Raw genomic sequence first — 257,034 nt, forward strand, 5'->3', positions numbered from 1 at the left:
ACATTTTCTCCACAAAGGCCAAGTGCGTTTTTGTTAGTGTAATTTCTGGACACTTCGTATTTTCGTTGATATTATAAATATCTTATTTTCCTATTTTACTTTCTCCGTATTTTCTAAATGGTTATTGTGGTTATAAAGAAAAGTTACTCATTTTTATATTTTATTTTTAATATGGTCACCTGGCTGAACTCTCACAAGTTTGTTGATTCTCTTGGGTTTTCTATGGAAATGGTCATATCCTTCTGCTCTTGACAGTAAACACGCAGCGACTTAAAAGAGCTGAAACCTGGGCCGGGACAACCTCGGACACACCTGTTTCCTGCGGGCGGGTCAGCGCCTCGCGCTCCGCCTAGTTCTTGGAGGAGCGCTCGGCCCCGCGGGTGGACCCCCTTCACCGCAGACGCTCCCCGGGAGGAGGGTCGCGCCCTGCCCCGCCCCCGCCCCGGCCAATCGCGGCGAGGAGTCGGGCCGGAGGGACCAATCCGCGCCTCCCTCCCCCGGGCCGCTGCCCTCGGGAAAGTTTGTGGATCCGCAGGAAACTTCTCCCGCAGGACGGCCCAGCGCTGCTGACGCGGCGCCCCGCACGGCCACCTCCCGGGGCCTCAGAGCCGCTGGCCCAGCCCCGCGCGTCGCCCGTCGCAGCCTCGAGCTGCCCAGGCTCCTTCGCTCATGGCGGTGGCCGCGCTGTACACGCAGGTAGGCAGGGGCGGAGGGCCGGGAAGGAAGCGGCGGCGCTAGTGCTGACTGCACCTGTGCCCCGGCCACTCCTGTGCACCTGGCGCGCCGGTTGCCCGGAGCGGCCGCGGAGAGCCCGGGAATGAGGGCGCGGGGAACCTCGCCCCCACGGGGACCCGGGTCCCTGTCCGTGGGAAAGGCGCCCCTGAAGCCTGGGTCCCTCGGGACGGGAAGACCGAGTGTCACGGGGGCCTGAGCTTCCAGGGGTCGCGCGTCAGGCCCGTCTCCGCGTCGCTCTTCCCGAGCCACAGGTGGCATCTGTTGCCCGCGAGCACGCAGAAATCTCAGACGTGGGAGAATAATCGCATCCATCATCTTCCCGGCCCTCGTGGGAGCCTCTTGAACCACTGGGCTCAGAAGTTTAGGAGCGCGGCTTTGGGGCTGCTTTCTAGAATTACTGGGTCTTCCAAAGGCCTGCGCGTGTGTTTAAGTTCATCTGAGGCCAGAGCTGCAGCTGCCTAGACGGGTGGCCCAGGCCTCACCCTACAAGTTGGGGGCTTCCAGGAGGAACCCAGGGCTCCCGACGACGTGCAGTCACAGGCTCCTCACCTAACTGATGTGGTGCTTGCAGTTTGTAAACCACCTTCCATATACACCCCTGACTGCAGGAATCACTAGAGCATTCCTCGGAAACCTCATCTTCATGGGGGCCGAGGGCTCCACACTTTAGGTGGGAAGGATGGCATTCCCACGCGGTGTCCAGAACTTTCTGAGATGACCTTGGTTAATAATTGGGATAAAAAGTGTGAAAGTGCTGGTCCTTTTGAAAAAAATCCACTTCAATCGCCATAAAGCCAGGTCCTCCTATACCCTCATCCCCAGGATTCAAATTGATGAGCCCATTCATTTCTCCTGACACATGCCCCATCTTTATATTTAAAGACACTTTTGCTATAGATGGAAACAATAGTTGTAAGTAAATATTTCAATAGCCTAAGCAATCTTTTTCTTCTACCTTGTTTAATTAGTAACTGACCTTTTCCCCTCTAATGCATGTGTTTCCATTAACTAGTGTTCTAAATGGACAGTGTTTGAATTGCCTCTGTTCTAGGTTAGTTTTACCAATGAGAATATGAGCCATCAGATATCCAACAGTGCTTCTTTGGTCTTCAATTTACTGGAGGTAAAAAAAAAAAAAAAGTTCTTAAACAAAACCATTCTTGGAAGATACTTTGGAGGACAGAGAAAACTGTTAACCCATTTTAAGTAACAATCCTTCACTCCCTATCATCAAGTGCCTCATAAATATATGTAGGTTTACAGTTGTGAGTACACGAAACACCGAGTTTATTCTTAGACTAGAGGCCCGGTGCATGAAATTGTGCACAGGTGGGGTCCGGCTGGCCCACCCCGATGGGGGCCCATCAGGCTGGGCTTGTGGGGAGGAGGGTCTGCGGGCAGTTGGCGGGCCAGCCTCGCCCCCGATCGGGGTGTTGGGGGCTGATTGGGGGCCGGGCCGGCCTGGGGGAGGGAGGGTGCCTGATCAGGGCCCGGATCAGGCTTGTTGGCTGCCGCAGTGTGCGTCATAGCCACTAGTCATTCCAGTCATTCTGGTCGTTCCACTGTCTGGTTGCTGGGCTTTTATATAGATAGATTATTTATTAATTATTGTATTATTTATATGTATTACAACTGTAAACCTACATTTGTCCACCCATATATGAAATGCTAACTCGGACCAGGCACAGTGTAGGAAAACGGATATTGGAAGAGTTTTCTAGAGATGAGCTTGAATGGATAGAGAATCTGAGAATCCCAGAGCCAGAGGAACCTTGATGGCTGCCCCTCCCCACTTTGTGTCCAAGTAGGCACACGTGTCCCTAGGCTGCCACCTTCCTTCCAGGTGGGCAGTCAGCCCCCATGGTGTCAGTTTCAGAGATGGATGCTCCCCGTTTGTGTAGCTGCCTGTTTAGGCTTTAGAGAGCTTACTTCGTTAAATATTTCTTTTTTTAAAAATATACTCAATTTTTCTTTTCCCATATTCCTCTCACTACCCTATTCCTCTCACAAGGAAAAAAACCTACAAAGTAGCCCTAGCTGGTTTGGCTCAGTGGATAGAACGTTGGCCTGAGAACTGAAGGGTCCTGGGTTCGATTCAGGTCAAGGGCATATGCAACTGTTGCGGGCTCGATCCCCAGTGGGGGGCATGCAGGAGGCAGCCAGTCAATGATTCTCATCGTTGATGTTTCCATCTCTCTCTCCCTCTCCCTTCCTCTCTGAAATTAATAAAAATATATTTTAAAAAAACCTACAAAGTATATTGTGTACATTTTCAGAGAAGGAAAATGGTAATATATATTCTTTACTATTCTTTTCCATATCAGCACACACTTCATTTTTAAAATTTATTTACTGATTTTAGAGAGAGAGACAGGGAGGAAAGGAGGTAGAGAAGGAGGGAGGGGTTATTTATGCATTCAGTGGTTGATTCTTATATGTGCCCTGACCAGGGATCGAACCCACAACCTTGGCATATTGGGATGACACTCTAACCAACTGAGCTACCCAGCTAGGGCAGCATACACTTCATTATAGTTTACATTCAATAATATTTTGTATTACTTTCAGGTGTATAGCATAGTGGTTAGACATTCATATACTTTACAAAGGGTTTCCCCCAGTATTTCCAGTACCCGCCTGGCACCATACATAGTTATTACAATATTATTGACTACATTCCCTATGCTGTACTTTACATCCCCACGACTATTCTCTAACTACCGATCTGTACTTCTCAATCTCTTCACCTTTTCACCCAGTCGCCCAACCACCCTCCCCTCTAGCAACCATCAGTCTGTTGTCTGTATCCATGAGTCTGTTTCTGTTTTGTTTGTTCATTTACATTGTTCTTTAGATTCCACATATAAGTAAAATCAAAGATTTCTTTCTTAGATGAAATCTAAACCCTCTCCCTTGCTTCCCTACTACTCCCCCCGTACCCCCCACCCCACCCCTGATCCACCTTCCTGAGTCTAAAGATCTAGCCAATTGTCCTAGAATGTCAGCCCACAGGATTGGCCTAAATCAAATGTTTGTGGCTGGAGTCCCTTAGCCACATTTAACCCACACACCATCTTAGCCACACAATGTTTTAAAACAACCTGAAACTCATTTCTGCACCCCGGCAAATAGTGACCCTGCAGTAGGGTGGCGGGTGGGCTGTCCATTCAGGGCTCCCTGTGTGGCAGCCACATCGACCCCATGATCGCTTGGCTGCCCCAGTCACCCCCTTTACACAGTTACCTGCCTGGCCTCTGTCTAATCTCTTCCTGCATAGGTCTTGAAGACAGGCATACTCTCTCCCATAAAATATTTATTGGGCACTTTCTGTATATAAAACTTTATGCTTGGGGAAGGTTAGAAAGTGTTGTGTGTGTTTTTAAGTGATAGTCCTACCTCTCAAGGAGTTTTCTGATGAGTGAGAAATGAGAAATGACAAGTAACCCAGCCTGCTAAGGCATAGAAGGCAGGGAGGAGCATGCTGGGCAACAGAGCCGAGAAGGGGAGGGTCATGGCAGCCAGAGGTAGGCCAGGGCCTTACACTCTGGTGAAGGTTTTAAGAGGGGAGAGGGAACAGGATCAAGGGCAGTGTTTTAGGAGGTTGAGTGTGCCAGCAGGGCCTGTGGGACTCTGTGCCCATGGGAGAGAGGCCAGAGTCACATTGCTGATTTGTCAGGTCATCTTGACTGCCCGGGAAAGACTTAGGGCTGCAGTATTGGAAATGGAGGATGAGGCAGAGTCTGGAGAGCATGTGGAGATAGGTGAGAGGAGAGACTGGACTGGGGTGTGTGCGGGAGAGGGACAAGCAAGGATGACATGGAGGTTAGCGTCTGGATGATTGAGAGTGGGGGCACACCATTGACACAACTAGGGACAGCAGGAGGTGGGGATGTTTCTTAGGAAAGTCGTGAGGTGGTGAGGGCTCCCAGGTAGTTGCAGGTTTGTGTAGAATCCAGAGGATGGGCCAGGAGTCTTGTGCCCAGAGGTGGAGCTGAGGCCCAGGCAGTGAGGGCCTCGCCAAGGGAGAGAAGAGGGCCAAGACAGGGCCCTGGGAAATGCATCTGATCAGGCAGGGAGGGGAAGCGGAGGGGCCTGGGCTAGAGCCAGGGCAGGGAGGAGGAGACAGGAGAGCGGGCATCCGGAACCAAGGAAGAGAGGTTCCGAGAAACAGGGACTCCTGGGAGGAAGTGGTGAGAGCAGCAGTTGCTTCGGGAAAAGTATACAACGGCCCATCTCTTTTCCAGTGCAGTTTGGCGACATGCCTTAGAAATATCCAGAGCATTTACCCAACAGTTCCACGCTGGGCAAAACCAGTCTGGTTATTCTCTTCTTGAGGCCCTCTAGGGGCTCTGTCACTTTCAGACTCGCTAACTGGCCATGAGGTCCCGCCGCTCCGCCTCACCTCCCAGCCCCCTGCCCACCAGCTCCTGCCTTGGCACATGCTGCACTGACTTCTTTTTTAATTTTTTTATTGATTAAGGCAGCAGTCGGCAAACTGCAGCCCGCGATTTGCCGCTCTGTTGATTAATGAGTTTGCCAACCACTGGATTAAGTTATTACATGTGTCCATATCCCTCCTTTGCCCCCCCGCCACCCCACTCCCATACATGCCCTCACCCCCCAGTGTCTTGCATCCATTGGTTATGCTTATATGCATGCATACAAGTCCTTCTGTTGATCTCTTATCTCCCTCCCCACTCCCCAGCCTTCCCGCTGTAATTTGACAGTCTGTTTGATGCTTCTCTGCCTCTGTATCAATATTTTTGTTTACCAGGTTATAATGTTCTTTACTATCCATAAATGGGTGAAATCATGTGGTATTTCTCTTTCACTGACTGGCTTATTTCGCTTAGCATAATGCTTTCCAGTTCCATCCATGCTGCTGCAAATGGTAAGAACTCCTTGTTTTTTAAAGCAGCATAGTATTCCATTGTGTAGATGTACCATAGTTTTCTAATCCACTCATCTGCTGATGGGCACTTAGGCTGTTTCCAAATCTTAGCTATTGTAAATTTTGCTGCTATGAACATAGGGGTGCATATATCCTTTCTGATTGGTGTTTCTAGTTTCTTGGGATATATTCCTAGAAGTGGAATCACTGAATCAAATGGGAGTTCCATTTTTAGTTTTTTGAGGAAACTCCATACTGTTTTCCACAGTGGCTGCACCAGTCTGCATTCCCACCAGCAGTGCACGAGGGTTCCTTTTTCTCCGCATCCTCGCCAGCACTTGTCATTTGTTGATTTGTTGATGATAGCTATTTTGACAGGTGTTGAGATGGTACCTCATTGTCGTTTTGATTTGCATCTCTCCGATGATTAGTGACTTTGAGCATGTTTTCATATATCTCTTGGCCTTCCTATGTCTTCTTTCGAAAAGTATCTATTTAGGTCCGTTGCCCATTTTTTTGATTGGGTTTTTTATCTTCATTTTGTTAAGTTGTATGAGTTCCCTGTAAATGTTGGAGATTAAACCCTTAGCAGAGATAATATTGGCAAATATGTTCTCCCATGCAGTGGTCTTTCTTGTTGTTTTGTTGATGATTTCTTTTGCTGGCTGCACCGACTTCTTGCTGCCTCTCAGTGCATTCCTCTGCCTGGGCAACTGGGCTCCCCCTGCTTGAAATGTTTATCTGTCTCTCCTTTGCTCACCCCTGCCTGCACCTTCCAGATTCCATTTGAGCAGGGCCTCTTCTGAGAAATCTTTGCCCTCCAACGGGCACCTTTAATGTGACTGTTAACAGCTCATTAGCTCTCTGTCTCCCCTGTTGACCAAGAGTTTCTAGAGAACATGGAACACTGGGCACTCGATATGTGTTTGATATGTGCATGCATGAGTGAATGAATTTTTCTGCTCTCAGAAAAAGCTACGGGCATGAAAATGATGATGTTGATGATGGTTACTTTTATCTCAGTCACTGAGTACTTTTTATGTGGCAGATACCATCCTCAGAACTTTATGTGCCTTCTTTCACTTAATCTGAATAACCAATACCCAGTCTTACAAATGACCCAGGATGGAGCCAGGATTAAAAGCCTAAATTCTTAACACCTCCCACTACCATCCCCTTGGTTTTACAGCCTTATCATCTTCCTCCTCTTTAAGAGATCTAACCTTCCTCCCACACAGAGGACTGGTGGGAAGTCCATCCACTTCATAGCTGCCTCCCTTTACACCGGGTTGTTTATCACATTATTTATTCTAATAACAAATGGAAACAAACCCAATGTCCAGCAAAAGGGGTAGAATTTGGTGGGTCATAGAAGACCCACAGGATAGAGTAGTGTGAAACCATTTAAAGTGCTACCTAAAGAAGAATTCTTAGCAAAATGGGGGAAAATGCTTGTGTTACATAAAAAACGAGGGCACAGAAATTATATATGCTGTGTGATCATAAACATGTAATATATATGTTTGTATATGGCCTTCTTCCTTTCAAACCAAGGAGGAAGTCCGAGTGTCAGTAACTGAAGACTGGGCAGTCAGTTTTATAGCTGCCAAAAAGTCAGGGAGAATGAAGGCCGAGGAAGCGTCATTAGGTTTAGCCACTAGGAGGTCCTTGGCATTGCTTCTCTTTCAGTAGAACTGTGAGGGCGAAAGGGGACGCCTGAGCATGGTCACACAGGCTGAAGAGAGGGAAGTGGAGGACTGGGGTCTGAAGCTAAAAGACAGGCACCAGGCATGGGATAGCCTCAAAAGGAGGCGGGGACCTGAGGCTGTGGCCGCAGGAGTTGAAGACATGGAGATATTTAGAAGGAAGGAAGCCCAGAGGCTTGACAGCTGCTGCGAATGCGACGTGGACGGGGCTGAGAGGTTGGGGAGGGTGACTGTATCACCAGCCTTTTCTCTTACAGCATCATTCCAGACCCTCAGCATCAAGGCCACCTCCCTCTGGGTGAGTTTCAATACCTGATATCTATCTTATCTTAGTGGGCTATTTTCTAGAGCTGGTCTGCTGAGCCATGAGTGCCATGGGACTGTGGGGTGCAACCTCCTGTGACTGCCCTCAGTGCAGGCCAGCATTAGGTCCCCATTCCGTTTGTTTCAAGGAGAGCTGCTCCTGTAGGTGGTGGCTGAGGTTGAGTCTGGTTCTGCCCCTTGCTAACTGGGTGACACCATACAAGTTACTTAACCTCCTGGATTTCCACATTCATAAAATGGACTTAGGTTTTACCAGTCATTGTAAGGATTAAATCATCTGTGTAAAATCCTTAGCAAAATACCTGACACACAATGCTTAATAAAAGTTTTTTAATATTGGTGTTATTATAATACTGTTGATTTGGGGTACCTGTATACTGGATTTTACATGTATCCCTATTAAATTTTCCAACTTGTTGTTTAATGTTCCGTAGATTGTCAAAACCTTTAGCAGTCCTGACCATCCTTGGCTAATAACATTTCATCTGGTATTTGATGCACACGTGTTGTGTTTTTCATCTGAGATGTTGGTGAAAGTGATGAGTGGAGATGAGGCACCAGAACTCTCTGGCACCTCTAAAGACCTTCCTTAAAGTATTCTCACTCATTCCTCAGAACTCAGGTTATGACTGGTTTTAGTCACAGATTCACAAATTCTATTATCCTTCAGCTGTTTGTTTCTTTCACTTGTGCATGAGGAACTCACAGACATCTTCATTGAAGTGTTGCTTAAATTCAGATGTGAAGTGTCTTTTTTTATTTTTCCTGCAGCACTTTTATTTTGAAGTGTCTTGACTAGCAGTCTGGGGTCCGTGGCTAAACTAAGGTCAAAATTCAGTTTAATGACTTTCCTTTTGGCTCTTCTAAGCAGCTTTTAGATTTCTATATATCATCAACAACTCTGGAAAACTAGATTTAGCTGTTGTATTGTATATGGGTGGTTCAAAGGAGTAAAAAAAAGGGGGGACATAAAGACTAAACTACCACCTAGTCTTTCATGGATGCAACTGAACTTCTGCAAATTCAAATTTTTGTTCAAAGATGTTCATTGAACATCTAGTGCTAGCTAGGGGCAAATCATTGTAGTGGGTTCCAGGGCAAAAAGACAAGGCTCTTTAAGTTCAAATGTCAGTGGGGGAGATGGAAGTGAGCCGGAAACCTGGCAAGGGTAGAGGAAGCATTCAACTCTGCCTGGGGTGAGGGTGCCAGGGAAAGTGCCACAGAGAAGGGGATTTTGAGCTGATTTGACTGCTCAAAGCAGTTGCTCAGTGATGGGGAGAGGAGGGTGGCCCGGGGGTGGAAGGACTCAAAGTGTTCAGGGTGCTCTATGAACTGCTGGTGGTTTAGATGGGAAGCGGACAGAGGGCGGATTCGCAAGAGGGTGACCCAAGGAGGAAAGTTGGTTAAGATAGGCATAATGATCACTTTAGCTTGGGATTTGTGTTTGAGGACATTTGGGGGTTGATGTCTAGAAGGCAATTGGAATTGTGGTCTAGACCCATGGGGAGAGCTGGGCTGGAGGACTCAGTGGTACACAATCTTGGAAACCGTGTTGTGAGAAGAGACCAGGAAGGACTTGGGAGACATGAGAGGAGGCCTAAGAAGGGCCCTGGGGAACAAGGGAAGAGGAGGAGGGAGAGAGGGAGCACTGTGTTACCACTCTGGCCTGGCTGACCCAGAATGTGTAGAGTCCCTTCCAGGCTAGAAGGCGGCTAGGGAGGAAACCGGTGACATTCCGTGATCCCTGTGAGGTCTGCAGATGCCAGCAGACCCCCTCAAATGGCCGGGGAGAGGGGCGCGGGGCGGTGGGGGGGGGGGGTGCAACCAGAGAAGATGCTGCTCTCTCTCACGTGAGCATGTGGGGTATGCGGATTGGACACGTTCCTGGGAACATATCACTTCCTAAGGGTCAATGCCTTTGCCTCATTCCCGCACCTCCCATGGCTTATGGACACCACGATCTCCCGGCCTGGGGGAGGATTCCCAGGAAAGGTGTGGGAGATGGGCCTGCCCCAGAGGGTGGCCTGAGTTGGGTGGCTCCTGCTCCAGGAAAAGGAACCACACTGGGGAGATCACATGAGAGCTAGTCACATTGTTTGCAGGAGCTGCGTTTGTTTGTCTAAATGCTGTAAAGTTAGCTCTTCCTCGGGTTTGAAGTGTTGCCTTGTGGGTAAAGGAATGAGAGGAAGAAGGGAGGGACCGAATGGGTGTAACTTATGTGGAACTAGGTAAACTTTGGTGTGTTTACTTACCAGGCTGGGTTTCAGCCTAAATGACTAGCAGCGTTGTCAGTAGAGGCACCGGGCCCAGTAGGGGGTGGGGGGTCCGGGAACTCAGGGGGCCAAGGAGGCCACTGTGTTCACACCAGAAGAGAAGCAGACACGTCCTAATAGTGACTACCATGTAACACTACTTTGAGCTGAAATAAACCAATGAAACAAATGTAAGGCAAGTGCTGGGAGAATCTGTGCGCCCTCAGCAGGTGGTTGCACCTGGTCCCAGGAATGTGTCCGCACCGCAGACCCCCACATGCTCAGGAGAGATCAGAATTATTTTCAGGGCCAGAGTCGTGTAGTTAACAAGTAGTTCAAGTAGGAGTCCTGGCCCTGGCTCCCCTGGAGTCCGCACCTTTGAGACTCTCTGTGTGGTATCTGGTGGGTTACTGACCTCTCTGGGCTCCAGTTTAGGGATCAGGAAAACAAAAAGCTTAGATTGGCTGAGGGATTTGAACATTACTTCTCAGACCCCAGGCTTCAGTGGAGGACTTGACAGACCTTAGCCGCAGCCCCCTCTGGGCTCCCACCTGGACACCTCCATTTTCACCTCTTTCCCCATTTCACTGAAGTCAGCTTTCTGCGGCTGTGTGAAGAACACGTGGAGTAGACAACCTTCATGAGCCCTTTCAGCTCTAAAATCCTACCGTGGCCAATTCGTGATAAATTGGGATATTCTGTTAATGATTTCAACTTTATGAGTTAGTAAGAAATACTTTCAGTAGCAGACCTGAGGTAGAAAATGGTAGCCCCTGGCAACAAGGATGCATAGAGTGTGGGCGTCTGTGTCTGAGAGGTGTGTGTCTGTGTGTGTTTATTAGGCTTCTGTCCACCTATTTGCAGGGGGGGTGGGTATATCTGAGTATGTGTCATTGCCTGCCAAGTCATGCTTCCTCTCTCTCTTTCTCCCTCTCTCAGGTCTTACCCTCCCATGCTACATTTCAGCAAGCTTCTGCTCTTAACTAGCTGTCAATAATTAAAGCAACCCAAATAACTTAAGGAGTCATGATTGATGTCCAACCAATTTTAAATATATATATTTTTATTAAGTGAAGCAATTTATGTTAACTAGTAGATTAATAGCTATGCTCCTCAGCCAACTTTGCCCAAGTCTAGTACTGAAACCCTGAACTGTGTTTTATACTTATTTTTTATTTCCTCCAACATCTTGTTATGAAAAATTTAAGCGTAAAGTTGAAAGAACTCTACAGTGAGAATCTGTCCCACCACCTAGATTTGAGCATGAACATTTCACCATATTTGTTGTATCACATATCTATCCATCTTTCTATCCTTCTGTACAGCCCTCAACCCATCTTATATTTGGAAGCATTTTAGAGTAAATTGTATATGTCAATACCCGTCCTCCTAAATACTTTAGTATGCATATTGTTAAGAGTTCCTATTTGTTATGTGTGTAAAATTTCCAGACAACGAAATGCACAAATCTTAAATCTATGTTCTCTAAAGTTTGAAAAGTGCTTTGCGCCTGTGTAACCCAAACCCCATCAAGACATAGAATGTAGCCATCACCCCAGAACATTCCTTCAGGCACCTTCCCAGTCACTCCTAGGCTCTATCTACCCGGCCTAGAGGCAATACTGCTTGGATTTTACCCACTGTATGTTAGTTTTACCTGTTCTAGCACTTCATGTAAAGGGACCTTTACAGAATGTATTCGCTTGTGTAAAGCTAGTGCTTCAAAGATTCATTCAAGTTCTTGCTTGTGTCAGTAGTTGACTTTTTATTGGTTAGTAGGATTCCATTGTGTGAGTATGCCACAGTTGTATGTCTTTCTCTTTTTAAAATGTATTCTCACATTAATGGACATTTAGCCTGTTTCCAGTTTGGAGCTATTATGAAAACTGTGGAGCTCATCTTCGCTCTGCTCCTGGGAAACTTGGAGGCCAGTGTTCTGTGGGCAGTGAGGGTCAGACACTGCCGGCCTCTCGGGCTTCATCCAGATCTGGGATCCTGGGCTACTGCGCCTTTAGAGTCAACAGCTTTCTTTCCTAGGTGCTGCTTAATGTCTTCACGGGGGTGCTTTCCAGTTCTTGTCCCTGTTGGCCTGCTTATGTCCCAAGACAATAGGGTATCCTGGAGGGGTGCCCTACTGATAGAAACTGCTGGTACTTGATCTGAGAGATGAAAGTATGCACATATGCACAGGCCAGTGATTGGCTGGTTAGTAGGAAGACCATGGTGACTATGAGAAGATGCCTTTCCTTTTTGGTAACCCAGCACTGTGCCAGACATAGGCATCATAGATGTTTAGCAAGTGTTTATTGAATTGGTGAATGGATGAATGGATGGGCAGAGGAATGAATTTACAGACTGCTACAGGAGACTTAGATGTGGGGTCTGGGGGAAGGGCATGATGTAGACAGCATGCCTGGAGGAGAGAGAGGAGCGAATCATGGACCCTAGGATGGCAGCTGCAGTGTAAGCACTTGGCAGTCATCTTACGTTTATTTTTCTAAAAAAATATATATTGTTATTAGAAGGATTTCTTGCCTTTTGAGACAGCATAGAGGGACCTAGAGAGTATTATGCTAAGCGAAATAAGCCAGTCAGAGGAAGACAAGTATCACATGATCTCACTCATATGTGGAATCTAATGAACAAAATAGATCCAGAAACATAGAAGCAAAGAACAGAATGCGTAAGGAAGGAGGGGAGGGTGGGTAGGTGAGAAGTGATAAACCAAAGAACTTATATGCATGCATATATTCATGACACATGGACACAGACAATAGGGTGGTGAAGGCCTGGGGAGAGGGGCAGAGGCAGGCTAAAAGTGGTCAATGTGGGAACAAGGGGGACATATGTAATACTTTCAACATTAAAGATTTTTGAAAAAAATATATGTTGTTATTGATTTCAGAGACAGGAAGAAAGAGGGAGAGGGAGAGGGAGTGGGAGAGGGAAAGGGAGAAAGGGAAACATCAATGATGAGAATCATTGATCGGCTGCCCCTGCATGCCCCCTACTGGGGATTGAGCTTGCAACCCGGGCACATGACCTGACCCGGAATCGAACCATGACCTGCTGGTTCTTGGGTCGATACTCATCCACTCAACTACACAGACTGGGCACCTCGTCTTTATCTCGAACAACATTCAGGTATGACTGGTAAATTTTGGAGTGTAAGACCACCCTCTTCCTAATATGTGAATTATTAGGCGTGTGTATTCATCGGCTTGGGTTGACGTAAGACTATACCACAGCCTGGGTGCTAAACAACAGACACTTATTTCTCACAGTTCTGGAAGCTGGGAAGTTCTATAGCAGGGTTTGGCAGGATTGGTGTCTGGCGAGGACTTCTCCCCCTGGGTGGAGACAGCTGCCTTCTCACTGTTTCCTCACATGGCCTATCGGCAGCGCATCAGGTGAAGAGAGATTGTATGTGTGCGAGCTCTCTGGGGCCTCTTCTTATAAGGACACTAATCCTAAAGATCAGGGCCTTATGACTTCATTTAACCTTAATTACCTCCGAACGACCCTGTCTCCAGTCACGTTGGAAATTAGGCCTTTAACATGAATTTTGGAGGGGACACAGTTCAGTACACAGCAGTGTGGTTCTGCCTGAAGCCTTGCACATCAGCACTGGGTGTACCGATGGCTGGTTGGGAACTGAGCTCGGCAGCTCCATCTGGACTTGCATTTCCCACAGTGGGAGCCCTGGGCTACTGGCCTGGGTGGTAAGATGGGGATCATGCTGCTGTGACATTACCTCTACAGCACTTTGCAAAGTGCTTTCCAGTACAGTGTCTAATTTAACCTCCCAGCAAATCTGTGAGGTGGGCCTGGTTGTACCCATTTATGGATGCGAAAAATGAGCCACGAGAAGTTAAGCGTCTGGCCCAGATCCCCATGGTCCATCAGTAGTGAACCCAATCTCTGCTCCAACACTTGCAGGCAGCGCTCAGGTCTTCCCTTTAGGGGCATTTAGGGACTTCTTGTCACTCCCAGGGGTTCAGCTTTCCAGGTGGATGTAGGAGGCTTTGGGAATCCCGTTGTCTAGAAAATGAAGCAGCCAGGCCTGATGCATGGCAGATACACTAAAGCTTACCTCCTAAGCAAAAATTAGGTGCAAGTGTTCCTAATGAAGGAACAGAAACAAACCTTCTGAGTCTAATCACCAGGGGATCTGTGTCTTATTGTCAAAGTGCTGGAATTAAGCCTGTCTCATTGTGCTGGTCAGTACAACAGGGTTTGGATTCCAGATCCTGAAGACGTTTGGAAATCTGCAGAAATAGCAAAGGACTACAGAGTTGGTGACAAAGTCCTGCGACTCCTGCTGGAGGATGGAACGGTAGGTCCTCGCTGGCTGTGGCTGCCGTGACATATGAAGGGGTAACCGGGGTATGTGTGTGTCGGTGGTGGCGGTGGGGGGGGGTTGGGGGGGGCAGATGGTCCCTGTGGGAGCAGCCAGGGGAGGGCCCATAAGGGGGCACCCAAAATGGCCAGGTGGTGCTGTGGATGCACTTGTGTGTGTACCACTCTCCCTTCTCTCCCCACCCCCCTACCCCCACCCCAGGCTGCCCAACTGAAGGCCAAAAGTGCCCTGCCTCAGCTGGGCCTCTCTTGCACCGAGGTGGGGCAGGCAGGGCACCAAGGCAGGGCACCGAGGTGGGGCAGGCAGGGCACCAAGGTGGGGCAGGCAGGGCATCGAGGTGGGGCAGGCAGGGCACCGAGGTGGGGCAGGCAGGGCACCGAGGTGGGGCAGGCAGGCCTGTGCCCTCTGCTGCATTTCCAGGGAGTCCGCACTGTTCAGAAAAGGCTGAAGGGCGATTAGCCATTTTGTTTTCCTAGGTCTTAGCTCAGAGACTGGGCAAAGACAAGAAACTTGGAGGGAATCGTTTGAGCCCGAAGCATAAACTGGCAAAAAACAACATCAAGATGGGAAGAGAGCCCTAGCTGGTTTGGCTTAGTGGATAGAGCATCGGCCCATGGCCTGAAGGGTCCCAGGTTCAATTTCTGTCAAGGGCATGTACCTCGGTTGCAGACTTGATCCCTGGCCCTGGGCAAGGCAAGTGCAGGAGGCAACTAATCCATGGGTCTCTCTTACTTCAATTTCTCTCTCCCCTCTCATCTCCCCACTCTCTAAAAATTAATGGAAAAATATCCTCGGGTGATGGGAAGAGGAAGAGAAACAGAGCGGGGAGATAGAAAATAAGACGGGAGTGGGAGGTGTGAGAGGAGAGCAGAGGGAGAGCGAGTCCGACCACAGGTGGATAAAAACATGAAGAATTGGGACCTCCACAGGGAGCATGATGGGGCGATTAGGAAAGTGACAGGAGGTGGGACAGGTGGACAGGAATGTCCAGCTTTGTGTGACATCGGGGCCTCCGTCCGTGTTGGTGTGGCGAGGGAGAGACGGGGCTGAGCAGTGCCTGTGGTGGAGCATGTTGGCGAGGACTTCCTCCCGAGGCTGGGTATGACCAGCTTCCGCACGTTTGCCTTTGCTTTAGTTATCCATCGTGCGTCGTCCTATTCCTCCCCAGTGCTGATGACATCCCACTGGGTCCATAGCTAAGGTGATTTCTTCACCTTTTTAGAATCAAGTATGAGGATACAGAGCCGGACAGAGGATTCCTGACCCATCTGGATGCCAGAGTTGGTCTGGGGAAGATCATCTGAATATTACCATAAAACGCTGGCATTTTCGAAGCATGCAAATGGCCTCTGTAGAGACAGGACACACTATTTCCAATCAGAGTATCCTGGATTTGGGAGTCACTTCCTGAGATACTGAAGGAAGATGAACATAGATGTGAAGGGCACATCCTCTAGAATCAATATCTGGATTTAAATCCTGCCACAGCTACTCGCTAGTCTGTGACCGTGAGCCCCGTGATTGCTTCATATGTGAAATGGGTTAACGGCACCACAGCACAGGGAGGGTTGCTGCAGATCAAAGGAGATGATCTAGGTGTGCGTGTGCAGATGCAAGAGACGTAGTGAGAGGATGCTGTGCCTCCATTAGCCGCTCCCTTCCCATCCAAAACTGCTCGCAGCATTTGTGGAAAACCTCCTGTGCACAGCCAAGCTTCTAATTAGGGATCAGATGGCTCTGGGAGAAAAATCTCAGACAGCAGATGCAGTGGCGGCTGGCTGCCTTAGTAATATCAGCAGGGCCTCAGGTGGCGACATTCCTGGCTCTGAGCCAGCTGCCGGGAGGAGGAGGGAGAGGCAGGTGAGATGGAGGCTGCCAGGCTGCTCTGTAACTTGACTCTTTGTCTGTACCATGAAGGACAGAGCCTACTTTGTGTAGGAGAATGGCAATTCTTCCCCAACTGCCAAGCTGATGTCCTTCACATTTTCTCCCCCTCCTCCCCCGAGGCTGTCCCTTCTGTTTGTCTTTCCCTCTATCCCTCTGTTTCTTACACACACACACACACACACACACACACACACACACACACTGGCTGAACTGGAAAAGGAGGCTGTTAATTTAAAACAGAAAACTCAGGGAATGTAAAAATTATGTATGAGCAGCATTTTTCTTTTATTCTCAAAAGTGTGTAGATGAAGAATGTTCTGCAAACATAATGACACTGACCATAGAACAGGCCGCTGCTCTGAGGACTCACATCCAGTTGTCCTGGATTGTCCGGAGCTGCTCTCCTTTCGCAGAACAGAGCAAGCAACCAACAAACCACACCCCTGTTGGGTGGATAGGGGCCGTCCTGATGCAGGCTTCAGGGTCAGCCAGACCCGTATCATGTGTGACCTTGGACAAGGGCTGAGCCTCTCTGAACCTGTCTCCTTCACCGTTGCTCAGGATAGTCATGCCCTCCTTGGAAGGCAGCTTTGAGGATTAAATTAAACAACCAGTGCTGAGTGCTGACACAGTGGGCACTTGCTAAGGGGCAGCTGGCTCACCTTGAGCTGGTCCAGGACCAGGTATCGAAAGGAAGGCAGCCTGGGAAGGGGGAAGGGAAGCAAGCTTGCTGGGTGCCTTGTTCAGTCACTTCCCCAAGCTGTGAACGGCAATTGAAGGCAGTTAGCGCAGGTAGCCATAGGCCCCTTGGTGCTTTGACATCTGGAAGGCGCAGTTGTCTGAGGTGTGGACACCACCAGGCAGGCTAACCTGGCCTTCACTCTGCTCAGGCAGCTGCCTCCGGAACACAAGGTGCAATCGGCAGAGGCCAGCCTGGGGTTCCTCAGCCCAGGGCTGAGGTGGGTAAGCACAGGCAGCCCTGCAGGGGTAGCCTCACTCAGAGAGACCACTATCTGCATGGGCCCCTTCGGACACTTCTCATCACGAAGCGTGTCAACTTCCAACAGAGATTCGGCAGCCTGAGAGCTGCAAGGGACCTTAGGTGACCATGTCATCTTTAGCAGCAGGATTCTGTTTTCAGATAAAAACTTCCATGGCACCCAATACCTAAACCACATTTGAGTAGGGCCCCTGTGGTAGGACTGGGGGTGAGGCACCTGATCTGGTCCAGCCAGTCTTTTCACAGATGAGAGAAGAGAGGCCCAGAGAATGACCTGTCCTAGGTGAATGACTTGTCCTAGGACACAGCCAGTACCCCAGCCCCTGGCTCCCACGCTTTAAAAGCCAACCATGAAGATAAGTTTCTCATGGCTCTACATAAGTTTGGTTTTAGAGTGTCGGGGGTCACTCTGAGGGGAGGGAGGTAGAACAGAGATGGTGGTCCAGCAGAAACACCCAAAATCTTTCACTTCCAGAGCTTGACGTTTATCTTTGTGCACAGGAGCTGGATTATTCCGTTGATCCGGGATCTCTGCCTCCGCTCCGGAACCCTGACATCCTCGTGGGTGAGAATGACCTCACGGCCCTCAGCTACCTCCATGAGCCCGCGGTGCTCCACAACCTCAGGATCCGCTTCGCAGAATCCAAACTCATTTACACCTACAGCGGTAAGGAGCGGGTTCCCAGGAGCAGGGCTGCGCAGACACAGTGTGTGCTGCCCAGAGCACCCTGAGGATACATTTCATATACGTTTATATTAGAATTGCTGACTCTGTCAAAATGTGTAGCCACACCTAAACATGTGCCTGCATTTCCACCTAAACGGTACAGGCATTTGATCTTAGAGAGTCTGTTATAAAAAGAAGTGTCTGAGTGGAGATAATTTTCAACAAGAGCTAAGGTTGGACTACCAAGAAAAATATATGTGGATGAAGCTGGTGTTTGAGTTTGATAAATTTATTACTTATTTGGGGCAATGACGTAATCATCATATTTCCATTGAGAATTGCCAAAGCCTCTCAGTGTTAGGGCAGTCTCATCTGTCACCTCATCGGTCCCTCTTAGAGTAGTCCAGACATGGGGGTGGCATCGGCAGGGAACTGATTCAGAGCGCTGAGTGACCTGCCCAGAGTCACACAGAAGGTTTTGTAAGTGGCAGAGCTGGGGTGACGGTAAGAACCCCATCACTGAGTCTAACGTCTTTTCTCAGGAATCATTTTGGTGGCCATGAATCCTTACAAGCAGTTGCCCATCTATGGAGATGCCATCATCCATGCCTACAGCGGGCAGAACATGGGCGACATGGACCCACACATATTTGCAGTGGCAGAAGAGGCGTACAAGCAGATGGCCAGGTAGCCTCCTGCGGGGCGGGCTTGCTCTTGCTCTCCTAATGCTCCTGCATTTGCTGGGTCCTCGCCGGGGAGGGGAGACATCCGACTTGGTCTCATTAGATGTGCCCATCAGACCGGAGGGGCACTGGTAGAGCAGACTACCTGTACCAAGTAGCAAATGACTCTCAGCGCGTACCTGACCTGTTTAAACCGAGTTTCTTGGGTTTGTTTCCTTCTGGGTGATCAAAAGTTGTTCCTACAGATCCGGGACTAGCAGGTGCCTCTCTTGCAGTGTGTTGGATTGGAGGAATACTGACGTATTCTTCACTGTGAGATGTTGAAGCTTTCTGACCCACCCAGGGCAGCAGAGCCCAATGGTAGATGAACACAGGTTTCAGTGTAGATTTGTGTTTTATCCTCATTTTGCCACTTGTTTTTTGTGTGGCCTTGTGGAGTTCTTGCTTTGCTGGCAAACATTTATTAAAAGCCTCCTGTGGACCCATGACCACACACACATTCCTGTACATCATCCTTGTGCCCTCAGGATGGCCATGATGGAGATGCCTGGGCAGTAAACAGAATCCAGAGCCCCACTGCATGTACGATTGGCACTCAGATGTTTTTACTCCATATGTAATTTCTTTTTCCCATAACCAGGCTCTTTTGGCTTCAATGTCCTCATCTGTAATGTATGAAGAATAAAACACCACCTTATCTTTGTAGATCCTTTCATAGTTTGCAAAACAACTTTCATAGTAATCTTTGAGTTTTCCAACACTCCAGTGAAGTCAGCTGAGCTACCATCATTGCCCTCATTTCACAGATGAAAACCTGAAGTGAGGGACCTAGACCTTCTCATTATTTACCATGTAACCTTGGGCCCAGTGCCTGGTCCCCTTCAGCGCCAGGGTCCTCATCTGTGAGCTGGATGCATCCATTCCAAGCTCCACTGCTTGTCATCAGGAAAAGATAATGGCAGCTTAAACAAGGTAGACGTGTGTGGTTCTCTCCTGCAGAGGAGTCTGCTGGGCAGTCGGCTAACACAGGACCTCTGTCAATCACCAGGGACCTGGTGCCTTGCAGCTCCCCACCCCTGCGGTGGCACTCGTCATCGGGGCCAAGTTGACACTTTTATTTTTTAAAATATATCTTTATTGATTTCAGAGAGGAAGGGAGAGGGAGAGAGAAATAGAAACATCAATGATTAGAGAGAATCATTGATTGGCTGCCCCCTGCACGCCCCCTACTGCGGATTGAGCCTGCAACCCAGGCATATGCCCTTGACGAATCAAATCCGCGATCCTTCAGTCCTCAGGCTGATGCTCTATCCACTGAGCCAAGCCAGCTAGGGCCTAGCTGATACTTTCAAAATTAAAAAAAAAAGTTTTTATTGATTTTAGAGAGAGAGAGAGAGAGTAAGGGAGAGGGATAGAGAGGTAGAAACATTAATGAGAAACATTGATCAGCTGCCTCTGGGGGTCGAGCCTGCAACCCGGGCATGTACCCTGACCAGGAATCAAATCAGTGACCTCTTGGTTCATGGGTTGATGCTCAACCACTGAGCCACACCGGCTGGATCCGAGCTGATACTTAGCCATTTCCTGCACATGCTAGGTGACAGAGTCCCAGGGAAGGTTGTGCCCCTCCAGGTGAAGGAGACTTTCCAGAAACCCCGCAGAGCACTTCTGATCACAGCTCATTGACCAGGCCCCACCCTCATGGCCATGCCTAGCCACAAGGGAGCCTGGGATATGCAGTATTTCATATGGGCAGCACTGTGCCCACTAAAAATTGGGGCATAGTCCCTAGGAAGAAAGAAGAGAATGAATGTTGGGTAGAGAATTGCCAGTTAATAACCAAATACCTTGGTTTCTGCCACAGCAAGTTTTCTCCCAACCCTAACACACCCGTGTTGTCACAGTGCATTCTGGGATTTTCCCTGGCTCCCTGCAGGTCCAGGACATCCGCTTGATTACCATCCCTGGCTCAGGGCCCAAGGGGCCAGGGCTGCTTCTGGGTGCCAGCAGTATGTGCTACTTGGAACTGCAGGGCTGAGCCAGCTTCAACCTTGAAAAGCCAGGTTTCTACAGGTCTGTCTGTCTAACTGTAGTAGCAGAACAAACATAAGACAGGCTCCTGTGGGACTTGCTGAGGCTAGACTGGGATCGGGAGAGCCCGCCATTAATAACCCTAGCCCCATCGTACCCTGCCAGCCAAGAGACCCTGGGGGTGTCACCCACCTCGGAGTCTTAGCTTCCTCCTTTGGACCAGGAGTTCGCTCGCTCTCGCGCGCGCGCGCTCTCTCTCTCTCTCTCTCTCTCTCTCTCTCTCTCTCTCTCTCTCTCTCTCTTTCTCTCTCTTTCTCTCTGGTCCTCTCAAGCATTCACAAGGGAAGCTGTGGGCTCTATGCCCTGGGTCAAGTCTCTTACTCTCTCTGAGTCACTGTTTTACTTATCTGTAAAATGGATATAAGCGGCATAGGATTTTTGTGAGGCTTGAATGAGAATCCCTGTAAAGTATTCACAGAGCCCCTGACACATAAGCCGTGACGGATACATAAGATGGCATTATAACAAAGTTCTACCACCATAATCTTGTGACATGAACAGTTCAAGCATTTTTTAAGCTCTCTGAGTTATGCAGCAGAACATTCTGGCTTGCAGAGCACCTAAATATGTCCCCAAGTATATTTGAATAACTGCTCTCCAAATAATGTCTTTAAAATGTTTCATATTTAAGTGGGGATATGCAGAAAGGAGTTGACATAGGCTTGAGACTGCTCTCATTAGAGGCCTGTTTGCAAACATGGCCCATGGCTGGCCTCTGGGGACCTGGCTTTCAGGAAGGTTCTCTCCATTTCCTAGCTGATAAGAGTGGCTTGCTGTACTAACACTTACTTCCGTGGTTCAGGCTGAACATCTGCTTTTCTCTGGGCACCTGGAATGTTGGTATCCGTTAGGGGATGGATGCCTGTGTGACCAGCCCCAGTGGGAACTCTGGGCACTGGGTCTGAAGCGCTTCCCGGGTAGACAGCATTTGCGCATGTTGTCACAGTGCACTGCTGGAAGAATTAAGTGTGTCCTGTGGGACTCCACTGGGAGAGGACTCCTGAAAGTTGGCGCCTGGCTTCCTCTGGAGGTGGCCCCATGGGTCTCTTCCCTTCACTGAGTTACTTTGTATCCTTTTGGTGTAATAAATCTTAGCCGTGCCTGCGTGCCTACGACTACATGCTGAGTCCTGAGGGTCCTCCTAGTGGACCACTGAACCTGGGATTGGTCTTGGGGACCCTCAACACAGGAGACATAGGACACAAAATTGTGTCTTCAGCATGGTCACGTAGGAAAAAAGACTGGGAGGAAATTCTCCGGAATGCTGGAAACAGGTACGTGAGAGCAGCGATTTTCAACCTGTTTGATCTCACAGCCATAAACTAATTACCAAAATTCTGAGGCACACCAAAAAAATATTAATTTTGCTGATCTGACAAGAAAGTAGGTAGAATTTTGATTCATTCACACTGGACAGCATTGTTGTATTGGCTGTTGTCATTTTCTTATTTGACAACCCAAGGGAGAAGAGGTCAGTGCCCCTGACTAATAGGTAGTGCATGTTTTACAAATTCTGTGGGAAAACCGTTGTGCCTGCCGCCAGCACCCGGGCTGAAAAGCACTGCTTTGGCATGATGAAAGTTTCCCTTCCAGCTTGTCTGCATTTTGCTTCGTGACTAGATACTGCTTTTTTAATAAGAAGTAATGTACATGTTAAAATCTTTTCATTTGTTTGCTTTAGAAACAATAAAAATCAGTCAATAATTGTGAGCGGGGAGTCGGGTGCTGGGAAGACGGTGTCAGCTCGCTATGCCATGAGGTACTTTGCCACCGTCAGCAAGTCAAACAGTAATGCCCACGTGGAGGACAAGGTGCTGGCGTCTAACCCCATAACCGAGGTGTGTGCCCCGGGTGGGTGGGGGCAGGCTGGGAGGCACTGGCATGTCGTGATGAAGAGGTGGGCTGGTCTGTGTTGTCCTGACTAACCATAGTTCCCTCCCTTGAAAGACCTGACTAACCAAAGTTCCATGCTTCTTTGTCTCTGTCATCCTCAGAGGGAAGGTGAGGGTGGGTTGGTGGGTGGGAAGAGATTAACCAAAGAATTTATATGCATAAATGCATAACCCATGGACGCAGGCAGTAATGTGGTAAAGGCCTGGGGGTGGGGTGGGGTTGGGGGGCCAGGTGCAGTCTAGCAGGGGTCAATGGGGGGGAAAAGGGGACACCTATAATACTTTCAACAAATAAAGATAAATTATAATAATCCTAATATATAAAAAGCCAAGGGCCGTCACCACCTAAACAACTGGATGGACGAACGAACAGCAGGCTGTGTGGGGCGACCAGGCCAGCAGGGGGGTTAGTGAGGGACGACCAAACAACTGCACAGCAGGCTGCATGGGGCGACCAGGCTGGCAGGGGGGCAGTTGGGGGTGACCAAGGGGGTAGTTGGGGGGCAGCCAGGCTGGTGGGGGCAGTTGGGGGCAACCAGGCTGGCAGGGGGGCAGTGAGGGGCAATCAAGCCGGTGGGAGGGGGAGTTAGGGGTGACCAGGCCAGCAGAGGGGGACAGTTGGCAACCAGGCTGGCAGGAGGGGCAGACCAGGCCAGTGGGGGGGGGGGTCAGTTAGAGGTGACCAGGCTAGCAGGGTGGCAGTTAGAGGTGATCAGGCCAGCAGGCAGAGGCGGTTAGGGGTGATTAGGCTGGCAGGGGGGCAATTAGGGTGATCAGGCAGGCAGGCAGGTGAGCAGTTAGGAGCCAGTGGTCTTGGATTCTGAGAGGGATGTCCGACTGCCGGTTTAGGCCCGATCCCCGGGGATCGGGCCTAAACCGGCAGTCGGACATCCCCTGAGGGGTCCCGGATTAGAGAGGGTGCAGGCTAGGCTGAGGAGTTCCCCCACACACACCCACCGTGCATGAATTTCGTGCACCAGGCCTCTAGTAATAATAATAAAGATCAAAGAAGTGACGGTGAGAAACAGCCTGGAACTCTGTTCTCAGTGGGATCTGAAGGAGATGGGTCAGAGATTGCTGCCTCTGAGGCTCCCCCGTCTGTCTGCTGGGCTAGAAATTCTACCAGTGGATTTCAGGAGCCCCCTGTTTACATTTACATCCCGGGGAAATGTCCTCAACCACAGACATCAGTGCACAGAGACCAGCAGTTCTGCAGCCAGCGGGCACCAACTGTCCTGAACTGAGTGTTAAATATGCAGGCATTGTATTGTGAGCTATTGTTGAACCCATGGGAGTTTGAAATCAATCATGGTGGGAATATCCACACCTTAAAAATCAGCAAATGCCACATAGCAAGGTTCTTCCTCTTCCCTGCAGCGGATTCATCAGCATAATATCGATGGTCACGTGTGGGCAAGGTCAGTGGTGATAGCAGCTAGGGGTGAGGACACTACCCTCTCAGAAGAAGGGGCATCTGAAAGGCTCAGGGTAGGGCCCAAAGGCTGGCTCGAGCTGCCTCACAAAATGGGAAGAGGATTGATTTGCGTTTATTTGCAAGTGGAGCAAGTAATTAAGAACATTAGATTTCTAGACCTCTCCTCTCTACTTTCTCCTCAATGAACATTTATGTATCAGACCACCTATTTTGTTTAAGCCACTGTGCCAGATAATATCAGATGTAATGGAAAGGAATAAGACCTAGTCCCCAAGTTTTAAGGCTCCTCTAATATAAGCATATTTTCAAGTTAAATAGAAACATAAGTCACAGTCCAAGGTAGCAATAGAAGAGTCCAGAAGCCCTGCCCAGTTAAGTGCCCAGTGGGTGATTTTATGGTTATTTGTTCAGAGTTGGCCTTGCCCACCAGCCTATAAGCTCCATGAAGGCAGGACCAGGTCTGTTGGGTTCAACTTTGCCTCCCGAGCACGTGGCCCATAGCAGGGAATCGGTAAATACACGTCGTAATGGAGTGTGATGACTGGGCAGGAAGCACAGTATATGTGCATAAGAAGGGCACTTCTAGGCAAAGGTGCTCAGGAAGGGAGACAGAAGAGACGGAATTCAAGGATGGAAGTAAAAGTTGAAATCGTGCTCAGAGTGTGGCAGGGGGGCAGATGGGAGAAGGCAGTTTTTTTCAGTTAAGGGAAGTGGTAAGGGCTAAAGATAGAAATAAAGGTTGAATGAAGGATGTGGACTTTTAATTGAGCATTTATACTATGTGGGGCATGGATGAGGTGAGGCACTTTATATTATCTCATTTTCCTCCCAATTCTGTAGGGTGCTTATTTCCCCCATATTACAGAGAGAGATGAAATAACATTTCTAGCATCACACAGATAGTAAAAAGGAACCTAGGGACCTGAAACATCAGAGCCTGCGCTCTTTCTGTTCTGCTCAGCGTCTCCCAGAGATTGAGGAGAGCTGCTTTCCCACTCCCCAACCTCCCTCTGCTGATACCCGCCCTGCCCCCCCCCCCCCAATACAGGATTGGATTTTACTAACACTGCTCCAATAATGTGAATGCAAAGATCTTTTTAATGTGGTTATTTCAAGAGAGTTCTATGCTTTGCAGGCTGTTGGAAATGCCAAGACCACCCGCAATGACAACAGCAGTCGGTTTGGGAAATACACAGAAATCAGTTTTGATGAGAGAAATCAAATTATAGGGGCCAACATGAGAACTTATCTGCTGGAGAAATCCAGAGTTGTCTTTCAAGTAAGGATAAAAATATTCGTTAAATTTTCCTTTTCCCAACTTTTTAAGTATTGTTTCCATTCATATACTCATTAGACAGCCTACATTGTTCTGTGACTTGAATAGTCACTTCATTTACTGTTTGTTTGGTTTCTTCTGTTCTTAAAAAAATGTTTTTAAAATTTTCATTGAATTTATTTGGGTAACATTGGTTAATAACATCATATAAATTTCAAGTGTACAACATTATAATATGACATCTTTATACTATATTATGTGCTTATTACCTGAAGTCTAGTCTCTTCTGTCACCATACATTTGACCCGTTTTATCCTCTTCATCCTTCCCCCACCCTCCTTTCTCTCTGGTAAGTATCGAGCCAAACTGGCCAGGGCCATTTGTTGCTTTTTGTTTTATATCCCACATAGGATTGAAATCATATTGTTCTTATCTTCTTTTTCATCAGACTTACTAGTATTTCAGTTATAATACCCTCAAGATCCATCCATATTGTCACAAATGGCAATATTTCATCCTTTTTTATGAGTAGTATTACATTGTGTATATGTCCTACATCTTTATAGTCTTCCATTGAAGGACACTTAGGTTGTTTCCGTATCTTGACTATTGTGAATAATGCTGCAATGCACTTAGGGGTATATATATCTTTTTTTTATTTTTTAAGAGTAGTTTATTGATTTTTAGAGAGAGAGGAAGGGAGAAAAGAGAAACAGTGTGAGATCATAGCATCGATCAGCAGCCTCCTGCGTGGCCCTCTACTGGGGCAACCCCCAGAGACTAGACTTTAGGTAACGAGTGTTGGCCTGTGCACCAAAGGGTCTTGGGTTTGATTCCCATTCAAGGGCATGTATCTGGGTTGCAGGTTCCATCCTCCGCTTCAGTCAGGGCGCATGCGGGAGGCAATCAATGTCTCTCTCTCTCCCCACTCCTTACCCTCTTACTCTCTCTAAAAATCAGTGGAAAATATATCCTTGGGTAGAATTAACCAAAATAGTTTTTTAAAATAAAAAATAACATTTTCTCTGGGGTCATTATTTGGAGGGCCATCAGAGCCACCAGTTCTCTGTCTGTAAGAGGCAGGGCCGGCCTGTGGGCCAGCAGAGGGAGCAGGGTGGGTCCCAGCATTGCTGATGCAGCAGAAACCAAGGTAGGTGCCTGGGTCCCCAGAACAGAACTGTCAATCCAGATCAGCCATCTAAGACCCTCTGGTAGAAACCTCACAGTTTCATTTATAAAGGATTGGTGTAATTTGGGGACTTTTCTTTCTTTTACAGTCAGAAAATGAACGAAATTACCACATTTTCTATCAGCTCTGTGCATCTGCACAGCAGTCGGAATTTAAACATCTTAAATTGGGTACGTGATGGTATGTGGAAGAGTCTCTCTTTTACGTAGGGCTTTAAATTCTAGGTTAACTTCTTCTTACAGTAACATCACTTCAAAAATATATTCTGTCCAAAGATACAAGATCCTTGGGTTTTGGTGTGGAATGGATGCCTCTAAGGAGATAGGTAAGGGCTGGAGGGTAGGGTGGGCCCATGGAGAGGGGAGCCCTTCAACCCCAGGCTTCTTTTCAAGGTCATGGTGATTGTGTCATCCAGCTAGAGCCACGTGGATAAGGCCTCCTGACAACTAGAACTTACTCTAAGTCTCCAAACTTTTCTTTTTATCTGACTCCTTGGTCATTTTTCTAATGTGTATGACATATTTGTTTCTTCTAAGATAGAGTACTTTTATCATAATTTGAACTTCCTTGATGACTCAAGGTCACCATTTAGGAAGTCGTAATGAAGTCACACAAAGATAATATCCAGGCTTTGTGCGCTAAACAGATTGTGAATAGTGAATGTGAAAGAAGGGTTACCTACTCTCCAAATATCACTTGCACAGGAGGTCATGATCTTGTTTGTGGTGATGTTTATCAGGGTACACATATATCAAAACTCATCAAAGTGTACATCTAAAATGTGTTTCATTGTACATTTAATAAACCTCACTAAAAAATGTCTGTGACACAGACATTTGTACAGAAGTTTGACACAGAAAGCTGCATAATAAAATTGTTAGATGTGGGATCAAAAACCATGAGCTTTTGGAGGCAGCCTGTGTTTAAATTCTTGCCCCGCCATCAGTGTGGGACCCTGAGGAAGTCACTTCTCTCTTCGGAGACTCAGCTTCTGAGTCTATAGGTAGAATTCTAGGGAATAAATGGAATAATGTGTGTAGAATGCTTACTATAGCTTACTAAGAACTTCCCTTTTTTATAAACTTGCATGTCCAAGTTTTTATGCTACAGATGTAACAATCTTGTGATTTCAGGGAGTGCAGAAGAATTCAATTACACGAGGATGGGCGGCAGCACCGTTATTGAGGGGGTGAGTGACAGTGCTGGCATGGAGGAGACGCGGAAGACCTTCACACTGCTGGGTAAGGGAGACATCCTGTCCACGGTGTGGCCATTTCCTCTTTTAAACAAATTTAAAAAGTTTAAAAGCAGGGGTGCCCAGCATGCTTGTGTTCAGAATATTCCTAATAAATCCTAATTTTAGAATGAGCCAATCAGAACGTAGAGGCCAAATGATCAAGACTGTGTCTTTCCCAGAAAAGATGGAGCCCCCAGCTTCTTTGTCCTCTGCCTCACTGTTGCTGGGAGATGCCTGGGCTGTAGCCCTGTGGGTGCTCGGAAGTGCTTCTGGGCTGACCAGGGAGTAGCTGACTCAGCCCAGAAGTGCAATGTTGACCCCAACTAGCCTTCATGGACCTCCTGATGATGATAAAATAGTGGGCACTTATATGGAGCTTAGGTGTCACCCTGAGCACTTTACCACGCTTATCAACGCATCTAAACCTTACTGTCACCCTGGGAGGTAGGTGCTAGTTCTTCCTGCATTTTACAACAGGTAAGCTGAGGCACCGAGATGGTAAATGATTTACCCAAGGCCACATGCCAAGTACGGAGGGAAGTGGAATTGAACTCAGGGTCTTAAAACATCTCATTTTAAATTTTTTATTTGTTTTCAGTTACAGTTTACATTCAATATTATTTTGTACTAGAGGCCCAGTGCACGACATTTGTGCACTGGGGCAGGGGGGTCCCTCAGCCCCGCCTGCGCCCTCTCACAGTCCGGGACCCCTTGGGGGATGTCTGCCTGCCGCAGAAGCAGGAGAGGCTCCCGCCACCGCCGCTGCACTTGCCAGCCATGAGCCTGGCTTCTGGCTGAGCGGTGCTCCCTCTGTGGGAACGCACTGACCACCAGGGGGCTGCTCCTGCATTGAGCATCTGCCCTCTGGTGGTCAGTGCATGTGAAAGCAACCGGTCATTCCACCGTTTGGTCAATTTGCATATTAGGGTTTTATTATATAGGATTAGTTGCAGAGTATGGCATAGTTATTTGATAATCACATACTTTATAAAGTGCGTCCTCCTGATATTTCCAGTACCCACCTGGCACCATACATAGTTATTACAATATTATTAACTATATTCCCTATGCTGTACTTTACATCCGTGTGACTACTCTGTAACTTCCAATCTGTACTTCTCAATCCCTTCACCTTTTTCAGCCAGTCCCCCAACCCCTCTCCCCTCTGGCAACCATCAGTTCAGTCTGTTCTCTGTATCTGTGAGTGTTTAAACATCTCATTTTTATATGGAAACCAAATATTGAATTGCTAGGAGGTTGGCACAGGTGAAGCAGGTACTCTTCCCAGTCTTTCTCCAACTGCTTTCCCTAGATGGAGCTCATGTTTGGAAAGACTGTCTACCAAATGGCACTTATAACAATAGTCATTCTCTTTCCCTTTTTGTATTAGTCTAGGCATCCACACATAACTGCCAACCAGAGCTTCTGATCAGTGTGAGACCAGAGCCAGCTCAGCAGGTGACAGGGCGTGGCTGGCAGAATGCCAGGACTACAAAGGAATCTGCATGCTTTCCTTTCCATATGCCTGTCGTTCAAAGATGCTAGCCCAAGACGGTGTTCTCTTCTGACTGCCTGTGCATTGGCCGTTAGACCTCATAGTTTAGTACTAAATTATCTGTTGTCATGTATTTTCTTTTTAAAAATATTCTTACCCAATGAGATGCTTATTGATTTTAGACAAAGGGGAAAGGAGGAGGGGGGGCAGAGAGGGAGGGAAGGAGAGAGTGGGGGAGAGAGAGGCATCCATGTGAGAGAAGCATCCATGTGAGAAGCATCCACACCAATTGTTTGCCTTCTGTATGTGCCCCAACCAGAAACTGAACCCAAAACCTAGGTATGTGCCCTGACCAGAACTTGCAACCTTTAGGTGTGTGGGACGATGCTCCAACCAACTGAGCCACACTGGCCAGGGCGTGCTCCAGTTTTTCATGTGTCATAACATAGGTCCTTGATCTCATGCAGGTCCATTATTATCTCTGGGCATCAGTTTTCCATCTGTAACCTGGAAGAATAATGACAATATTTAGTTGTTCCAATTATCTATTGCTGTTCCCCAACTATTCGTGGCTTACAATGACAGTTTATTATCTCTTGTGATTCTGGGTGGACTGGACTCAACTGGGCACGTCTCACGTGGGACTGTTGTGTGATGGTGGCAGGGGATGGATCCTCTGGGAGCCGCGGCAGCTGCAGCCACAGGGGCTGGGCGGTGTCCGTCTCTCTACATGGACTTCTCACAGCTGCTGGTCTCACAGTGAAGGACTGCACGTGTGTGGCTACCTTCTCCCAGAGCCGGTTCCAACAGGCTCAGGTGGACTCTGCAGGGCTTTTTATGAACCATCCTCAGAAGTAATGTGTTCTCACGACTGCCACATGCTAACACTCACAGCAAGCCATAGGCCAGCTCAGACCAGGACTCCTGGAGGGAGCCATGCAGGCACGGACGCTAGGAGGGGGCCCTGGGGCCATGGGAGTAGCCACCACAGTAACTGTGAGTGATGTTGTGAGATGAAGAGATAATGTCTAAAATGGTTTATGAACGGTGCCATGCTGTATAAGAGGTCAGTACACATTTAATGAAAGCATGACCTCACTGCATGAATCACTAAAAAATATCCTAGACCAAAGGTTGGCAGATGGCATCCCGTTTTTATAAATACAGTTTTTATTGGGACCCAGACACACTCATTTGTGTAAGTATGGTCTATGGCTGTTTTCACGCTATGGTGGCTAAGGTGAGTAATGGTGACATCAGCAGCACTACCTGCAAAGCCTAACAAGAAAACAGTGGCTGACCCTTGTCCTAGAGGAGAGTTTTCTTGCGATATGGGAAAGACCCAGGGAGTTCATGAAGTCACCTAGCTTCACCCAGTACGTCCAAACATGGAAGTTCCCTGATCACCCAGGGCCAGGCAGAGGGGAATATGACTGACTATAGAGGTCCAGTCACTGGATTCATGCATGGGACCAGATGACCCTGTAACTTCAAGATGGCCATCATCCTGGGGCCCTGCAGCCAGGGAAATCATGCTGTGAGCTGGCTTCATGATCTCTAAGCTGATGTCGTCCAACACAGTAGCCACCAGCCACAATTACTTAATTAAAGTGAATGAAATTGGGTTCCTCAGTTTTACTAGGTGTGTTTCAGCTGCTCCTAACACAGGTGGCCCGTCGCTCCTGAGCCGCACAGCAGAGACATCATGTTGGAGATGTCTGTCTCCTAGCAAGGTGAACACTGCACCTTCTTTATACTGCCTGTCCCATTGGCTCTGCTCTCCGATTTGTGCCGCAGTGTTATCTGTCTCAGGCGGAGCCCTCCTCCGGGGCAGGTTGCCTAACTTGACTCTTATGCAGGCTCCTCACACACTCGGCACGTCACCTCCTTTAAGTGTGATTGCTAGTTGTGGTTGATTTGTCCGTGCCTGTGTTCTGTGATGGAAACAGTAGAGAGAGACGGGCACGGTTAGCAGTGAGGTCATCTCGTTCAGTTCACACGCTGCTTCACACCAGGCCCAGGAAGCGGGCCTCTGGAGCCCGCACATCCTCTTTGCCTGGCCTGGTCGCCAGGGCACCTCCACGTTACTCACACCAGGTAAAGCTAAGACGGCTTCACAAACTCCACAGTCTTTTCACACACCGCAGTGGTCTGTTTAGATAGGACATACCCAGGCTGACTGTGGGCAAGTGTCCTAGCCCTCCTGTGCCTTAGTTTCCCTTCTATACAATGGGAATAATCCGAGTGCAGCTTCATAGAGTTGTTGTAAGCATTAGAGAGGTGACCATGCCCGAGGGACATAGGGTCCCACCACATCCCCTTCCCACCCGGCTCCTGAGGCACCTCCGCCAGCCGGCCAGCTGCAAAGTTGCCCCCTGAGGAAGCAGAGGTGGTGCATGTTGATCATAAGCTCCTTCCTTTGTTCGCCCCTGACTCATTGAACCCGTCCTTTGATCCTCGCCTGGCCGGCTAGAGCTCCCACAGAGAACACCCTGGACACAGTCAGACCCAGCCAGGACTCGGGCCCAGGGGACCGGACCATTGTGCTTCTCACTGAAATCTAACTCAGGCCGGCGGAGCTTTTGTGTGACATTGTCTCCCTCGAGGAAAGTACTGGACTGAGAGCTTACGTTCTTTCCCATCGTGGCTTTGGACTTACTTCCCTTTCGTCGAGTCTGGAGGGCATGGAGTGGTGAAGAGGCTTAGTTATGGACCATGCAGAGAGGAGTGGCCAAACGTCGCACTTTTGGTTGCTGTTCCTCATCCCTTGCCTGGTGGCGACCTGGGAGGTTGTTTCTGCCAGAGCTTTCACCTCCTTCAATGGAGCTTTCACCTCCATGTGGCGAGGTGGCGAATGCCTGGACGCAGTTTGAGCTAGAGTCATCGTGCATTTTTGGTTTGAAGTCTTTTGCGACTTTGATTTTGTTTAATCTTTGAAGTAGAGAAGACGCCTAGGTTTTGAAATATTGAAGAACAGGACCTCGCTGCTATTGAAATATTCCAGGAGTCCTCAGGCAGCAGAGGGCCTGGGGCAGGTGGGGTCTCCGCGCTTACCCTTCCACCCACCCGGCACCAGGCTCCTGACCTGGCCGAGCCCCCCTCACCACTGGCAGGTTCTCCACTGTGATTTGTGGGAGTCAGACACAAAGTCCTTCCCAGTAGCCTGTTTGGTTTATTTTCAGCTCTGGGAAATGCACGAATCCCTTCCTGATGACCAAATATGCCATGCATTCATAATCTACATTCCGCCCAGAGCAGGCAGGGTGCCAGTGGGAAACATGGGGCACACTCCAAGTAGGAGAAAAGGAGGAGGGCTTGTTCATGAAGGGAGCCGCTGTAATGATGTGGGTGGGGCTTTGGGGGCAAGAGGGGCAGTGGGGATCCAGTGCAGCAGCAGAGCTGTTCACTGCACCTTCCTGCTCAGGCCCAGGGGTGTTACTGGAGCCAGAAAGAAGGATTGGGAAAGTCAATGCTGGACCAGGAGCAGTGACCTTACATCAGTCAGCAACATAGTCAGCTTGGGGCGATGTTACCAGAAAAGAGACAAGCGAGCAGATCAACCCCTCTCTCCTCCTCCTCTCTGACCTCCTCCCCTCAGCTCCCACTGGTCAAACCCAACCAGAGGGCAAGTGAGATACATCCAGCACCCCACCATAAAAATAATTCAGGCGGCTTGTGAACGAAAAAGAAAAATGCACGTTAAAGATAAAGAAGTACATCATAGGATAAACGAGAGCCGATGCTCCCAGGCACCGGACACGAAATGGTTACCTGGGTATTAATTTGTGGGGAACTCCCAGCAGCCTCGGCTGAGGGGGACCTAGCGGGTTGCAGAGTTCACACTGTGCGTTTGCACAAGCCCACCTGGGGAGAAGAGTGAGCCAAGTTCACCTGGGTCCACTTCATGCTCCCTGTCCCAGCTCTTGGCACCGTGGTCCTAGAGTATCTTAAAGGAATCCAGGTGTTCGCTTACTAGTGGCTAAGTAAGAGAAGAAATGCAATATTCCTAATTTGGGAACATTTTTGTCTTCAGGTTTCAAGGAGGATTTTCAGATGGATGTGTTCAAGATCCTGGCAGCCATCCTACACCTGGGCAACGTGCAGATCACAGCAGTGGGCAACGAGAGATCCGCTGTCAGTGTAAGAGGCTTGCTTGTTCCACCCTGCCTGTGTTTGGAGGGTCACCAGTAGAATGTCTCAGGGTTCCCCTGCTTTTGCTTTTTAGCACCAGGCACGTTGGACCAGCTGGGGAGGCCAGCTTAATAGGAAGAGGAAAGCAAGGGTTTGTCTTCAAAGAGTAAAGCTTCTTTCTCTTACAACAGAAGAGGAGGGGGAAGTGCATTTTCTATGTATTTTTCTTTTATTCAACAAATTTTACTAGCACTGCTATGTGCCAGGCACTATTGTAGGCTCTGGAGAAATAGCCGTGAACAACACAAAGCAAGGTGCCCCTCGAGGAGCTTGTAATCAGAGGAAAGGAGACACTATAAACAATGACAGGCTCTGGCAGCGGCTGATGCTGTTCAAAAGGAAATAAGGCGGAGGAGGGGTAGAGAGGAGCAGGGCCTTCGGAGAAGTTTTCTGAAGGCCCTATGTGAAAGGCCACCTCACACCTGAATCCTCCTTCCTTCTTCCCGATACGGCAGCAGTGGGCAGAGGCCTGCACACAAGGACGTGAACTATGCCTGTGTCTGGGGCAAGGGGGTATAATTTCAGAAATAGCAAAAAAGCCAGTATATCCCAAGAGGAGTGAGTGAAAGGAGGGGTGGAAGGTGAGGCTGGGAAATGGGGGGCTGAGGGGTGCAGGTTATGTAGGGCCTGAAGGGCACCGAACAGTTGTAAGCAGAAAGGACACCTCTTGCCTCCTACCGTGTAAGTTCCGTGGCAGATTGCTTTATGAACGGACACTAGGTAAGTTTATGTGTGCGTCTTCTGTGACACATGGGAGTGATGCTTGGTCGGGGGCACGTGTTTAGTTATGCTCATTAATGTCTGCACGAGGAAGAAAGGAGCACTAGTAAAAAACACGTCTATGAATGCAGATGGCAGCGGTGTCCTGCCAGGGGCAAGGTGCAGCTCCTGCCGTTGGGCCCTCCTGCTTCATGCCCAGGCCTGGCTGTGTCTCCTCAGTCCTGGCCACTCTCACGCCAGCTTGTCCTCCTCTCATGCAGGCTAAGTGGGGGCCCTGGGGCCCTGGCGGGGGCGCCGTGCTGGCTTTGTTGGCTGACGGCCCTGATGGGGCCCGTGTTTGTTTTCAAAGGCAGATGACAGTCACCTGCAGGTGTTCTGTGAGCTCCTGGGCCTGGAGCGTGGCAGCGTCGCTCAGTGGCTGTGCAATCGCAAAATCATCACGGCCTCGGAGACGGTGGTGAAGCCCATGACCAGGCCCCAGGCCGCCAACGCCAGGGACGCCCTGGCCAAGAAGGTCTATGCTCACCTGTTTGACTACATTGTGGAGAGAATTAACCAAGCGTTGCAGTTTTCAGGCAAGCAGCACACTTTTATTGGTGTTTTGGACATTTATGGGTAAGAGCCTGTCTTTCCCCGTTTGAATGTTGAATGCCCGTTACCCTTAGATCATTTGGTTCTGGTTTCTCCTCTGTGTTTCACGTGATCAGAGAGATGGCGTCCTCGGTTTTTGCATGTACGGATGTTAAGTTCCGTCTCCTGGGCGACAGTGTTTTATTTAGTGAGTTAGTAAATGCTAACTTAACAACAGCCACTAGAGAGCTCACCGTGGCCAGCGACCATGTCCGGTGGTTTCCATGTGCCGCTCACCTACCCCTCCCTCAGCCCTGAGATGATCCCTGTTAGGGTGGAGCAGTGAGGCTGAGAGGCTGGTGGGAGGACCCAGCACCGAGGGAGGCCCTGGCCCACTTCTGTCTCCTGATAGAGACCCCGTGAGGTGTGGACCCCATGTCCCTTTCCCGCTTCACAGGGAGTGACATCCCAGAGGTCCTGCCCTCGCCCAGGCCCACAGGCCGGAGGAGGACTCACACCAAGGCCTCTGACCAACCTGCCTCCCACGCCTACGTCCTCATCCTTTCCCGTATAATGCGGGTCTTGCATTTGCCCCAGCCCTTCCCCAGGAGTCCCCACGTTGGAGTTCTGTTCTTCTTTCTTCCCTTTGCCCCATCATGCTTTCCTAAATCCCAGGTCAGACTCACACAAACGATGCTCACAGACAGCCAGAGGGCGTGTGCGGCTAGGTCCATGTGGAGGTGGGCTCTAGGGGCCATCACATTCCGGCTTTATATGTTGGCACCAGGCCTTCCATGCCCAAGCCCTCCCCTCCCTGACCAACCCTGGTTTCTCTCTGGGACAAGGGGCAGCTTGTCCCACGAAAGGCACCGCAGTGTTCCGCCCAGACTGGGAGCAGTCAGTCCCCCAGGTCTGCGAAAAGCAGCCCAGCCCCCTCCCCATGCTGAGGGGAGAGCCGGGTGTGGGCCTCCCCACCTGGGGAAGGGCGGGCAGGGGGGCACACTGACCCCAGGTAAAGAGGGTGCCTCAAGGGAGTTACTTTGTTTAACTTAGACTCAATTAATACAATGACTACCAATTAATAGTACATGTCAACAGTTATAAAATACTGAGACATTGCGGGATCTCTAGTAAATCATTTACCTTTCTTATTCTAAAAAAGGTATGTGAGCAGCCGGTAAGGGTGTAAGTAGACTTGTAAAAGGGAACAGTCCTGCCAAACAGTAGTCTCTTTGTGGTGGAAATAGGTGATGGTTGTATTATTCTCTGTTGTTTTCTGTGTTTTAAAAATGCCTTAAAAATAAATAGGCCTTTATTATAAGAATGTATTATTTCATTCATCCAACAAATAGCTATACAAATATCTAATTGCCAGGCCCGGTGTTGGGTGTGATCGGTGAACAGCATAGACACATGGCCTCTGCCCTTTGGGGATGTAAATTTTAGTGGAGTGGGCAGGTAGGTAATTAGGTGGGGATGGTTTGTTTGAAAGGAATATGTGGGCGGTTAGCTGGGGATGGGGAGAGAGGAGGCAGCTGAGTTCGAGGAATAGTAAGTGAGGAGAATGGCATGTAGGCCAGAGTCAGATCCAGGAATCTGAATGTTTTGGCTAAGTGTGCAAACCTGAGACAGGAATAATTATAAATTCACAAGAACTTCTTAGAGTATGTGTTAAATTTTAACTTTAAAATTAAATTCCTCTTCAAAAAGTATAAAAGTAACATGCTTGCCGCCACCCCTCCAAATAAATGGTACCCCTCCAAATAAATGGTACCCCTTTTTAAGTAACGATGCTATTGCCTAGGGTGAATCCTTTCATGCCTTTCTCCAGTATGCGCATGTCTATGTGAGCCCTGTTCTGTGTGCACCCTGAAACTTTGGAGAGAACTGAGCTCAGTTTGGCCTAGAAATGAGGCAGCCTCAAAGGCAGTGCTCCCTCACTCAGAGCATTTAAAGATGAAGCTGTGAGCTCTGAGGTGCAGCTGGGAACGACATGAGCTTGGGGTCCCCCAGCCAGTGGTGTTTGTGTTCTCCGGCCCCAGAGCTGTGAAGGCCTGGTCTGGGAGGTCGGACCCCTGGGAGTGCACACTGCAGCGTACCGGACGTGTGGCCCCGAGAAAGCCACAGAACCTCTCCGAACCTCAGCTTCTGCATCTGTAAAATGGGGCCTCTGTTGCAGGGTATGATGAAGATCAAATAGAAGAATTGGTAGAGATATCTTCAGAACCATAAGCATCGTTCAAATGTGAAGTGTTGCCATCGCCAATGAGCTTCTGGCATTTTAAGTCATAGATTTAGTTCTTTCCATTGGGTTGTGAACTTTAGCTCTGGAGAAGGTGGGCAAAAGGGCAGGAAAATAGTCACTGATGAGTGACATTCCGTTCCTGCTCTAGAAAGCCCTGCCTCTGGCCTTGGCTGTGCGTGTGGAGCACAGTGAGGCCCTTTTGACCCTCCCCCAACCAGCCCCGGCCTGTCCGCAGTGTCCAGACTCAGGACCCCTCACCCCCACCCTCGAGTGATGTGGAATGGGGCTGTGTGGGTTCAGTTCCTGCTCTGAGTCAGCCTGGAGCTGTTTAGAGAAAGTCGAGGCCCTTCAACTGCCCAGGAAGTCTAAACTGAGCCAAGTTGGCTGTCGAGTGACACTCCCAAGGGATCCATGTTGGCGATGGCAGGAACCCCAAGGGGTTAGAGAAGTGAAGAACCATAGCTTTGGAGGCACCAAGAGCAGGGGTCAAATTGCATGTCTGGCACCATTTGCTAGCTGCCTTCTCCGCGATGGTCACCGTCTCCTCGGACCCTCACGTGTGACAGTGGGGTTGCTGCAGCCTCCACCTAGGGTGGTGTCGGGGCTGGAAGTGATGTGTATCTATGCTGATGCAGAAGCATTCACCTGGCCGGGTGGGGAATTTCATGCATGAGTTTTGTTCAGCCAATAACATGAGATAATTCACATAAACGTCCAGATTTCTGGCTTTTCTGGATAATCAAGTGATCTAGCATCCTGACCTGCATTCATCCATGGCCACAGCTGGCGGGCGCTGAGTAGCAGCTGCCCCGTTGGATAATCCTGTTTGCCACGGCCCCGCATAGCTTACTGGCCGCTCTCCAGCCTGCTCCCCCTCTCTGTCACCTGCCCACCTCCTGCCAGCCCACGAGTGGGCAACTTCAGGGCAGTGCCAGAGACAGCACTGAAAGTCTGAGGATGGAGGCAGGGCATGTCTGCCGCAGACCTGATGGGGTCTGCTGGGCTATAGTATTAAATGACCTTGCCCTTTTCTTCCAAGAACTGGGAAAGCACCCTGGCAGGGGCAATACTGTGCTGCCTCTCCCTCCAACAGGCAGCGAGTGGGGAGTAGGAAAGAGCATTGCTTTTTTACCGAGGCGTCAGTGTTCTAGCCCGAGGCTCACAGCAGTCTGACATCGCTGTGTGGCCTTAGGCAAGTTTCCTAACCTCTCGGAGGCTTATTTCCTCATCTACAAAGTGATGATAATAGTACGTCTGTGCATGAAATGACAGGTGATATTGTGAGGGGCCTGATTCAGTGCCTGCCTCAGGGTGGGTGTTTTGTACATACCATTCCTTCTGAGGCAACCTGGGAAAAGCCGATTTATAGAATGACTGTCAAGCGTTCAGGTGTACTTAAATCTTTTAGAAAGCACAGCAAACTTTTAAGCTATGAACTTTGTCCAAAAAATACTGACCAATAAATGATGTATATGTCCTCCAAGTTACATTTTAACTTGTTTAATTGCATTTCAGCTTTGAAACCTTTGATGTGAACAGCTTCGAACAGTTTTGCATCAATTACGCTAATGAAAAACTGCAACAGCAGTTTAACCTGGTAGGTGACTTTTCTCCCTTCTTGAAACTCATTCTTAGCGCTGAGTGCAGGGAATCTGGAAAGAGGCAAACCAGACTTCTTCCCTCTCCAAGTTGTGATTAGTTAAAGGAGCCGCATGCTGGGTCACTGCACCACCTTGTGGCCATGTCTGAAATCACACCTTCCCACCTTCCTATTTTATCTTTTTGGAGCCACCTGCCTACTCTTCAGTTCCAGTTCCTCATCTGTCATTCTTGGGTACAGACCCCGATATGCAGCCAGACCAAGTGGTTTTGTTAGCTTCCTGAAGCCCCCACGTCCTTGCAAAACTCTGTATCTTTGCACCTGCTGCTCTGTCCGCTGTCACCCACCTGCTGTTCTCATCCTTTCCCCACCCCTTCATCTTCACCTGGTGAACTCTCCTGCTTGTCATTTGAGAGTCATCTTCTCCCACACAACCCCGAAGAAAAGATAGAATGACATCCTGGAGAGCATGGACTTTTGCCCAAAGTGAACTGGTTTGAGTGTCAGCTCTCCCACCAGCTCCCTCTGGGACCTCAGGCTCTCTGAGACTCAGTTTCCTCACTTTAAAAATGGTTCAGTAGCACCTGCCTAATATTGTTGAAAAGACCTCATGTTGAATCATATTCAGTGTTTCTTTTCTTTCCTTTTCCTCACCCCAGAATTAATCCATGTGTAAGCATTAAATGTTATCCTATTGCAAATTTCTATTTTATTAGCATTCTCAAGGAGTCCTGTGTTTCACATTTAATGATCACAGCAAAGCTTATTCCAAGTAGATTTGCAGTATAACTAAAGTATAAATCTGCAGATCCTGCCCTCTCCCCAACACAGCTTAAAATAATGCACAGGCAAGACACCTCCTGGAAATAGCATAGCAGAGGCTGCAACTCTGTTTTCCTCCTGTTCTTCTCCACCTCCTTTTTTCAAGTCATCTGTCAATGTGCAGAGCCTCCTGGGAGGGGTAATGCCTTAAAATGTCAGCACTAAAGCCCTAGTGAGGACTGTCTCCTAGCTCCTGTCCCATGAATCTGGCTGCTGCTGGGCCCCCGCACCTGGTGGCCTCAGGGAGCTCAGCAGTGACAGAGGGAACCCACCGCCTACCCCTCTTGGCCTCCGTACCCTCCCTGCTTATTTCTGTGGTTAAACCACTATCATTGACACAGTGTCCTGGCCTAACGTTTGTCCTAACTATGGCTCTTGGTCATCTTCCTCACCCAGACTCCCCCGGGTCACCTCCTGAGTGTCCGGCCACAGCAGAGCTGAGTCCTGATGGGCTTCTCTGCCTCCAGTCCTGCCCCCACCCCAAGCTGAACTACCAGGCCTCATCCTGACCCTCCCTCACTCATCCCCTCCCCTTCCCGGGTCCTCACTGCCCCTAGGAAAAGGCCACCGGGCCAGATTCTCTAGGGCACATGGGGGCTTGCACCGCTCCCCCCCCCCTCCATCTTTCTGTGCTTTCCCATCGCCCCCCTTCGCTGCTGTGCTCTCTGGCTCGTTCTCAACCACCTACTGTGCTTCGGAGCTGCTCCCACTGGATGCTTCTGTGGGAGGCTCTCTCCTCACAGCCCCTACCCCTGCCACCTGCAGCCAGGAAAAGCCTGAGCCAGGCTCTGGGAAGCCCCCTGATACCCTCACAAGTAGTGAGCGAAGCTCTCCTAGTGGCTGGCTCCTCACACTGGCCCACAGCCAGCACTCTCAGCAGGCTGGCTCCATCCTGGAGAGCAGCAGCGGCGTGAGCAGGGAGGCCCCGGGACCACCCTGAGTGCCATCGGCGCTGGAGGTGATGGGATGTGGGCACCCACCCAGACCGGGTCGGGGAGTGAAGTCTAAACCCGCAATAGGAATTCAGTGGCATTGGTCATGGATAAGGGGCGTAGCCTGCACCTCTAGGTCCTCGACAAACATTGCAAATCTGTCCCGTATCTACATCTTCCAAATGCTTACACCCTACTCTTCAGAAGCACACCTCAATATTCTGTTTTACTCTGCATTAACTTCTGGATTCTTCCCAGCATGTCTTCAAACTGGAACAAGAAGAATATATGAAGGAAGATATCCCTTGGACTCTGATCGATTTTTATGACAATCAACCAGTTATTGACCTGATTGAAGCAAAAATGGGCATTTTGGAGTTGCTGGATGAAGAATGCTTGGTAACTTAAAAAAATTTTCTCCCAACTTGTGAGTAGTAACAGATGAGCATATTGTAAAGTGGATTTTTAAAAAATGTACATGTAAATTCTTGATGTGCTACCCAGTTGGTTGTATATTAATGCTGGGAGCGTTCACAGCAGGAACCCATGAGGGCCAGGTGAGCCTCCCACCTCAGCGTGTGGGGCCCACCCTTGGGTCACATGCACGACCTCTTAGGTCACGTCCAGCAAGGAGCCGCCCTTTGAGGCGGTCCCTAGGAGTGTATAGAGTGCACATGGAAGTAGCAAGTGACCCCGTGCCCATTGTTAATGACTAACAAGAAGTGAGTTCCTGATTCTATGACTCACCCATCGGGGGGTGTGGCTGAAAAGTCAGTGCAGTGCACTTGGGGAGAAGAGGTCCCTAGCAGTTCTCGGTTCCCCCTGGGAGGAGCAACCTTGTGGTGAGTCAGCCTCGCAGTGCCCTTCACGGGGCCGCAGGAACAAATAATTCCCAGGATACTAGTCATTTTTTGGTTTAAAGGTGGTGGTCAAACATAGGTTCTGTTTCTTTTTCGGATATTTATTTGTACCCAAAAAGATTATAACATTGAGGACTTATTGGTGTTTTCTCCCTAGAATTCTCAGTCCCATGGTTCTTCTCACAGATCATCTGTTCTGGTGCCCCGAGCTTTAGTACCTGTAGCGATATAAGATTAAAGGGCCACCATCAATGCCACGCACTCTGGAGTGATCTACTTGGGGCAGGGGACAGAGGACAAGGTGGTCTCTAGAAAATCACAGATCCCTAGGTGACCAGTGTCACACAGCAGTATGCAGGAGTCATCCTATGTAATAAAAGGGTAAAATGCAAATTGTCCCCTCGACTGGGAGTTTGACTGGAGTTCAACCAGGGGGAGAGGCCCGCCAACCACCCGGGGCCTCTCCCCGCTCCCCCTGCGCCCCCCCCAGCTGTCCCTATCCCTGATTGGCTCCTCCAATCAGGGGCGGGGCCGGCTGGCCAACCTCCTGCGTCCCCTCCCCCCCCAGCTGGCTCGGCCGATCAGGGCAGGCAAGCTAGACCCCACCTGTGCACAAATTTGTGCACTGGGCCTCTAGTTTGAACATAATAAGGTATTAGATTCATAGCATTCAGGCTGAATATACTTGATAGCTTTAAAATCACCAGTATCAAGAACAAGTTTTGCAGCTAGCTTAGTTTGAGGAGGTAAGATCTTAGTGCAAGGAGGTAGTTATTCATTAGGCAGTGAACCAAAAGAAAAACTTCTCCAGAGGGGAGAGGAACTACATTTAGGTGCCAGTCTTTCCCCATAAAACTGAGAATAAAGTCTTGTGCACATAATGGAATCAGTGCTACTTTTCCCTGAACCTTTGGACTTCTTTGGAGAAAAATATAAAAATACTGCCCATTTTACAGAAGTAAAATTCTTCATTCTTAAGTTATTATATGACCATTTCCTTGTAGTTTATAACATTTTGTTCTAAAAGGGCATTGATATAGCCATTTAAATATCACTCTGAAGATTGTTGAGATCAAAGACACATTTATGCATAGAGTTGCTTTTTTATAAAAGCATTTATTCATTTATTTATTTTATCCTCACTTGAGGTTATGGGTTTGTTTTTTATTGATTTGAAAGAGAGAGAGAGAGAGAAACATCTATCAGTTGCCTCCTGTCGTGTTCCAACCAAGGATTAAACTGGAAACCTATGTATATAACCTGACTGGATATTGAACCCACCACCTTTTGGTGTACCAGACAACACTCCCACCCACTGAGCCACCCGGCCAGGGCTAGAGTTGCTTTTTAAAAAGGATCTGTGGATCTAGAGCCCTTCACTCCTAAGGCCCCACATGTCCTGGTTTCTTAGACTAAGTGCTTTTCTATAGAAAGAAATGAAATCTTAATTATTTGTGACAGCATGGATTGACCTAGCAGGTATTATGCTCAGTGTAAGTCAGTCAGAGAAAGACAAATATATGATTTTGCTGATATATGGAATCTAAAGAAAAACAAACAAACAAACAAAATAGAAATAGACCCATAGACACAAAGAGAGAACTAGTGGTTGCCAGAGGGGAGGAGGGTTGGGGGACAGAGTGAAAGGGATAAAGGTCTCATTTGATTGGAATGTCGTCCCATACACCAAAAGGTTGCAGGTTCCATTACTAGTCAGGGTATACACCTAGGTTGTGGGTTCAATCCTGGTTGGGGCACGTTCAGGAGCCAACTGATGTTTCTCTCTTATATTGATGTTTCTCTCTCTCTCTCTCCCTCCCTCCCTTTCTTCCTCCCTCCCTCCCTCCATCCCTCCCTCCCTCTTCTCACCCCTTTCTCTCTGTGTCTTTAAAAATCAATAAAAACTTGTCCTCAGGGGAGGATTTAAAAAATACAAATTAGTACTTACAGAATAGTCACAGGGATGTAAAGTACAGCATAAGGAGTATAGACAGTAATCCTATCTAATAAAAGAGTAATATGCAAATTATCCATCACTCTGCTACACCCATAAGCCACGCCCACCAGCCAATCAGGAGACAGTATGCAAATTAACCCAACCAAGATTGCTGCGGCCACGGAGTGAGCAGGAAGCTTGGGTTTCCCTGGCAATGGAGGAAGCCAAGCTTTCTGCACACCCTGGCAGGCCCAGGCCTCCACTCAAGGCTACAAAGTTTCAATTATGGAAGATAAATAAATTCCAACAAAAATGGCTGCAGCCGCAGAGCAAGCAGGAGGCTTGGCTCCGCTCAAGACTACACAGTTTCAATTATAGAAGATAAATAAATCCCAGATACCAGGGCCTCCACTTGGGTCACCGGGGGGCGTGGCCAGCCTGCAAACCACCACAGGCCCCTCGCCCAGGCTGCCCCATGCCCCAAGGGAACCCCCACCCTGATCCAGGACACCTTTCAGGGCAAACCAGCTGGCCCTCACCCATGCACCAGGCCTCTATTCTATCTAATAAAAGAGTAATATGCAGATTGACCATCACTCCAACACACTAGATGGCTGCCCCCATGTGGACACAAGATGGCCACCACAAGATGGCCAGCAAGGGAGGGCAGTTGGGAGGGACCAGGCCTGCAAGGGAGGGCAGTTGTGGGCGATCAGGCCAGCAGGGGAGGGCAGTTGGGAGGGACCAGGCCTGCAAGGGAGGGCAGTTGGGTGTGATCAAGCCTGCAGGGGAGGACAGTTAGGGGTGACCAGGCCAGCAGAGGAGGGAAGTTGGGGGCGATCAAGCTTGCAGGGAGGGCAGTTAGGGGTGACCAGGCCAGCAGAGGAGGGAAGTTGGGAGCGACTGGGCCTGCAGGGAAGAGCAGTTAGGGGGTCCCAGGCCTGCAGGGGAGGGCAGTTAGGGATGACCAGGCCTGCAGGGGAGGGCAGCTAGGGGTGACCAGGCCTACAAGGGAGGGCAGTTAGGGGCAAACAGGCTGGCAGGGGAGCAGTTAGGCATCAAATCAGGCTGGCAGGGGAGTGGTTAGGGGGTGATCAGGCTGGCAGGCAGAAGTAGTTAGGGGCAATGAGGAAAGGCAGGCAGGCGAGCAGTTGGGAGCCAGCAGTCCTGGTTTGTGAGAGGGATGTCCGACTGCCCGTTTAGGCCCGATCCTACCGGGATCGGGTCTAAACGGGCAGTCGGACATCCCTTGAGGGGTCCCAGACTGGAGAGGGTGCAGGCTGGGCTGAGGGACACCCCCCCATGCACGAATTTCGTGCACCGAGCCTCTAGTATTGCAATAACTATGTATGATGTCAAATGGATACTAGATTCATCAGGGTGATCACTTAGGAAGTTATATAATGTCCAATCACTAGGTTATACTCCTGAAACTAATATGATATTGTATATCAACTGTAATTGAAAAATAAAAAAATTATTTTTAAAAAATGAGTACATTTCCTTGCCTCTACTCAACCTTCCTCTATATTTTCTTTACTTGTTATTTGGTTTGCTTCCTCTTCCAGTTGCCACATGGAACTGATGAAAACTGGCTTCAAAAGCTGTATAATAATTTCATCAACAAGAACTCTTTGTTTGAAAAGCCCAGAATGTCAAATGCATCATTTATCATCCAGCACTTTGCTGATAAGGTACAATGAGTCTGGGAGGGTGCTGTGTGGGGAGCCAGAGCTGCGTCTCATGGGAGAGGCTGGCCAGGGACTTCTCAGGTCAGATCCAACTCATGGGGACATGAGTATATGCAACAATTCTTCATTTGTCTTTATCACAAAACACATGCATTCCTGTTGTACTGCTTTAAAGATAAACATATTGCTAGTGGACCCCATTTCTGAGTTTGGATTTATTGTGAATTTTATCAACCTCTTGTCATTTTATTTTCTACATGAAATTGTTATAATTAAGACAGCATAATTGTTTCTTATAACAAAAGCTATGCCTTTTTTTTTTTTTTTGAGGTTTTCCTTTGTTACTAAGTTGTAATGTATTTATTATATTGGTGACATAGGTTGACTGAAGATGGTGGGTTTTCTAGGTGATCTTTATTTTCTTGATATACCTCCTATTTTTAATGAAACAAATGTTACTCTATTAAGAAAGAAAGTTAATTTTAAAAATCACATTGCAGAAAACTTAGAAAATACAGGGTGGGGTTAAGGTAGGTTTACAGTTGTGAGTACCCAAACAACTTATTCTTATATTATTATTTATTAACTAGAGGCCTGGTGCATGAAATTCGTGCATGGGAGGGGAGTGTCCCTCAGCCTGGCCTGTACCCTCTCCAATCTGGGACCCCTTGGGGGATGTCTGACTGCTGGTTTAGGCCCAATCCCACAGTCGGACATCACTCTTGCAATCCAGGACCACTGGCTCCTAACCACTCACCTGCCTGCCTGCCTGATGCCCCCAACTGCCCTCCCCTGCCAGCCTGGTCACCCCCAACTGCCTCCCCTGCTGGCCTGGTTGCCCCCATATGCCCTCCCCTGCAGGCCAGTTTACCCCCAGCTGCCCTCCCCTGCCAGCCTGATCACTCCTAACCCCCTGCCAGTCTGATCTCGCCCCTAACTGCTCTCCCCTGCCGGTCTGATCACCCCTAACTGCCTTTGCCACAGCCCCCACCACCATGGCTTTGTCCAGAAGGAAGTCGGATGTCCAGAAGATGGCCAGTCAACCCAGTCTAATTAGCATATTACCCTTTTATTAGTATAGATTATATAGGATAGGATTGCTTAAATGAGGAGGGAAAGCCTTTTTCAGCAAGAGGAGATGCTCTTGGCAGACACAAATACATAACCTCTGTATCTGTACTGATAGCCAGCCATATGCACTATACTGCCAAACTGGTTATTAAAAAATTGAACTGCTTTCTTACACCTTACACCAATCAGCTATTGCCCTTAAAACCCCTCCTCAGCTCCCACCTTAGGTTCTACCTTCACAGTTCACCCAGATTAGGTTCTGATTGGTCGGTTTCTAGGCCAGTCAGCGTCAAAAGCTCTGCCTCCTAGGCAGCCGTTGGCTCCTCACAGTACACCCAGATTTGGTTCTGATTCATCTGTTTCTATGCCAGTCAGCATCAAAAGCTCTGCCTCCTAGGCAGCCATTGGCTCCTCTGGGAAATCCAGAATGGCCCCGCCTTCATGTCGGCACCAGCCCTTCAGTCATGCCCCCAGTCTGCTACTGGGTGTATCTCTGGCTGCTCTGAGAAGCGGCACCTGAGGTCTGTGCTGGTGGCAATTTTGAATTCTCATCCCTGACCTAACCTTCTTACAGTGTGAGCTCCGTGAAGGCAAGCATTTGTCTTGTTCATTCTTAGTTCATTCATAGACTTTACCTGTGTCTATGCATCTATGCTAGCACCGCATGGTGACCGGTCGAACGGTCATTTCGGTCATCATGGTCACTGCCTATATATATATATATATATATATATATATATATATATATATATATATATATATATGTATGTATATATATATATATATATATATAGGTTATTGTATTATTTTCCCTACAAACAACTGCAAACCTACTTTTTCCCCTCCCTAAAGAAGGGGGGGGAGACAAATCACCATAACCACCTGCCATAAACATACTTTCTCATATTGTTTTCCTTTCCCAAGGAAGCTCACTCTCCTCAGTGGCTGTCACTCTCGTGGCCTGGCTAGCACTGGGGATGCTGGGAACAGGCTGTGCTTGCCTGCCCCAGCAGCCCGTGCTGTGAGTCAGCGCGTGCTGGCCGTGCGAGTGACTGAGGGCCTGGGAGAGACAGGAAGCTGGAAAGCAGTAGCAACTCTGTGGGCTAGAGGAGTGCTGTTAAATGTAATAGCCTTTTAGTGCTTAGGGTTTCTCAGATTTGGTTCCTGAAGAGAGGCATGTGAGATGGATGATGATATAACAAGTTATACTTACATTTTTGAGTTGTCCTTTACAATTTCCCATTTGGGGTTCTAAGGGGAAAAGAAAGGAAGGATCAGACTTCATGCCAAGCACCCATGGGATTTATTTCAGGAGGCCCTCTTTATACTAGTAACACACAGTTTCTATACATCTCATACTCTCACCTGGCACTTCCAAGAAATTCCTTGTAAAAGAATTGATGCAGTAACTTGAGTGGGCTGCGGATTGGTGGGGAAAAACACGTGCTGTAAGGTCAGCTTAGCTCGCAATTCAGTAAGCCGAGGACATAGTCATTTAGAAAGTGAGGCAGCTGTGCTTAGATGCAACAAGACGGCACATCTTCCCTCGGTCCCCTGGCCCCCAAACAGAGGCACGCAGCTCTCTGCACCTTCCCCACAGATGGTCTCCCGGATCGAAAAGGCTCTACATTTGTCACAGCTTTGCACATTTCAACAAGTGGCTCACACCACCAGCCTGGAAGAATTTATACAAGAATCCAAGTACGATACTTCATTCACAAGGGAGTGTTTATAGACAGTCAGAGATCCCAGTGAGGACCCTTCCTCACCCAGAGGAACTAGCAGAGTCCTTGCTCAGGGTTCGCTGAGTACCCTCCCTGCGCCAAAAGCCTGTATCCTCATAGTTAATACTTTATTCTCAAACATTTTTTTGATTTATGAAGGACATATGTTACATATTAAAGTATAACTCAGAGGCAGATTCCTGAAGCCTCGTGAATCTGGAAGGGTTGCGTGGAGAGCTTTTCTAAGCCCAATTCAAGCAGTGCAAACACTCACCCACTCTCACCCCGACTCTAAGAGCTTTGCTGGCTCTGGGAAGCTCTGTGGTCAGGTGGTCAGGGTCTTTCCTTTCTGCCCCATTAATGCTGACTTAAGGAAAACGTTTCTGTTTGAACCCAAAGGACACCACTGAAATATTTCCTCTCCCTGGTGGCTTATAAGGCCAAGTGAGCCCCAGTCCAGGTCTTGTTAGACCTTCGTGTACATTAACTACCCACACTGCATAGAATGGTCAGTGTGGCCAGAGGGAGCGGACAGCTGAGAGAACAGAGTGATCAGCGGCCAGTGGGGAATCCAGGCAGTGGGCAGCCAGCCTCTTCCATCCGTGACATGTTCCCAGCTTTCTAAGCTTTAGTATCTATTGGGGTGGCTGTGATCGACAGAAACCGAATCTCTTTGTTTGTTAGGAGATTGCCTTTAGAGTCCCTTTGTACTCTTCCTATAAAAAGAAAAGAAATCCTGGTACTTAGATGCTGTCTGCTCTTATCTTTTGGGAAATAATGAATTCCTTTCTCTGCATAGGTTGAGTATAAATGCGAAGGTTTCCTTGAAAAGAACAGAGACACCGTGTATGACATGCTGGTTGAAATCCTGAGAGCAAGCAAGGTTTGTCAAGCCCGAGGGGTAATTAATGTTCTGCATTATGCAGATGCGTGTCAGGAAAAGAGTACGAAGTGTGTGTGTGTGTGTGTGTGTGTGTGTGTGTGTGTGTATGTGTCGCAGTGGCAAATTGTAAGTCAGACATACAAAAAACTATTTTAGAATTGGGCCTAAAATATGTGTATAGCTTCTGAAAGTGTACAAATCTCCTCTGTATGCAAACTCAGAAATCAAATGTGCAAATAACAGAGAGGAAGGACAGCTGATCCAGCCATTTAAAGAACCACAGCTCACTTCTTATTCAGTCACAACTATTTATGCAGCTCTACCTTTTGCTAAGTACTTGCCTAGGTTCTGGGGATACAGCAGTGAGCAAGGCAGACAGGGTTCCTGCCCTGTGGAGCTCACATCCTGGAGGGAGCACCAGAGTTAAGCACATAATCAGCAATGGTAGGCAGGGCTGAGCATGTGAGGAAAACCCAAGCACGAGGGAGAGAGAACCACACAGGAGGGACAGCAGCTGTGGCTGGGGAAGCTCCTCAAACCCACAGTTCTGTGTGATCACTAGTGTCACCAAAAGAGTGACTTCTGGCTTTTTCTATTTCCTCTTTAAACATGTCTTTATTAAAATTTGAGAGAAAGGATATTTCATAAGCCTTCATTTTTGTGAATATTTGGTTATCATAATTATTTTCCTTCTTTTAAAAGATCCCAGTCCTTTGTTGATGTTCAAGTGTTTTGACCATTTCCCAGATGAGCACGGGCACTTCCACTAATGACAATAAATCAGTCACTGGCCGTGACACCTTCAGTTACTGAAACTGATTCATGATAGAGAATCCATTTCCATGTGCCCCATGGAAATGGCCTGCATCTTTTTTAAAAAAATACATTTTTATTGATTTCAGAGAGGAAGGGAGAGGGAGAGAGAGATAGAAACATCAATGATGACAGAGAATCATTGATCGGCTGCTGCCTGCACACCCCACACTGGGGATCGAGCCCACAACCCAGGCATGTGCCCTTGGCTGGAATCGAACCCGGGACTTTTCAGTCCGCAGGCCGATGCTCTATCCACTGAGCCAAACTAGCTAGGGCCTGGCCTGCATCTTGTGTACAAATTAGTTGACTTAATTCGCCAGTTGTTTACTCACCCCCAAGCTTAGCCTGACGTCCAGTCTGGAACACGGAGGCAGGTCCTGGGGAAGCACCTACGAGTCTCCCGTAAAGCACACAGGCTCTCGGAGACTCAGGTCTCAGACCCACTCCTCCATGGGCACACCAGGATGCATCAGGCAGGGATTCTGCCCTGAAGGAGATCAAGGTCCGATTTAAAATAAAAAATAGGAGGTTCACTCTAAGAGAGAAGATGGACATTTAAAGAAATAACTGATTAGGTAGAAAGTAATGAGTGTCTTAGAAGAGGTACAAATAAAAGATTAAGACATTTCAGAGAGATTTAGAATTCTTTCCTGCTGGGCACCAGGGAAGGTATTGTGAAGGGGTAGGTGAAAAATATGTTAACAAAACCTTGAATGATGGGTTGGGTTTGGGTCTGAGAGAGTGAGGATGTGGGGTGGGAGGTAGGCCTTGTAAGTGTTTCCACCTTCCCGACACTGAGTGATGCCCACATATGGATAACCTCTGCTCCCATTCCCGGTCATCCGGAGGGAGGAGATCGCTCAAGGAATTGAGACTTGATGTGTAAAGACTGTCTTTTGACCCTCCACTGGTTTGGATGGGCTTGTTGTGGTCATTTACGTGGCTTGTTCCAGCTGAGGGCTGCGGGTGAGCATTTTTGGACACTGAAATCCTCTCTGCTCCTTCCAGTTTCACCTCTGTGCCAAGTTTTTCCAAGAAAGTCCAGTTCCCCCTTCCCCGTTTGGTTCAGCGATCACAATGAAATCTGCAAAGCAAGTCATCAAGCCCAGCAACAGGCAGTTCCGGACCACTGTGGGGAGCAAGGTACCGGGAGGTGTGGAGGATGCGGGGCCACAGGCTCAGCCAGGCCCCGGGAGCAGGGCACTGGGCGGACCCACATTGCAGGCCTGGACATGGCACCATGCTCCATCCAATGTGGTGTAAACTCAAATGCAAAGAAAAGCAGTAGTTCCCCGTGGTTGCAGCTCAACCTCTGAGGCTGCACACACCTGGGCAAACCTCATATTTGCACAGTAGCGTGACTTACCGCACTTCCTGCTGTGTGGGAATGTGGGACAGAGCGGTGTTCCGTCCAGGACTGGGTTGAAAGCTTTCATAATAGGTGTTTATCATGAAGTTAACTTTTCCTCTTTACATACCAAGGTAGGGCCTTTTTTTGCCACAATGTAAGCATTCCCTTTCAGCACGTTTGTTGTCTGACTCTGTCTCCTAGTTCCGCAGCTCTCTGTCCTTGCTCATGGAGACCCTCAATGCGACCACGCCCCACTATGTTCGCTGCATCAAGCCAAATGATGAGAAATTGCCCTTTGAGTAAGTGCTCTCACGTGGCAGAGTGTTTCCGTCATAATATTGGAGAGTGTGCCTAAAATTGTCTTGAACTTTACTGTTTCTGATTTAAAATGATCCAGCCCTGTACACATAATGTTAGCACAACCCCTGTGGCCAAGCCCCCTTATCTCCAGCATGAAGCAAAGTGGCGAGAGCTGAAGGAACAGTCTGCACTTGAAGTTTATGCAACCAAGAAAGCCCGTGTGTTCCTTGGTTCTGAAAGACTTTGTGTGTGTTTAAAGGAGAAAGGCTAAAGGAGGGGGCCACAGTGTCACGCTCTGACATGGCAGGAGACATGAGACTTTCCTCTGGGGCCCCGGGAAAGGGCTCCAGACCTGTGAGTGGGAGGTCTTGAGTCCCTCTTAGCTGATGGAGCTGAGGGCTGGCTGAGGGTATGTGCTGTCCTGGAGGTGATGGATGTGGTCACCAGAGGGTCAGACCAAGGCAGAGGGCTGCCTGCTGGGTGTCTTGTAATGGGAACTTAGGCATCAAATGAGCACTTGGACAAGGTCAGCTTGAACATTTCTTCCACTCTTGTCATTTGAAGCTCAACCCAGTGGTGTTTCCCCATAAGGCCTTCTCCCTGTCCCCTACATCAGAACCAGCCGCTCCTTTCTCTGTGTTCTCAGCTTCCTGAACTGTGTCACAGAGGTGCCATTTTCATTTGACATCAACAAATCCTCATTAACTATCTGCTGTGTGTGGCATGTGGGTTACAGAGACGGCCCTGCTCCCCGGGAGCTCCCGGTCAGGGCAGCTCTGCTGCACTACTCATGGGCACGATTGTCCACGAGGATGGCTTAACGCCTTGTAAAATCCTCTTCTTTAAGGTTTGACTCCAAGAGAATTGTCCAGCAGCTGCGAGCCTGCGGCGTCCTGGAAACTATTCGCATCAGTGCGCAGAGCTACCCATCCCGGTATGCAGTCTGTCCGTGTTTCGGGGGAAGGTGCCCAACTTCAGGTCTGTGCTGAGAACCAAGGGAGTGTTGGTCACATACTTTCGTAAGATGCTCCCAAGTTTTGTCCCACTGTGCTAGGCCAGAACAGGGTAATAGGCAGGCCGTGTGAGGGGGTGGGGAGTGAGAGGGGGGCAGTTGCCATCACCGCCACCCCATCCCCCACCTCAGCTGCTGCCAAGGGTCACCCGTGGCCTCCCAGTGCCTGGGAAAGGGAGTGGGGATGGGGAGAGGACATTGTTGGAGCTGAGCATTAATAAAATCAGTCCAGGTGTAGACAGATGTGCTCCGCATGAGATTTGGGTGATGTCCCAGCAGGGAGGTGGGTCAGAGGTCAGGGCCATCACCCCAGAACAGACTGCACCCCACCAGCAGTGTCAGGTGACACGCTCCCTGTCTGGCACGCCTTCTTACATCCACTTTGACTTTCCAGGTGGACGTACATCGAGTTCTACAGTCGCTATGGTATCCTCATGACCAAGCAAGAGCTTTCGTTCGGTGATAAAAAGGAGGTCTGCAAGGTGGTTTTACACAGGCTCATCCAGGTCAGGTTCGCTCACCTCGAGTCGCGGGCTCAGACCAAGAAGTGTGTCTCCCAAATGCGTTTCCTCTTCTTTGCCTCAGTCTCTGGACTGTAATTGTCATGGGGGGCTAAGAGGAAAGAAGATGTGCCCTAAGCCTGTATGTGCTAAGGAGGTCAGAGCAGCAGGCTCATGGGCATCACCTCTGGCAGCAGGAGTCTCCTTTAGGGACCCGCATTCCAACCTTGGCTTCTCCCAGTGTCCTCCTGTCCGGCTTTGTTCTCCCACATCCTGGGGATCTTCCATGGGCCTGGTTTATGTTACACAGTCCACCAGATGGTCACCGAGCCAGCGTTCCAAACGGGGCCCTTGGTGTGGGTTTAGATTATTCCTGAAGCAGTGAGTTATGATGGAAAAGAGATAGGGAAGGAGTCATGATGGTCAGGAAGGGGGTCAAAGAGGAGCCAAAATGGAGACAGAAACCAAGCCTTTCCCGGTGCCTGTGCCTCTTTGTGGACAAACAAGTCAAAATATAAATTTCTAGATCATGATCAAAGTTTTTCTGCTTTATGTCAAAGAACAAAAATGTAAACATAGCAATGTTTTGGGCATCTTTGAATCTCTAAACATCTTTTCCAAATACTGTAGAAAATCTGAAAAGATTTTGTTTCTGATTATTTTTCTCTTCCAGGATTCCAATCAGTACCAGTTTGGTAAAACCAAAATTTTCTTCAGAGCAGGACAAGTGGCTTATTTAGAGAAACTCCGATTGGATAAACTGAGGCAGGGTTGTGTTGTGATACAAAAGCACATCCGTGGCTGGCTCCAGAGGAAAAAATTCCTCCGCGAGAGACAAGCCGCCTTGACCATCCAGCAGTACTTCCGGGGACAGCACACTGTCAGGTAGGTGGGAGCCAAGGAGACGTGTGCAGTTGTGCAGTTTTCTTTGCTGGTCACATCGGAAGAGGGGAGCGGCCTGTCAAGGACAAAGGACCTTTCTCGTGGGACTCAGGGTGCATGTCTCTGAGGTAGTCATAAGCCTCCAGATGAGAAGGGTGTGTCCCTCAGGGCAGGTAGTGCTGACTCAGCCCGCTGTCCCCATGTGGGACAGGTGACAACCAAGACCCAGAAGAGAGGAAGCCCCCGTCAGGGTGTCTCGGAAGAGGTCAGAATTCCCCATGAGACCAGGTGGAGGGACTGGGCCACTCGTCTGTGAGAAATGAAAATGCCTAGGAAGACTAGGGTCTTGGTGAAGCCCCTGAGTAAAGACGCCATAAATAGCCACTGACCAGCCTACCGGCAGAGGACAGGAGACAGAGCACACCTGAGGGGATTGACGGGGAGGCCCTGCCAGCAAACGCAGAGCCCTTGGGCAAAGCTACATGGTGGCCCAAGGGGATGGCTGTGTGCAGGGCAGTCCCACCAGCCATGCCCGTCCCACCCTCCTTGGGTGCTCCCAAGAGGCCACGTTGGGCTGGCCAGTGGGACAGGCCTTGTTCCCAAACTGCACCGTGTGCTTCCATGTGTGCAGCACGGCTCGCTCCCTGGCTCGCTCCCTGGCTCGCTCCCTGGCTCGTTCCCTGGCTCGCTCCCTGGCCTGCCCTAGGATAGTTGCGAAAGCAGGTGTGTCACTGAGCCTGACTTCTTCCTACGCTTCTCCATGTGGTTGGTGCCCCACCACCTTCATCTCAGCCCACCCCAAACTGGACTTGCCATCACAGCCCACGTGCCCCAGGCAACTGGCTGACACGCATGTGCAGCCAGGCTCGCCCTCCTGAGCTTCTTAGTTAACAACGACAGCCTCCAGGGCAGGAAACCCTACACTTATCTTCTTCCCCAAGAGTATGTTCCCTTTTCAGGTGGAAATCACAAAGCCTGACTATATTCCACGCACCCTTCACTTGTGTCTGTGTCGGTCCCGCTCGTCCCATTCCTGGGCACTTGACCTGGGTGAGACCTCCATCATCTCTTCCTTACACCCTTAGAGCATATTCCTTCACCTGCTGCCTTTGTCTCCATCTTCCTAAAGCAGGGCCTGATCCAGCCACTGCCCTGCTCCTGTTCTGGATGCCTCCTACCAAAGAGTATTCACTTTTTTTTTTTTTAATATGTTTTCATTGATTTCAGAGAGGAAGGGAGAGGGAGAGAGAGATAGATAGAAACATCAATGATGAGAGAGAATCATTGATTGGCTGCTTCCTGCATGCCCCACACTGGGGATCGAGCCCACAACCCGGGCATGTACACTAACTGAGAATCAAACTGTGACCTCCTGGTTCATAGGTTGATGCTCAACCACTGAGCCACACTGACTGGGCAGCACTCAATCTTTGCTATGGCCTGGATGCATTCATAAGAATGGAGCTCCGGGAGGACAAGGACCATACTTGTCTGGTTCCCATTACATCCATACTAGGACCTAGCATAGTGGCTGTCACATAGTAGATGTCCAATATATATATATTTCAACTAGAGGCCCAGTGCACGAATTCGGGTGGGGTCCCTTGGCCTGGCTGGCAATCAGGGCTGATCGGGGCCAATCGGGGCCAGTGTGGCTGGCCAGGACCGCAGGAGGTTGGCTGGCTGCAGGAGGTTGGCTGTGGGAGCGCACTGACCACCAGGGGGCAGATCCTGAGTTGAGCGTCTGCCCCCTGGTGGTCAGTGTGTCGTCAGAGTGACCAGTCAACGGGTCATAAAGGTTGCTTAGGCTTTTATAGATAGATAGATAGATAGATAGATAGATAGATAGATATAGATAGATATAGATAGATATTTTAATAACAAATGGTTTCCATCTGTTTTTCTAACCTCATTGACTACTAATTTTCTCAATGTATCTCATATTCTAGCAATTTTAGACAGAGTCTCTTTTTCTGAACCTTCCAGCACTGCTAGGCCTCCAGTATGAAGTGCTTTTCCAACCTTTGCTGTCTACAGCCTTTTCCATCAAGGGCTGGCTCACAGATCAGCCCGTCCCAAGCAGTTCAGTAAGATCTCACTTACAGATCTTTTAGCAGTCATTCTGTTTCTCTCATATCCCACTTGGCCACTTATAAGTCTGTCTGGTTCACAAGATGGTAAATCCTAAAGGTATTTAGGAGAAGGTGACCAGTCCTTTGGATAGAAGTCGACAAATGTGTCCTGTGAGAGCTGTTGGGGCCCTGCCATTTCTCTTAGTTATTCACCTCTGCCATGTAGCATGACATCAGGCACAGGGAATATTGTAAAGCATAGGTGTGGTGTGTTCCTGTAAAACCTGACCATCACAGGTGGACAGCTGCAGGCTTGGCCCTGAGGCCCTGGTTTGCCACCCACTCCCTGATCTAGAGCCTTCAGTCCAATGGCCCACAGAATGAATAAACAGGTGAAGGAGCGAGAGCAATGCCAACGTACAGGTTTGTTGCCACCGTCCCTGTGGGCGTGAGGGGGCGGATTATCAGCCTGGATGTGAGGAGTGTGAAGTTCCTCATGCCTGGAGCCAGCATATTCAGATCAGGTTGAAAGGGGAGACGGTAATGACTGATCTCAATCTGGCATTACAATAAACCACTCACAGAGCATAATGCGTAGATTTGCAAAACATGACTATTCCTTAGTAGGAAAGAGCACACGCTGTAGAAGCCAGTGCTCTGTGGGTAACAGGTTGACCCCCCATTCTTCTTAACCAAGGAAAGCTGTGACCGCGGCAGCCTTGAAAGAGGCCTGGGCAGCCATCATCATCCAGAAGCACTGCCGTGGGTACCTTGTCCGCAGTCTGTACCAGCTGATCCGTGTGGCCACCATCACCATCCAGGCCTACACCCGAGGATGCCTGGCCCGGAGGAGGTATCGCAAGGTGCGCCGGGACCACAGGCTTCCTCAGAGCTCGTGTTATTTTTCATCAGCAGTACTGGCATATCTTGCTCTTCACAGATACTGTGGGGGTATTTAATATATAAATTGAAGGTTTGTGGCAACTCTGTGTTGAGCAAGTCGATCAGCACCATTTTTCCAACAGGCTCAGGTGATGGGTAGCATTGTTTAGCAATAAAGTATTTTTTATTGTTAGGTGCTTTTTTAGACATACTACTACTACACACTATAGTGTACATATAACTTTTACATACCCTGGGAAACCCAACCATTCATGATACTCACTTCACTGCGATATTCACTTTATTTTGGTTTCTGGAACTGAGCCACAGTACCTCTGAGGTGTGCCTAGAGTGAGATAGTGTTTCTGCATGAAGACCTTCCTAGAGCAGGAAGTTCTGGTATGTGAATGTCCGGACATGGCTGCTACAGGTGGGATTTGGCTATTGTTTCAAAGTCTATTGTAGGTCCCTATGGGTGGATTACAAGAAATCTATGTTTTGCACTGTGGGAACATTGTGGTAGTTGCACCTCCCAACATTGGAGGCGTTGATGAGAGAAAGAATGACGAGCCAGTCTGCATTTCACAAAATCTTGTTTTAAAGATGCTGGAGGAACACAAGGCTGTGATCCTTCAGAAATATGCTAGGGCCTGGCTGGCCCGGCGCAGGTTCCAGAGCATCCGACGGTTCGTGCTCAACATTCAGCTCACATACAGGGTCCAGCGCCTGCAGAAAAAGCTAGAAGATCAGGTAGGTGTTCCTAATGAATCTTTCATACTTACTTTTCCCAATAGATATGTTTCGTCCTGGGCCAGTTCCTTAGCTTGCAGTCAAATTTATACTCATGCCAGGAGGTTCAATTCACATGGACCCTGAGCTGGGAAACAGAAGCACATTTTAAAGGGCTGCTACATATGGTCGTGCAGGTTGTACATTGCCCAGGGCAGCTGCCCAGGAGGGCTGGTGGGGCTGAAACCCAGCCTGGTTCTGCTTGCCAAACCATGTGTTCTGGCACAGAGATGGCTGCCTGGAGGCAGGGGTGCCTTTTTTAATTTTCACAGAGCTGCTGTCTGGGTGCCAAGCCAGGCTCCCTCAGGGAGGTCTTGGCTCAGAGGAGCTGCCATTTCCTAATCTGCCCGAAGGTCCATCTGGCCTAGCTGCAGCCCTGCCTAGTGTGAGAAGACTCCCCGTGCCATTCCCACTGCTCCCTGCCAGTGGGCGGGGGCTGTGCAATATGCCGCGTCTTGGCCTATGGAGCTCACACCTCGGCCTGCCTCCGTTTATACTGAGAGTCTCCTGAGGTGAACTTTAAATGTAGCCTTAACTATGCCATGAGGATCCTTAATGAATGGATCAGCATGAAAGCAAATACACTTGACATTTTGACGCAGTTTCCCTTATTGCACTGCTGTGTGACAGGCCTCTGTGATATGTGGCTTGTGCAGAACATCGCACCACGTTCAAGGTGTTGGCCGAGCTGGTTTCCACTGAGTTGTCTCCCTGGGCTTGCAGATGGCGATCTCCTCACCATGTCCAGATAGATAGATAGATAGATGATAGATAGATTAGATAGATAGATAGATAGATAGATAGATAGATAGATAGATAGATAGATAGATTTTAGAGAGGACGGGAGAGGGAGAGAGATAGAAACATCAACAATGACAGAGATTCACTGACCACCTCCTGCATGCCCCATACTAGGGATCGAGCTGGCAACCCGGCATGTGCCCTGACCGGGAATCGAACCGAGACCTCCTCCCTGTGTCTTCACATCACCTTCCTTCTGTGTGTGCCTGTGTCCCGATCTCCTCTTCTTATGAAAACACCAGTCATACTGAATTGGGTCCACCACATGGCCTCATTTTACCTTAATTGTGTTTAAAGTCAGTCACATTCTGAAGTGCTGGGTGTTAGGACTTCACCATGTGATTTGGGGGCCCTGGGGAACCCGATTCAGCCCACACCACGAGAGTTGCCTGGTGCTCTGGATTAGACCGGCCCCACAGTAAAAGAGCCCCACCAGCTCAGGAACATGAACCGACCAGCTCTGCCTCACTGTTTTCACTGGGACGTGGATGCTCATCCATGCCCTCACAATGATAAACGTGGCCAACGTAACTGAACCTCTGAGAGACTTAGATGCCGTGTTAAAGGCTATGAGGAGCCAAGGGAATGGCTTCTTTATTTGGGATAAACCCTGAGCCCCTGCTGTTCTTCTCTAGAACAGAGAGAACCACGGACTCGTGGAGAAGGTGACCAGCCTGGCTGCCGCTCGGGCCGATGATGTGGAGAAGATTCAGAAACTGGAATCGGAACTGGACAGGGCAGCTGCCCACAGGCGCAATTATGAGGAGAAGGGGCAGAGATACAAGGCTGCCGTGGAAGAGGTCGGTGCTGGTTGTGATTGGCGATAGCTGTGAGTCTTCCCATGGGAGGGACCTCAGCGTGTGTCCCCACGGAGCTCCCGCTGTCAGAGGGGCCTCCCTCTCAGAGGACAGAGGGCAGAGCCGAGTCTAGGGAAAAAGCACAATATGACGTTGCCTCTTCCTTTCGACTTTTGTCAAGAGATGAAGGCCAAGAAGGAGCCCTGTGGCTGCTTCCCCCTCTGCCAGGACCATCTTGGTCCCCTGTTGCTGGCCCATCTGGTGTGAACCCTGGACACCTCACCCAGAACAGCAGCGCAGAGCTCAGGCAGGTCTTCATCTCGGGGAGGGGGGGTGTCAGAAGAGCAGCAGATATAAAAATCCAGTGTCCCTGCTCTAAAGCTTGTCTCTGCTGCTGTCTGGCTGGGTGGCCTTAGGCAAGTTGCCCTCACCCTCCCTGAACTTCAGTTCCTCGTATGTAAAACAGAAATGACAAAAAGTGACTGGGCAGCATTGTTGTGAGGATGAAATTTTCAGGTGAAATCATTTAGCTAAATGCCTATCACAGAGCCCTGCACAAGCGTGAGCTGGTATTTTCTAACGAGGTGTCTTTATTCCCATCCATCCTCCTGCACTTTTCAAAGTCCTCAGCACCCAAGGTTGTGGCAGCCTGGAGTCCTGGGCATCTCTGCCTCCCCAAGGCCTGGTGCCTGGCTGCTGGCACTGCTCACACTGCCGGTCACCAACCATCCATCAGCGCCTTCAGCTGCCAGCCCGGCAGACACTTGACCAAGAAGAGCTAATCAGGGGTCCTCAAACTACGGCCCGCGGGCCACATGCGGCCCGCCAACCCGCCAGGTGCCGCTGCATGTCCTGCTTAGCAGCCGACTTGTCCCGGGCCCACAGTGCGCATAGGAATTTGTTCATAGTTTTTTTTTAAACTATAGTCCGGCCCACCAACAGTCTGAGGGACAGTGAACTGGCCCCCTGTTTAAAAAGTTTGAGGACCCCTGGAATAGTAGAACTTAACATCAGGATCACACAGCCTGTCTTCCTGAGTCATAAAACTCTCAAAATGTGAATCCACAGTATATCACAAATAATTTACATCACATTAAATAGATAAATACCCTGTGTGTTGAGAAGCTCAAGAAAAGGATAGAGAAGACTCCTTGACATGTGAGGTGACCTTGGTTTTGTCTGGCACCTTGATCTCAGCCCTTGCAGGCTAGGAGCTGGTGTCTGCTTGCAGTCACCTGGAGCCCTTGCATGCAAAAGTAAATGCAGTATAATGCCGTGTGCTGGTGCTGGCTACTATCCACGGATAGAATGTGTGTGTGTGTGTGTGTGTGTGTGTGTGTGTGTGTGTGTGTACACATGCATACATACATACATACACACACATACACGTGCACACATACTATTTTAAAAAGACACAGCTTTTCACCAAGTAGGACAGTGGTGACAAAACTTAAAATAAGGTTTTCCAAAAAGTTTTTGCTTCCCTTTGCTAGAAATTGGCAAAGCTTCAGAAGCATAATTCGGAGCTGGAAGTACAAAAAGAGCAGATACAGCGGAAGCTTCAGGAGCAGACTGAAGAGCTGAAAGGTAAAGCCCACAGCGGCCTGATTCATCCACCCATGCGTTCGCTTGTCCAGTCATTCTGGAATAACTATTGGCAGTGAACCGAGTTCTAGGCAGTATCAGGAATCTCTGGTGTATACTTAGTATAACAAGAACGTTGTTGCTCCACATAAAATAACTATATTTAAATTGTGGTAACGTTACCCTATAGATTCATCTGTTTATTTCCATCTTTGTCAGACAGCACAGCAATCCCTGACCCTCCCTGGGCCACTTGCAAGGTACAGATGTTTGGCCATAAGCCTGGAGCCTTTTCATCACAGGCGGAAAAGGATGTGTGTCTGTGTGTGTGTGCATGGGTGTGCTGTGGGGGGTTAGGATAATGTTGGAGTCATGTTTGTTGTTTGCCAAGGATTTGCAGTCAGATTGCATAACTGTCCACCTTACTTGATCTAAGGGGTACCCTGGCCCTGAACTAAGGGTATGCTTACCTCATGAGCCACAGCACCCCCAGGCTATCAGGCACAGATGCTTGGAACCAGTGGTGGTACCACTTTTATTTAGGGGTGTGAAGCAGCCACTCTTAGCCTAGCTCTGTCCATTTGTAGCTTTCCAACTTGAATTCTAATCGTAAGCACTTGCTAAACCACAACAGGCTCATGAACCTGGTGGTTCCTGACCAGGTGGTTTAAATCACCACACTCAGTTGCCTGTCTTTTCCAGGGACCTTTTTCCTTAAGCTCTGAGCTGGGGCACGTGAGGCCCGAGGGTTCAGGCCTGGGCATCTAGCATACCCCTGGCCCCCGCCGGGTGGAATCCGGAGCACAAGAGCCCTGGGGGTGCAGGTGAGAGTGTGAGAGGAGCCATGTCAGGAGGAGGGAGTGAACATCCGAGTCCTGTCCAGGAGAGCAGGGAAGGCTGCCCAGATGAAGCCGTGCCTCCTGCTCCAGATTCTGTGTGCCCTGCGCCCCATCTCTAAGGACTGATGGTGAACAGGGCAAGGTCAGAGGTCAGGTCTAAGAGTAAACCTTGAACCTAAATGAGGGAAGGCCTTACCCATCGTTACCTTTCTTATTACAATACACTCCTCTTGGGCGCTTGTTCTTTTTTCTAACTTTAAGTGGCATTTCCCACAAGAATATTTAAATTCCCACAAGTGTGCCTTGAAAATTACATATTTGGTAGCATTAACATGTTTGGGTGGATAATTTTATACCTTCTTCTAAAATGTGTTTGAAAACTGTCAAACCCAGTGTTCATAAACTGCTTGTCCCGAGGGTCTCCCTACACATGGCAAACAGTGCTCTGTGAAAGGCACCAGCCTTCACTCATCCTGGGACCTAGATGGAGGGATATTATCAAAGTCTTTTCCCCTTTTTGATATTTTGACTTGGACAGAAAGTCACATGTGAGCAGCCTCTTTAGCCTTTTTTGCAAATGGCCCAAGATGGTATGCACCAGAACAGCCAATTCTGGAGTGAAGTGAAAACTGAAATTATATCAAACTAGAAGCCCAGTGCATGAAATCGCGTGGCCCTGCCCACCCACACGCGCCTCGCCATGCCCACCCACCTGCTGCCCCGCCCGTCCACCAGCCACCAGCCTTGTTGCCATCAGAGCAGCTCGCGGGCCGGAGGGGAGGGACCAAGAGGTACTCTATGCACCTCCTGGTGACCCAGGCTGCTTCGCTCTGGCCACTGCCGTCACCCACCCGGTTCCCCGTCCTGTCTTTGGTCATTATGGCGTTACGGCATTACGGCCATGGGCTTTTTATATATACTAGTGGCCCAGTGCATGAAATTCGTGCATGGGGGGGTGTCCCTCAACCCGTCCTGCACCCTCTCCAATCTGGGACCCCTCGGGGGATGTCCAGCTGCCGGTTTAGGCCCAATCCCTCTCGCAATCTGGGACCGCTGGCTCCTAACGGCTCACCTGCCTGCCTGCCTAATCAACCCTAACCACTCTGCCTGCCGGCCTACTTGCCCTCAACTGCTCCCCCGCCAGCCTTCTCACCCCCAACTGCCCCCCCACCAGCCTGCTTGCCCCCAACTGGTCCCCCCTGCCAGCCTGCTCACCCCCAACTGCCCCCCACCGGCCTGATCACCCCCAGTTGCCCTCCCCTCCTGGCCTGATCATACCCAACTGCCCCCCCACCAGCCTGCTCGCCCCCAACTGGTCCCCCCTGCCAGCCTGCTCACCCCCAACTGCCCCCCACCGGCCTGATCACCCCCAACTGCCCTCCCCTCCTGGCCTGATTGCCCCCAACAGCCCCCCCATTAGCCTGCTTGCCCCCAACTGGCCCCCCTGCTGGCCTGCTTGCCCCTAACTGCCCCCCCCCTGCTGCCTGCTCACCCCTAACTGCTCCCCTCCCCTCCTAGCCTGATTGCCCCCAACTTCCCTTCCCCCTGCCGGCCTGCTCGCCCTCAACTGCCCCCCCCCACCAGCCTGATTGCCCCCAACTGCCCCCCACTGCCAGCCTGCTCACCCCCAACTGCCCCCCCACCAGCCTGCTCGCCTCCAACTGGCCCCCCTTGCCAGCCTGCTCACCACCAACTGCCCTCCCCTCTTGGCCTGATCGCCCCTAACTGCCTCTGCCTTGGCCCTGCCACCATGGCTTTGTCCGGAAGGACATTCGGAAGGTCTCCCAGTCTAATTAGCATATTACCCTTTTATTAGTTTAGATAGACATGCTGGCTTCTAAATTTAACCTTAGGCGTCTTCCCTCGTGTTTTCTGGCTGACTCATGACGTTCTAAAGCAGCCGTGGGCAAACTACGGCCCACAGGCCGGATGCGGCCCATTCGGCTGTTCTGTCTGGCCCACGGAGCCGAAAGAGCGGAGGGTTCTCTTGCTCTCCCCTCCGCTCCTTTACTTTGAATTTATATTAGTTCACACAAACACTCCATCCATGCTTTTGTTCCGGCCCTCCGGTCCAGTTTAAGAACCCATTGTGGCCCTCGAGTCAAAAAGTTTGCCCACCCCTGTTATAAAGCAATCATTTGATTCAGGGACATTTGACACTGCACTGGACAAACTATTAAACTGTTGGCTTTTTTTTAAACCAAATAATTTGGAGGATTGCTATTGTCACTTCATCCCTGGGCTCCCCTCTGGGGCAGGACTCAGAAACGAGGCAAAACTCAAGAATGAGGTGTCAGCTAAGTACAAATAGGGACACCAGGCTCTGATGGGCTGCATCTGTCATCCTGCTCCTATTTTGAAAGGCACCTGTTGTTTGTGGACGTGCTGGGGACGTGGGATTGTCATGGCCAGAGGCTGTCCAGACCCCATGCTACCTTAACCTGCACTCTGTGTTAGAGACCCCGTATTTAAATGAAGACATTTTGTTCTTTTCTTGGTTATCATGAATGACTGGTTTCAGTCAAGGTGCCCCCCAGGACACTTGGCAATGTCTGGACACATTTTTAATTGTCACAGTGGGGAAGGAGCCGCTGGATTCTAGTGAGTAGAGGCCAGGGATGCTGCTCAATATCCTACAGTGCACAGGGAGCCCCCCCGCCCCATGATAAAGAATTACCTCCCTTAAAGTATCATAATGCTAAGATTGAGAAACCCTATCATAAATTCATCATTTTCTCCCCAAAGGGTTTCTGTTTACTTTTCATAAAAATATTTATTATCTCAAAGCCAATATGCCTAATTTTAATCAAACAAATGATATTCAGACCAATAAAAGTAATATAAATGAAACTATAGATTTCAATATGACAAATTTGTGAGGATTATTATTTTGAACCCCCGGACCTGTATTTCTAGTTTATAAAAGTGACAGTTACACTCGTTGTCCTGTTAGGAATAAATACCCCATGACTGTTCTTTCATTCACACTTTCTTAAATAAGACGTGAAGCAATCCAGGCATTGGTGTGCATTATGTCAAAAAGCGTTGTCTTTTCACAGGGAAAATGGATGACCTCACCAAGCAGCTCTTCGAGGACGTGCAAAAAGAAGAACGACAAAGAATGTATGAAAGATGGGTTGCCTTACAACTGCCGCTGTCTCTCTCTGCTGTTTTCTACTTTGCTTCTTGGCTTGCAGATAGCAGGTCACAGGCACAGGAGGGCGGGGTGTGCATATTCGTAGGCAGTGAAGACTTGGAGGTTTGCGAGAGCGAATGCCCATCCTGTGCACCTTGCAGACACTGCCCGGGTTCTGCAGTGTGGGCAGGGGACCCTGGGAATTTCTTGCTTTCCCTTTTTTGCCAAGACAGGAGTTCAGACACTGCCACCCTTTCAACTTCCACAAAGCCTAAGAAGTAAGATTTTTGCCTAGGAAATACACCTCCCTCTCTCCCCGCTCCTGTTACACCTGTTCACATGGCTCTTGTCCCCCACAGTAAGGGATATGAAACCCTCAGAGAAACTAAGGCAGCTCCCTATGACCTTGTCAATATCAAACCCTTTACTAATCTCCAATCTGGGCTCCCTTCTCTTAAGCAGTCAACTGAAAGGTTTTAGACCTCAAAGTAGGGATGCGGGGCAAGGTGTTGGGAAGAAATGGAACATTCTTGGCATCCAGGGTGTAGGGGGCTAGGAGGCTCAGGGCTGCCTGGGGTGGTAGGATATGCAACCTCCTCATGCAGTTAGTCAGTAGCCTGGGTCTGGGTGAGGAGGAAGATGCCAAAAATTTAGGGGAGGGAGTGTCACTGAAGAGTCCAAAGAGCTAACAAGTGTCTCATGATCCTGCATCGGTTTTAAAATAGGGATATTTAACTCTACCTTGAAAAATCTATTTTTCAATGAACTTTCAACTCTAGGAGAGGAGTTCTGTTTTTGGACCCTCACTCTGTGCTGGGGCCACTTGGGAGTGACCATTGCAAGCAGGGGACTAGGAGAGCCAGGCTGAGGCCAGGTCACCTTGAGCTCTTTGCAAACCTCATCAGCACTCACCTGTAGCTTTGTCTGGTCCCTGGTCAGCTGACGGGGGACATCTTGGCCACTGTCACAACCCTACAGAGGCACAAAGAAGCCCACAGTGTGTGGGAACACACCGCCTCATTTAGGCTACAAATTTAAGATTGTTTTTACATGTGACTGCCGGCTGCAGTCAGCTTCTTCAAAGGTATTTTGCTGGCCTCTTAGGAGCACTGTGGGGTTTTTTTGGTTTTGTTTTTTTAATATATTTTTACTGACTTCAGAGAAAGGAAGGGAGAGGGAGAGAGAGATAGAAACATCAATGATGACAGAGAATCATTGATTAGCTGCCTCCTGCATGCCCCCTCCTGGGGATCGAGCCCACAACCCAGGCATGCGCTCTGACCGGGAATCGAACTGTGACCTCCTGGTTCATAAGTCTACGTTTAACCCCTGAGCCACGCCGGGAATGTGACTTTTCCTCAGGGATTTTCCTTTTGTGCTATAAAAGCAAGTCATAAAATAAACCCGTCGACAGTTTAGCAAGTAGAATGATAACTCATAAACTCATAGAGCCCCTAGGTCTGCTTCAGTTCTGACTGGGCTGCTGTGGACTGTGTTGGCTGGTCTAGGTCATGGATCTCTCTTCAGTTATTTTCTTGGTCATTCATCCCATATTTAATTGAGCAACCATCTCACGAGGAATTGGGTTTTCACAGAACTTGGGGCATCTGAATTTGCTGAAACTTATTCTAGAATCTTTGAAGGGCTGGATGCTTTGACATATTAAATGACTGCACTAACTTGGATAGGACCAGGCCAAAGCCCTCCAGGATCCTTGGGACTTGGCAGGGGCCAGGACTTGGCCAAATGTGCCAAGGTCTTTGCCGAGGGAAGTGGCCCCTCCGAGGGGGCCACATGGAACTGGGATGGCTTTGGGAATACAGTGCCCCAAACACCACTGAGACTTTAAGTTCAATCTCCTGTGCTGTGTTTCCTCTGTGCGGGACATGTTAGTGCCACACTTCTCAGATCAGAAAGTGTAAGAAGCTTCCTTACCCTAAGGGGACAGGAAACAGTCAGCTAAAAATAAGGCCATTATTATGGGAACTGTCACAATAGATCCTAATTAACTTGTCTCCTCCTTTCTGGAGTCTCCTCTTATTTTCAAAATGATATATCGTTCTAACTCAGGGTAAAGACTTTAGAGACAATTCTGAATTATTTTTCCTTTTGCTGCCTAGTCTTCTTGAAAAAAGCTTTGAACTGAAAACACAAGACTATGAGAAGCAGATGTGCTCTTTGAAAGAAGAAATCAAAGCTCTCAAGGATGAGAAAGTGCAACTGCAGCGCCAGCTGGAGGAGGAGCGGGCCACCTCGGGTGGCCTGCAGGGGGAGGTGGCCCGGCTGAGCCAGCAGGCCAAGGTAGAGGCTTCCACTTCCCCAGCTCTCTCTGAGTCAGGTCACTGCACAGGGTGTGTGTGTGGGCGGGGTGGTGGTGGTGAAGGGGGAGCAGCTTTACTTTCCCAGAGGATCAGACAGCTAAATGCAAATGCATGTGTGAAACCAGAAGCAAAAGGACCCTGATTGCTTCAGTTCCTCCCAGTATAAACCCCCAGCCACCTTTGACTTAGCAATAATGGCTTTTCCTGTTTTAAAGGTCAGCTCTCTTTTTTAAAATTACATTTACATAAAGTTACTCAAATATCTTGACCTAGAGAATACATCCAAATTAAATTATAAATGGACATGAGCTCTTACACAGTCCATATGGTGTTATCCTATATAATAAAAGGCTAATATGCAAATTGTCCCCTCAACCGGGAATTCGTGCACCGGACCTCTAGTGTAACTATAAATGCCTGTATTAAAATTACATTGCTGTACTGTCAGAATCTTACATTTTAAACTGTTACCAGCAACTCTCACAAAAGCAATGATGCATGCTTGGACAGTCAGGCTTAACTAGATTTCCTTCCCCACCAGAATGTTCCTGTGTTCTTAAGTGCAAAACATGTCTCTGCAAGGTTGGAAAGTTTTTAAGCTTCCACTGAATATGTGAAACACATGTTAGTAGATGTTTGTGAAGATTTTGCAAATATTCTCTGATTGTCACGGAAGAGCCATGCGTGGTTTAGGAGAGCTCTAGGAATCACCCTGGAGTTGCCTGTGAACTCCACAGTGGAGCTGTCCGTACTCTCTGTGCTCTGGGCCCCTGATGCTTAAAGTGGGGGTGGGACCACCCAGCCCTGTGACTGCCTCACTCTCAGCAGTCACATGAGACTGCTGTCCCTCTGGGAGTCAGGCCGTCTGGCTACAGACGGTCTGCATCTTGGGAAATCGTGTGGCTACACTTGGAGTAAGGCACCGATATTTGTCACTTCCTCTTTGGTAACGAAAACTATGGTCCAGACTCTCCAGTGTGGCGATTAGTCTCATTTGCAAAGAAAGTAAACGTTATCATCATCAAGTTATCTGTGTTATAATCCATCTATATAAATACACTTATAACTTACAACAATGACTGAAACATTACAAAGAGCGGGGCTTTCAGATTGGATAGTCCTGGGGCCCCATCAATTTGCCGTGTGATCCTGAACATGCCATTTACTCTATGCAGCTTCAGTTTTCTAACCTACAAAAGGTCACCCTACTCACCCTATGGGCCTGTTTTAAGGAAGAGGTTGTGTATGTAAAATGACCAGCAAATGTCAATGTGATCTCCTTTCCCATGCCCTGTAGAAACAGAAGTTGTATGTAGGCCTTAAACACTTGGACTAACTGAGAAAATGTCAGCGAGGGCTTAGTCACCTCTGTATAGCCCCCATAGCTGCAAGCACAAACCTGACATCCTTGCTCAAGCTGAGCCAATCGGTGAAATAGGCAGGATACAGCCTGCCCCCCACAACCAGGGCTGCCCCTCAGGGGATCCCGGCACGCCTCATGGCCACCCCCCAAATCCTGGGTGTGCCTGGCTCTGCCACTGCACCACTCCTAAACCCAGCTGGAGCCCAGACCCACACTTCCAAACATGGCAGCCTTGCCCACATCCAAGATTTCAAACTGCCGTGAAAGAGAATCAGCCCCTTTGAATATCCTTCTCTGGGCTCTCCTTTCTCCCCACCCCACCAAAGCTTGTAGTAATAGTTATTGTTTCCCTTTAAGTAGGGAAACCAATTCTGTTGATGCAACCGAGTAGATCTGGAGCTATGGGGGCTATACAGAGGTGACTAAGCCCTCGCTGACATTTTCTCAGTTAGTCCAAGTGTTTAAGGCCTACATAATTAACAGTATTTTGGGGCAGTTAAACATGTATCAAGGGCATGCTGTATGTATGGGCAGGGATAGTTTAACAAGAGTTTAGCTAAGAAGCAACAGTGAGGACACCCTGCATGGGTAGATGGTGCTGTAAGAGTGTTCCCTCTGTCTGATAAAAATTACAATAGCTCTTTTTTCTTCACCTGGTCATTGCTGTGATTCAGACAATCTCTGAGTTTGAAAAGGAGATAGAGCTACTTCAGACACAGAAGATAGACGTGGAAAAACATGTGCAGTCACAAAAGCGGGAAATGAGAGGTAAGAAAACCATGAGGCTCCGATCCCGTGGGTGCAGACTGAATGTATCATAAGTGTCACTGGTAAGGAAATGCTCCTTTGACTGGCATGAGGCTGGTTGGTTAGCTGGTTGGTTGGATATATGGCAAGCTGAATAGCTGGTTGGCTCTGTAGCTAGTTGGTTGGTTGGTTGGATAGCTGGTGGGTTAAATAGCTGGTTAGTTTCTTAGCTGATGGGATGGTTAGCTGGAGACTCTGTGAAGGTAACTGGGCCCTAGAAAGAGAACGGGAGAAATCAGGCAAGAATGTAATTTATACCAGCTCTGTCTTTTCCTCTCAGAAAAGATGTCGGAGATCACCAAGCAACTTCTCGAAAGCTATGACATTGCAGATGTGAGAAGCAGGTAATCATTTTTGCATTATCAAACATTGAGAAACGTGTAACACATGAAAGAGACAATAGACTTTCTTACCCTCCTTATTTTCCAGGCTGTCTGTGGAAGATTTGGAGCATTTAAATGAGGATGGAGAACTTTGGTTTGCTTATGAAGGACTAAAGAAAGCAACCCGGTGAGGAATTCCCCCATGGTTTCTTTTTCCCCCAGAGATAATAGATGATTGGAAAGTGAAAAGTTTATCTTACATAGATTTGATACATAAAATAAATTTCTTAGAGTAGAATGATCTAATAATCACTGGAAATACTTCTTTGAGAATTAAGTAATTGGTAAAAAAGTACACTCTTTATGGGATAAAATGCTGAGTGATGAAACTCATAACCTATACAGTAAAACTGATTATATCAAACTAGAGGCCCAGTGCACAAAAATTCACGCACTCAGGGAGGGGGGTCCCTCAGCCGGGCCTGTGCCCTCTGGCAGTCCGGGACCCCTCAGGGATGTCCACCTGCCAGCTTAGGCCCACTCCCTGGGGGATTGGGCCTAAGCTGGCAGTCAGACATCCTCTGGCAGCCCAGGAGCCCTCGGGGGATGTCCGACTGCAGCTTGCAGAGAGCGGGCCTAAGCCGCAGTCGGACATCCTTAGCGCTGCCGAGGAGGCGGGAGAGTTTCCTGCCACTGCCACTGTGCTTGCAGCCACCAGCCCAGCTTGTGGCTGAGCAGAGCTCCCCCTATGGGAGCGCACTGACCACCAGGGGGCAGCTCCTGCATTGAGCATCTGGCCCCTGGTGGCCAGTGCAGGCCATAGCAGCTGGTCGTTCTCAGTTGTTCCGCTGTTAGGGTCAATTTGCATATTACCCTTTTATTATATAGGATTGGTTTTGACAAATGTATAATGAAATGTATCTTTACCATTATTGCATCATACAGACATTTTTAAAACTATTAGAGTAAAAATGTAACTTTAATAATGTCTAAAATAGTATTTGTTATTAACTGCATGTTAATGCCACATATGCTTTTTAAATTTTATAATTCTGTGTTCCTAGTTCCATACGCTGTAGCGATGTGCACATAAGTATGCTTTCTGTACTTAGCGCTTGGCTCTAGTGGTGGGTTTTCATAACTGCTGCATGTGCACACACTCAGAGTGAAGACCAAGAGGCTAATTTCTCGGTCCCTCCTCTAACAGCGTCTTGGAGAGCCATTTCCAGTCCCAGAAGGATTGCTATGAAAAGGAGATAGAAGCTTTGAACTTCAAAGTGGTGCATCTAAGTCAAGAAATAAACCACCTGCAGAAATTGTTTAGAGAAGAGAATGACATCAATGAAAGTATTCGTCATGAAGTTACCAGGCTGACGTCAGAAAACATGGTATGGTCTCAGCATGGGCTCCGGTTGTGAGCACTATTCTAGAGATGTTATTCATTAGCCAAGTCATGTGCAGTTTCTTGGCAATAAAACAATGGATCAGTCTCATGTTTTCTAGGAGTGAAATACTTGGGTCAGACAGAAACTTATATTACTCCAGGCTGGAGAGCACTCTGATTTGAAAGTATGTGTTTTTTTCTATAGGATGAGTCCACATTCTGTGTGTGTGTGTGTGTGTGTTCTAAATCTAGCCAATACCCCTTGGAAATTGACAAAAGCAACATTAAAGTAAAAGGATAATTCGCGAGAGGCATGCATTCAGGTCAGTCTCTCTATTCCTGCTCCTCATCTCACCTTTTCAGAGGCCTCCCCTCCTGTGATGCCCATTCTTTCCTCCTGCACATGTCTCATCCTTTCTTCTAACTCACGCCTACTGGCATGGAGAAAGCCTTTAGAAATCTCCCCACTCAAAACTATCCCTTTCTTGGCCCCACATCCCCTGTAGCTACCACTCCATTCCTTTCTTTTTTCCTTTTTCTTTTTTGGTAATCCTCATCCAAGGATATTTTTTCTATTTATTTTTTTAGAGAAAATGGAAGGTAGGTAGAAGGGAGGAGAGAGAGAGAGAGAGAGAGAGAGAGAGAGAGAGAGAGAGGGAGAGAGAGAGAGAAACATTGATTTGAGAGACACATCGATTGATTGCTTCCCACATGCTCTCCAACCAGAGCCAGGGAATCAACCTGCAACCCAGGTACATGCCCTTGACTGGTGGAGCCTGTGACCCTTCAGTGCTCAGGCCAACAGCCTAACCACTGGGCTATGCCGGCCAGGGCACCACCCCATTTTTTGGGGGGTGTTGTCAGACTTCTCAGCAGCCATCCAACTGCGATCTCTCCATTCACCTCCCATTTTGTCATGTGCCCCTACCACTAACTGGTCTGTCTGCATCCAGCTGAGCACAGAGGGTTCATTTCCATCCTCCGCGTTGTCTCTCAGCAGTATTTGATGACTTACTCGCTTCCTTTCCTTCCTTCTTGTTCTGATGGCTTCCAGGGCACCACCCTCTCCTAGGTTTCTCATCCCCTTCACGGTTCACAGGCTGCCCCTTCTCAGCTTCTTTGCTGTCTCCTCCTCCTCTGCCTAACCTGGAACTACTAGGACCTCTCAGGTGTGTGTCAGCAGGTGAGGAGCTGTGGCCCCGGCATAGCCAACATGTGGAGCAGGATTAAGGACCTTCACATCTTTGTTTGGTCCTTGGGTGAAACTTTCACAAGGAATCTGTGTTGAAATCCAATTGCACAATCAAACAAGTATTCTTCATTTGAGCCTTAGCGGTGTGGGTGTTTTTATAAACTTGGACAACAGAAAAACTGTTTTTACCTGCTTGAGGGTAGAGGTGACAGACATTTAAAAAACTATACAGGTGGGCAAGGACAAAGGATTGGGCCCCGCCTAGAATGCAGAGGGCACAGCGCGACCCCCTCGAGGTGGTGTGGTCCGTCCTAGGTGAGGAGGTGAGGTCTCTGGGTCTGGACCAGAGAGGCTGGCTGCCAGCTCCTCACATCACCCTCCCTCAGCTCAGCATAGAATTCCCATCCGCCCCTGCCCCACACTACACACCCTTCTCTCCGGGAGACGTCCTGATGGGGACCGTGGCTGTGCGGAACTGCTTCCTCTGAGCGTGCTGGTATTTCTTGTGACTATATAGGTCCCGAGGTAAAAAATCATGATACCAATCCAGTATAATGTCTTAGCTGGCCTCTTATACAATTTACTAGAGGCCCGATGCACGAAATTCATGCAAGAGTAGGCCTTCCTTCCCCCAGCTGTCGGCACTGGCTTCCCTCTGGCACCTGGGACCCGGGCTTCCCTCGCAGCCCGGCTTCGTCTGGAAGGTCGTCCTGAAGGATGTCCGGAAGGATGTCCAGTCTAATTAGCATATTACACTTTTATTATTATAGATTAGATGTATGTTCCATGGGGTTAAACTCCTCAGCAGTTGGGTTTGCTTCTGATGAGCTCTGAGATTTTAAAGTTCATATATAAAAGTATTTCATAGTCTAATATTTCTAATTCTTCTCTAAAGATGATCCCAGACTTTAAACAGCAAATCTCAGAACTGGAGAAACAGAAGCAAGACCTTGAAATCCGTCTGAACGAACAGACTGAAAACATGAGAGGTAACTGGACCCCTCAGGACCTGTTTTTAGAAAAAGGTTTTCTCCACCCAGGACATGACAGAAGTCACTGCACTCAGGGTCTCACACTCTGACCTCCCGTGGGCCAGGCAGTGGCATGAATGTGAGGAGTGGGCTGGGTGGAGGGTGCAATAAGGTGCATGGGCATCAAAGGGGGGAAGCTGCCTCAAGCTCTGGGGATTGTTGCCACAGAGGAATGCAGGCCCAGTGTTGCTTGATAGTCCTGGTTTTTTGTGGTGTGTTTTTTTTTTTTTAAGAGAAGCCATTTTTATGTGAAGTAAAAATTTTATGAGAAATATCACAAGTTTTAAATAATGACTTAAAAATATTTTGAACATTGTTTACGCCAAACAAAACCTAATCTCTAGCTGGATACAGCTTAGGACCCCTGACAACTATACATAGGACCAAGCCCAAATCGGAATTCAGTGATACGGCCCCAAGTACTGACAGTTCTTCTCATGGTAGGAAAATTAGGAGAATTATCTAATCAGCTGAATCACACTCGAGAAGAAGAGGGAATGCACACCAAAGAGAAGGAGAAGCTGATGGATGACATTCGTGCAATGCCAGAGGTCAGCGAGGGCTTGAAGAAACAGGTTGAAACTGAACACAGAGTGGAGAGTAGCCTCCGGCAGGAAGCGTCTCGTCTCACTATGGAAAACAGGGTGAGGAGTTGACTAAGTTGTTGATAAATGACTGCCTGCCTGTGTGCAGATGTCACAGAAGCGGGGACAGGCCACCTGGAGCACATGCTGAGCAGCTGTGGACCAAAGCCACAGTCAGAGCACTCTGTTTCCTTTTGCAAAAGACAGGTGGTCTCGGAGGTTGAGCCCACTCAGGGGAGGCTCAGGGCTCACAGGGACATGCCTGATAAAGCGAAGGGAGATGGGGTGCAGGGGTCCTGCACATTGTCCCATGGTGGCACCCATCTGGGAAGACGATGTCCAAGTGTTCTCCTGGGGGTATGTCCTTCCTACAAATTTCATAGACAAAATGTTCTTCCATGAAATGATCATGGTTGTAGGCAACAGACTTTAAATCATGAAAGTCTTCATCGAATTGAAGAGGACCTTGTCAAAATGAAATTTGGCAACTCTATGTCTGTCCCCAGCAATTCTTTTGTTATTAATTGGTGTGTGAAGCCTGCAAGACTGAGACACACTAAGTAGCAGTTGGGGTGCTTTCCTGGGGGCTGGAAACTGAGGCCCTTCCTGGCTGGGCAGCCTCTACGACGTGCCCAGGGGCGGGCTCACCAGGGCAGTGGGCACCTGGACATGCCCACAGGCCCTGCTCCCCATGGTCAGGGTGCCCCATTTTCTATCTCACAGGAAAACCATGATAGGGTGAAATTATATTTTACAGTGTCAGGATTTGACTTTGAAGAATGATTATATCTAAAAAGAGGAACTCAAGGACTTTGATATCTAACAGGAAATAACACATTCCAGTCAGGGGCACCCAGATGATGTCCATCTTTTCTCAGGGGACACAACTTCCTCAGAGAATAGACTCATCAACTCACACCAGGTAAACAGCTGTCCATGGAGCCTGTGTGAGGATGTCCTGCCTGCCTGCATGTCCCTGGGTCTCAGTTGGGGCCAGGGTAATGGGGATGGGTCACCTGAATGTTGCACGTCTTGTCCCATGTAAACTGTCATCCCTTAGCTGTGAGTGTGTGCCTCTGGGTAGGTATAAGGCCCTAATTGTGTGGGATTTGTGTGAGTTTGTTCCCGATGCTCCTGGACCAGTGAGGTCCCACATAGTGCCCCTCTCAGGAGCCCCGGGTGTGTGGCTCGTTCCCAGGAGGGGATGGGCCAACCTGCTGCCACCACACTGAGCTGGGGAACAGTCATAGCTTCCTGTTTTATATCTACACTAGAGGCCCAGTGCACGGGGGGGTGTGTCCCTCAGCCCAGCCTGCACCCTCTCCAATCTGGGACCCATCGAGGGATGTCCGACTGCCCATTTAGGCCTGATCCTACCGGGATCAGGCCTAAACGGGCAGTCGGACATCCCTCTCACAATCCAGAACTGCTGGATCCCAACTGCTCTCCTGCCTGCCTTCCTGATTGCCCCTAACTGCTTCTGCCTGCCAGCCTGATTACCCCCTAACCACTCCCCTGACAGCCTGATTGATACCTCACTGCTCCCGCCAGCCTGTTTGCCCCTAACTGCCCTCCCCTGCAGGCCTGGTCACCCCTAACTGCCCTCCCCTGCAGGCCCGGTCGCCCCCAACTTCCCTCCTCTGCCAGCCTGGTCACCCCTAACTGCCCTCCCCTGCTGGCCTGATCGCCCACAACTGCCCTCCCTTGCAGGCCTGGTCCCTCCCAACTGCCCTCCCCTGCAGGCTTGATCATCCCCAACTACCCTCCCTTGTAGGCCTGGTCCCTCCCAACTGCCCTCCCCTGCTGGCCATCTTGTGCCCACATAAAGGCAGCCATCTTTGACCACATGGGGGCAGTCATCTTATGTGTTGGAGTGATGGTCAATTTGCATATTACTCTTTTATTAGATAGGATGGTCCTTCCAACAAACTCCCCCTAAACCAGGGGTGGGCAAACTTTTTGACTCGAGGGCCACAATGGGTTTTTAAACTGGACTGGAGGGCTGGAACAAAAGCATGGATGGAGTGTTTGTGTGAACTAATATAAATTCAAAGTAAAGGAGCGGAGGGGAGAGCAAGAGAACCCTCCACTCTTTCGGCTCCGCGGGCCAGATAGAACAGCCGAACGGGCCGGATCTGGCCCGCGGGCCGTAGTTTGCCCACGGCTGCCCTAAACCAATGGGGAGCTTGGTGCTACCAATGAGCTGATGAATATGCCACAAAGGAATATAATTCCTATTGATTAGGTGCTGGTTTTACCCACAAGTGAGGCTTAACTGCATTAGTTTCCTAGAGCTCCTATAACAAAGTACAACAAACTGGGTGGCTTAGAACAATAGAAATGTGTCTCTCATACTTGTAAGGGCCAGAAGTCTAAGTTCAAGGTGTTGGCCCAGCCACACTCCTCCAGAGTCTCTAGGGGAGAGGACTTCCTTGCCTCTCCCAGCTCCTGGCGATGCCTGACATCCTTGGTTTGTGACAGTGCACCCCAATCTCTGCTGTTCCTTCACATGGCCTCCCCTCTGTATCTCTGTGTGCCCTTTATCTCTGTTATAAGGATAGTCTCATTGGATTCAGGACCCATCCCAATCCAGCGTGATATCATATTGATCTGTGGTTTAATTACAATGGCAAAGACCCTATTTCCAAATGAGGTCACATTCAGGGGTTCTTAGTGGACATGAATTTTGATGTTACACTATTTAATCCCATATCTGATCCTTTAAGTCAAAGAAAATCCTTATTAAAAAATAGATCATAAAAACTTTTAGTGATCATCTCACTATCAAAGAAATTCAAAATTAAAACTAGGTAATATTTTTGCCCCTGAAATAATCGAGATTTATGGTGCTGGTGAGGCTGTCATCATATATGGTGTCTGGGAACATAAACTGGTATAAGCTCTCTAAGGAGGTGCATTCCCTTTGACTCAGTGATGAACCGCTAAGATTCTATTCCTAGTAAGCAATCAGATATGTGGACAAATAATAGTGTTAATAATCATAACCAAAAAGGGGGAATAAAGTGGATATCCAATAAAAGTGGGTAGGTTAATTACTGTATATTACTGTATCCATTAAAATGATGATTTGGGTATGTTATCAGACATGGGAAATATCTGCAATATAATTCGAGAAAAATATAGAATATAAAACTTCACATACAGTATGATCCCAATTTTATAAAACATGTATGTGCAATATTAGAAAAAAGAAAGGAATGAAATAAAATGTGAGCAGTGGTTTCTTCCAGATTATGGATTGATGGGTGCCTTTTTTGGCTTTTAGACGTATAATAGGATGGGCTCAAGTTAGAAGACAGTATACCCACACCCCCACTTCCAAGGTCAAATAAAGTTCCAAAGGTGGTAGCAGGGGGAGAAGTGGCCACAGGGGAGAAACAGCATGATTTCTCTCTGCCCAGGAGTCCCTGAAGGCACAGGGCCACAGTGAGCATGGTGGGCATTGCTGAGCTGGAGGGGCCTAATTCCTTCCTGTGCCAAAGCCCCTGGGATTCAGGAAGAACCTGAAGACCCTGTGCCCATTAGAGGAAATATTTATAGGAATTCCAGTCTCTTCCTGTTTTTGAGCCAAAATCAGCCTAGGCAAGGCCACCCCTTTTCAGGAAGGAAAGTCAAAGCCAAGACTCCAACCTCTGAGGAGTTTCTCTGCCTCCAGCTTCTGACATTCAGAAAGCTTACTTTCCCACATTCATGTTTTTTAATTCTCTACAATGGACATTATTTTACTAAGGGGAAAATAGATCAAGGTAAGTGTGGTGTATGCACACAATAGGATATTATTCAGCCACAAAAAGGAACGAGGTACTGATAAAGGCTACAGCATGGAGAAACCTTAAAAACATTAATGAGAGAAGCCAGACACAAAGGTAGATAGAGACAAAAGTAGGTTAATGGTTGCCAGGAGCTGGGAGGGAATGGGAGACCAGGGGGTGACAGCTAAAAGTCACAGGCTCTTTTTGGTATGATGAAATGTTCTGAAATTAGATGATGGTGATGATTACACACAGACTATATACAAACCATTGGGTAGTATAGTGAACTATGAACTATATGTGAATTGGGTAAGTTATCTACACTAATAAAATAGAATTATGCAAATTGACCATCACTTCACGACACCCACCAACCAATCAGGAGTGAGTATGCAAATTAACCCAACAAATATGGAGGCAGCCCTGCCCCCCAGCCACTCCGGGCCTCTGGGCAGCATGCATGCAGGCTTGGAGCGGCTGGGCAGTGCGGGTCGCCTGCTATGAGGGGGAGGGCAGGGGGCAGAGGGAGCTATAGGAGCGGGCGCTCAGCTGGAGCAAAGACGAAAGGCGGCGGCCAGAGTGAAGGCCTGGGTCCTGGGTGCCGGAAGAAAACCGGTGCCGGCAGCCAGGGGAAGGAAGGCCTATTGCACGAATCTTCATGCAAGGGGCCTCTAGTAGCTCAATAAAGCTATTACCAAAAAATAAATTTAGATGCTTCTAAGCCAATGATCTTGTTTGTTTTAATCTCTGCAGGATCTCGAAGAAGAGTTAGACATGAAGGACAGAGTGATTAAAAAGTTACAAGATCAAGTCAAGAGTCTAACTAAGACAATTGGAAAAGGTGGGAGAAATAACATTTTCTTATTTCTTGAACTTTCAGCTAAGGTCAACATGTGTTGATGAAATGTTTAGTTTTTGATATGGCCCAAAGTCTTTGAAACCCAAAGGAATGATTCTCAACTGGCGGAGTTTGGGGCTCAGTGATGGGGAATGGAAGGAAAGATCCTTTGAGGCAGGCAGATTGCTCACCACTCCTTAGATAATACCACGTCTGTCCTTCCCAACCCTCATTGTGTCCTCACTGTTGGAATGGATGAATGAACTGCCATCTCTGCATAAGGACTTCCACAGCCTACCTCCCACTCCTCACCTCTTTGCCAGAGTCTCAGTCCCTTTTACCTCTAAGATTACTTCCTTTGCCTTTCTCTTATCACCTAAAGCAGAATGCTTCAGCTTCCCTTCCTGTATTAGTTTTCTATTGTCATAATCAATTACCCCAAACTTAGCAACTTAAAACAACTAACACTGTGTTGCTACACACAGTTTCTGAGGGTCAAGAATCTAGAAGCAGCTTAGCTCAGTGCTTCTGGCTCTGAGTTGCAGTAGACAACAGGGACACAGTCATCTGAGGGCTTAACTGGGGCTAAAGGCCCTGCTTCATGTTCATTCACATGACTGTAGGTGGGAAGCCAATGTCTCCTAAACACTGCATATGTGGCAATAGCTTCCAGGGTTCCTGCAAGGAACAAGCCCACATATAAGTCTTCACACTCAAGAATACCCAAAGTTATGGGGGAAAAGGAGGACCTATGTAATACTTTCAACAATAAAGTTAAAAAAAAAAAAAGAATACCCAAAGTATGATGTCTTTATCAGATACATCTGCTTCACTTATTGTTCTTCCTCGTCCAGATGCAATTTGCCAATCAGAGGTTATTCTTTTTTTATTCTTATTAAATGCTTTTTTAAAATCCTCACCTAAGGATATGTTTTTATTGATTTTAGAGAGAGAGGAAGGGAGGGAGGGAGAGAGAGAGACATCAATATAAGAGAGAAACAGGATGAGCCACCCAGCTGGGGCCAGAGGTCATGCTTACCATAAACAGTGTTGCTTAGTAAAGCAGTTGACACTCTACCTTTATCAGTCTCCAAGGGAACAGAGCTAGTAAGTCAAAAGAGAAATTCTCATGCAGTAGAAAGAGAGTTCTGTAACTCTTTATCTACACCACCTTCTTTCTCATCCACCAAAGGCTACTCACTTTTCTTGGCCCAACTGGAGTGCTGCCTCCTTCAAGAAGCATTTTCAACAGCTTCAGTTCACCTCTGTGTGAATCCTTATGGCCCTTGTATTAATTTCCTGTGGCTGCTATAACATCACCACAAAATTAGTGACTTAAGAGAGTGCAGATTTATTCTCTTAGAGTCCTGGAAGTCAGAAGTCCAGAATGGCGTTCACTATGCTAAAATCACATGTCAGCTAGGCAGCATTTCTTCTGGAGCCTTCAGGGAGAAACCATTCCCTGGCCTCTGCCAGCTTTTAGAGGCCACCGCATTTCTTGGCTTGTGTGCCCCTTTCCCCATCTTCAAATTCAGAAGCATGGCATTTTTTTAAATCTTTCTGCCTCTCTAACCTCTGCTTCTGTCATCAGACCTCATTCTCTCAGAAGTACATGAGTCTTTGAGGATCAGAAGGCAGACTGTGGCCCACCCAAAATGTCCCTCTCCCAATCCTGGGAACCTGTAAATATGTTACCTTACATGGCAGAAAAGATTAGCAGGTGTGATTAAGTTAAGGGTCTTGAGATGGGGAGATTATCCTGGATTATCCACATGGACCCAATATAATAAGAGGCAGGAGTGTCAGAGCGAGTGAAGGTGATGTGAAAACAGAAGTAGATGGAGAGGAGATATGATGATGGAAGCAGAGATCAGAGTGATGTGGCCATAAGCCAAGGAATTCACATAGCTTCTGAAAGCTAGAAAAGGCAAGTAATGGATTCTCCCTTACAGCTTCTAGAAGGAGCACAGCTCTGCTGACTGATTGATTTTAGCCCTATGAGATCCATTTTAATCTTCTGATCTCCAGAACTATAAGTTTAAAATTTTATGTTGTTTTAAGTCACTGTTATATTAATTTCTTACAGCACATGGGACACTAATACAGTCCCCTCAGGGCCATGCACTTTGGTACTTTGCACACAAAATGTTTCATGAATCTTGCTTCCTTAACTGTAGCATCAGATCTTAAAGACAGGGGCTACCTCTTGAATCGCTTTTGTATCCCAGCGTGCCAGCCACTCATAAGGATAACGCAACCTTTTCAGCAGAAGCTATACTCACTGATACACTCCCATATAAGAATCACTATCAGAAGAAATTCTTAAGCATTCAAGAAAGTTTTCATTGATCTGAAATCACCAGAAGTTCAGATGCCAACCAATCAGAATAGGGTAGGAGATGTAGAGTCCTATTATAAAGCCTGTGGAAGTTGTTTTTGAGTGTTTAACTAATTGTTTACCTCTGTCTGCAGCCAATGACGTGCACTTGTCCTTGGGACCCAAGGAGTACCTGGGAATGCTGGAGTACAAGAGGGAAGATGAAGCCAAACTCATTCAAAACCTCATTCTCGGTAGTGAAACCTGGAACTCTGAATTTTTGCTTTGTTTTGCGAACTTGAACATCAGCCATTGCCACAGTCCTGCGTGCTGGCAGTCCCTTCTCTTCTTTCACTGCTTCCTGCCCTAGCCCAGAGTTTCTCAGCGTCAGCCATGTTGAGCAAATACTAGTAATTCTTTGTTAGGGGTGCTGTGCATTGTAGGATATTGAGAGGCATCCTTGGCTTCCACCTGTAGAAGCCAGTAGCAACTTTTAGTCATGACAATAAAAAGATATCTCCAAACATTGCCAAATACCCGTGGGGATGCATTGTCCTCGGCTGAGAAGCACTGCCCTAACCTCCTCTCAACCCTAATCACAGGGCCCGGATAGAAGACCCACTTCCACAGCTCTGGGTCTCAGAACAGGGTCCCTGGTGGGAGTGAGCGTAGCTCCTGTGCCCTATTTGACTTCTGCTGAGAAGTGTATTTGCAGGCAATGTGACTGGGGCTTCCCAGCAACACCCAGGTAGCAGGAATGTCCATGTGCATCATGCTTAAGGGTTGGTGGTTGGAGAACTAATGGGACTAGGCTGTCTTCACCATGACAACCACATGCCTCTTTATCAACTGGTCCCAGGATCTCAGAGCAGAAAGCCACTGTGCAGCCTTTCTTCCTCCTCATCTAAGGGAGGAAGGAGCACCCCTACCCTTCCTTTCCACCCTCACTGGACACAGCTTCGGAGCCTCCTCTTTGTCCCCCAGTTTGTATGCAGCCATGGGGAGGTCTTTGTTTGCTTCTCTTAACTTGTTCTATAAAGCTTCTCTCTCCCCTTCATCCCATCTGTCTCCCCACCATTCTCTCCTCTCCAAGCCAGCAAGGCCTCCTCTACGGGACTGTTGTGCTCCTATTTTCCAGATTCAAGGCAGGTGCATGTGAGCGCTGAGATCGTATTGCATCCTCATCATAGAGGCTGGGGCGGGGGTGCTTGGAACTGCGGTTCCTCTCTTTCACTAGAGATCTGAAATCCAGGGTCTCCACACCAGGGAGAAGGTACTTTGCAAATGAGCAGTGAGAGGAGCAGGTAGCATCTGAACATTTTTGCCAAAAGGAGAGCCAAACTAAATTCCTCAAACAGAAAAGACATCCCTGTGCATTCAGGCGTTGCATCGAGTGCATCGAGCACAGAAAAACAAACAACCCCTGCCCCATAATCAGAGGTTCCTTAGGGGGAGAGCTAACCACCCGCGGTCATCCTCACTGACTCTTTCTGTTCCAGACCTGAAGCCCCGCGGTGTGGTGGTGAACATGATCCCTGGGCTGCCGGCTCACATCCTGTTCATGTGTGTACGCTACGCAGACTCTCTCAATGATGCTGGCATGCTCAAGTCCCTCATGAACAGCACCATTAATGGCATCAAGCAAGTAGTTAAGGTAGGAACTACCTTTGACATTGGCCCTTGGAATTATAGGTCCTTTAGCAACATCTGTGGGGATGACCAGATGCCCATCCTTCACCTCCTGGCTTTGGTGAACCACATGATTCCTCGAACCAGTCTGAGGCCCAATCGGTGAAAGAAGCCAAGTTGTTAGGAAAAGACAAGTTAGGTCAGGGATCCCCAAGGGTAGGGATCTGCCAATTGACCTCGAAGCCTTACCTGTGAGAGTACAGCCTCATAGCCACCACCCCACTATTTCTATCCCCTCAGGGTGTCAGAGTCCCGGCTGTAATGTAAGAAGTGTGAAAGGTGAGGAATGGGAAGGCCTGAAAAATTACTCATCTATAACTGTCCTTTCTAAAACTACATTGTGCATCCTTAGTCCCAACTCAGAAACAAAGACGAGCGGCCTGCTAGTAGGAAACAGTAAAATATAGATCCAATATTTTCATTCCCCTTCCACATGGGGAGCAATGTTTGATGTTGGGATATATTTGAATTTTTAGTTGCAAAAGGTCCTGTCTCACTTTTAGTAAAATATATGTTCCTGTAAAATCATGAGTAATTAAATCCTATTTTAAATATCCTAGGAAAAGAGAAGAATAAAAGCAGTGGATGCATGAGAGGTTAGAGTAATTCTTCCCTCCCCTCCCAAATATTTTGCACCAAGAATTCATCAGGAATTAAGAGGAGAAAATTAGCATTTGTTTGGTCCTGGGTCCTTTATTGTCTTTGTCTTCACAGCAGCCACCAGAGTGTCCTAGGAAGGGCCTCCCATATGTGGATATTTTCCCTGTCCATATTTTCATAGATGGGGTTTCCTTAGGACACACTTGTGTATCCCAGGATGCAGGCACACAGTATTTGCCCCATCTTGCTGCTCTGGAATGTTTAAATATTTAGAAAGTGAAAGATGCATGACATGAGGGGTATAAATACTTTCCCACCAGCATCTTCTGTCTCAGCTTCCCCAGCGCTCCCTGTCCTCTGCTTTTGTTGTTGCCAGTGCCCGCCCCTTCCACTCCGGTGCATGGCACATTGAAGCAACCCTCACTTGGCCCCACACTCTTAGCCACGGTGCCTTGCCTCTATCCCCACCCCACCCCCCATCCCCCCCGACTGCTAAGAGCGTTTAAACTAGTGCTCTCCGCCAATTCTCTTTTTAATCCCTTGCCATCTGGCTTCTACCCCTATCATTCCACAAAAAGACCACCGGTAATTCCTCTTGCTGAATCCAGTGGTATTGCTGTAATTCCTATTCTCCTTAAATGGAAGAAGCAGTAGCAACATCTCTTTGCACACCTTTTACCTTGTCTTTCAAATCCCAGGACTTCCCCAGTGTTCCTTTCACCTCTCTGGTCACCATACCTCTGCCTCCTCCATTGTTCCTCTTCATCCTGTCCCATAAATGGGAGTGTTCTCCCCAACAGTCCTGGATCCTGAGCTCTTGTCTGTCCCCCGCTTTCAAGGAGAACCATCCTCCCGCTTCTCTCAGGAGGTATTTTCAGCTGCCCTAGTTTCCCATGGTCCCTCCATCCTCTAAGCACAGCCTACATCCACTACATGGGCAATCGGCCACCTAATTACTGTGTCCCATATGTTATGTCTGTCCTCCCAGCGGAGTGTGAACTTTGGAAGGCAAGGCCCGAGATTGACATTTCTGCAGCATTCCTGCAGGGTCCGATTTAAGCTTCAAACAAGTAACCTGCTAAATAACATAAGGGCCTATCATTATAGCACAAATTTAATAAAGGCTTTAGTGAATAGAAGAGGACTCCATTTTGAGCAAAGACACTAACTAACCAATAGGTAAGGTAAGTCTGATCTTGTTCAGAGGCACCAGTAATCACCAACTCCACCTTTGACTTTTCTTGTTTTGTTTTGTTTGTTTGTTTTTTTAAGGAGCATTTAGAAGACTTTGAGATGCTGTCCTTTTGGCTTTCCAATACTTGTCATTTCCTCAATTGCCTGAAGCAGTACAGTGGAGAAGAGGTAGGGATGCTTGCCTGCTCTGTGTTCTGTGCCTTGACTGCCGGTCTATAACCTCCTCATGAGCCAGAGCTCATTATGGGGGTAGGAACTGGAGCACCCAGCTCCAGGGACAGCCTCTGTCCTCACTGGCTTTTTGGCCTCCTCCTCACCCAGGAGGTCAACCTCCTATCACCAGGTAGACAGAAGTGACAAGCAGAAGACTTCTAAAAAGAGGCTTAGACTTTGGGTATGGTACTGAGCTTCAGTGTCCTTGAGTTTTAAATCAATGAGGTAGACTAGATGATTTTTATGTTTCTTTCTGATTGTGAAATTCTGAAGTTTTTAGCCTTTAGTTCAACATGCCTGTTTGTTCAGAGCTGTTCTCTATAAAATTCTGGTTGTTCCTTCATAGTCTGTAAATCCTTGGCCATTTTGAAGGGACTGACATCATAAAGGAGTTTTCCACCTTCAAGTATTCACAGAGCAGAATTTCATTTATGAAATAATAACAAAATGGCTTTAGGGTTTTTACTGCTCTCCAAAATAGTTGCACCATTTTATAAAGTGTCTCATTCAGTAGTGTATGAAGTTTCCAGTGTCTCAGACCTTCACCAACACTTGGTATTAACAGACATTATTTACCAAGATCATGGGCATAAAACAATACCTTGTTAACTTAAATTGAAATTACTTGATGCCAGTGATATCAAGCATCATTTCATATGCTTATTGGTCATTTGGGTTTCTGTTTAAACTACCTATTTACATCTATTCTTTATATTTTTAGGGGCGATTTTTTTCTTATTTACTTATAGAAAACCTTACATATTATGGATAGATTGTGGTATATCTTCTAATTTTATTTATGGAGTTCTTTTTCATACACAGTTTTTGAATTTTTATGTACTTAAATCTATCCTTACGTTATATGTTTCAAGAAACTCTTCCCTACCCTGAGATCATGAAGATATTCTCTTACTTTCTTCTAAACTCTTACAATTCAAATTTAGAATTTATGATTATGCTTTTACCTATCCCAAATTGGTGTGTTAGCTATTCTACATTAATTTGTGAGGTCGTGATCTCATGTCTTCTTCCACATGAATAGCCAATTATCCCAATGAAGAGAAAGTAAAACAAAATATAAAAGTATTCCTACTGGAACTATAGAACAGAAGGAGAAATAAGTAAAGAAGATCCAAGCTCTGACTAAAAGGAATGCCAAAGTGTGTGGGGCAGGGAGGTAGAAAGGAGAGGGGAGACACAGATCATCCATTAAGAAAAACTTGCATCTACGAGGCATTAATGGAAAAGGATATTATATTATACAACAGCATTTACTTTTTTATCCTATTTTTGCCCCCTTCAGCCATGTACACAATGTTCTTTCCCCTGTCTGTTTTTCAATTACTGTATTTTTATTTCTAAAACTTTAATGGTTCTTTTTCACCTCTGCCTTTTATCATAGTGTCCTATTCTTGTCTTAATGTTTTCCTTTTATCTCTTGGGGTATGTTAAACATATTGTATTCATCTGCTTGGGATGCTATATACAAAATACCATAGACCAAATGACTTAAACAACAGAAAGTCATTTTCTCACAGTTCAGGAGACTTAAGTCCAGACCAAGATGCCAGCAGGGTTGATATCTGGTGAGACCTCTCTCTCTCTGGCTTGCACACAGCCACCTTCTTGCTGTGTCCTCACATGGCCTTTCCTCTGCATGGGGGCGGAAAGAGATTGAGCTCTTTAGTGTCTCTTATTATAACACTAATCCTAACAGATGAGGGCCCTACCCTTATGACCTCATTTGACCTTAATTACTTTCTTAGAGGCCCCATCTCTAAATATAACCACATAGGAGGTACAGGCTTCAACATATGAATTGGGGACCAGGGAGCGGCATGAACAGTCAGTCCATAACACACATTTTATAATATTTCAGAGTAGTCTGAATTATATAAAGTTATGTAGTCTGTAATTATAAAGTTATGAATCTCATTTATCTACTGTCCTCTTATAGCAGTTTGTATCCTTGGGTGCTTTGCAGTTTTTTTCTGTGAGCTTCCATGGGAGTGGTTTTCCACTGTGGTTTACAGGCCTGGGGGCACGTATTTGTAGGAGTGAGGTTTAGTTAATTATAGAATGTAAGTGCTACTCCAAACATCAAGAACCTTTTTGGTAGAAATCAGACATTAAATTGTAAAGTGTGGGAGTATAGTAGAAGCAGATTATAACATCATTAGTAGAGATAGTATTTTCACTTCCTATGTGTCTATTTTATTTTAATATTTATATGCCCCAAATTACTTTCAGGAATTCATGAAGCATAACAGTCCACATCAGAACAAGAACTGCCTGAACAATTTTGACCTGTCAGAATACAGACAGATTCTTAGTGATGTGGCTATACGAATATATCATCAGTTCATTATCGTAATGGAAAATAACATTCAACCAATAATAGGTAAGAAAAGACTTGATAACCAAAAATATTTATAGTAACATTGAGGCCTTAAAAAATAAATCAGGTGTGTGGTTACAATGTGTGGTTATAAAGAATATAATTTCTAAAACCAAGAAAACTTAGTTGTGTATATGTGTACCTTTTAATTCTTTGTTTGCTTGAAGCAATTCCATATATAAAAGTACATGGTTCATAGTTTTTTCCTGTAAGAGCGATTCATCCTGAGGGGAAAACCTTGGAAGAACTGCAGCTACTTACATGGCTAATCCTGGGTCTTAGACAGGTGTTTCTGAAATCCTCAAGTCGTCTCAAATTCCTAAATACTTTCTTCAGTTTTCTGAAATGTAAATACTTTAAATGGTCCCAGACCATGAGCTATCATGCTAACCTGCTCCCATTCCTGCGATTTTGAAAGAACGGGTCTCCAAGCCTAGCCAGGGGCTGCTGCCCTGTTGTCAACAGCATCTGTCCCATCCACCCTGCAGCCTGTGCTCCCCAGGCCTTGAATCTATTGCTTTGTCACAACTACATCCACTACTAAGTCTTGTAGAAAATGTCGCACCTCCTGAAACAGACACATAGAGCGTGAGAAAGTCCTCTGGGTGTCCCCCTGCAGTGCCGGGCATGCTGGAGTACGAGAGTCTGCAGGGCATTTCCGGCCTGAAGCCCACGGGCTTCCGCAAGCGGTCATCCAGCATCGACGACACGGACGCCTACACGATGACCTCCGTCCTGCAGCAGCTGAGCTACTTCTACAGCACCATGTGCCAGAACGGCCTGGACCCCGAGCTCGTGAGGCAGGCAGTGAAGCAGCTCTTCTTCCTCGTCGGGGCCGTCACACTCAACAGCCTCTTCCTGCGCAAGGACATGTGCTCCTGCCGGAAAGGGATGCAGATCAGGTAAAACCCAGACACCACCACTTCCTCCAGGGAGGCTGGCGGGGAGTAGTGCTCATCAAGTCTGACACACACTCCGTTCCTCCTTCCCCAAGAGCTGCAATGCCAGGGGTAAGGGGTGCGGGGCAAGATGACTCTAAGAAGCTTAGAGTGTCTGCCATCCACTGCCCAGACCGCCTCCCATCACTCCACACTGTGCTAATTTGAGCTGTGGCAGAGTGGCTTTAACTGGGAACTAGTAACCCTATATTTTAAAAGCCTGCCTTCTGTAGTTATCATACACTCTCCCAGGGTTTACTGACCATCACCTCTGTGAGCAGCACTGCCTGGTGCAGACAGAGAAAAGCAAGGACAGGGCTCTGTGCCAGACATAGGCATCATAGATGTTTAGCAAGTGTTTATTGAATGGATGAATGGATGAATGAATGGGCAGAGGAACGAATTTACAGACTGCTACAGGAAACTTAGATGTGGGGTCTCGGGGGAAGGGCATGATGCAGACAGCATGCCTGGAGGAGAGAGAAGAGCAAGTTATGGACCCTAGGATAGCAGCTGCAGTGTAAGCACTTGGCAGTCATCTTGTCTTTATCTTAAAAAAAAGAAAAATATATATATACATATACATATCCTATCTAATAAAAGAGTAATATGCAAATTGATCGTACCTCTGCTACACCCACAAGCCACGCCCACCATCCAATCGAGCTAGTGTGCAAATTAACCCAACCAAGACGGCTACGGCCATGGAGTGAGCAGGAGGCTTGGGTTTCCCTGGTGATGGAGGAAGCCATACTTCCTGGCCAGCCCTGGCCTCCACTCAAGGCTAAAAGTTTCAATTGTAGAAGATAAATAAATCCCAGATCCCAGGGCCTCCGCTTGGGTCGCCAGGGGACATGGCCGGCCTGCAAACCACCACAGGCCCCTCGCCAAGGCTGCCCCATGCCCCAAGGGAACCCCCACCCTGATCCAGGACACCCTTCAGGGCAAACCAGTTGGCCCCCACCTGTGCACCAGGCCTCTATCCTATCTCATAAAAGAGTAATATGCAAAATGACCATCACTCCAACACACAAGATGGCTGCCCCCATGTGGACACAAGATGGCTGCCACAAGATGGCCAGCAGGGGAGGGCAGTTGGGAGGGATCAGGCCTGCAGGGGAGGGCAGTTGTGGGCAATCAGGCCAGCAGGGGAGGGCTGTTGGGAGGGAGCAGGCCTGCAAGAGAGGGCAGTTGGGTGTGATCAAGCCTGCAGGGGAGGGCAGTAGGGGTGACCAGGCTGGCAGAGGACGGAAGTTAGGGGCGACCAGGCCTGCAGGGAAGGGCAGTTGGGGGGGACCCAGGCCTGCAGGGGAGAGCAGGTGTGGGGGGACCAGGCCTGCAGGGGAGGGCAGTTAGGGGTGATCAGGCCTGCAGGGGAGGACAGTTAGGGGCAATCACGCTGGCAAGGGAGCAGTTAGGCATCAATCAGGCTGGCAGGGGAGTGGTTAGGGGGTGATCATGCTGGCAGGCAGAAGCAGTTAGGGGCAATCAGGAAGGCAAGCAGGCGAGCAGTTGGGAGCCAACAGTCCTGGATTGTGAGAGGGATGTCCAACTGCCTGTTTAGGCCCAATCCCAGTAGGATCGGGTCTAAACCGGCAGCCGGACATCCCTTGAGGGGTCCCAGATTGGAGAGGGTGCAGGCTGGGCTGAGGGACACACACCCCCATGCACAAATTTCATGCACCAGGCCTCTAGTGTGTGTGTGTGTGTGTGTGTGTGTGTATATGTATATATATATATATATATATATATATATATATATATATATATATATATATACATATATATATATATATACATTTTTTTTTTTCAGAGACAGGGAGGGAAAAAGAGAAACATCAATGATGCATGCCCCCTACTGGGGATTGAGCCTGCAACCCGGGTATGCCCTGACTGGGAATCAAACCATGACCTGGTTCATAAGTCGGTCGACGCTCAACCACTGAGCCACACAAGCCAGGCTGTGGTTTGTTTTTGTGAACAGTCCATGTGCAGTTGAAAAGAATATATATTCTGTGGTGGTTGAGTGGAATCCTATCTAATAAAAAGGGAATATGCTAATTGACCCTCACACCCTCGCAAAGATGGCAGCGCCCACAGCCAATAAGGAGGGATATGCTAATTGACTGCCCTGCCCTCAAAGATCACTGTGCCCACAGCCAATAAGGAGGGAATATGCTAATTGACTGCCCCACCCTCAAATATGGTGGCGCCCACAGCCACAGGATGGTGGTACCCAGTCCCCTCAGCCCCAGCCGCTCCACACACCTGCCTCCGGAGTCCCCCAGTCCCCTCAGCCCCCCAGCCGCCCAGGGCCGGCCCGAGGCGCAGGCAAGCCTCAGATGTCAGCTGCCCATCCTCCCAGGGCCGGCCTGAGGCACAGGCAAGCCTCAGATGTTGGCTGCCTGCCTGCCCAGCTGCCCAGGGCCACCCGAGGCTCAGGTAACCAGGGCCGGCCAAGGCTTGCGCTGCCAGCAGTGGCAGCAGCAGAGGTGTGATGGGGGCGTTGCCTTCCCCTGATCACTGGGTTGCCTCCCACCCCTGAGGGCTCCCGGACTGTGAGAGGGGGCAGGCCTGGCTGAGGGACCCCCGTCCAGTGCATGCATTTTCATGCACCGGGCCTCTAGTGTTCTATAAATGGCAATTGCTGATGGTGTTTTTCACTTCTATTGCAGGGCGGGGAAAAGTAGGTTTATAGTTGTGAGTACGTAAAACACAAAACAGTTTATTCCCCCTACATCTCATTTGGATATCATTTCCCTTTTGCCTGAGGAAATTCTTTTAGTAGGCCTTTTAGAGCAAGCTCACTGGCAATTATTTCTCTTAGTTTTCTTTTACCTGAAAATGTCTTCATTTCACCTTCATTCCTGAAATATATTTTTGCAGGCTTTAGCATTCTGGGTTGACAGTACTTTTTTCCCATCACTTTAAAAATGTTTTATTTATTCTGGCTTTCATGATTTCTGATTAGAAATGCACAATCATTTGAATTATTGTTTCCATACAAGTAATGCATAGAATTTCTCTGATTGCATTCAGTTTTTTTCTTTGTCTTCAGTTTTCCACAGTTTGATTATGATGTGTCTAGGTGTGATTTTCTTTGGGTTTACCCTCTTTGGGGGTTCCCTGAGCTTCTTGAATCTGTAGGTTTGTACATTTCACCAAATTTGTGACATTTCCAGCCAGTATTTCTTCAGATACTGTGCACCATAATTTCTTCTTTCCTTCTGAAACTTTGATGATAGAAATGTTAGATCTTTCATTATTGTCCTCTGAGTCCCTAAAGTTTGGTTCATTTCTTTCAGGTGTTTTTCCTTCTCCGTGCTCTTCAGATTGGATAATCTCTATTGATGCCTTGAAGTTCACTGGCTGTACCCTCTGCCATCTCTATTCTGCTATTGATCCTATTCACTGAGTTCTTTTATTTGTTATTGTATTTTTTATGTCTAAAATTTTCATTTTTTAAATATCTTCTATTTCTTTTCTGACATTTTCTATCTTTTCATTTATTTCAGGATAGTTTGTCTTTACTTTTTGGAGCATTTTTATTATAGCTTCTTTATAGTCTTTGTCAGGTAATTCCAACATCTGTGTCATCTCAGAGTTGACATCTGTTGATTATCTTGTTTAAATGTGAGTTGAGATTTTCTGGCTCTTTATATGCCAAGAACAGATAATTCTCAACTTATGAGGGGTTACATCCTGATAAACCCATTACAAGTTGAAAATATTGTAAGCTGGAAATGCATTTAATACACTTAGTAACCTACAGAATATCATAGCTTACCCTAGACTACCTTAAACGTGCTCAGAACACTTACATGAGCCTAAAGTTGGGCAAAATCATCTAACACAGAGCCTATTTTATATTACTTTGACTATCTCATATAATTTATTATAAATATCACTTCACATCATCGTAAAATTGAAAAATTGTAAGTCACACCATCATAAGTCAGGGACCATCTGGTAATTCTGAATTGTTTCCTGGACACTTCTAATATTATACTCTGAGACTCTGGGTCTTTAAGTCCTATGGATAATGTGGATATTTTTATCAGATAGTCAACCCATTTGGGTTCAAGCTGCAAGTTCTGAGTATCCCCTGGGGGCTGTGGTTCCCATGTCAGCTCATTTTTCAAAGTCTTTGTAATGCTATTTAGTTCTGTCTCGTGTATAACACACAGTGGCCAGACTGAAACTTGGCTCTTGCTCTATCCCATAGTTTAGTCCTCAAATCTGTATGTGCTATTGAGGGTCAGATCCATGCGTGGGCTCAGGGGTGCTCCCAGGAGTTCATAAACAACTTTAAGGGGTCACTTTCCCAAGCTCCTTCCTCTCCATAACCCCCCTGGTACTTTCCAGCTCCTGCAGATCCCCTGTTTGCCGCCCCTCCTCCAACTGAAAATGGGGCTTTACTTTATTATATTGATTTGTTTGTTTGTTTATTTATTTTTTAATCCTCACTGAGGATATTTTTCCATTGATTTTTAGAGGCAGTGGAAGGGAAAGGGAGAGACACAGAGAGAAACATGGATGTGAGAGAGACACATCAATTGGTTGCCTCCGCATGCACCCCGACCAGGGCCAGGGATCGAACCTGCAACCAAGGCATGTACCCTTGACTGGAATCAAACCTGGGACCCTTCAGTCTGCAGGCCAACGCTCTATCCACCAAGCTAAACCAGCTAGGGCTGGAGGCTTTACTTAACTTGCTGTGTGGCACAATTCCTAGAAATGTCCCCATCTGGGGGCCAGGTGGTGGGAGGATAGAGCAGCAAGAGTTCTTGGACTATAGCTCCTCCAGTTGCAGTAACTTCCCTCTTCTCAGAGTTTTAGGTTTCTATTGGACCCTTTGCCACCACTGCCATCACCTTCTGATTGTTTGGGGCTTGAATATGAGAGAATGAAGAAAATGAAAGAAATGGAGAAGAAAGAAAAACAGGAGATTTCCACCCTCTCTCTGAGCATTAGGACACCCCTCATCAGCTCCTTGAGCCGAACTAGATTCCTCCCCCTGAAGCTTGTTGTTGGCCTCAATGCTCACTGCTAAGTTTCAGGCTGCTTTGAGTTCAGGCCAACGAATAGCAGGAGGGAAAAACTGGCAAACTCACTATCAAGTGGAGATACTTCAAAGTATGGTTTTCTTCCCCGATCCACCTGCTGCTGTTCACTTTTCAGAGTCCCCAGACAGCTGCTTCAGGAACATGCAGGCTTTACAGCTACATTTGGTGGGAGAGGCATAGTGGGGGGTGCTTTCTCCATTGTACCAGGAGCCAGGACTCCACCGCAGACTTTTGAGCAGGAGGATTAACATGTTCAAAATTCAGATTTAGAAAGTGCTGTGGCAGGATTACGATGGATAAGAAGGGGTGAAATGGGAGGCTCATTAGGTATCTATTGTAATAAGAACTCAAGCTAGCAGGACAAAATAGACAATGAAAAAAAATGGGGGGATGAAACTGTGCAAGAAATGTCATTTCACTCATTGCATTCCTGCGGAATACACTAGTTCAGCATTAGCGTCTCAGTGTTATAACCAAAGAGAGGAATCCCCATCCCCTGATCACCTAGTTCACTTCCTTTCTTGAAACATTGATATGTAATTTATCTGCCCTGAAGTTCACCCATTAAAAGTGTATAATTCAATAGTTTTTGGTATATTTACAGAGTTGCACAACTGTCTCCACAATGTAATTTTAGAACATTTTCATCACTCCAGAAAGAAACCTTATACTCATTAGCAGCCACTCTTATCACTACCCACATCCCAGCTCTCCAGTCCCCTCACCCTCAGCGTACACAACCATGAATATATTTTCTTTCTCTATAGATTTGCCTATTTTGGACATTTTTATAAATGGAATCATAAAATATATTGTCTTTTGTGACTGGCTTTTTTCACTTAGCATAATGTTTTCACAGTTCATCCATATGATAGCATGTGCTAGTTCCTCATTCCTCTTCATTGCTGAATAACATCCCATTTATGGATATAGCACAGTTTGTTTATTCATTAGTTGGTAGGCATTTGTGTTGTTTTCATTTTTTGGCTAAATTAAAAGCTATGGCCTGGCCTGTGTGGCTCAGTGGTTGAGCATTGACCTATGAACCAGGAGGTCATGGTTCCTTTCTAGGTCAAGGCACATGCCTGGGTTGCAGGCTCAATCCCCAGTAGGGGGCATGCAGGAGATAGCCAATCAATGATTCTCTGTCATCATTGATGTTTCTATCTCTCCCTCTCCCTTCCTCTCTTAAATCAATAAAAATATATTTTTTTAAATTAAATACTATGAACACTTGTGGACAGTTTTTTTGTGTGGACATGTTTTCCATCTTCTTGAGTGCATATCTAGAAGTTGAATTGCTGGGTCATATGGTTCTTTTATGTTAAACATTTTGAGGAACTGCCACACTATTTTCCTTAGCAGCTATACCATTTTACATTCCCACTAGCAACGTATGAGTGTTCTCAACATTCATTTACCCAGAGAGTTGAGTAACTTCCCAAGCTCACACAGTGGACTGGTAAGACGAAAACCCATGCTTCTTAACTCGTAAACCTATGATAATTAGTGACAGAAAGGAGAATTAAAAACTCAGTGGACTGAAAGAAAGCCTTCTGCCAATTGACAATGTTCTGCCAATTTAGGAAAACAGTTTTCATACCAATGTAAGTCTTCTCTTCAGATACCACTATTTTTCCCTTTAATGATTTGCAAGTCTATTAGTGACTATTTTAATAGATTACTTTATAAATTATTGCAGTCACTATACTTGGCTCAGATTTTCCCCCAAAGTTTATAGCTGTTATAGTCCCTCACCCCTAGACTATCATAATCCTTATAACCAGGAATCATGGTCCTACACCCTCATATTATAAATGAAGAAACTGCTGGACTGTGGTCCTGGTCTCCACAGTGCACTCTCAGGACACACTAGGGGATTCGGCACCCTCCCCTAACATGTCCTATATGGATTGCCCACCGTTCTCTGCTCCTTTGACTTTTACTCCAGGTGCAACATCAGCTACTTAGAAGAATGGCTTAAAGATAAGAATTTGCAGAACAGCTTGGCCAAGGAAACTTTAGAACCTCTCTCTCAGGCAGCCTGGTTGCTTCAGGTCAAGAAGATCACAGATAGCGATGCCAAGGAGATCTTTGAACGCTGTACCTCACTGTCTGCTGTGCAGGTAACCAGGCTTGCTGAGTGTCTCCCTGATCTTCACTGACAGACCCTATCATTGGTGTCAGCGTTCCTGGCCTAGCCAACCATGGAGTGCACCTGAGTCTCTGTGTGCTTTTTGGTAGCATAGTATCTCCCATAGCCCACCCTCTTATCTCATAAACATTTATTAAATACTAAGTCCAGGCCTTAACACAAAAGTGCATATGACATATTGCCTATGCACTAAACTTACAGATGTGGATGGGGGCAGGAGGCTGGAAGAGGAGAGTTGTCTGTCATCTAATTGTGTGATTTGTCTTTTCTCCCTTCCATGCACTTCTCACCGTGTTTCCTCTCCTTGGAAAGAAATAACGCATGGTTCCTAGAGCCAAATCCTATATAATAAAAGGGTAATATGCAAATTGACCCTAATGGTGGAACTACCAGGAACAACCGGGTGCTATGACTGCACTGACCACCAGGGGGCAGATGCTCAATGCAGGAGCTGCCCCTTGGTGGTCAGTGCGCTCCCACAGGGGAAGCTCCACTCAGACACAAGCTGGGCTGACGGTTGTGGGTGCAGCGATGGTGGCAGGAGCCTCTCCTGCCTCCACATCAGTGCTAAGGATGTCCAACTGCAGCTTAGGCCCACTCCCCCAGGGGGAAAAGGCCTAAGCCATCAGTTGGACATCCCCTGAGGGCTCCCAGGCTTCCAGAGGGATGTCTGACTGCTAGCTTAGGCCTGATCCCCCGGGGAGCAGGCCTAACCCAGCAGGTGGACATCCGCCGAGGGGCCCCAGACTGAGAGAGGGCACAGGCCAGGCTGAGGGACTTCCCCCCCCCCCCGAGTGCATGAATTTTTGTGCACTGGGCCTCTAGTTATAGTATAGAAGAGCTACCTGTGGTTCCTAGCTGTCCCAGAACCACCAGAAGCATTATATCACAGGCAGAACTGTCTTTTTTCATGGTCTAACGTGTCTTCTATATGGTTTGCAGATCATAAAGATCCTTAATTCATACACACCTATAGATGACTTTGAGAAAAGAGTGACTCCATCCTTCGTTCGCAAAGTACAGGTGAGATCCTTAAGAATGTGCCTTTTAATTTTTAATAGAAGACAGTTGGAGAGGCCTGGTGCACAAATTCGTGCACCAGTGGGGTCCAGTGGGGTCCCTTGGCCTGGCCTGTGGGATCAGACCAAAACCAGCGCTCCAACATCCCCTGAGGGGTCCCGGATTGTGAGAGGGTGCAGGCCAGGTCAAGGGACCCCACCGGTGGACAATCGGGGGCAGGGAGGGATGCGGGAGGTTGGCTAGCTGGGGAGGGCCCGCAGGAGGGCTCCAGGGCATGTCCGGCCCGTCTTGCTCAGTCCTGATCAGCCAGACCCCAGCAGCAAGCTAACCTACCAGTCGGAGCATCTGCCCCTTGGTGGTCAGTGCACGTCATAGCAACTGGTCGACTGCCCCCTGGTGGTCAGTGCATGTCATAGCAACTGGTCGACTATCTGTCCCCTGGTGGTCAGTGCACATCATAGTGAGCAGTTGAGCAACCTTAGCATATCATTAGCATATTACGCTTTGATTGGTTGAACAGATGACCAGGCAACCAGACACTTAGCATATTAGGCTTTTATTATATAGGATTAACATTACAGAAATTCAGGATTAAAGCACATTCACCAAATAGGCAGACAAAGCAGCAGGAATTTTCCCTGTCAGGTTCCCAGTTTTCAGAACCCATGTTACCTGGGGGAAGGGAACGAAAACACCACAGGTGACGGACGTTCTTAGTTCCTTCAGCAGGTCCTGTTTCTTATCAGCCTTTGAGTGCCACGCAGGTGAGCAGAGGCTGAATGGAAGCAGAGACCTATGTACCCGTCTTCCTGTTTTAATCCCAAAAGTTTCTTCCCCAATGAACTAGGGCAGCAGTTTGGTTCAAGGATCTCTGGGGATCCTCAAGACCTTTCTGGGAGGTCTGCAAAGTCTCCCTTTTTCCAATTCCCTATCTGTACGAGGCCAACTTTTTTCCTTATACTTCAGCCAAAAAAAATGAATCACCATAGGTTGAATGCAGAAGCAGATCTGAGATTCATTCCATCTATCATATTAAGTCAGACATTTAAAAGATTTACAAAAACCTAAGATAATACCACTTCTCGCTAATCTTTTTTGTTTCAAAAATATAGTTCTTTTTCAATAAAAATATATGAACATGTGTTGGGTTTGCTCTTGTCATTTTATTTATTTTTTTAATTAATTAATTTATTTATTTTGCTCTTGTTATTTTAGTGAATGAACACATTTTAAGTTATTGCTTTAATTACTAATATGGTAAATATCAGTAGTTAGACCCATATACACAAAGGCTCTTGGAATCCTCAATAATTTTTAAGAGTATAAAAGAGGTCCTGAGACCAAAAATGTTTGCAAACCCTTGAATAAAAAGAAACCACTGAGTGCAATAAAAACGTAATACTTGAGATCTATTCATGTCTGGGCTTAGGATTCTGCCATGAGAATAGTGGAGAAGAGAGAACAGATCGATTTAGTTGGAAGTTATCTTCTGGGGTGAAACAGACAAGGAAGCATTCATGAGAGCTGATCTGAAAGTCCCGCCAGACCTTCTCACCTGGGGACCGTGCTGTTAAAGGCTCTTTGTGTGCCCTCTCAGGGCCTTTTGAAAGGAGTGTCTCCCTAGAGAGGGAGTTGTTGTGTTTTCCTTACTCCTGGCTTTCAGATAGCAATGAAGCAGAATGCACACGTTTCCTTACTCACTTCCCTCCGGTTCTCATTTCAGGCTCTCCTCAACAGCCGAGAGGACTCCTCGCAGCTGATGTTGGATGCCAGCTATCTCTTCCAAGTCGTCTTTCCTTTTACGCCCTCTCCCCATGCTCTGGAAATGATCGAGATCCCCAGCAGTTTCAAGCTAGGCTTTCTCAATAGATTGTAGCAGGGGAAGAGAATAAATGCACTTTTCCCTCAAAAGTTAAACGAAGGTCAAACATGAGGGATGTGGCATATTAATTGGAACTGGAAATGCTCTAGAATGTGATTTAAGGAAGAAAATGAGAACTCTCCCAAATGGGCCACATCTTCTCTCGCTCACAGTGGTGATGTTGCCACTGTCATTTTACAAAAATTAACACACACCAGCTGTGGCCTTGTCTAGCTCTGGAATCCCAGCTGGCTTTTACTAGAATTCCTGGAAGCTCCCATTTTCTTCAGGTGTCTCTTGGTCTCGATCTATCTTGTGACAGGGTTCCACCCACAGGGGCATAAGATCCGGGGACACAGTGTCTCCCAGATTTTCTAAGGTTCATGTGAAGCCTGGGTACATTTATGAAGCCACAGTTGGGTCCAGGGCTGAGTCTTCCAAAAGTCCCCTCACCATGCCTGTTTTGGGGAGAGGTGAGGAGTGTGTGTGTGTGGGGGGGGGGGGGGGCGGTTCCCACTGACTCTTTACTAAAAATGCTCCTGCATAAAAAAATATTTATTATTTCAGACCCTTCTAATTTTTAAGAGAATATTCAATCTGAATGAATTATATGAAGTATTTTATGTATTTATCTAATTAAAACCAACATATTATTAAAGCTTAATTGCCACACCATTTTTCATCTCCTCCTCCAAAAGAACATTTCTTAAATTTTGTCTGCCAACACATTTGCCATCATTTTTTATTGTTTAGTATCTTTCACACAGTAACATTTTTTAAAATATATTTTTATTGATTTCAGAGAGGAAGAGAGAGGGAGAGAGAAATAAAAACATAAATGATGACAGAGAATGATTGATCAGCTGCCTCCTGCACACCCCACACTGGGAATCGAGCCTGCAAACTGGGCATGTGCCCTGAATGGGAATCAAATTGTGACCTCCTGTTTCATAGGTTGATGCTTAACCACTGAGCCATGCCAGGCAGGCTCATACAATAACTTTTAAAAACTAAGTTTAAAAAGACAACCTAGCCCTGGCAGGCTTAGCTCAGTGCATAGAGCGTCAGCCTTCGGACTGAAGGATCCTAGGTTCCATTCCAGTCAGGGGCACATGCCTGGGTTGAGGGCTTGATCCCCAGTAGGGGCCGTGCAGGAGGCAGCCGATCAATGATTCTCTCTCATCATTGATGTTTCTATCTCTCTCTCCTTCTCTCTTCCTCTCTGAAATCAAAAACAACCTAAATTATTTTCTCTAATCAGCATTGAAATACATTTTAAATTATTTCATAAAAATAACTGAAGAATTATGTTAGGTCCCTCCTTTTGAGAAGTCTGTGTTTCCCAAGTTTTATGACTATTCCTTGTCCCCCGAGATATCTTCATTCCTTCCTTTCAGATCATAAAATGTCACTTGGTAAGCCCTCCTAGCCTGTGGCCTGTGGACCCAGTGCCCTTTGCAACACCCCAAGAATCCCAACCGGCCCTTCTGTTTCTGACAGTCACAGGCAAGAGGAGTGATTCTGTAACACAGACATGTGTCTTAGAAGTGTCATACATGATTATGAAGCAACATCACCCTACTAACATGGAATAATGCCTTTTCTTATGATAATTAATTTAATTTAGTTCATTTAGATACATGTATATGAAGAAATGAAAAGTAGAACTTTGTAATATTTTAATCAATGAAATAAATTCCCATATGAATTGGGTCAGGTTCTTTTAATTGCTAAGAGATTATATTTTTCTTAAGTACACAAGTTTTAGTGCCTTTCTTTAAGGGTCATATCTTGCCGGGGCTGACCAGCAGCCCCTGAACGATGGATGAACAGATTACTCCGGCACAGTTTCACTGTGGGGAGAGGGCTAAGGGACAGCCCGCTGAAGGAGCCAGGCTGCCTCGATTGCCTGCCTCTTAGGCTTTTATTGGAATTTTTATCTTTAGATACAATCAGTAGGTTGAGTAATCTTGGGAGGACACGTGTTTACATTGTCCTCTAGGCAAGGGCGTCCAGGGGTTAACACCCAGTAAACACCCGGGGGTCTGCACATGCACAGACTTGTTTGGAAAAGTCAAGGAGTAATGAGGGGTGCCGCCTTCCACACCCCCCTAAGTCTCCCCTACTTCGGAATTCCGATAAACAGGGCAGGCAGCCTTCCACACACTTCCCTTTTATCAGAATGTCGTCCTTAACAAACTTTCCAACCAAGTCTCGTGTACTCCCCAACATCACCTCATACTGTCTCGTAAAACGTATATAAGAATTCTTGGAAAGGAAGTAAATATGCCTGAGTCCTGCCTCGGGCACACCTCCGTGAGGCTCCCGGACTGCTGGGTTTCTGATCCGCACCATGCCTTCTCTGTGCCCCTTCCAGACCTTCCCTATGCCATGAGCCTTCTCTGTGCCCCTTCCAGACCTTCCCTATGCCATGAGCCTTCTCTGTGCCCCTTCCAGACCTTCCCTGTGCCATGAGCCTTCTCTGTGCCCCTTCCAGACCTTCCCGATGCCATGAGCCTTCTCTGTGCCCCTTCCAGACCTTCCCGATGCCATGAGCCTTCTCTGTGCCCCTTCCAGACCTTCCCGATGCCATGAGCCTTCTCTGTGCCCCTTCCAGACCTTCCCGATGCCATGAGCCTTCTCTGTGCCCCTTCCAGACCTTCCCGATGCCATGAGCCTTCTCTGTGCCCCTTCCAGACCTTCCCTGTGCCATGAGCCTTCTCTGTGCCCCTTCCAGACTTTCCCTATGCCATGAGCCTTCTCTGTGCCCCTTCCAGACTTTCCCTGTGCCATGAGGAGCCCATCGCCCTTCCTTTTCCTGCTCCCATAACTCAGGTTCGTGCCTGTTCTACAGCACTTACCCTCGGCTGGAAGCCTGTAACGCTGCCCAAGCCTGCTGGCCTGGCCTGTGGACCCTGGAGAGCAGGTCCACTCTCCCTCATCCCTGTGTGCATCTTAATGCTGGGGAGGTGGGGGGGACTGCAGGAGCCAAGTCCTGCTGGAGGTGGCAGGATCGGGGGTGGGTGGTGCTGGTCAGCCTTGGGAAGGAGTAGATCTTGTTTGGGGACCTGCAGAGGCTGAGGCGTGCATGCATGGCAAAGGGGGGGCGGGGCGCGGGGGTCCTCATCCCATAAGCTTGATCAGTTTTTCAAGGCTGAAGGAGGGAGGGGTGTCCAAAATTAATGAGGTGCTGGTGGGATGAGGACTGAGGAGGCAAGAGGTGCTGATGACATCCAGTCAGAGGTGAATGTCAAGGTTGCCCAGGGGAGCAGGTCGTGGATCAAACCTGGGAACTCTGCCTCCTCAGAGGGCAGGCGGAGAGCTAAGCTCAAGAAATTGGTCAGCAGGGGGTTCCAAGGATACCTGGCGGCGGGGTGGGCAAAGGGTTCGAGGAGCGAGTCCCTGATGCAAATGGCAGCGAGTGCTGCCAGTGGGCAGTGGAGCAGCTGCGTGTAATGCCCAGATAAGGGGATTAGATGTGTTCCAGCCCCTTTGCACCTTGGAGCTGGCGGCTCTAACTTCTCACCTTTCTGCTGATCGATTCCTAGCGCTAACTCTGTGGAAGGTATATATGTATTGATATTAAATTAGAATACTTGGACTTCTGTAAGAGCTCAGAAAAGTGTTCAGGTATGTACACAGCAAGGTGCTAGCCGTGGTCTTTCTGTGTGGCGGGAGCACAGGTGAGGGCTGGCGATGTTTGTTAATCTGTATGTTCTAATTTTTCTGCAATTCAGGTGCATTTCTTTCAAAACAATGTTTTGTTTTTAAAATATATTTAATATTGGGATCAGGGAAAAAATTAATCATCTTTAAAATCATTTAATCAGTTTTAAAAATGGATCCAGGTTAATACTCTACATGTCAACATAAGCCTCCGAGTGCAACTTATGGAATTGAAAGAGGTTTTTGACACTAAACAATTAGTCACAGTAAGTCTGAGATACATCCAGATTGTCACGTGTTCCATAGTTTATTCTCTTTTATTGCATATGAGGGGGCAATTTTTAAATTATTTATCTAGTCTACTAAAGATGAACACTTGTGTTTTTCCAGTTTGGAGCTATTATGAATAAAGATGCTATGGCATTCTTCTTCTCTCCTCCTCCTCTTTTGTACCAATTGTACCAATTTATACTTTCCACAGCAAGAAAGGAGGTCCATTGTCCACATCCTCACCCACACTTCCGATTGTTAGTATTTTTCATTTCAGGTACACGAGTGGCTCAGTAATGATAGCACAGTGTGATTCTAACTTTTCTTTGATGACTGATGATGTTGAGCTTTTTATATGTTTATTGACCATATGAATATCTGCATTTGTGAAGTGTTTGTTCATATCTTTGCCCATTTAAAAAATAATTTTTACTGAGATATAATGCACAGAACAAAGAACTCGCCGTCTAATCCAGAACTCGCCGTCGCACTCCCTTCACCCCAAAAAGGAAGCCCATACCCATTAAGCAGTCATTCCTGACCCTCTCCTCGCCTCCCCAGCAACCTCTAATCTGCTTTCTGTCTCCGTGGATTTGCCTATCTCAGACATTTCATATAAATGGAAACATAATTTGTGGCCTTTTGTGTTTGTCTTACTTCACTTAACATAATGTTTTCAGGTTTCATCCATGTTGTAGCACATTTCAGAACTTTATTCTTTTTTATTGCCAAACTATAGGCCTGGTGCACAAAATTTGTGCACTGGGGGGGAGGGGGAGGGGGTCCCTCAGCCCGGCCTGTGCCCTCTTGCAGTCCGGGAGCCCTCGGAGGATGTTGTCTCACTGCTGGTTTAGGCCCGCTCCCCGGGCCTAAGCCGGCAGTCGGACATCCTTAGCGTTGTTGTGGACGCGGGAGAGGCTCCTGCCACCACTGCTGTGCTCGCCAGCCGTGAGCCTGGCTTCTGGCTGAGCGGCGCTCCCCCCGTGGGAGTGCACTGACGACCAGGGGGCAGCTCCTGCATAGAGCATCTGCCCCCTGGTGGTCAGTGCACATCATAGTGACCGGTTGTTCTGCCGTTTGGTCGATTTGCATATTAGCCTTTTATTATATAGGATAACATTCTACTTTTGGATATACCACATTTTGTTTATCATTCATCAGTTGATAGCCATTTGAGTTGTTTCCACTTTTTGACTTAAATGCTGTTACAGGCAAGTTTTTATGTGAACATTTATTTCAGTTACCTTAGGCATCTACCCAGGAGTGGCTTTGCTGGTTCAGATGGTAACAGCCCTGTTTAAGTTTTAGTGACTACCAACCATTTTCCACAGTGGCTGTACCATTTTACGTTCCCACCAGCAAAGGAATGTGCCCATTTTTAAATTAGGTCAATGAAGCATTATTTTGAAAGTAAAAACTGGAGATAGTCTATATATCCAACAATAGATTGGTTTAATAAATTATGATACTCCATAGAGAATAATACTAAAGCTATTATCAAAAATACAGATAGATCTAAAGTACTGACAGAATAAGTTAGGTGAAGAAAACAAGTATTCAACCCTTTGTATAGCTAACAAGGCTCTATCTAAGGCATCAGAAAAGTCTGGAGGAATGTGCATCCATCTAAACAAGGGGAGTGAGTGCGGGCAGGCAATGGGCACCTTCACTTTTGACTTTTTATCTTTGGCATTAATTCTTTTTTAAAATGTGGGAGGGGGCAATTTTTAAACCATATATTTAGGTAAAACATTTCAAAGAAATTTTGTGGTTGGTGTAGGGTTGGGGAAAGGTTTGAGAAGGTCTATTAACTTTTTCTGCAGAGCAGCTCCGCATCAAAACTTGTTAAAATGGGGCATTTTTATCGTTTTCTTGTCAAAATGCTCATTGAAGCATTTATTCTAGCTGTGAAAAGTTCCCTCATCGTAAAAATGATTATGACAATAAGTACGGTATAATATACTAAAATTAAATCTAGCTCATGATATAAATACTAAATGAAAAACCTATCAGGATATAAAACTATAAACAGTATACATGAACAAATTGTCCAAAAACCTGTTCTTAATGTAAAAAGGGATCTCTCTGGACGATGGGACTATGGGTGGTTCTTTACTTTCTTACACCTTTTTAAATTTTTTTCCAAACTTTCTACAATAACCATGTATAACATTTATGGTTTTAAAATACTATAATCTTTCAAATTTGGTGTGTAGCTTGCCCATGTTTAACCAGATCTAAAATGCTAGTTATGTGATTTAAGGTTGCTATGACCAAAACTTGTGGTCTCCATTAAAATAAGGTGTTTTCCAAGAATATGCAATGACACGTGAAGACAAAAACACTATTAAACAAAAAGTTGAAAATTGTATATGGTATATAATTCTAATTTTTTAAAAGGTATACACATATATGTTTATGTTTTTTCTAGTATCTTCTATGTTTATGAAGATACTAGAAAAAACATAAAATGCTAGCAGAGGTCAATTATTTGTTAGTATTAGAGCATGTAAGTGGTTAACTTTCCTTCTTCATGTTCTTTTGTTTCCAATCCTATATAATAAAAGCCTAATATGCAAATGGACCAAACAGCAGAAAGACCAGTGGAATGACCAGTCGCTATGACACACACTGACCACCAGGGGGTAGATGCTCAATGCAGGTGCTGCACCCAGCCCACAGGCCCCAGACCAGCCAAGGCAGGTGACAGCGGCGGGGGGGGGGGGGGGGGGGTGGCGATTGCCCCACCAGTTGCCCCGCCAAGGGAGGTGACCAGTGGTGGCAGCAGGGCGATTGGGGAGCGGGCCTGGCTGGCGAGCGGGCGGCGCCACTCCCCAATCGCCCCACGGGTCACCTCTCGCAGAGGGAGGCAACTGGTGGTGGCGGCGGGGGGTGGGGTTGGCGAGCAGGTGGTGCCAGGCCAGCCAAGGCTGGTGCCAGCGGAGGCCTCCCGATCACCCCTCCAGTCACCCCACAGATGGGCCCTGATTGCTGGCCAGGCCTAGGGACCCTACCTGTGCATGAATTTCGTGCACTGGGCCTCTAGTTACTTATAATGAACATAGGCAGCTCTTATAACTAAAAAAGGGGAAGGAAAACATTGTCCAGATTTGGAATATTGACATTCCTTTCTACTTCTAGATCTTCCTGGTCTTCCATAACTCCTAGCCTCCTGTTCCTTCTCCTCTGGGTTCTGGTTCCTCTCACCTTTCATTCCTGCAGTTGCTTCTGTCCAGAGCTCATTTCCACTTCCCCAGAACTGATAGTCTCTTAACTTAGTTGGTTTTCCTGCTGTACATTCTGTCTCTGACCTACTTCTGGAAGCACTGATGCTGGAATAATCCACTGGACATTGCTCCCTTGCTGAAAATCCACGGCTTACCATCCTAATGCTATTACTCGGAGTCCTCAGCACGACCTTGTGACTGCCCCCTGGGCAGCTTTGACAGAAGAGGGCAGCATCACCAGGGCCCCACCACAAGCCAGGCTCTCGTGGGCAGAACCTTTCAAGTTCTTTCACTCACTTGTTGTGGCAAAGCAGAGCAGCTTCATGGTGCTAGCTTGATGGTAAGGGTTGTGGAGTCCCACCACATACAGATTCAGGCTGCACCGCTGACCTTGAACTCGTTTCACCCTCGGCATTTCCTCAGCTGTAGTACAGATGTCCTGCCGCCCTCCCAGGGTGGCTGTGAGAGGCCGGGGCTGAGCATGCTGTGGCTGGCAGGAGCTGGTTCCCTTCTGTCCTCTCATCCTTTAGGGCTGTCCTCGACTCCTCGGTCACTTAGCGATCCCAAGAACTGTCCCAGCTGCCCCTTTGCTGTAGGAGTTCACCCCAACTCATGAACCCCCGTTCTCTCTGCAGCCCTGTGGTGACCTCTGCATTGTAGACATTCCTCTCCGAGGTATCCCCACTGTCGCCTGCCCCTCAAATACATCTCTCACAAATTTGGCTCTGTGGAAATGGTCAGACAAGTGCCTCAAAATATCTGTATAGTCAGGGGGTCATTTCTTTGAACCTTGACGTGGCCCAGTCTTAGGAACACCTCTTCAATCGGCATGGCCACAATGGCTGCCCCCGCCCACCTTAACCTCCTGTCTTCCATCTCGAACAATGGCACCACAAACCCTCAGCCTTCCGAACAGAAACCTAGGAGCCATCGTAGATATCTCCCTCTCCCCGTCTCCACACGTTGCCAGGTCCAGCTCCTTCTCCTTCCTAACTGTGACCCACATCCACCCCACAGCATTGGTTTAGCTCAGGCCTTCATGTGTCCTCTCTGCTCTGTCCACATCTCCAGCCTCTCTCCCTCCTTCCTGCTGCTGCTGCTGCTATTGCAGCAACTCCCGGGGCAGCATAACAACTCACTATATTCCAGCCTTGAGCTAAGTGCTTCATGCTTAAAATTCCCCTGACAACCCTAGGAGGTGGACTTAAGATCCTCATTTTATAGATTAGCAAACAAAGATTCAGAGAGATAAGCAACCTGCCCAAGCAGCAGGGCCAGGGTCCACTCAGCCAAAGCCGGCACCTCAGCCACTGGATGGTTTTGGTTCAGCGTCGCCCTCCCTTCAGTGGCTTCGGCCAGTGGACTTCTAGGTGGAGAGGCAGGGACCCTGGGTCTGCACTGTCACATGTTTAGTAAGGAAGTGGGATGCTGTGTTCCTGGCAGGGAGCCAGCACACGTTTACACCGACTCATCACTGGTTGGAGTTAGGCTCTGCCATTTTCTGACTCTTTACTCCAAAAGTTCACCCTGAAGGGAGGAGTTGTTTGTTTTTTAAATTTCAAATTATACTCTTCATTACAACAATGCTTTCCATGTTGAGCCCCACAGAATTAATATTGTGCTGCAAAGATTGTGTCCATGTCTGCAAGCTGCCAAAACAACCAGTTAAACCTAAGTTCAGAAGTCCTATTGTCTGATGCTTCCTGATAGATAAGCGAGTTGGTGTGGACCCAGCACGACATAATAAATCAAAGGTTACAGATTAACTGCAGATACTTTATCCCAGTGTGGAGGTCTGAGCAACTACCAGGATGAGCTTTAAAACAGCGTTTCCTGTTGGCTTTTCTCACACACGTCCCTTCTCTCTCTCTTTCAGCTTCATCTTGCGTTAAAGATGTGTGATCAGACCTTTCTAGTTAATGTATTTGGCTCCTGTGACAAATGTTTCAAACAAAGGGCTCTGAGACCAGTTTTCAAGAAATCTCAACAGCTCAGCTACTGCTCAGTATGTGCAGAAATTGTAAGTGTAACTTTAAAACATTTTAAATAGTTACCTACCTTAAAACAATGTCTAATGTGCGGGTCCTGTGACAGATAAGTTGCCACAGAATCAGTGTACACACACAAACATTTTCAGCGTGGCCAGGCTGGGTAAGGCAGAACAGCATGGGGGAGGGTGTGGACTGGTGTCTGCCTCCCCGGGGTTCAATCCTAGTTCTGTTCCTTGGTGGTTGTGAATCAACAAACTCACCTACCTCTCTGAGGGGTTCTGTTTTCCCACCTGTACTGGTAAAATAGGAATAATAGCAGCTATCTCAGAGGGCTTTGTGAGTATTAAATGAGTTCATTTGATAAAGGGTTTTAAACAGTACCCAGCACAGGAAGTGGCCAATGGATGTTTCGGTGTTTTAGCTGGTACTCTTTTTTAGAGCTAAGGCTTTTCTCTTTTGTCCCCTGTTAGTCTTCTTGGCAAGCAACCAAGCTAAAAGGGACACTGACAAATCAACAGCTTGGGAGCATCTTTCCAAAGGCTCTGTGCCCTCTGCCCCTGGGAACAGCTCTGTTGAGACTGAACCACACAGGGCCACAGTAATGAGCACCATTAAGCCGAAGGAAAAGTGCTCCTTGGACCTAAAGCCCAAGCCCTCAGCAAGGGCTAGAGACTAAACATAAATCCTGACATTTTTCCCAAAGTACACAAAATCAATCCTCACCAGAGGTGGCTATGCACAGGTCTTATATTCAAGTCTTTAATTATGGAAGATGTGTATTCAGATCTTGCAGAAAAAAAAAAAATGTCCAGAGCATGACTGAAGCCCTAGGAATTAGACCTATCTCAGAAGATTTGCAAAGCTCTGCTTCATAACGTGGCTGAGCCCAGCAGAGCCCCCATCTGGTCAAAAGTGGTAAAGCACTCTTCCCTCAAAGCCTAGCAGGAAATCCCCAATTATTAACACACTAGAGGCCCAGTGCATGAGTTTGTGCACATTGAAAGGAAATTAGAAGAAATATTTTTGAGGCCAGGGAGGGACCTAGGGAGGTTAGCTTCAGGGCATGTCCAGCCCGTCTCACCCAGTCCCAATCGGCCGGACCCCAGCAGCAAGCTAACCTACCAGTTGGAGTGACTGCCCCCTGGTGGTCAGTGTGCATCATAGCGACTGGTCGAGCAGTTGGACACTTAGCATATTAGGCTTTTATATATATACTAGAAAATTCATGCACTGGAGGGGCGGGGGGGGGGGGTCTCTCAGCCCAGCCTGTACCCTATTGCAGACCAGGAGCCCTTGGGGATGTCTGACTAAACTGGCAGTCAGACACCCGTAGTGCTGCCGCGGAGGTGGGAGAGGTTCCCGCCACCGCCGCTGCGCTTGCCAGCCGTGAGCCTGGCTTCTGACTGAGTGGCGCTCCCTCTGTGGTAGTGCACTGGCCATCAGGGGGCAGCTCCTGCATTGAGTGTCTGCCCCCTGGTGGTCAGTGCACATCATAGCAACTGGTTGTTCTGCTGTTCAGTCTATTTGCAAATTAGCCTTTTATTATATAGGATATAGATAGATTTTTAAAATCCTTTTATCAAAAAGAGAAGAAAAGTGACTTTTACATTTTATCTAACTAAAGAGGAAAAGGCAGTATTCATCCTCCTGCTTGCATTGTAACTCCTGACAGTGCTTTAAAAAATTATTCCCATAAAGTAAATGGCACACAGGGAGGCACACAGCGTGGCACACAGGCTTGGTTTAATAATCCTGATGTCACAGAGTTCAGGCCCAGGGCAATGGGCTTCTACCTGCAGCACATTATGTTCTAAACTTGGCTCTGCAAATTGTCAAACTGAGGACATTCAATTCTGAAAATAAGCCTGCTTTCTGGTGGCGACCCTCCCACCCTGGAATAGTACTCTTTATTAATCTAGCTCTTCTGTTATTTATTTTCAATGTTTTTAAATATAAATATATATATATATATATATATATATATATATATATATATATATATTTTATTGATTTCAGAGAGGAAGGGAGAGGGAAAGAGAGATAGAAACATCAACGATGGGAGAGAATTGACTGGCTGCCTCTTGCATCTCCCCTACTGGGGATCAGCCCACAACCCAGGAATGTGCCCTTGACTGGAATCGAACCTGGGACCCTCCAGTCCACAGACTGGCACTTTACCCACTGAGCCAAACCAGCTAGAGCCAGCTCTTCTGTTTTTTAAACAACTTTCTCCACGGACAGAAGGAGCCCAAAATCCCAGAGGTTGAGTAATCTGTGACCTCATAGATTCTTCCCAGCTCAGAGGCCCTGCCTAGAGATAGTCTTCAGGGGCTGTACCAGCTCTTGCCATCACAAGCACTTGGGGTTCTCAAACAGTCAGGCAGCCTCCTTTGGCTGAGGAGACACCCAGATGACTGACAGCTACCTTTTATCCAAGTGTTTGGGAGTGTGTAGACAGCCCCCCGTGGGCCCTTTTCATGAATAGGGGTGCCCCTTACCTCCACCACTGTTGAAATGTAACAGATCTCCAGCTGCTCCACTTTTTAAAGTAGCTAAAGCCAAAGTACAGGAAAGCACTTTTCCAGCTATTACGAATAAAAGTCTTTCCAGACTGGAAGAGGTTTGGGATTTTTCTTACACAGAGAGCCTCCAGAGGAGATCACACACCAGCGTGAAGCACCGTTCATCCCAGGTCTACACAGATGGGCAAATGCACACATCCCACCAGGGCCCAGGAGGTGCCAGCATGAGAGGGCGAGGAGAGGATGCTGCTTTGATGACCCCGTGAGAAGTGTCCCATGACCTAGTGTCTCCTCATTTAAATTACTTCACATGAATTGCTCCAGTGTACAGGCAGCCTTAAAAATAATAGCAAGCGCCGAAACCGGTTTGGCTCGGTGGATAGAGCGTCAGCCTGCGGACTGAAGGGTCCCAGGTTCGATTCCGGTCAGGGGCATGTACCTTGGTTGTGGGCACATCCCCAGTGGGAGGTGTGCAGGAGGCAGCTGATCGATGTTTCTCTCTCATCGATGTTTCTAACTCTCTATCCCTCTCCCTTCCTCTCTGTAAAAAATCAATAAAGTATATATTTTTTTAAAAAAAATAATAATAGCAAGCAAGTACTGTGTGCCACACACTGCTCAGAATGCTCTACTCAAGCATGCCAAACTCGCGGTGGGGCGGGCAAGCCTTGAGGCATGTGGCCCACCATCCGCGTGTTTGACAGGCTTGCAGTCATTCCTCATGAGGACCCCATGAGGAGGATGTCATCCCCACCATAGAAGAGCCTGAAACACAGAAAAATTAAATCGCCCAAGGCCACACAGCCAGGATTGGCTCCCTGGGCTGTCAGATCTAGCTAGAACCTATGCTCTTAACCTTTGCTCTGCAAACTCTTAAAACAGATCTATAAAGAGGTGAATGTATCTAAAACATGTATACACTTTATACACTTGATATTTTACTTAATTACATTTTATATATTTATATATTCTGCCACACATCCATTTAACAAACTAACTGAGCACCTAATATATTTATTATAGAGATTAATATTAGTATAGATTACTTCCAACTTTTCTTAGAGTGGGCTCAGGATAGCAAGTCCAGGCTGGATTCCTCAGGAAGGGAGGGGCTACAAAGAGGCAATGTTTCCCTTTAGAATGTGTACTGTGACCTGCCTTCCCAGTCTGTAAGCCGCACACACACATGCGGGGTCACCGAGAGGGGAAGAGGAAGCAGCCGTGGGCGGGGTCCTCCACACCGTCGTCCTGAAGCATAACTGAATGGAGCCCGGCTGCCTGGGCCCAAATCTTGCCTTTGCCTTTCTGGGAGTGTGAACCCAGCAAAGCATTTAACCTTTCTGTGCCTCAGTCTCCTCATCTGTAAAATGGAATGGTGATGGTACCCATTCAGGGTGACTGTGGTGAGTTATTAACGTAAAGCACTTGGAACAGGGCCTGGCACTGTAGGGGACTGGAAAGGGGATGCTTGAGTGTCATAAGTTGGCGTCCTTGAGCGAGTTGTAGCGACCCCGCATTGCAAAGTGGAGGAAGCTGCCTCGGAAGTGCCTGGGTGAGATCCCTGGGCAGGGGCTCAGAAGGCCGGGGTCTGGGCCCCGGGTGCCATGGCCCCTCCCTCCCCCGGGACTAATTCCCCAGCGAAGGAAGGAATAGCAAAACCAGCAGCGGGCCTGCTAAGACCCCGGAGCTTTTCGGAAGCCAGAACTCGTTTTATTCGCGTACATTGAAGTCAACAAACGAGGAAAGTTTCCGGTTCGCTGTGGGGGGAGCCGGACCTCGTCGCCCTCTCCTCTCCCGTTTCTGCAGGAAGAGCCCTCCCGCCCCAGTGCGGGGAGATCTGTGCGGGGAAGGAGGGAGGGAGGCGGGACGGGAGGAAGGGCAGTGTCGCTGGGAGTTCCCCAGCCTCCCAGGAGCCGGGCAGCCCGGACTTGCAATCCCAGCGTGGCCCTCACTACCTGCGGGTCCTCCGCCCAGTCGCGTCTTCCCCGAGCCTCGGTTTTCCCACCGGGAAAATGGGCACCATACTCCCTGCTTCCCCCGGTCGGAGTGCGTAGCCTCACTAACCGAGGCCTTGCCCGGGGCTCTGCGCCAGAGCACAGCAGGTGCGGGGCGGGGGGCGCCGAGGGGGCGCGGGGCACGGAGGGGGCTCTGTGCCCACCCGCGGGCCGGCGGGAGGGGTGGGTCGCCGCAGCCCAGCTCGCAGCCGCCGGCGTCAGCGCCGGAGGGCGGGGCCGCGCGGGGGAGACGCGGCTGGAGCTGAGCCCGCGGCTCGGGCCTCCTCCGGCAGCTCACCCGCATCCTGGCTCTCCGCTTCCCTCCCCGCCGCGTCCCCGCACGAAGATGGCCACGGACGGGCTGCACGAGAACGAGACGCTGGCGTCGCTGAAGAGCGAGGCGGAAAGCCTCAAGGGCAAACTGGAGGAGGAGCGGGCCAAGCTGCACGACGTGGAGCGTGAGTGCGGGCCGGGCTGCGCGGGAGGCGGGCCGAGGGGGCGAGGAGGAGGATTCGGGCGGCCTGGGCCCGGGGCGGGATGCGGCCCCGGGTGTCCCTGCGCCGGGTGAAGGCGGGGAGTGGCCGTGAGCCCCAGGCGCGCGGGTGTGCGGTGCGAGTAGGCGGCCCCTGGAGGCTCCGGGCGCCGTGCAGAGCCCCCGCCCGCCTCCGGGCCGGGCGCCTGGAGTAGCAGCCCCTGGCCGCTGGCCTCCCCATGAAGGATCCTGGGACCAGTTACCTTCGTCACCTGCCTGGAAGGTGCAAACTGATCGCATTCGAGCCTTTACCAGGCGGAGCGGGGTGGGGTGTTGTCAGCTGTGCTAGCGCGTCAGCCCGTCAGCCCGTGGGGGCGCGGCCTAGGGTAAACTGTTTTGGTTTTTAATTATTTGACCTCCTCCATCACTGTTGTGTCTTTTCTCAGTTTTGCTTTACACGGAACCAGACTCTGATTTAAAAGCTCATTTTCCCATCTGCCCCGTGTCCTTGGGGGTGGAGAGCCGGATGGGGGAAGGGAAGTAGAGGCGCTCACCATTGAGTTCATTTATGGCTGTTTTAAAAGCTTTGGATGGATGAGGTTGGATTGGCATACAAGACAACAGCAGTCTTAAACTTACACTATTGACCACTACCATCATTTAGAACCGGCTCTGTGATTTTATTTGAGTGAGCAGTTAGGTAGCAGGTGGGCTGGGTCAGCTTCTCTTTACCATGTCGCCGCCCTCAGCAGAGCTTGGGCTCAGGGCCAAGCTTGGGAAAGTGGCCTTACCTGCTGACTTTTCAGCTCTGAGGGTGGCAGCTCCCCTTTGCTGAGCACGACCTCCGCTTGGTGCCCTCAGGCACACCTATTCATTGTGCTCCGGCCATCTGTATTTGGTACCACCCCCTTTAAATTCCGTGGGAAAGAACGATGGGGTTCATGCTAGGCCCTATGGCACCTGATTCCTTTCTTTGAAAGTTACTTGATAGAAGGTGACCTGAATCTAGAGTGTGCTATGCTTTGGCAGGGGCCTCCTTTAAATAGGAGTCACACTAAGCCCCTATATCATTTATATGCAGCTACAGTGAACTATAAACCCCTAATAAAGTAGATAAGCAAATAGGCAGTTATTTTTCTAACAAAACAAGAACAAGGGTAGGCAGTCACCAGCTTTGGTTCAGCTGCCCAAGGTGCCATCCACGTTCCTGTCTCTCTTTACCACCCTGAGAGCACTGGCATTTGCCCCATGACTATAATATCGCTGCCACAGCTCCAAACATCACCCCTGTATCCAGGGCAGGAAGGAGGGGGGATCTGGTTACCAGCCTCTGTTTCTCCTTTTTCAGGAAAGCAAAAGTTTCCCCCAAAATTTTCTTTCTTCCCCACAGATTTTTGCTTGTGCATCACTGGCCAGAGCTAGGTCACATGGCTTCTACAAGGGAGGCTGGGAAAGGGAGCACTGAACTGGGCACATTGCCATCCTCAAACAGAGCTGGGTTTCTGTTATCAGGGGAGAAGCAAGGCAAGGGTATTGGGAGGCATGGGGCAGAGTCTTCCCCGTTTCTTTTTGCAACTTTGTCCACTCTGCAGATGATAGCGACGATGCTGTGAGCGTGATGTTCTCTGAGGTAGGTCTGATGTCTCCATTTTACAGATTAGGAAACTGAGTCACACAGAGATGACAGGACTTGCAAAGAAAGACCCCAACTAACAAGTGGTGGGATCAGGATTCCAGCGCAGGCAGACAGCGCTCCAGCCCAGCCTCACTGAAGCTTTTCTGCTGAACCTTTGTGCTCGGTGCAGAGGGGTTCTCTAGACACTCTCTTACTCAGGGGTACAGGCCGCCCACTGGGATATTTTTCAGCCTTTGCTGTGAATTTGTAAATTGCCTTAAGGCAGAGAGATAGTCAAGATGCAGCTTTTCCACAGGGAACCTGTCCTGTCAAGGGTGTAATGCCCTCGGAGATCTGGACCAAATCTGGCAGGGTGGAAGGAGCTATCCTCCCCTGTCCATAGGCAGAATTTTTGAGTTGAAAAGAAGTCATGTGGCCATGTTTCCCTTTATGCCCCCTGCAGCTTCCAGACCACTCTGCACCCCCTCATGAAACCCCGGCTCCTGCCAGGTGTCATCCACACCTCCGTCTTCTCCTCCCCCATGCCGCTGTCTCCTGACCTCCCAGCCAGGCTCCTTCATTTCTTAAGGACTTTGGCACATGGCTTGAGCCTTCCTTTTGACCCTAAGCCCTGCCCGACTTGGTCTCTTCAGGGTGAGCCTCTAGCACAGCCCCCTGGGGTCTTGTTAGCAATCAGAACTCTTTCTCCATCAGACCGCCCCCCCCCCCCCCATGGAGATCTCCGTGATCTAGGATCACTGTGCCCTTCTCTCCCCCAGTCCCCAAGCCCTTTCTTGTACGTTTTAACATAGTTGTCATATAGATGGCCCTGTGACCCTTACCCTGGTTGGGGAAACCTTTAAACCATAACCTTAAAATGACCAAGTCATCTGGGTTTGCCTGGGACACTGGGTTGTAAAATGGAAAGTCCTGTGTCCCTGGAAACCCTTCAGTTCCGGGCAAACCAGGACAGTTGGTCAGCCTTCTGTTAGCTCTGACCTGCCCAAATTCTTGGCTTAAAAAAGTCACAGCAACAACAAAAGTCCCAACAAAATTGTAGAACATAAACTTGGAGGAAAAGTGAACTTATCCCTATTCCAGACTCTCAAATCTTCTTCACCTCTCATCCCTTTGAACTTCAGACAGCATCCTCCTGTGGGGCCCTCATCCCCAAGTCAGACCCTCAGCCAACATTACATACAGGAAGTGGCTTATGTGGGTGGTCTACGGGGAAGCCAGCCTCTATCACACTCCATAGCTGAGGCCCCATGCCTCTATCCCTGCCTTTGCCGTTATTCCTCCAGAGCTTCCTGCCTGGATGTATCTCCTTATCCCTTCTGCTTGCCTTCTACCATTGGTAAGTGCTTCCTTGCTTGAGTCTAAGGCATTTTAGAGTCGTGAGGTTACAGCTTGTAATAGTTTCCCATTGCTGTTGTACGCATTTCTACATATCTCTTAAAGCTACATGAATTTATTCTGCTGCATTTCTGGAGGTCAGAAGTCTAAAATGGGCCAGCAGGGCTGCATTCCTTGTGGGGCTGTAAGGGAGAATCCACCCCTTGCCTTTTCCAGCCTGTAGAGGCCATCTGCATTCATTGGCTTGCGGGCTGCATCGCTCCAACCTTGTTTCTGTCATCACATCTCCTTTGGCTCTGATCCCCCCTCTTTTAAGGACCCTTGTGATTACAGTGGGCCCACCTGTATAATCTAAAATAATCTCCTCATCTCAAGATCCTTAACTTACTCATGTCTGCAAAGTCCCTTTTGCCATGTAAGGTCACATATTCACAGGGTCCAGGGATTAGGATGCAGATATCTTTGGAGGACCTATCACACAGCTCTTAATTAGAGAGACCCACCTGCTTAAACCTTCTTGTCTTCACGCACTAAATGTTTTCTTCTCCCACCAATCCCTTCCCTCTCTCCCTTTCTTCCTTCCTTCCTGTTCTCACCCAGGGATATGTTTATTGATTTGAGAGACAGAGAAAGAAACATCCATTGCCTCCCATACATGCCCCCACCAAGGATCGAACCTGCAACCTAGGTATGTGCCCTGATCAGGAATCAAACCCAAAGCCTTTGGTGTACAGGACAGTACTCCAACCACCTGAGCCACCCAGCCAGGGCCAACCCCATCCCTTTCTTTATGAGGCTGGAATCTGGGAAGGGTTAGGGGATTTCCCTAAGGTTATGCAGCTACTCTTAAGGAAGGATGGGGAGTAGGCACCAGGGTTCAGGCTCCTAGTCCAGCTCTCCTCACCATGCCAGGCCATCTCTCAGAAAGTTGTGATGTACATTAAAAAGGAAAAAAAAAAGTAAATTTGTGTGTGTGTGTGTGTGTGTGTGAGAGAGAGAGAGAGAGAGAGAGAAAAGTTGTCAATATTGTGGGTTGGGGGGAGGGGAGCAAGTTGCAGAACAGTGTACATAACGTGAGCTCTTTAGCTTAATCAAGAGATGCCCCAGAGAGTGGGGAAGTAGAGATACTTTTCACTTTAAACCCATCTGTGAATTTACTGCTTTTATAATTTTAAAAAATGAGTTCTGGAATGGGAGTGATGATCAAGAACAAAAGGAGAGTGTTCATCTTATAAAGAGTTCTTAACTTGAAAGTGAGCTGATGGGTGATCTAGGTCGGCGACAGGGTAGAAGCCAGCAGAGTGGGCGGGCGCTGGGTTCCTTTCGGTCGGCATGGACGGCAGCCTGGTGGGGCTGTGGGGGACATCATGCAGACTCCCAGTTCCTCTGGGGAAGGTTCTGATACTGTCTACGAAGCAGCTCAAAGAAGATGGATGTAGTTTCTGTAAGTAAAAATCCAGAGGAAATTTGGGCAAATCACAGGATTTATCACCCAATGATATTTGCTTTTCTGCCTGTTCTAAATGTGACTTGGTGAAAGGTTTTATTCTCAAAGGCTTGTTAACCTGAAAATAAAAAGGCCTTTCAAAGTGGAGGCAAGAAGCATTTATTTGAGATCAATAAGAACAGCTATTCGGGGAGCATTGATTCAGGCAGAGCCCAATAATGTCCCGATTAGGAGACAAAGGCAAAGGGTATTTATGAAAATGGGAAGGGGAACATTACATCAGAAGGAGGAAGGCATTTCTGTTGGTGCAGATAACAGTGATGTTAATTCTAGACAATGTTTTTAATTTTCAGTCTGGTAGTCATCAGTCCAGTAGTCATAACTGCGTTCTTATTACCTGTGCAAACAGTTCTTTGGGGCACAATGTTGCATTAGGCCCAGCCCACAGGTTATGTTGCCCTGTTTTAATGTTCCAGAGGTTTTTTTGTCTCATTTTAAAATATGTTTTTATTGATTTTAGAGAGAGAGGGAAGGAGAAAGAGAGAGAGATAGAAACAGCAATCAGCTGTTTCCTGTACAATCAATGGGATCGAGCCCGCAACTGCCCTGACCAGGAATTGAACCGGTGACCTCTTGGTACATGGGGTGACGCTCCACCATGGAGCCACACCGGCTGGGCTGTTGCAGAAGTTTGAGGCATAAGATGTGCAAGGCAGTTCCTCTGGTACAGCAGCTCCGGCTCCACTTGAAAGTGGTTTCCTTTGTTTGTTTTTGTTCTGGACAGACTTGACGATGGGAGCCTTGGATGATTCTGATTTTATGGTGTAGGAAGAAGTCTAGGAAAACCAAATTTCTGGATTCGTCTGGAACAAACGTGTTGATTCCCTTTTTCCACGTTCTAGGGAAGTAGGCTGCGTGCACTGAGGCTCGTAGAAGTGAGTTTCCCCGCAGAGTAATCCTCACCCCAGCTGTTCCCTGTGCTGCCTGCAGCCGTCCATCCCAGGAGCAGGAGGCACACCCGCCTTTCACTCCCTCTCCCTTTTCTCCTGCTCTAGGGCACATGAGCCAGCGAATGCAAATGTCCCTAGAGCACGTCATAAACGAATGCCCTCTGTAGCAAATTTAGGGATATACTAGTAGAAGGACGCAGGCCATGCATAACCGCGCCAACCCAGAGGTAGCCACTTTTAATATTTTGATGTATTTTGTAGCTTATGTGTTTATATATCTGTGTATATCTATACACATCCTTGGGACTGTCCTAGGTATTGAGTTGGAGCCCAGTTTTAATTTATCACAGTGGATTGAAAAGCTCCCCAGCTCTGTGCAGTTCTTTTCAATGTCAGCATTTTAAAATTATTAGGCGGTATTCTACATAGTATTCCATCTTAAATGCTGTACCCTGGCTTAACCCTTCCAACTTTTCATTAGGGAATTGTTTTTACTGTGGCTAATGCATGGTTTTAAAGAAATTAAAACGCCTGTGACAAATGTCCTGAGGTAATGTGATTGTAGACGTTTTCCTTCCATCCAGATGTGGAGGGTTTGTATACATCCCACCCCATTGGACCTTGGGGTAGAATCAGACTGAGTTTTTGGAAATTAACTTTGGAAAATTTTCCCTCGGGTCTTTTGATTTACCAAAATAGTGGCCATCAAAAGACTGTATATTGGTAGAAAATTTACAAAGTGATTCAAGATCCTTTATTATCCTCACCCGAGCATATGTCTATTGATTTTTAAAATTTTATTTATTTATTTAATAGAGGCCCGATGCATGAAAATTCATGTAAGAGCAGGCCTTCCTTCCCCTGGGCTGCAGGCACCCGGGACCCAGCTGGCTTCCCATCAGCCCCGGCTTTGTCAGGAAGGACGGCTGGAATGATGTCTGGAAGACATCTGATCTAATTAGCATATTACCCTTTTATTATTATAGATTTATTAGAGCAAGAGAGAAACATCGATTGATTGCCTTCTATATAGGCCCTGACCGGGGATCAAACCCGCAACCTGGCTATGTGCTCTGGCCAGGAATCAAACTCGAAACCTTTTGCTGTATGGGCCGATGCTCCAACCAACTGAGCCACCTGACAAGGGCAAAGTTACTTTTTAAATGGTTCTATTTTCCTATTTAAGACGCTCACTCGTCTTTGATCTTCTCTCCCATATTTACAATAACTCTCACAGTGCTGATTTTCAGGGAGATTTTAGAGCTGTCCCTGCCCAGGTCACTTTTCTCATGGCCTTGTGGGGTGACCAGAAGGACCCTGCTGTGTATTTTCACTTCATGAAGTTACATGGCTCGAAATCTTGTGTACTGACCTGCATACTATACATTTGACTTTAAATTCATGTGTGCACAGGTTATAAAATAAATAGCAAAACTGTTCCCCGAAAGGAGGCCACATTTTGATGAAAAAATTAATCTCTGCCTGAAACCAGAATTCTAGATGTCTTCTAAGGCCCCGTCTAGATTATCTCTTTACACCCTGTTTTACAGAGCAGGGCACGGCTCACAGACGTTTGTGTGCCACTAACTTATAAGCCATGCCCTTCCCTCAGGCCTCCTTCTCCTTCCCTGAGAAGCGACAGGGCTGGTGCAGCTCACGGGCCCCACCCTTGCTGTGTGGGCCTTGGGCCAGTGGGCATGAGGCATGCCGAGCAGGCAGATGTGGTTCTGAGCCCAGCGCCCTTTGCCGGCCCACCATTCACCAGCTCGCTCTGCTCTGTTTTCTGTAATGGGCTTCTAGTAAGATTCTGTGTGTGAAAGAGTAGAAGAGAGCAGGGGGAGGGAGACTTGTACACCTCACATCTGAAAACCACTGTTCCTCCTGCCAGGCCCCGGGCAGGACGGGCTCAGCCCTGCACTCCGGGTGCCCTGTCCAGGGCCAGTGCTGAGCATTACCGGTGAGTTGCTCAGGTCTCTTCCGGCTGGAATTTGGCATCCCTCTCCCAGTCAGGTGGTGGCCGAGCCTGGAGCAGTGTGGGTTTCTTGATTCCTGGTCTAGAATCCCTAACTGACCCATCAGGAAGTGTGGGGGACCCAAGGTTGGGGTGTCTCTTGGACTAAGAAGTCATTGTCATTGCCTTACCTAATCTTTAATTGTCTGCCTGCCCAGAGTTTACCCTTCTGTGGGAGGGGTTTATCTGCTCTTAGGGTTTGAGTGTGTGTGCATATATAAGGTCCTTAGCCTCCCAGCCTGTGCCCTTTTCTGTAGAAATGGGGGTAAAGCCTGTGTCCTCAGGCTGTGTGTAAATCTCGCAGCCCAGCCAGCACCTGCACCCAGGAGACATGCAATGCATGGTGGAAAACAGTATGGAGTTTCCTCAAAAAATTAAATGTGGAACTGCCATTTGACCCTGTGATCCCACTTCTAGGAATATATCCTAAGAAACGCAAAACACCAATCAGAAAGAATGTATGCACCCCTATGCTCATTGCAGCGCAACTTACAATCGCTAAGATCTGGAAACAGCCCAAGTGCCCATCAGTAGATGAGTGGATAAAAAAGCTGTGGTACATTTACAAAATGGAATACTACACAGCAGTAAAAAAAAAAAAAAAAAAAGAAGAAGAAGAAGGCTCTCTTACCCTTTGAGACAGCATGGAGGGACCTGGAGAGTATTATGCTAAGTGAAATAAGCCAGTCAGAGAAAGACAAGTATCACATGATCTCACTCATATGTGGAATCTAAGTAACAAAATAAACTGATGAATGAAATAAATCCAGAGACACAGAGGCATGATACAGACTGTCGAATCTCAGAGGGAAGGTGGAGGTGGGTGGGTGGGAAGAGATTAACCAAAGAACTTGTATGCATATATACATAACCCATGGTCACAGACAGTAGTGTGGTGAAGGTCTGGGGTGGGGTGTGGATACAGGCTAGAAGGGGCAAAGGAGAAAGCACAGCTGCTCTGAACAAGCTCCCACAAATGATTTACAGAGCATATTCAACTCACTTCCAGTTGTTTTTATTTATTTACTTACTTATTTAATATATTTTTTATTGATTTCAGAGAGGAAGGGAGAGGGAGAGAGAGACAGAAACATCAATGATGAGAGGAATCATTGATCGGCTGCCGCCTGCACGCCCCCTACTGGGGATCAACCCCGGCATGTGCCCTTGTCCTGAATCGAACCTGGAACCTTTCAGTCCACAGGCTGACGCTCTATCCACTGAGCCAAACTGCTAGGGCCCAGTTGTTTTTAAAATGTTTTCCTATTACATTTGTTTTAACTCTTTAATTCAACAGATGTGAGATTTGACAGAAACAGGATAGAGTGGTAGTAGGGGATTGTATGTGGGAAGGAAAATGGCGGTGAGTAAAAATAATTAGCAGTTGAGATGTGTTCAGATTCTCATTATGTAAGGAGGGCCCTGTTTTGGTTGGTGAATCATTTTTTTTTAAGGAGATTAAATAGCTGTGGTTGTTTTAATGCTGAATAATGCTGAATTGGGGGAAGCAGTAATAATATCGATGTGACGCTTCGAAGTAAAATACTAAGTAGAATGTAATCACAACTCTGAGCTGCTTTAGGCTTGTGTGCAGACCTGTAAGAATTTAGAAAATTCAGTCTTTTTTAACCCCATTCAGCATGTTTTTGTGAAGACTGTGTCTGTAAGAGGCCCACGTGCTGTTTGTGGCAGTAAAGAACGTGGTGTTTTAGCGGAAGTGATGGCATCATCATCGTACACCATGTAGCACTTTATCGTTCAGCAAGTATTTTTGACCATTTGGGATTTCACAAAGACTTTTTAACCTGTTCACATGTGCTTTTTCATCACCAAGAAATGGGGCAACTAAGCAAGACCAAGATTTTTTGGAGACATGGCTGATTCCAGGGATAAGTTAGGGAAAGAACACGAGCTGCCGGGAGGGGTGCTCAGAGGATGCTGGGGATGCACCACCAGGTCACGAGAGCACGCTTGATGCAGCTCCACCTGAGCAAATCAGGGACTATATCCAACTCACTTCCAGTTGTTTTTATTTATTTATTTAGTAAGTAATAATAGTAGTAATTATAACCTCCTGAGTGCGGTAAGAATTCATGAGCCCACACTAGTATAAGTGAATGAATACATAAGTTGGGGTGGAAGAAGAGCTCTCTCTGTATTAGAAAGCCATCTTGAAAATGCAGAAGGGATGATAGAATTAGAAAAATCACCACTGGCCAGCCCTCCCAGTCACCAGCTCAGGCAAGAATCATTAATGGATGGATGTTACAACCAGGTATTGGAGTTTGAGGAGTAAGAAGATATTTATGTAGTCTCAGCGTGCATACCCACAAGGTACTTTTTCATTACAAGAGGCAAAATGGTAACCGCAGTGGAGAAACCTGGAAGATGCCACCTCAACCAAGCGCTCACGCAGGTGCGTCCTGGTGGGTCACACGGGCAGGAGCTCCGCTCAGCTGGTGTGTTCCTGCTAGACATGCGTCACCCGGACCTGGTCCCGGGAAGCAGCAGACAAGCCCAAACGGGAACAGAAGGACTGGACCTGAGAGAAATGTAAAAACTGAATGCAACCCAGGGTCTTGGGGTCTCTATTGCTCTAAAGCAAGCATGTCAAACTCAAAAGCTAACACGGGCCAAATAAACAAGGTTTAAGTTTACGTGGGCCCCAAAAAAACACAAGCTTCAATTGTCATAGAAACGTAGGTTTATTTCAAAAAGTATAGTATAAAATAGAATAAGACCAACGATAAAATTAACGTTTTCTTGCATACCGTTATATTAGCTAGGCCACAGAAATATTTGTTGCGGGCTGCAAGTTTGACATGCTTGCTCTGAAGCTGTTGTGGGACGGTAGAGCATCTCAGTAAGGTCTGTGGGTCAGGCGTGGAATTGTTTCAGTGTTCATTTTCTGACTTCGGTGATGACACTGTGGTTATGTAAGAGTTCCTTCTTTTTAGGAAAACACACTGACGTGTTTAGAGAAAAGGGAGGGAGGGAAGCAGGAAGGAAAGGTTTCCCTAGAAGGCGCGTCAGCCCTCTCAGCCCAGACTCCTGAGAAGGAAGCTCGTGGGCAGCGCAGCAGCTCCTGGCTGAAGAAGCCCCAGCTGAGAGGTTTAAAGGAAGGAGACTTGGACTCAGCCTCTGCCAGAAAGAGAATGGGGCTCTGCGAGCAGGAGGGACCACAGGATCCCTCGCCTGGGTTTCCTCACCTGCACGATGTGGGGCTGGACAGGTCAGCCTCTGCGACCTTCCTGCTCAGAGGAAATGGGTCTCCCTCTGAGACTCGGCAGTGACAGCATCTGGATAAGCCCCCCAGAGCTCTCCCTGGGCCCCAGGAAAGAGGCTGTGGCCCTGGCCCCTGAAAGACTGGTGTTTGAGCTCCTTCCCGGTATAGGCACCTTCCCTGGATCCTGTGTTCAGACTCCTAGAACGCGGCATTGATCTCTGCCGACACTGGGAGTTTCCGGTAAACCCAAAGTGGTTCGCTCGTCCGTTCTTTCCCGCAGCATGCGAAGGGGTCACCTACTGTGTCCCAGGCCCGCTCTAGGCACGGGGTCAGTTAGGAGTCACAGGCCTGCCACAGAGAGCATGAGCACACACTGTGGCACCTGCTAGGGTAGTTTTTGTAAAGTCACTTTTCCTTGTGACGAGAAAGGGGTAAATAAAGGAACCAGAAGCTGCAGCTTCCCTCCCAGTGAGTTGTATGAACTCGTATTAGCCAGGTGACCCCTGTGCACCTCAGTCTCCTCACCTGTGACGTGGGGGAGAGCCATCGCACTCTGCTGCCACCTGCCCCGCTTGCAGAGCTGTGGCCCTTCCACTGCAGAATTCCGTACAGACACGAGGTGGTCTTGTCCTTAGTCCCTCAACGTGCACGTCTGGCAGTGGCCTGAAAAACACAAAGAGAGAACAACACCGTTGTCTCTACCCTCTTCTAAGCCTAAAAGAGCGCGCATGCAAGGGCACGGCAGAGTCGAGGAGACTCCAGCGGGCTGCAGAGGAAGCCCGGTGTCTTCCCTGAGCCGGCGTGTGGCTCAGAGCCTGGCCTTGGTAACAGGCTGACTGTGGCCTTGTCCTCCTAGTGCACCAGGTGGCGGAGCGGGTGGAGGCCCTGGGGCAGTTTGTCATGAAGACCAGGAGGACCCTCAAAGGCCACGGGAACAAAGTGCTCTGCATGGACTGGTGCAAAGACAAGCGGAGGATCGTGAGCTCGTCGCAGGTACGTCGCACCTGTTGCGTGATGGTGAGCGGCTTTCTGGTTTCATAGCGGAGGGGCGAGAGCGGGCCTTCTCAAAAATCCTTTCTGGTCTTTCTGCCTCTGCTTATTCGCCAAAGGACGTGAGTGTGGCGTGGCTGAGAGTTCTTTTACACTACAGGGTCGCGCTAATTTGGGGAGATTTGGAACTGGTCCTGCTGAAACGTTGTAAACTCTATTTGACTCGCCATTTAAAACTGTTTCTTCCTGAGCATACCTCACGGTCTTATTTGTGAGAGAAGCCAACTGTAAAACAGTGGGTTTTCCCAGATTGAGGGCCACGTGGTTGAGAGGCCACCATGGCTTGTTGAGCAATTTTATGCCTTAAAGAACAAATTTAAGATATATATTTTGTAAAGACTTTTTAAAACCAGTTCTCCAGAAGGCAGGGGAGGGGGTGGGGTAAGAGATCAACCAAAGGACTTGTATGCATGCATATGAGCATAATCAGTGGACACGGACACTGGGGTGGTGGGGGCTTGTCCAGGGGGGTGGAAGTGGCCGGGGGAGGGGTCAGTCGGGGAAAAAGGAGACATATATAATACTTTAAACAATAAAAATAAAAAAATAAAAACAGTTCTCCAGGATAAGGGCTGAGAACCCACCCCTATCTGGTGATGAGGATGAAAAAAAAAAAGATATATATTTGTGAAGCCTAATTTTTCATTCATTTCATATAGTTGACATAGTTTATTTTCCATCTTATGTTAGTTATCTATTGCTGCATGACAGATTACCCCAAAAGTTAGCAACTGCAAACAACAAATGTTCATTCTCTCGCATGGCTCCTGAGAGTCGGGGACCTGGGCAGCTGGGCTGGGTGGCCGGCTCTGGTCTCTCAGGAGCGTGCAGGCTGGACGCTGGCGGGCTGCAGGACGAGGCCGAGGCTCACTCTGAGGGGGCTCACTCACATGGCTGTGGCTGCAGGTCTTAGTTCCGCTCCCTGGGGACTTGCCACAGGGCTGCTCAGGACATGGGGGCTGGGCTCCCCAGAGCACGTGATCCAGGAGAGGGAGAGGGAGGCAGAAGCCATGCCTCCATGCCCAGGGCCTCTCTGACCTGGCCTCACATCGGCTGTATTTCCTTGGTCACACAGACCAGCCTGATGTAATGAGGGAGAGGCCCATCCGGCTGTGTGAGACCTGGATGCCTGGGCATTCTTGGAGCCTGGCAGCCACTGCTTAGTATCTTTTAGGTTTATTGTGATGTTACATGCCTTAAACATACAACTGGAAACTGAAGTCAGGTATTTCCATAGCCAGTTTGGGCTTCCTTTCACCCTTGCCTTCATCCCAGGTTTTTCAAAGGGCAATTTGTTGTTGTTTTTAATAACCCTTTTAAGTATAAACACTGTATATATCCTACATGATCCACAGCTCCAACATCCACGTCAGGGTTGTTATGACAGGACCCGTGTCATTAATCTCCTGTATTAGCTACCAGTCTAGTATGTCACATAGCGCTTGCTTTTTTTATGTCCATGAAAAGTTTAGCACTCGCACTTCGCCACATGTAAGGAACACTGGAAAAGAGAACACAGAAAGGGCTTTGCTGCCACCACCCTGTCACAACCATTACTTTTATTTTAGAGCGCTTCTTTCTAGACCTTGTTTTTTCAAATGCTCACTTTTACAACGTGGTTATTGAGATGTGCGTGTTCCCACCTCGCCTTTCAGACGGTTTTATCCTTGAAAGAATAGTGTATGTTGGATTTTTTTGTCACTCTGATTAGAAAGGGAGGCAGGGTGGAGGGCTGACAGGCTCCATCCACCCATGTCTGCTGCAGAGAGAGTGGCTGGGGGGTGGGAGGGAGCTGGGGACAGCAGGAAGGCTCTGGAACAGACCTCGAGTGACTCAGAGCAGCCCTTCTCCCTTAAAAGGCAGGAGATGAGTCAGCCTGACCGTGTGGGTTAGGGTTGGGGTGGAGGCATCCTCTCGCCAGGCCCACAGGCCCTGTTGTATAAGCTGTGCTCACGGAGGGGCCACATTTCATTTTATCAGACTGATTTTAGCCTCTTGGGTGCCTTTTTCTCTCCAGAGCGCACAGCAGGTGGGCAGCGAGGACAGGCAGGCCAGCAGTGCTGTGGAGGAAGCCACCGAGTGAAGCTGCCTGTGGGCGGGGGTGGGGGGGGGTGGAGGGGTCCTCTGCACTGTTACCTAACCCTCCCCACACATCGTGCTTGGAGTGCAGCCAGAGAAGTTGGTCCAGGAGACCAGTGTCCTTAGGGATCTCGAAAGGCCCAATACTGTCGACTTTGACCTTGTTTCGGGCCCTCAGCCACACTCGGCATAAGCATGGAAGTCGTGCAAGGCGAGCAGCAGTGTCACTTTAGATGATCAGACCCTGCTTGTGCCCCTAAGTGGCATTACCACCCCCTCCCATCGTCTCATTCGCCAGATTTGGCTCAAAATGGCTTGAGTGATTAAAAACATCAAGCCTGCTATGGAGACTGCAGATTCACCATCTCCGAGGATGCCCGGGGGGGACCCATGCACTGAAGGAAGTCAGCTCAGCCACTGTCGCCCAGAGCTACCACACCTCGTGTGCTCAGGTAACTGTGTTGTAGGGACCAGAGCCCCTGGATTTCTCTCTGGGCGGTTTGTATGACAAAGAGATGACATGGTAGTCACTCCCCACACCCCCGTGTGGGCTGCAGCACGGTTACAAAGGAGGTGGACTTGCTGACAGCTCCTGATCGGTCTTCTCTTTCCCCTCCAGGATGGGAAGGTGATCGTGTGGGATTCCTTCACGACTAACAAGGTAAGGTGTCCCCGGCGCACTGGGAGCACCTCCAAACCCCAGCCTATTAAAAGGTGCTCTGGTCCAGCTCCCCAGCCCTGTCCTCGTTTCCTGCCTCTCGGGGAGCCTGTCTAGGGATGAAAACCCCACAAAGCCCATCTGTGTTAAGACAGCGCAGCAGCCCACTGTAGCGTTCATTCCTCTCCCGAGCTGACACCCCTTGCCCACAGAGGAGCCTGCAGAGCCCCACGGAATGAGCTCACACTGGAACAGGAAGGGGCGAGGCCTGGCACACTGGCCCCCTGCACACAGGCAGCTGCGTTTATTCCTCCTCTGGGTGGATAAGGGGTTCCCAGCTCCCCAGCTTCCTCTCCCCTCTGCCTTTGGCCAGACTCCATGGCACCATGGACTTGAGCAAACGGTGGGTGAAGCCCTGGCTGCGGTGGATTCACGTGCTTTGTGCACAGCTGCAAAGTAGACCTAAATTGAGACTCTTTCCTGAAGAGAAAGACGGCAATCTCTAGGTGTGCTTGCATGCCTGCATTGCATTGGCATTTACAGTAACGAGTATTGTGTATTGAGTATGGATTCCAACATTTTCTTAGAAGAAAACCTTCCTTTTCACGATATTAAAGAGGGGACGTATTGTGACAGATTTGAGTGATGCCCATATTCTGCATTATTGAATGTATTTAGTAAGTGCCATGTAGGCAGCTGTTACCTGACCAGATCAAGTGAGGCCCCGGAACTGTCTGTAGAGCAAGTCCCTAGAGTTTAGGCTCCTGGGAAAAATGAACAGTTTGCAAAGGGCAGTGTACATCCCTACCTCCATGGAGGACTCCGCCTCTCCCCGCACGCCTAAGCAGTGCGTGCATGGGGTTGTGTTGCTTCTGTTTATACCTTAGCGTGGCATAGAGCACACACTGCCTGGTTTCTGGGAGCCTTAGGGTCACCACTTGTGACCTCTGGCCGGAAACCTAGCCATCACTTGTAGGGAAAGGGGCCTGGGATGTCCTGTGCTGAGAGAGCGGCCACCTCGCCTCACTCACTGGAGGGCAGTGGGTGAGTCCCAGCCTCTGAGAGGCTGCAGGACTGTGAGTGACACCAGAATTTTGACAGGCAGTTCCGGGCCTATGTTTCCCCATTTAAACACAGAGAATCTAGAGGAAAGGCCAGCGCTGGCATGTCCTGCACAAACTTAGTCCCATTCCCTCCCTTCACAGACGAGGATGAGACTGAGTTGGTGCCAATGGCTCGTTTGCCGGTTGCACATCTTGTTGCTGTTGGAACCACGTTGTTGAATCGTGGCTTTGTTGTTTGCTCATCGGCACGCAGGAGGATGTGGGTGACTCGACCACCATCCAGGAGCCGGGGACTGTTAGGCTTCGCACTTCATTCTTCCACTTTACAGGTCCTCTCACCCCTGAGCACAACTCAAGATCAGCCTCCCACCCCCATTCATCCCTCCCAGGAGTGGTTTAGGACTCAGAGGGGACCGAGGCTCTTGTGTACTCACAAGTAAACAAACTTATAATATACACGTAAACAGTTTTTCAAGATTACATTTTGAAAATGGAAATCAGCATGAATAAGGTGAAGTACATGTTGGAAATGAAATTCGGATGGACCTGTAAAAGAAAAGGAGCCCAGTATTCATTCATTCAGAAGAACAAGGGGCTATAATGTTAAGAAAAAAGTAAAACCTTAAGGATTTTTTTTTTTTTTTTTTTTGCTAGTCGGGATTTTAACTTTTAGAATATGTGACATAACAGCCTGGTCAGTATTGCTCAGTGGTTGAACATCAACTTATGAACCAGGAGGTCACGGTTCAATTCCTGGTCAGGGCACATGCCTGGGTGGCAGACTCAATCCCCAGTGTGGGGCATGCAGGAGGCAGCTGATCAATGATTCTCTCTCATCATTGATGTTTCTATCCTTCTCTCCCTCTCCTTTCCTCTCTGAAATCAATAAAAATATATATTAAAAATATAGAATATATGATATAATGTTTGGTTGATTATATGGGACTGAGTGAGACTCCTTGTCAGTTACAAGCTAATTGTTACCCCATTCCACTGCCCTTTGAAACTATAACATAATTCAGTAAGATTGCCAGTGACTTTTTAAAAATTAAATGTTGAGATTTGTGTGTGTGTGAAGCCTCCCTTGTTTATTCTATGAACGGTTCACACTGTGTTTCAGGAGCATGCGGTCACCATGCCCTGCACGTGGGTGATGGCGTGTGCGTATGCCCCATCGGGCTGTGCCATTGCGTGTGGGTAAGTAGGCCCCACAGCAGCTTTTCAGATGTCCTGTGAGCCATAGAACACTGTTGTATGGGCAGAAATACACAGACAAGAACTTGTAATTTTTATTGTTTGCTTGTTTAAAAATGTGTTAAATTGCTCCCTGAACATTATAAAAAAAAAAAAAAGCACAAAAATCTCTTTCATGATTATTTTCATTACAGAGTGACAGTGGTATAAGCTTTAAAACTATTCCCCTGACTCAGATGCAAACATCTTGGAATGCATGTTGGTAACATGAATCAGAAACCTGGAAAAATGTAGAACCTTTGATCTAGTGATTTTACATCTAAGAACTTATTTGAAGGCAATGACTCAAAATATAGAAAAAAATATGAATAATAACATTTATTATAGAATTATGAAAAATAAAGCCAAAGACAAAAAAGGAAAACAATATGTCCACCAAAGGAAATCCTATATAATAAAAACATAATATGCAAATTGACTATCACTCCAACACACAAGATGGCCGCCCCCATGTGGACACAAGATGGCCAGGAGGGGAGGGCAGTTGAGGGGGACCAGGCCTGCAGGGGAAAGCAGTTGGGGGGGGACCAGGCCAGCAGGGAAGGGTAGTTGGAGGCGACCAGGCCTGCGGGAGAAGGCAGTTAGGGGTGACCAGGCTGGCAAGGGAGGGTAGTTAGGGGTGACCAGACCAGCAGGGGAGGGCAGTTGGGGGCAACCAGGCCTGCAGGGGAGGACAGTTAGGGACGACCAGGCCAGCAGGGGAGGGCAGTTAGGGGCAATCAGGCCATCAGGGGAGCAGTTAGGCATCGATCAAGCTGGCTGGGGAGTGGTTAGGGGTGATCAGGCAGGCAGGCAGAAGTGGTTAGGGGCAATCAGGCAGGCAGGCAGGTGAGTGGTTGGGAGCCAGCAGTCCTGGATTGTGAGAGGGATGTCCCAGATTGGAGAGGGTGCAGGCTGGGCTGAGGGACAGACACCACCCCCCATGCACGAATTTCATGCACTGGGCCTCTAGTTGTTGAATAATTGTGGTACCTGAATTGAATGGAATATTAACAGCCACTAAAAGGAAAATGCTTGACCACAGTAAGTGAAAAGAGCATCTAGGTTACTAGGAAGATTGTACCTTAATCTCTGTTCTCCTAAAGATCAGTTTAACAGGGTTTAGCGATGAGAACTGCAGCCACATGGTTCCCTGTCCCCGTGTTAAACAGTTGTGGGCCATTAAAAATATTTCCACAGTAGAATCTCAGCCATATTTAGAAAAGAGGCATTAATATAAAATCTGTGGTGAACTAGACCAGCGATTTTCATTTCATGACGCACATAAACTAATTACTAGAATTCTGCAGCACACACACACAAAAAAAGATTTTTTTGCTGCTCTGACTAAAAAAAAATGGTATTAATTTTGATTCATTCACACCAGACAGCTATTGCTGTGTTGGCTGTTGTCATCTTTTAATTTGACAGTCTAAGGGGAAGAGGTCAGTGCCCCTGACTAAATAGTCAGGTACTGCACGTTTTACAAATTCTGTGGCACACCCGTTGAAAACATCTGAACTAGACTGAAAACGCAGTACTAGTTCTTTCTGGATGATGGGGCTATGGATGTTTTTCTCTTTATAATTTTCTTTATTTTCGGTTTTTAAAAGTAAGCACATATTATTTTTATAATCAGGAGAAAAGAGGTTTTTTAAAATAAGAAAACCTTGGGCATCCAAGCAAAAATTCTGGAGCCTTCTCCAGCCAGAGTCACACCAGCCATCATCCCCAGTGTCCCCCTCTTTGGGCAACTACTTTGGGGACACCTTCCCACTCTCTTTTCTCTGCTTGCTGAGACCTGGTGTGCCTTGGGGACCCATGTTCACATACATGTATTTCATATTTTTGAATAACTCAAAAGTAGATTGTGTCTTCATTTTATAACTGGAAGACAATACATAAAATTCATCCCCATCTACTTCCTGAAAGGATCTGAGGTGACCCTAATAAAAGCCATGGGTATATATAGATATATATTCACAGGAATAAATATATATACCACATATGCAAGAACAATTATTTTATATCTTTATATATAATATATATATGTGTGTGTGTGTGTATATATATATATGTGTGTGTGTATATATATATATATATATGTGTGTGTGTGTGTGTGTGTATGTATGTATGTGTATGTGTGTATATATATAGGAAATACGCAAATTAGGCCAGGACACCGTAACGGGTCACGACGGGACAGGAGGAGGTTGCGTGTGCCGGTGAGGCCCGGAGCGGAGACGGAGACAGAGACAGGGGGGCCAGAGAGCCGCCGTGCCCCAGCTTGGGCCGGCCCCCCGGAGCCGGAGTGGACACGGACAGGGTCAGGGGGACCGGCCCACAGCCTCCAAGGCCAAGCACAAGCCCGGAAAGGAGACAGTGGGCCTGCCTCCCACGGAAGCGGCGCAGCTCCCTCCCGCCTCCCACGGAAGCGGCGCAGCTCCCTCCCGCCTCCCACGGAAGCGGCGCAGCTCCCTCCCGGCTCCCACGGAAGCGGCGCAGCTCCCTTCCGGCTCCCGTGGGCCCCGGTGGCTCACTTCCGCCTCCTGCGGAAGCCGTGCGGCTCCCATGGAAGCAGCGCAGCTCCCGGCAGCACGCTGCGGTTCCTGCCGGCTCCCGTGGAAGCGGTGGGCGGTCTACTGCGCATGATATCACACGATGGGCTACTAGTATATATATATGTATATATCACAGTTATTTTATATACATATACACACAGTTATTTTATATATACACACCATACAGTTATAAGGTAGGTACTAAGGAGTTCAACCAGCTGTACAGTTAGAAGGCACAGTCCCCATAAGACTCTTGAGATTCCAGCTGCAAATTGAAGGGTCCCCACCATGACCTCTGGCTCAGTAATTGACCAGGATGACTCACAGGACTCAGGAAAGCGCTGTGCTCAGATGCCCGGTTTTATCGCAGAGAAAGGACACAGTGAGAACCAGCCGAAGGAAGGGACACACAGCAGAGTCCAGGAGGGGTCTGAACACGAAGCCTCCCCTTGTGCCTCCCGGGGAGTCACGGCCAGCATTACCTCCTCCCAGCTACGGCTGTGACTATATGCCAGCTGGGGGACTCGCCTGAGCCTTTCGGGAGCAGATTTTATATTCACTCTCCAGTCTGCTGGTTTCTTCAAGGAGGGGGTGTCTCAAAGCCCCCATTACAGATCACACCGTTAGGCTGTCGGGTGGCCAGAGCTCCAAGCCAACAGACATCCCCGTTAGAGATCACCTCCCATGGCCAGGGCACAGGCCACACCTCTCATTAGGTGCAGCCAGTTCTTCACTACTCAGTATGGAAATATTCCACATTTTTTAACTCTGGGATAATATGTTTCTAACTGGGCATTAATTTTAGTAAATGCATAGAGTTCGCTGGGTTACGTAATTGCTCAGTATTTGATGTTGAGATAGCAACTGTCTGGTTCTAAATTACAAAAAGAATATATGGGCTAGGTCAGTGATCGGCAAACTCATTAGTCAACAGAGCCAAATATCAACAGTACAATGATTGAAATTCCTTTTGAGAGCCAAATTTTTTAAACTTAAACTTCTTCTAACGCCACTTCTTTCAAAATAGACTCGCCCAGGCCGTGGTATTTTGTGGAAGAGCCACACTCAAGGGGCCAAAGAGCCGCATGTGGCTTGTGAGCCGCAGTTTGCCGACCACGGGGCTAGGTCACAATGAATACAATAACACAGTGAACGGTGTCTTCAGCAGCAGTTTAGGAATGATGCTGTGCCTCTTATTTTAACCCTTGCTCAATGGAGCCCAGTGGGAGATTCCCATAGGGCAGGGGAGCAGGCAGGGAAGAGAACACGTTTCCAAGACCCACCCAGATGGATTTCTGGCGACACCCTGAGAGTCCAGATGAAGGAATGGCTAGTGCCTCAGTCCCAGTCATCTCCGCCTCCCTGGGCCTGGGCATGTGGTGGCCGCCTCGCAGGTTGTCATGAAAACCAAAGCAGAGGAAGGTCAAGGTGTGAATATTTGTGAAAGCATTTTTAAAAATATGGGTGCAGTGGATGCGGAGAGAGCATCAGAAACTAAACGGAAAGCCTGAATCCTCATCTTAGGTAAAAGCACCATCTCCCCCACTCGGACCTTCCCCTGAACTGCTGACGGCCACTGTGGTTAATTTGAGTTTCCAGTGATAATCCAATGTAGGGTTTCCCAGCTGTGGCCTTGTGACATCCGTGTAGCTCCGTGATCACACAGACCCACATGTACGCCACATTTTCTCAATGTCTTTATGGGGATAATGGGGATATTTTATCTCCATCTGCCTGAACCGGGGCTGTCTCTCAGTTGGCTCCAAACTTGTAAGCTAAAATTCCAGCAGTATTGACACAGTCCCCTCCTCAAAAATAACATGCTAATTTATTACATATATGTATAATTACATAGATATGTAGGGTTTTTTTTATTTGAGAGCCATATTCACCAAGAAGCCTTCATTCAGGTATTGTACACTTGCTCTGAGTGACTGGACTGGGTGTCCTAGAGGAATTCAAAGTTGAATAAAATTTAGTGCCTGCCTCCAAGCAAGTAGAATATAAAAGTAATGCTAATGACCACTTACTGGGCATCTATCATGTGTCAAGGACTATTCTGAATTCTGTACAGTCTTCACAACAGCCCCTTGTGATACGTGGGTGGGATCTATTCATTTTATAGTTGAGGAAACTGAGGCTCTGAGAACCTAAAAAAAAAGCAAAAGCAAGATTGCAAAGGAGTTAGCTACTAAAGCACAAGTTCAACACCAGATGCGCCACACTGCAAACTCCGCTGCCTCTCATGCGCTGCAGGTAATCCTGAGCAATGCACACCCCAGCAGAGCTACAAAACTTGCAGCGTCCACAGGGCGCGCCTCGAGGGTTGGGGAGCCCTGGTCCAAGCAGGCTGGTTCTGGCCACAGCCAAGTGCACGTCATTCTCACCCACACGATCTAGAAACAGTCTTGCCAAGGCTAATTACTGGTAGTCACCTGCAGTTCCAAGCAGTTGGAAAGCGAAGGGGTCTGTCCCCCAGGCCTCAGGAGAGAGTGCTCTCTCCTAAATATCTTTCCCATTAAAAGGATGCAGGGCTCCTAGGAGTGAGGCTTACTGTAGGTCTGGGGCAGGACAAGAATAAAGGGAGCCTAGGACAGTGGTCGGCAAACTCGGTCAACGGAGCAGCAAACCGCGGCTTGTGAGCCGCAGTTTGCCGACCACTGGCCTAGGATATTTTCTTGTCCCAGAAAGCAAGGAAAAGTCCAGAACCAATAGAGTTGTATCAAAAGGAAACAGGAGCTGCTTGGAGAGCACCCCCACTCTTCAGATTTGGGATGATTTGGGCATGGTGTGGAATAATGATAGTAATAGACCACAGCACAGTCGAAGAGAAAAGGGAATCCATTGAGTGTACAATGATACTGATGAAAGGGGGAGTCTTCAGCTAATCAGCGCAGGAGGAATTATCGAATTAGAAGGTCACCATTTTGTACTCGTGAAGTAATGTTAGCTTAAACAAAGGTAGTCATGCTGAAGCGATTATATGAAAGGCTGTCAGGGACAGGGTATTCTCATGCTCTCAAAGTATCACACCACACATAGTACTAATTACAGAGGAATCCCCTTTCCCCAGGAGAGATCTGACCGTCCCTCCTATAACCACCCAAAGTCGGCATCACCGCCCTTGGTGTGACAGGCACCACAGCCTCCTGAAGAGGGGCAGTAAGAGAGAAGTACACAGTGTCACCCCTGTTGTTGCCAGAGTGTCATTCTTGAATCTAACCATTAAGAGACAGAGTGACAAATCCAGAATGTGTGACATGCTCTACGACAAGTAGCCTAAGGTCTGTGGTTGTGAACACCAAAAAATAGATGGAGGGCCTGTTCTAGATTAAATGATCTTAAAAAGATATAAAAACCTGATGCACTGTGTGACCCTTGATTGGACCCTTGCAAATTCAGGTGTTTAGATGTAACATGTCATGTCTGCAATTTGCATTCAAATGGTTCAGAATTTGTTCCCGCAAAATGTTAAGTTAGGAGTTTAGGTGAAGGGATTGAGTGTTCATTGCACTATTTTTTCTTTCCGTTTTACTGTGCATTTGTAAATCTTCAAAGTGAAAGTTGGGGGAAATGTTACAATGTGTGATACTGCTCAAGGGAACCTTTTTTTTTTTGAAAAGTCTGTGTGAATGAGAAAGTATACACACACTCTATTGCCCTCCATCAACCTTTGACACTTCTTTCTTCCCATGCCAGGGGTTTGGATAATAAGTGTTCTGTGTATCCACTGACCTTTGACAAAAATGAAAGCATGGCTGCCAAAAAGAAGTCTGTGGCTATGCACACCAACTACCTGTCGGCTTGCAGCTTCACCAACTCTGACATGCAGGTGAGTGAGGGCCTGCGTGAGGGGCCAGCCTGCAGGAGGGCGGGGGAGGAGCCCCAGGGGAGAGCGGAGGCTTTTCCAGGGTTCCTCTTAGCAGGAGGGGTGCTCCAGAGGAAGCTCCTGTTCCTTGTTGGTTATTATTTTAAATAAAAGCAGAAATGAGGAAAGCCAGGGCTATTGGCTATTGATAGAGGAGATAAACTACATGCCATATTGAACATCCTTCTCTAATTGCCTTGTTGGGGGTGGATCAGAGAGCCTGGGGTGGGAAGTCCATCTCCCGGTCTGAGAGGTGGGTCCAAGGCACGGATGTGTGTGCAACTTCATGGAGCGGCCAAGCTTCAGAGTGTGCACGTTACACACCTCGCTGAATCTGCTTCATGCTCCTGTTTGGACAGATGCAAAAGAAGAAGCTTTAGGTAGTAAATCTGTGCCCTACTCTGAGTAAACCCAAAGTAAAAACACTACTCAACACTTTGACCACATTTTCTTAACGAGCTGTAAAAGTACACTGTAGTTTATTTCTCCACATCTACTCAGCAAACCTTTCTAGGTGTCCACCACCCACGTTGCCAGACACTCCCTGGCTCTGGGCCACAGGGACACACAGTCTCTGTCCTCAGGGACCTTCACGGAAACCAGTCAGGACTGAACAGCGGAGAAGGCTGGGAGCTCAGGGCGGGGAGGGGTCGTCACAGACCAGCTGCACCAAGTTGCCTGGACCAGCCTTGGAGGGTGAGGGTGTTGCCAGTGAGGTGTGAGGGAAGCCCCGTGGGAGGCAGGCAGCCCAAGAAGTGGGCAGGGACACAGCCCAGGGCTCCCTGAATGCCCTGTGGATGGAGGGCAGCCCTGCAGGGGCTGAGTCATAGTTGGACTTGTTTTTAGCAGGAGAGTATGAGTCAGATAAAGCCTTCCCTGGGCCACTCTGGCTTCAGCTGACTCAGTCAGGAGACCAGGTGACTGGGTCATGGTTTAATTGCTGACAAGAGGGGTGTCAGGCTTGACGTGTAGTATTTACACCTGGTGTTCGGAACCAGGAGCCTTGCAGACCTGTATAGTAGTAGGTGCTGTGGGCCCAGCTGGCTGCAGCAGCCACAACCTGATAGGTGCCTTTGAGCCTGAGGGGTAGCAAAGCAACAGAGGATCTTAGTGTGGAAGAAGAAAGCCACAGAGGGATGCAGGCACAGGGGTCTTCAGGCATCTCAAGTGTCTCTGGTGGGGACCTATCACCCTCACTCTGGGTTGAGGACTGAAGGGGGGCACCAGTAAGGCAGAAAGTGCTTGTTTCCTAACAGGCAGCCAGAGGGAGATAGACGGATAGAGGGAAGTCCGCTGGCCACACTGGCCACCTCGCCAGGGCACAGGGCACAGGGCTTGGCTCAGAGTCAGACAGCGGGGATCGAATCCTGGCTCCACTGCATTCGGGCTGGTCAGTCCTAAGCAAGGTGTGTCCCCTGTTTTTTTTTTTTCACCTGCGAGTGAAGATGGCAATAAACTCCCCCCTGGTAAGGTTTTCTGAAGATTAAATTAGATGATTGGTATAAAATAATACATACAGTCCCTGGTAAATATTAGCTCTTACTGTTATATTATTGATATTAACACAAAGCTTCATTGCACAACAGTTCAGGTGCATGGCCTAGTGTGGGTACTAATGAATTAATGAACCTGAAGCTTCCTCCCATTTCTGGGATCAAGGATGAAAAAAAGAAAAACTTGCCCTGCTGCTGTGGCTCAGTGGTTGAGCATCAACCTATGAACCAGGAGGTCGAAATTTGATTCCCAGTCAGGGCACATGCCCAGGTTGCAGGCTCGATCCTCAGTATGGGGGCCTGCAGGAGGCAGCCGATGAATGATTCTCTCTCATCATTGATGTTTTCTCTCTCTCTCTCTCTCCCACTCCCTTCCTCTCTAAAATCAATAAAAATATACTTAAAAAAAGAAAAAGGGAAACTCAAGGGCTGGTATAAGACTATGGCATTAAAGCTATAAATTCTTTACATCCTATCTAATAAAGAGGAAATATGCTAATTAACCATCACTCCATCACAAAGATGGCTGCACCCACAGCTGAGGCCAAGTTCCCTTAAGGAGCCTTAACAAGCAATCAGCAGGGACCTGAGGTACCCTCCCCTGCCCCCGTGGGGCTTGACAGGGGACCTCAGGCCACGCCCCCCAACCGGCAGGGCTTGACAGGGGACCTCAAGTTGCGCTTCCTGTCCTGGTGCTGGGCTAGGGGACCTCAGGCTGCTCCCCCCCGCCCCAGCGCCAGGCCGGGGGACCTCAGGCCACGCCCCCCACCAGGTGGAGCTTGACAGGGACTTCAGGCCATGTCCCACACCTGGTGGGGCTTGATGGGGGACCTCAAGGCATGCCCCCCCACCCTGGTCTGGGCTGGGGGACCTCAGGCCACACCCCCTGTCCTGGCACCAGGCCAGGGGACCTGAGGCTACGTTCCCTGCCCGGCGGGCCTTGACAAGGGTGGGACTAGCCAGGTCTGGATCTATCCCAATGAGGGGGGGGCCGGCCGGGTCTGGGTCTCACACGATTTTGAGGCGCATGTGGGTGGGCAGGGACTTGACTCTGGGTCCCATGGTGTGCCCCAGACTCTGACAGGAGGAAGGTTTTCATATACATTTTACTAATTTTCTTTCATCTCTGACACTTCTATTATAGAGAAAGGACAAATAGCAATATTAAATTATTTCCTCTATTTAATCCCCTTTTAATGTGCACAAATTTCGTGCACCGGGCCACTAGTTCTAGAATAAATGAGTGACACAGTTAGAGGTTATGTTTAGTGCATTTATGGTAATGAGTGTTTGGTTTTAAAAATTTATTTGTACTTACATTGTAATGAAGATCACAAAAGTATTTTTAAAATGTTAAGAATTTACTTGTTACTTCTAAAAGCAATCCATTTGTTTGATTGAAGAGTATGGTGTGAAAAATGACCAAATTAAAGAGCTAGTCTGTGGCAATAATTTAAAGCAGATTATTTGGACCTGGCGTCCCAAAAAAGATTGGATTCACCCTTTGCAAGTGCTAGGACAGGAGCGGTGTGGAGCATGCACTAGTGGGGGTGGGCCTGGAGAGATTGGAGGGAATTGTAGCATAGTTCCAAATACAAGTACCCAAATTAAGATGCGGTCAGAGTCTTGTGTGGTCATAAGCTACTTTTACCGGTCTTGCTCATCTTGTCGGATGTACATTTGACAGAAGCTGAGGCTGTAGGGAGTCCCATGGACAGCTGCAGGGGTTTGCAGCCTTGGAAATTCCCCAAATTTGAGAACTGCCTCTCAGTGGGGACCTTGAGGAGGACTTTGGGGACTAGACCCAAGAAGCCTGAGTGCCCCGGAACTCACCCAGCTCTTGTTCCGGGAGGTGCTCCAAAGGGGCCTCTCCTGGGAAGAGATCCTAGGCCTCCCCAGACTTCCCAGCAAGACATCCATGCCCAGACAGTGCAGCCTCAGGCACAAGGCCAGGTGGGAGCAGATTCCCCTCCTGTGATGTGCTCCCTCCCAGCAGAAGAAAGGAGATTCCTTCTCGGTGCTAGGCCTGGTGTGCAAGAGAGAAGGGAATGGGAAGGCGGGAGGGGAGGGGGGGGAAGACGCCAGCAAATGGAAATTAGAGGTGCAGCAGGTCAGCGGGCCTTTGCATGCCAGCCGTCCTTAAGGCCTGATTCCTGTCTTCTTTCCTCAGCCATCAGTAACTATCACCCACAGAGGGCTCTCTGCTGTGGGCACTTGACATTGCACAACCACTTCCTGCACTGTCTTATCACCTCCTCCAGGCCCTGGAGCAGCCAGAAGGTGGGGCACAGGGGAGTTCTGCTATGGCTTGTGATCCCCCCATGGCTTCTGGCTCCAGGGTGCTGCAGTGCCGTCAGCTGGGTCTGGGAGCCCTGGATCCCACTGCCTTTCTCCCAACCCCACGAAGGTATGATCATCCGGAGCCCAAGCTTCATGCACTGGCTCTGCCCCATGCCTTTCCCCAGGCAGCCCAGCGTTCCTCTCCCTGTGTGGGCCAGCCTTACTGACGGCTATGCAGAGGCTGCTGAGGGGTCGCTCCACTGAGCTGACAGAGTCTCCAAAAATATACCCTGATCTTACCATTCTGATTGGAAGCTTTCCATAGCTTCTTTTTGTCTGCAGACTGAGGTCTCCACTCTCTATACAGAGTGAAGACTTTCATCCAGAGCAGAGGTAGGCGGTCACTGTAGCGCCCTCCCTCCTTCACCTGGCCAGCGGTCACTCCTCTAAGACCAGCTCAGATGCCCCCAGAGTGCATTTGGTGCCCCTCCCATGGGCCCACCTGTATCTCAGCACTTCTCACACGCTGTCATAGTGATCAATGTCTTGTCTACAAATATCTACAAGACAGTCAGAAAAGCATGCTATTCAGCAATGCTAAGTTCCTAGACCTTCTGCAGTGAGGGAGAGAACCCCAACCTGAGAATCTCTATAGGCCTTAAGGTGGAGAAATCAGGGAAGGCTGCTTGGAGGGTTTCAGATACTGCACTGGGTGGTTTTAAGGTGGACCTCTCACAATGAGAAACTGGTTGACGATATAATAGCTTTGGATTGGTGAGCCCAGCGAGCTAAGGGTCTTAAAGCCTGTCTTGATGTGCAAGCAATTAGTTTTGATAAGTTGTTTATGTGGTTCACAGTCTTATTTTGCAGGAGCAGGTATTACCTAGAGCAAGCAGGTAAGTTATTTTACCTTGGTCACAGTGTTATTTAGCATAGCATCAAGAGAGTATGCCTGGTCCCAGAACTGAGTAACACAGAGACAGGGGATTAGGTTGGTTTCTGCTTTTACAGCCAATCCTGTTAAACTGAGTGAGCTTCAGGAGAGTGGAGGCCAAGACCCAATCCTCCTGCAAACCCTAACCCTAGCAGAGCGCTGGGACATCATCAGCACGTGACCAGTGCTTGCTGGCACTGTGCGCGCACCTCTCAGTGGCCCGGGAGTGCCCTGACCTGGGAGAAGCAGCAAATGGAGAGTGTCTAACAGAATGCTGCCTCAACCCTTGCTGCTCCAGATGGGGTCCAGCGACCAGCGTCGCATCACCGGGAGCTTGTGAGAACTGCAGAATCTCGGACTCGCCCCACACCCTATAGCAAGCAGCCGGTGACTGGGGTGCTCATTAATGTCTGAGGAGCACTTTTCCTGTCTGGCCTGTACAGCAGTGGGCGAGGCTGCTTGTGGGAGTCAGTCACGGTTCTGTTCAGCAAACAGTCACATCATGCATGCCAGGCAGTGGAGAGCCCGCGGGTACAGCAGGGAGGCCTCCGATCCGTACCCTGGAGGACAGGCACAGGAACGCGCGGCAGTGACAGGGTGTCGGGTGTGTGTGTGTGTGCGTGTGTGTGCGTGTGTGTGTGTGTGTGTGTGTGTAAGGAGCCTCTTCCCTGACGGCCTTGCCCCTCACAGAGCTAATAATGACAACACACTCTTCCTGTCCTTTCCCACGTCAGATCCTGACGGCGAGCGGTGACGGGACATGCGCCCTGTGGGACGTGGAGAGCGGGCAGCTGCTGCAGAGCTTCCACGGGCACGGGGCCGACGTGCTCTGCTTGGACCTGGCGCCCTCAGAAACGGGAAACACCTTCGTGTCCGGGGTAAAGACCCAAGGAAAACGTCTAGAGTCCTTTGTCTACCAGGGAGGATGGTGGTGGCAATTCATGTCACTTCCTGGGACTAGATGGGATGGGTCCCTGAAAGGGTTTTCAGGTACCCCTTAGCTCCCCTCTGCACCCCCAGCTCCCCACTGCACCCCCAGGTCCCCACTGCACCCCAGCTCCCCACTGCACCCCAGCTCCCCACTGCACCCCAGCTCCCCACTGCACCCCCAGCTCCCCTCTGCACCCCCAGGTCCCCACTGCACCCCAGCTCCCCACTGCACCCCCAGCTCCCCTCTGCACCCCCAGGTCCCCACTGCACCCCTAAGTCCCCACTGCACCCCAGCTCCCCACTGCACCCCCAGGTCCTCACTGCACCCCAGTTCCCCATGCACCCCCAGGTCACCACTGCACCCCCCAGCCCCCACAGCAATGGTGGTCTGGGAGGGCCTTCCATTCTGCCCCAACATTCAGCAATCACAGAAGGATCTGGAATGTTCTCCTGGTGTGATTGCTATCACTCAGGGCACGTATCTGCCACATTTAAAAATCATTCCTCAGATAAATAGTGGAGTTTGTATCTGACAGCATTGCAAGTGGCCACCAGGGCACACGCTGGGTGAGGCAACACTGTGTTGTGAACAGGGCTTTGGGACTGGGGGGACACTCTCCTGCCCCACCCCTGCCAGTCACCATCGAACAGCGTATCTGAGGTCTCAGAGTTGGGCAGACAGACCACGGTGACACAGAGCAGCACTAGGCTAGGAATCAGGATGCTACCTCACTCTAAATTTCATCATCTGTAAACTGGGCGTGATGCACAATAGTTCTTACCTCCCCCCTCCCCCAGGACATTATGAATAGTAGATAGAAGAGTTTACATTGTGTTATACAAATAGTAGGGGCGAGTATTTTTGTGGACAGCTAGGAATAAAAATGGGGAATTAAGCTGGCTGACCTGACCTTGAGTCAGTCAGGAGAGAGTGGTGAGAGTCCAGTGATGCTACACCATCAAATTGAAATGTGGGGTTCAGGGTGCAGACTTCTCGTGGATTCTTGTCTGGCGAAGTTGAAGAATAAATTCGTGGACTAACAGATTTCTTTGATAAAAATGAGGAAGTTTATTGGAAGCATATACAAACTCCATCTGGCTAGAATCCCCAAAAGGGACCCCAGGGGCCCCCAAATGGGAAAAAACTCTCTCTCTCTCTCTCTCTCTCTCTCTCTCTGATGGGAAAAATCTAAGTCCAAAAATCTAAAATCTGTCTCATGTCTCTTTGTCTCTGGTTTATATATGTTGTAGTTCTTTGTCTAAATCTGACCCTTTGCAATTGGACCCTTTCCTTAATTTAAGACCCCTGGCTTTCCTCATTGGTCATTCTGCTACACAGTATTAGTTTTAAAGTCTAAAGGCCACGTGGTCCCCCTCCCCCCCGCCCCATTTTCTCCCCCTTATTTTGCAACATTATCCATCTAATCTGTTCAGGTTGGAGTTGCTTTTGATCTCCCTTATGGCTCTCTCTCAGTTGTCTTGGCCAGAGATGTTTTATTACCCCTGTGGCTCTCCCAGCTGCTCAGGCCAGAGATACCTCTGTCCTTGGTTTATGGCTGTTTTAATTGCTCAGGCCAGAAATGCCTCCATCCCCCTGGACCCTCCCTTCCTATCTGCCTAATTAAGCTAGCTAGCTAACCCTTATCAAAATGATGTTTGCAGCTGGAAGACATAAGGTCCTTTGCTCTCAGCTGTCCACCTCTTAGTTCTGGGCATCAGGTGAGGGCTCTCTGGCCTCTAAACAGCAGGGACCTCACTTTTGTTCTTGGGCATTTGGCCGTCTCTGTGTATTTCATTCCTAAACCTTTGTATAACTGTGTTTATCTCTCCGCAGCTATACTGTTTACTCAAATTGTCAGTGTCGTGGTAGATTCTGTTGTCCCTTTCAGAGCACTAAACTCCTCTGATTTAGTGTCCTCTAAAGATCAGAAGACACTCAGTGCTGAACCCACAGCAGGTCTTTCTGAGATGTCAGTTATGGTACCTTGTCCCCGCCCCCTTTCTCTAAGTTGAAACCAACAATTTGGACACCAATTTTAATCCATTACTTCTTCTATTTGACAAGTGAGAGACCATTTCACAGTCCCCAGGCTTGACAACAGGACTGCTCTGTAGGACTTCATCAAAATGCTCCTAGAACCATGAGCGTATAATGTAGGAATCTTATGTTTATGAACCTCTGGGTTGGGCTGGCAATCCAGAGAGAGGTTTACAGGTCCTGAGGTGGAAGCCCGGTAGGTGACTTGCACAGGCAGCCAGCTAACTGCTGGCAGGGCCATGACTGGGCTCCTGCTCTGCTGATCCCCAGCCGGGTGCTGCTGGGGTGCAGCTGGCCCAGAGGCACCTAGAGCTCCACCTTGGCTCAGGGCTGCCCCTCGCCTGAGACAAAGCTGGGAGGTCCCACCTGGCAGCCACTGTCTGTCTGTTCTCCCCTGTGGGCTCAGAGAGGCAGCGATCGAGGGAGGGGGAAGGAAAGGGAAAATGAAGACCTGGGAAATGCCATGGGGAAGGTGAGACGTAGGCTCTGGACAGTTTGTGCTCGCTCAGAAAGCTGCCAAAGAAGAAAACATGCTCCAGGGGGAAGCTGGGTCCTTCCCTTGTCCCCCGCCCAATCCAAGATCTAGTTCTGGCCTTCCAAGGGCTCATCAGTTGAAGTGGCCTGAAGCAAAGCTGGTCTCCGCCATACATGGTCTGTGTTACATAACTGGAACTCATGGCTGTCTGTGCACAGTCCTTGTAGCGACCTTAACTCTGGGTAACTTTGCATTTGTAGGGATGTGACAAGAAATCCATGGTGTGGGACATGCGCTCCGGCCAGTGCGTGCAGGCCTTTGAAACCCATGAATCAGACGTCAACAGTGTCCGGTCAGTGAGTAGGGTGTTCAGCTACTCCTCTGTTCTCCTGGGCTCCCTGGCCTGGGGCAATCCTGAGCTCACCACCACCTCCAGGCTTAGTGTCCTGGGCTGAGAGGCCTCCCCGCAAGAATGGCTGATCTGTGGTGGAACTGAATAGCGCTCCAAAGATCTCTTTTAATATAATTAAAAGACTTTTAATATAATTGTACCAGGGGCACTGGTGGCATCCTCCCTATTGAGTCAGTATTTCTTGTTCATTCATTCAACAAATATTTATTGAGTACTTCTAGGCTAAACATTATTCCATGAACTGGGAATACAGTTGTGAATAAGATAGACAAAGTCTCTCCTTTCCTGAAGGAGACAAGAAAACGCACAAATAAACAAATGTATGATTTAATTTGAGATACTAATAAGTGCTATGAAGAAAAGTAAAACAAGGAGAAGTGGTGGGATGGGTTGTTTCTTAGAATGGTCAGGGAAGGCCTCTCTGAGGAGGTGATATTTAAATTGAGGCCATGATTATAAAGAGCTGGGGGGGAGATGAGATGTTCAGGGACCTAACAAAAGGCCCGATTGTTGAGTTGGGGGAGAGGGTGGCTAACATGATCTATGTTTTGCCTTTAAAAGATCATTCTGGCTGCTGTGTGGAGAACAAGTTATAGGGGAGCAAGAATGGAAGGACATGTGACAGCCTGTTAGAAAGAAGTTGCGTGAGATCAAGAGAGAAAGGATGGCGGCTGGAACTAAGAAAACATAGTAGAGACAGAACTGTCTAGAATTGGGAATGTTCTGAGGTTTTACCTGCCCTGCAAGCTATCAAATTAGGCTGCCACAAGTTCATGGCTGCTGGTAGATAGAAGACACGAGACTCCTGGATCAGAGATGAAGGACAGTTTATTACTCAGAGCAGTGGCAATAATCAGAGTGTCAGCATTTCTGTGCCGGTTACTGGAGCCCAAATTCCACAGGATGACATGAAAAGGGCCAAATGACAAGCAGGATCTATGAATTGGATCTAAGAAAGAGGTCAATACTTGACATATACATTTGGAAGATGACACTGTGCAGGCAGTATATATAATATAATCACCCAGGGATCTTCATTATGCTTAGTGGGCAATACTAGGCTTGTTCCCCTTAAAAGCAAACACAAAATGAGACAACTTAATTACATTAGGAGTAGAAATGTTAGTAAGAATTTTCTAGCTCCCTGCCCTCAAATATGGGATAAGATAAAAGGAAAAAGGCTATCGCTTTTTGCAAATATGTAGCAATTACCTAGAAAATCAAAGAAAATCAATCCAGAATTTACTGCAGATAGAAAACGAAGTTACTAAGGTGCAGGACAGAATATCCACAAAACTCAAACCCTTACGATGAAATACAGCTTAAAAAGGCGCAGTCTCTCACCCATGCTTTTGCCTTTACCCAACCCTCTTCTTCTGAAGGCCGTTATTCCACCAGGTCTCCACTGAGGCCTGCCTCTCTCTGGGGAGCGGATTATAGAAAAGAGAGTGACTGTGACAGAAAGCATCATTATTCCCTGGAAGCTCTTTATTCGGCACCATGCCACATTCTTTGCATATGCTGGCTTATTCCCTCTTGACGAGGAAACTGAGGCTGTGCAAGGTGAAGTCACTTTGCACAAGTATCCCATGTAGTAAGCGGTCATTGCAGAGATCTGCATGTGGCTGTGTGTGTCTGATTCCAGTGTCTGTGTTTATAGCCACTCTCTTATCCCTGAGCTCTGGGCCATGTCTTAGGAATGAGGTATGTGGTCAAGGAAAACTACGGGTCCGGGGACCTGCTCTGTGTTCCATGCCTGGTACAGATACCTGTATTATCACACTTACTCCTCACCAACACTCTGCAAGGCCAATGCCACTGTCCCCCATTGACAGGGAAGAAAACTAGAGGCCAGTGGGTCTGCCGGATGAGCTTCCCTTTCTGGCCTCTGTAACAAATGGTCCTTATGTCCCTAGAAGTGGAGATTCTGATTCCGAGGGCCTAGCATGAAACAGCCTTCCCAGATGGTTATGACGGGCATCCAGGGTTGGGAGTCACCAATCTAAAGTGCGTTCTCCCCAACTTCCTCTCTGCAGGTACTACCCGAGCGGAGATGCCTTTGCCTCGGGATCAGATGATGCTACGGTATGTTTCTAAGTCATTGAGAGCTTTCTTATTTGAGAGAGAGATGTGCTGCCTTCATTTTATTTTAAATAACTTTTTTTCTGATTACAAAAATAATGTGTATTCGTTGAAGAAACCTTGGGGAGAAATTAAATTACCTTAATCTCCCTACCCAGAAAAAATCACAATGAGATGAATTCCTTTCTGTCTCTTTCCTTGTTAAACAAAATTTGCTTTTTTTCACTTACTAATAGATTGTGAACATTTTCCTATGCCAATAAACATTATTCTATATTATTTTTTCTTAGTGATTGAATAGTTTCCCATGTTATAGACAAAACCATCATTTACTTAGCCAGTCTTCAATTTTGGGACATTTAGGTTTTCAAGATATGTGTTTTTTTCCTGTTAAAAAACACTGCTAAAGTAAGTATTTTTGGAGCCTCTCATTATTTCCATAGAATGAATTCTCAGACATGAACTTACTGAGTTAAAAATAGGCCTAGTTTTAAAGCTTTTGATACTAATTGAAAAATTATGTTCACTGACTTTTTTAAGAGAAAAGAAATAATACCTTCTTGTGCCCTGAAAATACCAAATAAATTATTAAATAATAGTAATAATAGTTTTGATTCTGATTCAGTACTATGGAAAAAATTACAAAGGAATAGATTGAGAGTTTTGATAATAATACAAATTTAAAACTTATGGATGTCAAAAATATATAACCAAATGTAAGTGCACACATTTTGGAAAAATCCTTTGCTACATGTATGCCAGGCCAAGTTGAAATCCTCCAGATATGAATGGGGAGGCATAATAAGATATATACCCCAATTTTAAAGAAAGTAGAATGCAGACCATTTATAAAGCAAGATATCCAAAATGGCAAATAAATTGAAAATGTTTTCAAAATCATCTCTAATCCAAGAAATGCAAGTTTCAATGATCAATGCTCAGCTGCAGGAGAAATGCTCTGTGTGGAGGTGGTACGGTGGGGAGCCTGGGGCCAGCCTAATCAGAACCCTGGGTACCAGCCTTCTAGAAAGCAGTTCTGTGATAGAAGAACTTTCAAAATATCTCTATCCTTTGATCTGGGCATGCTATTTCTTGAAAATAATTCTATCCTAAAGATTCTATTCCATAGCTATTATAAGGAAAACTAGAGGCCCAGTGCATGAAATTCATGCACGGGGGCGGTGGGTGTCCCTCAGCCCAGCCTGCACCCCCTCCAATTTGGGACCCCTCGAGGGATGTCCGACTGCCCGTTTAGGCCCGATACTACCGGGATCGGGCCTAAATGGGCAGTCGGACATCCCTCTCACAATCCAGGACTGCTGGCTCCCAACTGCTCACCTGCCTGCCTTCCTGATTGCCCCTAACTGCTTCTGCCTGCCAGCCTGATCACCCCCTAACCACTCCCCTGCCAGCCTGATTGATGCCTAACTGCTCCCCTGCCAGCCTGTTTGCCCCTAACTGCCCTCCCCTGCAGGCCTGGTCACCCCTAACTGCCCTCCCCTGCAGGCCTGGTCACCCCTAACTGCCCTCCCCTGCAGGCTTGATCGCCCCCAACTGCCCTCCCTTGTAGGCCTAATCCCTCCCAACTGCCCTCCCCTGCTGGCCTGATCGCCCACAACTGCCCTCCCTTGCAGGCCTGGTCCCTCCCAACTGCCCTCCCTTGCTGGCCATCTTGTGGCGGCCATCTTGTGTCCACATGGGGGCAGGATCTTTGACCACATGGGGGCAGCCATCTTGTGTGTTGGAGTGATGGTCAATCTCCATATTACTCTTTTATTAGATAGGATAGAGGCCTGGTGCATGGGTGGGGACCAGCTGGTTTGCCCTGAAGGGTGTCCCGGATCAGGGTGGGGGTTCCCTTGGGGCATGGGGCGGCCTGGGAGAGGGGCCTGTGGTGGTTTGCAGGCTGGCCACGCCCCCTGGCGACCCAAGCGGAGGCCCTGGTATCTGGGGTTTATTTATCTTCTACAATTGAAACTTTGTAGCCTGGAGCGGAGCCAAGCCTTCTGCTTGCTCCGTGGCGGCAGCCATTTCTGTTGGGATTTATGTATCTTCTATAATTGAAACTTTGTAGCCTTAAGCAGAGGCCATGGCAAGCCAGGGCAGGCAGAAAGCTTGGCTTCCTCCATTGCCAGGGAAACCCAAGCCTCCTGCTCTCTCCGTGGCTGCAGCCATCTTGGTTGGGTTAATTTGCATACTCACTCCTGATTGGCTGCTGGGCGTGGCTTGTGGGTATAGCAGAGGTATGGTCAATTTGCATATTACTCTTTTATTAGATAGGATATCAGGGATTTTTACATAAGAATGGTCACCATGGGAGAGAATCTATATACATAAAAGCCTAAGCGACCATTACGACCGAACGACCGGATCGACCAGTCAACCAGTCACTATGACAAGCACTGACCACTGGGGGCAGATACTCAATGCAGGAGCTGCCCTCCGGGTGGTCAGTGCATTCCCACAGCCAACCTCCCATGGCTGGCTGGCGGCGTAAGCATCTGTTGTCCATTCCTTCCACACCTAGCTCGGCAACCATTGCCTCCTCTCCCGACCCTGCCCGGGGCCTTTGGCCCCTGGCTGGATGGGGAACCGGGGCTGGGTGGTGGTGGACGCGGCCCCTTTCCCAGGGGGGCTGAGGTCCAGCTCCCTCCTCGGGGCCAGCGGCCAACCTCCTATGCCCTGTCTCTCCCCCCAGCCGGCAGGCCTTGATTGGCCCGGCCCTGATCAGCCCTGATCGCCGGCAGGCCTAGGGACCCCACCCATGCATGAATCTGTGCACCAGGATTCTAGTTTTATTATAAAAGAGAAAAATTAGACACAAACATCATTTTAACAGGGTATGGCTAGATTCTGATATATCTACACGAAGACTAACAACCATGTTAATTATGGTTTTTTTGGAAGATTATTTAATGATATGAGGTAATGCTCATAACATAATGAAAAAAGTAATAATGAAACATCCACCCTATGTTATTTTTTATTTCATTATTTTTTTAATACACACATAAAACAGAAGTAAGTCTGAAGGAAATAGATGTTAGTCAATACCTCTAGGATTGGGGGTGACTTTTATTTTCTATGCATTTTGAGTTTTCTGAATTTTCTACCATGAACATGTATCCTTCATCAGAAAAAAAGGCTGGGTTTCATTTTTGGCTTTGTACCTGAAGAAGTCTTCTATATTTGCTATGTCTTTAAGTCTCCATTGGAGATGAATAGGAATTGGGATTGAGGAAGAAAATACTAGGAGAGAAAACATAAGAGGTGTTTCCCTTACCTCAAACTACACAAGCCATTGGCACCTGCTGGTGGCTCCGTGGTGTCGCCTCACCAAACTGGAGCCAGAAGTAAGTGCTTCTTTGTTTGCACCCCAGTGTCGCCTCTACGACCTCCGGGCAGACAGAGAGGTGGCCATCTATTCCAAGGAGAGTATCATATTTGGAGCATCCAGCGTGGACTTCTCCCTCAGTGGTAAGATTTTATGTCAGAAACTTCCCAGGACTGTAAAACAGGACCTAAGTGACACCCAGCTCTCTGTCAAGAGGCCCCTCAGCTAAACTTCCTGTCGGCCCATATGCCAAATAGTCTCCTTTTGTGCCAGTCCCCCCCACCCCCACCCGCCAGGCTTTGTGAGCCCTACTTCGCCCTGCCCTCAGCGGCTGCCCCAGCCCCAGTCACTTCAGGGGAAATGAAGGCTGTGCCCATCGAATACTGTTCTTCAAGGCAGAGATGGACAAACCGTCCCATGTGCAGGGCCTTGAGGCATTTCTTCCCCAGCCTTCCATTCTCCCTTCACACCTGAAAAGACTTTTTTTCAGAGGTGGAGGGTGGGTGACCCTTTCTCAATGCCCTGAAGCTCATGGCACCTCTGCCCTCACAGGTGGGGAGGCTGCTAGTGAACATTAAGGCAGCACTGATACTCTGGGTCACTGGACCATTCCATTTCCCCAGACACTCCCCAATTCTGCATCTGAGCCTTCGTGCATGCATGCTGCTACTCCTGCCTGAAACATCTTTTCTCTGCATGGCAAACTTCTATTCAACCCTCAAGAGCCCATCAAATGTCATTTCCTCTGCAATGTCTTCCTTGATCCTTCCTCTGTGATGGCATAGCACATTACACATAACTGAGCACTTCCATTACAGCCCTTATCACATGGTGCTGTGATTTATGTGTCTGCCTACCAAGACCACCCTCCACAGGGGCAGCAACTGTGCTTTCTCCTCTGAACCCTCAGGGCAAAGCACAGTATCTGACACACGGGGGCACTAAATCACTGTTTATTGAAGGAATGAACAAATGAACGAATGAGTGAATGAACGAACAAGCAAGCAAGCGAGTCATGAAAAGAAAAACAGGAAGGAAGGAACTGGTTTAATAACTGTCACATCCTCCTGCTTGCAGGTCGCCTGCTGTTTGCTGGATACAACGATTATACCATCAACGTCTGGGATGTGCTCAAGGGGGCTCGAGTCTCCATCCTGTTTGGACATGAAAACCGTGTTAGTACTCTACGAGTTTCCCCTGATGGAACTGCTTTTTGCTCAGGATCCTGGGATCACACCCTAAGAGTAAGCGAGGAGACTTTCTGTTTTACTCTGTGTGTGAGAAGAAGAGTGGACTTTCTGAAAGCAGAAGTCCGAGTGAGCCAGGAGAGGCCGGACAGCTACATGGAGCTCAGATTTCAGCTCTACTCAGAGCCACAGAAGGAATGAGTGGCCTGGGAGGTAGTGAGTGCCCCATCAACACAGGTGTTCACACACAGATTACACAACTATGTATCCGCATGTAGTTGAGGGAATGGCTGGTCTAGGTGATTCAAAAGGTTCCTTTTGACCCTAAAAGTATGATTCTTCGGAGTCTAGCCTTTGGCAAACCACAGATTGCCAGTCTCGCCTCCTAGAACTGCAGGGTTCTTGTGTGGTCACAGACCCCTATGAAATCAACAGAGGGGCTTTAGGAGGGCAGAAAGCCCCTGAAATTATATGCCAGATTTTGTGTGTATCCTCCTCATGGCTTTTTAAAAAATATTCTCAAAAAGCTCCAAGACTTTGTCGGGTGTTGACTTCCCAGAAATACTGTTTGCAAAGCAAAGCTCACCACAGTGTGGAACTCCACAAACTTGACAGTCTCCATGTGTCTTAGGAGGGAGAGCAAAGGCAGATCCTTGAGGTTTTAGGGATTTGAGGCAGATCTTTTGATGGAGGGACTTTGGTGGCATAGAGTTTAGGATTGCTGGACACAGGCTGGGGGAGGAGGAGGGTTTCGAAGATGGGCTTTAACAGGGACCAGTCACTTGATGCTCTGTGTTGTTCTGAGAAGTGCGTCTCTTCTGAAGAGGATACTTGACTCGTGTATTCGTAGGATAAAAAGGTGAATGGACTTTTGCAAAGTTCCTGAAAGAAACAGTAAAGTTATTTGTGACTTCATTCATCTTCCTGCTCAGGAGTTGCCTAAATTAGTAAAGTTGTGTTCATGTACTCAGAGGGCTGTCTGGGAACAAATGGCTTCTGTTGCCAATCTAGGAGTTACCAGCCCCATGTAGGAGGCCACAGATGCCCTTAGACAGTTAACTAAGGGGTTAGGGCAGCCGTGGGCAAACTACGGCCCACGGGCCGGATCCGGCTGTTCTATCCGGTTCTCTTGCTCTCCCCTCCGCTCCTTTACTTTGAATTTATATTAATTCACACAAACACTCCATCCATGCTTTTGTTCCAGCCCTCCGGTCCAGTTTAAGTACTTATTGTGGCCCTCGAGTCAAAAAGTTTGCCCACCCCTGGGTTAGGGGCATTAGGTCCAAACCTACACCTTTCTCCTCTCAATCCTCAGGGCAAAGCAGACTAGCTGACACACCTGGGCACTAAATCACTGTTCATTCAATGAATGAACAAATGAACAAATGAGTTGCTAAGAGGAAAGTGTTTTGTTTTCTAAGACATGCAAGTGCTCTATTTTGGATGGACTGTGTGTGTGTGTGTGTAAAGAGACTTTGATTTGTCCCTTTAAACTCAGGATTTGTAAGTTGTTAAGTACTAAAGAAACTAACAATTATCTCTTTGTGTCTTTGCAGGTCTGGGCTTAATCGTTTCCTCACAATACACTTTTAGGTACCTGAGGTTAGAATTTGAAATCGCCACATGTCAATAGATCTTACTTCTAGAGGACTTGAGAGTTTATCACAACTTGGCTAAAAGGTCACCAAACATCTCCAATATTACTATTAAAACTACCACCCCTGGAAAAGTACCACTGTCAGCCTTCAGCACTAGGAGAACACCTTCAAGTACAGTGTTGCTGGGGGGTTTTTGTTGTGTGTGTTGTTTTTTTCATTTTGAGCACTTTTAAAATTTATTCGTTTTAAAAATACATATATTTATTGATTTCAGAAAGGGAGGGAGAGGAAGAGAGAGATAAAAATATAAATGATGAGAGAGAATCATTGATCACCTGCCTCCTGCACGCCCCACACTGGGGATTGAGCCCACAACCCCGATCGATGCTCAACCACTGAGCCACGCCAGCCAGGCTAAAATTCATTCATTTTTAAGGTTATTCTTAATTATACTCGGTTCAGCTCATTCAATTACCAACAGAATCCAGCATCTAATGTGTTTCCTATTGCTTCTTTGCATCAGATTTGTATCGGAGCACCTTAGAACCCGGTCGCTGTCAGCATGCGCTGTGACTGGGCCTTCCTCCGGAAGTGCTGATTTCAGTGGCTGTAGGAGGAGGGCCGTGGTAATTAGACAGATTCGCTTTTTTAAAAACGTGTTTTTATTGTAAAAGTGTCTTTCCCAGTCTTGCATCATATTGTCTCGTTTCACATAAAACATTTTAATCTATGTGAACTGTTATAAATGAAGCAGGTGTGCGTAAGATGGACAGAAGGTTTTCTTTATGAATCAGGTGTTGGTGTGAAAGGAGTGTTATCACATGGACAGAACATTTTCTTTCAAGGGAAAAGCTGAACGCTGTTTGTGACACACGCTTCTCAGAGCAACCAAAACGTTTCTGTGTGGGAACACAGGACAGTACACTTAGTGAAAGACCTATCACTAGTATAGACATATGAGGATTAGTGGCATCCCTCAGCCTACAGTGGATCTTGTCCATATCCGTTCTACTCATATTTATTGCATTACGGATGTAATTGCATATGCAAATTAATTGCTAGGTTTCGAAAAATAATGTTTTATATTGAGAAAAAAATAACAAAAAAGATATCTTGTCTTTATGTGAAATTCAGCATTCTTTTTGAAAGATACCAAGTGCTTTGTTACAAGACCCTTTGTTTGTTTTATCTTGTGTCTAAAGGTATAGAGAGGCTTATTCTTTGTTTTAGAAAATGCCTTATTCATCAAGATGGCATGCATTAGGGAAGTAAAAAGTCACCTCAAATTTTAAAAATCACTCCTGGGTGAGGCTTGCCGTTGGCTCCGGTGGTGCCCAAGGGCTGAGTCTGCTGCATCCCCTGGATCTCCGGTCTCCTCTCAGCCCTATTCCCGCCCGGCCCTTCTCCCAGGGCTAGTTCTGGCTCTGCAGGCCCAGCCCCAGGCCCTGCTGCTCTGAGAGGCCCTTCCAGAGTGGGCACAGCCATCGGATAGGCCTGGACCTGGCACCCGTAACCTCGGGGGTGCAGGACCACCCTCAGATCTACTTGGTCAGGTATCATAATGGACCAGTCAGGCCATCTTTTCCACCCGTTTTAAAAAAATAAACAGAATGGTTATATTCAATCATTTGTGAGGGTTTTACTATGCAAGGTAAGAGAGCAATATAAAAGGCTCCCGCTTGCCTCTGAAGAGCCCAGAGGGAAGAAGAGGACATGGTCCCCAGGGGCAGTGTTTCAGCCACCTCCTCTCCCCCACAGAGGACCACCTGGACAAGGGCTCTGGGAAATGGGCACAAGGTCCACCCAGCTGCTGAGGGGCAGGTCCCACAGTGTGTCCACAGAACCCCTGAGCTACACTCCTAGAACATTCCAAACTGCTCCTCGTCTCCTAGCTACGGCATCCCCTACCTCTCTCCCACAGACCCTTGCCTGCCTCTGCACAGCAAATTCAAGCTTTATGTTTGGAGAGGCAGAGCACATCTTCAGTGCAAAATAGTCCATAACTTTCCAATTAAAAAACAACTTTTAGGGCCCTATGGAAATATTCTGTAGAATATTCACCCCGTGGGCAGTAAGCCACCTCCCCTGTAAGTATTTCATCTCACAGTGTGCGCTGTTTAGTATTTATTGATGAAATACTTGGTTGGGAGTATACTACACTATATGGACACTCAAGGGGAAACTCCAAGTAATAAATTGTATTTTGCATATTGAAAATAATACCAAGTGGAGTTTTTCAACCAGTTTGTCTTTTTTTAGAGGACTTGGGGGCAAACTCACCAAACTGATTGTGGTAAAGGAACCCAGTGAATGTGCCCCTGTGTGCATAGCCTTGGACCCCCCTCCCCAGCCAGAGAAAAGAAGTGGGAGGCAGGAAGGGAGTCACCTGAGGAGGTGGGCAGTGATGGGGGTTGATGGGAAAGGCCTGTGACCTGAAACCAGGCAGCTGCTCCGGAAAGACCCAACAGCAGGCACTCCACATCCCCTTTCCTCTTCCTGCCCCTTGGCCTCCTCCACTTCCTTCCCTGGATCTATGTAGCTTAATGGCAGCAAAGGTTGTAAAGGCCTTTGCATTCTGGGCTTTCATAGTTGTTTGGCCAGCTGGCTAGAAGGTGGCACACTGACAATTAGGACTCATCTGTAAACTAGAGGGGGACAGCATGGTGACAAAGGATGTGACCTTAGGTTCAGACCCAGCTCTACCCCTTTTACAGGATATGGGGTATCATCCAAATTTCTCCCAGCCTCAGTGTCCTCATCTATGAAATGGGACAGCACTGAAGTATATTCCTAGCTCAGCCTTGGCACATCTTCAATAGGGTCAATTCCCTGCTTCTGAGTTCTGTCTCTCCACCCGTCCTCCCTTTCCCTTCTCCCTTTCCTGTTACCTTCCTCTCCCTTATCTCTCTCTTCTCCCATCTCCTCCCTCCTCTTCCTATCCCACCTCTCTCCTTGTCTCCTTTCTTGCTCCTCCTCTTCTTCCTCTCTCTCTTCCCTTTCCACCCCGTCCCTCCCTTTTCCCCATTCCTTTCCTTTTTCTTCTGTCTCCTCCCCCCATTTCCTCCCCTCCATAAGCAACCTCATTCAACTATCAAATTAGTAATTATCATCAATTAGAAAACCATCTGGGCCAGGGTTCTCAAAGTTTTTGGTCTTATAATCCCTCTATACTCTTAAAAATTGAAGACCCCAAAGAGCTTTGTGTTTGTGTGGATTATATCTGTCAATATTTATCATTAGTAATTAAAACTGAGAAAATTGTAAAACAAGAAGAGACTAACCCGTTCCACTAGAAAACTCCTGAGAGAATGAGCATTTAAAAAGCCACACATACAAAAAGAAAAGGTATTATTATCATGAAAAAAGTTTTGACCTTGGGGATCCTCAGTTCCGGACCACACTTAGAAAACAGCTGATCTGGGCTAACAAGCTCTTTTCAAGCACCTGTGTGGGAGGCCGCCCTGAGGCCAGGAAGGCCTGGTAAGGAGCTTAGAAAAGGGGGAGGAAGAAAGGAGGGTGATTAGGGGGAGGAGGGCGATTAGGGGGAGGAGGGCGACTAGGGGGAGGAGGGTGATTAGGGGGAGGAGGGTGATTAGGGGGAGGAGGGTGATTAGGGGGAGGAGGGTGATTAGGGGGAGGAGGGCTTAACGAGAAGCTCTCAGAGGAGGCTTTGGGGTGACCACAGGCCCTGTAAGAGAGCCTGGAGAGGCAATGGGAAAGGCTAGAGACCAACTGAGGCCTGTGAACGGCTGAATATCTTTTCAAAGGAGGACACTTGAAACCTGAGTAAGTAAGCCCAGCTGATCGGTTAGAAGATTAACTGAGGTTGGGGTGGGGACCATATCACTTCACCTGGCTTTCCCTCAAGTCCAGGAGAGCTGACTGAGCAGAGAGTTGTAGATCTGCATTTCCCAAAGGTGGCTGCTGGCTCAACAACAGGTTAAAAATACAGATCCTTAGGGCCTAGTATATGAAATGTCCAGAATGGGCAAATCCATAAAGACAGAAAGCAGATTAGTAGTTACTTAGGGCCAAGAGTGGGACGAATGGGAGAGTGACTGCTAATGGATATGATATTTCCTTTGAGGAAATGGAATTACTAGCAGATAATGGTAATGGTCAAAAAACTCTGTGAGTATACTAGAAACCACTGAATATTTTATGAACTTGACCCCAAAGGCAAGTTAAGTAAAGGCAAAAATAAATGAATGGGACTATGTCAAACTAAGAAGCTTCTGCACAGCCAAAGAAACTAACAACAAAACAAAGAGGCAGCCAACCAGATGGGAGATGATACTTGCAAACAGTAGCTCTGACAAAGGTTTAATTTCCAAAATATATAAAGAATTCATAAAACTCAACACCAAACAAACTACCCAATCAAAAAGTGGGCAGAGAACCTGAAAATACACCTCTCCCAAGGAGACACGAACGGCCAATAGATACATGAAAAGATGTTCAACCTCACAGGCAATTAGGGAAATGCAAATCAAAACTACAATGAAATACCACCTCACCTGTTAGAGTGGCCATTACCAACAAGACAAGCAATAACAGGTGTTGGAGAGGTTGTGGGGAAAAGGGAACCCTCATCCAGTGGCGGGGGTGGGGGGTGGGAGTGTAGACTGGTACAACCACTATGGAAAGCAGTCTAGTGATTCCTCAAAAAATTAAGAATAGTTACCATATGGCCCAGCAATCCCTCTCCTGAGTATATACCCCCAAAAAACCCTCAAAATCATGTATTCACAAAGATATATGCATCCCTATTTTTATTGCAGCATTATTCTCAATGGCCAAGGCATGGAAACAACCAAAATGTCCCACAGTGGAGGACTGGATAAAGATGTGGTACATATGCACAATGAAATGCTACTCAGCCGTAAGAAAGGGTGAAATAGCGCTTTTTGCAACAAGATGGATAGACCTAGAGAACGTTATGCTAAGTGAAATAAGTCAGTCAGAAAAAGCTAAGAACCATGTGATTTCACTCATAGGTGGGATATAAAACTGAAACTCGTGAACACAAACAGCAGTGTGGTGGCTGCCAGAGGGAAGGGGGTTGGAGAGAAGATCTGACTTTGGATGGCAGGCAATATACAGATTTTGTAACATAGAAGCCCACCTGAAACCACTATGTTCATGTCAACCAATGTCCCCCCAATCAATTTAATTAATAATTTTTTTTAAAGAAAAGAGTATCTCCCACAGACACCTGGCTGCTTCCGTCCAGTTAAGAGATGCTGATCATCCTCGCCAGTGGAGGCTGTGAGTAGCCTTCGTCAGCCTCTCCTTAAGAGAAGGCAAGCGTCTGCCCAACTTCCCTAACTGTCCCCTCCAGGTTCCTGGGCCCCGCGCCAAGAGCTAGGCCATCATCCCAAAGATGCTCACTCTGCCCTGATGACCGCGTGAATACGTGCACACGTGCACACTGCTGCACCTAGTTTTCGGACCACACAGGTGCTGGTGGGATGCGCATTAAAGGCTCCTCTTGGACCTAGAAAAGCTGCCCCCGGGCGGGGCGGGGCCGGACTGCCCATCCCTGAGCCAGCAGAAGCACGGCCAAGCCTAGAAAGCCGGCGGGGCCAGGCCATGGAGGACCAGTTGAAGTTGCGCACCCTCCGGCTGCTAACCGACTACCTGGAGTACTGCGCCCGGAGGCCCGGCAGCGCCCCGCGCCCGCCATCCTCGCTTGAGGCCGCGGTGGTGCGCTCCCTCGCCTCCCAGATACAGGCGCATTACCAGCTCTCCTGGACCCACTACCGCCGTCCGGGTAACCGCGTGGAGATGGTGGCGACCGCGATGCAGAACCTATTTCGACATCCCCGGCGCCCCAACTGGGGCCGAGTGGTGGCGCTCGTGGCTTTCGCGGGGTTCCTGCTGGAGAGACCGCCGGCAAGCCACACGTGGGCACTGAAGGAATGGGATGCCAGGGTTGACCGGGACTGCCAGAGCCTGGTGACCTTGCTGTGCGCTTGTCTCACAGGGCAGCACCGCACCTGGCTGGAGGCGCAAGGCGGCTGGGTGAGCGGGCGTGGGACCCTGCGCGGAGCGGGTGGGTGTGCGGGGCGGGCATCCCGGGGCAAGCCCACGCAGCTGGCACCCAGAGGGACCTAGGGGCGGCGTCAGACCTTGGGGCGTTCGTTTCAGCGGCACGTTCGGTGTGAATCCCGGTTTTCTTCTCTCTCGGCCTAGTCAAGCTGGCAGAAACCGCCGTTCCTAGACGGCTCTCTTGCTCGCCTGCTCAGGAGCAGCCGCGCAGGACTTAGGTTTGCACACCCTCCGGGTTTAGGATGCGCCCACGTTAGGCCTCGATGCTTTTGGTCACGAGAGATCCCCAAGCTGGTGAAGCCAGCAGTAGGGTGGTCCAGGCCAGGTGAATTCTTCCTCCTGAGCCTAGTTTAAGCACCTCTTTGGAGAAAAGCACACTCATTGACTCCGCAGCTCTGCGGCCTGGAGAGCACCAGCCAAAAACGTTAGAATGAAAAGCCATCCCCTTCTCCCGCCTTCACACCCCTGGTGAGTGTGCAGGGACACCCAGTGGCAGTGCTGACTCAAGGTTCCTTAACTTTAAACGCACTGCACCCTGCCCTCAGTGGGGCACACCTAGGCATCCTGGCTTTCAGCTGTATCTCATTTGGTCTCTGTGGTTTAGGCTAGAGCAGCGATTTTCAACCTTTATCTCATGGCACACATAAACTACTACAATTCTGTCCCACACCTACAATTCTGTCCCAAAAACTACATTACTTTTTGTTTGTTTGTTTTGCCAATCTGACCAAAACAAGAAGGTATAATTTTGATTCACTCACACTGGATAGCTATTCTTATGTTGTCGTTTTTTTTTTATATAATGTAAGGGTAAAGAGGCCAGTGCCGCTGACTAAATAGTTGGGTATTGCATGTTTTAAAAAATCTTGCGGCACACCAGTTGAAAATCGCTGGGCTAGAGGGCCAGGCCCTTGGCCTATAGCTCCCAAATCATGCTAAGGGTCAAATAAAGCGACCATCCTTCAGTAAGAGGGTAGCATATCTCTTGAATTTTGAGCAAGATCCCTGTTTCTTTCCTCTCAACTTTATTGGAGTTGAATCAACGACTGAAGTAACCCAGATTATTGAATAAATAGAGCCAAAACTATTAAAAAACAGCCATTAAAATAATCCAGGGAGCGAGGCAAGACATTGTAGGAAATTTAGCCTCATGTTGGCAGTTTCGTAGTGATGAATTGGGCTCCATTTGTGAAGAATAGGTAGTATCTAAACCAGAACCTTGACTTTGTATGAACAGTTTGGGGTGTTAAGCTTCAATTCCTGCATACTTTGCAGTGTGTGTGTGTGTGTGTGTGTGTGTGTGTGTGTGTCTTCGTCTTCAATCATGGAAACCTGTGAACTCTAAGAACCCCACCTGAGTTGTTTGTCTTAAGTTGTTTGTCGGCAAACTCATTAATCAACAGAGCCAAATATCAACAGTACAACAACTGAAATATCTTTTGAGAGCCAAATTTTTTAAACTTCTTCTAACGCCACTTCTTCAAATTAGACTCGCCCAGGCGAGTCTATTTTGTGGAAGAGCCACACTCAAGGGGCCAAAGAGCCGCATGTGACTCACGAGCCGACTTAAGGCATTTGGCCCCTAAGAGCCCTCTGCTTAGAGGAAATTGATTAAATTGGGAGGAGGGGGGAGGATGGCATTGTTTTTACGCTTTAGCTAATCAACATTAGCAAAGAACTACCTTTTAACATGAAGTCAAAATTTCCAATTGCATAAACGGGGCATGCCCACCACTCTCCCAGATGCTGTTAAAATCTAGAGTATGGACTCCAATTCGCTTTCTCTCCACTTTTCTGAATGGAGCTGCTTGCTGTTTCAGGTGATAACTTTCAACCTAGTGATTTGGCAGTTTCCCAAATGGCATCTGTCCGTTGCTCAGGAAAGAACATAACATATAGGCCTAAGTCAGGAATTTTGTGGGTCAGTTGCAGAACACCGAAATAAAGTGAGCATAATCTCTTTGTGGTAGAAGGTCTTGCCTTCAATTTGTGTTTAAAAAACAAAACAAAAATAATGCAACACTGTGAAGTACAATAAAGTAAAGTGCAGTAAAACTGAGGTATGCCCCATAGGAGTCTGCCTCGCCTTTGGGTTTTGAAAGAAGTGAATCAAAAGAAGAGTAGAGTATTCCTGTTCTACGTGACAACCTGAAGTGTCCCCTATGTCTTTTTCTATCTCCCATAGTGAACTACTTACAATTCAGAACTCATCAAAAGTTCCTATTTGCAGGTTGCCTATTTGGTATTTCCTTTCTTTAAACTTTTAAAATCTAGGAGTTATCTTATTGTTTTCATCTCGAACCTCCTGTGTATTTTACTGAGTTCAAGTTTGGAGCATTACAAAACAATCTAATTTTCCTCTTCTCCCTCCCCCTCGTAGGATGGCTTTTGCCACTTCTTCAGAGCTACACGGTCACGTCGGAGGAAAGCAATGGTTCCGTTTCTTCTGTCATGCCTTACACTAACAATCATAACCTATTTGTGTAAAAAATGAGTTGCAAAATCTTTAACCTATTTCTACCTGCCTACCTGTGACCAGCCAAGCGAATGTGAGATGTGGAAGAACAGAGTAAGGCACCTCCTGAGACATTTTTACCTGCATCCCTATTCGGAGTCCTGTGGTGACAATTCAGCCGGTGCTTTAACACCTGACAAGTACTCAAAGGAGTGTTAGGACAGAGGCACTTGAGTGGCTCTTCCCTGACTGGGGAAAATAGGAATCTAAAGGCTTATTGCTCCAAAGAATTGTAAATGGGAAACCTGGTGCTATATACTGCATTTAGATAAATATAAATATGAGACTCTCATCTATCCACAATTTCATGTGCTGCTCCTGGGTCGGGGGTGAAATGGTGAAATGATATCCAAAGTGCTCCAAGTACCAGGTTAACAAAGAATGTAATAGTAACATCTTCATAAGGAGTTCTTTCTAAAGCCTTTGAAATTGAATTCTCATGTTTCTAGAGTTAATATTAAGAATTTATATTTCTGACTTTAATAAATTGTTAAATGTCTTCAAAGTTTTAATAAATGTATGAATCTTTTAAAAAACCTTAGTTGGTTTTCCTTTGGGATACAATAAGCCTTTATTTTATTCTTAGGAATAACTTGAATTGATGGCAATTTCCTTTTTTATTATCTCTTTAAATACAACATGTACAATTCTTTTTTATTACAGTTGATGTATATACAAGATAATGATTAGACATTTATATAACTTAACTGTTCACCCTGGAAGTTTACTACCCATCTGACACCATACAGTTATTACAATATTATTGATTCTACACACATACACATATATGTATATATATGTGTGTGTATATGTATATATATACTAGTATATATTACTTATGCTGTAATTTACATTCCCATGACTATTTTTATAAGTGGCAGTTTGTATTAATCCCTCCCCTTTTTTCATCCATCCTCCCAAAACTCATCTCACTTGGAAACCATCAGTTTGTTCCCTGTATTTATAATTTTCTTTTTCTCTTTGTCCACTTTTTTTAAATTAAATTATAGCTCACATTAAATACTTTGCATTAGTTTCAGGTGCACAGCATAGTGGTTAGACAATCATAACCTATAAAAAGTGTTCCTCCAGAGAAACCAAGATGGCGGCATAAGGTATACACCTGTACGTGCTGCCTCTCACAACCACACCAAACTACAACTAAAAGACAAAACGTCTATCACCCAGAACCACGGGAAAGCTGGCTGAGTAGAAGTTCTACAACTAGAAGGAAAGAGAAAAGAGCACTGAGACGTGCACAAGCGCGGAAAAGCTGAGGTACGGAGGCGCGCGAATTGGGCTGGCGATTGGCGACTGGGTGCGCTGTTTCTTTCAACCCGAAGGGAGACACAGCTCCCCATCACTCTGAACTCCAGTTTCCAGCAAGACTCTGGGGACCCAGACCCCTACAGGGAGAAGCTGGACTGTCTGCCATCGGAAAATGAGGGTGGCTTTCTTGCAGAGCTGCGCGCAGGAATCATTGTTTACTGCACTGGGGTGCGGGACACGGGGACTTGGAAACGCAGAGACGCAGAGACAGCTGACTGGCAGCCATTGCTGTTTGCCACGCTCTAGTGACTCCCTGAGACCCCACCCCGCCCAATTTATAAACCCACCCAAACTGTGCCCAGCGGCTTTTGCATATAAATGGCCTGCCCTATAGCAGCTTAACCTAACAAACTGCAGCTCTGGTCAGACCAGGAGAAATCTGCAGACCTCGCTGTAGCTCCTGCTGGGTGGCCTCAGACAGTAGCTGACCTGCACACCATTGGAGATCCAGAAGCCAGTGTACCTAGTGGTCAGTGTGAGACGACACCAGATTTCAACTTCTCACATTCATAAGTGACACATTCAAGAGGCAGATTCAGTGAGCACCAAACCCCCACTGAAGCAAGTTCTGCCCCATAAGGGTGTCTCCAGCACAGCAGTTCTTCCATTATACACAGCGGGTCCTCACATCCAATTGGCCTGGAGGTCAATTCCTCCCAGTGTACCAATAGCAATCAAGGCTTAACTACAACAAGACTGTGCACTCAGCCTACAAAGGGGTGCACCAAGCGTATCCACCTCAGGTGATTGGGGAGGCTGAACCACTCCATCAACACAGGGAAGCAGCCAGACTGCAGAGACAAAGAAACATGTCATGAATGAAAGAAATGGAGGAAAGCAAACTACTGGACATAGAGTTCAAAACCACATTTATAAGGTTCCTCAAGAATCTGCTAAAAACCGCTGAGGAACTTAGTGAGACCTTTAAAGATCTTAATGAGAATGCCAAAAAAATGGAAAAGGACCAGTCAGAAATTAAGCATACACTGTCTGAAATAAAGAATAATATACAGAAATTCAACAGTAGATCAAAGGACCCCAAGAATCAAACCAAAGATTTGAAACATGAGGAAACAAAAAACACCCAACCAGAAAAACAAGAAGAAAAAAGAATCCAAAAATATGAAGATAGTGTAAGGAGCCTCTGGGACAACTTTAAGTGTACCAACATCCGAATTTTTGGGGTGCCAGAAGAAGAGAGAGAGCAAAATATTGAAAACCTATTAGAAGAAATAATAACAGAAAACTTTCCCTACCTGGTGAAAGAAATAGACTTACAAGTCCAGGAAGCACAGAGAACCCCAAACAAGAGGAATCCAAAGAGGACCACACCAAGACACATAATTAAAATGCCAAGGGCAAAAGACGAAGAGGGAATCTTGAAAGCAGCAAGAGAAAAACAGTAACCTACAAGGGAGTACCCATACGACTGTCAGCTGATTTCTCAGCAGAAACTATGCAGGCCAGAAGGGAGTGGCAAGAAATATTCAAAGTGATGAACAGCAAGAACCTACAACCAAGATTACTCTACCCAGCAAAGCTATCATTCAGAATTAAAGGGCAAATAAAGAGCTTCACAAATAAGAAAAAGCTAAAGGAGTCCATCACCGCCAAACCAGTATTATGTGTGTGTGTGTGTGTGTGTGTGTGAGAGAGAGAGAGAGAGAGAGAGAGAGAGAGAGAGAGAGAGAGAGAGAAAGAGAAAAGGAGGCACATTTATGTGAGAGATAGACATTGACATTGACCTGCTGCCTCCACATGCACCCAACCTGAGCCATGGATCGAACCTCCAACCCAGGCAAGTGCCCTTGACTGGGAATCCAATCCGTGACCCTTCATTGTGCAAGCAGATGCTCTGACTACTGAGCTACACTGGCCATGGCTTTGTCTCGTTATAACCTTTGTTTTGTTTTGTTTTTAAATATATTTTATTTATTTCATAGAGGAAGGGAGAGGGAATGAGAGAGAAAGATTAATGATGAGAGAGAATCATTGATCAGCTGCCTCCTGCATGCCCCCTGCTGGGGATTGAGCCTGCAACCCCGGGCATGTGCCCTTGACCAGAATCAAACCCAGGACCCTTAAGTCTGCAGGCCAACGCTTTATCCACTGAACCAAACCAGCTAGGGCTATAGTTGATTCTTGATTGCTGTTGACTCTTTTGTGCATAGGGTCAACCCTCAGGCTGGCTGATTGTAAGGACTGACACTGACCACAGTGTATGGCTGCTGTGTGGGTGCTGATCACATAAAACAGAATTCACCCAGAAGGTCTGGTGCTTGTTGAGATCTCCCCTGGGATGTGCCACTTGTGAAGCTAATTGAGTCATACTCTGATGTGGTCATACCCTGCCACTGGGTGTGTTGGTTCTGGAGCCTCTTGGAAGGGACTCCAGTGATATAAGTCATTGTCAGATGCTGCCTGTGACTGGCCTTGGGCTACAAAGCAATCCACAGTTTGTAGCTGCCTCTGCTGGTCCTGGATGTGCATGGGAGGGGCCAAGCTGCACACCAAGCCTGGCTTCCACCAGCACCAAGCCTTGGGTCAGATCAGCAAAAGACCCAAAGCACCCTGAGATCTGCTTCCACCAGCTGGCTTTTGGTTAAATTCAGTCACTGAAAGAGTGTCTAGCAGTTGCATCTGGAAGTTTCTCAGTGAGTCACCAGGTAGCCGAAACCGGTTTGGCTCAGTGGATGGAGCGTCGGCCTGCGGACTGAAGGGTCCGGGTTCGATTCCGGTCAAGGGCATGTACCTTGGTTGCGGGCACATCCCCAGTGGGAGGTGTGCAGGAGGCAGCTGATCGATGTTTCTCTCTCATCGATGTTTCTAGCTCTCTATCCCTCTCCCTTCCTCTCTGTAAAATATCAATAAAATATGTTTAAAAAAAAAAAAAACCAGGTAGGGGTGAATGGCATTCACCAGGTTGATAGAGATTCAACCTCGGCACAAGTACTGGGTCTGAGGCCACTCAACAAAAGTCTCAATGTACACCAAGGACAGCTGCCACCTGCTTGGGGCCTGTGAATCTTTGGTGTGGAGCAGGGTCTCAGGGAGTCATCAGGGTAAGGCCAGTAGAGTTCATCAGGCTAAAACCAATTAGTATTTGGCCATGTGGAGGGAGGGCTCTGTACAGGAATGGTAGCACCAGTTGGGGTGTGCAAGAGGTGGGAGAGAGGAGATGGACCTCCTTGAGAGCCATCCAAGAAAGTCTGCGCCATGAGTCCAGGTTGAGCACAGCCAGAAGCCTCCCCCACAAGGTGCGAGCTTGGCTGGGTAGGGCCACAGGGAGTTGGGAAGCTAGTGCATCTCTTCAGGCTGATGAGGCATAGAGAGGAGTGCTCGACCCAGGAAAGATGGAATTTATGGGCAGTATGGAAGATGGACTCAGCACAAGGACAATGGCCACTATCTCTCTATCCCTCTCCTTGAAACCACAAAAGCCGATCTCTCTCTGTGTATGACTCCAGTCTGCTGAGCCACTGTCTGTCTACTGGAGCCCAGGTTGAGTGCCTGTGAAAGACAATTTGCGTGCTAGCCCTTTAAGAGGGCACCTGGGTTTTTAGCATCCTCCTATCTCTCCCTGGTGGACAGAATCCATGCTGATTTTCACAGCCAGATGTTATATGGCCTCCTCTTCCTGGCACTGGTGCTCTGGACTAGTGAGCCCAGCATGGGGTTGCGATACCCCAGCTCCACAGTGGGGACCCCTTCCTGAGTCTCAATGCAGCACCTGGGTACAGGACCAGCCCTTTTCATATCTACCTCTGCCCTTCCTACCTATGTTTATGTGGTTTCTTCTGTAAATGCTTGATTATAAGACTTCTGTTCAGCTATTTGTAAGACAGTTGCAACTGTCAAAAACCAAACTGTGCGTACTGAATAAAACAAAGCAGAAAGATGAATTTATTGCCAGGCCTTTGCTGTGCCAGCTGGGAAACTCAAGGCAACAGAAACAATGAGTTGCTCCCAGACCAAGGGAGTTTTATGAGGTACATGTGAAAGTTATTTGACTTAGTCAGTTAATTGGTTGCCTAGGGGTCTTCCCTATTTGAATCAGGGCTGCCGAGTCACAGGCACAAGACTCATGAGATGGCACGAACAAACTTGGTATCTTGAGGTTGGAGAGTATCCTCTGCTGACTTCTGGGAAGAGCTGTAAATTCCTATAAGGTTGGGTTAAGCTTCCTTTGTGTGCCTGTGTTGACCTTCTCTGTTTTATCCCTGACATAGAACCAAACTAATTTTTTTCTCCATTTTGATTTGGTTCTGCAAAACCAAGCCCGTTGCTCACATTGACCAAATCACTGCTAACATGCTGGGTTTGGCTGATTTAGCTGAGGAGGTCAGTGTCAATGGTGGTGGCAAACTGCTCCAGATGACAGGCTGAGCAAGCCCTGGAAAGAGTTACAGTTGTTCTTGGTTCTAATAAATTGGTGATTGAAGAAGCTGAGCACTCCACTCATGGTGCTCTGTATGTTACTCACGGTTTAGTGAAGCAGAGAGCTTATCCCAAGAGGTGGTGTTCCAGAAGTAGAGTTGGCACGGAGGGGAGTGCTTGATCCAGAGGGGCGTGTTTGTCTTTGGTTAATTGAATATTCACAAACATTGAGTGGTACTGCATTGGTGTCCTTTGCAGGTGTTATGGAGGCCATCCTCTCTATACTAACTGGTACTGACGGCCTGAATCCCGTTTCTTCAGTAACAGTATTAAGAAACCAGGATGCCCAAAGAGAAAATAACTACAGGCACTAATATCCCAAAGGGTGGTATTTCCACCTTTTGAGGAACTGGTTGTCTAGCCTTTGTTGGTTTCAGCCAGTGAACTGACTGTAGCAACTGAAACCATCCGAAGCATCAGCAAATAATGTGGTAAACACTCAGTAATCTGGATAACTCTGGCGGACTGGCACCATCAATGACACTGACAGTGAGGCTGGGGTCAAAGATCTCCTTGGTGTTCCTTGTTGTCTGGAAGATTGCTTCCTCTATGAATTCCTGGGATCAGTCTTCCATTTGGCATTTGCTTAAAATTATATCGACACAATTTACTGAAAATAATAAATATTTGGTTTCAAAAGTGTGTCTCTCTCCAAGGCCTTCCAGGTCATTATTATGCTTGGCATTTTATGAAACATCTGGACCTGCTGTCTTGACTCATCTTAGGGGCCCTTTCTCTTCAGAACATTTGGCTCTGCCTGTCTGCCCTGTCACAGCACATTCCGCATTGTGACATGATAAACTGAGTTGGTCTTTCATTGCTGTGTATTTTAGGGTGTTTCTCCTCTTACAGGCTGTTGAAAACAAGGTTGCATAGAATTTTTTTGTACATAGCCTTGCACCCATGCATGATTACAGGCTGTGCAAGCCCAGGAAAGAGTTGTAAGAGGGATACCTAGAAATGCCTGATATTCTGAGTCACAGTTTATATGTACTAAAATCTGGCTACCTCACAATTATTATTCAAAATAGGATCTGCCAATCCAAACTTCACAAGGGTAGGGAATGCTTAGCTCCTTACATACTTGCTGGTGTTAATTCATCCTAAATTTTTGCCTCTATGGCTTTTGGAGTTTGGGTCTTCTTTGTCATCCTTGTCCCAACATTATAAATAAAGTATTCTATTTTCTTGGTCACTGATCCATTCTGGAATTCATTTAGTGTAGTGTGAAGTGGGACTTACTTCTTCTGAGAGAAGAATCAGGGTAGGTATTTCAGCATTGCTTATAGAATACCTATTTTTCCCCTACTGACTTGACTATATGCTCTAGTTAGTTGGCTTACCTTTCCCTCTACCAATAGCACTTTGTCTCAATTACTATATGTTTATAGTATGTTTGACTATCTGGTGGTATAAGTCTTATCTCCTCCCCCACTGTTCTTTTTTAAAATTTTCTTGGCTATTTTTGTGAATTGTTTAAAGTAAATTTTAAAAACCAGTTTATAAAGAATCCATTAAATAAACATAGCTTTAGGATTTTTATTAGGGTCGGGTTGGATTACACATCAATTTGGAAATAAGCAGTATCTTTACAATATTGTGTCTTCTAAGAACACAAACTGCTGATCCATTTATTTAGTTCTCTTATGATTTTCATCATATAGGTCCTATGTTCTTGTTGAGGGTATTCCAACTCTTTGAGTTCTGTTGCTATTGGGAATGGAATCTGGAGCGGCTGTTTTGCCTTCCCAGAAGCCCTTTCCCTTGACACCTCCCTTTTCTTATGGGAAACTCCTCCTCCTTTGTTGTTAAGCCATCTGGCTCTGGTGGAGTTGACTTCTCCGCACTTTGCCCCACTCCAAGATCAGGAACATGACCCAGACCTGGCCTAACAGAGCCCATCCCTAAGTGAAGTTAACAGGACCCAATTCCAGGACCCAGTTCTGCTGGGGTATCTCCACTGCACAGAGAGCCTGCCTGGAAGAGAAGACCTCCCTGAAGCACAGAGGTCAGAGATTTGGGTGGGACGGACTGTGGAGAAACAGTTCAGGTGTGTGACATTTCGGAAGTCACACAATGTGGCTGAACCTAAAGATACTTGGGACTCAAATTTCCTTTTCTTCGTAAACTGATTTATTTTTCTTTTGAATTTGTCTGTATTTGCCATAACCTTTTAAAGCAGAATGTGACTAGAGCACTACACTTCTATTCACAAAACTTGCTCTGAGTTACTTTCAAACGGCTTTACAACATGCGTAGGTAGCTTGTATTTCTGCTATGCTAAACAATTTTTTTCTTTGAAGACAAACCCTATGGATAGTTACTACCATCATGTTGGTCAGCTTAGCATACTAACTTCTAGAGGCCGTACATGCAATTGATAACTACAGGGGATGTTAGGCTTAAAAAGCAGATCTTAAGGGATGAAGGTTGTTTTAACCACGCATCTCAGAACACTTTAGCAACAAAAGATTCAGTCTACTTAGGAATCTGCTGAGAGATAAACACTTCAGACCACAAAGCTAACAAACATTAGGCTACATGTATCTTACAACAGACATAACCCCACTAGAGGCCCAGTGCACAAAATTTGTGCACGGGGGGGCAGGTCCCTCAGCTCGACCTGTACCCTCTCGCAATATGGGACCCCTCGGAGGATGTCCGACTGCTGATTTAGGCCCGATCCTGCAGCAGGATCGGGCCTAAACCGGCAGTCGGACATCCATCTCGCAATCCAGGACCACTAGCTTCTAACTGCTTGCCTGCCTGCCTGATTGCCGCTAACCACTCTGCCTGCCTACCTGATGCCCCTAACCACTCTGCCTGCCTGCCTGATGCCCCTAACTGCTCACCTGCCTGCCTGATCACCCCTAACCACTCTGCCTGCCTGCCTGATCACCCCTAACCACTCTGCCTGCCTGCCTGATCACCCCTAACCACTTGCCTGCCTGATCATCCCTAACCACTCTACATTCCTGCCTGATTGCCCCTAACAGCTCGCCTGCCTGCCTGGTCACCCCTAACCACCTCTGCCTCAGCCCCTGCCACCGGGGCTTCATCCAGAAGGATGTCCAGAATGACATCCCGAAGGTCATTTGGCTATCCGGTCTAATTAGCATATTACGCTTTTATTATTATAGACTAGAAGCCCAGTGCACGAAATTCATGCACAGGGTTGTGGGGGGGTGTGTCCCTCAGCCCAGTATGCACCCTCTCCAATCTTGGATCCCTCTCACAATCCAGGACTGCTGGCTCCTAACTGCTCGCCTGCCTGCCTGCCTGATTGCCCCTAACCGCTTCTGCCTGCCGGCCTGATCACCCCCTAACCACTCCCATGTCAGCCTGATCGACACCTAACTGCTCCCCTGATGGCCCAATTGCCCCTAACTGCCCTCCCCTGCCAGCCTGGTCACCCCTAACTGCCCTCCCCTGCCACCTGGTCGCGCCTAACTGTCCTCCCCTGCAGGCCTGGTCAACCCCAACTGCCCTCCCCTGCAGGCCTGGTCACCCCCAACTGCCCTTCCCTGCTGGCCTGATCACCCCTAACTTCCCTCCCTTGCCAGACTGGTTGCCTCTAAATGCCCTCCCCTGCAGGCCTGGTCACTCCCAACTGCTCTCCCCTGCTGGCCCGGTCACCCATAACTGCTCTCCCCTGCTGGCCTGGTCACCCCCAACTGTCCTCCCCTGCAGGTCTGATCACCCCAACTGCCCTCCCCTGCTGACCTGGGTCCCCCCAACTGCCCTCCCTTCCAGGCCTGGTCCCTCCCAACTGCCCTCCCTGCTTGCTTGATTCCCCCCAACTGCCCTTCCTTTCAGGCTTGGTCCCTCCCGACTTCCCTCCTCTGCAGGCCCAGTCACCCCCAACTGCCCTCCCCTTCTGGCCTGATTGCCCACAACTGCCCTCCCCTGCCAGCCATCTTGTGTCTACATGGGGGTGGCCATCTCTGACCACATGTGGGTGGCCATCTTATGTGTTGGAGTGGTGGTCAATTTGCATATTACCTCTTTATTATATAGGGCTAGAGGCCTGGTGCATGAAATTCGTGCGGGGGGGGGGGAGGGTGTCCCTCAGACCTGCATGACCCTCTCCAGTCTGGGACCCCTCAGGGGATGTCTGACTGCTGGTTTAGGGTTAGGGTTAGGATTTAGGGTTAGAGTTAGGGTTAGGGTTAGGGCTAGCGTTTGGGAGTTAGTTTTACGGTTATTGTTTAGGGTTAGGGTTAGAGTTAGGGTTAGGGTTTAGGGTTAAGGTTAGGGTTAGGGTTAGTGTTAAGGTTTAGGTTTAGGGTTAGGGTTAGGGTTAGGGTAAGGGTTTATGGTTAGGGTTAGGGTTTAGGGATAGGTTTAGGTTAGGGTTAAGGTTAAGTTTTAGGGTTAGGGTGTTGTTTTAGGCTTAGGGATTTTGTTTAGGGTTAGGGTTAGGGTTAGGTTTTAGGGTTAAGGTTAGGGTTTAGGGTTAGATTTAGGGTAAGGGTTTAGGGTTAGGGTTAGGGTTAGAGTTAGGGTTAAGGTTAGGGTTCTTGTTAGGTTTTAGGGTTAGGGTTATGTTTTAGGCTTAGGGTTTGGGGTTAGGGTTAAGGTCAGGCTTAGGTTTAGAGTTAGGGTTAGGTTTTATGTTTAGGGTTTGATTTTAGGTTTAGGGATTGGGGTTAGAGTTAGGTTTAGGGTTTAGGTTTAGGTTTTAGGGTTAGGGTTAGGTTTAGGGTTTGGGTGTTAGGGTTGGGTTTAGGGTTTAGGTTAGGGTTGTGGTTAGGGGTTAGGGTTAGGGTTAGGGTTAGTTTAAGGTTTAGGTTTAGGGTTAAACAGGCAGTCAGACATCCCTCTCACAATCCAGGACCACAGGTTCCTCACCGCTCAGCTCCCTGTCTGCATGATTGCTCCTAACCATCTCTGCCTGCAGATTACCCCCTAAGTGGTCCCCTGCTCCCCTGCCAGCCCGATCACCCCCAACTGCCCTTCCCTGCTCCCCTGCCAGCCTAATCACCCCCAACTTCTCTCCCCTGCCAGCCTAATCACCCCCAACTGCCCTCCCCTGCCAGCCTAATTGCCCCCAAGTGCCCTCCCCTGCCAGCCTGATCGCTCCCAACTGCTCTCCTCTGCCAGCCTGATTGCCCCCTAACTGCCCTCCCCTGCCAGCCTTATCACCCCCTAACTGCTTGCTCCCCCACGCCAGCCTGATCTCACCCCTAACTGCTTGCTCTCCTGCCGGCCTGATCACCCCTAACTGCTTACTCCCCTGCCAGCCTGATTGCTCCTAACTGCCTCTGCCTAGGCCCCCCGCACTGTGGCTTTGTCCAGAAAGAAGTCGGGTGTCCAGAAGATGTCCGGTCACCTGGTATAATTAGCATACTACCCTTTTATTAGTATAGATTCTGTTAAAACAGGCCAACATGGAAGTAGGAAAGAAAAAAGAGCTCAGCTTCAGTGCCTGAAGTATCATACATGTAGGGGGGAAAGAATCTCGGTCTTTAAGTAGTTGCCATGCCATACATATTTTTAAAATGCTAACAAAAATAAAGTCCTTAAAAATATATTATCCAAGGGAATGAAGGTAAAGTATTGAACACGTGTGCAGGTGTCTTAGTCTATTTCCTTCATGCCTGAGGTGTCATCTCCTTCCAGGGGTGACATCTCTTCGGTCACAGCAGCACTGCTCTCGTCAGCAGTGGGGTCCTCTTCATCGATACCAAAACCAAGTTTGATCATCCTGTAGATCCTGTTAGTGTGTGTCTGGGGGTCTTCCAGATTGAAGCCAGAGGACAGGAGTGCAGTCTCATAGAGCAGGCTGGCCAGATCCCTCACAAACTTGTCATTCTTGTCTGCCTCCACCTTCTGCCTTAATGTCTCGATGATGGAATGGTCTGGGTTTACCTCCAGGTGTTTCTTTGCTGCCATGTAACCCATTGTTGAGTTGTCTCTCAGGGCTTGAGCCTTCATGATTCTCTCCAGGTTTGCTATCCAGCCATATATGCTTGTGACAATGCAGCATGGGGATGTCACCAATTAGTTTGATACGACCATCTTTTCTACTTTTTTCTCCAAGATATCCTTCATGATTTTACACAGTTTTTCAAACTTGTTTTTTCTCTCTTCCTGTTTCTTTTTCTCTTCTTCATCTTCTGGAAGTTCCAAGCCCTCTTTGGTGACTGACACTAAAGTATTCCCCTCAAACTCCTTCAGCTGCTGCACACAGTACTTATCAATAGGCTCGATCATATAGATAATTTCTAGGCCATGCTTCCGAAGACGCTCCACAAGGCCAAGTTAGCAACCTAGTCCTTGGTCTCACCTGTGATGTAGTAGATATGCTTCTGGTTCTCCTTCATTCTTGTGAGTAGTCTTGAGGGAGACTATTTCATCACCAGAAGCAGATGTGTAGTATCTTAACAGCTCTGAGAGCTTCTTCTGATTTTGAGAATCTTCATGAATTCCTAGCTTAATATTTTTAGAGAACTGTTCATAAAATTTTTTGGAGTTCTCCTTATCTTCTGCCAATTCATTGAAGAGTTCTAAGCATTTTTTTTACCAAATTCTTTCTGATAACTTTCAAAATTTTGCTTTGTTGCAACATCTCACGGGAAATATTTAGAGGGAGATCCTCAGAGTCCACCATACCTCTAATGAAGTTCATGTGTTTAGGAATCAGCTCCTCAGTTATCCATGATGAAAACTGTGAACATACACCTTAATATTGTCCTTTTTCTTTCTGTTTTCAAACAGGTCAAAGGGAGCACGTCTTGGGACAAAAAGAAGGGCTCTGAATTCCAACTGTCCTTCAACTGAAAAATTCTTCACTACCAAGTGATCCTCCCAGTCATTAGTCAGGCTCTTGTAGAACTCCCCATCTTCTTCACTAGTAATGTCGTCGGGATTTCTGGTCCAAATTGGCTTTGTTTTGTACAATTCTTCTCGATCGATGTACTTCTCATTGATCTTCTTTTTCTTCTTCTTGTCACCACTATTCTTTTCTTCTTCCTCTTCGTCAGAACCAACATCTTCGATTTCAGGCTTGTCCTCGGGCTCCTTTTCTTTTTCTTTCTCTTCCTTTTCTTTGGCCTCATCATCACTGACTTCATTTTCACATTCCTTCTCCACAAAAAAGAGTAATTGGGTAGCCAATAAATTGAGAGTATTTCTTAATGCTTTTTTTGATCCTTCTCTCCTCCAAGTTCTCAGTCTGGTCCTCTTTTAGGTGCAGGATAACTTTTGTTCCACGACCCATGGGTTCCCCTATGTCAGTCCTAATTGTGAACGATCCTCCTGCATACGGCTCCCAGGCATACTGCTCATCATCGCTGTGTTTGGTGATCACAGTCACTTTCTCAGCAACCAAATAGCCTGAATAGAACTCGACATCAAACTGGCCAATCATAAAGATAATCTACACCAGCCTGCAAAGCTTCCACAAATGCTTTGGTCCCAGACTTGGCGATAGTACCCAGGTTATTGATCAAATCACCTTGGTCATTCCAATTCCAGGGTTCGGTCTTGCTTGTTTGGAATGAGATTAATGTGCAGCTCTTTCCCAGAGTCTAGTTTACTGGCATCTGTCAAACTTTCATATCTAATCTTGTCCAGAGCATCTGATGAGTTTGAAATAAGCTCCTTCAGAAAGATCTCTTTATGCGGGTATAAAGTATTGGTGATCAGTGACATCAACTGGGCAATTTCTGCCTGGAAGGCAAACATCTCCACTTCCTCCTCCTCCGCTGGCTGGTCATGGGTCTGGGTTTCCTCAGGCATCTTGGCTTAAGGGTCTGCAAGGGCTCCGCAGCAGCACAGCACGAGGACACAGAATCAACTCTCTATGTAAACTGATATTTTATTGCAAGTGAAACTCAATTCATTCCTGAGTCAGAGAATCAATTTTCACTGTTACATTCATTATTTTGTTATGGATGCTATAAAAAGAAATTTAATAGAGATTCTAAATCGATTTTTGAACTCTCATTAGCTCTAACGTTTCTTTCCCAATATTCATATCTCACTTTCTTTTTCTTGGCTAATTGTATATGTTAGTGAATGGTAGTGATAGTTGTCTTCGATCTACCAGGAATCACCTTGATTTCTAGTCTGTTGATGGCCTTCTTGTCATTGAGCATTTCTTTTTTTATCACTTTAGCATTTTAGGAGGGAGAAGTTTTGGAGTCTTTGCTCAGACTACAACTTAACCTAGGATCTCTCAGGTTCTTTGAGTAAACTAAGGATAGACACACCTGTGTTAATCCTCTGCAGCAAAAAAACAACAACAAACACACACACACACGCACACACACACACACACACACACACACACACACACAAAACAATATCTTGAAGGAGAGCTTCATTGATGGTGCTTAGCAATGCAGCTTTCCAGTTTGAGGGAGTGTTTTGACTCGAATCTAGCCACAAGAGGAAGAAATAGTTTTCCCATGTGGAGATCTTGTCATTGTCTTTAGCTTGTGGATGCTTGTTCCACAAGCTAAGTGTTCAGTGCTCAGAAGAGGAAGATGATGAACATGGTGTAGCACAGATCAACATGACAATGCAAGGCACTCTTGGAATGCTGGGTTGAAATACATTTTCTAGTTATTCTTACCCATCAGCCTGTAAAGAATTGGTTCCCTCAGGTTTATGCCTCATAACCTATCCCTCCCTTGTCTACTTGGATTGATGGTATGTTTGCTATTATCTTCTCTCAACTTTTTCTTGGCATTTTTAGCTTCTAGCAGAATACTTTCAGATAAATGCTGTTTGCTTCCAACTCATCAATTTTTTTTCCAGTTGTACTTTGCCTATAAACTTGGGGTCCTTTTGGAACCCCCTTTCCCTACATACACACACCCAGTATCCCTGTTGCTTTTTTCAACCCACACTGCTATCACTTCCAGGATGGATTCTTTTCTTCTATTAATGAGAATGTTCTTCATTCTTCCTCTAGAAGCCCTTCCCTGTCCCATATTCCTTTATTATCTTAAAACCTCTTTGGACCACTTTTCATCTTTACAGACATCAAATCCTACAACTCTGCTATGTGGAGTAAGAAGTAAAATACTTCACAGGGCCATATCCTTGTTCAAAAATCTTTTTTTTTTTCAATTACAGTTGACATCCAATTTACTAGTTTCAGGTGTACAACATAGTGATTAAACATTTATATACCTTATGAACTGATCACCCTGATAAGTTTATTACCCATCTGACACCATACATAGTTATTACAATATTATTGACTATGCTTTACATTTTATGAACTTGACCCCCTGATGGTTTTTATTTATTTTTTAATTAAATATATTAGTGACATTGGTTGACATGATCATATAGGTTTCAGGGTGGGTTTCTATGTTACAAGATGTGTATATTGTACCATATGGCCACTGCCCAAAGTCAAATCTTCTCCTGCCACCATATATTAGGACCCTCTTTATCCCCAACCCTCTTCCTTCTGGCAATCAACACACTGCTGTTTGTGTTCACAACTTTCAGTTTTATATCCCACATATGAGTGAAATCATATAGTTTTTAGCTTCTTCTGACTTATTTCATTTAGCATAATGTTCTCAAGGTCTATCCATGTTGTTGCAAATGGCACTATTTCATCCTTTCTTATGACTGAGTAGCATTTCATTGTGTTTATGTACCACATTTTCTTTATCCAGTCCTCTATCACAGGACATTGGGTTGGTTGTTTCCATGTCTTGGCCATCATGAATAATGCTGCAATGAACACAGGGGTGCATATATCTTTGTGAATACATGATTTTGAGGATTTGGGGGGGTATACTCAGGAGAGGGATTGCTGGGCCATGTGGTAGTTCTGTTCTTAATTTTTTGAGGAACTGCCAGACTGCTTTCCATAGTGGTTGTACCAGTCTACACTCCCACCAGAAATGAACAAGTGTTCCCTTTTTTCCACAACATCTCCAACATTGTTATTACTTGCCTTGTTGATAATGGCCACTCTAACAGGTGTGAGGTGGTATCTCATTATAGTTTTGATTTGCATTTCCCTAATTGCCAGTGATGTTGAACATCTTTTCATATATCTATTAGAGGCCCGGTGCACAAAATTCATGCATGGGGGGGGCTGTCCCTCAGCCAAGCCTGCACCCCCTCCAATCAGGGACCCCTCGAGGAATGTCCAACTGCCCGTTTAGGCCCGATCCCAGTGGTATCAGGCCTAAACGGGCAGTCAGACATCCCTCTCACAATCCAGGACTGCTGGCTCCCAACTGCTTGCCTGCCTACCTGCCTGATTGCCCCTAACTGCTTCTGTTTACAAGCCTGATCACCCCGTAACCACGCCCCTGCCAGCCTGATCGATGCCTAACTGCTCCCCTGCTAGCCCAATTGCCCCTAACTGCCCTCCCCTGCTGGCCCAGTCACCCCTAACTGCCCTGTCCTGAAGGCCTGATCACCCCCAACTGCCCTCCCCTGCAGGCCTGGTTGCCCCCAACTGTCCTCCCCTGCAGGCCTGGTCGCCCCCAACTGCCCTCCCCTACAGGCCTGGTCCCCCCCAACTGCCCTCCCCTGCAGGCCTGGTTGCCCCCAACTGTCCTCCCCTGCAGGCCTGGTCACCCCCAACTGCCCTCCCCTACAGGCCTGGTCCCCCCCAACTGCCCTCCACTGCAGGCCTGGTCCCCCCCCCCCCCCCGCAAATGCCCTCCCCTGTTGGCCTGGTTGCCCCCAACTGCCCTCCCTTTCAGGCCTGGTCCCTCTCAACTTCCCTCCCCTGCTGACCTGATCGCCCACAACTGCCCTCCCCTGCCAGCCATCTTGTGGTGGCCATCTTGTGTCCACATGGGGGTGGCCATCTTTAACCACTTGGGGGTGGCCATCTTGTGTGTTGGAGTGACTGTCAATTTGCGTACCTCTTTATTAGATAGGCTACATTCCCTCTATGCCTACTTTGAGCATTTTTATCATAAATGGATGCTGAATTTTGGCAAATGCTTTCTGCATCTATTGAGATGATCATGTGATTTTTATCCTTCATTTGTTAATGTGGTGTCCACATTGATTTGCTAATTTGTAGATGTTTAATAGTCCTTGCATCCCTGGAATTAACCTGTTGATAATGGTGTAAGATCTTTTTAAGGTTTGCTAAATATTTTATTGAGGATTTTTGCATCTATTTTCACCATGGATATTGACTTATCATTTTCTTATGGTGACCTTGTCTGATTTTGGTATGAGGGTAATGCTGGTCTCATAAAATGAATTTGGAAGTGTTCTATCCTCTTCGATTTTTGGTAGAGTTTGAAAGGATTGGCATTAATTCTTCTTGAATGTTTGATAGATTTCATCAGTGAAGACATCTGATCCTCGACTTTTGTTTGTAGGGAGTTTTTAAATTACTGATTCAATCTCCTTACTAGTATTTGGTCTGTTCAGATTTCTATTTCTTTATAATTCAGTCTTGGAAGATTGTATTAGAACTTTATCAACTTGTTGGCATATAATTTTTCATAGTATTCTCTTATCTTTCATGCTTCCATGGTATCAGTTCTAACATCTCTTTTATTGCTTTTTTTTTTTTGAGCCTTCTCTCTTTTTCATTAGATTTTTAGTGACCTTCACATACCCAGAATCACATTAATCAATCATTAGGTCACTACATACTCATCGTTGGTCCGTGCCTGCATGGATTTCTTATTTATTTTTAATGAAACAAGTAAGGATCATGAACCTACCACACGGTATAAAAGCCGGGACTTTAACCAAAACATATCTAGCTCTGTGGTCTTTTCCAAGCCTTTCCTTCTTCAAGCACTTAAAACTACAAAATTAAGTGCTGTGCTATGATGTGACAGGGCTAACGTAAACTGAGAATTCAAGGATGGCCTCCATGTGGAGGTAATGTTTGAGTTCCAGGAAGATGAAGAGCCTTGAGGAGCAGAGAGGAAGAAATCAGAAATGTGATGGAATTAAAAAGGAGGCAATGCTTTAAGACAGTGGTCACCAACCTTTCGGACCTCATGGACCACCGGTTGGCGACTGCTGCTTTAAGAAGTCAGGCCTCCTTAACATCACATGACAAAGTCTGCAGGAGTAATTTAGAGCTGACTTGATTTCTGATTTGATCCACAGGGCTCTTACCTGGAGTGGAGGTCCTCATTCTCTTTCCACTGGATCTTGACTGGCATCTCCACTCCATTATCCCTTTTACCAGCAGGGCAATGATCCAGTGAGGTGTCAAGTGTATACTCTATATCTAGTTGCCACATGGACATATAAGTGGATCCACATAGGGCAAACCAGTGTTGTTCAAGGATCAGCTGTATAATCTAAGTTGGCTTCTGATAGTCCATGCCTAATGCAGCACACAAATGATCATGCATATTTTACGTGTCAGTTGTCTAACACCCACCTGATTAGTATACTCAGCCTTCATGGCTTATGTCCATGACCACTGTTTATAACTGTAAAACTTATATTGAACATTATTGTGTTAGTGTGCTAGGGTTGCCATAACAAAATACCATACATGAAGTGGCTTAAACAACAGATATTTATTTCTTACAGTTCTCTAAGATCAAAGTGTCAGCAGCATTGGTTTCTCCTGAGCCTCTTTCCTTGGTTTGCACTCAGATGGCCATCCCTTATATCACACATTCCTCGTATCTCTTCTTATGAGGACACCAGTCCTATTGGATTAGAGCCCTGCCCTTTTAACCTCATCTAACCTTAATTACCTCTTTGAAGGCCCTGTTTCCAAATATAGTCCCATTGGGGGATAGGACTTTGACATATGAATAGGGAGGGAGACACAATTCTGTCTTTAACAACTGTCAATCCCTCATCCGCTTTGAGGTGGGACCCAAGCAACTCTTTCCTCCTAGCAGTCTTCCATGTTGAAGCCAGAAAGCTTACATAAAAGCCAACCTATTGGTGTCACATTCCCAGTATTAAGTCCAAAATGGTGCCCTCAGCTTTCAATACAGTTCAGATTGCTTAAATTAACCCAAAAGCATTGACATCTTGGTCAACTCTCTGGCCTTAAATCCTGCTATGTAAAAGCCACCCACCACACACACTGCCTTTTCCCCCTCTGCCTGCCCGCCCCCCACCCCCCAACACACACACACACCGAGTTTCTTCTTTATGGAAGTGATTATAACTTTCCAATTTTAGGTTTTGTTCTGTGGGTTTCCATCTGCTCTTCTACCTGTTGCATTCTTAAAATTGGTTTGAGAAAGAGAGAGAGAGAAGGAGAGGAAGAGAGAGAGACATCAATTTATTGTTCCACTAACTTATGCATTCATTGGTTGATTCTTTATGTGCCCTGATGGGAGATCAAACCTGCAACCTTGGCATATCAGGACAACATTCTAACTGAGCTACCCATCCAGGACTACCTGTTATATTCCTTATACAGTTGAAGTGTTTCTTCTTCTAGAAGCCCCCTTGGGAGAATCCTCTCCTTCACAACACCTTCCCTGTGTTCACATTCATGCCTCAAACTGTGTCACTTGACTTGTCTGTACCCATCTGAACCAGCACCTTTTTAGTAGCAGCGACTGTGTCCTACCTAATCCAGTTGTATTCCTGTGCTTCACAATGTCTGGAATGAGACAGAGGAAGGGTCCTATGGAACTAATTTGAATACTGATGTGAATGAGATACTCTCAATTCCATCTCCTAAGCAAGTAGCTCTGTGTGGGGCTGTTGTGAATCCCTGCCTGTGCAGATGATCGTGGGGGCATCTTTTCTTATTGATTTGCTCACCTATCACTAGCTGGCCCTGGCTGCTGAGCTGTCTTGCTAATGATCATGACCCAACCTCACTATTTTTTTTTTTTTTGCTTTGGTACATTTATATATTGTAATATGCTTGCCACTGAACCAATGTTTAACATTATATAATTGTATTATATTATCTATATTTATAATGTGTTACGATACTATGCTATACTGATCTCTATGGCTTATTTACATTGATTGTAAGTTTTTTACTCTTAAGCATAGATCTTATCCCCCTCCCCGCTCCAACACCCATTTCTGGGTAACCATTATACCCTGTTTTTTATAAGTTTGACTTTTTTAGATTCCACATATAAGAGATAACATACAGTACTTGTCTTTCCCTGTCTGCTTTATCTCATTTAGAATAATGTGCTCAAGATCCATCTATATTGTAAATAGCAGGATATCTTCCTTTCTCGTGGCTAAATAATATTCCAGTGTGTATATATGTGCCAGATCTTTTTTATCCATACATCTGTTGATGAGCATTTAGGTTGTTTCCATATCTTGGCTATTGTGAATAATGCTGCAATAAAGTTGGAAGTGCATATATCTCTTAACAATCTTGTTTTCATTTCTTTTTGGTATATACCCAGAAGTAGAATTGCTGGATTGTAATGGTAGGTCTACTTTTTTTTCTTTCTTTTTCTTTTTTCTAATGGTAGGTCTACTTTTAATTTTTTTAGGAACCTCCATATTTTTTTCATAGTGGCTAGACCAATTTACATTCCCACCAACAGTATTCAAGGATTCCCTCTTCACCACATCTTCACCAGCACCTTTTGTTTCTTGTCTTCTTGATGAAAGCCATTCTAACAGGTATGAGGTAGATATCTCATTGTGGTTTTGCTTTGCATTTCCCTGATGATTAGTGATGCTGAATATCTTTTCATGTGCCTTTTTGCCATTTTGATGTCTCTTTGGAAAAACATCTATTTAGTTTCCGTACATTTTTAAATTGGATTTGTTTGGTTTTTGTTATTCACTTGTATGAGCTCTTTATATATTTTGCAAATCTGGTATATGGTTTGCAAATATCTTCTCCTATTCTAGGTTGCCTTTTCATTTTAATTACTTTTGCTGTGTAGAACTTTTGAGTTTATAGCCCCATTTGTTTTTGTTGTTTGTGCTTTTAGTGCCATGTCCAAAAAATCATTGCCAAGACCAATGTTGAGGACCCTTTACCCTACATTTCATTCTAGGAGTTTGTGGTATTAAGTCTTACATTTAAGTCTTTGATCCATTTTAAGTTAAAGTTTGTGAGTGGTGTGATATAGGGATCCAATTTTATTATTCTGCATGTGTTTCTATAGTGTTCTCAGTGCTATTTGTTGAAGAGACTATCCTTTACTCATTGGGTGTTCTCGGCTTCTTTGTCAAATATTCGTTGACTGTATATGCCAGGATTTAATTCTGGGCTATTCAGTTTCATCAGTCTGTGGGGTCTATTTTTGTGCCAATACCATACTGTTTTTATTACTATGGTTTTCTACTATAGTTTGAAATCAGAAAGTATGATACCTCTGGCTTTGTTTTTTTTGTTTTTGTTTTTCATGATTGCTTTGATTATGTGGTCTCTAGTGGTTCCACACAAATTTTAACATTGTTTCTATTTCTGTGAAGAACGTCTTTAGTATTTTGATGGAGATTATGTTGAATCATGGCTTTGGCTCATATGAACATTTTAACAATATTAATTCCAACAATTCATGAACACATGATGTCTCTACATTTGTTTGTGTCTTCTTTGATTTCTTTCATCAAAGTTTTGTAGTTTCCACTGTATAGATTTTTCACTTACTTGGTTAGGAAAAAATTTAAGTGTTTTATTGTGAATGGGATAGTCTTTATTTCTTTTTCAGATTAGTATAAAGGAATGCAGCTGATTTCTGTATGTTGATTTTGTATCCTACAACTTTACTGAAATCGTTGATTGGATCCAACAGCTTTTTTCACTAACTCTTTTGGATTTTCTCTATATAAAATCATACCTTCAGGATTACTCGCTGATCCGGCAGCTGGTGGCTACCAGGAGTGGAGCGGGCACCTACGGCGATGGGAAATCCAGTTATCAAAATTGGCTCTAGAAAAGAGAACCTAACATCCATTAACAATGGAAAAATTTGAGAACATTACCAAAAAGCCACCATTCCTCAAAACACCAGGCCCAGGTGGTGTTACAAGATTAAAAAATCCTTCATGAAGAAGACAGATCTTAAGCCACATGATGGATTCAGAAGATCATAAAAAGAGGTCGCCAATCATAACATCTTCAAAACAAGAGATAGCAACTCATATTACAGATGTTGGTGGAATGAAACATTATTTGTGTGGCTGCGGTGCAGCTTTCAGCAATGTAGCGATCACATTTCCCATTCAGAAGGTGTTCTTTCGGCAACAGCTGTATGGAATCAAAACCAGGGATGCAGTGCTTCAGTTGAGGAGGGATGGATTTCAAAACTTGTATCGTGGAAGTCTTGCCCCATTAATGCAGAAGACAACTTCACTGGCAGTTATGTTTGGTCTGTATGAGGATTTATCTTGCTTTCTCCGTAAGCATATTCGTACTCCAGATTTTGCAACCCATAGCATGGCAGCATTACTTGCAGGGACAACAGAAGCAATTTTCACTCCATTGGAAAGAGTTCAGACACTGCTTCAAGACCACAAACATCATGATAAATTTACAAACACTTACCAGGCTTTCAAGGCACTGAAATGTCATGGAATTGGAGAGTATTATCGAGGCTTGATACCTGTTCTTTTCCGTAATGGGTTCAGCAATGTCCTTTTTTTTGGCCTTCGAGGTCCTATTAAGGAGCATCTCCCTACTGTAACAACTCACCGTGCTCATTTGGTCAATGATTTTATCTGTGGAGGTCTATTGGGCGCCACGTTGGGAATCTTATTTTTTCCAGTTAATGTTGTAAAAGTTCGCATGCAGTCTCAAATTGGTGGGGAATTTCAGTCTTTTCCCAAGGTTTTCAAAATAATCTGGTTAGAACGAGACAGGAAATTGACAAATCTTTTCAGAGGTGTCCATCTAAATTACCACCGGTCCCTCATCTCTTGGGGCATAATCAATGCAACTTATGAATTCCTGTTAAAGGTTATATGAAAGAAATAATCAACTAAGTGCCATTTACCAATTGATTAGACCTTCAAAGAAGAGTGTAGTTTGGCCTCATTCCTAATTGGCCAAATATAAGTTGGTATAAATTCAGGGCACAATGAATTATGGCAAAGCTGTTTCCCTTAAGCACCAACAAATTCAGAATAAAAGGTTTCAATAGGAAAATTTAAGGGTTTGGGGGTTTTTTGTTTGTTTTTTAAAATATGTTTCTATTGATTTTAGAGAGAGGATGGGAGAGAGAGAGAAACATCAATGATGAGTGAGAATCATCAATTGGCTGCCTCCTGCATATCCACTACTAGGGATCGAGCCCTGGGCCCAGTGCCCAGTAACCGAGCATGTGCTGTGACTGGGAATTGAATGGCAATCTCCTGGTTCCTGGGTCAATGCTCAATCACTGAACCACACCAGCCAGGCTGTTTAGTTTAGTTTTATTCTCATTATTACCTGAGAACTTTGGGCTAATTGCTTGGTTAATAGCTGTCTATCTGATGGATGGCTTTTGATGAGGAAACTAATAGCCAAGATGGTCTTTTTTCCCCAAAGTCTTTAAATCTTCTGTATTAAAACATAAGTGGCCATGGCCAGCCAGAGAAAAGGCTCCTAGGGCCCCTTGAATTCGGCAGGCTTACTTTTTATTACTCCATTTCTTGCTTCTCTCCTCTTAGGAGGAGTTGCAAAGTATAGTCTTTGCTAAACTGAAGCATATACACAAGGAACAGGACAGATAAGAAAGCTTAATGGGCATAAGCTTTTCATGATAAATTGCTTGCATTAGTTTTGAAACAAAGCACCTTTTGGGATAGTCATTATCCACGCTGCTTCTATTTAGCATGGTAGACTCAAGCAGCTAATGAAAGCCCCCATTTGCTTTCTAGATTTGAAAGTTTCTGTTTAATTCTGAATGTGACCTTAAACCTGTCCAAAATATCCTTGTGTTAATTTCACTTATTTCATTGCCAAAAGGTGGGGAGACTTAAATTTTGTCACAGGCATTTCATCTTATTAAGTTTCATATCTACACTAATAAAAGAGAAATATGTAAATTGACCGTCACTTTGCAATGCCCACCAGCCAATCAGAAGTGAGTATGCAAATTAGCGGGACAAAAATGGCGGTGGCCACAGAGCCAGCCAGAGCAAGCGGGAGGCTTGGGTCACCCCTGGAAATGGAGGAAACCAAGCTTCCCACCCACCCAGGCCGGCCGCCGAAGGAGGGGCCTGTGGGTGGTGGACACGGAGCCGGCCCGGGCGCACGCCAAAGGAGGGGCCTGTGAGCAGAGGACATGGAGCCAGCCCGGGTGCACGGGAGGCTTGGGTCGCTGTCGCCCGGGCCGGCAGCCAAGGGAGGGGCCTGCAAACAGTCCTCAGCCCCTTACCCAGGATGGCCATGTCCCCATGGGGTGAGAGGTCCCCACTGGGGGGCGTGGCCAGCCTGCAAACAGCCATCAGCTTCTTACCCAGGCTGGCCAGGCACCCCAGTGGGGACCCCCACCCTGAAGGGGGTGTGGCCATCCTGAAAACTGCCCTCAGCCCCTTACTCAGGCTGGCCACGCCCCCTCAGTGGGGACCCTCACCCCATGGGAGTGTGACTGGCCTGCAAACCTCCCCAGCCCCTTGCCCAGGCCAGCAGTGTCCCCACTGGGGACCCCCACCCCAATGGGGGCATGACCAGACTGCAAACCACCACAGGCCCCTTGCCCAGGCCGCCCCACCCCCCAAGGGAACCCCCACCCTGATCCGGGACACCCTTCAGGGAAAGCCAGCCAGCCCCCACCCATGTACCAGGCCTCTTATCTATACTAATAAAAGGGTAATATGCTAATTAGACTGGGAGACCTTCCAGATGTTCTTCTGGACAAAGCCATGGTGGCGAGCCAAGGTAGAGGCGATTAGGGGCCAAGAGGGGAGGGTAGTTGTGGGTGATCAGGCCAGGATGGGACGGCAGTTGTAAGTGATCAGGCCGGGGGGGGGGGGGCAAGCAGTGGGGGCAAGCAGGCCAGAGGGGAGGGCAGGTGGGGGCAAGCAGGCTGGCAGGGGGGGCAGTTGAGGGTGATCAGGCTGGTGGGGGGGCAGTTGGGGGCGAGCAGGTCAGCAGGCAGAGTGGTTAGGGGCAATCAGACAGGCAGGTGAGCGGTTAGGAGCCAGCAGTCCCAGATTGCTAGAGGAATCCCAGATTGGAGAGAGTGCAGGCCAGGCTGAGAGACACCCCCCACCCCAATGCGCAAATTTCATGCACCGGGCCACTAGTTAATTATATAAAGATCAAACTCTCTTTAGATCAATTTCTTTGAATTATTGTTGCCAACTTAGCAAAAAGCTTTGGGGGTTTTGTCCCCTTTAGGTACTGGTTTATCTTACTCAAGTATTCTGTTCTCTTGAAATTCCTTTTAAAAAACACTTCCATACAACTTTATTTTAAAAGTCTATTTAATAGGAGCCCAGATTTTTATTTCTTTCTCGTTTCTCAATGTTTTGGGGAAGAGGGGAAACTCAGGAAAGCTTTTACCCCACAGTGTTAGCTATCTTTTTTAAATTTTATTTTGGTTTAGCTTTGGAAATAGAGACTTCTATTAGGATTTTTACGTTTTGGGAACCCAATTTTACCATTTTATCATTAAAACAGTTTGAGATGATAAGATCTAAATAAAGATATTTGAAGAGTTAATTTTAAATTTCTAGAAGTTGGAAATAGCTGGATAATCATCCCTTACCTAACAAAAACGTATTTTTCAAAGGAATCAGATTTTAAAATGTATTTTCCTGATAAGGCAAAATGATTCATACAACAGTTGAATGATTAGTAAAACATGAACCATCCTAGAAAAGTGGTTTATTTTTTAAAAACCTACATCTGTAAATATGTAGTTACAATTGCTTTCCAGCATCTGACATGGCAGAGTAGTCAGGTTTCTTATTACCAGTTTTTCAGCAGTCTGGGTAATTGCATATGAAAATGTGCACATAATGATCAAAATAAAATCAGGGTCTCAATCAGTAGTTTATTCAGTTTCTGGGCAGCTAGTTCAAAACTGATGTTTACCTCTACATGCAGTATGGCTGGTCAAATAAAATGAACATCCTTCTTCCAACCAAAAGGATTAGGAAGCATAATCAAGCATTTGTTAGGCAATAATCAAGCTCAGGAGATTTACAACAGCTCTGTTTGACAATGTTGTGCTAAAAATGGCAGTTGACTTTAGCAACCAAGGTGCAGATGTAAGGATTTCAGAAAACTGTCACGGAATAAACGTAACATCCTTTGGCCTATCAAATAGAGTCAAGATTGGAAGTGGTTCAGAAATAAATGACATTGGTACCTAACCCCTCATTTGTGTGTGTGCCCCTGAGTACTGCCTGTCTAGGTGTTCAGCATGTGGCAGGTGTGTTAGCCTGGGGTCATGCTCTGGCCCTGGGAGGGGACTCCCCCGGCCTTTGGTTCCGCAGGGCTTGCTTTTGTCTTTACGCTCCATGCTGGTGGTAGAAACCTAAGTTCTAAAGCACTTTGTAAAATACAAGTGAAGTGAGACTGTGCAGGAGGATGCTTTGGTTTCTGATGTCTCAATCTTCAGCAAATAAAAATTTGACTTCTTTTCCAATTTAGATGACTTTTATTTCTTTTTCTTACCTAAATGTTTTAGCTAGGACTTCCAGTACTATATTGAATAGGGGTGGTGAGAGAAGTCATCCTTGTTTCTGATCTAAAGGGAAAAGCCTTCAATTTTTCTCCATTGGGTAAAATGTTAGCTGTGGGTTTGTTGTATATGGCCTTTACTATGTTGAGATATGTTCCTTCTATACCCAATATGTTAAAGGTTGTTTGTTTTATTTAATCATGAAAGGATGTTGTATTTGTCAAATGCTTTCTCTACATCTATTAAGATAATCATGTGATTTTTATCTTCCATTTTATTGATCTGAAGTATTACATTGAGTTGCATATGTTGAACCATCCTTGCATCCCAGGGATAAATCCCACTTTGTCATTTTGTATAATCCTTTCAATGTGTTCTTAAATTTAGTTTGCTAATACTTTGTTGAGAATTTTTATATCTATATTCATCAGGGTAATTTGTCTATAGGTTTCTTTTTTGTGTGGTATCCTTATCTTGTTTTGGTATTAAGGAAATGTTGGGTTTGCAGAATGACTTTGAAAGTGTTCCTCCTCCTTGATATTTTGGAAGAGTTTGAAAAAGATTAATTCTTCTTTAAATGTTTGGAAGAATTCACTAGTAAAAGCCTTCTAGTCCTGGGTATTTTTTATTACTGATTCAGTCTCATTACTAGTTATTAGTCTGCTCAGATTTTCTATTTCTTCTTTTTTTTTTAATTTAATAAATCTTTATTGTTCAGATTATTACATTTGTTTCTCCTTTTTCCCCCCATAGCTCCCCTCCACCGGGTTCCCACCCTACCCTCTGCCCTTACCTCCCCCACACTGTCCTCATCCATAGGTGTACGATTTTTGTCCAGTCTCTTCCGGTACCCCCCACACCCCTTTCCCCCTGAGAATTATCAGTCCACTCCCTTTCTATACCCCTGATTCTATTATATTCACCGGTTAATTCTGTTCCTCAGATTTTTAATTCACTTGATTTTTAGATTCACTTGTTGATAGATATGTATTTGTTGTTCATAATTTTTATCTTTACTTTTTTCTTCTTCTTCCTCTTCTTAAAGAATACCTTTCAGCATTTCATATAATACTGGTTTGGTGGTGATGAACTCCTTTAGCTTTTTCTTACCTGTGAAGCTCTTTATCTGCCCTTCAATTCTGAATGATAACTTTGCTGGGTAGAGTAATCTTGGTTGTAGGTTCTTGCTATTCATCACTTTGAATATTTCTTGCCACTCCCATCTGGCCTGCATAGTTTCTGTTGAGAAATCAGCTGACAATCGTATGGGTGCTCCCTTGTAGGTAATTAACTGTTTTTCTCTTGCTGCTTTTAATATTCTCTCTTTGTCTTTTGCCCTTGGCATTTTAATTATGATGTGTCTTGGTGTGGTCCTCTTTGGATTCCTTTTGTTTGGGGTTCTGTGTGTTTCCTGGACTTGTAAGGCTATTTCTTTCACCAGGTGGGGGAAGTTTTCAGTCATTATTTCTTCAAATAGGTTTTCAGTATCTTGCTCTCTCTCTTCTTCTGGCACCCCCATAATTCTGATGTTGGTATGCTTGAAGTTGTCCCAGAGTCTTCTTACACTATCTTCAACTTTTTGGGTTTTTTTTTTGCTTTTTGCTTTTTCGGTTGAGTGTTTTTTGCTTCTTTGTATTTCAATTCTTTGACTTGATTCTTGCATTCCTCTAGTCTGCTGTTGGGTCTCTGTATAATATTTTTTATTTCAGTCAGTGTATGTTTAATTTCTAGTTGGTCCTTTTTCATATCCTCGAGGGTCTCATTAAATTTATTGGCCTTTTCTAGGAAATTCTTGAAAAACCTTATAATCGTGGTTTTGAATTCTATATCCAGTCGTGTGTTTTCCTCCATTTCTTTCGTTTGTGATCTGTTTCTTTGACGCCGCATTTTCGCTGCTTCCTTGAGTTGGTAAGGGTGGCTTTGTGTGCTAGGTTTCCTATATGGCCCAGTGGGTCGGCCTCCCAGTTACCTGAGGTGGACACTCCTGGTGCACCCCTTTGTGGACTGTGTGTACAGCCTTGTTGTAGTTAAGTCTTGATTGTTGTTGTTGTCACTGGGAGGAATTGACCTCCAGGCCAATTGGCTGTGAGGACCTGCTGTGTCTATAATGGAAGAACTGCTGTGCTGGAGACACGCTTATGGGGCAGGACTTGTTTCAGTGGGGCTTTGGTGCTCACTGAGTCTGCCTCTTGAATGTGTCACTTATGGATGTGAGTAGTTGAAATCTGGTGTCATCTCACACTGACCACTAGATACACAGCTTCTGGATCTCCAATGGTGTGCAGGTCAGCTACTGTCTGAGGCCACCCACCAGGAGCTACAGCGAGAACTACAGTTTTCTCCTCTTTGCTTGAGGTTTGGAGGTTTTGGGCCTGTCTGACCAGAGTTGCAATTTGTTAGGTTAAGCTGCGATAGGGCAGGCCATTTATATGCAAAAGCCGCTGTGTGGAGCTTGTGTGGGTTTGTAGATTGTGCGGGGCAGGGTCTCAGGGAGTCACTAGGCTAGGGCATGGCAAACAGCGATGGCTGCGAGTCAGCCGGCTCTGCATTTCCGCATTTCCAAGTCCCCGCGTCCCGCGCCCCAGCTCAGTAAACAATGATTGCTGGACACACCTCTGCAAGAAATTCACCCTCACTTTCCGACCCAATGGCAGACAGTCCAGCTTCTCCCTGTAGGAGTTTGGGTCCCCAGCATCTCCCCAGAAACTGGAGTTCGGAGTAATTGGGAGCTTGTCTCCCTTTGGGTTGAAAAAAGAAATGCACCCAGTCGCCCGCTGCCAGCCCGATTCACGCGCCTCCGTACCTCAGCTTTTCCGCGCTTGTGCACATCTCAATGCTCTTTTCTCTTTCCTTCTAGTTGTAGAACTTCCACTCAGCCAGCTTTCCCGTGGTTCTGGGTGATAGACGTTTTGTCTTTTAGTTGTAGTTTTGAAATTGTTGTGTGAGGCAGCAGTTTAGGTGTTTACCTATGCCGCCATCTTGGTTTCTCCTCTCTATTTCTTCTTGATTCAGTTTTGGTAGGTTGTATAATTCTAGAAATGTGTCTATTTCTTCTTGGTTATGTAATTTGTTGGAATATAACAGTTCATATTAGTCTCTTATGATCCTATGACTTTCTGTAGTTTCAGCTGTAATGTCTTCTATTTTTATTTGAGGGTTTTTTTCTTAGCTAAAGGTTTGTCCATTTTATCTTTGAAAGAAGCAGCTCTTACTTTTGTTGATACTGTCCATTAATCTTCTGGTCTCTTTCATTTATTTCTGTTCTGATCTTTATTTCCTTCTTTCTGCTAACTTTGTTCTTTTTTTATTTTTCAATTACAGTTTATGTACAATTATTAGTTTCAGATGTATAACCCAGTGATTAGACATTTCTATAACTTATGAAGTGATCACCCCAATAAATCTAGTACACATCTGATACCATACATAGTTATTATAATATTATTGACTATTTCCCCTATGATGTACTTTACATCCCCCTTACTATTCTATAACTAGCAACTTGTACTTCTTAATCTCTTCACTTTTTCACACAACTCCTCAACCCTTCTCCCATCTGACAACCATCGGAATATTCTCTATCTATGAATTGGTTTTTGTTCTGTTTTTCTTTTTAATTTTTAAAAATGTTTTTATTTTAGAGAGAGATAAAAAAAACACTGATGGGCTGCCTCCTGCATGCTCCCTACCGGAGATTGAGCTTGCAACCCGGGCATGCACCCTGACTAGGAATTGAATCCACCACCTCTCCATGCATGGGACAATGCTCAATCAACTAAGCCACACCAGCAAGGGCTTGTTTTTGTTTTTTAGATTTCCTCATTTAAGTGAAATCATATGGCATTTTGTCCTTTTGTCTGACTTATTTCACTCAGCACAATGCCTTCTAAGTTCGTCCATGTTGTTGTAGATGACAAGATTTCATTCTTTTTTTTATGGCTGAGTCATAGTCCATTGCATATATGCACCACTTCTTTTTTTAAATATATTTTTTATTGATTTCAGAGAGGAAGGAAGAGGGAGAGAGAGACAGAAACATCAATGATGAGAGAGAATCATTGCTTGGCTGCCTCCTGCACGCCCCACACTGGGGATAGAGTCCGCAACCCAGGCATGTGCTCTGATGGGGAATTGAACCGTGACCTCCTGGTTCATAGATTGACACTCAACCACTGAGCCACGCCGGCCAGGCTATGCACCACTTCTTTATCCAGTCACCTGTTGATAGACACTTAAATTGCTTCTATATCTTGGCTATCCTAGCTAATAAAAGGGTAATATGCAAATTAACCATCACTCCATCACAAATATGGTGGTACCCATTGCCACAATATGCAACGAGGCAAGCATTCCACCCCAGCCACAGAGGGCCTCTGGGCAGTGGGCATGGAGTAGCTGGGGCGGGGAGAGAGGAAACGCTTGCATTGTTGCCCCGGCGACGAGGCAAGTGTTCTGTGCCTGGCTGCGAAAGGACCTCTGGGCCGCGGAGACCCTCTGGGCAGCAGACGCGGAGCAGCCAGACCCCGCACAGAGCTACTGGTGCACATATTCATGCACAGGGCTACTAGTTGTAAATAATGCTGCAATAAACCTATGGATGACAGATATGTATTTATTGCCATTTTATTATTCATATTTTAATCTTTTTTGCTTCATCTTCAATATGACCTTTTAACATTTCTTTCAAATATTTTTATTTTATTATATTTATTGGGGTGACATCCTATCTAATAAAAGAGTAATATGCAAATTAACCATCACTCCGCTACCCCCACAAGCCACGCCCACCAGCCAATCAGGAGGGAATATGCAAATAAACCAACCAAGATGGCTACAGCCACAGAGAGCAGGAGGGAGGCTTGGATTTCCCTGGCAATGGAGGAAGCCAAGCTTTCCGCCTGCCCTTGCCAGCCTAGGCCTCCACTCAATGCTACAAAGTTTCAATTATAGAAGATACATAAACCCAAACAGAAATGGCGGCAGCCACGGAGCTGTAAAGAGCAGGAGGCTAGGGTTGCCCCGGGCGATGGAGGAAGCCAAGCTTTCCGCACACCCTGGCCAGCCCAGGCCTCCACTTAAGGCTACAAAGTTTCAATTATAGAAGATACATAAATCCCCCCAAAAAATGGCTGCCGCCACGGAGCAAGCAGAAGGCTTGGCTCCGCTCCAGGCTACAAAGTTTCAATTGTAGAAGATAAATAAACCCCAGATCCCAGGGCCTCCACTTGGGTCGCCAGGGGGCGTGGCTGGCCTGCAAAACACCACAGGCCCCTTGCCCAGGCCACCACACGCCCCAAGGGAACCCCCAACCTGATCCGGGACACCCTTCAGAGCAAACCAGCTGGCCCCCACCCGTGTACCAGGCCTCTATCCTATCTAATAAAAGAGTAATATGCAGGTTGACCATCACTCCAACACACAAGGTGGCTGCCCCATGTGGTCAAAGATCCTGCCCCCATATGGACACGAGATGGCCACCACAGGATGGCCAGCAAGGGAGGGCAGTTGGGAGGGACCAGGCCGGCAAGGGAGGGCAGTTAGGGGTGACCAAGCCAGCAGAGGAGAGAAGTTGGGGGCCACCAGCTCTGCAGGGAAAGGCAGTTGGGAGGGACCCAGGCCTGCAGGGGAGGGCAGTTAGGGGTGACCAGGCCAGCAGGGGAAGGCAGTTAGGGGAAAACAGGCTGGCAGGGGAGTGGTTAGGGGGTGATCAGGCTGGCAGGCAGAAGCGGTTAGGGGCAATCAGGAAGGCAGTCAGGCAAGCAGTTGGGAACCAGCAGTCCTGGATTGTGAGAGGGATGTCCGACTGCCTGTTTAGGCCCGATCCCACCAGGCCGTCGGACATCCCTTGAGGGGTCCCAGATTGGAGAGGGTGCAGGCTGGGCTGAGGGACACACACCCCCCCCAGTGCACAAATTTCGTGCACTGGGCCTCTAGTTGGTTAATAAGATTGTATAGGTTTCAAGTGTACATTTCTAAGATACATGATCTGTATATTGCATTGTGTGCCCACCACCCAAAGTCTTATCTATGGACTTTGGGTGGTGGGCACACAATGCAATATACAGGACCATATATTTGGTCCCCTTTACTACTTCCCCACCGCTCTTCCCTCTGGTAACCACCATACAGTTGTCTGTGTCTGAATTTCAGTTTTATAACATTTCTGTAATACTGGTTTGATGGTGATGAACTCCTTTAGCTTTTCCTTGTCTGGGAAGCTATCTGTCCTTCAAGTCTAAATTATAGCTTTGCTGGGTAATTTGGTTGTAGGTCCTTCCTTTTCATCACTTTGCATACTTAGTGTGAATCCCTTCTGGCTGGGACCCCTCACTCCTCAGAGAACACCTCCTCAACCAAGATATCCCTCCCAATTTTTATCTACCACATGTGGCTGTGGGACTAGCCCCTTCCACATCTCTGCCCCTCCTATCAGTCTTCTGTGGTTTCTTCTTTATATTTTCCTTATAGGACTTCTGTTTGGCTAGATTTCAGGTGATTTTGAATGATGGTTGTCCTGTAGCTTAGCTGTAATTTTGATCTAGTTGAGAGAGATTTTGAGTATCACGCTTATCTCTGCCACCATCTTGACTGGAAGCTGGGTTTTATTTGTTCTTTTCCTAGTTCCTTGAGGTATAAAGTTAGGTCATTTGAGAACTTTCTAATTTCTTAAAATATATTTATTGCTATAAACTTTCCTCTCAGAACTGCTTTGCTGCATTCCACAAGACTCGATCGGTTGTATTTCCATTTTCAAGATAATTTTTATTTGCCTTTTGATTTCTTCCTTAACACAGTGGTTATTTAGAAGTGTGTTGTTTAGTTTCCACATATTTATAGATCTTATTTTCTTCTTGTTGCTTTCTAGTTTCATACCATTGTGGTCAGAAATGATACCTGGTATGATTTCAATCTTCTTAAATTTGATAAATTTGCTGTCATATTATCTATCCTGGAGAATGTCCTGTATATGTCTAAGTTCATTTGTTCTAAAGTATGGTTCCACTCCAATGGGGTTTTTGTTGATTTTCTGTCTGGATGATCTATCCATTGCTGACAGTGGGGTATTGACATCTATTTCAATATTATCAAAGTAGAAATAAACAGTATAATAATTGTTTATCTGTTAGTATTTGCTAACTATATTTCAGTGATCATCTGTTGGAATTGTATATATTTATGATTATTGTATCTTCTTGATATATTGACCCCTTTATCATTATATAATGACTTTTTTAGTCTCTTGTTACCATTCTTTTTTTTTGTTTGTTTTGTTTTGTTTTTGTTTTTTTAATAAATCTTTATTCAGATTATTACAATTGTTTCTCCTTTTTCCCCCCATAGCTCCCCTCCACCCGGTTCCCACCCCACTTTCTGCCCTTACCTCCCCCCCGACTGTCCTCATCCATAGGTGTATGATTTTTGTCCAGTCTCTTCATGAACCCCCCCATACCCCTTTCCCCCTGAGAATTATCAGTCCACTCCCTTTCTATGCCCCTGATTCTATTATATTCACCAGATTATTCTGTTCCTCAGGTTTTTAATTCACTTGATTTTTAGGTTCACTTGTTGATAGATATGTATTTCTTGTTCATAATTTTTATCTTTACTTTTTTCTTCTTCCTCTTCTTTAAGAATACCTTTCAGCATTTCATATAATACTGGTTTGGTGGTGATGAACTCCTTTAGCTTTTTCTTCTCTGTGAAGCTCTTTATCTGCCCTTCAATTCTGAATCATAGCTTTGCTGGGTAGAGTAATCTTGGTTGTAGGTTCTTGCTACTCATCACTTTGAATATTTCTTGCCACTCCCATCTGGCCTGCATAGTTTCTGTTGAGAAATCAGCTGACAATCGTATGGGTGCTCCCTTGTAGGTAACTAACTGTTTTTCTCTTGCTGCTTTTAATATTCTCTCTTTGTCTTTTGCTCTTGGCATTTTAATTATGATGTGTCTTGGTGTGGTCCTCTTTGGGTTCCTTTTGTTTGGGGTTCTGTGCGCTTCCTGGACTTGTAAGTCTATTTCTTTCACCAGGTGGGGGAAGTTTTCAGTCATTATTTCTTCAAATAGGTTTTCAGTATCTTGCTCTCTCTCTTGTTCTGGCACCCCCATAATTCTGATGTTGGTATGCTTGAAGTTGTCCCAGAGTCTTCTTACACTATCTTCAACTTTTTGGGTTTTTTTTTTTGCTTTTTGCTTTTTCGGTTGAGTGTTTTTTGCTTCTTTGTATTTCAATTCTTTGACTTGATTCTTGTGTTCCTCTAGTCTGTTTTTAGGTCTCTGTATAATATTTTTTATTTCAGTCAGTGTATGTTTAATTTCTAGTTGGTCCTTTTTCATATCTTCGAGGGTCTCGTTATATTTATCGGCCTTTTCTAGGATATTCTTGAAAAGCCTTATAACCGTGGTTTTGAATTCTATATCCAGTCGTGTGTTTTCCTCCATTTCTTTCATTTGTGATCTGTTTCTTTGACGCCGCATTTTCACTGCTTCCTTGAGTTGGTAGGGTAGATTTGTGTGCTGGGTTTCCTATATGGCCCAGTGGGTCGGCCTCCCCAGTTAACCTGAGGTGGACACTCTTGGTGCACCCCTTTGTGGACTGTGTGTACAGCCTTGTTGTAATTAAGTCTTGATTGTTGTTGGTATCACTGGGAGGAATTGACCTCCAGGCCAGTTGGCTGTAAGGATCAGCTGTGTCTACGCTGGGAGAAGTTCAGTGCTGGAGAAAGCCTTATAGGATTAGACTTGCCAAATTGCAATAGCCTCTGTGCTCAGCTTGGATGGGGTGGAGTCTCGGGGCATAACAGACAGTCTTGGCTTCCCGTCAGCCTTGCCCTTGCGCACACGTGCGCGCCTTCAGACCTCTGCCTTCCCCGGCTCCTGAGTCTCCACCCGAGAGTCCAGATTTCCCCCACAAGAGCGTGGTTCCCCAGGGGCTCGCCTGGAACTGGGGTTCAGTGCAGTCAGAACTGGGGCTCAGTGCAGTCAGGAGCCTCTGACTCCCTTCCACTAGGGAAAGCCTGTAGCAACCTCCACAGCCTTTGTGCGCACTGGCACGTGCACGCCTTCAGACCTCTGCCTTCCCCGGCTCCCGAGTCTCTGCCCAAGAGTCCAGATTCCCCCCACAAGAGTGTGGATCCCCAGGGGCTCACCTGGAACTGGGGTTCAGTGCAGTCAGAACTGGGGTTCAGTGCGGTCGGGGGCTTCCTTCCCCTTCCGCCAGAGAAAGTCAGCCAGGCTCTCAGCCGCCCTTTCTCTCTGCGCGCACAAAGACCCTTTGCCATACCTCCAATTCTCTGTGAGCTTTTCTCTTTCCTTCTAGTTGTAGAATTTTCACTCAGCCAGCTTTCCTGTGGTTCTGGATGGTGTCCGTTCTGTCTTTTAGTTGTAGTTTTGAAATTGTTGTGCGAGGCAGCAGTTTAGGTGCTTACCTATGCCACCATCTTGGTTTCTCCTCTTGTTACCATTCTTGACTTAAACTCTATTTTGTCTGATAACTATGGCTATGCACACTTTCTTTTGGTTTCCAGTTGTTGGAATATCATCTTCTATCCCTTTACTTTGAGCCTGGGTATGTCTTAAGAGCTGAAATGAGCCTGCTGTACAGAGCAAAAAGTTTTGTTTTTTAATCTGTCCAGCCACTTTATACCTTTTGATTGATGCGTCAATCCATTTACACTTAAGCTGATAACTGATACATAAGGACTCACTGCTGGCATTTTCTTTTGCCTTCTGCTTGTTTCTCCATTGTTTCTTTTCCTTCTATTTGTGTCTACCTTCGTAATTTTGAAAATCCATGGTGATTTTCTTAGTCTCCTTTTTTTAATTTTTTTATGTTTCATGTCTCTGCTCTAGATTTTTGCTTTGTGATCACCATGAAGTTGACATAGAACATCTCATAGATAAAAATACTTCAGTCCTTTTTCTTATACCAATTTATCTTCATTTGCCTATAAAGGTTTCATCCCCTTTTATTATTATTGTATGTTATTCCAAAATTGAATTAGCTCTCTAATTCTGACTGTCATCATAGAGTTTTATGGAATTTCATCTTTTCATTCAACTTAAAGAGTTTCTTTCAACATTTTTTGTAAGGCAGGTCTAGTGGTGGTAAACTCCCCACTTCTTGCTTGTCTGAGAAAGCCTTTATTCTTCTTTTATATCTGAAAGATAACTTTGCTAGGTAAAGTTTTCTTGGCTAGAAATTTTTATCTTTTAATATGTCATTCTACTTTTTTCTGGCCTATAGAGTTTCTGCTGAGAAATCTGATGATAATGTAATGAGAGATCTTCTCTACCACCTCCCCAGCCCCCCCCGCCCCATAATAACCATGTTTTAACCATTGACATTTTACAGTTTCATTATAATGTGTCTGGATGAAGTGGGGTTTTTTTGTATTGAGATAATATGTTCTATTAGCTTCATGGATTTGCATATCCAGTCCTTTCCTTAGGTTTTGGAAGTTCTCAGATATTATTTCTTAAACCCTCTGCCCCCTTCTGCCTCTTATCCTTTTTGTGCACCCATTAATCTTATGTTGGCTTTTCTAATGGAGCCTTATAATTCCGTAGGGTTTCTCTCTCCTCTTCTACCTGAATCATTTCTAAATTCTGATCATCCAGCTTACTAATTCAGTCTTCCATCTGATCTGCATTTTCAGTGCTCTCTAATGCATTGTTTCTCACTTATTGAGTTCTTTGGCTTCAGTATTTCTGTTTAGTTTTTTGGGGGGCATTTCTGTTAAAGTACCCTTCTGTGCATTAATTTTATTCTTGAATTTATTGAAGTGTCTTTTTCAGTTTTCTTGTAATTCATTGAATTTCTTCATGACAGCTATTTTGAATTCTTTATCGGTTTTCAGTATTCCATGTTTTTTGGGTTCAATTGCTGGAAAATTGTCACTTTCTTTGTGTGATACCATGTTACCATGATTTTTTTCATAGTATTTGATGAAATGTGCCTCTGCTGCCACATTTGATGTAGCTAATGACTTTCATATTTAGGTAAGGCTTTCTTTACTTTGATTCTAACAGTTCAACTGATTGGCAATAAGAAGCCTTTCTTTTGTTTCATTGACTGTAGCTGACCAGCTGCTAAAGTTAGAACCACACATAAAAAAGCTGGTGTAAAAAAAATAAAGGGGGGCCTTGCTGGTTTGGGTCAGGGGTTGAGTGTCAACCCATGAACCAGGAGGACATGATTCAGTTCCTGGTCAAGGGGCATGCAGGAGGCAGCCGATCGATGATCCTCTCTCATCATTGATGTTTCTATCTCTTTCCCTTCCTCTCTCTGAAATCAATAAAAACATATTTTTTTAAAAAATAGTGGGGGGCTGGCAGAATGAGGGTGTGCTTTGGGTGTACTCATGGCCTGGTAGGGGGATCTTCAAGTGGAGGAGTCACAGCAGTCCATGGAGCAGACCTCTTACTGGAATCCTAGGGCAGATAGTTCTTTTAGTTGTTGTTGTCTGCCTGTCTTCCCTTTCCTTTCCTTTCCCCCACTCATAGAGGTCTAAGGAATATGCATGTTACTGAAGAGCGGTGGGACCCTCCAGTTGCACCCCATGCAGCTGGGCAGACTTTCACTCACCCTGATCACTTTCCTCCTCCTCTGCTACAAAGGGCACCACTGACACTGCTGCCACCACAACTCCCTTGGTTCCATGACCACCTCTGAGGTCCAATCCACTCACTTTCAGATCACAAATGGATGAATCTCTTGGGTGTCTTGGTGTGCTGTGCAGGTACACTTTGTTCAGTTATGGATGTCCCTTTAGTTGTAAGTCAAGGGGAGAGAAAGAAGAAACAACTCATGTTACTAACATCACTCCCAGCTTCACCCTTGTAACCAAATGCCAACATTTGTAGTCTTCCTTGGAACACATCCTTTCATTGTACAAAACCAATACCAGACGGAAATCAAAACTGTGGTCTGGGTTTCAGAAATAATACTTACTCAGTGGAGTTAATGAGGTAAGAAGAATATCAGTACTACTGATGGCTGAAGTTCTGGAAGTCAGGTGGAGAAAGTGTTTCAAGGAGGAAGGGGAGTGATCAACTGTTGAATCTTGCTGATGGGTCAGGTAAGATGAACATGATCGTTGGATTTAACAATATGGAGGTCATTGGTGATCTTAAGAAAAGCAATTTTGCTGGAATGATAAGAGGGCAAACCTGAATGAAGTGGGTTCAAGAAAGAATGGGGGGGGGGGAATCAGTCAGCATGTTAGAATATATTTCAAGGAATATTGCCATAAAGAGAAGGAAAACATAATAGCTGGAGAGGAAGTGAAATTGAGAGTAAGTGGACCCACATGTGCTTGTTAGCCAGTTCCAACAACTATCAATACTTTGATAATCTTGTTTCATCTATAACCACATCCGTTTTTAGTGGAATATGTTAAAAAATCATGACTTCACCTCTGATAATTTTAGTATGTATTATTTATAGATGAGAACAAAGATTATGATCACTCTAGCAGTATTAACAATAGTGCCTTAAAATGATTTAATAACTTACCTGTGTATAGCTTTTTCCAATAGAGAGAGGCTTTTGTAAAATATATCTTTATTGATTTCAGAGAGGAAAGGAGAGGGAGAGTCAGAAACACCAATGATGAGGGAGAATCATTGATCGGCTGCCTCCTGCACACCCCTACTGGAGATCAAGCCCACAACCCAGGCATGTGCCCTTGACCAGAATCAAACCTGAAACCCTTCAGTCCGCAGGCCAATGCTCTATCCACTGAGCCAAAACAGCTACGGCGAGGAGAGGCTTTTTTAAGGGAAAAATAACATCTTGGGAATGATCCAAGAGATGGAACACAAGATGCAGGAAAGAGAAATGGGTCTTGAAGCCCATCTTTAGAAGTAGGGTCAGAATGATCACCCATGTTTCCTAGACCCCAATCCTTAGATGACAAGGAGGAGAAGAAAGGCAAATTACTCCACTTGGCTGCTATTAAGAAATAATACAAAGAGTATCCAAGGTGAGTGGTCCAGAAGCAAACATAGCTCCTGGGTTCAGAAACTTATCTTTGCTTTGGACACAATCTGAATGCCAAGTCACTGGACATTCTATATTTTTTTCTTTTTTAAAAAATATATTTTACTGATTTTTTTTACAGAGAGGAAAGGAGAGGGATAGAGAGTTAGAAACATCGATGAGAGAGAAACATCGATCAGCTGCCTCCTGCACACTCACCACCGGGTATGTGCCCGCAACCAAGGTACATGCCCTTGACCGGAATCGAACCTGGGATCCTTGAGTCCGCAGGCCAACGCTCTACCCACTGAGCCAAACCGGTTAGGGCTGGACATTCTATTTTTGAAGAACCGGTGTTAATGAGTGGTCCATTTCAAGGCCCAGTGAGCTGGTCATTGCAGAATTCTTCCATCTGGGTCTGAAAGGGAAAAACGGCTGTTGCCCCCACTTTCCATTTTATCCTTGAGTTTCTGCTTTATGATTTGAAAGTTTGCAATATCAGTTTGAATTTTCTTCAATTGTTTCATGGCTAACTGAAAATTTATTCAATACATGATTTTTCCTCTTTTACCTTTATCTAAGCTGTCTTCTGTATATTCACTTGTGCCTGCTTTCACAAGTATTAATAATTACCAAGGTTCATTATTATTTATTCAGCATTTACCCTATGCTGGGGTGTACTCATTTGAGGCAACTGAGACTTTGAGTGACTTGCTCAAAGACATATGGTTAGTAAATGACCAGTTCTTAAACCAGGGTCATCTGAGCTGTGAGACTGTATCTCAGCCACAATACTGCTCCCATCTGGTTATCACCTAGCAGTTTCCCCACAGCCAGCAGCAAGATGACAGGCTGAAAAGCAAACTAAAAAACTTGGGTTGGACTCTTGACCCTACCTGCTCTAATCTCAGCTCTACCACTTTTTAATTCAATAACATTGGACAAATTATTTAACCTCTTGTAATATTTTACCTCAGCAGGGGGAAACCTATTAATAATAGTATTTACAAATAAGGATGTTCTAAAGATTGAATTATATAATACATATAATGTACACAGTCCAGAGCCTGACACATAGCAAGTACTAAATAAATGTTACCTAAAATTATTGTTCTTATCCCTCATCAGCTTTGGGCAAGTGACTTCACATCTCTGTATATCATGTTCCCTATCTGTAGAATGAGGCTCTACTATTTCCCTGATTGCTTTGTAGAGCTTTGAGAATCACTGTACAATGTAAGGTATACCTCACATATCCTAGTTTTGCCCTGTCAGAATAATAAATTATAAGAAAACCTAAAATTTCCTTTCTCTGACCATCTTACAAAACTCATTTTTTTTTCTCCTTTTCTTGCAGGAACTGTATTTCATCTGGCGAGCTATTACATCCTCTCTGCTTATTACTTATTTTTGGAATTACAATACAAAGACCTTTTTTTAAACTGCTCATTTCCCCCAGAATAAAAAGAGTAATTATAAAAATAAATCACACAAATCATATAAAAACCAAAAAAATATTAAGAATAATTTTAGGATGAGGTATGTAATCAGTTCACCAGAGATTAAAAGATTAAAAACAAACAGACAAAATCATTGGGGTTCAATTTATCCAGCAGTCAGATAGGCAAGGAATTGGGAGAAGGGAACAGCTTTGGATTTTGAGGTGAGAGGGTTGGTCTAAAGTCAGCTGCTCTTATTCCATGAGGTTTCCTGGGCAGGGACATCAGAGAAGATTGTTACTTGTCTTTGAAATGTCTGCCTAACAAATGACCTTTACAGGATGGGGAGACCACTTCTTGCTTTTATCTTCAAAATTTATTTTGGAATTAAATTAACTGTTACCCCAGTGAAAGAATGACTTGAGAGCTTTGATAGCTTATTTTGGAAGGGAAGTGGTATAATTCTTTATTTACCTTGACAACAAGCCACTTTGACATTTAGAAGTGCTCAGAATTTTAGCCCTAGCCAGTGTGGCTCAGTTGGTTGGAGTGTCCGTCATCTTGTACACCAAGCATGTCAAACTCAAAGGCCAACAAGGGCCAAATAAATGAGGCATGCGGCCCTCAGGCCAGGAGTTTGAAATGCTTGTTGTATACTTGTTAGTTATATACATACATACAATAGAATATTACTCAGCAATAAAAAAGAATGAAATCTTGCCATTTGCAACAAGTGGATAGACCTACAGGGTATTATGCTAAGTGAATAAGTCAGAGAAAGACAAATAACTTAAGATGTCACTTATATGTGGGATCTAAAAAAAAAAACAGACTCAGAAACAAAGAACAAATTAATGATTGCAGGGGTTTGGGGGTAGGGAGGATAAGCAGAAAAGGTGAAGAGGAATAAGAGATACAAACTTTGTTATAAAATAAATAAGCCATGGAGATGTAGTGTACACCACAGGAAATACAGTCAATAATATTTAATAATTTTGTATGGTGACAGATGGTTACTAGATTAGAATGGTGATCACATCATAAAGTATATAAATGTTGAATTACCATGTTGTACACCTGAAATATTATATGCCAGCCACATTTTTTTTACTAAAGCGCTCAGATTTTTTGTACTTTGAGAGGCAATCTACTTCATTTCAACATGTCTGAAAGTTACATTTTTCTCCAAGTCAGAAGCATAAAATTATTTGTTTCCTTTTGGGAAAATGTACAGAGAGAACTAAGGCGTTCACCCATTTTCTGACTACTTCCCCAGGTCTTTGACCTTTAATACCTAAGTTCTCTGTACCTCAGTTTCCTCACGGGAGGTTGTGATGTTAACCATGAGCTCATAAGAAAGTTACCAGCTGTTCTCAGAATTTCAAAATGGGAAGAAATTGGAATTTATTTTAAGACATTTGGGAAAGCAGTTGTTGACCATTCCTACATTTGTGCTGCAACAAACACAGCCAAACCCCCTAAGAAAAAGGTTCTTCTTCACTCAGGCATCATCACGTGTGACCCAGCAATGAACTGGGCAACATGGCCAGTAGCAGTTTTTAAAAAACCCAATTGTCCTTTTTTAATGTATTTATTTATTGGATATTTCGGTTAGATTTCTTAATATTGAGGGCAAAATGCTTAAAGGCATTGTTCTAATCAGGACAGTTGTAAAGCTACTTAGTTGAAATTTCAATTTCATGGTTCTGTCATCTGCATCTTTATTTGCACACTTTTCTGTAAGAGAACCTCACTGGCAACATTTGTGGTAATTTGAGCATCAAATAAATCATGATATTAAAGGATAGAATCTGTTGAATAAAGTTTTAAAAAAAAAGGCACGAGTTCATGCTGATATAAACAACCAAGTGAAGAAGAGAAAGCCATTTCTCCAAGGAGACCTGGTTCCTTTGAGAAGCAGATGGTACTAACATGCTGAATTGCATTTTAAGTTTTTACATCTGTAGTCATCAGACTTTAAAATTTATTTCGTTAGCAAGACTAGGTTTAATGGAATGAATGGAACAGCTTTTTGTCCTTTGGTGTTCTATCATTTTTATTACTTGAAATGTTGATAATAGGAAATCAACTATTTTCAAGGTTTTCAAAATATATTAGCATATAATTTAATATGTATTTTGAAGCTTTCGTTTAAAGCATAAATAGTGTTTTCTTCCTTCTCACACTCTATTGAAGACATTACAATTCAATAATCAACAGTAACGTTAGAAAACTGGGTGTCAGTGTGGAATTTCCAGATTTAATGTCAATGGGAACAAATTGAAAGTAGGACCCAGCAGAGCTGAGGGAACTTCAGCCCACAGGCAATAAAGAGATTCTTAAAAAAAAAAAAAAAAAAAAAAAAAAAAAAAAAAAGTAAGCTTTTATCTTACAAAATTATGGAATAATACCAAGATCAGAAGCAGTAAAGGCACAAAGGAGGGAGCAGTCCCTGGAAACTGGCTGGGGATTAAAGAGTGACGCACTGGGCCAGTTTCCCACCCCCAAATGCCTAACTCTCACATGTTTCCCAGTGGAGTAAGGCACAATGACAGCTTCCTCAAGAGAGAGTCTGGCAAGGGAGCCTCCTAGAGTGAGACCTGAAATCTCAGAAGCATCAGGGCTGGAGATCACAATACCATAGAAATGCCCATGCAGAGACAGACTAGCTGAACCCCTCACCTTGGTGCTCTTCTGCATCCTGCTCCCTATAATCACCAAAGGTAGAGATTCCTGGGCCCCCCACAAACATAAGGTCGAGTTTCCTGGGTCCCAACAATCTACCTCAGGTAGATTTTCCCTGAAACCACAATCATCTAAGAGTTTCCCAGGCCCCCAAAATCATCTAACATAGAGTTTCCTGGGCCAACAATATCACTGTAAGGTAGAATTTTCCAGCTCCCCACAATTGCCTAAAGTCAAGTTTCCTGACCTAAACAGTCACCTAAAGCAGACTATCCTGTCCCACAAAATAAACTATTCCGGCCTCCACAATCAACTAACATAGACTATTCTGACCCACACCATCACCTATAGTCAAGTTTCCTGGCCCCTGATAATCACCTAAGGTAGAAATTCTGGCTCCCTGTAATCACCTAAGATAGAGTTTCCGGGGCTCCCACAGTCATCTAAAGTAAAGATAGCAGATGCCCACAAACACCAGAGACAGAATTTCCTAATCCCTTACAATCACCTAAAGTGGTTTCCTGCCACCCCCACAAGCCCCAATTAATCAAAAAGGTAGACTATTCTGACCCCTAACAATCAACTTAAGGTCAAGTTCCTGGCCCACGAGAATCATTAAGGTAGACTCCCCTCATCCCCTAACAATCAACTAAGATAGAGATTCCTGGCCCCTTAATCACCTATAGTTGAGTTTCCTGCCCTCACCCCTGGCACCTAAGCAGAGTTTTCTGACCCCAGAATCACCTAAGGTAAAGTTTCCTAGGCATTCACAATCACACAAGGTATAGTTTCTTTGCCCCCATAATCCCTAAAGTAGAATTTCTTAGACCCCTATGATTAACTAAGGTAGAATTCCCCTGGCCCACAATCTCCTAAGATATAGTTTTCTGGATCCCTATAATTACCTGTTTCTTTCTTATGCCCCTGAAATTACCTTAGGTCAAGTTTTCTGAGCCCCAACCGTCAATTAAAGTATAGTTCTCTTGGCCATCAACTATATAGGGTAGTCCTTCCTGGGCCCACATCACCTAACAGAGAGTTCATGGGCCCCCAAATTTCCTAAGGTAGAGAGTTCCCTTGACCCAAGTCACCTTAGGACAGGGGTGGGGAACCTTTTTTATGCCAAGGACCATTTGGAAATTTATAACATCATTCTCAGTTCATACAAAATTGTCAACTTAAAAATTAACCTGCTATATTTGGTCAGATCTTTAATTAACTCATTCCTAATGTCTTGGCAGAGCTAGACCAAATTATTTTGTGGGCCTTATAAGGCCCGTGGGCTAGACACTCCCCACCCTTGCCTTAGGAGTTTTCTGGTCCCTACAATACCCTAAGGTAAAATTTCCTGGCCCCCACAATCAGCTAATGTTAAGTTTCCTGGCCCCACACCATCATGTAAGGTGAAGTTTCCTGGGCCCACAGTCATCTATGGTCGAGTCCTGGGCCCTCAATATCATTTAAGGTAGATTTCCTGGACCCTCACAATCAACTCAGTTGAGTTTTCTGGAGCCCCACAATCCTTATGCTCGAGTTTCATGATCCCCACTATAATCACCTAAGGTCAAGCTTCATGGACCCCCATAATCAACTAAGTTCTAGTATCCTGAGGCCCCCACAGTCACCTAAGGTTGCATTTCCTGGGGCCCCAAATCACTGAAGGTAGAGTTTCCTAGGCCTTCCATCCTAAGGTAGACTATCCTAACCCTCCAAAATCACTTAAGGAGAGTTTCTGGAGCCTCCACAATTACCTAAAGTTCAGATTCATGCCCCCCCCCCCAACAGTCAATTAGGCATTTGGGGAGCAAGGAATCTACCTTACATGATCCCCCACCCCCACAATCACCTAAGGTTGGTTTTTCTGGGCCCTCACAGTCATCTACAGTATAGATTTCTGGATCCAACAATCACTTAATGCAGAGTTCCCTGGGTCCCTTTTAGCTGTGGCAGTTTCTTGGGCCCATACACTTAATGCAGAGTTTCCAAGGCCCACAATCAACAAAGGTAGACTTTCCCTGGCCATAATCACCTAAGATCGTTTCCTTTTACCCCCATAATTACCTAAGGTAGAGTTTACTGGGCCCCAATAATCACATCTTAAGATTCCTGGGCCCTCATATCAGCTAAGGTAGAGTTTGCTGGGCCCCTCAACCAACTCAGGTAGATTATCATGATCCCTCCACAATTAACTAAGGTCAAATTTCCTGGTCCCCACAATCATCTAAGGAAGAGTTTCCTGGGCTATCACAATCAATTATACTATCTTAGGCCCCTACAATCACTTAGATCAAGGTTCCTGAGCCCTCACAGTAACCTAATGCAGAGATCCCAGGCCCGAAGCAATTACCTAAAGTAGAGTTTCCTAGGCTCTTACAATCACCCACTGTGGAGAATCCTGGGCCTTCATAATCACTTAATGTGGAGGCTCCAGGACCCCCTCAATCACCTAAGGTGGTGTTTCCCTGCAAATAAATAAATAAATCAATCACCTTAAGTTGAGTTTCTGGGATCCCCTCAATTACCTAAGGTCAAATGTCCTGAGCCCTCACAATCTCCTAACATTGAAGTTCCTGGGCATCCCAAATCAACTAACATAGATATTCTTGGGCCCCCACAATCATCCGAGCTTGAGAGTCCATGTATAAGAATCACCTAAGTTCTTTTCTGGACTCCCAAAATCAACTATGGTCATTTCCTGATCCTCCACAATCACCTATGGTCAAGTTTCTTGGACTCCACTATCACCTAATATAGAATTTTCTGGCCCCATACAACCACAGAAGGTAGAGTTTCCCGATCCTTAACAATCACCTAAGGTGGAGTTTTCTGGGCCCCACAGGCACCTAGGGAGGCCTATCTTGGCCCCTACATTCACCTAAGTTCAAATTCCCTGGTCCTACATTTCAGTTTCCTGGATCCTCAAATCACCTAATGTAGAGATTCCCGGGCATGCAATCACATTAGGTAGTTTTTCATGACCAAAATCATCTAAGATAGAACTTCTTGTACTCCCAAATTACAAAAGGTAGACTATACTGTCCCCCCCCCCCAAAAAAAAAATTAACTAAGGTAGACTATCCTGGCCACCCACAATCAATTAAAGTAAAAAACACTGGGGCTCAAGGGTAAGTACCTGCCTCCCATAATCAACAAAGGGTTGATTCATGGTCCCTAACAATCACCTAAGGTTGAGATTCATGGGCTCAAAAATCAGCTAAGGTAGAGTTTCCTGGGTCCTCAGTCACAAAAGGTGTAGTCTTCCAATGCATATTCACCTAAGGTAGAGTTTCCTGGGTCCCCAAATCACATCAGGTCAAGTCACCTAGGACCCCTCAAACTCCTAAAGTTGAGATTCTTTTGACCCACAATCCAAAAAAGTCAAGTTTCCTGGCCCCCAACCATCACCTAAGGAAGAATTTCTGTGGCCTTCATAATTTCCTAAGGCAGAGTCTTCTAGGTCCCAACAGATACCTTAGTTTCAATTTCTTAGGCCCCGACTAGACTCATGGTCCCAAATAACTACCTAAGGTCCAGTATCCCAGGCCTCTAATCTTGTAAAGTCTGGTTTCTTGGTCCCACAATCAGCTAAGGTAGACTTTCCAAGCCCCAACTATTACCTAAGGTAGAGATTCTAGGGCCATGACAATAACCTAAGGTCTAGTTCCCCAGGACCCAACAGTCACCTGAGGTCAAGTTTCTTAACCATAACAATCATGTAAGGTGATTTGCAGGCCCAGCAATTACATCAGGAATAGTTTCCTGGGCCACCCAATCAGATAGTTTCCTGGACCCACAACCATCTAATGCAGAGTTTCTAGGCCCCACAAAATAACCTATACGTAGTTTCATGACCCCAAAAAAATGCCTAAGGTAAAGATTCCTGGCCCCTCCACAATCACCTAAGGTACAATCCTGACCCCCAATCAAATAATGTAGAATTTTATGGGCCCACAATCACACAAGTTAGAGATTTCTGGGCCACATCACCTAACGTAGAGTTTCCTGGGCCCACATTCAAATTAGGGTAAAATTTCTAGGCCTCCATAATCATTTTCCTTCTAGTTTCTTGGGCCCCTACAATAACCTAAGGTCAATTTTTCTGTCCTCCCCCAACCCCCACAATCACACAAGGTAGAGTTTCCCAGACCCACTATCTCTTAAGATAGAGTTTCCTAGGTTTCCTCAATCTCCTAAGATTGATGTTCTTAAGAACCCATAGTCACCTAAGTGAGGGTTTCCAGGGCCCCTAATCTTCTAAGGTAGAGTTCCTTAGGCCCCCTGAAATCATATAAGATAGAATTTCCTGGGCCTCCACAATCATCCAGGTATTACTTTTGGCCCGCAATCACCTAAAGTAAAGACTCTTCAGCCCATAAGTACCTAAAGTAGAATTTCCTACATCTCCACAAGCCACTCAGGTAGAATTTCCTGGCCCCCACAAAAAACTAAGGCAGGCCATCCTACCTTACCACAATCACCTAAACTAGAATTTTTTGGACCACACAATCACCTATGGTAGACAATCCTTACCCCCACAATCAACTAAGTTAGACTATCCTGCTGCCGCACATTTACCTAAGGTCTAGGTTCCTGGACCCCCACTATTGCCAAAGGTGAGTTTCCTGAATCCCTGCAATCACCTAAGGTAGAGATTCTGGCCCCACACAATCCCCTAAGGATAAGTTTAAGGAACCCCACAATCATGTAAGGTAGATTCCTTGCTCCCCATAATCATTTAAGGTATGGTCTCTAGGGGCCCCACAATCTCCTAAGGAAGTGTTTCCTGGTCCCCCACAATCATCTAAAGTCGAGTTTCCCAGGCCCAGCATCACCTAAGGTCTAGTTTGCTAGCACCCACAACACCTAAGGTTGAGATTTATGTTCCAGGCATTCGCCTTAAATCGAGTTTCCTGAGCCCCCACGATCACCTGAGTTCAAGTTTCCTGGCCCAACTACCACCTAGGAAATATTTCTTGGTTTCCTACAATAGCTGAAAGCAGTTTCCTGGCCCCACAATATGACCAAACATAGTTTTCTGGGCCCTCATGATCATCTAAGTTCAATGTTCCTGATCTTCCACATTCACCTAAGGGCAAATTATCTAGGGTTCACAATCACCTAAGGCAGATAGCAGTGACAGCAGTGTCTTTCTTGCTGGGCTCCTGGGTGGGGTCTGGTCACCAGAAAGACCAAGCCTTTATCTGAATGTTTTATAAGAATGCAAGTTATGTCTGGCTAGGGAACACCTCCCCTACTGAGTATTGTAAAACCAAAACCTGTGGATGAAGTCCTAATAGAGGCTACTGTTAGGAACATAAGAGTTAATGAACTTATGGTCAAAGTTTGTAGGAGATTTGGTATATTTATACAGGCTTTATGTGAAGTTGTTGCACCTCTTTTACCTGATTGTGTTATGGATATGGACATGGTATCTCACTGGGGAACGTTTCCCCTACCTAACCTTGTAAAACAGAAGGCTTGTAAATCACCCCTCAAGCAATATTAACTAGACATGCTAAACAGGAACCAATAAGACTTTCCAAGCCCACACCATATAAAATAGAAGCTGGAATGTTGGTGGGAACAAATTCCATGTGTGATAGGCCTTTGTGGGGCATTAACCAGGGCTTACAGCAAAAGTCTGTGTATGCCCTCAGAGGTGACTACTGGGACTTTGGGCTAGAGAATTTCCATTTGAGGGGCATTTACTACTTTGCTATCAGACATCAATTGAAGCTACCCTGATGACTGAGGACATAAAAGGATCTTAAAACTTGAAATATCCATAGTGTCTGGGATGATGTCAGAGAAATGCTTGAATGGGGATGGTTGGCCCTAAAAGAGTTCCATAATACAATGAAAATGGTTTGTATAGAATCATGCTGCCTGGGAATGCAAGAAGGAGACTCTCACAGGGAGCCTCTTTTCTCCTAGGATACACTCGGAAACTCTCCGAGGAGCTGCTGGATTCTATTATCACTTGGCCTATAAACAGCTCTCAATTGAGCAACAAAGAGCTGTTTGGTTTGTGGATGGCAGTTCCATAGTGAATGGAGGACATCCTATATGGAAAGCTGCCACATTTAAGACCAGCAAATGAAAAGACACTGGTTGAAGAAGGTAAAAACAGATCTGCTTGGTAGGCTGATTTGCATTGCTGTGTTTCCTAGCAGTGATGGAAGAATTGAACAGTGGGAAAAGCCACTGTGTTTGGGTTTTTACAGACTCCTGGGCAGTGGCCAATGGCTTTGCCATATGGTGAGGTAGAAGGGCAATGGAAACCTGGCCTATTACAGGGATGCCCATATGGGGCACAGCCCTGTGGAAATCACTATTTAAAGTTGAGGGGGTGCATTAAAGTGTGGCATGGAGCTGCCCATCAGAAGAACATCCTTCCAGGTTCAGAAGGTAATAGCCTGTGTGCTTGATTAAGGCGGCCAGCTGGGTCCATGAAATGAGTGGATGTGGGGGTGCTGCAGTCATGCAAAGATGGGCTAAATCAAGACTAGTCCTCCGCACCCTCTAGCACAAAATGCCAACGAGAACTATTCTGTCTGCCAGCAAGAGAGACAGAGACTACAGATGGCTTTATGGCAGATTCCCTGGTGGGAGGCCCTCATCAGAGCTGGCAAGAAACGCTAATTCTGGTGGCTCTGAGGGGCTACAAATGGGTCCTAACTAGAATATCCACTGACTCTGGACCAGGCTTTGCTTAACCTGTGGTAGATGCAAATGTTCAAAATACTATCAAAGAACTGGAACAGAGATATTGCGCCAATTTGGACAGCCAGCCATCAGTTCTTCAGACCAAGAAACACACTTTACAACCCAAAATGCCCTACAAAGAGCAGAGAGATATTCTTCTCAGAGTACTAGTTTGACAGAAAATTGGAAGGACCTGATGGAGCAGAATGTGCCTTCACCTATCTGGAAAAATCAGAGCCAACAATGAGTGCACCTACATTGCTGCTTTAGGTTATTGTGGTTGTCTAAAATGGGTACAAATAGGTGCCTTCACGGCCGCTGCCTCCTGGCCCACAGCTCACCACGCCCACAGTCCGCCCTCTCCAGCGAAGGGAGTCAGGGGCCTGGAGCTGTGTGCCATGCATTGGACATGCCCCGTTACGAGCTGGCCTTAATCCTAAAAGTCATGCACTGGGTATTTTCTGGTGGATTTTTATGCACCAACAACAACTGTTGAAAGCATGATGGAGCACTTGTCTTGAGACATTGATGTAATCAGACCTAATATTGTAAAACACCCTCTGACCAAGGAAGTAAAGGAGTGTGAAGGAATTGTCCCGGTCCCACTTGAAGAAAAACTGTATTCCACAAAGAGGAGGAAATGAGGATTCTCCAGATTTTAGCTTTCTAGTCAGTTCTCTCACTTTTGAGCATCATGGATTAATAATTTACAAGCTTGACCTTTACATAAAAGTGTGTTAGGTGCCATTTGAGTATTCTGGGTATTTTTAGCTTTTGATCCCCTTTGCTGTGAGAGGTGGGGAATGGCCTGCTTGGAGCCACTGTGTAATCTGCGTGGTCCCAGCACATCGTTCTTGATTTTGTTAAATTAAATGTAATGTTTTTGCCCTACAACACTAACACCATTTTGAAGAACAAAACTTATAAAACTATCTTGGAGTGTGAGCTAATCATTCATACTGTATAACCATGCAAAATAAAATATTCAGATTGTAAAATCAAAAAAATAAATAAAATGGGCACAAATAAAGGCACAAAGGGCTGGCTTACACACCTTCGTGAGTGTGTGCTCACACTCAACATGAGTGGGACTAAAGGAGGGTCCCCCTGGATAATGCCTCTATTTTGGGGGTGGGTCTGGGGAAGAGGCGGGTAAGGAAGGACTTGACATGACTCTCTTTTTGCCAAGGGAGGAGGATGTTGGTATAATGACTACATTTTTTTTCTCTTTCTTCCCCACATCCCCTCAACTTCTTTTTGTTTTCCCTATCTGATGCAGTGACCATATGACCAAGGCTATGACTACAAGGGCCGGAAACAGTGATGACTCCTCAGCAAGAAATTGCACTACGTTTTAAACATTATGTCAGAATTCCTAAGGGCCTGATGGAGCGGAATGTGCCTTCACCAATCTGGAAAAATCAGAGCCAACAATGAATGCAACTATATTGCTTGGTGGTAAAGATAGCCCCCTAGGTGTGCAACTGTGTAATCTTAACCTACCAGGATGGAGTGCACTGAGGGGGAGGTACTTGCTAGGCTAGTACTGCTGTGTCCCATCTAGACCAGCAGAGTAGCCAAACCTTCCTCCGCCTTCAAAAGGTGGAAATGGAGAGAAAAACCAAGATGGCGGCATAGGTAAGCACCTAAACTGCTGCCTCGCACAACAATTTCAAAACTACAACTAAAAGACAGAACGGACACCATCCAGAACCACAGGAAAGCTGGCTGAGTGAAAATTCTACAACTAGAAGGAAAGAGAAAAGCTCACAGAGAATTGGAGGTACGGCAAAGGGTCTTTGTACGCGCAGGGGGAAGGGCAGCTGAGAGCCTGGCTGACTTTCTCTGGCGGAAGGGTGAAGGAAGCCCCCAACTGCACTGAACCCCAGTTCTGACTGCACTGAACCCCAGTTCTGACTGCACTGAACCCCAGTCCTGGGTGAAACCCCATGGACCCAGGCTCATACAGGGGGAGTCTGGACTGTCAGGTAGAGAGAAAGGCACCCGGAGACTCGGAGAGCCAGGGGAGACCCGGGGGAGCCCCAGCGGGCAGGAGTCTGGAGGCACGCGCGCCAGTGTGCACAAAGGCTGCGGAGGTTGCCACAGGCTTTCCCTAGCAGAAGGGAGTCCGAAGCTCCTGACTGCACTGAACCCCAGTTCTGACTGCACTGAACCCCAGTTCCAGGCGAGCCCCTGGGGACCCACGCCCTTACGGGGGGGAATCTGGACTCTCCAGCAGAGACTCGGGAGCCAGGGAAGACAGAGGTCTGGAGGCGCACTCGTGCCAGTGTGCACAAAGGCTGCGAGGTTGCCACAGGCTTTCCCTAGTGGAAGGGAGTCAGAAGCTCCTGACTGCACTGAGCCCCAGTTCTGACTGCACTGAACCCCAGTTCCAGGCGAGCCCCTGGGGACCCACGCTCTTGTGGGGGGAATCTGGACTCTTGGGTGGAGACTCGGGAGCCGGGGAAGGCAGAGGTCTGGAGGCGTGCACAGGCGCGCGTGCGCAAGGGCAAGGCGGACTGGAAGCCAAGACTGTCTGCTCCGCTCAGAGACTCCACCCCATCCAAGCTGAGCACAGAGGCTATTGCAATTTGGCAAGTCTAATCCTATAAGGCTGTCTCCAGCACCGAACTTCTCCCAGCGTAGACACAGCGAATCTTTATAGCCAACTGGCCTGGAGGTCAATTCCTCCCAGTGATACCAACAACAATCAAGACTTAATTACAACAAGGCTGTACACACAGTCCACAAAGGGGTGCACCAAGAGTGTCCACCTCAGGTTAACTGGGGAGGCCGACCCACTGGGCCATATAGGAAACCTAGCTCACAAATCTATCCTACCAACTCAGGGAAGCAGTGAAAATGCGGCATCAAAGAAACAGATCACAAATGAAAGAAATGGAGGAAAACAAATGACTGGATATAGAGTTCAAAACCACGGTTATAAGGCTTTTCAAGAATATCCTAGAAAAGGCCGATAAATAAAACGAGGCCCTCGAAGATATGAAAAAGGACCAACTAGAAATTAAACATACACTGACTGAAATAAAAAATATTATACAGAGACCCAACAACAGACTAGAGGAACACAAGAATCAAGTCAAAGAATTGAAATACAAAGAAGCAAAAAACACTCAACCGAAAAAGCAAAAAGCAAAAAAAAAAACCCAAAAAGTTGAAGATAGCGTACAAGCCTCTGGAACAACTTCAAGCATACCAACATCAGAATTACGGGGGTGCCAGAAGAAGAGAGAGAGCAAGATACTGAAAACCTATTTGAAGAAATAATGACTGAAAACTTCCCCCACCTGGTGAAAGAAATAGACTTACAAGTCCAGGAAGCGCACAGAACCCCAAACAAAAGGAATCCAAAGAGGACCACACCAAGACACATCATAATTAAAATGCCAAGAGCAAAAGACAAAGAGAGAATCTTAAAAGCAGCAAGAGAAAAACAGTTAATTACCTACAAGGGAGCACCCATACGACTGTCAGCTGATTTCTCAACAGAAACTATGCAGGTCAGATGGGAGTGGCAAGAAATATTCAAAGTGATGAATAGCAAGAACCTACAACCAAGATTACTCTACCCAGCAAAGCTATGATTCAGAATTGAAGGGCAGATAAAGAGCTTCACAGAGAAGAAAAAGCTAAAGGAGTTCATCACCACCAAACCAGTATTATATGAAATGCTGAAAGGTATTCTTAAAGAAGAGGAAGAAGAAAAAAGTAAAGATAAAAATTATGAACAACAAATACATATCTACCAACAAGTGAACCTGAAAATCAAGTGAATTAAAAACCTGAGGAACAGAATAATCTGGTGAATATAATAGAATCAGGGGCATAGAAAGGGAGTGGACTGATAATTCTCAGGGGGAAAGGGGCATGGGGGGGGCGTTCATGAAGAGACTGGACAAAAATCATACACCTATGGATGAGGACAGTGGCGGGGAGGTAAGGGCAGAAGGTGGGGTGGGAACCAGGTGGAGGGGAGCTATGGGGAGGAAAAGGAGAAACAATTGTAATAATCTGAATAAAGATTTATTTTTTTAAAAAAAGGTGGAAATGTTTGAATATAAATGGAGAGAAGAAAGAAAATGTGGTTATGGGTAAAGGAATGAAAAATGGCTTGTGTAATAAGGGAAAGCCAATATTACATTTATACCTGATGCCTGAAAGGGTGAAGCCATGTTTGCTGAGGCCGCTCCTGCATTTGGAATCTGATAAGATTGAATAGAGGCCTACAAACCTGAGTGGCCTCTTCCTGGGAAACATTTTTCATATGATATGATGGACTGGAATGATTATTAGTGACTGCATGGGGTTCTAGTCATGTACCAATATCTTTTTTTTTTTTCAAACTATTTTTTTAATTGTTTGAAGTATTACAAATAGTAGTACATATGTCTCCTTTTTTTTTTTCCTTCCCCATTGACCTTCCCCCGGCCTCCCCTTCCCCCCAGTACATGCCTTTACCTGCCCCCTCCCCCCAGTTTTTTTTAATCCATTGGTTATGCTTATATGCATGCGTACAAGTCCTTCGGTTGATCTCTTACAGCACTCCCCCCCCACCCCACCGCAACCTCCTCTGCCTTCCCACTGTAGTTTGACAGTCTGTTCAATGCTTCTTTGCCTCGGTATCTATTTTTTCCCCATTTCTTTCCTTTAAAAAATCTTGCCTCTGCAGAGTAGAAATAAACATATAATAACAAAAAATGTTTCAGTCCCAATTTCCATGTCCAACAGTTCTGAGTCCCCATTTCAATGTCAAACAGTTCCTTATGTGTACATGTCAGCAATGATATCTGGATGGTGGGCACATGGTGGTGTGCCAATATCTTTTGACTTATGTATCATTTTGCTGTAAGGAGTCCATGATCAGAGACAGGGGGATGGGCTGTGAGATGATAGAAAATACAGGGTGGGTCAAAAGTAGGTTTATAGTTGTTCACATGGAAGATAATACAATAATTAATAAGTAATAATACAAGAATAAACTCTGCTTTGCATGCTCACAATTGTAAACCTACTTTTGCCCCACCCTAAATATATTGGTCTCTGCCCCCAGTTCCTGGGCAAAGAACTTTGAAAACCCTTGTAACTTTCTAAGTAGTAAGAGCACTAGGAATATCTTTTGTTCTAATACTGGGCTTTGTGATACTTTGATTTATAGTAAATGTAGATTTGGTCTTTATCCCTGTCCTGGCACAGAGCTCCCCAGGCCCTTGGCATTTCCTAAGTTCTGAGAGTGATCTAGGTGTCTTTTGTTGTTAATGAAGTGAGTGTTGGAAAGCACCTAGGTAGAGGGAGGTTGCCAAGAGGAGCCAACTATGTTGGGGAACCTTTTTCTGCCAATAGCCATTTGGGTATTTATAACATAATTCTCAGGCCAAACAGAATTATCACCTTAAAATTAACCTGCTCTATTCGGTCAAACACTTAACTAACTCGCCCCTAATGCCTTGGCAGGGCCAGACCAAATGATTTCTTGGGCCTTATACGGCCCACAGGCCAGACATTCCCCAACCCTGGAACGGTTCAAGGATTATAACTTTCAGTCCTACCCCTTCACAGGGAGGGGAGGGCGACTAGAGGTTGAATCCCTCACCGATGGCCAATGATTTAGTCAGTCATGACTAAGTAATAAAGCCTCCATAAAAGCCCAAAGGACAGCTTATTGGCCTTGTATCAGGGCGTGCCCAGGTTGGGGAGCCGGCGCCTCTGTGTGCCACTGTGGGGAAGGCGGGCCCAGCTCCAGTACAGAAGCTCCTTACTCAAGACCTCACTCTGCGTCTCTGCATCTGGATGTTGATTTGTACCTTTTAATAGTCTTTGTAATAAATCAGTAATCTAGTAAGTAAACAAGTTTTTTTGAGTTCTGTGAGCTGTTCTAGCAAATTAATGGAACCCACATGACATAGAATATGTGGCAAAACAGCTATAACCAATAAAGGCTACAGGGACTGTCAAGGAGATAGTAAGACCAAGCCCCAACGGATTTATGACTTAGAACCTGCAGAGACCGGCTTGATCCAACATGGCGACTAATATCACCTTCTGTAACCCCTATCCTCATTATATACTCATCTACCTATATATATAAAAGGCTAAGTGACTGGCCGACCATCCGTCTGACCAGCCGGTACATATGATGCGATGCGCATTGGCAGTGTCTATATATATTTATATACTAGAAGCCCAGCGCACAAAATCATGCAGCCCCACCCACCCGCGCATGCCCCACCCACCACCTGCTGCTGTGGCAGAGCCTGTGGGCCGTGGGGGAGGGACTGAGAGTTGCTCCATGCACTTCATGGTGACCGGTTGTTTGGTCATTACAGTGTTATGGCATTATGGCCACGGGCTTTTTATAATATAGAGATAGATAGATAGATAGATAGATAGATAGATAGATAGATAGATGTATACATATACACTGAGTGGCCAGATTATTATGACCACCTGACTTTTGTAGGCAAATTAGCCATACACTGCATCGTATGGGATATGGAAGCTGAAGGCCTGTTCAAACACCTTTGCTGTCTGCAGTTACCAAGATGAAACGTCTCCAGTTCACACAGGAATACAAGGATTGGACAATCGAGCATTGGAAAAAAAATCATGTGGTCCGATGAATAACGTTTCCAGTTGCATCATGCAGATGGCAAAGTGAGAATTTCGTGGAAACAGCATGAAAGCATGCACCCCACATGCATGAGTATAATCCTTCAAGCTGGTGGGGACAGTGTTATGGTTTGGGCATGTTTTCCTGGCATGATTTGGGCCCTTTAATTTGTGTGGAACAACGTCTGAATAGCACAACATACCTAAGTATCACTGCTGATCAAGTCATCCTATCATGTTGATGGCATATCCCAATGGAGCTGACTTCTTCCAACAAGACAATACGCCATGCCACGGTGCTCGTATTGTGCAGGAGTGGTTTCAAGAACATGAGGGAGACTTTACTTGGCTTAGGTGGCCCCCACAATCACCAGATCTCAATCCAATTGAGTATTTGTGGGATGAAGTTAAAAGAACCATCAGGCAGCTGGTTCCACAACCATCAAATCTCACAGAACTGGACAGTGCTATTCATCAGGCATGGTGTCAGATTCCTCGCATCACCTTTCAACATCTCGTGGAGTCAATGCCAAGAAGAATGGCCGCAGTATTGAAGGCAAAAGGTGGCCCAACGAAGTACTGGCTGACTGGCTGATTGAAGGTATGATGCTCACTGACCACTAGGAGGCAGACACTCAAAGCAGGAGCTGCCGAGTGACAGCAACTTTGCAGAGTGCCCTCTCGCACTCCAGGACCACTCAAGGGATGTCAGACTGCCGGTTTCGGCCCGATCCTTGCAGGCCAGGCCAAGGGACCCCACCTGCCAAAGGGACCCCGCTCACTCCACAGACACCCTTTGAGCCCCAGCACCACCCCAGGTGCAGCCATCCAGGGAGGGACCACAGGAGGTTGGTTCCAGGGTGTGCCCGGCTCGTCTGACCCAGTCCCGCCCCACCGGCCACCTTCTAATTAATTTCCTTTCAATGTACATGAATCTGTGCACCAGGCCACTAGTCTTTTTTTGTTTTTTTTAGAGTTAGAAAGCTTTTTAATTCTAATCTAAATCCTGCCTGCTATAGCTTTTTTTAAATAAATCTTTATTGTTCAGATTATTACAAGTGTTTCTCTTTTTTTTTCCCCCCATAGCTACCCTCCACCTAATTCTCCACCCCACCCCATGCCCTTACCCCCCACCACCACTGTCTTCATCCATAGGTGTAAGATTTTTGTCCAATCTCTTCCCGCACCCCTCACACCCCCTTCCCCCTGAGGATTGTCAGTCCACTCCCTTTCCATGCCCCTGATTCTATTATATTCACCAGTCCATTCTGTTCTTCAGATTTTTTATTCACTTGATTTTTAGATTCACTTGTTGGTAGGTATGTATTTGATGTCATTTTGTTGTTCATAATTTTTATCTTTACCTTTTTCTTCTTCCTCTTCTTAAAGAATACCCTTCAGCATTTCATGTAATCCTGGTTTGGTGGTGATGAACTCCTTTAGCTTTTTCTTGTCTGTGAAGCTCTTTATCTGACCTTCAACTCTGAATGATAGCTTTGCTGGGTAGAGTAATCTTGGTTGTAGGTTCTTGCTGTTCATCACTTTGAATATTTCTTGCCACTCCCTTCTGGCCTGCATAGTTTCTGCCGAGAAATCAGCTGACAATCGTATGGGTACTCCCTTGTAGGTAACTAACTGTTTTTCTCTTGCTGCTTTTAATATTCTCTCTTTGTCTTTTGCCCTGGGCATTTTAATTATGATGTGTCTTGGTGTGGTCCTCTTTGGATTCCTCTTGTATGGGGTTCTGTGCACTTCCTGAACTTGTAAGTCTATTTCCTTTACCAGGTAGGGAAAGTATTCTGTTATTATTTCTTCTAATAGGTTTTCAGTATCTTGTTCTCTCTCTTCTTCTGGCACCCCAAAAATTCGGATGTTGGTATGCTTAAAGTTGTCCCAGAGACTCCTTACACTATCTTCATATTTTTGGATTCTTTTTTCTTTTTGTTTTTCTGATTGGGTGTTTTTTGTTTCCTCATATTTCAGATCTTTGGTTTGATTCTTGGGGTCCTTTGGTCTACTGTTGAATTTCTGTATATTCTTTATTTCAGACAGTGTATGCTTAATTTCTGACTGGTCCTTTTCCATTTCTTTGGCATTCTCACTGAGATCCTTAAAGGTCTCACTAAATTTATCGGAGGTTTCTAGAAGATTCTTGAGTAACCTTACAAATGTGGTTCTGAACTCTATGTCGTCCAGTAGTTTGCTTTCCTCCATTTCTTTCATTCGTGACATGTTTCTTTGTCTCCGCATTTTGCTGCTTCCCTGTGTTGATGGAGTGGCTTTGTGTGGTAGGTGACCTATAGGGGCCAGTAGCTCAGCCTCCCCAATCACCTGAGGCGGACACTCTTGGTACACCCCTTTGTGGGCTGAGTGCAAAGTCTTGGTGTAGTTAAGCCTTGATTGCTGTTGGTACACTGGGAGGAACTGACCTCCAGGCCAATTGGTTGTGAGGACCCACTGTGTCTATAATGGAAGAACTGCTGCGCTGGAGACACACTTATGGTGCAGGACTTGTTTCAGTGGGGCTTTGGTGCTTACTGAGTCTGCCTCTTGAATGTGTCACTTATGGATGTGAGGAGTTGAAATCTGGTGTCTCACACTGACCACTAGGTACACTGGCTTCTGGATCTCCAATGGTGTGCAGGTCAGCTACTGTCTGAGGCCACCCAGCAGGAGCTACAGTGAGAACTACAGTTTTCTCCTCTTTGCTTGGGGTTTGGAGGTTTTGGAGCTGTCTGACCCGGGCTGCAAGTTTGCTAGGTTAAGCTGCGATAGGGCAGGCCATTCATATGCTAAAGCCAATGCTTGGAGCTTGGGTGGGTTTGTAGGTTGTGCGGGGTGGGGTCTCAGGGCATCACTAGGCTAGGGCGTGGCAAACAGCAATGGCTGCCAGTAAGCCGGATCTGTGTCTCCGACCGCATCCCTGCGTCCCACACCCCAGCACAGGAAACAATTATTCCTGCACGCAGCCCTGCAAGCAAGCTACCCTCACTTTCCGACCCGATGGCAGACAGTCCAGCTTCTCCCTGTAGGAGTTTGGGTCCCCCACGTCTCCCCAGAAACTGGAGTTCGGAGTAATCGGGAGCTTATCTCCCTTCGGGTTGAAACAAGCAGCGCTCTCAGTCACCCGCCGCCAGCCCGATTCACGCGCCTCCGTACCTCAGCTTTTCAGCGCTTGTGCACGTCTCAATGATCTTTTCCTTCTAGTTGTAGAACTTCCACTCAGCCAGCTTTCCCATGGTTCTGGGTGATAGACGTTTTGTCTTTAGTTGTAGTTTTGAAATTGTTGTGCGAGGCAGCAGTTTAGGTGTTTACCTACGCCGCCATCTTGAATCCTCCCAGGCCACTAGTCTTACCTAATAATAGACAAACATGTAAACTGACTGTACCTCTACTACACCACCAGCCAATCAGGAGTGGTATGCAAATTAGCCCAACAAAGATGGTGGTTAATTTGCATATACAGACCCCAAGTGACGGGGGTGGGACGCTTGCATCATTGCCATGGCAACAATGCAGGCATTCTGCACCACCCCTGGTCTCTCAGGGCCTCTGGGCAGCATGGGAAGGCGGGGCTGGAGCGGAAAGAGGCAGCTCCCAGAGCGGAAAGAGGTGGCTCCAGGGCCTGAGCGGAAAGGGGCTGGGCTGCAGTGGAAAGGTGGTGCCGGCAGCCAGGGAAAGGAAAGCCCATTCTAACACAAATATTTGTGCATCGGGCTTCTAGTTGTAATATATTAGCACACTAAAAGACACCTAAGCCACCATGATCCAAATGGAAAGCCCATATAAGAACACAAAATGGCCAATGGGCTCTTTCCTAGAAAAATCCTGAATATTCCTCCCCCTTATTGAATGCCCTGCCCCTCAGTTAAATGAGACTCAATAAAAGAAATAAATCCCACTAGGGAGGGGCTGCTCTGTCTGTGGAAAAGCCCACTCTCTGTCTCGCTGCTTCACTAATAAACTCACTTTCACTTTAAATTCTATTCTGGCTCATATCTGAATTCTTTCTGAGCAAAGCCAAAATCCACAGTGGGTTGCAGACCCACAGTTCCCTGGACCTCTGAAACACCTGCATCACAAGGAGGTGTTTTGCAGCTGGTAGGTCAGCAGCAAAGGTAACAACCTGGGCCTGCAATTGGCATCTAAAATTGAGACTTGTCTTACCTAATAAAAGAGAAACATGCAAATTAACCATCACTCCGCTACGCCCACAGCCAATCAGAGTATGCAAATTAACCAAAGATGGAGGTTAATTTGCATATGCAGGCAGGACCAGCCAGGAGGGGCGTGACGCCTGCTATGAGGGAAAGGGGGGCGGCGGAGGGAGCTACTGGAGCTGTGCTCCGGACAGAAGCGAGGACTTGCCAGCTCCCGGGCAGCCAGGAAGCGGGGACCTGCTGGCTCCAGCGGACTTGCTGGCTCCAGGTGGGCCGGGAGCAGGGATGTGCCGGCTTAAGCCCAGGCAGTTGGGAGTGAAGCTAGGGGAAGGAAGGCCTATCATTTTTTTAAAAAAATACTTTTTTTATTGTTTAAAATATCACATATATTAGTACATATATCTCCTTTTTTTTCCCCATTGACCTTCCCCCAGCCTCCCCTACCCGCTGTCGCATGCCCTAGGAAGGCCTATTCTTGCATGAATATCGTGCAACGGGCCTCTAGTTGTCTTATAAGACTGAGCCCTTTACCTGTGGAATTTGAGTCTGTCCCTAGGTAAGATAATGTCAGAATTGGGTTGAATTATCAGACACCCTACTAATGTCCAAGAATTGTTTTTTGGCATTGGGAAGCCCTCCCCCCACCACACACACACACACACACACACACACACACACACACACACATACACACAGAGGAATGAGGTCCAGGAACCCCTTTCCAGTGTTTAATACCAGTTTCTGACACAGGGCTCCTGAAACACTTGTGATCTCCTGGATCATAGGGGTGTCTTTTGTTCTAATGAAGTGACTCTGGGTGGGCTCCCGGATGAGGGCTGGACACAGGAACCAAACCGTGATTAGAAACTTAGAATTTTCAGCCCCTGCCCCCCCCCCCCCCGCCCCCGCTACATTCTCTTGAGAACAGCTGAGAAAGAAATTAATGCTCAACCATGCCTATGTGATGAAGCCTCTGTACAATTCTGAAAGTGTAGGGGTCTGGAGAGCTTCTGGGTTGGTGAAGACATGGGGGTACTGGCAGGGTGGTGTGCCTGGAGATGACATGGAAGCTCCGCTCCCCTTCCAACATATGCTGCCCTACACTTCCCCATCTGGGTGCTCATCTCTATTCTTTATCATATCCTTCAATAAACTGGTAAACCTAAGTAAATGTTTCCCTAAGTTTGTGAACCATTCCAGCAAATTCATCAAACCCAGGGAGGGGCTCACTGGAACTTGTGATTTGTACAACTGGTTGTCAGTAGCATGGGTGATAACCTAGGCTTGCCATTAGCACCTGAAGTGGAGGCATGGGTGAAGAGTCTGTGGGACTAAGCCCTTAACCTATGGGATCTGACACTACCTCTATCCAAAATTGAGTTAATTGTAGAACACCTGGTTGATGTGGCACAGAATTGCTTGGTGTGGAAGAAACCTCCACACATTTGGAGACCAGAAGAGTCAGAAGTGAAATGTGCTGTGTGAGAAGTAAAGGAGACACACAGAAGAAAGACAGTAGGAAAGAATTGGGTTTTCCAGTATATAGGAAAGGGGGGAAACGATATTTATTTCCAACACAGACTTCCCCCCCTGTTCGAAAGTAGACCATTCCTATGAAACCTTTCATAAGCTAAAATGGCATAAAATGAAGAAGCAGTTACCTTAGGACACATCTTGCAAACAGATACAAAGTAAATCAAGATAAAGCACAGATGCTCACTGCCACAGCTCAAAGCCCTGGCTGCTTGATGCTGAGCGCAGTTCCTGGAGAAGGCGCTTGGCGGCGCCACTCGCACTGCTCAGGCTGTGCAGCGCCTCTATGACTGCTGACTGCCAAACAAGCACTGAAGGCTATTATCGCTTTTTGCCTTTTTTTTTTTTTTTTTTTTTTTTTTTGTAAAAGTGAAATGCTCTTAGGATTTCTTTCAATTAGTAAAAACAGGCACAAATGTAGGCCTTTCCTAAAATAAAGTGACATAAAGCAAACTTTCAAAAACTGGGGGATAGCTGTAAACCCCCTATAAGAACTGAGATAGAATTTCCTAGCCTCTACCATCAACGAAGAATTTCCTGGCCTCTGCAATCACAAGAGGTCCACATTCCTGGATCCTCATAATCACCTAAGGTCGAGTCTCCTGACCCTCACTATCACCTAAGGTAGGTATTATTCCCCCCCTCGTCACCAAAAGTAGAGTTTCCAGGGCCCCACAATCTCCTAAGGTTGAGATTCATGGTTCCAAATAATCATCTAAGGTGGAATTTCTTGGACCCCACAATCACTTGGAAAGAACTTCTTGGACGGAGAAAGCAAGATGGCGGCATAGGTAAACACCTGAACTTGCTGCCTTGCACAACCACTTCAAAACTACAACTAAAAGACAAAACGGACATCATCCAGAACCACAGGAAGGCTGGCTGAGTGGAAATTCTACAACTAGAAGGAAAGAGAAAAGCACACTGAGACTCGGAGGAGGTGCGGAGGTGCGGAAGTGAACTGCGGAGGTATGGAGGCATGTGCCCAGAAAGGGGTTGGCAACTGAGTATGCTGTTGTCTTTTACAATCAGGAGGGAGACACAAGCTCCCAACTGTTCCAGGCAAGACTCTGGAGACCCAGACTCATACGGGGAGAAACTGGACTGTCTGGCATCAGGCCAGAACATGAGGGCGGCTTTCTCTCAGAGGTGCTTGCAGCGATCATTGTTCCTGCATGGTGCCACGGGACACAGAGACCCAGGGACCTCTTCCGGGCAGGGCTGATGGTCAGCCACTGCTGTTTGCTCCGCCCTGGTGATTCCCTGAGATTCTGCCCCACCCAATTTACAACCTCACCCAAGTGCACAGAGGCTTTTGCATATGAATGGCCTGGCCTTTCGCAATCTAAAACATAACATACTGCAGCTGGGTCAGAGAGCCCCAGAACCTCCAAAAGAAGGCATAAGGCTCGTCAGAAGCCTGCATTGCTTCAAAGCTGGGCCTCATCTGGTCACTTCCAAACCCCAAACAAAGAAGAGGAATCTGCAGATCTCTCTGTAGCTCCTGCTGGGTGGCCTCAGGCAGTGGCTGACTTTGCACCTCCTTGGAGATCCAAGAGCCAGTGTACCCAGTGTTCAGAGTGAGACCATCCAGATTACAACTCTTCAGATCCATAAGAGACACACTTAGGGGACAGACTCAGTGAGCACCAAAACCCCACTGAAGCAATTCTTGCCCCATAAGGGTGTCTCCAGCACAGAAGTTCTCCCAGAGTGTAGACACAACTGATCCTCACAGCCAATTGGCCTGGAGGTCAATTCCTCCCAGTGATACCAACAACAATCAAGGCTTAACTACAACAAGACTGTGCACACAGCCCACAAAAGGGTGCACCAAGAGTGTCCACCTCAGGTAATTGGGGAGGCTGAACCACTGGGCCCTATAGGACACCTACCGTGTTTCCCCGAAAATAAAACATCCTCCGAAAATAAGACCTACTCACAGGTTTCATTCTGAGTGAAATATAAGGCATCCCCCAAAAATAAGGCCCCCAGGCTCTGTCTCAGAATGAAAATTAATTTACCGTAAACTGGTCGCTAGGGCCGCCCCGACTGGCGTCTAGCAACCAGAGACGTTACCCGGAGTCCTGACGTCACTGCTGTGTGGAGGCAGAGCGGAGGTCGGAGTGAGCGGTGAGCGCGGGGCAGGAGAGAGGAGGAGACTTTCGCAGATGCGTGTAGAAGAACAGGAGGATTAGAGCGGACGGGACGCAGCGAAGGTAGTGAGTGCTGGTCTGTCTCTGGTGACACTACCTGATACTCGCGGCCGCCTTCATGATGACTGAAGGTTCTCAGTCAGTGGCAGACCCTGCTCCAGCCCAGATCCAGGCCCCAACAAGCCCAGTGACAGTCCCCAGGTAGGCCCCAGGGGGTAAATGTCTGATAAAGGGGTAGGAGGGATGTCTGGTGAAGGTGTTCCATGGCACAGGGGTGGGGGGAGGGGGATCACTTAAAATGACACAGGAGGATCAGAGGGGGCAATCAAAATGACACAGGAAGATCAAAAGGGGTTACTAAAATGGTAATCTCCCCTCTGATTCTCCTGTGCCATTTTGATTTCCCCCTCTGATCCCCCCTGTGTCATTTTGAGTGATCCCCCTCCCCCCACCTTGATACCTCAATTCCTTTTTTTTTACCCCTAGAAATGAGCGCAAAAAGAAAAAGCTACTCCGTGGAGTACAAGAAAGGAATCGTGGAAGACTCTTGGGGCCAAAATCTTACTGCTTTCTGCAAAGAGAAGATGTTGAGTATCCAATTGGTCCGAAAATGGCAAGCAGAGTATAGTAACCTCATTGAACAAGTGGACAAGGGAAATGCTAAAAAGCGCAAGTGAGGATCAGGTCAGCAACCATTATTTTCCGAGCTGGAAGACCTGATCTGTGAATGGGTTGTTGACAGGAGAGCAAAGTCTTTGGTTGTGAATAGGGCTCAGATTCAAGAATTTGCCCTTGCAATGGCACCACAGTTTGACATAGCCCCCGAAGACTTCAAAGCATCACAACACTGGCTGGATAATTTCCTTCAGCGAAGTGAACTGTCTTTAAGAAGATCTACAACATTGTTTAGGTTGGAAGATACTCAAGTTATTAAGCGAGCACTTGCATTCAAGTCCTCTATAGATGATGCTGACTTCTCTAAATACAATCTTTCCAACATGATTGCTATGGATGAAACTGCAGTGTTTATGGGCCAATCATCTCAAACAACAATTGAACAGCGGGGTGCCTCCTTAGCATACATTCCCTCCACAGCTTAAGAAAGTGCACGTGTTTCCTGTATTTTGGCAATTCGTCTGGATGGCACTAAAATCCCACCTTTAATCATTTCTAAGGGTAAGAAGGAAAAGATTGAACGTGTTTTGGGCGTTTTTATTCGTGAAACTGAAAAAGCCTGGGCCACACAAGCAGTTATAAGGAAGTGGGTCGATTTAATGCTGCCGCTTGTTATGCGAGGGAGCCAAAGAGGTCTGCTAGTCTGGGATGCAGCCAGCACTCACCGCGCTAAAGACATGAAGACATTTCTTCACGAAAGAAAAATAGATCAGATAATGATTCCCGCAGGAATGACGGCCTATCTCCAGACTCTTGATATTGCAATAAACAAGCCATTCAAAGACAATTTGCGCATGGAAATTAATGACATTGAAAATAGAATGGAGAGAAATCAGCGTGGAAACTTTGTGAAACCTAAACTGCAAGAAGTTGTGACTTGGGTGAAGAATTCATGGGAGAAAATCACTGACAGTTGCATTGCAAATGCACTGCGAGCAGGCTACCTTGACAAGAAGTACTCATTTAAAGACAGTGCTATTGCTAAACATGAGAGATTTGGTCCACTGATTCTGAAAGAAATGGAGTCACAAGATTCACCAGGAAATTCAGGAATTGGATTGTTATGATGATGTTCCAGAAGATGATGACATGATTGTCATTGAATAAATGAGTAAATTCTTGATACTGTAGGATTCACAGTTTGTCTGGTTTGTGTTGACAACTACCGTACTACCGTACCGTATACAGGTAATAAATTTCCTTTATTTTCATTTAACAATAAATGTGTACCGTATTCTTCTTCATGGAAAAATAAGACATCCCCTGAAAATAAGACCTAGTGTGTCTTTGGGGGCAAAAATTAATATAAGACACTGTCTTATTTTCGGGGAAACACGGTACCACACAAGGTCACTCTATCAACACAGGGAAGCAGCCAAAATGCGGAGACAAAGAAACAGGTCACAAATGAAAGAAATGGAGGAAAGCAAACGATTGGATGTGGAGTTCAAAACCACAGTTATAAGGTTTTCAAGAATCTTCTAGAAACCTCCGATAAATTTAGTGAGACCCTCAAGGATATGAAAAAGGACCAACTAGAAATTAAGCATACACTGACTGAAATAAATAATAATATACAGAGATCCAACGTCAGACTAGAGGATCCCAAGAATTAAGTCAAAGATTTGAAATATGAAGAAGCAAAAAACACCCAACTGGAAAAGCAAAAAATGAAAAAGAATCCAAAATTATGAAGATAGTGTAAGGAGCCTCTGGGACAACTTCAAGTGTATCAACATCTGAATTATGGGGGTGCCAGAAGAAGAGAGAGAGCAAGATACTGAAAACCTATTAGAAGAAATAATGACAGAAAACTTCCCCCACCTGGTGAAAGAAATAGACTTACAGGTCCAGGAAGCGCACAGAACCCCAAACAAAAGGAATCCAAAGAGGACCACACCAAGACACATCATAATTAAAATGCCAAGAGCAGCCCTAACCGGTTTGGCTCAGTGGATAGAGCGTTGGCCTGCAGACTGAAGGGTTCCGGGTTCTATTCCAGTCAGGGGCATGTACCTTGGTTGCGAGCACATCCCCAGTAGGGGGTGTGCAGGAGGCAGCTGATCGATGTTTCTCATCAATGTTTCTGACTCTCTGTCCCTCTCCCTTCCTCTCTGTAAAAAATCAATAAAAATATATTTTAAATAAATAAAATAAATAAAAATAAAATAAAATGCCAAGAGCAAAAGACAAAGAGAGAATATTAAAAGCAGCAAGAGAAAAACAGTTAGTTACCTACAAGGGAGTACCCATACGATTGTCAGCTGATTTCTCAACAGAAACTATGCAGGCCAGACGGGAGTGGCAAGAAATATTCAAAGTGATGAATAGCAAGAACCTACAAGATTACTGTACCCAGCAAAACTATTATTTAGAATTGAAGGTCAGATAAAGAGCTTCACAGATAAGAAAAAGCTAAAGGAGTTCATCACCACCAAACCAGTATTATATGAAATGCTGAAGGGTATTCTTTAAGAAGAGGAAGAAGAAGAAAAAGGTAAAGATAAAAATTATGAACAACAAAGTGACAACAAATACATATCAACAAGTGAATCTAAAAATCAAGTGAATAAAAATATCTGATGAACAGAATAAACTGGTGAATATAATAGAATCAGAGGTATGGAAAGGGAGTGGGCTGACAATTCTCAGGGGGAAGGCGGTGTGGGGGTTGCAGGAAGAGTCTGGACCAAAATCATACACCTATGGATGAGGACAGTGTGGGGGGCGGCAGGTGGTAAGGGCAGAGGTGGGGTGGGAACCAGGAGGAGGGGAGCTATGGGGGGGTGGGGAAAGAGGAACAATAGTAATAATCTGAATAATAAAGATTTATTTAAAAAAATTTAATAATTAAATTTAATTTTAGGAAGGAAGGAAGGAAGGAAGGAAGGAAGGAAGGAAGGAAGGAAGGAAGGAAGGAAGGGAGGGAGGGAGGGAGGGAGGGAGGGAGGGAGGGAGGGAGGGAGGGAGGGAGGGAGGGAGGGAGGGAGGAAGGGAGGGAGGGAGGGAGGGAGGAAGGAAGGAAGGGAGACCAAACAAACTTCTTGGGCCCCCACAATCTCCTAAGGCAGAGTTTCAGGAGCAAGGATGATCACCTAAGGTCGAGTTCATGGGACCTGACATTCACATAAGACAGAGTTTCCTGGGCCCTAAGATATACCTAAGGTAGAGTTCCTGGCCCACTATAGTCACCTAGGTAGACTATTCTAGCCCCCACATTCACCTAAGATCAAGTCTGCACAGTACACAATCACCTAAGGTGTTTCTCGGGCCCACGATCACCTGAGGTTGAGGATTCTGGGCTACCACAGTTTGGTTGAGTTTACTGTCCCTCCACAATCACCAAGCTAGAAATTCTTGACACCCCCCCCCTCCTCCATTATCACCTAAATTCGAGTTTCCAGGACCCCACAATCACCTGAATTTATGTTCCTGGGCTCCCATCATCAACTAAGGTTGAGTTTTCTGGGCCCACAATCACCTGAGGTAGAGTTTGCTGGGCCTCCCTAAATCACCAGAGCTTTCTGAGCCCACAATTACCTAAGGTTGACTTTCCTTGGCCCCTACAATCACCTAAGGTCAAATACCCTGGCCCTCAGCAATCACATAAGGTCGATGTTTCTTGCCCTTAATAATCACCTAAGATAATCATTCCCAGGCCCCCAAATCAGCTAATGTAGAGTTGTCTGGGCTCACAATCACCTAATATAGACTTGCACAGGCCCCTAATAATTTTAGGTAGACTTTCTTGGGCCCATAATCATCTAAGAGTTTCCTAGGACCACAGTCACCTAGGGTCAAGATTCCTGTGTCCCAACAATTGCCTAAGTTAAGTTTCCTGGGGCCCCAATCACCTAATGTAGAGTTTCCTGGGCCCAAAATATCTATAGTAGTGCCTTCTGCCCCCACAATCAGCTATGATAGTTTCCTTGGTGCACTCAATTACCTAAGGTATTATTTCTGGAGACTCCACAATCATCTATGGTCAGGTTTCCTGGGCCCACTAACACCTAAGGTCAAGTCTTCTGGGCCCAAAACCACTTGAAGTCAAGTGTTCTGAGCCAACAATCACCTTAGGTATTGTTTCCTGGGCCCCCACAGTCACCTAAGCTAAAGTCCCTGCCTCCCCCCACACACACACATAAGGAAGACTTACCTAGACCCCACATTCAGCTAAGCTCAAGTTTCCAGAGTCCCCATAATCACCCAAAGCCCAGTTTCCTGGGTCCTCACAATCACCAAAGGTCAAGATTCCTGACCCACATAACTAAGGAAAACAATCCTGACCTCCACATTGCCTCAGGTCTAGATTCCCACCTAACCCCCATGATGTACTGTCAAGATTCATGTGGCTGCACAGTTCTCTGAGCTAGAGTTTCCTGGGCCCCCGCAGGCACATGAGTAATAAATTCCTAAGCACCCCCCAATCGCCAAATTAGACTCTCTTTGAACCCCACAATAACCTAAGGTAGAATTCCTGGGCCCATAATCACCTAAAGTCAAGTTCCCTGGGTCCCCTCAATTACCTAATGTAGGGATTCCTGGACCCTCATATTCATCTAAGGTAGAGTTTTCAGATCCCCTACAATCATCTATGGTAGAGTAGTTTGGCCCCACAATCACCTAGGTCCGTGGTCAGCAAACTGCGGCTCGCGAGCCACATGCGGCTCTTTGGCCCCTTGAGTGTGGCTCTTCCACAAAATACCACAGCCTGGGCGAGTCTATTTTGAAGAAGTGGCGTTAGAAGATTAAGTTTAAAAATTTTGGCTCTCAAAAGAAATTTCAATCATACTGTTGATATTTGGCTCTGTTGACTAATGAGTTTGCCGACCACTGACCTAGATCAAGTTTCCTGGACAACCAAATTACTTAATGGTAGTTTCCTGGCTTTCCACAATTAGGTAAGAGAGAGATTCTTCACACCCCAAATCACCTAATAGTTTCCTGGACTCCCACAGTCACATAAGGTCAAGATTCATAAGACCCCAGTTACCTAAGATAGAGCTTCCTGTGCCCACAATCACTTTTGGTAGAGTTACATGCCCCTCCCCACCCCCCCTAATCACCTAAGGTAGACTTTCCCAGGTACACAATCACCTAAAGTGGAGTTTCCTGGGCACAAATCATCTAAGGTTGGGTTTCTGGAGTCACTATAACCTTGGAGCATTGGTTCTCAACCTTTCTAATGCCATGACCCTTTAATACAGTTCCTCATGTTGTGGTGACCCCCAACCATAAAATTATTTTCGTTGCTACTTCATAACTGTAATTTTGCTACTGTTATGAATCGAAATGTAAATATCTATGTTTTCCGATGGTCTTAGGCGACCCTGCTAGCGGTTCTCAACATGTTGTGACCCACAGGTTGAGAACCGCTGCTGTAGAACCTAAGACCATCGGAAAACACAGATATTTACATTTACGATTCCTGATCCTTCACAAGCACACAAAATAGACTCTCCTGGGTCACCACAGTCAGTAATGTTTCTTGGGGCCCCACACTCCCCTAAGGTAAGAGTTCCTACTAGGAAACAGGCTCAGACTTGGCTGGAACCTACACATCGGTTCATAGAGATTAGTAGTGGTCAACTCTAGTCACTCATAGCTCCACTTGGGGGAGCACTGCACCAATGCCAGGGCCTCTCTCACCTCCCTGACATTGTTATGAAGTTGGTCTACATGCCAATTACAGCATTCCCTGCTGATTCTAATCAGCAGCCAGAATTAAGAAATACTGATGGAGACCCTCATCAGTACCTATGAACTAACCTCCAAGGTCACCAAACACTGAAAAAAACCATAACTGCGTGGGAGAGGTAACAAACTCAGCAGAAAGAATATTCCCAAGGAAGCAGCAAAAAAGAAGAAACTAGAATAAAACTTTAAAGTAAATACTAATACCTCAGATATGGAAAATGTCTCCAGCCAGTAAAATCTTCCTGTGGTTAAAATTCTTGGAAATTAAAAATATTACTTAAATAAATTTGCTTGATATTAAGCAAATTTTATAGCAACTTTGTAAAAAACAACTTATCTTTTTAATGTTTTTTCTTCCACAGTTTTTTGAAATTTTTGGATAAAACTCACCATTTTAAGCATTTTAAAGTTACAAGAGAGAGAATGTCACCCCAATAAAATCCTGTATAAGAAAAATAAAATAGGGGAGCTTGGCTCAGTGGTTGAGTGTCAACCTATGAACCAGGAGGTCACGGTTCGCTTCCCAGTTAGGGCATATGCCCAGGTTTTAGGCTAGATCCCCAGTAGGGGGTGTGCAGGGGGCAGCCGATCAATGATTCTCATCATTGATCTTTCTCTCTCTTTCTCTCTCCCCCTTCCTCTCTCTGAAATCAATTTTAAAACATATTTAAAGAAAATATAGTACATTTTAAGTTATGTTCCTCAGTTTGTCATGAGACTATCATTCTCCATCTTTATACACATAAGAATCACCTGAAGTACTTTTAGAAGGAGGGATGCCTCTGTGGCTCTGGGGATTCGATCACATTGGTCCAAGTGGGACATGGCTTGAGCAGGTTCTAGAAGTTCCTCAGGTGATTCTAAGGTGCAACCAGAGCTGTGCAGCCAGGGTGGGAACCATTACATTCAATGAGTACCTGATAGTTAGCCTTTCAGGATAATCCAGTTCCATTTGAGCTCAATCAAGTTAATTGACCTGGTCAAGATTTCAATTAAATCTTAAGATACTTAAAATCAGATGTCCACTTGAATTCGATAAATGTCAGCTTTCTTTTTTTGAACTTCTACATAGTTGAAATTTAAAGAGCCCAATAGTTTAATAAGATCTGGTGGGAAAAACAATAGTTTCTAGTCCCCTCCTTCCATTTCCCAACTCTAGAGACAACTTCTTTTAGCTCTTTTAACCAATTCTTTGGCTATTTGCCTCTATATCTTTAAGTAAAATGCTTGGAGCCCTAACTGGTTTGGCTCAGCGGATAGAGTGTCAGCCTGCGGACTGAAGGGTCCCAGGTTCGATTCTGGTCAAGAGCAGTACCTTGGCAGCCAATCAATGTTTCTAACTCTCTATCCCTCTACCTTCCTCTTTGTAAAAAATCAATAAGTAAAATGCTTGGATTACTACTTATTGATTTTCAGTTTGGGAAATTATCTATTGTCTTCACACGGGACAAGTGAAGATTTCTTGCACACACACACACACACACACACACACACACACACACACACACACACCTGTCTCCTGCCACACTCAAATTTGTCCTCCTACCCCATCCAATATAATTATATCATAATTTTGCTTAAATCAATAATAATTTCTACATTACTAGGATTTTGGTTACCATCCAGAGCTTAGCCATGTAACAAACTATGATTACTTCTCCTTTCTTGAACTATGATTACTTCTCATTTATTTCCTTGAATTAATAACTGTCTTAATTTTTCACCTGATTAGTTTTTTATTAGTTTTCTATTTACTTTTCAGTAATCCAGCCTTGAATTCTCTACCAGTTGTTTAAATATCTCCTCAAGACCTTTATTCACATCTGGTATTTCATTTTATTTTTTTCAGATTTTATTGATTTTTTTTACAGAGAGGAAGGGAGAGGGATAGAGAGGTAGAAACATCGATGAGAGAGAGACATCGATCAGCTGTCTCCTGCACACTCCCTACTGGGGATGTGCCCTCAACCAAGGTACATGACCTTTACTGGAGTCAAACCTGGGACCCTTCAGTCTGCAGGCCAATGCTCTATCCACTGAGCCAAACCAGTCAGGGCCACATCTGGTCTTTTATCCATTTCCTCTTCCTGAAGAACTGTCTCCCAAAGTCTCTGACCTGCTCACAACTGGGCTTGTCCTCTGCACCTGGTATGCATGGTCATCCTGCAATATCCCTGCGGTGTCTTCCTTGTGGGATTCCCTCACTTTTCTCCCCTATTGGGTCTCCTGTTCTTATATTCCTGTCTTCTTCTTTCTTGGTTTACTTCCTCATTTTGCTGAAATGAAAGAGCATGTAAAACCCCACCACACACACAACTATTTTCTCTTCACAAGCGTGGAGAATTATAGTATTTGACAGTAAGGGGGTGGCACTTCTTAAAGCAGCAAGAAAGGGAAAAGACCTAAAAGGTCTGGTAAGGAAACACTGGGTTTATCCAAAATACGGGCAAATTCATTTGTGTGGTTTTTGCCTATTTTAAATTTGGAACCAAAATAATAATTACTCTGTAATCTGTGCTCCCAAGGTAGATCATCCTGGAATCAGTGTTTTTAACAGGGAGCAAGAGAATAGCATAAAAAATAAAGCTCATTTCATTAAAGCTTTATACTAGTAGAAACAAAAGGATTTCAGCATGATTGTAATTATGTTTTCCCATCACTCAAAAAAATCAAGCAAGAGTAAATTTGATTTAAAATAAATATATTAAGCATCAATTGCACATCCAGAAAAGGCCCAGTTTGGCTATGAAATTGGTTTCCTGATGGAAAGTCAGACAAGGTCAGATTAAGGGAGGCCATCGCCCCCACAGATGGCCTGTACCTTTAAGGAACTGGAGTTTCCCCACTGGAGACAGACCAGCTATTCAATGGGTGAAGACTATTTCTCAGAAGTCAGTTTTCAGGAGAGAGAAGTTGGGTTGACTGTGGTTTGACAGCTCTGACCACAGTCTTTACTGCTGCTATTTATATCTTTAAAGCTGTTTTCCAGTAACTGTGAGCAGCCCTTGAGGGTTGGCAATTGTCCTAAGAGGCCTGAGACCCAGGTCTGCCCACCAAGGAGATGGAAGGTGGGACGGGGGCGGGGGAGGGGAGGAGAAACTGGGTCAAAGAGGTGGGCGAAAGATAGCCAGTGGCTGGCATTGTAGTGAGGGAAGGAGAGGGTACCTGATGAGCTAAGAACAGCTGGTGACCTGATGCAGGTTCAGCCACAGGGTGGGGCATGCCTGGCATCTATGCTGCCCTGAGGAAGGCATTCAGAGACAGCCCTGCTCGCCACCAGTGTCCCAACATGACCTGCTCGTGGGCACTGAAAAGAAGAAAAAAGATTCTTAAAAAAAACAATTCTTTGTAATCCTGGCTCCTCTCTACATGAAGGGTTAGTAAATGCAGCCTAGGCTCTTGCTTCAGGGTGCCCCCTTGTGGTGAGGTGGAGCCATGACGCCCTCTTTGCCTGAGACTAGAGACTCAGAATTGGCCTTCTGGGGACCCAGGGTGCTTGGTTTGCCTCCTCTCTGTTCCAAGAGGAGAGGAGAGAGCACAGACGCATAGGCACCCCGTGATTGCCAGTGCAGTTCCTCTGTCTTACCTTCTTTTCAGTAGAATTGATTTTCACTCTTATCCTTAGCTCTTTACCCGTTGAAGCTAGATTTTCAATTACTTATTCTTTTAACACTACATACAATTAGGTCCTTGCAATTCTTTACAACTTGGTCCTTTTTATACTTAAAGTTTTCAAACTCCCAGTCTAAATAACAACTTGTCTTTTAAAGTGTATTTTAAATAATAGAAGCCTGTATAATTTATAATGCTTCATATCTATGGAGCCATTTTAACTTATAATTATGACTTTACAACTCCTACTGGAAGGAGTAGAAATCGGCACAGCCACTTTTTATTTTATTATTTTTAGATTTTTATTATGGACAATTTCAAAAATACAAATTTAAAGGAAATGATGTAATGAATCCCCACATACTCAATACCCAGCTTAAACAATTGTCAACTCACAGCCAATCTTGTTTCATATGCACTCTCCATACATCCCAACTCTTCTTATAAGTAAATCGCAGCCTCTCCATGACAGCTCCCAAGTTCTTTGGCATGAACATGTAGTCCGGCTAACTGGAGTGACAAGATGTTCTAGTTCATCCTGTACCTTTGCTGTCCCAATGGAATTGGCCGTCTCTCTTCAATAAGAAATTGTATTTAGAAACCACAATCTGGGTTCTTGGGGCATTTTGCTCCTGAGCTGGTCACTGTTACTAGGTTACAATGCCCACTTGGCATTCTTTTCTATTTCTAATAGACATTTGGACTCACAACTACAATAGGCCACACTTGGCATTGACTTCACTTAGAATTAGATTAGTTTAAGGGCAGGAAATACGGCATACCAGTTCTCTAGGCACTCCCACCCCCATTGGGTCACCAGATAAAACACAGGATACCACATTTAAGCTTGAATTTCAGATAAACAATGAATAAAAGCCTCATGTTCCAATTAGGAACCAATATCTCTAGTAACAGTTTATTGGACTAGCTTGCTTCCATCTCCCCTTAAGGGTCATGTCCAGTTCCAAGTCAGAATTCTCAGGGAATGCCAAAGCTACAGCTTCCCACCAGGTCTTTCTAATTCATTCACTGTTCTCACCGCCCAGGTGCAGTGATTGATTGATTGATTGACTGATTGATAGAGATAGATAGATAGAGATAGATAGATAGATAGATAGATAGATAGAAAGAAAGATAACAGATAATAGTGTAAAAGAAAAACTCAGTTTTCCACTCATGGAGGGAAAACCCAGTTCTTTCCTGCTGTGTCTTCCTTATGTGTCCCTTTTACTAGTCACACAAAACACTTCACTTCTGACTCTTCTGGTCACCAAGTGTGTAGGGGTTTTCGCACACCAAGCAATTCTCTGTGATACCAGCTACATGTCCTGCAATTCAAATCAATTCTGACACTATCTACCTGGAGATAATGTCTGATTCCACAGGTTAAGAGCTCAGTTCTACAAAGCGTGCGCGCGCGCGCACACACACACACACACACACACACACACACACACTTCAGATGCTATGCTAGTGGCAAGACCAGGTTGTCACTTGTGCTTCTGACCAACCAGCTATACATAGGAACTTCCAATGACCCCTCCTTGGGTTTAATTTGCTAGAGCCACTCATAGAATGCAGAACGTTTTACTTACTAGGTCACTGGTTTATCACAAAAGGATATAACTCAGGAACATCCAGATGAAAGAGACGAGTAGGGCACGGAATGTGGGAAGGGGTACAGAGCTTCCACACCTGATCCAGCAGCACCATTCTCCCCAGTCTCCACGTGTTCGCCAACCTGGAAGCTCTCTGGACCCCATCCTTTTGGGGTTTCATGGAAGCTTCATTACATGGGTATGATTGATTAGATCAGTGGTCGGCAAACTGCGGCTCGCGAGCCACATGCGGCTCTTTGGTCCCTTAAGTGCGGCTCTTCCACAAAATACCACGTGCGGGCACGCACATACAGTGCGATTGAAACTTCGTGGCCCATGCACAGAAGTCGGTTTTCGGCTCTCAAAAGAAATTTCAATTGTTGTACTGTTGATATTTGGCTCTGTTGACTGAGTTTGCCAACCACTAGATTAGATCATTGGCCATTGGCAATTGATTCAATTACCAGCCACTCTCCCCTCCCCAAAGGTCAGGGAGTGGGACTGAAAATTCCAACCCACTAATCACGTGGTTGTCTCTTCTGGCAACCAGCCCCATCCTGAGGTGGGGTCCCAAAGTCACCTCATCAACAAAAGACACTTTTATCACTCTCATCTCTTAGGAAATTCTAAGGGTTTTAGGAGCTCTGTGACAGAAACGGGAAAAAGACAAACTATGTATTTCCTATTATAAGTCACAATAACATAGATGGATAGATTAGATATATAGATATAGATATAGATATAGATATAGATATAGATATAGATATAGATATAGATATAGATATAGATGATAGATGCAGATGACTCATACATTAGAGATTGACAGACATCCTATATAATAAAAGGCTAATATGCAAATCGACCGAACAGCAGAACGACAGGTCGCTATGACATGCACTGACCACCAGGGGGCAGATGCTCAATGCAGGAGCTGTCCCCTGGTGGTCAGTGTGCTCCCACAGTGGGAGCACTGCTCAGCCAGAAGCTGGGCTCATGGCTGGCGAGCATAGCTCTCCCACCTCCACAGCAGCACTAAGGATGTTTGACTGATGGCTAACATCCCCTGAGGGCTCCCAGTCAGACATCCCCTGAGGGTTCCCAGACTGTGAGAGGGTGCAGTCCGGGCTGAGGGACCCCCCCTCCGAGTGCATGAATTTCATGCACCAGGCCTCTAGTGGATAAATAAAACACATTATGGTTCATATTGATACTTCCAATTCCAATACAGGATTATAAGGTTTTTATTTAACCTTATTGATCTTCATCTCCACTGTCTTTCTCCCATGCTAAAAATCCTAGTTTCAACACACACTCATTTACTTTTTACACAATATATATCCAACAGTCTTGAGATAAGAATACCAATGCTGTCACTAATGATATAATGCCTGAGAACAGTTTAGGATCTTTTGTTGTTGTTGTTAATCCTCACTGGAGGATATTTTTTTCCATTGATTTTTAGGGAGTGGAAGGGAGGGAGGAGGGAGGGAAAAAATGAGAGAGAGGAAAGGAAGGAGGGAGGGAGGGAGAGAGAAAAAGAAACATCAATGTGAGAGAGACATATAGATTGATTGCCTCCCGCATGTGTCTCAAGTTGGGCGGGGAAAGAACCTGCAACCCTGCAACCCAGGTATGTGCCCTTGACCAGGAATTGAACCCTTGACTCTTGGGTGCATGGGCCAACACTCTAACCACTGAGCAACACTGGCCATGGCTTGTAGTTCCTTTTGTCCTTAGGAATGTACAATCAAATAACTCTGCTATAAAGTCACTAGCAAAGTTCTTTTTATATAGTTATGTTTAAGCAAAGTTCATGTTGCTTGTATTTATTTATTTTTATTTTTTTATTAAGGTATTATATGTGTACATATCTTATCATTGCCCCCCCCACCCCACTCCCATACATGCCCTCACCCCCCAATGTTTTGCATCCATTGGTTACTCTTATATGCATGCATATAAGTCCTTCAGTTGATCTCTTATTTCCCCCACCTCTCCCTAACCTTCCCGCTGTAATTTGACAGTCTGTTTGATGCTTTACTGCCTCAGTTGATCTCTTATTTCCCCCACCTCTCCCTAACCTTCCCGCTGTAATTTGACAGTCTGTTTGATGCTTTACTGCCTCTGTATCTATCTTTTTGTTCATCAGTTTATACTGTTTTTCATTATCCCCAAATGAGTGAGATCATGTGGTATTTTTCTTTCACTGACTGGCTTATGTCACTTAGCATAATGTTCTCTAATTCTATCCAGGTGCCTACAAATGGTAATAATTCCTTCTTTTTTATGGCAGCATAGTATTCCATTGTGTAGATGTGCCATAGTTTTCTGATCCAGTCATCTGCTGACGGGCACCTAGGCTGTTTCCAAATCTTAGCTATTGCAAATTGTGCTGCTAAAAGTTCATGTTGCTTTTAATTGTTTAGGGATTTATTTTTTAACTAGAGGCCTGGTGCACGAAATTCATGCACAGGGGGAGGGGGTGTCCCTCAGCCCAGCCTGCATCCTCTCCAATCTGGGATATCCCTCTCACAATCCAGAACTGCTGGCTCCCAACTGCTCGCCTGCCTGCCTGCCTAATTGCCCCTAACCGCTTCTGCCTGCCAGCCTGACCACTGCATAACCACTCCCCTGCCAGCCTGATCAATGCCTAACTGCTCCCCTGCCAGCCCGATTGCCCCTAACTGTCCTCCCCTGCAGGCCTAGTTGCCCCAAACTGCCCTCTCCTGCTGGCCCAGTAACCCCTAACTGCCCTCCCCTGCAGGCCTGGTCGCCCCCAACTGTCCTCCCCTATAGTCCTGGTCCCCCCGAACTGCCCTCCCCTGCAGGCCTGGTTACCCCCAACTGCCCTCCTCTGCTGGCCTGGTCACCCCTAACTGCCCTCCCCTGCAGGCCTGGTCCCCCCCAACTGCCCTCCCTTGCCAGCTGTCTGCGGCAGCCATCTTGTGTCCACATGGGGGCAGAATCTTTGACCACATGGGGCAGCCATCTTGTGTGTTGGAGTGATGGTCAATTTGCATATTACTCTTTTATTAGATACGATTTGTTTTATAATTATACAAACATTTTCATGGTTCCAAAGCCAAATCTACAAAGCCTGTTCAGAAAATTTAGGTTCTTTCTCTGACCTTTTGAATCTATTTCCTCTTCTTCCCCATCCATTAGATAATAATTTATTTTTATTTTATGGTTTCTCTTTCCATTGTGATTTTTTAATGTGGTTTTAGACCCCATCTTAGGAAAACAGTAGCATATTATATACTTCTCTACCTTGCTTATTTTTTAAATTCAATTTTTAATGTAAAAGCTTTAATGAGATATAATTCACAATTCAACCATTTAAAGTGACAACTCAATGAATTTTTAGTGTACTCAGAGTTGTGCAACCACAATTTGAGAACATTTTCAGTACTCCAAAAAAAAAACTGGGTACCCATTAGCAGTAACTCCCTACTTTTCCAGCTCCTCAACCCTAGCCCTAGACAACTGCTAATCTTCCTTCTCTCTCTATGGGAATGCCTGCTGTGGATAATTCATATAAATAAAATCATACAATATGTGACCTTGTGTCTGGCCTCTTTCACTTAGCATAATGTTTTCAAGGTGTATCCATGTTGAAGTATCAGTACTTCATTCCTTTTTATTGCCAGATAAAATTCCATTGTATGGATTTACTACATTTTATTCATCCACTTTACCTTGCTATTTTGATATTACATCTGTTATTCAACGTTAGCACACTCTAATGTAGATTTGCCATAATTTATGCAACCAGTCCCTGATTGATGGATATGTGGGTTATTTCAGTGTTAGAAGTGCAAGAAAAAGCCTTCTGCTGGAGTCTTTTGGGGGCAATTCGGAGCTGACTCATGCCTTGCCCGAATGGGTTGGCCTCAGTAACTGCTAAGGTGCCTTTTAGCTTCAAAGATCTCAGATCTAAAGAAAAGTGACATCAGCCTTCTCTGGTTCCGGGCGGCCACGATGGTGGCTGACTCCCCCGCACCCCCTGCACCCTCCCCACACACCCACACACACAGCCAACCCCGAATATTTAGCCTCTGCTGGTTCTCATACATCTTAGTTTATTTCTACAAATCAATAGGACATGAGTTTAAGGGCACACCACACCCCTTCACCTCACAAGCAGACACTTGCTTTAACGGAAACATTCCAAGTCCTGTGAGACGGCAATCCTCATTGCTTCCCTTTAGCAAAAGCCCCGATTTCAAGTGGGGGTGTCTCCTAGCACCTCACCCACTGAGCCCAGAAAAGGCAAGCTCACTGTTGTCTAGCTCAGAGCAAAGCCCAGGCGGGGTGGGACACTGGAGGCCACGAGGAGCATCCCCAGGGAAGGAGAGGCAGAGCGGCGACGACCTCACAAGGCCCTTCTCAACCTGATCCATGCCCCACCCACCCCACCCATCCCCACCCATCCCCATCCCAACTGATGGAGTCGACGACGTGGGGACCCTGGTGCCCAGGCCCTGGGACTGTCCCCTCAGCTGCCTGCAATGTCAGGGAAGGAATAAGCAAGTGGCATGGGCCAGGGGACACATGGCTCATCTCTAAGTGGCCGTTCTCACTGATTTCTGCCAGGTGAGAATGCCTACATTCTCTGGGGGGTTTTCAAGGAAAGTTGGAAATCTGGATTTCTATGTAAATTTTTCTGATTTTCTGCCAAGTTAGGCAAACATGTTGGGAGTTGTATTCAAATATCTCTGCAAAAACAGAGAAAATTCAGGGAACTGAGTCAGTTGAGGATTTGACTGGAGAAGTCCAGGAAGGTGTGTCCTGGTTCAGGGCCCCTCCTGCAATCAGAGCCACACGGGTGGCGGCTTCAGAAGCCAGATCCCCAGCACCCAGTCTCCCACAGCTGACTGGCACTCCTAGAGGCAGAATGGGGCCTGACATTATTTCACTTCACTTCCTCATCTTCAAAACGGAGAGTATAAGGTCACTGACCAGGGCCGTGAGCTGTAATCTGCAAAGTACAGTGCTAGTGGGAAGAGTCATTAAGCCTGAACATGTACAAAAGTATGTGTTAAATTCATTGAATTGATTCACCTTCTTGGAATCTCACTAAAATTTTGGGAAATGAAGGGTAGCTAAAAAATTTTTTTGAAAGATAAGGAGAAAGTTGAAAATACATATATTAAAAGTATTATAATGCCACACTAACCTAAATAGTATAGCACTAATGCTACAACAAACTGGTAACTCACTTGCTATCCCAAGAATAAATCTAAATATATTTACATACTTTATAAATGATAATAAAGTAATCAGAAATAAATCATGAAGGCATTAATTATTAGTAAGTATAATTGGAAATGATCATTTGGGAAGAAAATCAACTGAGATATCTGCCTTACATTATATACCAAGATTAATTTAAGAACTAAGTATAAAGATAAGGACCACAAAAAAAAACTTCCACTGTGTTTAGAACAATGTTCTAAGCATAAAAGCAGTGAAACACATAGCAAAAAAAAAAAAAAAAAAGGCAAAGCCAATAAATCTAAGTACAAAAGGAACTTTTTAACTACTAGATTTTTTAAAGCCATAATTAAGTTACAAGTTCAACATCAGGCAAAATATGACTGACAAAGTAGCAAAGGGTAATGCCTAAAGGTATACATATCAAATACAAAGAGCTCATATGTTTCAATAAGAAAAAAATCCCTGAAAATTGGGCAAATATATAAACTGACATATCACAGGGGAGAGGGGGGAACAAATGGCCAATACCTCTGACAATTTTTATAACTTCTTTAAAAATCAGAGATCCCACCGAAACCGGTTTGGCTCAGTGGATAGAGCATCGGCCTGCGGACTGAAGGGTCCCAGGTTCGATTCCGGTCAAGGGCATGTACCTTGGTTGCGGGCACATCCCCAGTGGGAGGTGTGCAGGAGGCAGCTGATCGATGTTTCTCTCTCATCAATGTTTCTAGCTCTCTATCCCTCTCCCTTCCTCTCTGTGAAATATCAATAAAATATATTTTTAAAATAAAAAATAAAATAAAAAATAATAAAAATCAGAGATCCCTGGCTCAGTTGGTTGGGGCATCATCCCATAGATCAAAAGGTGGCGTGTTCAGTTGCTGGCCAGGGCACATACCCAGATTGTGGATTCGATTCCCAGTCAGGGCCCATGCAGGAGGCAGCCTATTGATGTTTCTCTCTCTCTTCCTTTCTGTATGTCTCTCTCCCCCTTCCTCTCTCTAAAAAAATATCAGAGACATAAAAATTAAAATAAAATATAATTTTTGGGTCTGGAAATTAACCAAGATTAAAAAGAGAATCTATTCAATGCCAGCAAAACTTGGATGAGATTGGGTGTCTATTATATAGTACAAGCATTGTGGAAATCAACTTGGTATTGGCCATCAGGAAAACTTTAAATGTTGCTATCCTACAATCCAGAAATTAACCTTCTATGAATTTGCTCTAAGAAAATAATGAAAAAATATGAACAGAGATTAAAGTACAAAGAGATCTATCAAAGTATTATCATGATGGAAAATTATAATCAGCCTAAATTACATACAACAGAATGGTTCAATAAATCATGATATAAAATGGAATCGTATATACTAAAAGACTAATATGCAAATTGTCCCCTCAGGAGTTTGACTGCTCACTATGACATGCGCTGACCACCAGGGGGCGGTGTGGAATGAAGGGAGGCCCTGGTCAGCAGCCAGCAGCCAGGGAAAGGAAGGCCCTGATCGGCCCTGATTGCCAGCCAGGCCTAGGGACCCTACCCATGCATGAATTTCATGCACAGGGCCTCTAGTGTTATATACTTTTGTTTACTATATATGTTTACAAATTATTTTTAGTAATGAAAAATGGAAAACATATAACCTTAAGTCACCCTTCCACAAAGATGTATGTAGCACCTACTGTGTGCTTGGTACTGCTCTAGGCATTTGGGACACAAACATCATGGAACAAAACGAACAAGATCCTACCTTCTTGGAGCTCACATTGAGGGTGTGAGAGACACACAACAAACATAAGAAATAAGAAAACTGTACAATAGATTAAAGGTGATGTGTTGAGGCAAACAACATGAGAGCAGGATAGGGGAGTGGGAAATGCTGAAAAGTGGGGTGAGGGCGGTTGCAGGGCTGAACAGGGGCTCCAAGACTTGAAGGCCTGGGGCTTAGCCATGCTGCTGTGAAGAGGGGGAGACATCTATTGCACAAGTATATCTATGACCTCACCTGTCACATTTATATTTTAACTTCTATATTAAATAGGTAGCCTTATGTAGATTCTTTACATATCTCACATATTTCCATAAGAGACCAAAAATACACCAAAATAACAACAGTGGCTGGCTACCTCTGGAAGGTGGGATTGTGGTGACTTTTTATCTTTTTTTATAGTTTGCTGTATTGGCTAAATTTTATAACATGAGTGGGCCCAGTTTTATATCAGGAATAAAATAATGTATGTTATTACATATTTTAAAAACCAGAGTTAATCTACCCTTTAACCTCGCGAAGGGCTTTCCAAAAGGGACAAGATGTTTAAAAGTGGTGGTGTCCAACCTTTCTGAGGAGACGGCATTCTTCCACAAGGGGGCGCCTTCCCTTCAAGTAAGGAGCTGCCTAAGCCCTGTGTTTGGAATGGGTTTAAGGCTAAATCTTGCATAATTCCCCTCCCACGCCTAAGACCTAAACTCAGAGTGGCTCAAAAAAGGTTCTGGCACTCTAATGCTTGGTCAGTAATAATATAATCCATTTTCCCTGAAATCAATTAGCAAGTAGTTTAGCAAGGCATTAGCTCAGGAAAAAAAAAAAAAAAAAGGGAAGAGAATGTTCCTTTCCCTTGGGGAGTTAACCCAACCAGAAAGGCCAAACTAACAGTAACTTTTCACAGTGTAAGCGTTAGGAGAGGAGTAGGAGACCTGGGTATGTAGGGGAGCTGGGGAGAAGGAAGAGATCCAGCAGAGAATAATCAATGCAGAAGCAAATATGAGTCAGCTGGATGTTATCAGATGCTTGAAAGATAGGTGCATAAACGGGGGAAAGGCCATGGGAGAGGGGAGAGCAGGGAAAGAGACAGAGGCCAGGGTATGGGAGACACAAATAGGGCTGTGAAAAGCCTCTGACCTGGACAGTGCTGGAGATTTTGCAACCTAATGACCCGAAAGGACTGGTTTACCAGGAATTACGCTCCTGGCCCTGGTGTCAGCAAACCCAACTTATCTGAAACCAAACAGCAAAGAGACGTCTGTGGCTCCCGGTGCTGACGCAGCCACTCTATCACCGCCAGCCAATTTGGATTGCAAGTGTTTACTTATCTGGTCAGCGGGAAGCTGGATGCACCCCAACTTCCATCACCAAGACTTGCTTCCCCACATACTTGGTAACACAGTGGCCAGAGGACTGGGGAACGAAGGTGAACAAGACAGGCTTGGGAGGGTCAAGTAGGGGAAGACCTTGCCTATTCCAACACACAATGTAATGGGAAGAGAGAAGAGGATCACCTAATCAAACCTGGGGGCCAGGGACTGCTTCCTGGAGGAGATCGTACTTGAGCTAGTCAGGAAGGACGTACAGGAGTTTGAGAGTTGGAAAGGGCTCCAGGCCAAGGTACAGCACAAGAGCAAGAGGCTGTGGCATCTGTCCATGCAGGTAGCTCAGCATGGCTGGAGCCTGGGGTCCGCGTGTGGAAGTGGTAAGAGGTGATGCTGGAGTGGAGGCCACTTATCTGGAGGGCACTGGGAAGCCTTGAGTTACCAGATCATTGACATGGAAGTTTGCTGACGTCACAATGGCCTTTGTGTTGCCAAATCCATGGGTACTTTTCAATCCGCATCTTACGTGAATTCTCTCCATAGGACGTGGTACTGCTGCTCCCTCCATCCTGGAGCATTCTCAGTCACCATGCGCTCCTCCTGTCTGCCTCTGGTCACTCTTCCTCAGCTCCCACACTGGCTGCTCTTCCACTCCCTGGCCTTGGAGTGTTGGTGTTCCACAGGGCCCTGTGGTGGTCTCTCCTCATCTCCACACTTGCTCTCAACCTCCTCATTTATTCCCATGGCTTTGCATGTCTATTATATATAACAGTCTCAGGAGAGAGCAGGGTCCAGAATCAAGTATGGGGTCCTATGTCCTGGGTGTCAATACTGAGCGAGCATGTTCATGCTGAATCATGAGCAATCGTGGGATGAGTCAGGGCAGGGAGGTCAGGATGAGTGGTTTGGGGATAAGCAGAGGCATGTACTGGAGCAGGAAGAGAGGTGCTAATTACTACAGTCAGTGTCCTGGATCTGAAAAATAGCTGAGTCCAGGGCTCACTGTTCCCAAGTGCAGAGGGAGTGGTAGACACTCTGATTTGTGTTAAAAGACCAAGTCCAAGGTCTGAGAAGAATGAGAATGCAGGGAGGTGCAGGGAAGATAGGTAGGTCCAACTGGGCAAGCTGATTCCAAAGTCCAGGAAGTCACTCAAGGCAGGATCCAAGCCACAAGAGCAAGGCCAGCAGCCTGGGGGCGGCCTGTGGGCTGGTGTGGATCTCTGCTAAGTTTAGGCAGCAGACATTCGAGGACATGTTCCCAGCCTGGGGGACAATGGTGTAGGCGTGTTGGTGGGTTCTGTGTGCTGTCCAGACCAAACTGACACATCCGTGGTGAGATAGGGAAGTCATGAGCCATTCCTGGTCCCTTCTGTTTTCCAACCTCACATGCCAACAGGACAAATAATTTCTCAAGACATCAACATTATAGCCACTGATCAAGCAAATTCTGTTTGTGTCTCATTAGGAGTAAGGTTTCAATCAAGATTCGAAATCGTCTTAAGAAGTAGCATTTGCACCCTATCTGGTTTGGCTCAGTGGATTGAGCGTCAGCCTGTAGACTGAAGGGTCCCGGTTCGATTCCAGTCAAGGGCACATGCCTGGGTTGTGGGCTCAATCCCCAGTAGGAAGCTTTGCAGAGGAGGAAGTCAATCAATGATTCTCATCATTGATGTTTCTATCTCTCTCTCCCGCTTCCTTCCTCTCTGAAATCAATAAAAATATATTGGGGGGGGGGGGAGAAGTGGCATTTACAATTAGTAGGAACAAGTAGATTATTTAGCAAATGGTGTTAGAACAACTTGCTGTCTTTTTTTTTTAAGTTATAGAGTCCTACCTTAATATCACACTCAAAAAATAAATCTGATAATTAGTAATTAATTAAAAACTTCTCACAAAGAATAGCCCAGGCTCAAAGGACTTGATTGATTGATGAATGCTACCAAACATTCAAAAAAGAACTAATACTAATCCTTCACAAACTCTTCTAAAAAATAGAAGAGGAAGAATACTTCCCCACTCATTCTATGATAATATAGCGCACAGAATGGGAGAAAATAGTTGCAAATCACATGTCTAATAAGAGATTTGTATCTAGAATATGTAAAGAACACTTACAACTCAATAATAAAAAAACAACCCAATTTAAAAATGGGCTAAGGATCTGGATGGACATGTCTCCCATGAAGACATACAAATAACCAATACACACCTGAAAATATCTCAACATCATTAGTCCTTAAGGAAATGTAAATCAAAACCACAACGATACACCATTTCACACTTACTAGGATGGCTAAAATGAAAGTAAAACAGGCACTAAAAAGTAGTGGAAGGATGCAGATAAATTGAAAGCCTCAAGTTTTGCTGGCGGTAATGTAAAATGGGATAGCTACTGTGGAAAAGAAATTGGCAGTTCCTCAAAAAGTTAAACATAGAATTACCATACCACCCTTCTAGGTATACACCTGAAAGAACTAAAATCAGGCTTCCATACAAAAACTGTATGTTAATGTATACAGCAGCATCATTGAGAACAGCCAAATGTGAGACAAACCACGTGTCTACCACGTGATGAATGGGTAACCAAATTGTGGTATATATAATGGAATATTAATTATTCAGCAAAAAAGAAATGAAGTACTAACAGAGGCTACAATATGGATGAACCTTGAAAACATTATGCTAAGTGAAAAAAGTCATTCACAAAAGATCACATATGGCATGAATCCATTATGTGGGATGTCCAGGATAGGCAAATCTAGAGAGACGGGAAGTCAGAAAGTCGATTAGTGGTTACAGGGGAATGGAGAGGGGCTGAGGATCAGAGAGTGACTGCTAATGAGGACAGGGTTTCTGTAGGAGATAAAAATGTTCTTAAATTAGATTGTTGGTGACGGTTGCACAACCTTGTGAATATAGTAAAATGCACTTTAAAAGGGCAAATTGTACGGTATGTAAATTATATCAAAATTAAGCTGCTAAACATATAAATGTGAGGTGGATATAAATGTAAAGTAAACCTTATAAACGTAAAATAAACCTTAAAAATAAAAGAGAATATAGAAATCTGGTGTAATAATTTTGGTGTGGGGCAGATCATTTTAAATATGATACAAAACTTGCAATGTATGAAGGACAATATAGACAGATTGAGTGCATTGAAATAATCTTCAGTGAAAAGACACTACAAAATTTAAATATATGTAAATATATGTTATATAATCATGAAGGACTTTCACAACATGTGTAACAACTATAGAGAATGGTCTTTAAAATCATTATGAGATGAACCCCCCAATAGTTTGCAGTGCAGGCCAGAGTGGGCAGGGGGAGAGGCACTGATGTGGAGAAACAGTGAGTAAATAGGGGCAGCCATTGGGAAGGCAGCTTGGTACCCAGGAGTGACCTGCCAACGTTTCCATGGGCGTGGCACACTCCAGTCAGAGGTACCAGGTGAGACAACAGGGCTGCCACGCTGAGGTAGACGGGCTGGAAGTCAGCCCTGGAGGGTCATAGGCACATTTGTGTCCCAGGATTTCTACATCTAGAATTGTATCCTCAGGAATGCTTCAAAGGCGCACCTAGAATGTTTGCTACAGCTGTGTTTGTAATGGCAAACAATTAATGTCCGTTCATAGGAAAGTGGTTATAAATGACACGTCCTCGCCATTGGATGCTACACAGCCATTAAGAAGACAAACATAGTTCAGATACACCTGACATGGGAAGATGCCTAAGATGTATTGCTAGAAAAGTAAGTTGCAGAAGAGTATGTATATGTTCTTAATTATGAAAAGTAATTGTATGCACAACAAACACGTAAGGATTGGAATATCTAGAGGGGAGAGAGTAGAGAGAGAGGGAAAAGAGGGTATTATCTTATACACCTTTAAATTGTTTTTATAATTTTTTAAATATGAAAAAATAAGCAATTAGCTTGGGAGAAAATAAGGAAGAGAGAGGGAAGTTATAATATATGAACAGTGATTAACAGGAATTATAACTATCAGGTAGGGTTATGGAGAATTTTTTGCTTACCTGCATTTTCTAATTTTTCAACAATGAGTTTTTATTACTTGCTTTAAAAAAAAAGTGGTAAGAAATAATATCCTCATGCCTTTCTGCTCACCAAGTGGACAGATAAGGCCTGGTGATATCGGTGCAAAAGGAGGCAGATTCTAAACAATGAGGCCATTTAGAGGATAATGCTAAGAGGGAGTCAGTGATAAGAATGGAATCCTAAATCCCCTATGTAGTAATCATGAGTCCTTGAGACTTCAGGGCTTCAAATTTTTAATACGGTATATGTTTTGTGAAACATGGATTTGAACTTCTAAAGTTCTATTACACTAATTGACCATTAAGGACAACAGAACTCAACTGACATCTGTGAGTCCAGATGGCATATAAATTAACATCCTAATGTTAGAAGTCTTAGAACTCCTTTTTCTTTTCTCATGCTGTGCAGGAAGGTAGCTAAATCAATGAATTTTAAAGCAATATGCACAAAAAAGTGCATTCCAACAAATTGGCATTTTTGAAAAACAATCATCTGTTTACACTCTAAAGAGAATATGTGCATGTAGATTGTATAGATAGATAGATAGATAGATAACACAGGACCACTATGTAAGAAGACACATGATTACCTGTCAGGTATGGTGGAGCTTTCTAAGAGGGAGAGGGTGTAGAGACCTGGGAGGAACCAAGCAACGAAAATAAAATGCACTAAAAATGTGTGAAATACATGTATACATTTGTGTTCAAACAGGGATTCAACAAATATTTGAGGGTTCACCATCTGTAGGTCCAGGGTGTCGAGGTGCATCAGGGAACAAGCTTGACAGAGACCCCTGCCCTCGTGGAGCTAACATGGCAGAAGATAATCAAACACAGACATAACATGTTGATAAGTCATAAATTACACAACTGTGGTGATGTGATAAGGAAATTAGATAAACCTTACTCTCACACCACCACCACACGCACAACACTGACACCAGGTGTGTGGGGTTTCCCCACACCAAGCAATTCTGCCACAGCAGCTGGGTGGGCCACAGTTTAACTCATTCTCACACTCTCTACCAGGAGACAACAGCGGGTGCCACAGGCTAAGGGCTCAGTCCCACAAGACTGCCCCCACTTCAGATGCCAATTGCAAGTCATAGGTCCCAGATGACCCACAACGTCTGTCCCACTTAGCTATGAACCGGAAGTTCCCAACAAAAGAAAAATAAGTAAATCAAAGGTTCTCATGACCTCCTTCCCCTTGGATTCAATCATTTGCTAGAACAGCTCACAGGACTCAGCAAAACACTTATTTACATTTACCAGTTATTATATCATAAAGGAGGTGATGAAGGAGACAGATGAACAGCCGATGAAGAGGTACAGAAAACGAGGTCTGGGAGGGTCCCAAGCACAGGAGCTTCTGGCCCGGTGCAGTTGGGGTGCTCCACCCTCCTGATACGTGGATGTGTGCACCACCCTGGAAGCTCTCTGGGATTTCTGGAGGCTTCATCACATAGGTATGATCCATCATTAACTCCCTTCTCCCCTCTCTAGTAAATGAGGATGTGGCTGAAAACTTAAGCTTCTAATCATGGCCAGACCCTCTTCCCTCCCACCAACCCCCCACTTCCCGCCCCAGGAGCCCCCCAAGAGTCACTTCCTTAGAACAAAAGACACTGCTATCACCCAGGAAATTCCAAGGGATTTAGGAACTTGTGTCACAAAGTGGTGTCAAAGACCAAACATTAGAAAAAAGATGCTCCTGCCCTAACTGGTTTGGCTCAGTGGATAGAGCGTCGGCCTGCGGACTGAAAGGTCCCAGGTTCGATTCTGGTCAAGGGCATGTACCTTGGTTGCGGGCACATACCCAGTGGGGAGTGTGCAGGAGGCAGCGGATCGATGTTTCTCTCTCATCGATGTTTCTAACTCTCTATCCCTCTCCCTTCCTCTCTGAAAAAAAATCAATTAAAAATATATTAAAATATATATTAAAAAAAAAAAAGAAAAAAGATGCTCCTAGTGCTCTTTTCACTTAGGAAATTACTAGGGTTTTAGGAATATTTTTCTATTATTTCACAATGAATAAATATAATTTTTAGACTTAATTATAAAGTGATAGGTGTGTAAAAAATTAAAACAACATACACGCATTTTAAAATTAAAAACTGCTAAATCAGTGATTTAGAATTCAACACCACCAACAAAAAAAGAAATATATTGAATGGTGTGACACCAGACCTATAGGTAAATTTTTATTATACTTAAAAAAAAAAAAAAACACACTGAAAAAGCACCTAAGAATTAGGTGGCCTGAATTCTAGTCCTAGTTCCATCACTGCCCAAACTTGAGCACATTACTTAATTTCTCTCTCTATGTATCCTTAACATGTAAGTGCAGATAAGAATATCTGGCCTATCTGACCTCTGGGGTTATTGTGAAACTCACATGAAGTATAAAAGTATGCTTTAAAAATCATCATATGCTATGATAAGGTCAAAAAACTGTGTAAAGCTACAGATTGACCTGATGAACCCAAGACACAAGTCAGTGGACTCAGTGCCTGGAGGATCTCACTAGGTCCAGTTGGAGAAGCAGTGCCCTCAGAATGGTTCACAGGTGACTGACAATTAAGAGGAAAGAGATAGCCTATTACCATGTGTTGCAGGTACATCTGGGGACAGTCAACTAGAAACAACTCCGCTACCTGCCTTCCCCTCTCCTTCAACAAGGGTTGACTCCCAGCAGCAGTTTCCTCAACATAACCCTGCCGCCTGGCCGTAGTTAACTGGACCAGGGATGGGCCAATATGACTTCTTTCCAGAGAAACTTTGAGTTGGGAGAGAAGTAGACAGGGATGGACAGCCGACGCAAAAAATTCTATGTAGCTGGAAGTTACACTGAGGATAGAGCAATGAGCAGCCATCTTTGGACCAGGGGACTCCACTTTGTGACACAAGTTCCTAAATCCCTTGGAATTTCCTGGGTGATAGCAGTGTCTTTTGTTCTAAGGAAGTGACTCTTGGTGGGCTCCTGGGGCGGGGAGTGGGGGGTTGGTGGGAGGGAAGAGAGTCTGGCCAAGATTAGAAGCTTCAGTTTTTGGTGGAGGAAGAATGAGGCATAGATGAGAAGCAGTCTAGCCCTCCTTGGGCTGCTGGTGCCTTCTGGCCTGGTTCTGAGTCTTCCCAAGGCCAAGTTCTTAGGATCCATGAGTCACCCTTGAATCCTGATAAATTTCCCCTTTTTCCAAAGGCTAGTGGATGGTGTGCATTGTCAAAGATCCTTACCTAAACATATAATCTAGGCCTGGCTCATTTGGCAGCATTATGATTAACAGGAATAGTAAAGAGGCAGTTAAAACACAAACCGCCTGGCACTGTCTTAACTGGGTCATGAACATATTGTGCAACCCTGACAGGTACAGTCATTCCAACAAAGAGGACAGAAAAACAACTGAGTCAGGAGCAATACAGTCGTTAACCTTGACTGCACCCACATTTGAAAATGAAATTCAGGATAATAAACCTAGCCGGACAAGACCACATTTTCTGAGAATTTCTAACTGCTCTTGGGGACTGCAGCTTAAGTGTTTTCTGGTTCTGGAGAGTCACACCTAAAAACCACAAAGTTTAGAGTCCCCCCTGCAAATAATAGAAAGTTGCAGAACCGGAGAAACCAAGATGGCGGCATAGGTAAACACCTAAACTGCTGCTCAGGAAGGCTGGCTGAGTGGAAATTCTACAACTAGAAGGAAAGAGAAAAGCACACTGAGACTCACAGGAGCTGCAGAAGGCAGAGGTACAGAGGCGTGCGCGGAGAGGGCTGGCAACTGAGTACGTGGCTGGCGGCTGGCGGCTGGCTTTCTCAATCGGGAGGGAGACAAAAGCTCCTGACTACTCTGAACTCCAGTTCTGGGCGAGACTCTGGGGACCCAGACTCATTCGGGGAGAAATTGGACTGTATGGCAGCGGGCGAAACTCGAGGGCGGCTTTCTCTCAGAGGTGCTTACAGCGATTACCGCGGGACACTGAGACCCAGGGACCTCTTAGGACAGGGCTGACAGGAAGCCAATGCTCTCTGCTCCACCCTGAGACTCTGCCCCATCCAAGCTGAGCACAGAGGCTTTTGCAAGTCTTGTCCCATAAGGGTGTCTCCAGCACAGAAGTTCTCCCAGCGTAGACACAGCTGATCCTCACAGCCAATTGGCCTGGAGGCCAATTCCTCCCAGTGATACCAACAACAATCAAGGCTTAACTACAACAAGACTGTGCACACAGCCCACAAAGGGGTGCACCAAGAGTGTCCACCTCAGGTAACTGGGGCGGCTGAGCCACTGGGCCCTATAGGACACCTAGCACACAAAGCCACTCTATCAACTCAGGGAAAAAGCCAAAATGCGGAGACAAAGAAACAGGTCACAAATTAAAGAAATGGAGGAAAGCAAACGACTGGATATAGAGTTCAAAACCACGGTTATAAGGTTACTCAAGCATTTTCTAGAAAAGGCCAATAAATTTAGCAAGACCCTCGAGGATATGAAAAAGGACCAACTAGAAATTAAGCATACACTGACTGAAATAAAAAATAATAGACAGAGATCCAACAGCAGACTAGAGGATTGCAAGAATCAAGTCAAAGATTTGAAATACAAAGAAGCAAAAAACACCCAACCAGAAAAGCAAAAAGAAAAAAGAATTAAAAAATATGAAGATAGTGTAAGGAGCCTCTGGGACAACTTCAAGCGTACCCACATCAGAATTATGGGGGTGCCAGAAGAAGAGAGAGAGCAAGATACTGAAAACCTATTTGAAGAAATAATGACCGAAAACTTCCCCCACCTGGTGAAGGAAATAGACTTACAAGTCCAGGAAGCACACAGAACCCCAAACAAAAGGAATCCAAAGAGAACCACACCAAGACATATCATAATTAAAATGCCAAGAGCAGCCCTAACCGGTTTGGCTCAGTGGATAGAGCGTCAGCCTGCGGACTGAAAGGTCCCAGGTTCAATTCCGGTCAGGGGCATGTAACTTGGTTGCGGGCACATCCCCAGTAGGAGGTGTGCAAGAGGCAACTGATCGATGTTTCTCTCTCATCGATGTTTCTGACTATCTATCCCTCTTCCTTCCTCTCTGTAAAAAATCAATAAAATATATTTAAAATATATATATATATATATATATATATATATATATATATATATATATATATATATTTTAAATGCCAAGAGCAAAAGACAGAGAGAATATTAAAAGCAGCAAGAGAAAAACAGTTACCTACAAGGGAGCACCCATACGACTGTCAGCTGATTTCTCAACAGAAACTATGCAGGCCAGACGGGAGTGGCAAGAAATATTCAAAGTGATGAATAGCAAGATCCTACAACCAAGATTACTCTACCCAGCAAAGCTATCATTCAGAATTGAAGGGCAGATAAAGAGCTTCACAGATAAGAAAAAGCTAAAGGAGTTCATCACTGCCAAACCAGTATTATATAAAATGCTGAAAGGTATTCTTTAAGAAGAGGAAGAAGAAAAAGGTAAAGATAAAAATTATGAACAACAAATACATATCTATCAACAAGTGAATCTAAAAATCAAGTGAATAAAAAATCTGATGAACAGAATAAACTGGTGAATATAATCGAATCAGGAGCAAAGAAAGGGAGTGGACTGACAATTCTCGGGTGGAAAGGGGAGTGGGGGGTGCGGGAAGAGACTGGACAAAAATTGTACACCTATGGATGAGGACAGTGGGCGGGGTGGGGGGTGGGTAAGGGCAGAGGGTGGGGTGGGATCCGGGTGGAGGGGAGCTATGGGGGGAAAAAAGAGGAACAATTGTAATAATCTGAACAATAAAGATTAAAAAAAAAAAAGTTGCAGAACCACAGATGATCTGTAACAACCTCAAAATTAATAATCAAGTCTCAGACGTATCAGCCCAGTCCCCCTACTCCTGAGCCCCATCAATCCAGGAGCTTAGAAAACAGCACTCATTCCTACTTTCCTTCATTCATCCAACAACTACTGAGTGCCCACTGTGCCAAGTGCTTGTTAGGGTCTGGAGATACAACAGCGTACAAAATGATGAAGTTCCTGCCTTAAGGAGCTTATGTTTTAAGTGGATAGAGGTGATATAAAGCGTGCTGGCGTATGTGCTGGAAAAGAAAAGCTGAGCAAGGCAGGTGATCACAGTGATGGATGTGTGTTATCCTATATGCACTATTCATGCACAGCCTCTGAGATAAGGTGACAACTGAACAGAGACTTCTAAAAAGGGAGGTTGGCAGAGATGCAGCTCTCCGGGCCAAGAGCTTTCCAGGTAGAGGGAAGAGCTAGTCAACACCCAGTGGTGGGAGCCGGTGTGGCTGGAGCCGTGAGCTTGGGAGGGGGCGGTGGAGGTGCCTTGTGGGCTTTGTAAGGACTTCCACATTTCCTCTGAGAAGGGGTCAATCAGGTTTTAACGAGAGGAACCACGTGACATGATTTAAAAGGATCACTCTGAAATGACTGTGAACTGGCACTCAAGGTAAATGAAGAGTGGGCATGGACCACCAAAACCCTAAATTTCTTTAAAGGTTCATGTTTTAGCTTTAAAAATCAATACATTTTGCATTCCTTTCTGTAATGTATCCATTTGTTTTAATATTAAAATGTTAAATTATATTTTTTAAAAAAAGGACCACTCTGGCTGCTGTATTGAAAATAAACTGTAGAGGGGCCAGGGAAACCAGTGAGAAGACTATTGACCAAGTCCCGACAGACATATGATGGTGGATTAGATCACGCAGCAGTGGCGGAGATGGTGAGAAATGGTCCGGCTTGGACATTGCCGCAGGATTCCCTGGGGGATTGGGTGTGGGTTTTCAGGAGTATAAGATGATCCCAGACTTTGGCTTCCAAATGAAAGTGCTTGTTCAGCTACAGGTCTGTGAGGAAGACAAAAAACTGGAGCCAGTAGTTGGGCAAGGTTGAGGAGCACAATGGCTAGAACTGAAGTTATGATACTTAGAGAATTTGCAATACTGAAAGCAAAATCAAGGTCAGAATTTCGGTCCAATTTGTGGGGCAAGGACAATAATTCAAACAGGACAAGGGCAATAGTAATTTATGAGATACCAGGCATTATGCTAAAAGGCTTTGTAGACTGCCTTTTAAAATCCTTACAACCCCAGAAATTGTGTCATTAGCCCTATTTTACAAATGAGAAAAATCAAGAGGCTGAATAACCTACACAAGGCTGGGAAGCAGTAGAGTGCAGTTTTCAGTTTGGTTTGGATCTGACTCTGAAGCATGTGTGCTGAAGACTATGCAATACTGCAAAGTTCAACGTCTCAGTTGGAGGCTGAAGTCATCTCTAAGGTTCAAGTGTGGGAGTGGTGAGCACAGTTGGAAGCAAGGTCCAAGTGTACAGACAAATACGCATCCAAGCTTGTGGTTTCAGCTGGGCAGGAAGAAACAGGCTTGGACTAGAGTGTGAACCAGGAGCCAGAATCTGCCGCAGAGCTAGGCAAGACACTGGAGAGGGGGCAGTGGTCATGAAAGGGAAGCTACATTTGTAACACTACCACTACCACAAGGCATAGATACACATGCAAACCTTCGGAATCTGATTGCTAGACCTCTGCACTGGGATGGAGCCAGTGCCCCCACACCGGTGATCAAAAACCCTCCTCTGTAAGATACTTGTTGCATACCAACCTTTGGAAGAAGTCACAAAGATTCTTCTCTTCACTTGGCTTGTTTAAGGAGACTGCCCCAGGCAATATGAGGAAAGAGCCATGGTGAGCTCACACTGCTCTTTCAAAGGTAAACAATCCTGGGGTTCCAATACTTCTGTCTCTACCAGTCAAGTGGGAAGGGTGCACCAAACACATAATTTCATTCTCAATATTTAATAGCACATTAAGCAGCCAGTCCAATGTAGCTTTTATACTGGTTAGGGCTAATCAAGGTGACTAGCATAGTGGGTTAGAATTCAACATGGCACTGTCCTGTTCAGTTGTCCCCCCTAGTAAACAAGGAACTTACACCCACAGAGATGTGACACCCAGTGAGAGTGTATGTCAGTGAAACTGGATCCAGAACTCAGATCTCCCAATTCCTAGTCCGCCCTATCTTTCTCTATCCAGATTTTGATGGTAGTACACCTAAAATGATAAGCAATCCTAGTATGAACAAGTATAGTGTAAAAGTACAATAGACTAATATTAGACACATGATAAAACCTGTTAGGGGAGAGCCCCTATTGATTTTTTAAAAAATTTAAATGTGTTTTTATTGATTTTAGAGAGTGAGGGAGAGGGATAGAGCAGTGGTTCCCAATGTGGGGCACATGCCCCACAGGGGGGGCAATTTTGATTTTTAAGGGGGGCAATTCGAGAGTTATTAACAGTGAAATTTTTGCATTTCTTATGGCTCTAGGGGCCTCCTATACAGTATCTATATATATAAAAGCCTAAGCGACCGTTTGGTAGCTATGACATGCACTGACCACCAGGGGGCAGATGCTCAATGTACAGGCATGGAAACATGGAACTGACTGATGAATCTCAGAGGAAAGAGGGGAGGGGAGAGGGCAGGAAGAGATTAACCAAAAATCTTATATGCATACTAGAGGCCCAGTGCATGAATCCATGCACTGGTGGGGTCCTTAGGCCTGGCCTGCAGGGATCGGGCTGAAACCAGCAGTCCAACATCCCCCATGGGGTCCCAGATTGCGAGAGAGTGCAGGCCAAGTCGAGGGACCCCACTGGTGCACAAAACCATGCACCGGGCCTCTAGTCATATATAATAAAGAGGT

At 46.3% G+C, this 257,034-nt stretch overlaps 4 protein-coding genes and 1 pseudogene across 8 annotated transcripts; 4 read left to right on the forward strand and 1 right to left on the reverse strand.

The window, feature by feature from the left end:
• Nucleotides 1–669: 669 nt before the first annotated feature.
• Nucleotides 670–97,208, forward strand: MYO5C (myosin VC; the record flags this gene model as incomplete). Its single annotated transcript, XM_080642187.1, has 41 exons — nt 670–696; nt 1,787–1,858; nt 14,134–14,244; nt 17,657–17,822; nt 18,365–18,509; nt 22,278–22,434; nt 25,059–25,202; nt 26,477–26,558; nt 27,522–27,629; nt 33,154–33,260; nt 34,381–34,646; nt 38,362–38,443; nt 40,459–40,599; nt 44,565–44,690; nt 48,282–48,365; nt 50,190–50,324; nt 50,734–50,831; nt 51,680–51,766; nt 52,239–52,350; nt 53,018–53,229; nt 55,996–56,161; nt 56,784–56,930; nt 58,406–58,570; nt 60,061–60,154; nt 64,050–64,113; nt 66,247–66,427; nt 68,485–68,578; nt 68,898–68,961; nt 69,047–69,127; nt 70,148–70,328; nt 72,412–72,505; nt 72,992–73,191; nt 77,658–77,745; nt 80,215–80,313; nt 81,559–81,713; nt 83,621–83,710; nt 86,006–86,156; nt 86,773–87,055; nt 94,109–94,283; nt 95,255–95,335; nt 97,056–97,208. The coding sequence occupies 41 exons, from the start codon at nt 670–672 to the stop codon at nt 97,206–97,208; spliced, it is 5,268 nt and encodes a 1,755-aa protein (XP_080498313.1).
• Nucleotides 97,209–110,497: 13,289 nt separating this feature from the next.
• Nucleotides 110,498–153,454, forward strand: GNB5 (G protein subunit beta 5). Of its 4 annotated transcripts, XM_080644011.1 has the most exons (12): nt 110,498–110,971; nt 111,210–111,321; nt 122,797–122,933; nt 125,689–125,730; nt 127,912–127,988; nt 134,285–134,417; nt 139,895–140,038; nt 142,864–142,955; nt 145,052–145,100; nt 148,478–148,574; nt 149,509–149,675; nt 151,175–153,454. In XM_080644011.1, exons 2-12 carry the CDS (start codon nt 111,210–111,212, stop codon nt 151,184–151,186), a joined length of 1,062 nt encoding a protein of 353 aa, XP_080500137.1. In that variant the 5' UTR covers nt 110,498–110,971; the 3' UTR covers nt 151,187–153,454. The 4 variants fall into 4 exon arrangements, 3 of the variants coding, with proteins under 3 accessions (XP_080500137.1, XP_080500136.1, XP_080500138.1); XR_013959173.1 differs by lacking the exon at nt 110,498–110,971 and having other exon boundaries at nt 111,037–111,321; nt 149,509–150,690; nt 150,890–152,838; XM_080644010.1 differs by lacking the exon at nt 110,498–110,971 and having other exon boundaries at nt 111,075–111,321.
• A 1,546-nt stretch (nt 153,455–155,000) lies between these two features.
• On the forward strand, nt 155,001–160,998 carry BCL2L10 (BCL2 like 10). Its single transcript, XM_080644021.1, has 2 exons — nt 155,001–157,240; nt 159,648–160,998. Exons 1-2 carry the CDS (start codon nt 156,809–156,811, stop codon nt 159,759–159,761), a joined length of 546 nt encoding a protein of 181 aa, XP_080500147.1. The 5' UTR covers nt 155,001–156,808; the 3' UTR covers nt 159,762–160,998.
• Nucleotides 160,999–171,128: 10,130 nt separating this feature from the next.
• LOC308248452 (heat shock protein HSP 90-alpha-like) lies at nt 171,129–173,291 on the reverse strand (annotated as a pseudogene). The gene has a single exon. The product of its transcript is annotated as a heat shock protein HSP 90-alpha-like (transcript).
• Nucleotides 173,292–181,497: 8,206 nt separating this feature from the next.
• LOC308246220 (mitochondrial nicotinamide adenine dinucleotide transporter SLC25A51-like) lies at nt 181,498–182,397 on the forward strand (the record flags this gene model as incomplete). Its single annotated transcript, XM_080664180.1, has 1 exon — nt 181,498–182,397. The coding sequence occupies exon 1, from the start codon at nt 181,504–181,506 to the stop codon at nt 182,395–182,397; it is 894 nt and encodes a 297-aa protein (XP_080520306.1). The 5' UTR covers nt 181,498–181,503.
• Between the last annotated feature and the right edge of the window lie 74,637 nt (nt 182,398–257,034).

This window comes from Plecotus auritus, assembly GCF_963455305.1.
Source record: "Plecotus auritus genome assembly, chromosome: 1".
In the NCBI taxonomy this organism is placed as follows: Eukaryota; Metazoa; Chordata; class Mammalia; order Chiroptera; family Vespertilionidae; genus Plecotus; species Plecotus auritus.

Bases quoted from the DNA above. Each gene is read 5' to 3' on its own strand.
- GNB5 (XM_080644011.1), top strand. From the start codon at position 111,210: ATGGCCACGGACGGGCTGCACGAGAACGAGACGCTGGCGTCGCTGAAG. The intron at 122,934-125,688 runs GTACGTCGCACC...TTTCCCCTCCAG, and splicing joins GGATCGTGAGCTCGTCGCAG to GATGGGAAGGTGATCGTGTG. The intron at 134,418-139,894 runs GTGAGTGAGGGC...TTCCCACGTCAG, and splicing joins TCACCAACTCTGACATGCAG to ATCCTGACGGCGAGCGGTGA.
- BCL2L10 (XM_080644021.1), top strand. From the start codon at position 156,809: ATGGAGGACCAGTTGAAGTTGCGCACCCTCCGGCTGCTAACCGACTAC. The intron at 157,241-159,647 runs GTGAGCGGGCGT...TCCCCCTCGTAG, and splicing joins TGGAGGCGCAAGGCGGCTGG to GATGGCTTTTGCCACTTCTT.